Raw genomic sequence first — 208,070 nt, 5'->3', positions numbered from 1 at the left:
CGGTTGCTTCCCCCGCACAACCGGTTCGGCTGTGGTTTCCTCTGCCCTGGAGCAAACCTCCGCGCCCCAGCGGCTTGTGCAATAACGTGCGCGTGAGCGGGCAAGCGGGGCGAGCGTCTCCGCGCCTGCCACTCTCGGTACCCGCCGCGGCAGCGACAACAGCGCAAAGCCCAGCGCGCCGCAGCACCTGGTAACTGAGCCCTCGCTTCTCCCCCCCCTCTCTCTCCCCCCCTCTCTCCCCCCCCTTTCTCTCCCCCCCCTTCTGCAGGCGGCGCGCGCCCATGGAGCGTGCGCCTCGCGCTCCCTTCTGTAGGGGTCGCGGCTCCATGTGAATCTCTCTCTCGTTGGGTTTTTTTTTTTTTGCTTTCTCGCTGCTGCGCCGCTTCGCTTGCCCTTTCGAAGGTGCGCGTGTGATAAACGTAGAGGTGATCTGGGTTACTAGAAAAGGGCCAGAGTCCAGCAGCCCCTTAAAGACTAACAACAATATTTTCTGGCAGGGTAGGAGCTTTCGTGAGCCACAGCGGGCTGTGGCTCACGAAAGCTCCTACTCTGCCAGAAAATATTGTTGTTAGTCTGTAAGGGGCTGCTGGACTCTGGCCCTTTTCTACTACTGCAGACAGACTAACGCGGCGACCCACTGTGAGTTATGTGGGTTGAACGTTCCGGCTCAGAGCGGGTCCTGCCGAAGAGGCCGGGCAAGGAGCCTTGCCGATGCTTTCCCAAGCCGCGGGGATGCCCTGCCGCCCCCTCGCCTCGCCGAGGGGGCGAGGAGGAAAGTTTGCGAGCGCCCCGCGGCCGGCCCCGCTGGAGCAACTTTCCTTCCCGGCGGCCGGCGGCTGCGGGCGCTCAAGGTGCCTTTGATGTTGGTGCGTGCGCGCGGGGAGGAGATTCGCTTCTGGGAAGCGGACTGTTGCTCTCTCCCCCCCCCCCGCTCTTCATCATTTCTCTCCCCCCACCCCACCCCACCCCACCCGCTCGATTCGCTTAAGGACGAAAGAAAAAAAAAAGTGATACAATTAACCAGAAGTGGTAAACGTAAGATCGGTTTCCCCTTTCAACAGAGGCTACAAAGAAGGGGGGGGGGAACGCAAGAGCGAGAACTGCTCGCAGCCAGCCCAGCCCCTGTAGAGCCACAGGAGCTGGCGAGGAGGGGTGGGGAAGTGAGCAGCGCTGCCGCTGCCGGTAGTGGCTTGAGCCAGAGCTGCTTTTTGCAACCGCGAAGAATTGATCTGGGCGCTAGGGGGGTGCCTTGGATGTTCGGCTGGGTGTTCCTGCGGCTCGGAGGCGACACGCAAAGATCTCTTTCCTGATTGCATTTGACTTGCAATGCCGGCTTCTCTTTGGAATGCAAAACCGTGCACAGGATGAAATCAGGTTTGTTATGACATTCTCTTTTCTATGGGCTCGCCCCCCCATCCCCCCCCCCCGATGTCAGAAAGGATCATAGCAACAAGGCTGTGTCAGTCACCTCATTACGGTCTCTCTTGTGCTGTTCATTGGAGGTTTTTTTTTTTTGAAAGGGGAAATGATGGATCTTTTATGCAGCTGGTTTCTTGTATCCGTACACGAGCTTTACAATTTGCACTTGATTGCAGCTAAAATCTCTTCTCCCCCCCCCCCAAGATCCGCTTTCCCTAAACTGATGGAAAATAAACACAGATGGGAGAGTGAGGGGGGGTGCACAAGCTGTAATGAGGCAATGGATGGGTGCTGTTCCTTCCCTCCACCCTTTCAGCATTTTCTCCAAGCAAAAATATATATATAATAACATAAAAATGTGAGCCTTCAATCTGCAGAGCAGTTGGAAGGAGCAGATGACATCCAGCCTAGGTTTGTGTACCTTTGGAAAGTGAAAGGGGGTTCTCTTGGGCAGTTATCTGTTGATTTGCAGATTAGCTTTCTTCAATGAATGATATTGGAGGATGCTTCGCAGCGTTCCTTCCTATCCTATCCTTTTCTTTTTTTTTTTTTTTTTGGCTAAAGAGGAATGTCTTGTTTTTTTCCACACCTTGCAGGTCACTCTTCCAGAATGCCAGAGGAAAGTTCCCCAAGGAAGACTCCCCAGAATGTCCCATATCAGGACCTTCCTCATATGGTGAATGCTGACGGGCAATACCTGTTCTGCAAATACTGGAAGCCTGCAGCCACACCGAGGTGAGCACTGTTGAATGGTGCATTCATTGTGTGTGAATACTTAAAACCCCACTTGTGCAGCTTTGTTGCTTTTTGTGTTACTGTATGTAGAACAGCACACAAAGCAGGTGCTTTGCACAATGGATTCTTGCCCCAAGAAATTTCCCACGCAGAGGCGAGCACCTTGATCTTTCGGGGTTTCCTCTGGAGTTGGTGGTTGAAATATTGCAGTGGTGTGCAACGATCAACCCATTCCAAGAACTTGCATGCTTATACAGTAACTGCTAAAGATTCAGCCTCTTCATTAGAGCAGGCCTTACTTCTTGCAAGGAAAACACAACTCGTGTGTAAAGTTTTGAGGATTTGGACAATTTACCCAGTGAGGGGGGAGGGAACTTGAGAAAAACCTGTGGATCATGTGTTTCAACTCCTCAGTAGACATTTTAATGACCAAACACTGCTGGTTCTAAGAGTGATGGACAGTACTTGGGGTGATGTGGCTGAGTCCTTCCCATTATTTTTAGAACCAGCAAACCAGAATATCAGAGCTCTGTTTAGAAATTGCTATAAATCCCAGTATAATGACCAGGGTTTCATATGCTGTGTATCATTTACCTCTTTCTAGCTGCGCTTAGATGACTGGTTCCTCTTTAGATTGGCTGCGAGTTTTGGATGAGTTGGGACAGAGTTCCAAGGATACACTTAGGTTATGGCCAAATTGCTACATAATCATTTTTTAAAAAACTCCCACCAAATAATGACTCCTTATTTGGCTCTTGTGCTTGCATAATGGCTGTTGTATTCTGGAAGGTCATATCTTTTAGATTCTCTTTCATTACATGTCATTGCTGTCCTTTTGCTGGCCACTGTAGATATACTGGCATGTGGTATATAAAATGCTAGCTCTTTCTAGGAACTGTAGTTACATGTGGAAAAGGGTGAGACGATTGTTCAGTTCTTTATCTTTTCTGCAAGCCAACAGGATAAGCTCTGTTTATTTTTACGTTACCAGAAGAGAAATTAGTTGTGGAAAATGGCTACCCAAGGAACAGTAGGAAATTCAGCTTTCCTGTCTCTGGATTTTATAGCTGTCTAACTTCAGTGCTTCAGAAGCCTTGAATGTTGTGCTAAATGACTGATTTCAGGCTGTTGATAGAAATGTAAAACTTCCCTATGTCAGATCTGTGGTACGTCTGTCTTAGTAACCTGTCTTCAACATTCTGATAACCTGTCTCTCATAGCCTAGAAGCCTACCTTCAACATTATTGCCTACTTCATAGAAAAGAGAAAGAGTAGCTAATACAGCTGTGACCTGGATGGCCCAGGCTAGTTCAATTTTGTCAAATTTTGTAAGCTAAGCAGGGTCAGCCCTGGTTAGTTCCTGGATGGGAGACCGCCAAGGAAGTTCAGGGTTGCTATACAGAGGCAGTCAATGACAAACCCTTTAAAACCCTATGGGGTCACTATAAGTTGGCTGTGACTTGATGGCACTTTCCACTCCCACTTTTGCCCTGACCTGGATGGCCCAGGCTAGCCTGATGTTGTCAAATCTAAGAAGCTGGTTAGTACTTGACCCTGCTTAGTACTTGAATGGGAGGCCACCAGGGAAGCCCAGGGTTGCTGTGCAGAGGCTGATGATAGCAAACCGCCTCTGAACATCTCTTTCCCTGAAAACCCCTTGAAGAGTTGCCATTAGTCGGCTATGACTTGACAGCGCTTTCCCTAACAGCTAGTACAGCACAGTACATGAATCAGTTCATCTTCTTGGTGGTTGTCCTCAATTTTCAGCCTTCCTCTAGGTTATCTGTGTGCTTCTTAATCCATGTTCATTAGCTAATGCATACCTGTGAACTTGGGAGACTGGCTGCTAGGCTTGATGGATTATTGCTGTGTTTCTGGGTGTACTTTTATGGTCCTCCTGATGTCAGCACATGGCATCAGTTTATGAATCATTGGAGTTGCTTGAAGATCCACCAAAGAGGTTCTCTGAAGAAAGCATAATCCTTCCTGATGATAGGCTGCTGTTCTGCTGCTCATTTCCCAAATTTTTCATGAAAGGGATCTGCTGGCATGACTTTTATTTTAGTTCTGGACCTGCCTTCACCTTTGACCTACATACAAAACCTTTAGTCTCCTCAACGCTCTGAAATACGGTTCTGAAGTAAAATTGCTGCATTGTTTCATACAGTAACTGTTGGCTTTAGTGGCTTGCACCGTGTCACATTGTGTGCATTCTAGTAGCTTTATCCTTGTGGAGTCAGGGGACAAACCTGACGAGTGATGGTGTTCTCTTTGAAGCCATTATCTTGGCTTGCCCATGTCCACTTGATCCAGGCAGCAGCTCCAGCAAACCCAAGGGGAAAGTTCCTGGTGCTGCCTGTAGCAGTCCTGGCATGAGTGTAGAGACTGCCTCTCGTGAACAAATCCAGTATCAAAACAAGCTGCTTCTGTGAAACCAGCCTGTCACGTATTATAATGCTAATTAATCATTAACTGCCCACAGTGTTCTTCAGTGAGTTGCAGAACTGCATTCCCCTTTCATGTTTAATTTCTCAGCAAATTAGTGGTGTTCACACGAGTCTTTGATCAAGAAATGAAAGGACGATAACATCGTAAAGTTAGAACTTGGGGTTTTCATTTCCTCCTGGTAACTCGCCTTCTCAGAGCCCTTCGCACCAAGCAGTTGATTGAGAGCAGGATTGCCCTAGTTTTGTGACAACAAAGTAAACAGGAGCAGTGCTGCTCAGTTACAAGTGGCTCTGAAGTATGTGGACCCATTTATTTTTAGTCCCCATTGTATTTTGTGTTGTGTGTAAGAGAGAGAGAGGGAGGGATTGTAGGCTGCTGAATAATTTGTTGACCGCATTTGACTTTCCCGGGATGATTGTGTAATACTCATATCATGGAGAAAACTCATTCCTCACTGTCCTACAAATCACCCTTGATTTTCCCATTTCATGTTTAGAAGCTTCCTGGCTGAGGACTAATTTAAGACAATAAACAACTATTATAGATAGCCTTGAATCAGTTTAGTTAGTTTAATAGGGTTTCAATCCTGGAAGAGGAACAACTGTATTTTTGTTAGGTGTAATAAGTTCACACTTACCATACCTTTTTTTTCTCAGAAGTACAGGATTGGACTGGAATGGCTTTGGTGGTTATGAGAAAAAAAAATAAGGTTGCTAAGTTTCAGGCATTTTCTCAGATGGGAACTTCTGAATTTTTTCATGCTGTTTCATGCAGACACTTCCTCATGTCAAAAATGAAATGAGAAAATAACCACATGAGAGTTTTGCAAACTTGGTGTCACTGTTACCCACCATACCTTTCAGGAACGTTAAATATGAAGATACTCGGGTTTACTCTTCAAATGCATAGCACAGAGAGGCAGTTGAGAAATGGGAAATTCCTGAATCCCGTTTCCTGCTGTAAGAGAACCAAAACAATATATTTTGAAAGCACTCTGCAAAATAATATAATTTTGTTTAATTTGCATAACTTATTCTAGTGGTAGTGTTTCAGAATTTGACCTACATAAGAATGAGGGAGGTCATGCAAGGAAAGCTGGAACACAGGAGAAGGAGCTATAGAGAAGGATTCAGCGCTGAGGATCGCACCCAGCGAGCCTCTGTTATAAGCAGAAACAATAAGCAAATTTTTCTGTACAACCACAAGAACTAGAACCTTTTTTGCTTTGACTCCTCCTGTGAAACCAAACCGAGTGCTCCTTCTAAATAAATATATACACTACATTATTTCCATGTCCTGTTTTCCTTTTGACTCATCAAACAGGGGTGATGTAATAAAAGTTTGGTTTGGTGCATTGGGAAGAGATAGCAGAAGAAATAACCAAATTGTTGTATTGCAAGTCAGAAAGACTGGTGGAGATGGATTGAGTCATTGGGGAAAGATGACTTGGGTTGTGGTGAGGAACTGTTGAAGTAGCATGTTGCTGCTGAGTCAGGGGAAGGAAGAGTGCTGAAGGAGAAGGTATGGGGAAAAGGAGCAATGTGTTAGGTATGAAACAGGCTAAGTGTGGAGGAAAGTAATCCTCTTCATCCAGCTTTTCCACACACCTAGGCTGCTGTTTGCTAGGCGGGGGCGGGGGTGACTTACAGGCACCTGTACAATTTTATGTGTGGAGGAAAAGCAGCTCCAGGAGGCTAACTGAAGTTGAGAAGAGCAGTACTGGGAAAGGCTGCTCCCCCAGCTGTTTATTCTGGACCAGGAATCTTCCAACATCACATCTGGTTTCACCCTGAGACATGCAGTTCTGCTTTGGAGAAGGTGGTTATGAGGCAGTGGCACACAATATAAGAATGACTACTGTGATGCAATTTGTGACTTTTCTGCTTATGATGAAGTTTTCCCTCTGCTGTGTGGCAGAGTTTGTGGGTTTGGCTTATTGTGCAACTCAGACATCTCAGCAGAGAAACACAGATGCATTTATCTGCCCACATAAGCTGTTGGACTTGTTGAACTTGATTTGATGTATAGCTACGTCTTTTGAAATGCAATAAGGTATACTAGTAGGTGTGTAATATGAGTTGGGATAATTTAGGCGCCTTGATTCACTTCTGAACAAGCAGTGTTTTGTCATTTTTTAAGTCGTCGAATTGCTGGTGGTAATTTTATTTCTTTTATGTTATCTATAGTTCACCTTTCTCACTGAGATTCAGTTATGTAGTCTAAATCAACACAATCAGTAGGATGATACATCTGATAAACAATGTGATAGGACTAGGGTTGCAGAAATTTCAAACAAAGCTGTCGCCTGAACAACACATAAGTATTAAACTTGACAAATTCAGCAATGCAGAACATGGTATTATGTAAGTAGCATCACATTGCATTTCCTTGGGACAATCTGTTATGATGGAGCCCAATTTCCTTTATAAAAATTCCTTCCCAAACAGTTCTGTTTTGGTTCTTGTAGGTTATCCGGGCTGTGTAACCGTGGTCTTGGAATTTTCTTTCCTGACGTTTCGCCAGCAACTGTGGCAGGCATCTTCAGAGTAGTAACACTGAAGGACAGTGTCTCTCTCTCTGTCCTTCAGTGTTACTACTCTGAAGATGCCTGCCACAGTTGCTGGCGAAACGTCAGGAAAGAAAATTCCAAGACCACGGTTACACAGCCCGGATAACCTACAAGAACCAATGAACTCTGACCGTGAAAGCCTTCGACAATAGTTCTGTTTTGCATAGTTAGGGAAATGCTGGGAGCATGGGAGCCTTCCTGACATCCTCAGGCTGACTGTTCCACAGAGTAGGGGGCCAGCACAGAGAAGGCATATCTATAGGCAGTTGTTGATCTTGCTTATTTGCAGGATGGCACTTGCAGAATACTGCTCAGATGAGTGAAGTTGTTGTGGAGGGATATAGGTGGAGAGGTAGTCTTGCAGATATGAGGATGCAAAGCCATGAAGGGCTTTCTTTGTGGTAGCCAATACCTTGAGTTGAATTCAGGAGCAGCCAGTGGAGTGACTGTAGAATGGGTATAATATGCATGCTCTACCTAGCTCCCAGTAATAATTGAACTGTGGTATTATGCACCAACTGAAGTCTCTGAGTTGATTTCAAGGGGAGACCAAGAGTGCAGTACAGTAGTCTAGTCTTGATGTTCCCATAGTGTGGATCCAGGTGGCCAGATCGGCCAAGTCCAGTTAAGGAGCCCTCTTCCAGGTTGCCGCTGTGTTAACTTTCTTCTCCAGCAGTAATGCTGGGTCCAGTATAACTCACCTGAGTCAGCAAGGGTCAGCTGAACCCCATCAAAAGTGGAAAGCATGATGTCCTTGAAGACCTCAGGCTTACCTCCGTCTTGTCAGGGCTGAAGACTCTACCACATCACCAGGAGGTTTGGACAGAGAGCTATAAAGTTGGGTGGATATCAAACCAATAATGATTTCTTCCAAGGATTTTACAAAGAGGTTGAATAGCATAATTTCACTCCATGGAACCCCACAGGACAGCTCCCACACTGACGGTAACTAGTCTCCAAAGGCGATCCTCTGAGGAATAATTTTAACTAGTCCAAGGCATATCCCCTGATACCTACTTCTGCCTCCAAATGCTTCTATAGAATGGAATGAGCTACCTGTCAAAAGCTGCCAATATATCCAATAGGAGCAATAAAGAAGCATGGCCTTTGTCTATCTTCAGAGGTCATCAACTTAAGCTATTAGGGCTGCCTCATAGGACAGCCTTAGGGCTGTCCCATAGCCCAGCCTGAAACCAGCCTGAAAAGGGTCCAGAGCAGATGAGTTATCCAAGAAGACTTGGAATTGGTCTGCTACTGCTGTCTTAATATAACTATGGTATAATCACAGCTGTAGCTGCACAGTAAAAGAACACGTTCAGGGCAGTACATCATTGCTTGAAAGATTAGGTAATCATTAGTGCAAGAACATAGCTTAGAGAACTATACCATGCAACTGAGGGATATCATGATAATGGTTGATTAAATATAGGTTCCTTCCCCAGTAAGAACCGTAAGTTACATGTTTGTTGTGTGAACAGAAACATGTCATCAAGCTCAAGTAAAATATCAGGAGCTGAATACACTCTATTCTTGCTTCCACATTTTTCTATTCTCTACGCTTCCAGCATTTGTTTGCCAGAGTGAATCAATTAAGTGTATACTTTCATAAATAGCTGTGCCATTTTGGGGTCTTCTGAAATAAAAATGTGATTATTCTGAAAACGGCTCTGCTGGCTTTGGATGTTCAGTTTCTTAAAACGAAGTATTACAAAGTTGTTTTTTAAAATTCTTTGCAAATGGATGATCTGTGTTTCTGCAGGGAGAGACCCTGCTCTAGGTTCCAAAGGTAGGATAGAATTATGTGTGCTTTAACCTTATTTATCAGATACAGTCCCTGTTTTCTAGTACCTCTAGTACCTCTCCCTGGTTAATCACTGTTCCTGTTTTTTTGCTTTTTGAGTTACTGTAGTGTTCCCATTATTTAGAGTTCAGCTCCTTCAGCAAGATCTGTAGAAGTTAAATCTGAGTGAATGCAGGAGTAGATACTTTGCTTCTTGAGCACCTTTAGGTAAATGCATGCACATGAGCACTCGCAGCCTTCCCTTTCACATCATGAGATTGCTGAGGTATGCTGTGATAACATATTGGGGGTTACCGCACTTGTATTCCCAGCGATGTATGAAGAGTTTGAAAACATAAAAAATACTGTTCGCACTTTGTTTGGCCCCTTTAGCTGTGAAGACGTCTTCTAATCATTTATAAGCCGTGTGTGAGAGATCCCCCTCTCTGAGTTTGCTTCTCCAAATCAGTTGCTCAGACGTTGATACAGAAACAATAGATTTATTGAAGCCTTCAGGAGATGAGACAGGCACAGGTAGAAAGTTGCAAGTGAGGGGCTATACGGGTTTACAGAATATATTGACTCCAGGGCACTGGGGCACTGGGGTTCACACTTATTGTTATGGGAAGTTACAAGCTTGGCATAATACAAAACATCAGACGGATCCCAGGAAGTCTGGTGCGGCTATCACACTTCCAAGGCCGCACCGGCCTGAGGGAGTACTGGCAGGAAGAACAGCGGGGGGGAAGATACATGGGCCATCAGGCCTGGCGCCTGAGACCAGAAGGTGTGAACTGCTTTTACGAGTTCACTGATAACACCGCAGGTGATGGAAAGCAGAGACACAAAGACAGAGACCCTCACATTCTGCCCCCCTTAAGGCCCCCCTCCGAGAGAACGAGGCTTATCGGGATAAGCGAGGTGGAATTCTCGGACCAAGCGAGGAGCTGCCATGTGGGGTGCGGCCACCCATTCGTCATGAGCGGAGCCAAGGTTTTTCCAGCGAACAAAGTAAAACAGTTTCCCTTTCTTCCATTTGGAATCTAAAACCTTGGATATTTCCAAATGGGTATCCCCTCCTACTACGGTAGGAATCTCATGAGCGGGAGGGGGGTGGAACTGGGGAGCTGCTACATAAGGTTTGAGGAGGCTTATATGGAAGACTGGATGAACTCCCTTGAGAGTCTTAGGGAGACTCAGTTCCACGGTAACCTCGTTGATTACTCTGGTAATGGGGAAAGGTCCTACATAACGGTCGCTCAGTTTTTTGCAGGGGCGAAGAGAGCGGAGGTTTTTGGTGGACAGATAGACTTGCTCCCCCACCTTGAGTTCCCATCCCGGAGACCGGTGTTTGTCTGCTTGTTCCTTGTACTTGCTTTTTGCCCTTTCCAGATTTTTGAGCAACCATGGCCAGGTGGATTTAACCACCTGAATCCACTCCTGAAGATCAGGGGTAGACTGGAGCTCTGGCGAGACGGGGGCAGAACCGAAAGGGCCAAAATCCGTCCCGTATATAACTTGGAAGGGACTAAAGCCGGTAGAGGAATGAGGCGCATTGTTGTACGCATATTCGGCAAATGGCAGCAGGTCGACCCAGTCGTCCTGGTGGAAATTTACATAGCAACGCAAATAACATTCTACTACCGCATTTACTCGTTCCGTTTGACCATCCGTTTGGGGGTGATAGGCGGAAGAAAGGCCCTGTTCCTCCACTCCCATTAACTTTAGGAAAGCCCGCCAGAATTTGGCAACAAACTGGACCCCCCGGTCGGAGAGGACCTTCCTCGGGATCGAGTGTAGCCTGAGGACGTGCGTGATGAACAGTTTAGCTAAGCCCTGGGCTGAAGGAAGACCTGCACATGGAACGAAATGAACCTGTTTGGAAAAGAGGTCTGTGATAACCCAGAGAACCGTTTTCCCCCGACTTGGAGGTAGGTCGGTGATAAAATCCATGGCGATGACTTCCCAGGGACGGGAGGGGTTCTCAAGCGGTTTGAGAAGCCCCGGGGGTTTTCCCATCCGTTTCTTGGCTGTGGCGCAGGTGGGGCAGCTGCGCACATACAACTCTACATCAGATCTCATACCGGGCCACCAGAATTGCCTTCGAACCAGGTGAAGCGTTTTTATGAACCCAAAATGACCCGCTAGCCTGGCCCCATGTACAAGTCCCAATACTTCTTTGCGAAGGGAAGATGGGACATATAGTTTCCCCCCTTGCACCCACCAAGTGTTGGTTCGTTCCAAGCCAGTGGGGAGGAGATGGTGCTCCTCCTCCTGTAAGGAGGCGTCCCGGAGTCGCTGTTGGAATGCTTCCGGGATACCTTTGAGCGTAGGGGGGGTCTCCGGTTGGCGGGCTTGGGATCGGGTGGTGACGGCCAAGCCAGGGACTTCCCCTCGCTGTTCGGGAGTGAACAGGGAGTCGACGGGGCGATCGAAATCGTTGCGATACTGGGGAAGTCGTGACAAAGCATCAGCTAGGGCATTTTCTTTGCCAGGGACATGTTTGAGGGTGAACCGGAATTTTGCAAAAAATTGGGCCCACCGAATTTGTTTGGCATTGAGTTTTCTAGCTCCCTTGAGAGCCTCAAGATTCTTGTGATCTGTGCACACTTCGAACGGCAGCTCGGCCCCCTCCAAGAAGTGTCTCCATATGGTAAGGGCATGTTTGACCGCTGCTGCCTCCTTCTCCCAAATGGCCCAGTTGATTTCGGACTGGGAAAACTTCTTGGAGAAGTAGGCGCACGGCCTCAACCGTCCCCCCTCATCCCTCTGCAATAGGGCCCCGCCCATGGCTACATCCGAGGCATCCACCTGCACCACGAAGGGCTTGGTGCAATCCGGGTGAGCCAAAACGGGTTCGGATGAAAAAAGTAGCTTTAAACGTTCAAAAGCTTGCTGGCACTGGGGAGACCATTGCAGACGGGCTGAGGGGAGTGCGGCGCTAGCCCCCCTGTCCTTGGTACGCAACAGGGCAGTGAGGGGAAGCGCAACTTGGGCAAAGTTGGGAATGAAATTCCGGTAAAAGTTGGCAAACCCCAAAAACTGTTGAAGTTGGCGGCGGGTAGTGGGGGTTTCCCAGTCCCGCACCGCCTGGACCTTGGCGGGGTCCATTTCCAACCCTTGGTGGGAAATCACATACCCCAGAAATGTAATAGAAGGTTGGTGGAATTCACACTTGGACACCTTAGCATACAGTTTGTGCTCCCGCAGCCGCTGGAGCACTTCTCGCACTAGGCGCACATGTTCTTCCATGGTCTCAGAGTAAATAAGAATGTCATCGAGAAATACCACCACCCCCCGAAACAGTAAATCATGCAACACTTCATTAATTAATTGCATAAAGACACTCGGAGCCCCCGAAAGTCCGAACGGCATGACCAGGTACTCAAACATTCCAAAACAACTGGAAAAGGCCGTTTTGGGTTCGTCTCCTTCTTTGATGCGAATGCGGTGGTAGGCTTCTACCAAGTCCAGTTTGGTGAAGATTCGGCCCTCCTTTAATTGTGCTAGAAGGTCAGGAATAAGAGGGAGGGGGTAAGCATTAGACTGGGTGACTGCGTTCAGTCTGCGAAAGTCAATACACAGTCTTAAATCTCCCGTCTTTTTCTTTACAAAGAAAGCTGGGGCTGAATAAGGAGCCTTGGAGGGGCGTATGAAACCCCTCGCCAGATTGACATCCAGATAGTCTCGCAATACAGTCTTTTCACTAGGGCTCATGGGGTAAACCTTTCCCTTAGACAGTTTGCCTTCCCCTACAATCTCGATGGCACAGTCCGTTTCTCTATGGGGAGGCAGTTCGTCGCACTCTCTAACATCGAAAACATCAGTAAACTGCGAGTACTCAGAGGGTAATTGAGGAGAGACTGGGGCGGGGGACCCTACCAGTGCGGCGGCTGGAGTTCTGAGTACCCGTTCCTTGTCATGCAACCCACAGGGGTTTTCGGGGAAGGAAAGCACCCGTTTAACCCAATCAATGGAGGGATTGTGTCCCCTTAACCAGTTCATCCCTAACACCACAGGGGTTACAATAGGGGCGATGGTGAAATACAACCGTTCCCAATGTTCCCCCACGGACATAATCACGGCTGCAGTTCTGTGGGTCACAGGGCCCCGTTTAAAGTCACTCCCGTCCATTTGGGAAAAACGGAGGGGTCCCGGAAGTCGCTTGCGCCGGACACCCAACTTCTTGGCAGTTTCCTCATTTATCATGGTGCGGGCACACCCCGAGTCGACCAACGCGGGGACCTCTAACGGGGGACCCCCTTTGGGTAGGGACAGATGAACACGCACAAATACATTGTCCTCTTGGGCGCTTACCATCGGTGGAGCTCCTTGCACAACGATAGGGACGGTCTGCTGCGGAGCCCCCTCTACAGCAGACCGACGGCGTTTTTTGCCGGCTGTTCCCACTCTTCCTCCTCGCTGGAAGAGGGGGACGGGGTGGTGGCTTCCGGGGAGCCGTCCGAATCAAAGACGGTATTTGTAATCCGGGACCCCGATGGGACCGTAGAGTCGGATGCCCCATCCTGGGGGCGCGCGTGGAGAGCGGAGGGTGCGCCGGAGCGCCGGCTCAGTGGTCCACTTCTGCGGCGAGGCTGGCTGTCGGCGGCCGGTTTCGTCGGCTCGGCCTGGGTTTGGCGGGGGGGGGTCGGACGGCCTGAGCGAGAGGGGCATTGCGATGCAAAGTGGCCCTTTCCCCCGCAAATCAGGCAGACGCCGGCCTCGAACCGCTTGCGGCGTTCCGCGGCCGAGAGACCCCCGCCACCCCCTTGCCGGAGTTCCCGGCCACGGTCACTTCGGGGCCTGGGGTCTCGCCCAAGCCGTTGCTTGGACAAGTTCAGGAGTTGTTTGCGATTCTCGATGTCAGCAGCATGGCGAACCCAACCTTCCACATCCGGGGGGTTCCCTTGCATGAAGGCCCAATGTTGGAGGTCTGGGTTGAGACCCTCCCTGAAACATTGTACCAAGGTAGCTTCACTCCAGTCCAGAATTCGGCTAGCCAGTGACTGGAACTCACTTGCATACTGCGCCACCGACTTAGTCCCTTGGCGCAGTTGCATCAGGGAGGCTTTAGCCCGCTCACCCAGAGTCGGGTCCTCAAAACGGTTTCGGAGTGCTACCATGAACTCGTCCAGGGTTCGCAGCACCGGCGAGCGGAGTTCATACTGCAACACCATCCAGGCAGCCGCCTCCCCTTGCAGTAAGGAAGCCACGTACTGCACCCGGGACTCCTCAGAAACGAAGGTTCGGCCTTGTTCCCGCATAAAAATGTCTACTTGGACCATAAAAAAGGTCAACTGGTCTCCCGACCCGTCATACGTGACTTTCAGGTCCCGACGGGCCGGGGGGGCAGGGGTTGCGGGCGGAACTACCGGCGCCCCGTCTGGGGGAGCACCGGCTGGAGGTTGCAACTTCAGCGCATCTAGGGTCGTGGCCATCTCACCCATTACGCGTTGCATGATCTCCATCTGCTCCTGCATAGCCCGGCGGTCTTCCTGCCACTGCTTTCGTTCTTCCTCCATGAGGGCCTCTTTGCGGGCCGGGTCCCCTTCGAGTCCCGTGCTGGGGAAGGCCAACCGGCGATCCTTCGCCGCAGTCCGCGAGAGCGACCAGCCCTTGGGAGAGTCCAGCCAATAAGTAAGCCCCCGGGGACGTCCGTCCCGATCTTGGTCGGGTGCGCGATCCTTCGGTTTCTTTGGCTTGGCTCCCTCCTCCTTCGGGTCCGGCTTCTCCGGCTCGTCCGGTTCCTTGGGGGCATCGGGGTTAGGGGTGGTGTCCTCGTCGGCTGACATTCTGTCCAAAGCGGTACAGCTGCAGTCCGAGAGGCAAGGACTTGCAACTTAATGTGAGAGATCCCCCTCTCTGAGTTTGCTTCTCCAAATCAGTTGCTCAGACGTTGATACAGAAACAATAGATTTATTGAAGCCTTCAGGAGATGAGACAGGCACAGGTAGAAAGTTGCAAGTGAGGGGCTATACGGGTTTACAGAATATATTGACTCCAGGGCACTGGGGCACTGGGGTTCACACTTATTGTTATGGGAAGTTACAAGCTTGGCATAATACAAAACATCAGACGGATCCCAGGAAGTCTGGTGCGGCTATCACACTTCCAAGGCCGCACCGGCCTGAGGGAGTACTGGCAGGAAGAACAGCGGGGGGGAAGATACATGGGCCATCAGGCCTGGCGCCTGAGACCAGAAGGTGTGAACTGCTTTTACGAGTTCACTGATAACACCGCAGGTGATGGAAAGCAGAGACACAAAGACAGAGACCCTCACACCGTGGTATCCAAAAACCCTTTTAAAGCGATGTTTTTTATAACATTTTCAAACTCTTAATACATCGCTGGGAATACCTAGTGCGGTAACCCCCATTGAAGAACAAATTAGGGGTGTTACAAATGTCTTCATTTTCTCCTACGAAATGTTGGAGTGTATGGGATTGTGCCAATAGTTCTCCAAAGGCTGCACTCTCTCCTCTCCACCATTATAGGCATATCTCCTTTGATTTAAGAAAAGTGACAATCAAAACACAAGTAATCCCACTTCAGGAAAGCTAACTACATTGCACCTTTCTTTTGCTTGAAGATGAGATAATGTGATTAGGGTTGGATTGGTTTTCCAGCCATATAACTGAGATGAACTGCTGAGGCGTTGGCAGCACTGATGAGGCTGGCAGTGTGGGAGAAGGCAGTGGGAGTGACTTATTCCAGTTATCTCGGGCTAGCTGGGCCCAAGGTAAGCCCCTGAGATTCTGCCAGCACCTCTGGGATTTGGCTAGTACCTAATGTGTCTGGCCAAGTACAGCCTTTTCCCCTGTTTTGCTACCACATTAATATCTTCACAGGTACACATAGGGGTTTCCCCCCGGCACTTGGGCTGAAAAGGTTGCCTACCTTTGCCCTGCGCATAAAGTTGCTTTACATTGGCTGGAATTATTATTATTATTATTATTATTATTATTAACCATTTCCTCCTAATATGGGCCTTGTAAATTCTTGCTAAGACCCTGCTGAAATGAAATTGGTCTTGGGACAATAATGTATGTTTGATAGGTTGCGCACATTGAGAAATCAACAACCCAGTTCTTATTAACACAAACAGATTGTTTCAGTCTGCTTCCCCCATCCCTCATGCATCATCTATTTATTCATTTCCCCACTGTTAATGCATTTCTTTGCAGCATGGTGTTTGCTTCATTAATTTTCAGTGGGACACTCTTTTATGAATTTTTCCTACCCCAAAGGGGGGAAAACAATCCAGCTTCAAACAAGCAGGTATCTTATATAGATAGGCCTCCTGCTCTTTTAGCAGTGGATGATTGAGACATCCCTCATTAGTCTGATAATCTTTTTTCAGAACGCTCCATAGAAACAAAACTGTCTTTGTTTTGCAGTAGGAAAGCCAGTGAAAGAAGGCAAACAAGATGGTTCATGAATACTTATTATTATGATCAGATTATTACTACACTCTTCAGCCTGCATCTTTTGGATACATGCACCTTTTGGGTCATTCGAGATACTCAGATATTCTCCCCTGTTGAATGCTAAATAAAAATTTAGAAAATTGATCATGACAGTCCAGGATCCAATTAAATTAACTATGCTGAGAGAAATCCACTAAAAGTTTCAGCATTTTGTTTTAAAAGAAAAAGGTGTATTTCTAGTTATCTACATCCTGCTACATTGGCAGGTGTTTGCGATGATGCTCTACATCTGAAATAAGAACGTATAAATGTAGCTCCTGTAAAGAATATGGAGAAATTTATATTCAACAGTATTGAAAAAGCATATTTCTAGTCTACACTAATACAGGAAAAAATGGCAACTTCATTAGCTATTTCTTCCATGGATAAGTATCAGAGAGAATCTGAGTGGAGCTTCCAGTTTTTAGAAATAAGAACGTCACATGATGATGTACATATCCCTGTTCCCTGATACTTACTTTAAAAAAATTCTGTATTTAATTTTGTCTGCAGGTTAAGAGTACAGGGTATAAATGCTAAAAGTTATTGTATGGTTTAAAAGGTTATAAAATAATATGGCATATTAGCCTAATAATTTCCAAATGCTATTTATATATTACAAGCAGGGGACCTGCAAGAAACTTGCAGAGGAGGGGGAATTCTAGTGGTAGTGGTGCCAGCTGCTGCCATGTTCCTCATTCTCTTGGCCCCTCCCCAATGGTCTTCCTAACCCTCCACCGCATTTCCCCGCCTTCCATTCCTCCTGCCCTCTTCCTCTACCCTGCCCACCTGCAGCCTCAGTTCAGGGGGTGGTGGCAGCTTCCAAGGAGAACCCCATCTTTAGACTTCCCTGGCTCAAATGGCAGCAGCAGCTACAGGTCATGCTGTCCCCCAGCAGGGTCCTGCAAGAAACTCATGGGTAGGGGGAATCTTGTTTATTCACCTGTCCCTATTCTGCTCCCCTGCTTGCTTCTCACCCTGCTCTACTCATCCATTCCCCTCTCTTTCCCTCAGTGAGTTACAATGGGCACAGTGGCAACTCTCACTCTTCTCCCACTCCTCCTCTGCCCACCTGTTGCCTATCTGATTCAGATGGTGATGGTTACCTTCCACCTCCCATGTGCACCCATAAGTGCAGACAGCATTCTTCTGTTTTAGACAAGTTAACCCCCTTGCATTGTTACAAAAGTTTGCTGGGGCGGGTGTTGTGGGTTTGTTTGTTTTTTGTTTGTTTTTTGCAAACCTGGTAGGTCCCCCAAGTTTGTAGAAATAATGTTTTTTCTGTGCACGGCCCCATTCTACAGATTTAAGTATCCACAGAGGGAGCCATGTTGAAAATTAGATATATTGATTCCACTTGTGGGTGTTGGGTTTGTTTTGTTTGCAGAACTTGGGATTTTCAGCACAGAATTAAAAAGTTTCTTTGACTATGAAATATACATCCTTATCAGTAGGCCCTCAAAGAATAAATCCTATGAGGAAGGCTTGAACAAAGTCTCTGGCATGAAAGATACGGGAAGAAATTCTTGTGCTCTGTTTCTATCTCATGAATAAATTGCACTTTTCATGGCTTAGTTTCTGTTTTCTGCATACTTGAACTGAACGGCAACTTACACCATTTAAGATCCCCAGGGGTTTTAGATTATACCCTTTAATAATGCCAACTATATTTCAGTGGACCCCAGTTCCTTCCCAATCAGGTGCTGATGACAACAGAAACCGTTTTAATCGCTATTGCCCTTTTCTTCCACAATCTTCTCTTGGCTCTGGGCAAGTCTCCTCAGCCTCCACCTCACCTGCTTTCCTCTGCCACCATCTCCAGTGGGCTCCTGATTCAGACTCTCCAGGTCTTTCGTAAGGGTTTAGTTCCTGCTGTTTTAACCCTCACAGTCTCATGAAACCTTACAGAGACATTTCCTATCTCTAATATACTTCAGAAGTCCTCAGTCATTGGTGGCAGGTTAGAAAGTCTGGGTAAGGGGCCGGGCGTTTCCTTGGCTCCTTTGTTTGGGAACCTTTGCCTTCTGAGTCCTTTCCCAATATGCAGTAAAACTGTGGAGTTACATTGTGTTTGTTTGCTGGAGAATGAAATCCTACAGGTATTAAGGACACACTGTAGGGTTGTGATTACTTGGCCACAAGAAGCAGTCCCAGGAACCTGAATGAAATCTACAAGCCCCACCCATCCTCTGTAGTTTTTTAAAAATAATAGGTGGTCATCACTTCTTGGCCCCACTGTGATTAAGGCATTGCCCCAGTGGTAGTAAAACCACTGTAAAAATGTGCTGAAATTATTATTTCTGATGGCAGAATAATAGGAATATGACTAATTTTCATTGGTTCTTGTAGGTTATCCGGGCTGTGTGACCGTGGTCTTGGTATTTTCTTTCCTGACTTTTCGCCAGCAGCTGTGGCAGGCATCTTCAGAGGAGTAACACTGAAGGACAGTGTCGCTCTGTAGTTATTACGTTTTCTTCACTAATGTCAGTTATTGAGACAGTGTTACTCCTCTGAAGATGCCTGCCACAGCTGCTGGCGAAACGTCAGGAAAGAAAATACCAAGACCACGGTCACACAGCCCGGATAACCTACAAGAACCAATGAACTCTGACTGAGAAAGCCTTCGACAATATGACTAACTTTCCATTCTGGCCAGTTGCGAAAAATGGAACTAACATAGAACAAGCTAGAGTCTAATGAATCAACAGAAAAATGCAGCTGGCAACAGTTTGATCTTGGCTATAGACAAGAGCTTTGCAGTACCATTAATGAGAGTGAAACCTGCGGGCATGTAATTAGATTTCTGTGTAGTTATTACGTTTTCTTCACTAATGTCAGTTATTGAGCAGCATTTTCTGTTGCAAAGACTTTGTCATGGTAGCATCTCCACAAAATTGTTGTACAGTAGCTGCTCTTGCTTCTGTGTTGTTAATGAGGCAGCTTCCCGAGCACACATTCGAACTGCTCATTTGCCTTGGCTTTCATACATGTTGGAGTGGGGTTTGTGGTTCAGTGTAGAGCAGGGGTGTCAAACATAAGGCCCAGGGGCTGGATCTGGCCCCTTGAGAGTACTTATCTGGCCCGCAAGCCAGCTGAGGCAGCCACTGCCCCACACTCGATCTGAGCTGGTGAGGCATGGCACGGCCCAACCAAGTGGCATTTATGTCATATCCGGCCCTTGTAACAATTCATGAAGACAGTTCCAGGTTCAATCCCTGCCATCTCCAGCTAAAAGGCACTGGTGGTCGTAGGTAATGTGGAAGAGTGTCGCCAGACATCAGATTAAACAGTATCAACTTTGATAGACCAATGGCCTGACTCAGTATAAAGTCCATTATAATTTCTTGTGGGAATGAGAAGCAGGAGTTGGGGAATTACAGTTAAGGATTGACCATTGTACAGTTTACATGGACTGGTCAGCAAGGAGAAGGATCTCAAACTAATACTTAGAGGTTCCAGCAGATGTGGAAGCTGCAAAATTGTTGCTCTGACACAGACCTTATGATTTGGGTACTCCTACCTCACATATCAAGACAGTGTGCTATGCACTGTCTCAACGCACACATTTGCCATTTTGTGTGACTGCGGCAAAGTGCATATTGTCCAGGTTCAGTATGCACAAATTTGTATCCTCAGTAAACTGGGATTCCAATCACATATATGAAGCCGGAAAATACAATGGGTAATGCACAGGTTGAGAGGATCGCATGTAGCACATTCTCCTGGTACGCACGGTAGGAGTGCCAAAGACGCAACTGAAAAGCTAGTAGAATGTATGCTGGTAGAATGTACAGTAGCTGCTAGGTCTGCCACTAAAGAGGCCTGGTAAGGGGATGATAAGGTTGGGAGGGAAGGAGCTTGATCGCCCTCTTCCCCTCCTTTCAGCATCACCGAGCCTTCCTTAGTTCTTTCTGGTAGATAACTTACTTGGTCTCTGATGTCTGCCCTTTTCTTAGAGGAGCCAGGCATAAGAAACGTCTGGGCCTAGCTTATCCAGATAACCTCTGTAAATACTTTTATGCTGTTTTTCAGTTTCAACAAAATTCAGCTAAAATGCATATGATGTATGTAATACACTTTGAAAGCTCTAAAGTGCGATACGGGTCCTAGATACGATTTCTTAATATTTTTATTCTGCTCTTCGTCCGAGGAGTGCAGGGATGGCATGTATAACCCTCCTGTTTTATCCCCACATCAGCCCTGTGAGTTAATGCAGGCTTGCGAGGGCCTCGCTACACATTACAAAGTCCTTGTGTTTGTTGGTGGATGACAGGAGGACTTTGTAATGTGTAGCGAGGCCCTCTGAGAAACAATGACTGGCCCAAGGCCATTCAGTGAGGCTCTGTGGCTGAGAGGGGGGTGGTTGTTGTAATCTCCTGGGCTGAACTGGGCAACTGCTTTGCCTCTGTGTCTTCTAAACCACAGAGATGGCTTGCAGAGGGACCCAGTTTGTGTTGCCACTCCTTCCTCTTTAATCTAAGAGTTTGTTTTTAGATTTCTGGTCCTGGCCTCTTGAGCTGGTGATGGCGAGAGCCCGCTGGCAGTTTCCTCAAGTGCAGGGCTTTTTTTGAGGGGAGGTGACAACCCTCAATCCCATCAGCCGCTCCTGCCTGGGAGCCAGAGGAAATATTCCTCCTCCCTTCCTCATTTTCTCTGGGCCTCTTTAAAAGCAGTGTGCTAAGCTACCCACCTCATTTCCCAAACTCTCTCAAGATTCCTTCTCAAAAGAGTTCTTCCACCATTTCTGGTTGTCTGTTGCCCGGTGGCCAAACTCTCCTGAGGGGAAGTAATCTTGCGAGAGTTCAAGAAGCCTTACCCAGCTGCAGTAGTCCTGTACAGCTGGAGCAGCAAAAAGACAAGGTAGGTAAAACTGTGGCTTTGGGGTGGGGGTGGCAGCAGTGGGGGTGAGGCATGTGAGGAGGTGGTGGGTGGCAGCCTCAGGCGGCAAAACTCCTTGAGTTGCCACTGACTGGGTCCCTTTCTAAGTTGCCATGGAAGCAATTAGCGATACCTAGTTTGTGGGGCAGAGCCAAAGGGGTGAGAAAGGGAGCTGCCTCCTTCCATCTGCCTCCCCTCCCCTGTATGTATCGTGAGTATTCATAGTTCTCTTCTTGTCTGCCTACTGAGGAACGTGTTTTTTATATGTCATCACAGTGTTGTTGAGGTTGCGGAAAGAAAGCAAAAGTCTAAGGCCTTTTATGCATGGCTGTTTCCCTCCAATGACTGCGGGTCTTTGTTTTGATGATGCATGCCGTTTCCGACCGTCAGAGGTTGCCTCGCTTTCTCCCTGCATTTTCCCGCGTTTTGCCCGCATTTTCAAATTTGAGATAAAACAGGTCCCTGAAAACACGGGTAAAACGTGGGCGAAACGCAGGGGGAGAGCGAGGCAACCTCTGATGGTCGGAAAGGGCATGCATAATCTAAACAAAGACCCACAGTCATTGGAGGGGTGACCACGAGGGCAACAGCTATGCATAAAAGACCTAAAGCTCATCCAGGAGATTCGCTGGATGGGCCCCCCCAACATAATAATAAAAGGAAAGCACACTGACTAGCGACTCAGACTCTAGCAACAGGGAGCTGAACAGCTCACAAACCCAAAGTGCCTAACATTAGTAAAGTTTCCTCAAGGAAGGCTTATTGCTGAAGTGACTCAAAATGTTATTTCTGCTTTTCATCTGGAAATAAATGTGTGACGATACTGATCAAGGAGTGCAAGAAAATATACAGAAGCTGAAGAACAGACAATTGGCCAAGAACTAGTGCTTGTTTGGGATTTTTCCTAATACCTATAGTAAATCCATCTATAAATTGATTTTGTACTCTGTTAATGTGCAGAGATGGCTGAGGCCAGATAAGAAGGTGCCAGATGAAAACAAATTACATTGTTTAAAGATAAGGAAGATTAGTAACCTCTTTTAAGGAAAGTCCCTGACCTAGCAAAATTAGAGGTGACTGTGTATCTTGCATCTTTCTTCAGGTTTGAGGCTCGAAGGTGTAAAAATGTGGCCCTATCTAAAAATGGAAAGCAGATGTAATTTGCCGGTTTGGCCAGTTTATAGCTTGCAAGGGAAGATTTTAATAAAGTTTTCCTGCTGTTATTAAGCACCACTGCAGCAAGGTTTTAGACTTGTCTGTTGAACGGTATAGACAGATTTGGTATCTTCATTTTGCTAGGCTGAAGGAATGAGGAAGCATAAGTAATTAAACTCTCCTAGAGATAAGCACCTCGTTGACCTAGTGGTGAATTTGGAATAGTCAAATGCAGAATTAAGAACTCCATCTTATACACTTGGTTTGAAAAAAGAATGGATGGCTGTTGACATTACATTTAGCAAGGGCTGCCATAAATTTAAAAATACCATATATTGTAAAACAAGTATGTTTTCCCATTTACTGAGGGTGCCTCAGGGCAGGGGGAACATCATGTTAACTTCTGACAGGTAGGGTGGCATTGCACAAAATTTTAAATTGCACTTTCATAAAATATGGACTAAACTATGGTTGCTAGATTCTTATGGTGCCCCTATGATTCTGTAATGAAAATGTTGCCTTCAAATGCGGAAAAAATATTGAGTCTGACTGTGTACACAGAGAGCACAATTCAAACTAATTTAAGTGTTAAATTGGTTCTTGTAGGTTATCCGGGCTGTGTAACCGTGGTCTTGGAATTTTCTTTCCTGATGTTTCGCCAGCAACTGTGGCAGGCATCTTCAGAGGAGTAACACTGAAGGACAGTGTCTCTCAGTGTCAAGTGTGTAGGAAGAGTAATATATAGTCAGAAACCCCTTTCTGACTATATATTACTCTTCCTACACACTTGACACTGAGAGACACTGTCCTTCAGTGTTACTCCTCTGAAGATGCCTGCCACAGTTGCTGGTGAAACGTCAGGAAAGAAAATTCCAAGACCACGGTTACACAGCCCGGATAACCTACAAGAACCAATGAACTCTGACCGTGAAAGCCTTCGACAATATTTTAAGTGTTAAACTTCCATAGAAATCATGTGATGCGCAGTCTAAGCCTGTCAGCCTACTCAGAAGTAAGTCTTGCTGTGGAATGGAATTTCCTAATAATTGTGCACATGATTGATTACAGCTTGTAGCACTTAGCTATGCGCTTAACGTTCCAGTCCTAAGCACACACTTAATTGGAACTGAGTGCCACTGATGTCACTGCAGTTTTGTACATTGAGGCAGCTCAGGTTTTTCAAGAGTATTTTTCCAATCTTCATAGCTAGAATTTTTAAACTAAAAAAAAAAAAGACTTGGATTTGCAAAATTCAGCAGAGTCCTGCACAACAGGGCCTTGGAGGCTGCATATCACCCTGAGATATTAGGATGATAGATTTAAAGAGTTTTGTTGTTGTTTAATTATGCTGTTTACTGATCTGATACTTTACAGCATACCCTCATTACCACTGAAACTCATCAGAGCAGTTGTCGCTGATCAGCACCTCAAGAAACTTACTGTTTTTCTGATGCTGCTATTCCTGATAGCTTTTATACCTGCAGCAGGGTAATCCTAACATGATAGACAGGAAGGGGGCTAAAGGTTAACTAGGCCAGCTCTCAGTTCAAAGCAGTTCTTTCAGGCGGGTAGCCCCCTCACAGATTAACCTATGCCACAGGTGGAATCAGGAATGTTGAATAAAGATTCTAGCAGAGCATGGTAGCCAAGTCAGCTCGGCAGACGTGTCCCCTCCCAAGCTTCTGGCAGGAAATCTAAACAAGTCCCTTGCTGACCAAGGCCACTGCATCATTCAGCGTCAGCCCCCTTTGTTTACCGCTTTCACCCTTCTCTGACACCATTTTTCCTGTTTAAACAAGATGCTTCCAAGTGTAAGAACCGCCTTGCTGGATCTCATCTAATCCAGCATCCTGTTTCCACCCGTAGCAAGCCAGAAGCCTCCAGGAAGTACAAAAACAGACTTATTTTGAAGTCATATGTTATATTAATTGTAGCCTATGCTCTGTGACATCACTGCGTCCTAAAGCCTTGGTGGAGCTGGCAAAAGTAAGAAACAAAATCGAAAATGTTGGAGGAAAGTTGCTCTTCTTTAGCAGAAGGCTTTATCCGTGCTGTATGCAGCATCATTCTGATGGCTACAGTCTGCATAGAGCTAGTCACATACACAAAAGTCATGAATACGCACATGCGTGCAAAGTTCATCGCTAATAAATTCTTTAAACTTCCAGTGAGCCTGCATATTTCTCATTTAAAATCATTGGGATTTACAAATATATAGCTACAGGAATTATAATTACCGTTTTTATTCTTGTAATTATTATCATCTTCACCATTGCACCGTCAGGGCAAAGAAGTTGTGGGATGCAGCGCAGGAGCAGTTCTGAGGATGTTGAGACTTTTGCACAGTGCCTTTTAAAATATGCTGTAATTTCTCTGTCATTAATGAAAGAGAGCACCAATAAAGCACAGCTTTTGTATAAACGAATAACAGCTTGAAGCTTAGACTAGAATTGTTATTTTGGCATTGCTGTAGGTATGCATGTATGTTTTGGTTCAGCAATTGCCAGCTATGCTACAAATGAGGACTGATTTCCTTTTCTGTTTTCAGTATTGGGTGCAGAAATGTATTCTTATATTCTTTGAGTGTTAATTTTCTGTCCTTGGGTTCTTCTGAGGATATCCTCTTTATTGGTATGTGATTTTAGTTTTTCTAGATTAATTAACAAAAGAGCATGGGCTAGATCTGAGGTCCTCAACATGGCACCCGTAGGCGGCATGTCATCCACTAACATCTTTCATGGCGCCTGCCAACATTTCTAGAAAGTGGGCAAGGCCAAGTAGGGCTTCTGATTGGCCTCTGGAGATCTGATTGGCTGTGAGATTAAAAGCCATCCTGCCTCCTGTGGCATTTTGTCACTGGTTGCACCTCCTGCGGCAGCTGTTTTTGTTGTTGTGCCCAGCACCCTGTGTCAAAACACCAAAAGTGTCAACAGGCTCAAAAAGGCTGGAAATCTCTGGACTAGATGGACCACTGGTCTGATCCAGGAAGGTTCTTCTTATGTTCTTATGACTTTGTTTACCATTAGTGTAGTGACCCATGTAATGCCTTTTATTAGGACCAGCCCAATGACATATAACACTGCGCAAGCTTTTGAGTTCCCCAGACAGAACTCTTCATCAGAGTTTAAAAAGAAAACAGATTCAAATGGTAGTTTAAGATTGCGGCATGGAATATGCAGCCCTGTTTGTTGTTAGGACAAATGCTTTTTCACTGTTGAATATCCTTGAATACCATGAAGTTTCCACCATTGGCACTTAAGGAGAAAAAGACTTCCTCTCTCAGTCTCTCTCTGTGTATATATAGTTCTGTATATATGCTTTTCCAGCTTTTGAATAAGGCTGAGCTTTACTGTATATTGATTGTGATCTAACACAGTATCTAATATAAGCAAAACGAAATGCCAAACAAGTTGTATCCCTGTAAACTAATATGAAATCATGACTCAGCCCTTACAACATATGTTGACTTAGCAGTCAGCAGTGTGTACATTGTACTTGTGTTGTCTTTCAACATTTTGTTACTTCTTGTGTGTGTGTGTGTTTGAAATAATGAGTTACATGAATGGATCATGCTCAGCCCTTAGGCTTATGCTTTCCTTGTGACACTAAAAAAATCACAGGGTATTTCCTTATTTGGTTGCTGCCACTGCCGCTAATGTACCCTTTCACAGATGAGTCACAAAGCATAGTGTGGCAGTGGTAACATACTGGTTCTTGTATTTGTTGTAGGCCAAACTATGTGTGACCCTGATGTTCCATGACTGGAACTCCAGATGTGTAATCTGCTAGACTTGGGAGGAATGTCATCTGATTTGGATATTGGGAAGTGGGGGTAACTCCCCTCTCTCCATTTCACTGATTAAATGGCTTCCCATTTGTTTTCAGCCCTTGTAGGGGACAAAGACAGGTGCAGTATGGATACCATTCTTTGTCCTTATGAGGATTTAGAGCCGTTTCCGCACCAACAACTTACAACATATTATCCTCACAGTTGATCTTATATATTTGGCTGCAAATTCAAAGTTTTTGTCCATTGTATTTCTTCTTCTCAAAAACGTTTCACCCTTTTCTAACCTTAATGTGAACCTCCATGCAGGCAATTCACCCCCAGCACGCACAAAGCAATCAGAGAGCCACCGTCCTCTCTGCTGTGAAATGTGCACTCTTGATGTAAGTTAACTGAGCAAAACCCTTGCTGTGGGAACGTTTGGTGCGAAAACAGCAACAGAGAATCAGGCTGCACCTCCTGTTAGGTTTTCACTGCTAAATGTAAGAAGTTACGCAATGCACTTACAGGAATATAGGAAGGAATGCACCAACAACTCCTTTGGTAAGCAGAGTACATTTAATTAAAAAAATTAAAAGCACAGAAAATGGGGACAGGTGGGGGAGATGGTCAACATGGCAGGTGTGCACAATGGAAGGGCGGAGAAATGAATAGTGTCTCAATTGTGTCCGCACCTCGGGGGAAGTAATCTTGGAAATAGAGAAAGGGAAAACATCGTCCTATAAGTGCTTGCAGATAACATGCCGATTAAATGATTCCAAAATGGTTCCAACCCCAAACAGAGGGAAAACAGTGCAGACATAAATAAATAAAAAAATTCATTAAACATTTCAAACAGTTGGTGCAGAAACGGCCTCTAAGTAGCTGTGCAGTGAGGTGAGTATTTTTGATTGGGGAAATAAGTGGCAGTGGGGAAAATCAACCTCCCCTTCCTGTCACAACAGACCTGTTCAGTTGCAGCTGCTTTTTGAGAGGATTGTTCATATGCATGATCGATGTGCTTAATGTCTGGGCAACTTAAAAATGTTCCACTGCCTTTCTTTTTAGACATATACCAGATCTCAAGCATTGGTTTATGTTGCATAGGGCTTCAAGGTTGTGTTTTTATTCCATGTGGCATTGTGATACAGAGGTGGAGAAAATTGTGTTAGGGACACCATGTGTTTTCTCTCTGGGGTTAATTTTAAAGCATGTCCTCCTTCAGAGTCTCACTTTATCATACCTCTACCCTCTCACACTCACACATTTGTGGATAGACAGTACTTCATTGAACATGGGATGCACTTCAGAGGGAACAGTGTTTAAAACCTATGATATGGCTTTGTGATGCTAGTGCTGTTTGTTGCCTTTTTGCCAAGATTGCTGAATATCCCTGCACTAACCAAAACTCTGCTTCAGATAAATGTTTAAGGGACAAATTACGCATTTTTAATTGCTTGGTCACTATTGACCCACAGCTCCTTCTTGTGTCTCCTGGTTAATTAAAGCAGATCCATTATGTGGTGTTGCAATGGTGGAGTCTGATCTGGAGAACCGGGTTTGATTCCCCACTCCTCCACATGAGCAGTGGGCTCCAATCTGGTGAACTGGGTTGGTTTCCCCACTCCTACACACGAAGCCAGCTGGGTGACCTTGGGCTAGTCACACTCTCTCAGCCCCACCTACCTCACAGGGTGTCTGTTGTGGGGAGGGGAAGGGAAGGTGATTGTAAACCGGTTTGATTCTTCCTTAAGTGGTAAAGAAAGTTGGCATATAAAAACCAACTCTTCTTCTTGTCATGCTCAACATTTTTTCACTCCACTCTAATTCATGAGTTGCTGGTTGTGGGTGTTAGAAAAATACTAACTGCAATAAAACCCCATATATGCACTTGAACTCACCATTATTTGGTGATGTGGGTTGGTGGTGATGATATACATGAAGCTGCCTTATACTGAATCAGACCATCCAGATCAGTACTGTCTGTTGCAGCGGCATTCCAGAGTCTGAGGCCTTTCAGTTCACCTACCTCATGATCCTTATAGCTGGAGATTCCTGGGACGGAACATGGGACCTTTTTCATGCCAAGCAGATGCTCTGCCTCTGAGCCACAGTCCCTGCCCTGTGCTGATTGGCTCAAAGCCCCAAATCAGATGTTGCTGCTCCAATTCTACAAAACTAATAACCTCCTTCAGGTGGATTCTCCCCATGTTAATGTGGCCCCTCCATCCTGGTTGATGGTGTGGGCAGAAACAGCACGAGCATTTCTGCAGTGGCCACAGTGTCATAAAGATAGTGTAAATCACCTAATTGGTCAAGTATTAACATGAGTTCACTTGAAATTAAGCTTTAGGTTTCTGTTAACTAATTTTTTCATGGCATGGGAGGGGTTTAATTTCCAAGTATTCAAACTGCAAATGACAGCAGTGCTATTTTAAAATTGTTCTAGTTACTGCAACAAAACCTTTCATAGACGTATAATAGGAGATCTGGGCGTATTCCTCACACATTCTAGGATGTAGCATATTCATAAGGTTACATAATAAAGGCTCTGACCTAGAAAAATACAAAATAGTGCTCTCTGATCTCTATTCTGGACATTAATTTTTCACAAATACTGTGGGGAAATGCTGGCATAATCAGTTATAAGAAGCCAACTGAGTGTTGAAGGCAATTGTGTGAGTGTAAGGATTTTTTTCAACTTTTATAGAAGGAGAGAGAAGTATTTAAGAAATGTAAATATGTATAACTGAGATGAGACAAGGAAGCACTGGAATGCACGCTGAGGAAGGCACCCTTGGGTGAAAGTTAAGAGCATACAATTAGTTGAGAGAGAATCCCAAATAAATGAAGGACAGAAGTAAATAGCTGTCAGAGTGGTGGGGAGAAGCATTGGGCTCTTCAATAAATTGTATTAGAACTGGTTCTGTTTATTCACAAATGGTCTGGACTGAAGGAACGAGTGCTGAGATAGTTTTGCAGATGTTACAAAATCATCTGGTATGATACTCTGTAAGGAAGGGTCTCTCCAAACTGTGTGAGCATGCCATAAAATGGCAAATAACATTCAAAGTAAGTATAAAGTGATGTGCATTGGATCAAACAGTCCTGAATTTACATATTGGGATATTAACTGATGACATCTGATCATGAAAGAGTGCTTGGGGTCATGATGAACAGTTCAGTGAAAGTCCTCAGCATGGTGAGCAGCAGTGATTGAAAAAAGCAGATCCATGCTGGGACCAATTAGGAAAGGGACTGAGATGGGCAGCCCATTCCTCAAGGGGGTAGATAGGCAGTGGCCGGGAGTAGCGCAACCACGCTGCTTCCACAGAGGTTTCCCGAACAGAAAATAAATGTTTAAAATGCATTTTTAAAAACCCATGAAAGTTACACAGAGTTACGCGGGCCTACGCCAGCTATTTTGCTGGCATAGCAACGCTGTAGCATAGAGGGCATCTGCTTCTGGGTTTTTGCTGCCCATGCAGCAATGCCACTGGCTGAGGCCCACATTGCTGCATTGCTCTGCAGCACCAGCTTAAGTGCTCCCATGTCGGTGTCCGTGCCACTTTATCACAGCTCAAAGTGGCATAGATACCAGCGCGGTGTTACCTCGGCTCCTACGGTGCTGCTGCCCTTCAAGATTGCACGGTTAAACTGCTGGCATTTTCTATAAACCTACATTGTAGCTTCATTTGTAATGTTATGTGATTTTGGTCACCTCATCTCAAAAAGGGATGTTGCTGAGCTGGAAATGTCCGAGGGGTTAGAACTGTTTCTCAGTGTTGGTTTCACTTTTTTAAAAGTGAAAACATGAGACGCACAGTGCACGTTTTATAAAATTATGCATGATATGGAGAAATTGGTTGGAGAAGATTCCCCCCCCCCCGCTCTCTTTCATAACACTGGATTTTGGAGTCCCCCATGACGTTGATTGGTGTTAGATTCAGAATAGGCAAAGGAAGTACTTCTTCAGAATATGTATAATGGTGGAATTCTTGGCCACAAGAAATCGCGATGGCTGCTGGATTAGACAAATTCATGAAGGGTACGTCCATCAATGGCTATTTATTTATTTATTTAGAATATTTCTGTGCCGCCTCTTTAGAGTCCTGCTCGAGGTAGCTTATAGTTAAAAACCACACTACAAAAACCACACTATAAAAACAAGCTGTTACAATATAGTAGCTAACTGGATCCTCCAAAATGAGAGGCAGTATACAACCAACAAAATCTTTCTTGTGGCCTTCCCAGAGGATGGTCACTGTTGAGAATAGGATTATGGATGAGGCAGATCCTTTGTCTGACCCAGCAGGTCTCCTCTTATCTCAGTTAGGTAAGGTAAAGGTCCCCTGTGCAAGCACCGGGTCATTCCTGACCAATGGGGTGACTTCACATCCTGACGTTTCCAAGGCAGACTTTGTTTGCGGGGTGGTTTGCCAGTGCCTTCCCCAATCATCTTCCCTTTACCCCCAGCGAGCTGGGTCCTCATTTTACCGACCTCGGAAGGATGGAAGGCTGAGTCAACCTTGAGCCGGCTACCTGAAACCAACTTCCGTCGGGATCGAACTCAGGTCGTGAGCAGAGCTTTTGACTGCAGTACTGCAGCTTAACACTCTGCGCCACGGGGCTCCTCTTTTACCAATCTGTAAAATGGCAATTATAGTGACATGCCTCACAGTATTTATTTATTTACTTTATTCCCCACCTTTCTACCCAGTGGGGATTCAAAGCAGCTTACATTGTTCTCCTTTCCTCCATTCTATCCTCACAACCACCCTGTGAGGTAGGTTAGGCTGAGTGTGAGACTGCCCCATAGGTCACCCAGCAAACCTCCATGGCGAAGTGGGGATTGGAACCTGGGTTTTCCAGATCCTGGTCCTGTGATTCACTGGATTGATATGAGGGTAATAATAATAAAGGACTGCAGGTACAATTAACAGTAAATAAAATAAAAGCGTTGGCAGGTTGCTCTCTGTTCACCCACACATCTCAGAGTTGCCTTTCAGCTGAGAGTTCATTGAGCTGTTATAGCAGCTATGCAGAGGCTGCTGAAAACTCTTTTACACAGCAGCCGTATGTGGCTGCCCAGGTCCAAGTCAACCTTGTATCATTTTGATCAGCCACCTTGTGTGGGTGTTCTCCATGCCATTCAGTGCCAGGAATGTGCCCACAGGAGTGGTAGTTCTTCATATGAAAGGACTGATAGGTAACCAGATTGCCCACATTTGCAGGGGCAGGGAGGAGCTGCCACCATTTGAATGTGTTTCTACATGATCGCTGAAGCAATGAAATGGCTGTCTTGTCATAAGAGAGCAAAGTTGCAATGCAAGCCTAAGCTGTCTCCACTTGGATGCTGGAACTTTTGAAGCAACCCTGATGATCTGGAAGCCAGACCCAGTTGTTGCAACAGAACCTACTTCTAGTTAATTTGTTGAGGTTCATCACCTGACTAAGGTAGCTGTGTGAATAAATACACAAAATAGCTATCCCTCCTTTGCTCTCTCTCTCTTTCTCTCTCTCTCTTTTTTAACTAGTTCACCTGCTCACACATCTTCCTGTCAGTAATTTGTGGCATACTGACAGCATGATGGAGGGGAACCCCCCTTCCATTGTAAGAACACTGCCTATCTGATTGCCAGGATAAAATACTTACTTTTCGCAGGCAAGTGGCCATTTATAAGTCTAGAATAGAATCACAAGCCCCTGCTCCGTTGCCTGTGAAAACAGCCCTGTCTGCTGCCATTAACAAATGCTTATGCTTATATCTCAGTCTTGTGAAAAGCTTCATGGGCTGGTTTCCGCAGATCAAGCTGCTAGAGAAGAAATAAGAAAAACCAAGCCAGGAATCCCCCCCCCCCCCCATCAGCTGGCAGTCTTGAAATGACACCACGTGGATTACCTTCCTTTGAGTTTTCTTATAGTAAAATGTCAAACCCCGAGGGGAGGGGAATGTGTTACCCTGTGAGGGTCTTTTCACAAGTTATTTGTATTGCTGATTTTAAATTCCTAAAACAGTGATTTTGCTGCTAATACTTCAGTCATGGTATTATGTAGAACACTTGTATAATCTTAGTCTATCCCACCCACCTCCCTTCTCCAAGAAGCTCAGGGTACTTCCTTAAAGTTAGGCATGTTACTGGTGGATCAGTCATAAATCCATTTACTAAATTGATTTCGGCTGAAATTATTTCCAAGTAAGCAGGCTTAAAATTGCTGTCTACAGATTTACTGACCGTGGGCCAATATGGTGTTTTTAATCCTGTCTGCAGCAATGGCAGGTTGTCGTTAATCCAGAGCCAGTCGTTAAGGAGTGTACAGAGCTGCTTTTGTCTTTGCCATAAGAGGTGTTTTGAAATTGGCATAATTCCAGTGTATGCAGGAGTAGCCTTTCACACATTGCCTAAGGCTGGAATCTTCTTGGGACTTGACTTGCCTGTGTTGTCACAACATTTGGACAGCAAAACAGCTGTAAAAGAACCAGCTGTATGCATAGAGCAGTCACCACAGTGTAGTGGTTAAGAGTGGTGGACTCTAATCTGAAGAACTGGGTTTGATTCCCCACTCCTCCACATGAGCAGCAGACTCTAATCTGGTGAACCAGGTTTGTTTCCCCACTGCTCCACACTAAACCTGCTGGGTGACCTTGGGCTAGTCACAGTTCTCTCAGAACTCTCTCGGTCCCATGTTGTATCTGTTGTGGGGAGAGGAAGGGAAGGCAATTGTAAGGTGCTTTGAGACTCCTTAAAGGTAGAGAAAAGTAGGGTATAAAAAACCAACTCTTCTTCTGTAGAGTACCAAAGGATGATATATTTTCATTGACATGATGCTCTGCAAGCCTTTAACAAAGAATTGTAAAACTGCTTCAGATTCTACACATGCCAAGTGTGACCTAACAAGATGAACACACAGCCCACTAGTCATATGTTGTAGTTCTGCCAGATGCTTTACAATCCTGTTGCTTTTGCAGTCCTGGGCATGTGTGGAAACAAGACCACTTGGCCAAGGGCTTCATTCAGCTTGGTCAGTCGCAAACTGTGCAAGCCTGCTACATGATGTTTGTATTTCCACAAGCATTTTGAATTGATGGGAAATTGATGGGTGGTAATTCCTAAACAGGACTAAATGGGGGGGGGGAATAGTAACAGCTTCCTCTTATCGGTGGGTTCCCATGTCTTAGTTAAATGCTCCTAGGACTTTGCGTATTAATTCTTTCACGTCTCAGTAAGGCCAGACAATCTCTTTTTTGTTAACAGGAACTTTTTTACTCTTGTAAATAGCCATATTGATGCTGCTTTTGTATCCACAACTTATTTGTTTGTGTTTTCCCTATCTTCTAACACTACTACTTCTACTTCGATGCTCCTTTATAGGGGCCTGGTGTTTGTGGCTCATGGTGCTGGAGAACACTGCTGTCGCTACGACGACCTTGCCCAGATGTTGACGGGGATCAACCTTTTCGTGTTTGCTCATGACCATGGTGAGTGCCATTAAAAGACTTAGCCACTTTGTCTTGTTTGCCTGTGAAATTAATGGGTAGTGGTGTTGCTTATACCCAAAATGTAGGGATATGTAGATATAATAAGTTTGAATGCTTTTTTTCTCCTGAGTATAACACAGGGCTACGTGTGTTTTTGTTGGAGAGGGAGGCAGAGAAATTGTGCTAGAAAGGAATTTAGATCTGTAAGAACAGGGGTTCTTCAGCTTAGCTATCAAGGTGCCTATTTATTCTTAGTTCATTTTTGTTCTCTGGTTGCTGGTTGGTTGCCACTGGTACATCATCGTTCTAACAGTTAGCTCAAACATGATATTGGAGATCCATGACTGCATCTCCTAATTTTTTAAATAGTTAAAATAGGCACTGGGGGCTCTAAATTTCAGCAGCACCATTTCCCTAATGCTGTTTCCCCGACATAAATTATTCCCCTAGGTTTGTGCTATTGTTTTTTGCCAGTGGAGAGCTAATAGCAGTGTTGAGGGTAGGGAATTTAGATCAGGGTAACAGTCTCTTTCTACATCATACTGCTTCTTATTAGTTTTAAGCAGATTACTAAAATATATAAAATTAGATCACATTTGAATGGCTGTGAATATCAATCACATTTAGCATAAAATTTCGCAGCTGAAAGAGTGATAGGTCTATTAATTTCTGCTAAAAGAGGTAATGTCTCCATATGATCTATATTTTGGAGCAAAGGAATTTTTTTAAAGATTTCTAAACTCAGAAAAATAGTTGCGTTCAAAAGTCACGTGGTCTAGAGTGTCTACACTACCTGCACCTCCGTCGCATACTCTATCAGAGTATGGTATCTTAAGATACCTCCCTTTGCAAAAAGCTAGACAATAAGGCATTTAGGCATGCCACCATAAAGGCACCCCTATACTGAGGAACAGTCAAATATGACCAGTAGTCGGGAAGCTGGCCAGATGGAAGAATACAGACAAATTGAGTAGAACAAAGGTGTCGTGCTCTACAGATGATACTGTTGTAATCATACATAAATCAACATTTCTTAATAGTGCTGTTACTGTCTGGTGGCTGAACGAAGGGAGTCCAAGGAAAGACTGAGGAGCTGAAGTTGTTGCTCTACAAGTTTATCCCAATGGGAAACATAAAAATCCTCTCTAATCAAACTGAGGTAGCCCTCGTGGATGTCAGAGTGTATAATTTTAAGAGAAAAAGCTTTCAACCTAGTCTGAGCTTCAAGAGATGATTTTCCCAATTCAGCTCGGAGGGCTACCCCTGCTACACGACTTAGAATTCCGGAGATGGACCGTAGGAATTTCAGAAGGATTGAATCAAAGGACTCCCCTATTTTGTCGATCCAGATACCAAACCCATATAAACTTTGTGCAGGGAAATACTTGGGGGGAAAGGGATAAATGTTCCCTCCCCTGGTGATTTGATGAGATCTGCAGCCCCTCCCCTTCCATATATGTGTTTTAAAAAATGGTTGTTGTTTTTAAAGTAAAGGTTTATTATTTTTTATAAACCACACAATTCATACACATCACACACTACTTAAACTCCATATGCACAACAAGATCCTCCTCAAATAACAAACAGAGTGGACATGATACATTTTATATCAGTTAGTTCTATTCTTATTAGTCTGGACACACACTGTATTCTTTACTGAAAAAAGAAAGAATTTGTTTTGTTTTTAATTTGGCTCTCCTGCATCATGTGTGATTTTGCCCTTAACTGTTCTGGTAATACTGTCCCATTTTCGGGAGGAAAGGACTGTATCCTCCTCTGAAGGAACACAACATTGTAGGAGTTAGTTGCCTAAAAGCCTTTCTGAGGAATAGCAAAAACTCACTTTGAAGAAACCGGTCATCCTGTCCTACTGGACCATGCTGGGAACGGTCAGAAAGCAAGCACCACCGTTCACTGTTTCCTTTCCTATTTCTTCCATGCTTGTATTTTTTTTACAGGCCCTCTCCCCTCTTTTTCTCCTTGTCCTCCTGATAACCCCAGTATTTACAAGGGCTTTCCCAAAACTCTTTATTGCTTTCATAAGTTTAAAGATGGCATACGTGCATTTCCGTGAGCCCCAGGAAACCCCAATTATTTCATTAGGTTATCTTGTGTGACAGCCACACAGTTTGAGCCATTAAGCTCATAATTCATCTTAATGACCTTCTGGGAGTGTACACTTGGACCGCATCCATGGCCCAGTATCCCCCGCCCATGTTAATAACACTTAATGGTGGCTATTATGCTTTGAATGTTGTATACATTCTGTTTCCTGGGCCATCAGAAGTCTCCAGGCAGAAATGCCTTGTGAAGCCACTGTTTTGTTGCTATCACTCCTTTGTCTCTGATAAAAGTAGGTATTGAAAGCTGCATTGTAGGATTTTTGCCATCCCATGTTGAAAAGTATCTTCTCAACCAATATGGGGTTGAAACATACAGAATTTTTCAAGATTCTAATTTTATATTGAATTGAACATACAAAATCATGTTAGATATCTAAGGCTAAACTTCTTCATAGAGTCCAGGAAAGTGTGTGTGTATGTGTGTTAAGTGCCGTCAAGTCGCTTCCGACTCATTGCGACCATATGAATCAAAGTTCTCCAAAATGTCCTATCTTTGACAGCCTTGCTCAGATAAATTTCTTTGAATATTTTGGAGACTAATATCCAGACAGTGGCTGTATTATATCACTCCCTCCAGTCCTACCCATTCATGGGGAAAACTCCTATGCATATGGGATCGAAATGAAACTGATGCTGAGATATCTGGCCTGATTTGTCAGGAACTTTACATTACCATTTGTCAACTGCTCTGCTTGTTTCAAGGGGCGCCAACTGATTTTAGGCCAGTGATATTATAATTTTCAGAATAGTTAACTGTTTCATGTCTTGCCCAAGTTGTCAAAAGGTGAGGCATGATCATGCAAATGAGATATTCAGAATCTATTCTTAGAACATGTTCTTTCTTTTGTAATCCTTTCTCAAGAGTGTATCAGAGCAGACCCCAGTGTTTTAGCCTCTGCCTTACTGATAATACCCTCTAGTCAGGGACTCAGTTGCCAGATCAAATTTTCATGGTATTCTCCAAGGGCCTTAAGAAGGCTAGGGCAGGAGGGTCTTCTTCACAGAGATCTGAACAGAAAGCAGCAAGCATTCTAGGCTTCAGGGACAGAGAAGAAGACAGGGTAATTTCTGTCCCAAAGGTACGGAGGGGAAAAGGCAGTAAGGCTGCCCATAAATAGCTTTGTCCAGTTCGAAAGCATTCAAGCGTAAAGTTCAGTTGTGTTTCAACACAAGATATACACCAGTTTGTTTCTAAGGCAACATCTTCCCTAATTACAACCATTAAATAATCTGATGGATTTATTCAGGCTACACAAGGATAGCTCATTTTCCTGAAGGAAAAGTTCAGCTTCCAGAGTTTTGGGGAAGTACCAGACCCTTGCCTTCCTATACTGCTTCAGCAGGATATTCATACTATCCCACAGCTGGATAGTAGAAACAAGGAGAATCCACCTGGCTCCCCAGATATCCCTCTGACCTATTATGAGGAAGTCAACAGCAACAGAGGTCATTTATGCATGGGCACTTGGACTCACGTTTGGCCCTGGTCTGACTCAGTTGTTCCTTAGAGCTCTGCACGAGTTCTCCGTCCATTAGAAAAGACTTCACTGCCAGCCCTCACAATGTCTGGGTCTTCCCATTCCTCTGTTAATCCGACTTTTCCCTCTAACCTGAGCTCTGCCTGGCTGAAATCTCCGTGCAGATGGCAAAACCGGGCCACAAAAATATTGGCTTCCCTCTCAGCCAATCACAAAGGAGCGGGTAAAGAGGTGGAGATTCAAATACTTCCTGCTTCCTAGTATGTGGGGTGATCTTGGTATCCAAAAGGCTGACAGCCGCTAGAGATCATGCTGCGTGGTTTATAAGGCTGGCAGAACTGTTACAATACCCAAATGCAGACTTTCAAAAATGCTGCTGAGTTTTCATGGATTATAACACTTGTAGGCCTCCTGCAATGCTGATTGCATGGGTAGTCTTTTGTATCAGCAGTTTCTAGAAATGTGTGTGGATTCTCATTTCATGATTGGCCAGATCCCTCTGAATTAAGAGTTTTTGGTCCTCGTGGACCTGTTTTTGACATTCTCCATGTGGGACTGTAATATTTTTTTAATTGGCTCCAAAGCTGAGGACCTGAAGACTCATTGACGCTTGGCCCATTAGTTTGAATGCAAGTTGTCGAAAGATCTTCATGCTCTGAATATGGTGATGTTACTTTTTGTGAGAGCACCTTACATCCTTTTGGATCTTCATCTTCTTATATTTCAAATGTATGTATCTCCAAGATTTAACCATAAATAGAACAGTGCTTTAGAGGAAATACTGCTGACAGAATGGCACATCTGGAAACTGGGAAGTGAAGAGAATTAAAGCAAAGTTGCTTCTATTGCATTGTGTAAGGAGACGTGTGTTCCCCTCCATGTATCTTGAATTTCTTTTATGCTAGAGAATAATGAATAGTCCCTTACCCAAGGATGATCATTGCGTGCGTGTGTTTTTTCAACTTTCTTTAACAGTTTCCAAAATAGACTGTTAAAACATTTGCACCTGGTAATGCTATTCCATTCAGTAGTTTCAGTGAGTCAGGATGAATTATCAAGGCATGATGTGCTCTTGTGTCATCTTGGGATGTGTCATCCAACCCTTCTGTGTAGTAAAAAGATTTTCCTAAAAGTCACACAGAGGCAAATGGATCGAGGTTTCATTGTGCCTCTATGTGCTGCAGTCTTTAGAATAATAATTAAAAACCCCAATAAGCCTGTTGGGGTGGAGGGGTTCTAGTTGGTTTATCACTGGTTTGCTCACTTATGCAATGAAATTACGTATCATGTATCCGAATAATGTGTTTTCCAAATTTCTAGGTCACATTTCAGTTGGCAAAGTTAACATGACTTTGTTCCACATTTCCATCTGTTCAAATATTTGGGTTTATTTGAAGTTTTGCCTTGTCTGAATTTGCTTGACAGCTGCAACATCTCTGTAGCTATGACATCACTCCTATATTCTCTTTAAAATTCTTCCTCAATTTTAAGTTCCATGTGATGTAATTTCTTCTACAGCCACCCCATGTGAAAATTAGTGCATCAAAATTACAGGTGCCTCCAACCCCTAACGCTAAACATGTCACCCTCCTGAAAAAGTCCAAGGAAGATCTCTTTACTAATTTTTATGTAGGGTGTGGTGCAATCTAGATCCTTCAGGGTAATTGGAGACCTCTGGAATTATCTTACAGGATTCTGTCATCCTGGAGCCTTGAACATGGAGAAGACCAACCCTCTCATTTGATCAGGTGTTCAGATGGAGTATATATAGATCCCTATAGAAAGTGAGTTATGTTAGCGTTGTTACTTCATTCATGGATGGAATCTCAGGGTTTACAGTGAGCCTTTGGTGCCAAAACTAATATTACTTCAAAGGGGAAACTCAATAAATGCACATGTGCCACTCCCCGCTGAAATGAATGACAAAATCCTTACAAGGATATGCTTCTGTACTGGAAAAAGTTCATTGGATTATGGTGAGATGCCTCTGTCACAAGTGTGAAGTCCTTTGTGAATAAATACTTCCCATTCAGTTCGTTGGGAGGAATATTGGTTGGTGTTTTTTAAACACATTTTTATCCTGACCTTTTGTTGTATAGTTAAGGGTGGTGTTCATGAGCCTGGATCGTGTAGTCCTCACAGCAGCTTTGTGTGTTAAGCTACAGGTGAGACCCAAGCTACAAGTTACTCACAAATGTGTATAATTGCGGCATGACATCCTTTTTAAATGGGAAAAAACAGCTTCTTGTGCAGGTGATGGGTAGCATTAAGTCAGCAGAGTGGGCTCCAGACTTATATTGACACTGCCTACGTTCAATTCCTCTGCCCACTCAGGTTTAAATATGGAAAACCACATATTTAAATCCCTGCTGGGGAGGAGGGCATACCTTTTTGATTGGAGAAAAGTTTTTTTTTTAAATTAAATTCACAGCTTCCAGAGACTATTTTGGTTTTAAAAAATGAAAAATTTCAGTGGGAGAATTTATGTGACTATGCATTGCATCTAATTTGGGAATTGCCAATAGGCAATGGTTAGCAGTTTTACCACAGAAAATTATTAGCAGGCACTCCTTGGTGACAGCTACATGGAGCTCCAATCTTGTGAAATGTCCAACATCTATTTGGTTTTCAGCCTGCCATTCCATGGGTAAATTATCAAATATACTATTCTTGAAGTGGCATGAGAACCTGATATTTCTTGGGCTGGATACGTCAGAAAACGGTATCAGTGGGCTGGATCCTAACCCTATCCTACCACTACACTGAGCAAAGTTTGAACCTTCCTCCAATTTAAGTGGCTCTTTTATTAGAGGAAGACTTCTTGGAGTATGGTTGGATTCACTTCACCGTAAGTAAAAGGGCTGGCCTGTGAGAGCAATGAAAGCTGTGTGATGGGTGATTTCCCCCTCCCCCAAGACAAAGTTGGTGTCCCTGAATAGTTGAAGAGGATCCCCCCCCCCAGTTATGCAGAAATAAACTTTGTAAACTATGCAGACTTTTTTTTAAAATAAATTTTATTGGTTTTTTAAAACTATAAATTCTTCATAATTTTAACAACAATGTAAAAATAATATCACAATCACAATTACATTAATTGTTGTCTTGATTACCATTAAACATAAAAAATAAATCGACTTCCCCATCACCTCCATCTACCTCTTAATGAAGTGTTATTATCCTTCGTTAACATATTCTGATCCTAGTATTAATCTCATTCTAAAGTTTCATGTTATATAAAATTTTACATTCTGGATCAGAGTAAAAAGTAACCTTCCATTTTTCCCAGATCTTATACATTATCACAATGATTCCTTCAATTCTCCCCTTTTCCCTAGTTTCTCCAACTCCACCAGTTCTAACATTTAAATGATTTAATCCCTTTATTCTGAAACCTTTGTCCCTTTCCATTTGGCTGCATAAGATTGCAGCCAGTATAACATAAATTTAATCATACTAAACAACATCCTCTCCAATATTTTAGGGATATTTCCTGTTTAATCGATCTTATTTCAGTGTAAATCATATCCCAACCGTATCATAAGTCCACCCCTTATAAAAAAAGGAGAAAAAACCAATATCCTTAGTACATTCCAACATTTTCCTTAAAGTAATAATCACATATTCCAGTATACCTTTATATCAATTGATAGTCTATAAAGCAGGACTTGTTTACATAATCCCAAAATGATGTCTAAATCTTAATTCCACTACATCGTTAATAGCCATGCCACCCATCCACACTGTCAAAGCCTTCCAATCCAGCAATCATATTTAAATCAGTCCTTTAACCATGGTCTAATACTTCCTTCCGCAACTGAAATAAGTCAGTCAGGTATGGGAACAGGATTTCTTTATTCTCTCTCATTTCCTCAGACAGGGTGCGTATCCAAAAATAATTCTTTCTGGGCTTCATTTCCATCATGGCTTCAATCTGTGTTCCTTGACCTGCTCTCTTCTTCCTTATATCCACACGTCCTTCCATGACTTTTTTAGATGAAAAGTCCATTTCTTGTATGTCTGATCTCTTTGTCACCAGCTGGTTACCTTCTTGGACTTCTGTCTTCTTCTTTGTATCCTTGTATTCTTCCATGACTTTTTGGACAGAAGAATCCATTACTTGTATGTCTGTATTTGTGGCCATCATTTGAGTTTTCATGACTTTTATGTCTTCTGTAACCAGATCCAACTTCTGATTACATACCTGTGATGATTGGTCAAGAGTCATCATCATTGAAATCAGTTGAGCCATCTGTGTTGATATCTGTTTTAATTGTTTAATTGTCGCCTCAGAATGTTTAGCAAGCATGTCCTGTACTTTTTTTTCCATGGTTAAATTCTGTAAAGTTTCCTTTAATTTCATAAGGGCAGGGCTATGAATTTAGCCAGGTCAGGGAGAGGTTCCAGACGTTTACATATGTAACTTAGTTAAAAAATTGATGGTCATCTAGCAGGAGTCCATTACATGTAGTTGATAGAGAATATTTCATTGACCAGCTTAATATCTTTTTCGGGTTGAAGAAGTAAGTATTTAAGCTTAAAATAACTTTTTAAAGTTGAAAATACCAACGAGTTTTACCAGACGCTCTAGATCGGCAGAACCAGGAAGTATTCCAGGAGTTGCCTCATCGCGGACCTTCTATCATCTCTTCTCTATGGTTGTTATCTTCAGGAATGGTTTTGGTGTAACACGAGTAAGACGAATTTCCGGTCCTACGACCTTCTTCCTGTTGATTTGCTTGTAGAACAATAGAGAGGGATATTGAATGAAGCACAGAGTCTTCCGGTCAAGAAATCCTCTTGGCAAATCTTACGTCAATCATTCAAGCTCGTTGTTTTAGTTTAAGTTGATCAGTTTGATAAGGCTCCTGCTGGTTTGTCTGATGGATCTCATGCAGCAAAAACATCCAGTTCAATTAAGGGAGGGAAACGGTTACCAGGAATGTTTTCTTCAACCCCCTGTTTTTCGATAACGCCAGTGAAAAGCGAAGGATTCTTATCTACTCACTTGGGCATCTGGAGGTGAGGTTTTAATCTTGATGTAGTCCTTATGATGTTTATAAGGTGCTGGAGGGTAGATTCTAAAGCCGAAGTTGCGCGCTGGCGATTTCAATCCCTTCGTGCCCACGGGATCAAACGTCTGAAACTCCGGGGGACTTAATAAAGCTTCCTCGGAGTATTCAGGAGATCAAACCGCATATATGGCTGCAGGGAATTTCTGCTTCTCAGCCCACTTGCAAGGGCTGGATTGGGGTGCGGTAAAACACCCCAAATTACACGCAAACTTGGATTCTCCCCAGGAGCCCCTAGGAGGACGTGGCAATCAGCCCAGCGTCAGCACCGGAAGTCCGTAAACTATGCAGACTTAATAGGGCTCTAGAAGGGATGGTATGTTCACGGCATCTGAGTGTCAAAGGGGGAAATAGCTTACTGAAGCCCCTGAGAACTTAGAGAATTCGGAAAGGAGAGTCAATGTGGGGTAGGATTTCCAAAATGGCTCTTTCTCTGGCAATTCTCTGGCAATGATGCACCCTTAAATAGGAAACTGGTTGGTTCCTATACGAATGATGAGTTGCAAAACCAGGCCACCCAGAGGCAAGGTAGCAATCTGCCTGCTTGGAAGAATTCCTCATGTGTGGTGAAAAATATTATTTTGTAGATTAATCTAAAGAAAAAAAACACCCTCATAAACATCGTGCTGGGGACTAAATAGGTTCCAAAAGGGACAAAATGTTCAGTAGTTGAACCAGTGAAAAGGACAGAATATGTGGTGGCATTAGAAATCAGCCTGCTCAAGCTCCTCAGTGCTTAGCACAGGAACCCCAATACTTTCTGAGCCTGCAGGCACTTCCGGAATGATGAGAAAGGGTAGTGACTGCCACCACAAATGGCTCCCATGGACGGCATGTCAGTATTTTTGCTTCTCTGGAGAGCATACCATTTAAATATAACTGTGTATTCATTTGGGGGAGTAAATGCTGGATTTTCTCCAGGCCCCTTCTTTATAACTATTTTAAAAATAAAGTTTCAATTAAATAAAGCATTCAGGAGGAAAAATGAAAGATTTTGAAAGGTGCGAAGAAAACGTTCGGGTAATAGTGCAATTGTGCAAGCTTACTAATATTTATCCAGTTGAAATGAATTGCAGTGGGTGTCCTTAGTTACCATCAAAATAAGAGTCCAGTTGCATCTCAAAAATTAACAACATTTATTTCAATATGGACTTCCATGAGTCACAGCTCATTTTCTCAGATGTGGAGGAAAATCACACTGGGAATTTAATTTAATGTTATTGTCTGCAGATCTTTATTGGATTGGGGACACATAGGGAAGTCTAGTTGAAGCCAATGATAAGCAGTCCATAAATCTCTGTATAATGGATTTTATTATGGGTGTGTATGTTCTGGAAGTGCCAGGTGCTAGACAGGATTCCATTTTCCTCCTCCTCTCCTTGTTCATTTCACATCTTCTTGTATTTACACTCACTTCTCATAGTGAGGGTTCCTCTCCATCCCTTTCCAGCTTGTTGATGATAGAGTTGCTTTGGCAAAGTAGTTTTGAGCAATCATGCATTCCTAATGGAGGCAAACCAAGCCAAGTTGCATTTTTAGGCACCCTTTATCTTTAAAAGGCAGCTACCACATTCTCGGCTCAGAGGGACAAAGGGCATCTTCATGATGGGTGTTTCCTTTTCCTCTTAGCTCGGGAGGCAGGATTTAATATTTAAATTTTTCCCCCTGGCTCCTGAGGGTAAACGCCCCCTTAAGGCCAGTTCTATTTCCTGCCTTGATCGGGAGAGCAGCCTTTCGTAGCTCTCAGCTGCATGGATTAGAAAAGCTTTATCTTTAACCTTTATTCTTATCTACTTATCTATCTAATTATCTACTTATTCTCCTAATACTATTCCTTCTAGTTTTTTCTCTGTCCTTTAAGGTAAGAGTAGAGTAGGAATAGTTTTTTAAGTAACAGGGCCCCTTCCTGCCAAAACAAAATGGCCGACCGGCAAGGAGATAACTTTATTGCCTTAGCTGATAGGGACCCTAGCCTACTAACGGCTACACCTCAACCATCCGAGGCCATCCTCCCCTCTACAAGTCAACAGATTGACCTGAGGGCAAAACCAAAAAAGAAAATTGGCACAGGCAGTGGGGGAAAGCGCAAACGGGCCGTCTCGGCCGGCAACAAGCGCGCAAAACGCCTCGTAGAGGCAGCCCGCTCCGCAGCCGCGCCAAACAAAAACGGAAAAAAGCCCGCGGCGGCGGGCGGCGCAAAGAGCACAGCAGCGCCTGCTGCTTCTTCTGCCAAGCGTTTTCGGGCGCATAATCCGGAGACTGGCGGCTCGCCTTTGTCTCAAGATGCCCCGACTGTAGGCGCGGATCACGCTATGGCGCCGGACGCCCAATCGCACCAGCTGCTCGGGGAGCAGACCCAAGAGGCCGGCAGCTCGCACATGCCTCATGTCGTCTCGTCCTTAGGCGGCTCGCCTCTAAATCAAGGACGAGAAACATCAGCGGAGACCTCTTCTACTGGTAGGATCTCCTTTCCCCCATTACAAGACGCAGGCCTAACCTTTCTCAAAACGGAGCTCTCTGCCCTTATTAGGGACGCCTTCACAGAAGGTTTAAGAGCGGCCCAGCCACTCCCTCATTTAACTCATGCCTACCCAATCCAGGGAATGACTAATCAGGGGACTATTAATCATGCCCTTATCAACAGGGGAACTCATTCAAACCAAGCCACTGCAGGGAATGAGGCTGGTCCCTCCTATGAGAAAACCAGTTGGCCCACTAAAGCAGCCCTCAAGGACAGTTCTGTCCAACAAACCTTTCAAGGGGAAGAGGAGAATGACTCAGTATACACTGGGGATGGCAACAGTGAAAGGGAAGATGAACAATTCAGTTCAGATGGTGAAGATATTATTGAACAGCCCAAGCAGTCTAGGATTTTTAACACAGAGGAATTTCCTCTTTTACTATCAAAGACACTGGCTGCTCTTGATCTTTTTGATGACACTGAGTCCAGTGCTCAAAGAAAAAAGGGAACAACAGAGTTTTTCCACATGTATGACACCCCTGATAAAGTAGTGCCTGTACCAGAGTATTTTCTCTCCCTTATAAAATCAGAATGGGAGAAACCTATGGCCTCCAAACAATGGCCTATAACATCAAAGAAGTTTTACAACCTAGATCAAAACACTTCAGATTTACTTAAGGTTCCCCCGGTGGAAACACCGGTTACTACACTACACACTTCAGACCTGGTTACAGAGGAGGACCAGACACTGATTAGGGATCCAACTGACAGAAAGGCAGAACTAGCCTGCAAAAAATCCCACGAGGCTTCAGCCTTAGCAATTAAGTCATCAGTGACTTCAGCACTGGTCTCCAGAGCTGCTATAATATGGGCTAGAAAATTAACACAGCTCATTCCACAGGAGGAAAAACAAGCCTGTGAGGGAGTGTCCAGACTTTTAAGAGCAGTATCTTTCCTTGCTGACTCCACGTTAGACACTATGACTTACGCAGCCAGAGCCATGGCAACCTCAGCAGCCACTAGGAGAGCCCTGTGGTTACGCCCATGGCAAGCGACACATAGGTCAAAATCTGTTTTGATGGGTTTCCCCTATCAAGGGAAAAGACTCTTTGGAGACAAATTAGATCCCAGACATATTCCACCTTATAACACAGAGATTTGGAACACCAATAGTAGACCTATTTGCTTTTTTTTTTTTTTTTTCTCAAGAATTTCTAGCCCTTTATTCCCAAAATAATGTCTTAATCTTAATTCCACTACATCATTAATAGCCATGCCACCCGTCCACACTATCAAAGCCTTTGGATCCAGCAATCTTGTTTAAATCAATCCTTTAACCATGGTCTAATACTTCCTTCTGTAACTGAAATAGGCCAGTCAGGTATGGGAACAGGATTTCTTTGTTCTCTCTCATTTCCTCAGACAGGATACGTATCCAAAAATAACTCTTTCTGGGCTTCATCTCCATCGTGGCTTCAATCTGTATTCCTTGACCTGCTCTCTTCTTCCTTATATCCAGACGTCGTTCCATGACTTTTTTAAATGAAAAGTCTATTTCTTGTATGTCTGATCTCTTTATCGCCGGCTGGTTGCTTTCTTGAACATCTGTCTTCTTCTTTGTATCCTTGTATTCTTCCATGACTTTTTGGGCAGAAGAGTCCATTGCTTGTATGTCTGTATTTGTGGTCATCGTTTGAATTTTCAAGACTTTTATGTCTTCTATAACCAGATCCAACTTCTGATTGCCTACCTGTGATGATTGGTCAAGAGTCGTCATCATTGAAATCAGTTGAGCCATCTGTGTTGAAATCTGTTTTAATTGTTTAATTGTCGCCTCAGAATGTTTAGCAAGCATGTCCTGTATTTTTTTTTCCATGTTTGAATTCTGTAAAATTCCCTTTGATTTCATAGGAGCAGGGCTATGTATTAAGCCAAAAGAAGCTGGTAAAATACATGTGCACAGACAGGGCCTTTAAAGTTCTAATTAAAAGATAATAATTCAAACATCAGCCTTATAATTTTTTCGGGTTGAAAAGAGTCGAAATTGGCTCTAGAATTGCGTTTTAAAGTTTTGAAATACCAGTGAGTTTTTTTCGGTCGCTCTAGGTCGGGCTGATCAGGAAGTATACAGGAAGTTGCTAGTGCCATGGACCTTCTACCGCCTCTTCTCGATGGTTGTTCCTTCAGGAATGATTTCCAAGTAACTCGAGTGCGACGCGTAATCGGTCCTACAACTACTTCCTGTTATTTTAGTTCCGATGATAGATAGGTTGTTATAGAGGGTCTTCCGTTCCAGGCGCTCCCTTACTGCAAACGTGGCAGGATATTCTTCGCCGGAAAATCAGGAAGAAAAATCACCCTCCCCTTCCCTTGGACCCATTGGTGATAGTTCTTGTCAATCAAAAAGTATCCTTCCGACTCTTTATTATGGTTTAGGCTGATCGGATTGATAAGGCTCCTGTCGCTAATCCCGATGGCTAACTCAGATCAAACTTTTTCAGTTCAGATTAAGGAGGAATGGGGGTCCCAGAAATATTCTTATCAGCCCCCCGTCTGTTCAAGTTTCCAGTAAGTAGACGAAGAGTTCTTTTGTACTCACTTGGGTGTCAAGAGGTGAGGTTCTTTTCTTTATGTAGTCCTTATGTTGGTATTAAGGTGGTGGAGGGTGGAGCTTGATGCCTAAGTTGCGTTTTGGCGATGTCCTTCCCTAGTGCCCTCGCAGGACCGGCGTCCAGGACTCCGAGGGGCTTAAAAAGCCCCCTCAGAGTACCTAGGAGGTCAAACCGCGTTTGCGGGCTGCAGGGAATTCCTGCTTTCCAACCCACTTGCAAGGGTCGGATTGGGGTATCTATGTACCCCAGAAATAACGCAAACTTGGATTTCTCCCAGGACAGCCTGGGGAAATGGAGTGCTCTCCCCAGCAGCACCACCGGAAGTGATATATAGTAGACCTATTTGCAAGCAGCTCAAACCACCAGCTTCCTCGTTATTTTTCCAGGTACAAACAACCAGGGGCGGAACAGACGGATGCATTGACAGCACCCTGGCCCAAGGGAATGCTATATGCCTTCCCACCCCTTCCACTCATTCCAAGAGTACTAAGGAGGATTCAAACATTGAAAGCACATGTCTTATTCATAGCACCGTATTGGCCCAGGCGCCCATGGTTCCCCACATTAATACAAATGTCACGCAACAATCTCTGGAGACTTCCAGACACTCCGGACCTACTGATACAGGGACCAGTTCGTCATCCCGAACCAGAATGGTTCAAAATGACCGCTTGGGTATTGAAAGGGGAAGATTGCACAGATTAGGTTACACTGAGGACATAATTAACACCATTCAGGCCGCACGCAGACCCTCAACACAGAGAATTTATAATTCAACCTGGAGGGCATTCACCAGGTGGTGCAGGCGCAAAAATATCAACCCTCTCAAACCTCACACCTTAGGCATTCTCTCCTTTTTACAAGAGGGTCACAGACTCGGCTTAGCTACGTCCACACTGAAAAGACAGCTAGCATCGATAGCTACTATTGTCCCAAGAGTAGCAGGGTATAAGTTGACTAAACATCCTCACATAAAATCATTCATGAGAGGCATGACTGTTATTGCTCCTCCTGTAAGACACAGGTTCCCCACCTGGAGCCTACACACCGTTCTGACTGCGCTCACGAAGCCGCCATTTGAACCCCTTGCAAAGGTCGGATTAAAATGGGTAAGGATGAAAGTACTGTTTCTTACTGCTGTAACTTCGGCACGTAGAGTCTCAGAGATAGGAGCTCTATCGGTTAGACCAGGATTGCTCACATTTCACAAAGACAAGGTAGTTCTTAGGCATGACCACTCATTCGTTCCAAAGTGCAACACTAAGTTCCATAGAGAACAGGACATAGTACTTCCATCATTCTGTCCCAATCCAAAAACACCCATGGAAAAGACATGGCATTTGTTAGATCTCCGAAGAGCATTGCATATATTCATATGTAGAACAGAGCATTTCACAACCGAGAAAGGGTAAACCTATGTCAAAGGCATCTATCAGTCGTACTATTGCCTCATGTATAAAGACCGCATATATGGAAAGTAAATTGCCCGTTCCAGGAGGCATAACTGCCCACTCGGTTCGAAGCGCAGCCACCTCAACGGCCTTCGACAGACAGGCTCCTATTGAGGAAATTTGTAAAGCGGCCACTTGGTCCTCCGTGTCTACCTTCGTAAGACACTATAAATTAAACCTTTACTCGTCTGCAGATGCAGCATTTGGTAGACGAGTACTGCAAAGCGTATTACAGGACGTCTAACCCTCCCAGGGCGGGGACAGCTCTTGTATGTCCCATCATGAAGATGCCCTTTGTCCCTCTGAGCCGAGAAAGAGCCTTGGCTACTTACCGTGAAGGCTTCTTCTGCTCAGAGGGACGACGGGCATCTTGCCCTCCCAGACGTCAGTTACTAGTTAGAGTTATAGCCTTTTTCAATTAGTTGAAGTTCAAGTTTGTTGTGTACGTAACATTACAGTTCATAAAAATACAGGTTACAATTTAATACCTCATGTGTTTTAGCTTTTTTCTACTAACCTCTAAGGCTTGGATAGTTTATAACTGGCCTTAAGGGGGCGTTTACCCTCAGGAGCCAGGGGAAAAAATTTAAATATTAAATCCTGCCTCCCGAGCTAAGAGGAAAAGGAAACACCCATCATGAAGATGCCCTTCGTCCCTCTGAGCAGAAGAAGCCTTCACGGTAAGTAGCCAAGGCTCTTTCCATTGCCTTTAGGCCACCTTGAAGCCATTGGAAGAGAGACAGGGAAGGAAAGAATGTGGAAGGTACAAAGAAAAAAGGGAGTATGAATGGGTGAAGGCAAAAAACAGAAGGGAACTTGAAAAGGGGATCATAAAGGTGTGTGAAAAAGATGAGTAGCGGGGCACTGGGGAAGCAAGCAGGTGCTAGGAATAATCTAGGATGGGTTCAATGGCTTAGAGAATCGTGGACAGAGGAGACTTCAAGTGGGTTCCAAATTTGCAACCTGCAATTCTTCATAGGCCTCTAAGTTTGGTTTGTGCTGAAAGTTACATATGAGGAGGAATCGGAGGAAGTAGTCCGCTTGTCTCAATACCAAGCAGTTTCCTTTAGAAGTCAGTCCTACAACATTTCTGCTTTATGTATTCAGTCTGAGCAAAATCCAGCTTTGTAAAGCCCAGAGGGGGCACCGGCTTCCCAGCATATTCCTTTGCAACACAGTGCTTTCCATTCAACATAAAGTCAGATCAAAGGGAAATGAAAAGTTGCTGTTTTTTCTTTTAAACCCCGTGTTCAGAGACTTAAGATATTTCCAACTAAAGTGCATATTTTTCTCTAGAGAGTTGCCATTCTGGCATTTATGTTCTGCATTCCTCATGAAGGAGCCCATCACTTACAAAGTCTTTTTTCCCCCTGATTTTTTTAAAAGCAGAAACAGTAGGAATTGTACATTTTAAAATATTTGGGATTTTTCAGCAGGACCTTTGTTTTGATCTTGAGACCTTAATAGGGCCATTGTTGCTGAAAGCAGGGAAGCCATTTTATGACGTGTGTATATATATAGCATTTGAAAGAACTGATTTTTCAAAGAGAAGGTTGAAAGGCAAAATTTATTCAAGCAGGGAAAGAAGTGACTAAAGATATATTTTGAAGAGCTCCAGTTCTAATATTGATCAGGTTTGTTTTGTGATTTAAAAAGGAACATTGTTACTCAAAGTGCTCAAGAGCAACATTTTCTAGTCATACAATACAGTCAGTTTCACATTATCATGCACCTCAGGTATCCAAGAAAACATTCCACAGATTATGCTATTTTATTCTGGATTAATTGATTCAAAATAAATATTTTTTGCTGGTTCTGCTTTCCCTGGTACAATAAGCTCTAGTTTCTTCATGTTTTTGAGGATCTTTGAGGAGGCTGAAGTTGGTTCCTTATTCCCAGTTCGTTCCCTATTCCCAGTTCCTTATTCACATTTCCTAGTTCCTGAATGATTTTGCGGACATTACAAAAGCTCTACACCCCAAGATATGGATTGGACCACCACATATGATACACCCCCACATTCAGGGGACCGTGCCCTTCGAGATGGCACATGCTGGGTCCTGGTCCAAAGTTCGGTTCTTGTGCCAGCGGCTCCCAAGTGGGGTGCCCCCAGGACAGATGCCCATACAGGCACTGCACCCCAAAATAATCTTTGGACCACCCCAAATGACACACCCCCACACTCCAGAGACTGTCCCCTCCAAGAAGACATGCAGCGGTGCCCGGTCCAAACACTGGTTCTGGTGCCATTGGCTTGTTTTTGGGTTCCCCCCCCAGAAACCTGTATTGCAAAGAGGTTTTGAATAAGGAACTGGAGCTCTGCACCCCAAAATATGAATTGGACCACCACATATCATACACCCCCACATTCAGGGGACTGTGCCCTTCGAGATGACATATGCTGGGTTCTGGTCCAAAGTCCGGGTCTTGTGCCAGCGGCTCCCAAGTGAGGTGCCCCCAGGGCCAAGGCACATGCAGACCCTGCACCCCAAAATAATCTCTGGACCACCCCAAATGACACATCCCCACACTCCAGAGACTGTCCCCTCCAAGAAGACATACAGCGGTGCCCGGTCCAAACACTGGTTCTGGTGCCATTGGCTTGTTTTTGGGCCCCCCCCCCAGAAACCTGTATTGCAAAGAGGTTTTGAATAAGGAACTGGAGCTCTGCACCCCAAAATATGGATTGGACCACCACATATCATACACCCCCACATTCAGGGGACCGTGCCCTTCGAGATGGCGCATGCTGGGTCCTGGTCCAAAGTTCGGTTCTTGTGCCAGCGGCTCCCAAGTGGGGTGCCCCCAGGACAGATGCCCATACAGGCACTGCACCCCAAAATAATCTTTGGACCACCCCAAATGACACATCCCCACACTCCAGAGACTGTCCCCTCCAAGAAGACATACAGCGGTGCCCGGTCCAAACACTGGTTCTGGTGCCATTGGCTTGTTTTTGGGTCCCCCCCCCAGAAACCTGTATTGCAAAGAGGTTTTGAATAAGGAACTGGAACTCTGCACCCCAAAATATGGATTGGACCACCACATATCATACACCCCCACATTCAGGGGACCGTGCCCTTCGAGATGGCGCATGCTGGGTCCTGGTCCAAAGTTCGGTTCTTGTGCCAGCGGCTCCCAAGTGGGGTGCCCCCAGGACAGATGCCCATACAGGCACTGCACCCCAAAATAATCTTTGGACCACCCCAAATGACACATCCCCACACTCCAGAGACTGTCCCCTCCAAGAAGACATACAGCGGTGCCCGGTCCAAACACTGGTTCTGGTGCCATTGGCTTCTTTTTGGGTCCCCCCCCCCAGAAACCTGTATTGCAAAGAGGTTTTGAATAAGGAACTGGAGCTCTGCACCCCAAAATATGGATTGGACCACCACATATCATACACCCCCACATTCAGGGGACCGTGCCCTTCGAGATGGCGCATGCTGGGTCCTGGTCCAAAGTTCGGTTCTTGTGCCAGCGGCTCCCAAGTGGGGTGCCCCCAGGACAGATGCCCATACAGGCACTGCACCCCAAAATAATCTTTGGACCACCCCAAATGACACATCCCCACACTCCAGAGACTGTCCCCTCCAAGAAGACATGCAGCGGTGCCCGGTCCAAACACTGGTTCTGGTGCCATTGGCTTGTTTTTGGGTTCCCCCCCCAGAAACCTGTATTGCAAAGAGGTTTTGAATAAGGAACTGGAGCTCTGCACCCCAAAATATGAATTGGACCACCACATATCATACACCCCCACATTCAGGGGACTGTGCCCTTCGAGATGACATATGCTGGGTTCTGGTCCAAAGTCCGGGTCTTGTGCCAGCGGCTCCCAAGTGAGGTGCCCCCAGGGCCAAGGCACATGCAGACCCTGCACCCCAAAATAATCTCTGGACCACCCCAAATGACACATCCCCACACTCCAGAGACTGTCCCCTCCAAGAAGACATACAGCGGTGCCCGGTCCAAACACTGGTTCTCGTGCCATTGGCTTGTTTTTGGGCCCCCCCCCCAGAAACCTGTATTGCAAAGAGGTTTTGAATAAGGAACTGGAGCTCTGCACCCCAAAATATGAATTGGACCACCACATATCATACACCCCCACATTCAGGGGACTGTGCCCTTCGAGATGACATATGCTGGGTTCTGGTCCAAAGTCCGGGTCTTGTGCCAGCGGCTCCCAAGTGAGGTGCCCCCAGGGCCAAGGTACATGCAGACCCTGCACCCCAAAATAATCTCTGGACCACCCCAAATGACACATCCCCACACTCCAGAGACTGTCCCCTCCAAGAAGACATACAGCGGTGCCCGGTCCAAACACTGGTTCTGGTGCCATTGGCTTGTTTTTGGCCCCCCCCCAGAAACCTGTATTGCAAAGAGGTTTTGAATAAGGAACTGGAGCTCTGCACCCCAAAATATGGATTGGACCACCACATATCATACACCCCCACATTCAGGGGACCGTGCCCTTCGAGATGGCGCATGCTGGGTCCTGGTCCAAAGTTCGGTTCTTGTGCCAGCGGCTCCCAAGTGGGGTGCCCCCAGGACAGATGCCCATACAGGCACTGCACCCCAAAATAATCTTTGGACCACCCCAAATGACACATCCCCACACTCCAGAGACTGTCCCCTCCAAGAAGACATACAGCGGTGCCCGGTCCAAACACTGGTTCTGGTGCCATTGGCTTGTTTTTGGGTCCCCCCCCCAGAAACCTGTATTGCAAAGAGGTTTTGAATAAGGAACTGGAGCTCTGCACCCCAAAATATGGATTGGACCACCACATATCATACACCCCCACATTCAGGGGACCGTGCCCTTCGAGATGGCGCATGCTGGGTCCTGGTCCAAAGTTCGGTTCTTGTGCCAGCGGCTCCCAAGTGGGGTGCCCCCAGGACAGATGCCCATACAGGCACTGCACCCCAAAATAATCTTTGGACCACCCCAAATGACACATCCCCACACTCCAGAGACTGTCCCCTCCAAGAAGACATGCAGAGGTGCCCGGTCCAAACACTGGTTCTGGTGCCATTGGCTTGTTTTTGGGTCCCCCCCCCCCAGAAACCTGTATTGCAAAGAGGTTTTGAATAAGGAACTGGAGCTCTGCACCCCAAAATATGGATTGGACCACCCCATATCATACACCCCCACATTCAGGGGACTGTGCCCTTCGAGATGGCGCATACTGGGTCCTGGTCCAAAGTTCAGTTCTTGTGCCAGCGGCTCCCAAGTGGGGTGCCCCCAGGACAGATGCCCATACAGGCACTGCACCCCAAAATAATCTTTGGACCACCCCAAATGATACATCACCACACTCCAGAGACTGTCCCCTCCAAGAAGACATACAGCGGTGCCTGGTCCAAACACCGGTTCTGGTGCCATTGGCTTCTTTTTGGGTGCCCCCCCCCCGAATCCTGTGTTGCAAAGAAGTTTTGTACAGGGAACTACTGTCCCCTGCAAAAGGACATACAGTGTTGCTTGGTCCACACACTGGTTCTGGTATCACCTGTTTCTATTTGTGGTGGCCCCTGAAAATCCTGTATTGTGAAGAAATGTTTGTGACATTTGTGAGCCTTCTGCACCCCAAGATTAAGTTTTGAGCACCACATATCATACACCACACATCATACATTCAGGGTACTGTGCTCTTCAAGGGGGTTTGTGCTGGGTCCTGGTTCAAAGGCCATTTGTTCTGCCATCTGCTCCTAAGTGTGGTGGCTCCAGGACAAATGAGTAGTTATCAGCTCCCTTAGCATTTGTGTTAAAGGCCCACTTGCAGGTCACTTTATAACTGACAGCCGTTACCTAAGTAATTAAAATTCTATTCAGGGATCTTGGAATCATTCCTTCTTCCTGGGAAAACTCTCCCCAAAACCATTTCACTCATCTGGAAATGTATAGCGAATACTTAACAGTACTTTTTCCGAATAATCTGGGTATTGTGCCTCTCTATTTCTATCACCTTTCCTTTCTAACTAAATGTTCAAAGGTAATATAAAAGCAATCAGTTCATTGTCCCAAGGTTGTGTTAGAACATTTACAAACAGGTGTATGTATGTGTGTGTGTGTGTGTGTGTGTGTGTGTATATATATTGCTGATTCCCCCAAATTAAGAGGAGACCCATCTAACTGGTGTAACACTGTCATTGTCTGCGGTTTGTTAAAATGCCTTGGAAATCCAGACACAATGATCCTGCCTTTGAGGACAAAATCATAAATGCATTCTTGGAAGAGTATCCTTTGCTACAGAGACAAGGCTATCGAAAGAACACTTCCATCTGGGGAAGGATAGCAAGTAAGTTACATTCAAATACTATACAATTCAGGAAATGGCTGTATAATTTTTGGCATGAAGACAGAAGGGGACTAAGAACTAAAACCATTCTAAAGATTCAAGAGGCGGAAACATCTCGTTTTTTAAAGAAGCCTGAAGTTTCACACTCTTCTGTGCAGTGTGATAAATGCAAAGACTGGTTTCCTACAATTAACAGAAGCCATGAATCTATAGTTAATGTTGCACAGCAAAAACCATGGCTTTGTCCCATCTGTGAGGACACCAAAAACAGTATACTTAGCAATGATAACCTATCTGAAGATAATACTGTTGACCTTCATGATGATCAGCTATCTATTTCTGGAGACAATGAGATGAGTCTCAGCAATGGAGAGGTGGTGGTTAGAAATTCTACCTTGCAGCAGATGCTTTCTACAGAGCTACCTGTTTCCACTTCTGGGGAATTTAGAGCTTCATGCTTACCAACCTTTACAATCACTTTGTGTATAAGTGAATGGAGGAAGATATACTTCAACACATCACAATCTGGATTACAGGCTGGTTGGGCAACTGTGTTGGGGAGGAAAATTCAGGAGTACAATAAATTTTGTGTGTTCACTTTCACATACAACCGCATTAAAAGCAAGAATTCTAGGAAAATAAATGCTCCATTTTGGTATGGCAAAGCAAAATGTAAATTTAACGGGTGCATTATGCTATACATGAGTATTAAGAATAGGCCTCAAAAGGAAGCAAATTCTGTTAGAATCAATATCAATGTGAAAGGAGAAATCTGTCACAAAATTGGCCACGAATACAAAAGACACACACGGCTTCCAGAAAGAATTAAACTAAGAAAAGAACTTAAAGGAGATACTCCAAGTCAGGTGAGGATTAGGCTCATCAATCGTTGTGATCCTAATGCATTAATTGCAGGCAACCACAATGAAACAAGGACTTCTTCAGTACTCCAAAAAATTTCTAGTGAAGGTAATCTTCATGGGCGGACAGACTGCAACATTTTCCAAGACTGCATTAACATACAAGGGAAACAGGATGCTGCTGAACATTTTGTTTATAAAACGGGTCATTCATATGTTCAGTACATTTCTGTATCACCTTTTGCATTACACATGTATATGGAAGTGCAACTTCACCTGCTGTCAGATCTTCAGAGAGTAGGTTTATGTGAGCTATACCTTGATGCCACAGGATCTGTTGTAAAGAGGCAACCTGCAATTAAACACCAAATTTTATACTATGCCTTGTGCACCAGAGTACCCTCAGACTCATCATGTATACTTCCAGTAGCGGAGATGCTTACCTCAGACCAGAGCACTCCTACTATTTCTCACTGGCTGGCATTACTTTCACGTGATGCATTTCGAATCACGGGACGCCATCTGAAGCCTCAGAAAATAGAATGTGACCATAGCTGGGCTTTAATACATGCTGTCACAGAGGTTTTCAATCATGTGACACCACTTCAGTACCTCTTCATGTGTTATGAAGTCTGTGTTAATGATAGAACAATCAATTTCACAGTAGTACATATCTGTGCAGCGCATATGATAAAACTTATAGTTGGACATGTTAGTAAGTTAAAGCTTTCAAGAGATGTGAGGAATGTTTTCCTATACTCATTTGCACTGCTTCAAAATGGAACAACCATACAAGAATGTGGTGAACTTATTAAATGCCTCGCCATTATTTTTGGTACTAAATACATTACAGAGGCTTGTAGGGTGGCAGTCAGCACTGTAAAAGAGGCTTTGAAAAACCAAACAATATCAGTAAGTGATCAAGACTCCCATTTGAAAGATGATATCATGGAGACACCGTTGGACTCTATATATCAGGCATCACCATTTGCCAAATTAATTCCACAAGATAACTTTGAAGATGAGGTGCTGAACAGTGCTTTATAGCCCAACGTCTACTACAATACTGAACTTAAGAAACTGCTCTCTAAATACACTCGGACACTGCCATTATGGAGTGGAATTATGCTGCAGGCTAAGCAGTGCCCCCAAACCAGAGACAGTAATTCTACTGCTGAAAATTGGTTCAGAATTGTTAAGAATCAAGTTCTGAATGCCAAGCTTCATCGAAGACCAGCAGAATTTGTTGAGATCATGAAAGATACTATCCAGGGAAAACTACGTGTGGCTGCAATAGTCATCTTCAAGGAAAGCAATCAAAAGAAGCAATTTAAAAAAGGAAGGCCCTCAAAGAACACAGAAAAAATCAAAGATATTCCACATCCATTGACTCTGGAAGAAACTTGGAGCAAACGCCCACAATCAACAGCCAAGAAAGTTCCAAAATACCACAGAGCTCCACCGGTGTCCCTGCACAAAGAAAAAAATGGAGATTCTGACTGTCCTCCTTGGAATGGAACAGCTCGATTACAGAGGAGAAAGATAGTCCTCACAAACACTTGCACCATTGACAATCTTCTGTACATCATTCATATGAGCATGGAACAATACCCACAACTGAAAAAAGAGATCCAGGCATTGCAGAACACTGTGGAAACAGCCAACATTCTTCTCAGAGTAAATGATGCCTTTCAGGAAAAGAAATGGAGTACAGGGAAAATTGAATGGCTGTTGCAATTCGAGAGGTTCAAGGGAAAGAGTTTATGGGACTGCTATGGAACTGAAGAAGAGATGGTGATCTCACAGCTTTCCTACTTCTTGCTTACCATTCAGTACTCCACCTGTGACAACAAAGATTGCTCAAAAAAGGAACATCATGTTACGTCTGCAGAGATGGTTGTGTGGTGAGTATGCATTGCTCGAACGTCAACCAATCTATGAAGTTATGTATGTGATGTCTTGTATCATCATTATTGGTCAGTAAAGTTCTTTTATTGGTTTTATTATTGTGAACATAGTTTGAATGATGCCAAGGAAGTCCAGGAGGCACTAAATTTATTTGATGAACCATCTTCTTTGCCATGTCCCATGCACTTTGTTGTGAAAAAAATGACCATCAATGAACAGAATGCTTGGCTCACATGTCCCCAAGGTAGCAGGTAAGTGTTATATTGTCTATGATGTATTTGTGATTTGACTAATTCAGTCAGATCTTACAGCACATGTGGAAGTCACACAAATATAGATGACAGCACATTGTTCAATCTTTCATCCCTATGGAGGGCAGGTTTTGCAATTTAAATTGGGTTGCAAACCAAACAGAAAAAATGGATTTTCTAGATGTTGGTATGTAACCAGGCCAATTATTTCATTTGTCTATGTAATGTTTTTTCTTGAGATGGGGGAGGGGGGGCTACGTGACAAGGCCAAGTAATCCCCATTTCCCAAACTTGAAATTAGGGTGTGTGTGTGTGCAGCAGTAGGTCTGATCAAGAGTTAAAATGTAGAAAGTGACTTTAAAAATGAAGGATTTATTTTGTCAACTTTATGTTATGAAACTGTGATAAGGACATCATCTGATGACTGAAATCATTCTGATATACTCAAAGCACCCTTTCAATGTCCATTTCAGAATCACTATAAAAAGCTGCGGAGGCACACGCCAATTGGGCTCTCGTTTATTTGCCAATGGACCACCATGTATGCTGCTTATTACTGTTGCAGTCAAAACTCCATACAGAAATACAGACCAATTTGACCCACGGAACTTCCCAGCTGAGATCTCAGTGCTTAGCATTATGTATGTCGCAAGCTCAATTTTCAACTTTAAACACATTATTATGCTTCATTGTAATTGAATATCTATGAAGTAAAAAACCTGATGTCTTCTTTAAATTGTAAGGTAGTCCCCTGTGCAAGCACCGGGTCATTACTAACCCATGGGGTGATGTCACATCCCAGCATTTACTAGGCAGACTTTGTAAATGGGGTGGTATGCCATAGCCTTCACCAGTCATGTACACTTCACCACCAGCTAACTGGGTACTCATTTTGCCCACCTCAGAAGGTTGTGCTGCTGAGTCAAACTTGGGTCGGCTACCTGGACCCGACTTCTGTCAGGATCAAACTCAGGTAGTGAGCAGAGCTAGGACTGCAGTACTGCAGCTTACCACTCTGCACCACAGGGCTCCTGATGTGCTTTCTACTTGCTCATAAAGTCAACAGGAAAAAAATTAGACTGCATTCCTCCCATCTCCCCACCCCAACAGTGCAACACATTAACAACTGTATATAATAAACAATTATGTTTTCTCTTGTCCAGATACAAAGTTGTTGGCATAACTTATAACACAGGACAACATTTTGTTTGCTTCCATAAATTTGGAATGAAGGGCCACTGGCATCTATATGATGGACTGAAGGAACTACAGAGCTCAGGACATGGCAACATAGAGGCTACAGAAGCTGTCTTCAGCAATTTTCTCAAACGACATCCATTTCCCAACCACATTGTTGCTATACGTCAGTCGTGCACCTAATGTTCCTTGCCTCACCTGGAGAATAGACTCACATTTCCAGGGACAGTCAATAAAAAGCATCTGAAACAAGTATGCAGTTCCATTTTTGTATGATTTATAATTTCATGGTCCATATACACTAGGATCACAGTTAGCTGTATTGTCAACTTCCTTGGCATCAGGGCCATCAGTGGCCAAGGGCATGTAAATATATTTTCTTGTTCCTTAAACATAAGGGTGTAGCCTCCTTGGTGCATTCAAAGTTAGCTCCCAAGAAAAGTCCCTTACAGTTTCTTATTCAGATTTTCCATGGCTTTGGACAAGGACAAAGCATATGCCCTCTCGGATGCCAGAAGCGGTGTTTGGACCGGGCACCACTGCATGTCTTCTTGGAGGGGACAGTCTCTGGAGTGTGGGGATGTGTCATTTGGGGTGGTCCAAAGATTATTTTGGGGTGCAGTGCCTGTATGGGCATCTGTCCTGGGGGCACCCCACTTGGGAGCCGCTGGCACAAGAACCGAACTTTGGACCAGGACCCAGCATGCGCCATCTCGAAGGGCACGGTCCCCTGAATGTGGGGGTGTATGATATGTGGTGGTCCAATCCATATTTTGGGGTGCAGAGCTCCAGTTCCTTATTCAAAACCTCTTTGCAATACAGGTTTCTGGGGGGGGGGCCCCAAAAACAAGCCAATGGCACCAGAACCAGTGTTTGGACCGGGCACCTCTGTATGTCTTCTTGGAGGGGACAGTCTCTGGAGTGTGGGGATGTGTCATTTGGGGTGGTCCAAAGATTATTTTGGGGTGCAGTGCCTGTATGGGCATCTGTCCTGGGGGCACCCCACTTGGGAGCCGCTGGCACAAGAACCGAACTTTGGACCAGGACCCAGCATGCGCCATCTCGAAGGGCACGGTCCCCTGAATGTGGGGGTGTATGATATGTGGTGGTCCAATCCATATTTTGGGGTGCAGAGCTCCAGTTCCTTATTCAAAACCTCTTTGCAATACAGGTTTCTGGGGGGGGGGGACCCAAAAAGAAGCCAATGGCACCAGAACCAGTGTTTGGACCGGGCACCGCTGTATGTCTTCTTGGAGGGGACAGTCTCTGGAGTGTGGGGATGTGTCATTTGGGGTGGTCCAAAGATTATTTTGGGGTGCAGTGCCTGTATGGGCATCTGTCCTGGGGGCACCCCACTTGGGAGCCGCTGGCACAAGAACCGAACTTTGGACCAGGACCCAGCATGCGCCATCTCGAAGGGCACGGTCCCCTGAATGTGGGGGTGTATGATATGTGGTGGTCCAATCCATATTTTGGGGTGCAGAGCTCCAGTTCCTTATTCAAAACCTCTTTGCAATACAGGTTTCTGGGGGGGGGGCCCAAAAACAAGCCAATGGCACCAGAACCAGTGTTTGGACCGGGCACCGCTGTATGTCTTCTTGGAGGGGACAGTCTCTGGAGTGTGGGGATGTGTCATTTGGGGTGGTCCAGAGATTATTTTGGGGTGCAGGGTCTGCATGTGCCTTGGCCCTGGGGGCACCTCACTTGGGAGCCGCTGGCACAAGACCCGGACTTTGGACCAGAACCCAGCATATGTCATCTCGAAGGGCACAGTCCCCTGAATGTGGGGGTGTATGATATGTGGTGGTCCAATTCATATTTTGGGGTGCAGAGCTCCAGTTCCTTATTCAAAACCTCTTTGCAATACAGGTTTCTGGGGGGGGGGGCCCAAAAACAAGCCAATGGCACCAGAACCAGTGTTTGGACCGGGCACCTCTGTATGTCTTCTTGGAGGGGACAGTCTCTGGAGTGTGGGGATGTGTCATTTGGGGTGGTCCAAAGATTATTTTGGGATGCAGTGCCTGTATGGGCATCTGTCCTGGGGGCACCCCACTTGGGAGCCGCTGGCACAAGAACCGAACTTTGGACCAGGACCCAGCATGCGCCATCTCGAAGGGCACGGTCCCCTGAATGTGGGGGTGTATGATATGTGGTGGTCCAATCCATATTTTGGGGTGCAGAGCTCCAGTTCCTTATTCAAAACCTCTTTGCAATACAGGTTTCTGGGGGGGGGGCAAAAAGAAGCCAATGGCACCAGAACCAGTGTTTGGACCGGGCACCGCTGTATGTCTTCTTGGAGGGGACAGTCTCTGGAGTGTGGGGATGTGTCATTTGGGGTGGTCCAGAGATTATTTTGGGGTGCAGGGTCTGCATGTGCCTTGGCCCTGGGGGCACCTCACTTGGGAGCCGCTGGCACAAGACCCGGACTTTGGACCAGAACCCAGCATATGTCATCTCGAAGGGCACAGTCCCCTGAATGTGGGGGTGTATGATATGTGGTGGTCCAATTCATATTTTGGGGTGCAGAGCTCCAGTTCCTTATTCAAAACCTCTTTGCAATACAGGTTTCTGGGGGGGGGGCCAAAAACAAGCCAATGGCACCAGAACCAGTGTTTGGACCGGGCACCTCTGTATGTCTTCTTGGAGGGGACAGTCTCTGGAGTGTGGGGATGTGTCATTTGGGGTGGTCCAAAGATTATTTTGGGGTGCAGTGCCTGTATGGGCATCTGTCCTGGGGGCACCCCACTTGGGAGCCGCTGGCACAAGAACCGAACTTTGGACCAGGACCCAGCATGCGCCATCTCGAAGGGCACGGTCCCCTGAATGTGGGGGTGTATGATATGTGGTGGTCCAATCCATATTTTGGGGTGCAGAGCTCCAGTTCCTTATTCAAAACCTCTTTGCAATACAGGTTTCTGGGGGGGGACCCAAAAACAAGCCAATGGCACCAGAACCAGTGTTTGGACCGGGCACCGCTGTATGTCTTCTTGGAGGGGACAGTCTCTGGAGTGTGGGGATGTGTCATTTGGGGTGGTCCAAAGATTATTTTGGGGTGCAGTGCCTGTATGGGCATCTGTCCTGGGGGCACCCCACTTGGGAGCCGCTGGCACAAGAACCGAACTTTGGACCAGGACCCAGCATGCGCCATCTCGAAGGGCACGGTCCCCTGAATGTGGGGGTGTATGATATGTGGTGGTCCAATCCATATTTTGGGGTGCAGAGCTCCAGTTCCTTATTCAAAACCTCTTTGCAATACAGGTTTCTGGGGGGGGGACCCAAAAACAAGCCAATGGCACCAGAACCAGTGTTTGGACCGGGCACCGCTGTATGTCTTCTTGGAGGGGACAGTCTCTGGAGTGTGGGGATGTGTCATTTGGGGTGGTCCAGAGATTATTTTGGGGTGCAGGGTCTGCATGTGCCTTGGCCCTGGGGGCACCTCACTTGGGAGCCGCTGGCACAAGACCCGGACTTTGGACCAGAACCCAGCATATGTCATCTCGAAGGGCACAGTCCCCTGAATGTGGGGGTGTATGATATGTGGTGGTCCAATTCATATTTTGGGGTGCAGAGCTCCAGTTCCTTATTCAAAACCTCTTTGCAATACAGGTTTCTGGGGGGGGAACCCAAAAACAAGCCAATGGCACCAGAACCAGTGTTTGGACCGGGCACCACTGCATGTCTTCTTGGAGGGGACAGTCTCTGGAGTGTGGGGATGTGTCATTTGGGGTGGTCCAAAGATTATTTTGGGGTGCAGTGCCTGTATGGGCATCTGTCCTGGGGGCACCCCACTTGGGAGCCGCTGGCACAAGAACCGAACTTTGGACCAGGACCCAGCATGCGCCATCTCGAAGGGCACGGTCCCCTGAATGTGGGGGTGTATGATATGTGGTGGTCCAATCCATATTTTGGGGTGCAGAGCTCCAGTTCCTTATTCAAAACCTCTTTGCAATACAGGTTTCTGGGGGGGGGGCAAAAAGAAGCCAATGGCACCAGAACCAGTGTTTGGACCGGGCACCGCTGTATGTCTTCTTGGAGGGGACAGTCTCTGGAGTGTGGGGATGTGTCATTTGGGGTGGTCCAGAGATTATTTTGGGGTGCAGGGTCTGCATGTGCCTTGGCCCTGGGGGCACCTCACTTGGGAGCCGCTGGCACAAGACCCGGACTTTGGACCAGAACCCAGCATATGTCATCTCGAAGGGCACAGTCCCCTGAATGTGGGGGTGTATGATATGTGGTGGTCCAATTCATATTTTGGGGTGCAGAGCTCCAGTTCCTTATTCAAAACCTCTTTGCAATACAGGTTTCTGGGGGGGGGGGGCAAAAACAAGCCAATGGCACCAGAACCAGTGTTTGGACCGGGCACCTCTGTATGTCTTCTTGGAGGGGACAGTCTCTGGAGTGTGGGGATGTGTCATTTGGGGTGGTCCAAAGATTATTTTGGGGTGCAGTGCCTGTATGGGCATCTGTCCTGGGGGCACCCCACTTGGGAGCCGCTGGCACAAGAACCGAACTTTGGACCAGGACCCAGCATGCGCCATCTCGAAGGGCACGGTCCCCTGAATGTGGGGGTGTATGATATGTGGTGGTCCAATCCATATTTTGGGGTGCAGAGCTCCAGTTCCTTATTCAAAACCTCTTTGCAATACAGGTTTCTGGGGGGGACCCAAAAACAAGCCAATGGCACCAGAACCAGTGTTTGGACCGGGCACCGCTGTATGTCTTCTTGGAGGGGACAGTCTCTGGAGTGTGGGGATGTGTCATTTGGGGTGGTCCAAAGATTATTTTGGGGTGCAGTGCCTGTATGGGCATCTGTCCTGGGGGCACCCCACTTGGGAGCCGCTGGCACAAGAACCGAACTTTGGACCAGGACCCAGCATGCGCCATCTCGAAGGGCACGGTCCCCTGAATGTGGGGGTGTATGATATGTGGTGGTCCAATCCATATTTTGGGGTGCAGAGCTCCAGTTCCTTATTCAAAACCTCTTTGCAATACAGGTTTCTGGGGGGGGGACCCAAAAACAAGCCAATGGCACCAGAACCAGTGTTTGGACCGGGCACCGCTGTATGTCTTCTTGGAGGGGACAGTCTCTGGAGTGTGGGGATGTGTCATTTGGGGTGGTCCAGAGATTATTTTGGGGTGCAGGGTCTGCATGTGCCTTGGCCCTGGGGGCACCTCACTTGGGAGCCGCTGGCACAAGACCCGGACTTTGGACCAGAACCCAGCATATGTCATCTCGAAGGGCACAGTCCCCTGAATGTGGGGGTGTATGATATGTGGTGGTCCAATTCATATTTTGGGGTGCAGAGCTCCAGTTCCTTATTCAAAACCTCTTTGCAATACAGGTTTCTGGGGGGGGAACCCAAAAACAAGCCAATGGCACCAGAACCAGTGTTTGGACCGGGCACCACTGCATGTCTTCTTGGAGGGGACAGTCTCTGGAGTGTGGGGATGTGTCATTTGGGGTGGTCCAAAGATTATTTTGGGGTGCAGTGCCTGTATGGGCATCTGTCCTGGGGGCACCCCACTTGGGAGCCGCTGGCACAAGAACCGAACTTTGGACCAGGACCCAGCATGCGCCATCTCGAAGGGCACGGTCCCCTGAATGTGGGGGTGTATGATATGTGGTGGTCCAATCCATATTTTGGGGTGCAGAGCTCCAGTTCCTTATTCAAAACCTCTTTGCAATACAGGTTTCTGGGGGGGGGACCCAAAAACAAGCCAATGGCACCAGAACCAGTGTTTGGACCGGGCACCGCTGTATGTCTTCTTGGAGGGGACAGTCTCTGGAGTGTGGGGATGTGTCATTTGGGGTGGTCCAAAGATTATTTTGGGGTGCAGTGCCTGTATGGGCATCTGTCCTGGGGGCACCCCACTTGGGAGCCGCTGGCACAAGAACCGAACTTTGGACCAGGACCCAGGATGCGCCATCTCGAAGGGCACGGTCCCCTGAATGTGGGGGTGTATGATATGTGGTGGTCCAATCCATATTTTGGGGTGCAGAGCTCCAGTTCCTTATTCAAAACCTCTTTGCAATACAGGTTTCTGGGGTGGGGCCCAAAAACAAGCCAATGGCACCAGAACCAGTGTTTGGACCGGGCACCGCTGTATGTCTTCTTGGAGGGGACAGTCTCTGGAGTGTGGGGATGTGTCATTTGGGGTGGTCCAGAGATTATTTTGGGGTGCAGGGTCTGCATGTGCCTTGGCCCTGGGGGCACCTCACTTGGGAGCCGCTGGCACAAGACCCGGACTTTGGACCAGAACCCAGCATATGTCATCTCGAAGGGCACAGTCCCCTGAATGTGGGGGTGTATGATATGTGGTGGTCCAATTCATATTTTGGGGTGCAGAGCTCCAGTTCCTTATTCAAAACCTCTTTGCAATACAGGTTTCTGGGGGGGGGGAACCCAAAAACAAGCCAATGGCACCAGAACCAGTGTTTGGACCGGGCACCACTGCATGTCTTCTTGGAGGGGACAGTCTCTGGAGTGTGGGGATGTGTCATTTGGGGTGGTCCAAAGATTATTTTGGGGTGCAGTGCCTGTATGGGCATCTGTCCTGGGGGCACCCCACTTGGGAGCCGCTGGCACAAGAACCGAACTTTGGACCAGGACCCAGCATGCGCCATCTCGAAGGGCACGGTCCCCTGAATGTGGGGGTGTATCATATGTGGTGGTCCAATCCATATCTTGGGGTGTAGAGCTTTTGTAATGTCCGCAAAATCATTCAGGAACTAGGAAATGTGAATAAGGAACTGGGAATAGGGAACGAACTGGGAATAAGGAACCAACTTCAGCCTCCTGGATCTTTGCCATTTTACTGATGGAAGGGTAGTAATTACTTGCAGGTTGCTTTGTCCTTTGGAAGAAGGCAGTTTATTGGCCATAATTTTATGCCCCTGAGAATGCTGGTATCCAATTGACTCCTTCAGTATTGAAAGGCAGACCAGTCTGTCTATTTGTCATTGTGACAGGGAGCATAGTGAGTCAGGATTATTTCTATCTTTCTCATTAGGTTGCTGTTTTGGTTCCATAAAATAAATAATATGGAATACATGAAACAATGTATTTTCTTCATTCTGTCAGCCATGGAAAAATCCATGAACTTGCTGGTCTTCTGGATGGCAGCCAACAGCTGTATTCCAGAAAGAAATTGTGGAACTTCCTGCCCCAGGATGTGGTGATGGCTGCCAACTTGGAAGGCTTTAAGAGGGGAATGGACATGTTCATGGAGGAGAGGGGTATTCATGGCTACTAGTTAAAACGGATACTAGCCATGATGCATACCTATTCTCTCCAGGATCAGAGGAGCATGCCAAATATATTAGGTGCTGGAGAACACAGGCAGGATAATGCTACTGCAGTCATCTTGTTTGTGGGCTTCTTAGGGGCACCTGGTTGGCCACTGTGTGAACAGACTGCTGGACTTGATGGGCCTTGGTCTGATCCAGCATGGCCTTTCTTATGTTCTAAAGCCCTACTGCTGCTCAGTCATCATTTTACTGTAGCAAGACTTGTGCAAGAGCCCAGCGTAAACCCTGCGGAAAAAGAATTATTCATTTTAGTAATGCTGAGGACCTCTTATAAAAGGATTAGCCAGTTTGTGGAGGATAAGTCTTTCAGTGGCTGTTAGCCATTATAAAAAGGTAAAGGTAGTCCCCTGTGCAAGCACTGGGTCATTCCTGACCCATGGGGTGATGTCATATCCCGACGTTTACTAGGCAGACTATGTTTATGGCATGGTTTGCCATTGCCTTCCCCAGTCATCTACACTTTATCCCCAGCAAGCTGGGTACTCATTTTACCAACCTCGGAAAGATGGAAGGCTGAGTCAACCTTGAGCCGCCTACCTGAAACCAACTTCCGTCGGGATTGAACTCAGGTTATGAGCAGAACATTTGACTGCAGTACTGCAGCTTACCCCTCTGCACCACGGGGCTCCATTATAGCAAAGTGAAATCTCCATGTTCACAATTAGTCTCTGAACTACCATGTTCATCCCATCAGTTGCCCAGGACAAGGCACATGGTCCCTACCCACTGGGCTCTGCTGGTGAGCTTTCAGAGACATCTGGATGACAGCTGTTAAACAAAATGCTGAGCTCGGTATGCAGTTCTATGTTCTTTAAGAATATAGCTAAACAGAGCTGTATTTGGAGCAAGAGTGGGATGAATGATGTGATCGATCAGTTTTGCGCTCAGATAATCTCTGAATGGACAGAGAAAATATTAGTAGCAGTCAGTAGCGTTCAGATGAACCACGACAAGAACATGAGAACTGGTACTCTGTTCTTTCAAGTACATGGTAGATATCCTTGCCAAAAATGTTAGCCACAATTGTCATAAAGCCTCTTGATGTGATGTCAAAATTATTGCTGAGGAAAATGCCCCCTCCCACCTCTCAACATACTCTGCAGTGGAACCCACATGATTCTTTGCTCTAGTTCATCCTTTTCTGACTTACCTCAGGAGGGACCTGCACTTCTCCAGACTCATAGAACGCGCTCGGTTTACTCTGCACTGATTGCTGCTGCATTTTTATCCCGAACCGATTCAGCTACATTCCACAGAACCCATTACAGAAGCCAAACTTTTGGTGCCATGGAATTAGTTTTGCAAACACAGTCCCCAAAGAGAGAAGAAAACTTTAATTCAAATTAGCCAGGCAGTGGCCTTTCTCTTTTATGATTGTCGGGGGGGGGGGGGCAGGCGAGGTCACTAAGGCATGATCCAGGCCTCATTTTGTCCATGTATCACAGCAGGATGGATTAACGAAGTAATAATGTTATCCTTAGTTCTTGCAGCTATTACAGATTCTGAGCTGGGAGCTTCTAAACCAAGCAGTAGTAATTAGAATATTTTATCAGCAAAGGAAGCGTTTAAATAGGCAATTTACTGATGTGTGTGTGTGTGTGTGTGTGTGTGTGTGTGTGTTTATGGGAGCTTTGGAGCTCTGCTGACCACCTGGGAATTCTCTCCTGTTTCATCTACCTTTGTAAAAAGGAAAAGAAACCATAAACATTTCCTTTCTTTTGAAACAGATGATCAGGCAGAGGGAACTGAACTCAGTTAAACCACCACTCCAGTTATGTCACTGTAGGGACATATGATCCCTGGCTCATCAGTCTTCACCTGTGAAATGAGATAAGGCCACTACCTACTAAGGCAGGGCAATAGTTGTTGTTGTTGTTTAAATACTTTGGTTGGTAGGTGAAAATGCAAAGCATAATATATATGTCTTTATATTATGTTGCACTGTATTGTACAGTTCTTGCCAAGACGAATCAAAGGCAGAGGATCCCTCTGCAATAACCAGGAACGGATTCCATTCAAGGCTACCAGATGACTATACAGATTGTGCATAGCTGGGTTGTCATTTTCCAAATGTTTTCACAAATGCAGGCACTCAAATCATGATCACTCAAGCAAAGCTCTGGTATTCATAAGAGCTTGAATTAAAATGCAGCACCTCCACCCATTATTTCTCCCTGCTGTAGAAAGCATGGATGTTGTACTTACCCTTGTACAAGAGCTGTGTTATTTTTGGATATATATATCAAATATTTCCAAAAGAAGCAACTAGTAATTTGATGCTACAGCCAGAAGATAGGTTTGTTGTAACTCTGAGGTCCATCTGTTTTATTGCTTCTCACTATCATCCTTCTGTCTTTGAATCCTATAAAATTATGAGTAGGGAGCTTGCAGAGATTTGCAGGGGGGGATGTCACTTCATCTCATTCCCTAGCAAGAATATGACACCTAGCAGGTGACAAAGACCTGCAAACCTGGAGCGTTCCCCAAGTTTGCAGAACTATTTTTTTTTTAGTCAGTGTGGGCCTGATCTGAGGATTTAAGTGTCTGCAGATTGGCCCACACTTGACTATTAGAGTATCAGATTTATTATGTGGACACTACCCAGTTATTGAGGAAGAATGGAGGTTGTTCGGGTAGATAAGTAGACTGGACTAGGTCTATAAGCAAGGGATATTTTTACCTACTCTGTATGAGCCACCTGAGCATGTGTTCCATCCATTCTCCACAAAAAGACAAGGTAATTTGAATAATTACAACTCTGCAGTGTTCACAGTTTGGTTGGGTCCCTATGCAGTGTTTCACTTTGGCTCATTGCCAAGTGATGCTTGGGATTCAAATCAGTTTTCCTCCGGATACAAAAAAGGAGATTACATTCATTTTGCCCCAGCCCCTCTAATCACAGTTTACCTCTTAATGGCAGCTACCAAAGAGAAGGAAGACATTTTCCTGAATTAGCTGGAAGCCCAACTACATATTACAGTACATCCTAGGTTGGGTAGACAGGTGTTGTTTGGGAGCGCCATGATCGCAAGCATGCAGGAGCCCAATTGAGATTGGGAACATGGTGCACAATGAGGAGGCTTAAGTGAATCATGTGGTTAGGTCATGAGACACTCTGTTACTGGAACTAGTCATTCTGCAGCACTTTGAAGTGGAATTTTGTTTGCCAGGGCCTCTGGTTAAGGACAGGGGGCACAGGCTTAGTGTTGCTAGCAAACTGAATTTATTTACTTCATTTATAATTCTCCTTTTCCACCTGTGGGAACCTGAAGCAGTGTGCACTGTTCTCCTCTCTTCCATTTTATTCTCACCAGAATCCTGTCAAGTAGGTTAGGCTGAGAGTGTGTGACTCTAGCCCAGGGCCACCCAGCAATCTTCTAAGGCAAATTGTGGATTCAAACCAGCGTTTTCCAGATCCCAGTTCAGCCCTTGACTACTTTGCTACATTGGTTCTTGACAGTCTGTTCTCTTCAGGTGTAGGTAGAATATGTGCTGTTTTTTAAGAAACAATGCCCGTCTCGGGGTACACTTGCACTTTCCTGGAAAGTAGCTAATCTACCATGATCTCGGGGCCAGTTTTTAGTTTACAGATAGCTGAGATTTGAAAAAGCGTGTCAAACGGTATCCCCCCATCACATCCCCCTTTCTCCCATCTAAGTGAATGGGTGTCAGATTGTTACCCCATGTACCTCTTTGCCTGCAGCATAGAACGCATCCCCACACACAGGCACACACACTGTCTCTGCAGGTTCAGGTTCTCATCTACCCAACTTCAAGTGGGCAAAATCAACAACTGCCTGTACATGTCCATTCTCAGTTGTGGCCCCAACCTTGTGGAATAGTCTGCCGGATGAGGTTAGGAAGACTCCCCACTCTCCAGGCTTTCTATGGAAAATGGAATTATCCAGGAGGGCTTTTTTACACAGGTAATAGGGCTGTACTGTAATGAAATGTTTCAAAAAGATGATTTGGTAAAGGGAGGGGCTGTGGCCTGGACTGCTCTGAATAGTACATACCGATTGTTGCTATAAGTATGATCCTACTATGTAATTTCTGCATCAGTGTCAGCCTGGCTTCAGCCATTTTCTAATTTCTGCAATCCAAAACCTATTGCATGGTTTACTGGATGCCCCATTCCAGTTGATTTAATTGTGTCACACTGTGTGATCTGTCTTAAGTCCCACTGAGGAAGACTGTCTGTAAATAACAAAAATAAATAATATAAAGGACAGGAATCAGATGAGAGTTACTGATAATAGAAAAGTAGAACTTTACTATAGCCTAGGCATAGTTCAGTCAGGGCTTTGAATTTAACATCAAAGTGTTAGCTACCACAATAAAGGGGGTCAGCAGCATGTGTGTGTGTGTAAATGCTGTCAAATCACTTCCGACTTATGGTGATCCTATGCATTAATTCACAGTGGGTAGCCGTGTTAGTCTGTCTGCAGTAGTAGAAAAGAGCAAGAGTCCAGTAGCACCTGGACTCTTGCACAGCTTGAGCTGTGGCTCACGAAAGCTCATACCCTGCCAGAAAATATTTTTGTTAGTCTTTAAGGTGCTACTGGACTCTTGCTCTTTTCTACTATGAATTAATGACCTCCAAAACATCCTATTGTTAACAGCCTTGCTCAGGTCTTGCAAACTGAGGGTCATAGCTTCCTAGATTGAGTCAATCCATCTCATGTTGAGTCTTCCTGTTTTCGTGCTGCCTTCAAGTTTTCCTGGCATCATTGTCTTTTCCAGTGACTCTTGTCTTCTCATAATGTGACCAAAGTACGATAACCTCCGTTTAGTCATTTTAGCTTCTAGGGAGAGTTCAGTTTGATTTGATCTAGAACCCACTTATTTGTCTTTTTGGCGGTCTATGTTGTCCGTAAAACTCTCCTCCAATACCACGTTTCAAATGAATCAACTTCCTTCCTGTCAGTGTAGGAGTAATGTAGCTGAATTTGCTGCAGTTTCCATGGGGATGAGGCGGATTAGCCCTAATTCTTAGTGGGAATGACTTCTGAGTAAACATGCATAGGATTGGCCTGCAAATGCAAGTTTGGCGGGAGAGGCCCGTTTTGATCCAGGAGCAAAAATGTGAATGAAGGAAGATTCAGTGGTGGATTGTTAGGAACTCTAGGCTGCTGCTCACCAACCTCAAAAAGAGCCCTTTTGGACCTTTTCTGCAGATAGTGTCAAGCAGATGTCAGAGCCACCCCCATCTTCATAGTCCAGAAGTCCAGCTTTTATCAATCCTGCTTTGGTGCACTCAATCCCATTCTTGGGTATTTTCCTGTTGCCTCTTGTCAAAAGCATTGGGCATTTTTAAAAGACTGTGTTTTGACATGACATCAAAATGATGCTGAAGTCCGTTGTGAAAACAGAAATCGCCTTCCGTTTCCTTCACTTCAGGCACATACAAATGTGCCTTTTTCTCACATGTGATGTTCCCACGAGGCTTGATGGAGCAACATTGTCAAGCCAAGAAGCAGCTGGACCACACCAAGCTAAAAATAAAAAGACAATGGAGCAGCACGTACAGCCTCTGCAGCTGACAGTGGAATGGATTCTCAGAAGACCTTCAGGCTTGGAGTATTGACTTACTCAGCATGTATTAGTTCCCCTCCATTATTTTTGGCAGCAGGCTAGGCATCAGTTCCAAGTTTCCTGCTTCATCTACTCGATCCGGAGAGCCTTTTATCCGCTCACCTAGCCTGGAGAGTGGGTAGATTACAGACATATATTCACACACTCTCCACACCTTCACAGATGAAAATTGGGATATTCCTTTGAGCGCGTATGTAGCAATCCATTGGGATGGTCTGAGCTCTTCTAGCAATATGACTTTGTTCTGGTTGTCTTTCTGCAACTTTTAAAAATATGTTAGTAGCGGGTGCACAATATCCTAGATGCAATGAGGAAGAGGAAACGTGGGCTCATGGAATGCATTTTTTCTTTGTAAAGAAAATGTAATCAAACGAGATGGCATTATTATTACTGTTCAAATCAAACACATTTTAATGTGCAAAAGACCAAATACTTAATAACCGGGCAGTAAAGGAGTAACCATCTCAAGAAAGACAAGAATAGCAAAATGAAAAACAACCTTGTTTTTTAAAAGGAAAACCAATGGAGGTAGCAAACTAAAAAAGTTGCAGTTGCAGGGAGTATCTGTGGTTCACAGGCAGAGCACAGGTTTTTGTAAGCAGAAGGGCCCAGGTTCAGCCATTGGCCTCTCCAGCTAGGAGGAGGGGGCGCTGAGAAACCCCTTTCTCTGCTTGAGACCCTGGAAAGTGCTTCCACTCACGTTAGTACTGAACTAGATGGACCAATACTGTGACTTGCTATAAAGCAGCTTCATGTGTTCAACACTGGGGGGGTCAGTTCATCTGTCTGTTAATGGACTGAATGCCATTTCAAGCTGTTAGAGGAATGCACTATAAAGAAGGTAAACATGTGACTTTCTCACGTGCCTTTTGCTTCTTGTAGTGGCATCCAGACACAAAGTGGGAGCAAGTAAAATTGGTAGAACGCTGGTCTTTCATTTCAGGATTTTTTAATATATACCAAGGTTGACCCTTTATTTTAAAAATTAAAACCCCTTTTTAATTTTGAGCCTTTCTTGCTAACGCAGAGTGGGAACCCAAATTCCTTCTCTTTGCAGAGATATACGCATCCCAAAGGATTCCAGTATCCACACTACAGCCGGTGTGTTGCTAGAAAGGAATTTGGGGGAGGGGGCTTCCAAGCAGTTTCCCTTTACTAATTAATAAAGAGCCCGCCCTTCCTCCAGAGAATTGAAGGTGGTATTCTCCCTTCCTTCTAAATGCATTTTATCCTCTCAATAACCTTGAGAGGCTGACTGATGGCAACTGGGCAGAGGAACCCAATGGACTTCATAGCTGGGCAGGAATTTGAACTAGGGGCTCCCCAATCCCAGCCTGACAGTCTGACCACTACATTGCACTATGCAGAAGAAGTCTCATACATATTACTAGTGGTACCACATGAAGCTGCCGTCTACTGAATCAGACCCTTGGTCCATCAAAGTCAGTATTGTCTACTCAGATCAGCAGCGGCTCTCCAGGGTCTCAGTCTTTCACATCACCGACTTGCCAAGTGCCTTTAACTGAGGATTGAACCTGGGACCTTCTGCATGCCAAGCAGATGCTCCACCACTGAGCCACGGCCCCTCTTGGGATATTGATAAAAAGTGTTGACTATTGTGGGCAAATAGTTACAGACTGATGGTAGGGGACAGATTATACTGGGGTCCAAGACGTAGTTTTCTTGGTGCAATTACTGGATGTGGAGAAGAATTCAGAAAGTTTAAAACCCATGTTACAGGGTTGTTTTTCTGAGCCTGACTCTGGTCAGGGGCTCCCAATTAACTTTACATGCTGAAATGTACATGGTGATATGCCCCTGTCCTCCTCCTGAGAGAAGAAACATTCATTCTTTTGTGAAGGGGGCATGCTGGGTTTGTAACACAGAAACACCTAGCCTTACCTGTCCGGGGCTATTAAGCAGCTTTGCAAACCCGAAGGCTTTCAAAGGAGGTGGTGAGCTCCCCCTCACTGGCAGTCTTTAAGCAGAGGCTGGACAAGCACTTGTCAGGGATGCTCTAGGTTGATCCTGCATTAAGCAGGGGGGTTGGACTAGATGGCCTGTATGGCCCCTTACAATTCTCTGATTCACCATTGTGTTCTCTGTGCTGATGACATTTTTCTCTTGGATCTATATGCTCATCGGCTACTTATCCTGTCACTAAATAGAGCCTCCACAGTACAGAGGGTAAAACGCCTTTGAATGCTGAATTTCGGGGGGGGGGGGAGACACACAACAGAAGGGAGGCTTTGTCTTCTGTGGACCCTCCGGAGCATCTGGTTGTTCACTTAGGGAAAGCTGGATGTTGGACTAGGTGGGCCAGTGGTCTTATCTAGCAGAGCTGTTCTTTATAAGGTTAGCAAACACTCATTTCCAAGCAAACTTTCTATAAAGGGCAGATTGTAAATAAGGGGAAGGAATCATATTTTGGGGTCTTTGCCTTCTCAGTCCCATATCATGCGACCAAGGTGAAGTTCTTGTGTGGTGTTTGGTCTCTGATCCCCACCTGCAAGTCACTACCTGTCTTCTACAAGTGATGAACATGCATCTTACCAGTTCTTACTAGTACAACCTTGATTCAGTAATGTTTGAATTTTGTCATATTTCCACAACTGCACCATTAATAGCTATGCAAGATGTCCCATAAGGTAGTCTTGACTTTGTCTTCAGGGGTGAAGAGATTTCTATAAAAGGAAGCATTGGGATTGCTTAGGTCCCTGCAGAATGCTTTAAGGTACTCAAGAAAAAAAAGCTTTTTTTTAGAAAGGATTGTTGTTTGACACTGTAGTGCTGATTGCCAGCTGGATCGTTGGACTGATCAAGGCATATTCTGGAAGAGAAGTATGGAAGGCTAGTCCCTAGAGGAAGCTTGCCTCACACTTCAAGAGCTGCAACTCTAGAAGGAGCAAATACACACTGGACACAGAGGGGATTTCCCCCCCACACACACACTGTTCCTTTAATTCAGCTTGCCAGTAGCTTCTGTTTCACAGAACAGCCAAGACAAGGTCTGCTGTGAAGCCGGCCTGTTTTAACAACAGCAGTAGGGGGAAAGAAATGACAGATTGTTAGGTCTGGCTGGCCTCCTAGTGTGTTGTATAATTATTCTGCTCTCAAGCATACAGATAGAAGAAAAAGTCACAGGATTGTTCTGCAAGGTAAACGGCCTCATCGCCAGCTGTTCCTTGGACTTGGTCACCCCTTCTGTTGGCTCTTGCATGAGAGTGCCCTGAAGGTAGAGCCCCGGACATGAGTAAAATGGCAAAATGCAATAAAAAGGGGGGAAAGCACAAAGCTTTTCCACCGTGCTGTTCAGTGAGCACAGTATCCTGGCTCCCAGAGCCAAAATCAGAGGGTACACACCCCTTATTAGTGCAGAAGGGTTTTAAAAGGAAGGAAGAGCAAGGAAAAATAAGCCTAAGCCTATTTCCCATGATGTTTCCTCTGGTTTCCAGGAGAAAAAGAGGACACAAATAGGATATGATTTCACAGGTAGTTTAATTGGAAAATAAAGTTGAAAGGTACAGTTCAGACAGTCAGCTCCTGCTCTTCTGTTAGCTTGGCCTAAAGATCTCTGTTTGAAACAGATAAAGATACAGCCAACAGAAAGCTAAATAAAAGGAAAGTATGAAGAATACAGATTTTGGGCTTTTAGTGAATTCCTGGAGTATTAATGTATAGACAGGTTTCCTGGATTAGTATATCTCTTGATCAAGTTGCAGTTAGGGTTGTCATCTTGCAATCTGGACAGATAACACTTTCCACTAGGCTACAATGGGCCTTCGTAGCACCCCTTCAGGGCAGGATTCTAGGGCTAGAATCCCTGTCCTGCATGGACCAGGGATGGGGTGGTGGTGATAAATGAAGAGAATGGGTATGCCCTGAGTGCCAACTCGGGTGTCTCCTGTGGCCAAGGTTTTGGTCTAATCCTGATACCTTGGCCTTATCTCATCTAAAATAATCATGGCCACTTAGCCTCTTTCTCCACTGTTCCGAAGCAAGGCTACATCTTAGGGGGGCCACAACTTAGATCCCACTTTCTGCTTACATTCCTCTTCCATTGTGGAGGTGGTCCACCACCATGGAGCAGGCATTCCTTTGGTGCTCAGCATTCCTGCTCACACAACACCAGTGTCTTCCAAGGAGTCAAAAAGTGCCTAGCATGAGAGCAACATGCTCCTCAATGGAGAGCCGCCTCTGCCACCGACAAAGAGGAGTGTGAGGGAAAACAAGGTATAGGATCCAAACCATTATGTGTATCTTCCAAGGGTTGGGTTTGTGCCCATAACTTGTGTCCAACTGCTTTGTTTCTTCCTCACAAAACTAACAGCTGGGTGATGATGTTGTCTTCTGTGACCTTACAACTCTGGTGTGCTTTCTTTCCTGTTCGAGTGTTGTCTTGCTTAGGTGTGGGCTGTGTGCACGCGATGTCACAGCGCAGATACAATTTTATTTGCCACATGCTCCTCAGGCAGATCATAGTTCTCAGAGGCAGAGAATCTAAGCCAGAAAATGAACAGAAGTGCTTTTCCCCTGCTGTTGATATCTGTAAGTGTGCAATCTGGGCTTCTCAGCTGTTTCGGCCTTGAGTGCCAAGAGAGGGCCTTCCAGAGTACCGCTCACTACGCAGCGAGCGTGACAGCCACAAGTGGGGATTAGCAGGTTAAAGAAAAGAACTGTTGAGAATTGAAAAGCCATGACTTCCTTTTTCCAGCAGAAAATTTAAACAGGCCTTGCTGCAGAGGGTTATAATTAAGCAGCACTCTGCTCGACCACAATAGAGAGCCAGATTTTGCTTTCAGTTACTTGGCTGTAATTACTGAAGTCTTGTGGGTAATAATTCAGGACTGGTAGTCACCTGCTAAGGTTGCCACTGACCAGGAAGAGAATTGCTCTTGGGCCCTTAAGAATATGTTGATCTACAAAAGCCAGCAGTGAAGCTTTTCATGTTATGGATATCAGCATTATCACCTGCTAATATGTGTAGTTCTTTACAGGCATAGGAACAAGAGTCTGCCGAGTGGGCAACCCTATTGCCCGTGTCTCCTTCACTGGCCTCGGCTCTTCCCTCCACTCCCTTCCTGCAGCCACCAGCCTGGCTTAGGTGTTTAAATCAGAGGCTGGTATTCAACGTTTCACAAATACAACAAAGTGTAAACTGTTTTCTACGTGAGCTATTTTCACTGTATGCTCAATTCTTACTTTTATAGACCCAGGAGGGATTTCTTTTAAAAGGCCAACAGGTATTTTTGAAATCATGATGGCTTAATTTGGCCTGGTATGTGTGTGTGTTTTTTCCATTCCTGAGAGATATACATTATTCTCCCCCCCCCCCCACCCGAGGCATAGCAACCATGTTCTCCTTATCGGGTTAATGTTTCTCCCACACTGGAAAACAATGGATGTGGCATTTTGATGAGTGCAAGAAAGTTAGTGTTTGAATGTGCATGACATAGGTTGGTGTACACCACCATGCAGGTAAAGGAAATTAAAACATTTTTGTTCATTAATCTACATTTGTCCTCAGAACACTCCTGCTAACCAGTCTCCAATATGGGTTCTTGTAGGTTATCCGGGCTGTGTAACTGTGGTCTTGGTATTTTCTTTCCTGATGTTTCGCCAGATTTCACACATTAACAGATCACTTCAGGATACAATGGTTCCATATTAACATACCACACGCTCATTAGCACATTATCTTGATACTTACAGGACAATGATTAGCACATTACCTTTGATCCTTTTTGCAGGACAATGATTCAGCTCAAACCCAACCCCTTTCTGACTATATATTACTCTTCCTACACACTTGACACTGAGAGACACTGTCCTTCAGTGTTACTCTGAAGATGCCACAGCTGCTGGCGAAACGTCAGGAAAGAAAATACCAAGACCACGGTTACACAGCCCGGATAACCTACAAGAACCAATGAACTCTGACCGTGAAAGCCTTCGACAATACTCCAGTATGGGGTTTGGATATTTTTATTTTGCTTTCATTTTGGTCAGTTTCACCTTTGCTGGAGCTACTAAATAAAGTTATTAGCCATTAAGGCTGTACTAGCTCTGTGCTTGCTGCATAATAGCCAAACTCTTTTGCATTTTGCAAAACCCTCTTAAAGGAGATCAGCTATATTGCAAATTACTATGCACACAATCCAGCCCAAATTAAACACTTTTACTTCCTATATACTTATAAATTTTGCATGATGTTGAGAAATCAGAGAAAACATTTTATCCATCTCTCAAAATACTAAATTGTGGAGATATCCGATAAAGTTGATAGGCAGTAGACTCACAGAAAAAATGGAAGTACTTCTTCAAGCAATGCAAAAGTGACTTGTGGAACTCACTGACGCATAGGGTTGCCAACCTCCAGGTACTAGCTGGAGATCTCCTGCTATTACAACTGATCTCCAACCGATAGAGATCAGTTCACCTGGAGAAAATGGCCGCTTTGGCCATTAGGCTCTATGGCATTGAAGTCCTTCCCCTCCCCAAACCCGCCCTCCTCAGGCTCCACCCCCCCCAAACCTCCCGCTGGTAGCAAAGAGGGACCTGGCAACCCCACTGACACAAGATGTAGTGATTCTTTCTAATTTAGTTAGCTTTAAAAGGGGATTAGACAGACTCTTACAGCATAGATTCATTTGTGGTTACTCACTATGATGACTAAATGAAATCTCAATTAAGAGGCAGGCTACCTCCGAATATCAGTGGTGGGAGGGGACAGCAAAGGATGGAGGCTTTGGTTTCCATTTCCTCCTTGTAAGCTTTCCAGAACATCTGGTTGGCCACCATGGGACATAGGAAGCCGAACTAGATGGATCTCTGGTCTGATCTGCCACGATGGTTATGTTGACTGTGCTTAATTGAAATCCACAGGGCTTGAAAGTGCTCAGCTGTGGCTGGATTGGGCCCTTTGCAGCTCTTTTGCTTAAATTGTGAGAGATCTGTTTTTGGGCCTTTATATAAAATGCAGAACTTGATCTATTAAAAAACACAAGACTCTTAAAAGGTATAGCAGACATGCAAATAAAATCTTTGTTTACCTTCCCTTTCTTTTCATGCCACAGATAAAAGGGGAAGGCAGCCTTTTGTCATTGCATAATGAGAGAAAGAGACATAAAAGGAACTCCCCCCCCCCCAAAAAAAAAAACACTGCCCGTTGTCCTTGTGGCTACTGATTCTGAGAACAATAATTCTGAAGGACTTGTCTCATCAGAACCGTCTACACGCTTACACACAGAAACTACCTTTCCTGCTTTCATGGCACTGAGAAATGTGACTGGTAAATGAATATCTTTTGTTTACCCGCAGAAGTGGGCCAAGATAAAAGTATCCCCTTACTGTGTATCTCATTCTGTAGTACCTAATTTGCAGTAATTACCTGTATTATTTAGGAGAGGTGCAACCTTCTCAGTTCCTTTTAAACAAAAATATGGTTTAAAAGTTTGCATCTTCCTCTAATAGATGCATGCCCATTGCTTTTGGTACAGTCGGATCCTGAGGTTAAAGAAGGAAACCATCCATTGCATTATTTACTAAAAAGCCTAATTCTTATCCCAGTTGCAGTATTGTAAATCAACAGTTTCTCTAATGAATAAGTGAGAGAGAGAAGCCTAATGTAAAGAATACTAATCCCTATTACAATTGGTCAATTAATCCGGTATCGTGTGTGTGCAAATAGGACGGCATAGCTGCAACAGGAGAGAACTGTAGATGTGTCCTGCCCCTTGTAGCGCCACAAGGGGAGAGAGAACACACAGGGCACAGGAAGAAAAGGAAGAGCCAGAGAGAAGCTCCAAGGCTAGGCATCCTATTCTTTAAGAAAATAACACATGTACACTAGAACAATGTAGTGCTCCTCCAATGTCCATGCATGCTGAGTCGCCTTATTCCAACAGTATCACCTTCTTTTTACTGCACTGTCTTCTACCTTTGTAATTTACGGTACTTACTGAATTATGGTATATGATGCATTATACAGTTTTTTGTCTGCATTGTTTTCCAGTTCCGTAATCCTAATCCTACCACATTGTTTATTGGCGGTCTTTGCTGTCTAATGGAACAATTGTTTTACATTTTTTAATTTGCCATGAGTCTCAGTGAGAAAGGTGGGCTATGCATCAAGTAAATAAAATAAACTCTAGAGCAGCGCCCACAGCAAAAAGAAAAACTTCCATACATTTTGGAGTAACCCAGAACTACTCCAGTGATACGTCTGCAAGCATTATAATTATAATTTTAACCCAGTGTTTTATTTTAACTTGTTGTATTAACCTCCTTTTCTCTCTGAACCCTAAAGTGTACCGAGAAGTGATATGATAACCATCTTCAAGTACTTGAAGGGCTGTCATAAAGAGGATGGTGAATTTCAACGGGTTGAAATTCAATCAAAACAGTTTCCAGCTAAACATTAGGAAGAACTTCCTGACAGAGCAGTTCCTCAGTGGAACAGGCTTCCTCAGGAGGTGGTAGGCTGTCCTTCTTTGAAGGTTTTTAAGCAGAGGCTAGATGGCCATCTGACAGCAATGCCTGTTCCTGTGGACTTAGGCAGATCATGAGAGGGAAGGCAAGAAGGGTTGTGTCAGTGCTTGGCTCTCATGGCCCTTTCTTATATGCCCAGAGAGATGCTAATTGCCACTTAGGGGTCAGGAAGCAATTCTCTTCCAGGCCAAATTGGCCAGGGATCCTGGAGGGGTTTTTTTACCATCTTCTGGGCATGGAGCAGGGATCACTGGTGGTGTGAGGGGGGAGGTAGTTGTGAATTTCCTGCATTGTAAAGGGGTTAGACTAGATGACCCTGGAGGGTCCTTCCAACTCTGTGACTCTATGATTCCTCTGACCATGCAGTACTGTTAATTTTCCATGCCACAGTGTGCTCTCTTGCCCCCCTTGGCACCCTAAGAAGTGTCTGGGCTGTATCACCACTGCAGGTCGTGGATTGCATGATTGAATCCTCCGCCATACAAAAAACAATTCCCTCTACAAAGAAAACTAGCATTTTGGAGGAAAGTCAACTAGCCATTTTTCTCTCTGCATCCCATTTTCTCATCCTGCCTATGCTGTTAATGGGCTTGCGGGTATTCTCACAAAGGGGAACCAGCAATATATTTGATATTCTCTCCTGAGCTACCGAGAGTTAGGGGCCATAATCAACCTTCAGACCTTACGTTGTGAACAGGGAGAAACAGCAAGCAGGTGTGTTTAAGGAAGCCAGGGAAAGCTGGGGATAAAGGAGGGGTGATTTAGCCCTATTATATGTATTATCACTGGATCATTATGAGGATTCTGGGATTATCAGAAATGCTGCAGTTTCTAAGGTGTGAATAGGTGGATCTTCCTAGACTTCAAAGGAATTGCAGTGATGTGCATTAGCTGTAGATGCAGCTATGAGTTTGGAAAGAAATATGATAGTTCACATTAGAGTTTATCCGTGTTTAATAATGTGAGTGTATAAATCCTCCTGCTGTTGGCTTGATTTATTTTTCCTCTGTGGACTATACTTGGTTATATATAATTAAATTTTTTAAACCTTGGTTAGGAAAGAAATGAACTATTTAAAATATTGTGTCCTTATGGCAGGCTACTCCTGTTCAGAAAATCTAATTTGTTATCTTGGTCTATAATTTATTAAAATCATTTGACCAGTATTTTTTCTTCCTTGTTTATGAAAATGGTGTTTCTCCATAGCAACAGCATTTCATCAACATGATTAATGAGCTGGTTTCTCTATTGCTTACTTATCAAGAATGACTGGTTTGAAAGGTTGCGTTTTTGTTTTTTTTACATGGCCATTGTTGGTGACTTCTCATGCATAAATGCATCTGGAGGCATTTGCCCTTTTGCAGGAAGAAATGGTATAGCCTACAATCTTATCCTGTAAGGATCTAAAGTAAATACTGGACTTGTTGAAAACAGGCAATCAAAAGGTACAGTAACTGGGTCTTCTATTAATCAGTAAAGAAGCACAATTATAAAGGCATATATGTCTAACAGTACAATCCTAAACAGAGTTCTACTAAGTACATTAAAGTCATTGGGCATAGAAGAATATAACTCTGCTTAGCATTGCACTTTAAGTAGGCTACAAATCGCCTCTGTACAAACACATGTTGTAATGGTCTGGTTAATAAAGTATTACAGCGAGAACTACGTTATTTATAGAATAATAGAATTATAGAGTTGGAAGGGACCACCAGGGTCATCTAGTCCAACCCCTGCACAATGCAGGAAATTCACAACTACCTCCCCCCCTCACCCCTAGTGACCCCTACTCCGTGCCCAAAAGATGGCCAAGATGCCCTCCCTCTCATTATCTGCTTAAGGTCATAGAATCAGCATTGCTGACAGATGGCCATCTAACCTCTTCTTAAAAACCTCCTGGGAAGGAGCGCTTACCACCTCCTGAGGAAGCCTGTTCCACTGAGGAACTGCTCTAACTGTTAGAAAATTCAACAATTTGTTATCCAGACGACTTGGTTAACAGGCAGCTGTCACAGATGGCAATGCACATCCTTCAGTTAGCCAGACAAATTCCAGTAGCCACCTAGCATCCTTTTCTGGTGCTTGCAATAGTCAGGCTTGTAAACTCACAGCTAGCAATATGTCTCGTGGGGGGCGGGGGTGGCAGGCTCACGCTGTACTTACTAGTCATTGAGGGGAGGAGGGTGGGAGGCTCACTGCTGGTGATCCACTCCCTCACTTCGTGCTGAAGCCTGAGAAGGGCAAGTGATGAGCCAGGGCTTTTGCCAGCACAGCAGGTTTAAGATGCCACAAAGGATGGCGCGATCATCTGGGTGGCAGTTGAGCCATCTCAAGACGAGTCATGCTGGGAAAGAGAGTCCCACCCTCCCCCAGGGTCTTGCAGGGGCTGCTTCCTTTGCATGTAAAGTAAGATAAAGCTAGTCTGCCACAGTATTTTATTTGCTTCCTATCAACAGCACATATAAGCTCTATTAAACAGCACATTTGATTAATGGGCAATCCCATTCTCCATGGATGCTGCACAACAAAGCTTTTACCAAAATGGATCCACTCTGTGGCTTCCAAAACAACCTGTGCCACTCCATAAAACAATTATTTCATGCATAGCCCACTCCAAATATTGGTATTGTTGGGATTTCACTGTGTGTATTGCATTCTGTAACATACAGAAAATGAGCAGGTATTCCTAGACCAGTCAGATCAACGCTGTTAACAGTGAATTAATTTGCAAAAGAGTACTGATCTGATCTAAACAAAATGTTTATGAACACAAACCAATTGACCACCTTATCTTTGCATCCCTTTGTGTTGTCTGAAATCAGCTTTATAGTTTGCCCTATAAAGTTGTTCAAAGTATCTCAAGAATCTTTACAGCAGTTCAGTAAAGATTGTCTCCCCATGAGTTAAGGACACCAGGTTCATGGCTGCTGAATGACAGTGCTGAATGACAGACTGCCTGGCTTACACTTAAGGCCGCTACCCACTCCCAGTTCTGTGAGACTTCTCATTTATCCTTGATTAAAATTATAGGACTGAGTACTGCATCCACATCGTTACTCTTTTCAGGATTTGGTGAACTGACTAACCGAACAGCCACTTCTAATTTAGAGTTGGTGTATTATTTGTTGTTTCTTGTTGAAACCAGTGCGTGCCCCTAGGGCCTTGGGAGAGAAAGGCTCTCAATTTTTAGCCCTTAACAATCATTCTGTGACCTTCAAACGGTACAGACATTGGTTCTTGTAGGTTATCCGGGCTGTGTAACTGTGGTCTTGGTATTTTCTTTCCTGACGTTTCGCCAGCAGCTGTGGCAGGCATCTTCAGAGGAGTAACACTAAAGGACAAAGGAGTAACACTGAGGGGTATTTTTCACGGTGGATTTTGATTCGGTTTCGAATCAGAGCAAACAATAAACCGATTTAAATAGCTTTTTCATGGCAGCGCAGATTCTCCCCCCATCCCGAGGCATTTTCAATTTTTCACGGGAGAAACAGCGCACTTCTCTGCACTGCTTACGTCTGCTGCCGCTCATGAATCCCGCCCACTCTTCCCATGATCCTGTGTGTGTGTGTGTTTGGGGGGGGGCATCCTGAGAGCGGCAAATCCAAGCCAAAACCCCCATCACCCTTCTGAAGAGGGGCAGCCAGTCTGCTCTGGGTCTCCCTCCAGCCGGTGCGATCCTATGTGTGTGTGTGTTGGGGGGGGCATCCTGAGAGCGGCAAATCCAAGCCAAAACCCCCATCACCCTTCTGAAGAGGGGCAACCAGTCTGCTTTGGGTCTCCCTCCTGCCGGTGCGATGCTGTTAGAGTGGCAGCTCCCCCAGCCAATCACCGTTCTTGGGGGAGGAGAAAGGCATCCGAGCAACAGAACGCTCTTCTACTGGAAAGTATGGCTCAGAAGTGGTTTGGATTGCCTCTCCTTTAACCCGGCTTATTTTGCTCAGTGGGGGAAAACACGGATCTGCAGTGAATAACCAAAATTTGCCTCCGATGCAAATCAGCATCGAAACAGCAGCAAATCTCCGTGAAGAATACCCCTGACGGTACCGACATTATAGCATCAACAAGAAGTTACATTTTTGCAATCCCCTTGTCATCTTGTGTGCCAGGATTTTTATACAAAATTAATAGAAGATACAGTAAAACCACATTTAAAAAAAATGGTTAAGAACAGTATCTAAAATGGGGGAAATACACTTGGGAAATATGTGATAGGTAATCTTAAAGCACCTACAAAAGAAAAAAAGCCTTCCAATGCTTTGCGAATGTGAAGAGAGACAACTCGGCAGAGCAAGAATAAAATATAGACTACAGTGAAAAGATTTTAGTTGTTTGTCACTGGCCAAGGTCAGGGGAAATACAGAGCTGAAACAGACCGCAGAGTGAGGGAGAAGTGAACGTTTTAAGTAGCACAGCAAAGATTTTTCTGTAATATATCAGTAAGCTGGAAGAGTTCCTTTAATTACTCTTACAAGTGTTCGCAAAGAGAGAAACCATTACGGTACTTATTTCCAAAAGAATTTGACCTGTGAACACTGGCATATATAACAGTAGCCCAAGCACTCCCTCACCATACTGCTAAAGCTAGGCTCAGCCCATAGTTTCACATTGCAACCTGGGGACCTCAAGCAAAACGATGGTGCTTGAAAATGCTTCTGAGCCAAAACTGATCATGGCCCTTGGTGAAGCCTGTGGCATTCTTGTGATGTTCATGTGTGCGATGCGTTCCCTTGAGGAACCGCACATGCCTCTAGTAGAGGTGAATGCAAAGCATTATGTTCCATTATATGCTTACAGCCTGAATGTTCTTGTACGGATGCAAACTTGGTTACAAAAATGGAGCTCCCCAGTTTGCAAGAGTTTCCCCATTTTCATATCAATAAAAGAGAACATCTGCGTGCACTCTGAGGGCTGTGCACACAAAGCTTTCCCTTCATCACTCTGTCACCATTTATCTACCCTCTTTTACACCTACAGTATCCCTGTTAATGGGTCCATCCCCCATGACATTGTCCATCTTCAGCCTATGGTTGGTAACATACTATTTCTATGGTTGTATTGGGCATAAGGCACACCAGCAGCGCGGGAGTGGATTTGCACTCGGAGTTTCAGACCTGAAACTCAAAAGATAAGTTGAAACACTGGGAAGTCTTAGCAGACGATGAAACAGAATCTGTTGGGAACCGTATCTCTCATATAAAATCTGGCTGCATTTGTTCAACATACTGGCTGCATGGCAGTGTTTTTACTGCTATGAGCCTGCGTTGGGTAGTCGTGACAGAGGGAATGTTTTGAGGAGGATTTGGCACTGTTTGCATAAGAAAGGAATGCAAAACATTGAGGGTGGCACAGGAGTAATCAAAGGCAACCCTTCCCTTTCACGTCTTGGACTGTAGGCAGGCATTTAATTGATATTAAGCCAAGAAGTGGTTAGATGGCCATCTGTCAGCAATGCTGATTCTATGACCTTAGGCAGATCATGAAAGGGAGGGCATCTTGGCCATCTTCTGGGCATGGAATAGGGGTCACTGGGTGTGTGTGGGGGGGATAGTTGTGAATTTCCTGCATTGTGCTGGGGGTTGGACTAGATGACCCTGGTGGTACCTTCCAACTCGATGAGTCTATGAACCTGATTTGTTGCTGGGGTCGTTGCTGGGGTCGTGATGTGCTTCACTCACCATGATTCCCCCTTCTTGTGCATAGTATCCTGGATAGAAATTAGCTCTGTTTACCTGGGATTTATGAATGCACACAGGTGGCTTAATCAAACCTAGTCCCCTCCCCCCCCAACCTGTGATTCTAAGTTTGAATAAAATTCTGATTTAGAATCACAGGTTGTGGGGGGGGGATGGGGCTTATCTCCAATTAATCCATGAACCCACATTTGGAAATTCCAGGTAACCAAAATTTCATTTCTAACCTGGATTCTCCATGTGGAATGAGGCATATGAGCTCAGCAACAAGCCATGTGTGTGCACATTGTGGCTTAATGTTGGTTAAAGCGATGTCCAAACGCAACCTTCAGCATGTCTTCTAAAGTATGGGAAGAAGACAGATGACTGTGTTCTCTCTGGCATAAAACTATTTAAAACATTCTCAGGTCCTGCAGTGTAAGTGGACTGCAACCTTCCCCATCCCCTCAAGACCGAGAGGTCTTAAAATGTCAGCTTATAGTAGTTCCCTTTAAAGGAACTGTCAAATGGGTTGTACAGAACTCTCATTCAGGATGAATGAAAGCTCACAGAAGAACTGGAAATGGATTTGTTGTTGTTGAAAAAAAATAGAAATGTTTTCTAGTTAAGCAAGCTGCTGTTGGGGGCTTAATAGCATGTGTGTGCTGAAAAGCACAGCCACATACCCACAATGCCAGCAGTGTAAGAATGCATGTTGTGGTGATCAGCAGGTACGCGCCATTGGCACAGGATTCTGGCTTGGTGCTTCACTTTAAAAAACAAACAAACGTATTTTGAGTTAATAAAGGTGGAAATTATGTCTGTTCCTCTCGTTTGTTCCCAGTATTTCTAAAGCTAAATTATATCTGCATTACATCGGCATAAGGACTTGGTTGCCATCCTAAGAAGTTCTTGGAGGACATTAGGATTGTGCCTTATGTTTTGTAATTGAACTTCAATGGTGCTACAGATCTACCTAAAGATCAGATTATTTAGAGGAGTATGACACACCCCTCTTTCAACCACTTCAATATCCCACTCTCTCAGCCCGCCTGTATATGGTGAGGGAAAAGCATTGGCCTGAGTATATTTGTGAGGAGATTATTTTCCGTCTCCTCCAGTCCCACACCAGTATTTACCTTAGAGAGAAATATGACACAAGAGGCTTTTTAACTTAAACAGACAAAACAGGGATGTTTATTGAACAGAACTCACAAAGATTGATTTTCAAGGAAAAGGCAGAATTGAAGGGAAAACTCAGAGTCAGATTTATATACGCAGGATTACTTTAGAGCTATAGCTTAGATGTTTTCTTCACTCAAGTTCCTTTCGTTCTTAGTTTCAAACTTAGTTCTGTCCCTCAGTACTGTTACTCAGATTCAGACTCTCGGACTCTGTCCCCAGCCTAGCTTTCTCTGACTACCCCACCTCAGTGGCTGTAATCCTCCACACCTCCCTGCTACCTGAATAGCTCTACCTCAGAGACTAATTCCCCTTTGTGACCTGAGATTGGGCCCTCTCTAACCCAATTCTCACTCCCAAAGTTGTGTGTGTTTCATTAGCTTTGGCTTTAACAGAACCCCTCAGGTTCACAGAGTACAGTCTGGCTTCCGCTCAGTCTCGCTACCAAGCTTCCAATCTATCACAGCCTCCTCTCAGGCTGGGTCCCAAGCTTCGACTACTTTCACAGCCTCTTATCCAGGCTGGGTCCCAAGCTTCGAATGCTTTCTGTCTCTCAGAGCTAAGGGTGTCAGCTCTCTGGCTCCGCTCACTCTTGGTCTGTCAGCTCTTGCTGCAGATTAACCCCTTATCCGTCACAAGGAGCTTTGCAGAGACATGCATAGAGCTTCCTAGTTCCTAAGAAGAAAAGATAGCTTATTAACCTGTCCAGAGATACCTATGTTAGTGATCTGTGAGAAATTGGTGGTGTAAAGAACCATGTTTTCTTTCACCACCACCACCTAGGGTGGTGCCCACCCCTCTCTCATGGTTCACCCAAGGCTGATACCACAAGGGTGTATTACTTTAACATGCCGAGAAGCCAAGGCAGGTAGGTAAGGAATAGTGCAGACTGTAATTAAACAGCTTTATTTCTACAAGGCACAAACTCAGAGTACACAAGGCAGACCTAGGTGCACAAAGTAAAATAAACAAAAGGAAAATTATGAACGAGGTATGTTGCTTGCATGATGCCCCCCAGTCATACCTGCAAATATCTTTAGCATCTCTATCTGAAGAAGAGCACCTTCCCCACTTCCAGTCACAGAGACGCCAGTGTGCTTTTCTATTGTCCACAGGCAAGTCAACTGCAAAGAGACCACCCAGCAACTCCACCAACGTACAAAGGAAGAGCTCCCCTTTCCAGACCCCTCCCCATGTGGACTCCTGGAGCCTTAGCCAATCTGGGTGCCATGTCCTGGGGCTCAAACCTGCCAGAATAAGGACCTTCCAATCAAGAGGTGTTAACACATCAAAGAGCTAGTGTGTTCCCGCTTTGAAGAGGAGGGCATCTTGATCTTTGGGTGTTTCCTACCGGCAGCTAAGGGAGACAGGACTAAAGTTCTGCTTCCTGTTGTGTCAGTTGGAGACGACAATTGTTCAGTTTCCCTCCTGCCTCGATAGGGAGAAGACCTAGCAGAGCTAGCTCTGTGCATTAGTTACTTAGCGAGAACAGATCTAGGAAAGCTTTTCTCTTTTTAAAACCCTATAACCTATTTTTTCCTTACTCTTATCTATAGCTAAATTATTCTTATCTACTTATTCTACCCTTCCCTCTCCTTAGCTTCTGAATAATTTTTTTTCTTCTGACTAAAATATTCCAGATCTCAAGATAGTGTACAGAGATGAAAGGGAAGACTCATAGTTAACTGCTGATGACCATATATCAGGTCTCTTTAAAACAAAAAGCCAACTCAGCAAAGAAACCTCGGGCTTCCGCAAACACGAGGCAGCTGAGGCAACTGGCGGAGGTGAGCTCTCAGCATGAAAGCCTGGCCCCATAGAGCAATTCTGACTCACCACAGGTGACTAGGTGAGCAGCTATTTGCAAACCTAAATTCGAGGGCAATTCTGAAGTGGAAGAGTCCAGTTAAAACCAGGCCTTGAGTTCTAATAGAAAGATTTCAGGTATGACAGAGTTGTGGCATTTGTTTCATGAACTTGGATAAGAGCCTCAGCTATTTTCAGTGAATGTAGGATATATTAAAGTAAGGGACACTAGGTTTAGGGTTATCTGGAGTTCAAACCAGGATCTTCCTGATCTCTGCTGTGGTGCTCCTCGTCGTGAGACTGCAGAAAGGAGGAAGCAAGACAGTACAGTCTTCCTGGTTCCCATCATAGGCTCCATTCCCCAGGCAAACAATGGTTTCTCTTGACTAGAAATGCTTCTGGCCATATATGCTTCAAATCGGGTCTGGTTCTTTGCATGGGCTGCAGCCACATTCTGGTCTTGTTAACTAGGCTGCCAGCTTTCTCATCTGCTGGTTGTGCCTTCCCTGCATCCTTGTTACAACTCCTTCAATCAGACTCTTTCACTTTAATCTTTGTCTGTAATCTGTTTTGGGTTTTGGTTGACCTTCTGTGTTACTGTGATGCAAAGCTACTTCCTGAACATTGCTTAGGTCCTTTGATGCAGTACTTCATTTATGTCCTGGTCTGTGTCCTCCTGCCAGGTTGTGTAGCTTCCATTCTGCACCTACCTCACAGACTCGGAGTATATTATCTTCTGATCTCTGTGCTAACAAGTCATAATTCTTCCTGGGAGGGATTTCCCCCCTTGTCATGTTGCCTATTATTGGTTGAGTTATGGGTAGGTAATGGGGTGGATCCTTCCCTACTACTCCACTGAGCAAAGTTGAAAAATGTCTTGCAACTTAAGGAGTGGAAGATCCAATAAAGTTCAAGAAAGGTTCTTTAAACTGGGATGGGGCTCCTTGGAGGAAGGTTGAACTATCCATGCCAGTTGTTCATTAAGGAAAAAAATATTGAAGGGCTCCATGACTTGTACAAATATTGCTATTGAACATAACGGATGGCCATATACTGAGTCAGATCATTTGGTCCAGTTAGCCCAGTACTGTCTATTCTGACTAGCAGCAGCAGGATCTCAAGTTGAGATCTTTCCTATACTGGCTGCCTGAAGTCCTTTTAACTGGAGACGTTGCAAATTGAACCTGTGGTCTTCTACATGCAAACAAACGTGTACTGCCATTGCGGTATTGATAGTTGATGTCAAAAACATCTAGAATATATTTTTAGCTGGTGAGGTCATCCGTGCAGCATGTTTGAGGAAAGACTTGGGAATTTAGTTTCAGCTCAATAGATCACTTTTGAAATAAGCTTTGTGGATGGCATATTTCAACAAAAAGTTTTCATTCTAAAAGCTGTCCTGTGAATGCAGAAATGTTCCACCAGAACCGTCCATTGAGCACATCAGTTGCTTTTATGCTGTCTTGCGTACTTCCTGACTAGCTCCCCTGATTCTGGTCCCTCAAGAAGTTGGTTTTTCACTTCAATGTCGATGTTGCTGTTTGCAGCTGATCCTTGCCAAAGGACCTATTTATTCCTTGGCCTGTTTGCTTTCAACATTTTTTAGGAACCATTAGTGTATAAAGTGTATAAAGACAATTTAAGAAGATTATGTAGAGTTACGGTTGATTACCCCAAGACTTAATTTGACCCATAGCATTGACACAAGTAAGAATGGACAGGTGTTTTGTTTTTAACTGGAGATGTTCTAATGGATGGGAATTAATGTCCCTTCTGACACTCTGGATCATTCTGTTTATCATAGAGCCCGGGGCGGGGGGCTTGCAATGGATTTACTAGATGAGAGATTTTCTGCTCCACAGCAATGGCAGAAATAATTTTAGCCTAGAAAATTGCCTCTTTCCAATTACTCTTTGTTCCCCCTTACCAAGACAACAAAACAATAATGTAAGTGTTGTGCAGGCACTAGTCTAAAAATATCTTCACTCTCCTAAAATGTATGCTTGGTGGGAGGAGAGCCTTCTCAATGTGTTGTACTGTTTTGTGTGAGGTGGGAGAAGAGAAGTAATCTAGTGAATGCTGAAAAGAAATGGAAGTTGATCATGCAGGAAACAAAAAAGAGCGTTGTCTCTGTCAAAGAGACATCTGTAATATAAAAAGTATCACTGATGGATCCCTTTGAAGAAAATAGAAGAGCTGGATTACATAGTTCTTTATAGGTAACAAGCTGGAGGAGGGGAGAAGCTCAGCCATGGGAAGACCTCGGCCTCTGTGCCCTGTGGTTGGCCATAGTATGGTGGTTACCGTCAATACGCGCATGATACAGTATTGGCGCACTGACCTTAATGGGGGATAGAAAAGGTGTGCTGAAAGCTAAATCTAGATCAGTGGTTCCCAACCTTTTTTTGACCAGGGACCACTAGGACTTTTTTGTTCGGTGCAGGGACCCCAAAGTTCAAAATAAAAATTCAGAGAATTTGAAAATAAACTTTAATCATAACTGTTAGTTAAACATTAAACTTAGAATAATATTTGAATATATATTTTTTATAATAGAGAACTTTTAATTGAAAATATTAATTTATTACGGGTTTATAACTTTGTTATGCGGACCTTAATTTAGTTCTCGCGGACCCTTGGGGGTCCATGGACCCCTGGTTGGGAACCAGTGATCTAGATTGAATGCAGTGCACGTGAGTGGATCCTTATGGCTACTTTGCCGTGGATCGGCACAATTTAAAGTTATCATGGACTGGCTTTGTCCTGTAGCTGCTAACAAGAGGCCCTTCAGTTTGGGTGGGGGTGGTTAGAATGCATTCAGACTATGCCTTCCTGCACTGCTGGTTGATTTTGTAGTGCACAGAGGAAGGAGTGGGAAGAACGCACTTTCTCTTGACCCCTGGGTCATTCCCATGCTCAAAGTTGAAAGCCAGCTATGCATACTGTGCAGCCTACTCTGCTTTTGTGTTTCTTTCAACTAGCCATTTGGACTGTCCTGGGACCGGATTTGGTTAAAATGCTTGTGGCCTTTTATGCATGGGTTGTTTTCATGGCGATCACCCCCCCCCCACCAACTATTTTAGGGCTTCATTTTTATTGTGCACATCTTTTTCGACCTTTAAAAGTCACTCCCTCTCTCCTTGCGTTTCCTCCGTGTTTTCTGGATGCTGTTTCTGGCAGCATCCAGAAAACACGGGAAGAGAGTTAAGTGACTTCTAAAGGTCGGGAAAGACATGCAGAATGAAACTGAAGCCCTGAAGTAGTCGGTGGGAGGGTGATCGCCACAGGAACAACCCGTGCATAAGGGCCTGTGTGAGAATTGCAGTGTAGGATGCACTAACGAATGCATAAACAGCAATACACATGGAGTGTTCCCATACACACAAGAAGCTTCTAACCATCCACCACTGAAACTGCTGCAGACTTAAACCTCAACAGCTAAAGTGGTATGGAACAACAGACCTGGCCTACTGGACTCTGAAATAACGTTAAACCCCTAAATTGTGATAGCTTTCCCCAAACAATTGCATTAAGACGATGAGCCTACTCTGACCTCTCTGAGTATGCAAGGTTGTGAGAGTGCAAAATCACAATGTCTTTTGCTCAGTTGTGGACACAGCTCCCAGGACAGGATCAGAGCTTAGTTCCCAGCATCAGAGCCAGGAATGAACTGCCAAGTGGAAACAACCCTAGAGCAAGCCAAGCTGAGTGGGCCCTGAAACGCTACCAGCCAGCACTGGAAGGATCGTTGAGTTCCGTAGCACCAACCGTGGGCGTTAGCTCCACCCACTGCTTCCTTCCACAAATTGAGAGCCAACGTGGTATAATTTTGAACTAGGATGCGGCAGACCCAGATTTAAATCCTTAGTCTGCCATGGAAGCTTGCTGGGTAACCCTGAGCCCGTCACACACTCTCGGCCTAACCTACCTCACAGGGCTGTTGTAGTGAGGATAAAGTGGAGGAGAGGGAGAACGATGTAAGCTGCTTTGGAGCCCCATTGGAGAGAGAGGCAGGGTATAAATGAAATAAGTAAAAAGAAATAAAAAGAAATTGGTGCATATATGTGAGGAAGCAATTGATAAGGTGAAGCATCGAAAACTGAACCAAGTGGCTGCTGAAGCACTGGTGGGGTTGCTGGGCTTGGCTCTTCTTACATCTGGCATCCAGTGGCCCTCTAGTAGGGTTGCCAGGCCCCTCTTCGCCACCGGTGGGAGGTTTTTGGGGTGGAGCCCGAGGAAGGCGGGATGAGGGGAGGGACTTCAATGCCATAGAGTCCAACTGCCAAAGCAGCCATTTTCTCCAGGTGAATTACCTCTATCGGCTGGAGATCAGTTGTAATAGCAGGAGATCTTCAGCTAGTACCTGGAGGTTGGTGACCCTAACCTCTAGGGCAGAAGCCCACTGGGAAGTTTCTCTGTAGGTTAAATGGCCAGTTTCCCCTTGATCAAGGAGTGAGTGGCTCTGAACCTAGATATTATTTTGATAGGTGAATTTTGTTTTTGTACTTTGTTTGAGTGACTGTTAAAGTGGAAAAGCAGCACAGAAATAATAAAATCTTTGCTGAAAATACAGCACGGAGAACTGAGGGTTGTTGTTGTTTTTTTACTTCTGTTACAACTTTAGCCCACTCTTTCTTCAAGGAAGTCAGGACAAGATGCCTGGTTATTCTTACTTTAATCATTGCAACAACCCTCAGTGGCTGGTCCAAGGTCATCCCATGAGAGTCATCTTTTCTTTCCCGGTCTGACACACTCACCGGGACATTACAACTTTGTCTTGTGTTTGGTATTAAAAGAGAATTCCCAGATTGAAGTAGCTTGTCTTGCAATGTGTTTTCTGTCCTCTTAAGTTAGCGTTCCCTTTGTTACTGATACAGGTTAAGTTAGCTGAATCGTGTGCTTCATGAATGTATTCTGTTAATCAGTTTTTTTATAGGCAAGCTTCACTCAGGTCATAAAAAGTCATTGTGTGTCTGTGTTTTTTTATTCTGTTTTCCAACGTCTTTTCAAATGAGTGTGATTCATCTGAAGCCAGTTGCTAAACTTCCAAGCCCCCTCCCCTTGTGAACTTCAGCTATACCAAGGTTTTCATTAATCCACAGTCATTGTGTATGTCCTCCGTATAGCCCAATGTCAATGTAATCCTGAGGAAATTGCACCCCTGTTTATCCAAACGACTCATTATCCAAATATTTTGCGTGGCTCCCAGGCCATCTGGGAAAGAGAAGTCATATTGTACATCTGCATCTCACTGATTTGTTTAAACTTGAAGTAAACATCTGTACAAACAAAGGAAAAATGGAGAGCAGGAAGGCTGGATGCTGGATATACAGCAGTGGGGGTCCTTTTTCCAGGTCCAGTCTGGTCATTGCATTCACTGAGCCTCTGTTCTCCATATATCTGTGAATTGGCAAATACTTAAAAAAAAAGAAAAGAAAATTGTATAGAGATGCGACAAGTGAAGCACTGTTAGCCACTACTCTTTATTTACTTCATTTGTTTTATTTACTTCATTTATACCCCACCTTTCTCCCAAATGGGGCTTACATCATTCTCCTCTCCTCCATTTTATTCTCATAACAACTCTGTGAGGTAGGTTAGCCTGAGAGTGTGTGACTAGGCCAAGGTCACCCAGCGAGCTTCCTTGGTGGAGTGGGGATTCGAATCTGAGTCTCCCAGATACTAGTCGGATACTCTTAACCACTGTACTACACTGGCTGTCTAATGATGAAATGCACTCTTCGGTGACCTTGAGTTTGGTGTGTTTTTTTAAGTTTCAGCAGGTAATCTACTTCTAGACTTTGTACTGTGGATATTCATCAAACAATACAGGGGAAAAAGAAAGTCCTGCTGGACTGGACCAAATACATTTTTAGTCCCGCATTCTGTTTTCAACATTGGCTAATCAGGTGTTTGTAGGAAGCACACAAGCATAAAGAGAATGGGCTCCCTGTGGCTTTCCCCCAGCACTTGGTATTTTGAGGTACACTGTCTTTGAACCCAGAGGTTCTATTTAGGTATCATGGCTAACAACTGTTGATGGATGTATTTTACAAACCTTGATAGACCTTTCCATCAAAGCTGGAAAAAGTACAGACAAGGGCAACCAAAATGATTAAGAGGTTCTCCAGATTAGAGTCCACCACTCCAAACCACTGCTCTTAACCTCTACACCACGCTGGCTCTCATGGAGATCTGATTGGCTGTGCAGATATTTTAAAAGTTGCTTCAGCATCAGCTGCTATCACAGCACAAGCTCACTGCATTACTGTGTGTGTGCAAGAGAAATTATTAAGCAGTATGTTCATTTAAAAAGTCACCCTGTTAAAAAGAGCTTCTGCCTGAAAGATTAAAAACTTACTATTAGAATGATGCATAACCTCACGCCCTGACATTTTGTGGTTGGCTTCTCCTCCTGTGGCAGCTATTTTATGGTTGGCTCCACCTCCTGTAACAGCCCTATTTTGTGGTGGTGCTCACCACTTATATTTCAGAATCTGCCCACAGGCTCAAAAAGGTTGGGAGATCCCTGTTTTAGATAATGTAAGGTATAAATGGAATTCTGAATTAAATTCACTTTAATTTTTTAGATTTTTCCACCACTTGTATAATCACACTAAGCTTCCTGTGATTATAGGTGAGGTTCCCAAATGTGGGTGACCCCAGTGCAGACGAATCTTCATATGACATATTTAACTTGTGAGATTTGCTGCAACAAGATGTAGTTGCCCCCCCCCCCCCCATCCTGTGACAGAATTCGAAAGGCATCCACCGGCACAAAAAGGTTGAGGGTCCCTGAATTAGATGCAAAAACTAGATGTCTTCCTTCTTCCCAGAAAGTAATCATAAGAGAAGCATAAAAAGGAAAGGTTGCAAGTAAAGGTCCTCAGTTTCACTATTGCCTTTGTTACTATTGAAACATTAAAACAGAGGACCTCTCCTTCCTTATTTACCCAGAGACCAGGCACTTAGATGAGGAAACACAGTCACTACCCATTTTTTAAGTTCATTTGGAAGAAAATTGTTTGTTTGTTTGTTTTTAAAGAATATTCTTCTGCAAAGTTAGCAAAATGAAGGCTAGAAAGGAATGATTAAAAAGTGGAAGGAGGTGAAATCATGTTACTAAAAATACAATCTGTTAACTTTCAGATCTGTCTTTCCTCCTGGAGTTACTGTCACTTGCCTGGTTTTGTAGTTGTTGCTGGATATTACAAGTAGGGTTGCTAAGCTGTAGGTGGCAACCCCCCTGGAAACATTTAGGGGGTGGGGACTGGTGGTGCTGAGGTCACAACTGGTGAAAACTGGCAGTGACATCATGAAACAATCTAGGATTTGCACAACTCTGGTAAAACCATAGATTTATTTGCAAATCTTAGAGCCGTGTCGGCGAACCTATGGCACACGTTCCGCAGCTGGCACACCAAGCCCTCTCTGTGGGCACACGCAGACCCGTCGTGTCTGCCTAGGGCTGTGCCGTGTTGCCATGGTGAGGGCACTAAGGGCGGTGCTCCTTCTCCCCAAGCCCATGTGCGCTCTCTCTCTCTCTCTCTCTCTCTCTCTCTCTCTCTCTCTCTCTCTCAGACAGTCTTACAAAATTCTCTTAACTATGCGTAGGGCTGGAATGAAGGGAGGCAGAGGACAGCCCTCGTGCTTTTTCCATGCACTCCCCTCGGCTCCTCTTGAGAGGAAAATGCCATTTTCAAAGCAGAGGTTTTTTTTTGTTTGCTGTGTAGTCTAAAAGGGGAGGAAGGGAGTTTTTCTGTCCACAGCAGACTGTGCAAAAATCTGCTCAGGACCTTGGCTCTGACTCTCCAAAAGAGTGGGGGAAGAATAGGCTGGCCTCTGCTTACAACCTGCCTGCCTGCCTGCTTTCTTCTATGTCTCTAGAGCTCTGTAAGCTTCTAACATGTTTTGGGTAATCTCCAGCCCTTGGATTCTGGCAACCTAACCACATGCTCTTGAACCCCCCGCAGGCTGGAGGATAAAGTGCATGCTAAAAAAAATACACTGGGAATCACACACACACACACACCCTGCCTGGCAGCAGCTGGAACCACCATCCCCCCGCACACACACGTTGCCCCGCCCCCTCACAGTCACACCAACGCGTGTGCACACACACACACACACACACTCTTGCAAAAAATGACAGGTCCCGCCCCCCTGAGTTGATGATAAGAGCTACCTATTAAAGCTACTGCATCTCTTCCGGGTCCCAGCATTGTGCTGGGTGACACACTCTAACACTTTGGGGGAGAGTGCTAGAGCATCCCCCATCACGATGCCAGAACCTGGAAATGACATCATCGCGCTGGGTGCGCAGATCACTGTCCCCAACCCCGCCCCTTTGGAAGCTCCCACCAGGTGTCAGGAGAGACCTGGCAACCTTCTGTGGAGGTGGAAGAAAAAATTATTGGATTTAATTTCTCAGATGGCTGGTGTTGGGTCTCAGACTGTCTATAAACCATAGCTTCTGTCTGTGAAGACCCTCCCTCTAATCTTTGTGTATGTGTGTAAGTGAGATGGACTGAATGGGGTCACCAAACTGGAGAAAGGCACTCTGCATGCGCTGTGCTTTATTATGACTTCCTGCATTCAGGGGTCAAGCCCAAACATTGAAATCATGTCCCCAAGCTATAAGCTTTCATGATCGTTAATTCAGTTTAAGCCCTGTGTATGGAAAAATGGCTTTCTTGAACCCACATAGCTGCTTTCTGAAGAGGCCTGCTTGGGTTTGCATAAAATTTGGGTAGTGGAGGTAGACTGAAAATGCTTGCTGTCCTGGCAAGAAAGGAGCAGGATTATTATTAACATCATTCTTTCAGACTCCTAGGCTGTGCTGCCCTGAAGAAGTTACAGCCAAGTAGCATTTTCTTGTTACTTTCATCCTCATCACTGTTCTGCAAGTTGGGTCACTGCAACCCCAGCTTTACAGATGGAGAAGGGCTGAGGGGAAAAATGATTTGTTGATTATACTGAATCAGACCCTTGGTCCATCAAAGTCAATATTGTCTACTCAGACCGGCAGCAGCTCTCCAGGGTCTCAGGCAGAGGTCTTTCACATCACCTACTTGCCTGGTCCCTTTAACTGGAGATGCCAGGGGTTGAACCTGGGACCTTCTGCATGCCAAGCAGATGCTCTACCACTGAGCCATGGCCCCTCCCCAACTTTCAGCTTCCATTGGGATCGAACTCAGGTCAAGAGCAGAGCTTTGATTGCAGTACTGCAGCTTACCACTCTGAACCATGGGGCTCTGTTCGGCGCACATAACAAACATTATTTTCCATGACTCTTTGCCCATGGCAGCCATTTCTTCCGACCACTACCACAGCTTTTTAAAAAAATCATCTATTTCATATATTACATCAATATACCATGATAACAATAAGATCAACAGGCTCTGAGAATTCCCTGCTTTCATTTTTTTTTTTTTAAAAGCAGGTCTCTAGCCCTTTCCACAATGTAAGAGGAAAGGCATGTTTCTGCAACAGAAGGGACTACATACTTGCATTTAAAAAAATGAAAACCAGGGATCCACAGAACCTGCTATATTTATCATTATCAAACAGAAAAAGGGTTACACAGCAACAAATGAAAAAAACAAAGTGGCACCAGCCAACTGTTTAATGGGCATGGGGAAAAAACTGCCAAACAAAGGGTGATAAAATATGTTATTGTGTCTTTAACAATGTAAATCCATCAAAGGTACATGCACCAACTCCTCTAGGAGAGTTACATAAATAACAAGTCTCCCACAAATGTGAAACTTACACAAATATACAAATTATATGAATTTGCATATTTGCATTGTACATACAAAATAATGTGTTTGCATGGTCTACACAATTTGTATATTTTTATAAGTTTCACATTTGTGGGAGACGTGTTATTTTTGTAACTCTTCTAGAGGAGTTGGTGCATGTACCTTTGATGGATTTACAACGTTAAAGACACAATAACATATTTTATCATCCTTTGTTTGGCAGTTTATTTTCCTATGCTTATCATTATAACAGTACACATATAACAATATGAAACTGACAATGTTTTTACATTGAAAAAGTCCCTTTGGCCCAGGTGAGGGAGGCTAGCTATTGCTGGGGGACAGAGGGCAGGGAAACTGCAAGGAAAACTGCCACAGGGAAGCCCTGTTGTGCTGTATTGGCAGCTGCACCAGTAATGGGAAAACCACACAAGCCTGTTCCCCTATGGAAACCACCACAGTTAATTCAGTTGTCTGTAGCTTGGATGCGGCCATCCTAGGATATCTGATTCTGTAAGCAGGTCCTTAAGCAGGGTCCTCTTTTTCCCTTTCCTTTTGTTTTTCCCCCCTTTTGGACCCACAAACAAATAAATATGGCCCCGGTCGCTCATTTTTGGGTCTCCCATCTTGGTCCCTTCTGCGATCGACATTGGACAACATTGGGGGCGCCATATTTTTATGGTGAAGAAGGAACAAAATTCCAGAATTTTTAACTGATTTTATATTAACTAAAAGTGATTTTACTATTATTGACTGTATTATGGATTGTAGTATGTTGGAAGCTGCACTGATCCCGGCTCAGCCAGGGGAGGGCGGGGTACAAATTGAATAGAATACAATAAATAAAACACACTAAATGCAAACATACTATTTTAGTCCTTCAGCCATGAAGGGCTTTAAAGGTCATAACCAGCACCTTGCATTAAACTCTGAAATAAACTGGCAGCCATTGTAGGTGTTTCAAGATAGGCAACATATGTTCCCATTGCCTCAGCCCTTACAGTAATTGGGCTGCCACATTCTGGACCAGGGGCAGTTTCTGGGTTGTTTTCAAGGGCAGCCCAACAGAGATGGACGAAGAGGTAGCCTTTTGGTTTCTTGAGAATGGCAACAGTCAGTGCATGCTAGAGACCAAAGAGGAAGAGAAGGATTGAGGGTTGAAATTGAGGCTTCTGTAACTGGGAGGGTGTGGAATAATCTGGCAAGTATAGCAGTAGAAGGATCATCATCTGGTTTATGTAATTAAACTCGGGGAGGAATGGACTCCAGTAATTATTTCTGTCTCTGAGAACAGTCTCAAAGGAACAGAAAAGCAGGGCTGTGGGTCCCTGTAATCCTAGGAAAGTGGATGAAACTCCACAGTCTTTACATTCCCAGATGTTGGAGAGTGTTATTGTAATGGCCCACTTTGAACTTAAAGATACTGAATTTATATTTGAAATTACTACTTACAAAGCAGGCACTCGGAGCCCCTTATTCGGCATAATGCTGTAAGGCCTGTGTCAGAATAAAGAGCTGTTAATTGCAGCTTCCTTTTCCTGGGAGATCATTTCAGGTGCTGAATTTTGCTGTCCTTTGGCTTGTTGAAGTCCAGCCATGCCCCTGTCGCAATCAATTGTACGGTGTTTAATTGAAGATTTGAGAAAACAAGAGTTGCTGCTGGCAAGAACCATAAGCTTCCCACTCACGTTATTCAAAATGGACTTGTGAGGGTGGAGGGCAGGCTACAAAACACTATTGCTGTTGTGGGGGGGGAGGGGGGAGCAACAGGAATTCATGGGGACCTGATGGCAGGGCAGCCTTGTCATATAAAAAACAGTTACAGTGATTGACCAGCCATACCACATCTTGCAGAAGTTACTGGACTCCGAGTTAATTACCCCGTGAAAGTGCCCCTGCTTTACAGTTCAGATGAGGAGGACCAGCCATTAAGGCCACTGGGGAAAGTCCTGGTGGACTGATGGCCTAGGGGTGTCGTCCCCCCCCCCACGGCGGGCCAGCATGAGACCCTCAGGAGCCACCACTGCTGCAAGCTGAGAAATCCTCAGCAAAACCTCAGCCTTGAGTGGGATGATGCAATGAAATGAATGTGGCTCTGCTGTTTTTAAATTTATTAAAAATTGCACTTGGCTTCCCCTCCCCCTCCCCTTTTCCTCTTGCAAATCTGTTGATTGTTAACCCTCTTAATTAGCATGTATTCGTGCTAGCAGACAGAGTTCTGCTGAATCCATCTTGGAATCAGTTTCAGGCGTGAGGTGTCACCAGAGTAAAGGTGTCAGAATTGAGGAGGCACGTACAGGATGCACGAGAAAGATCTGGATAAAAAACCTGTAAAGATGGCATGAAGAATGTTTCACCAAATGTTTCTCAGGCTGATGGTAGAAATCTCTCTGAATCCCACCCGCTCCTCCCAGCTTAAGCTATTCAGCAATTTTCCCTTTGAAAAACGGGAGAGGCAGTGAAGAAGCTGTAATTTTGGCTCAATAAGATGGCACACTGGACCACCTATTCAGATCAGTTTATCATCAGTGCCTATTGCTGTTCTAGCTCTGTTCCTCAAGGGATAATTATGAATTTCAATAGCCCAGTGAAGTAAACAATCCTTATCTGGAAATAGAGAAGGAAGGGGGGGACCTAATAATTATTTTTCTATTTTTAATTGCATTAGGCCCTATTCCTGCAGTCTGCAATCAGTTCTTATTCAGGCATTGCACAGTGTTTGCCAAGGCTGGTTTAGCAGGAGTGGGGTGGGGGGAGGGAGGACTGGCTTTCATCATTTTAGTATTAATAATTTTTAGTGGCCTAATAACCCAAAATAAAAGGAAAGTACCCATCAGCATGACACTCTGTAGTTGATTCTTCCCATAGAAGTGAATGCCTTCCACTAACTTGTATTGGGAAAGATAAAGGAGCATCCCTGCCATGAGGAAAACACCTGCCCTACACTGCAGGCATTCCTGGTAGTGTTTTTCTTTTCTGTTCACGTCTTTGTATCCTCAGGGTTGCATCCACATGTCACAACAAGCTCCAAGCAAGCCAACATTTGTGCATGAACATGGTTTGTTGCCATGCTTGCACATGCACCTTTTTCCTGTTCCCTCCTTTCTCACATAGATCATTTGTATTTTATTTACTTATCTAGACATTTATACACTTTTGTCCCCACTGGGGACTAACAATAGCGCCTCACAACATCATTCTCCCCTCCTATATTTGGTCCTCATAACAACAGCCCTGTGAGATAGCTTAGGCTGAGAGTGAATAACTAGCAAAAGGTCACCCAACAATCTTCCATGGCAGAATGGGGACTCAAACCTGGGGATCTAACTACTCAGTAGGCTGGTTCTCAGGATTTAGGATTACTGTTTTGAATCAAACTCCACTTCCCCTTGACATACAAATGCAGACATAAAGGTTAATTGGAGTTTGTTTACTCCCCACAAACCAGGATTCTGAACTACCAAGTCATATTGGTGCACATTGTTGAGACATCTGGATGTCACCTTCATCTAGTTTTATAAGGCTTTGGGATGAGGCCGAAGAACAACCCAAGCAAATGCATCTTAGATTTTCTTTTAATATGGGTTTCTAAGTGAGGGCTCTTTTTCCCCCATTGATGTTTAATGTGCTGTTTCCTCAGTTGTCAGGAGGTGTTTAACTTTTAATTGATTGTTTAAGTTTTATGGAAGGAGATGGGATAAAGAGATTCCCAGAAGTAACATCCATGCAGTGCTAGTGGCTATAAGCCAAGCTCTGAGGTTCTGGAAATTCAGTTTTATATGAAGTCTTACATCTCATGCAATGATTAATATTCTAACTCTCCCTCTTCCTCATATTAGATTGTAACACTGAAATCTACAGTAAAAGCTGACACACCTTCTTCCCAGCCTTTTCAGCTACCACATTTCCTTTCTGTGTATTGCTGGCACGATTTTCTTTGTCATTTCTTTAACTGTCAGCTATTTCCTCCATTCCTGTATCCAGCTTTGGATCAAAACAGCTGCTGCCTTTGAATCAGAACTGCCTTTTTAACCTTTTGCAGTTGAATCCACACCTCCTTTCAAGCTGGATGTTTTAGATACTGGCAGCAGAGTGTTGAGGGCAATAATTTGCATGTCATTTTTGGAAAATGAAGGAATTTCTTCATTTGTGCATAGATACAGTATTTGTTTAGTAATGATAATTGGCAAAGATTATCTTTCCAGATATCATTTAATGAGTCCCTTACTCTGAAATATGGACACAAAACCCCAGTCCAACAAAAGAGATGCATTTGTGGCAGGCGGCTTCCAGTTGTGGGTCTCCTACTAAGTGGGGCAGGGGGGCTGAAGCAAGGTATACATTATACAACACCTGCTGCCTGTTTGGGCAGAAACGCTCAAGCAGATTTTCACACACAGGAACGATCTTTAAGTCACAGCCAAGGTGGGTCAGTCTTGTGTTTAGATATTTGAAGGGGCTGCTATTAACCAGATAGACATTGTTCCACTGGCCCTGTCCTGTTAATTATGTGACACCAGATTCAAATGTAAGAGCTATATGTACATGAAGTAAAATATGAAAATCTTATCATTTTTATCTATTGCATTTGAGATATACCCCGCCTAGAGCATCTTTACATTTAAGGGTGTTAAATGTCTTTGATGTAGCAGGCTGCTTTTCCTTTCCCCTCCACAGTTGGCCACGGGCAGAGCGAAGGAGACCGTATGGTTGTGTCAGACTTCCATGTGTATGTCAGAGACAGCTTGCAGCACATTGACCTCATGAAGAAGGATCACCCAGGCCTCCCTGTGTTCCTTCTAGGGCATTCCATGGTAAGCACATGGCACCATCCCTACTTGATGGAATCTTGGCCTCCTGTTGGGGCCTTTTCTGTCCTGTCCTCCTCCTCCTCTCTCTCTCTCTTTTTGCAGTTAACAAGGATATTAAAAGCAATTAGAACTTACTGAGGCAAAATACAGAGTGAAATTGGGACATTTAGATGACTGGGGAGGGGAACTCTGGGGCTCTGGATGTCTTCCAAAAACTAATAACTAAGGGCATAATTACACATTACATTTCCCCAGGTCCTCCCCAGGTGCTCCCTGTAGCCTATTGATCAGGCGTGCGCTGCATGTTCTGTGCTTGGAACTCAATTCCCAGGCATGCAAGGGCCCAACTCAGCTCAGTAGCACAGTGTGTGGGGAAAGAGGCTTAAGCCTTCCTTCTGTACCGTTTCCTAGACCTGAAACAGAGCCAGGGAGCCCGTTGGTGAAACGTGCATATACCGTTGGGCTAAACTCACATTTCCCCAGCTGGGCAAATAGCAGCTCTCCAAGGCTGTTGCAAATCAGGAAAATGCCAATATGGAAAATGCTAATGCCCCTTTTCCCCACACTCCCAATCCAAATTGGGCAAAGCACCCCTCCAAATATTCTAGTTCCAAGCCATTTAGGTATTTGCAGGTCGCAACCAATGCACTGAGTTTTGACCAGAAATATATTGGTAGCCAGTGCACACCTTTTGATGTGCTTTTTTTGTTGTATCCTTTTCAATATCCTTGCTGAACACATGAAAGCCTCCTTATACCAAGTCACACAGTTGGCCTGTCAGGGTCAACGTTATCTACTCTGACTGGCACTAGCTGGACAGATCCACTCATATCACAGAATTATGTTTTCCTTGATACAAACTTTGTGCTACTTCAGTGAAGACATATTTTAGTTGGGGGGGGGGTTTATCACAGAGGAAGGACAGCCCTGATTGAGGCTTAATCTGGTTACAAATTCAATTTCAGAAAAGAAGAGATAAGTAGGATTAGTGATGAAAATATTAAGATAGCTGGCATCAGTCAGATACTTCAAAGGCACTGCACACTATACCAAGGCATGAATGCAGCCCCAAAGAACCTGTCAATAGCCATATTCAGTACGGGGAGACCTTGTCCCTGTTGCTCTGCCTTTCCAGTCTTAAGGGTTGACTTTATTTGTCCTCCTTGGGGCCAGTGGCTTGTCAAGCAAGCCCAGAATTCTGATCTATGGCCTGTAAGGCACCCATGGCAGCAAATTTCCCTTCTCTTTCACCTCTTTTTCTCACCTCTCCTTGACCTTCTCTTTCACCTCACAATGTTTTGCATTAGATAATCAGTCGGAGAGCCAGTCGGGTGCTGCAGCATCTGCAGTGAGGCTGGATTAGGGTCTTCCTAGTACATCCTTTCCACAATAGGATAAGGTCATCAGGTTGTATCCATGGAGATTCCATCCACCCAAACTTTGCCTCCATCTTTCCTCTGGCAAACTTCCATGCTATGTGCCATCGCCCTGTCCCATGGCACACTGCGTGAAAGCACATCACTTTTATTTGTCAAATATTCCTAAACTAAAATGGACTCAGGATGTGATGCCCTTTTGATAATTTGGATTCGAAACAGCTGGCGCGCCTTCAGCGCACACTTCAAAGTACTTTCTGTAGCAATGAGCTGAGCTCTGAGTCCTCAGCCAAGTAAAGTCCATTCCTCCTGCTTCTGCTGCCACTACATGTAAACATGATGGTAGCTTTTCAACACTGTGGAAGCTCACCAAGTATTTCCCCTGACAACTAATTGTTCATGATCATTTTTAAGCACTCCTGGTTACTGATGCCTGAGCCTTGCCAGCTCCTAGCTTTAAGCTACACACAAACAGGGAACTATTTAAGTAGCAGTCCAAGTTAAAGTTGGCATCTGCTCAGTCAAAACATCTTAGTTACCTGACTGGATAGATATTGCCAAACAAGTATTTAAAACATTAATTTATTATAACAGGGAGGACTGTACTAATTACAAATACAACTGTCTTCTAGAAGATTCCAGCACCCAGTCCCTCCCAGAATCTTAAAGATCACCATGCCAGATCACATGGAGGCTCTACTCCCCACTACAAATATAACAGGCTCTGTGGTAACCAGGACTTCTGGCATGTGTAACCTTTGCTACTGTGGTGACCAGCTTATATTATTATTGTCAATTATACAGCACAGTCAGCATGCATAGAGCTTTACAGAGTACAAGACAACAGGTCCCTGTCCAGAAGAGTTTACCATCTAAAAATTGACCCAAGGACAATTTCTGTCACACCGCTTGTATGTGTTTGTTTTGTGCTTTCTCCTGAGTCCTTGTTCAAAGGTGCTTGTAGCTACTGCTCATGGCCAGTGGGAAAAGTGAGGCCTCTGTGGTTTAGGCCTAGTTTCACAAGCGATAAATGAAGCCACCTGGTTTCTTGAATACACAATTTCAGGCTGAAGGTAGGGGCTTGTGGGGCTGAAATTCTTTTCCTCGCAAAAATTCTTTGCACATAGAAAACTAGTGTTATCAGGAGAAGGTTTCTAGCCTAGTTTATCTTGAACCTCTGTGTGAATGGCAGTGTTTGTGAATGGAGGAACAGTCAGTCACACGAGCTCCCACCTGCAATGTGAAATGGTAAAACTAAAAAACAGGTTAACCAGCTCATTTGTAGATTGTGTTAATTTTGCATTATTTGGGAAAGGTAATGCAGAGGTTCTCTGGAGAGAGGTACAGGGCAGAGGGTACATGCCCTGATATGAATAGTGTGTGATGTATGCCCTTGATTCCTTCGTGGTATTTATTTATTTATAACTTGTCTGTCTTGATGAGATTAAAGGCAGGGGGAACAAGGGTCTGTGATGACCTCAAGATGCAATAAAAAGCAGGGTGCCATTTGCCCGCAGGCGTTTTTGACTTCTCCGAATATTCTGTCATATTTGGCTGTGTCTGGCCAGCGACCCAGCCCTAGTTCAAGAACAGCACTGTGGCTGTAACAAAGCTACTGTTTGCTTTGGGGTGGGGTGGGGAGATTTGAAAGAATCTGTTTAAATTTGGTCAGATAGCTGACATTTAATGAAGCGTCCAACTAGCTGATACTGTCTTTTTGTTTTTTCTCAGCTGTCATGGTTAACCAATCTTATTTGATATCTCCTCTTTGTAGCTACTTCATTCCTTAATCCATTAGGTATCTTTTGAGGTCCTGTGTATATCTTGTTGCCCTTTAATCATGCTCCTTGTTCTCCCATAGGTTGTGTCTTAAAAGACATGACTGTCATCCTCCCTTTCTGTATAATCACAGTCTTTCCTGTTGGAACTTGTTTCTTTTTTCAGAGAATAAATCATTTACTGGTTGTTGGGGGGGGGGGGCTTGCATTTTTTGTTTTCATCTCTTGCCTTCCAACTTTGTGTAGTCAAGCTGAATTTGATATATAAATGCATTTGCTTCTTGGGCTTGGTGTAATGATCCCATAGTAGCTGTGAGCTGGTTCACATGATGACTTCTTTTGCCTGACTGTGCATCTGCGTATGCTAAGGGGTACACCAGCACTGGGTGTACCTTTTCTAAAGTAGAGTTATAAGCTGCTCTCCTAAAAACAGCCGGTGAATTGCACATTTGATACACGGCTGTGATTTAAGAGCTGAGACCACCAACCTTATAGTGACTGATCTAAAAGCCATTATTGATGGTTGAATTCAAATGTATGTGCAAGAGTAGCCTGACCTAAATTTGACTTTTTTTCTGTGTGCAGAAGGAAATTCAGATTAAACAGCTTTAGCTGAAAGGTAGCTCAGCACCAGAGCAGATTGGCAGAATTCCTGGAACAGACATTGTTACTGTACCAGCCTATAAAAGTACTTAAACTCTTTCTTCAGTACTATACTCCTAGCAGTTTTAAGTGTTATCACTCAAAAAATTGTTTTTGTTTCCATTGCAGGGAGGAGCCATCACTATCCTTACCGTGTGTGAAAGACCAAACGACTTTTCAGGCTTGGTATTAATTTCTCCTTTAGTAGTTGCGAACCCAGAGGTAGCAACTCCGATCAAGGTAAAAATCCAGGCAATAAATGAATGTCAGGCTGTTTAGCTAAATGACAGCTCACCTTTATACAGCCTCTAGGCATAGCTCTTCTTCCACCGGTGCTTTCTAATGTATGTGCATTTGCAGTAAAAATAGGATGGATGCAAGGCCCTTGTTCATTTAAAGTCATATCCAAAGAACTATTGGTAGATGCTGAAGGCTTACATACAGCCCCATGCAATAAAATCCCAGCAGTTGCTTCAGGGAGAAGCTCCTTAAGAGTGTGATTGGGAACAAAGCAGCGAATGATCTAACTCCTTCCCCTGCCATCACTTTCCTTTCTGCAACTCTTCCTCCCAACACATCCAGAGTTCTGGGTATGTTGTTGCATTTACAATGTCACTGTAAATGGGGGGAGACTTAAATTCATCATTCTGTCTGAAGACAAAGTTTCCATCAGCCTGACAGACAAGATTAGTGTTTTAGTACATGCAGGTGTGTGTGAGAGAGAGACAGTGTGGGGAAGGGGTGATTGTTGATGTAAACTAATTTATTTAAAATATTTAGATACTGCCTTACTGCATTCATGCTCTTGGTGGTTCACAACATAGTAAAACAAATCTAATTCCAAAGAACAGTTAAAACACAGGTTGGCCTCTGTATTATTTATTGATTTATTTACGTTAATTACAATCCACTTTTCTCACTGAGACTCAAGGTGGATTACATAACCTAAATCAACACAATCAATGGGACAATGCGTCTAATAAGCAGTGTGATCTAGGATAGCAGAAATTTGAAACAAAGCTGTCGTCTGAACAAAGCAAAAATTTAAACACGACATATTAAACAATGCAGAACATGCTGTTGCATCAGTAGAAACACAGTGCATTTCCGTGGGCCAATCTTTTATGATGTAGCTCTATTTCCTTTATTAAAAAAATGCCCTGCTGAACAATTCTGTTTTGCACAGCTTGCAAAATGCCAGGAGCATGGAAGCCTTCTTAACCTCCTCAGGCAGGCTGTTCCAGAGAATTTGGGCCGCTACAGAGACGGCATGTGTACAGGCAGTTGTTAATCTTGCATGTTCAGGGTGGCTCCTGCAGAAGAATATTAAATTCCCATTTTTAAGTGAGTTTATGCACGCAAATAAGCCAGGTCTCTGGTACTTTATTATGGAAGATCCAATAGCCAGTATTGACTTCTCTTCCTAGTAATGTGGCCGCAGTCATGTGGTTGCTTCTCTGCTTTTAGTCCTGAATGTGTATATATTATATTATACACACACACACACACACACATCCTGTTCTGAGTGTGGGCTCCAAGACATACCATCTACTGAATATGTATTGATAGCTTAGTTTGTACCAAGATAAATTGAGTCTACTCACCACATTTTCTACTCAGCTGGAGCCCCTCAGTTTTCTCCCCAAACGTGTATCAAAGCACATGTTGTAAAAAGTTTTGTAATTAAAAGCATTTGCACACCACTGACTTTCCGTACCATCCCTCAGAAAATCAGCAAGGCTGCATTAAGATCTCATCAAACCAGTGTTAGGATCTGAGCTGAGACAAAGCATAAGTAGTTAGGCATAAACCAAGGACAGAGGAAGCACACAAGATGTTACAGTAAAACCATCAGTTGCACTGAGTGCTTTGAAGTTACAAGACCCCATTTACATTCCTGATGAAGCTTTTATCTCCCACATTTTTCTCTTGACTTCAGCGAAACTGAATGTAGTTCACAAGAGTGTGGTACCAAAAGGAGCACTCCGTAGACAATGAGGATATTACCTGCATATACCTCTGAAATCTGTAGCTGCTTTGATATTTGCTACTTCTGGAGAGCTTTCATTTCATCCCTTTACCATTGCTTTTAATACAATATAGTTTTCCAGTCCATAGCATCTTTGATGCAGGGCAATCAGAGAACATTATGGAAACTGATTACACTTAATGGATTCAAATCCAAGCAAGAGCGCAGAGTCCATTTTACATTTTGCAGGTTGTATCTGTGGCTGCAGTGTGGCAGTCAGATAGAACAGAGGGCAGAGATCCAGCTATTTGTTTTCTTGGCTGTCACCCTTTTCACACGATGACCACTTAATTAGAAGACAGTTTTTAGAAGAGGAGGAGAGGAGAATTTTTAAGTGCCAGGCTCACACGTGGAATGCTGTTAGGGGGAGAAAAAGATATTTGCCTTTCTCCTGCCAACATCTTCACGCTCCGGAGGCTCAGCGCTGCACTCCCAGAGGACAAGGGTGCAATAGATTTCCTTAGTCAAAGCCAGCGCTTTTGCGCTTTGTTTATTTGTAGCCCCCTAGAGAACGCTCATCAGAAAGAGTTGCAGCCTAGGCAACTACAGTAAATCACTCAGACTAGCAGGCTTGGGCTGCTGCAGCCTGAAATAAGAAGTAAACGGCAATGAGTGAGGGCAGCGGCAAACCCAAAGGGGCTGCACAGAGGACTGCGGCGCTGGCTCAGAACCAGCTGCTTCGGCAGGAACGCTCTCCATGGTTAAATGGGTCTTGTGGGAGGGGGGAAATGCGGCGGGCCCGGAGCTGTGAAATCAGGGGCTCTAGGGAACACTGTGTGCTACAGGCTTCCTCTTCTCGATGGGCAAAGGGGTCTTTTCCTGCCAATTCAGTATTTGGGGGGGTTGAGCTGTTTGCTGGCATTTAGGACCAGGTCCTCAGCTGGCATTCACTCAGGGTACGGCCACAAACCTCTAACCATTTCTGTCATCTGCGTCCTGCATTTCTCTCTTTGCTGTCCGAGTTACTAACGTCATTTATCTCCCTCAGGTTTTCGCAGCTAAAGTACTCAACTTACTCATGCCAAATCTGTCCCTGGGAGCTATAGACCCAAATGTGGTTTCCCGGAATAAAAAAGAGGTGAGAATGTGGTTGCTCTTACAAAGCAATGTGGTGTGTTTTACTCCTTTTTCTGAGCTGCCCGTTTCTTTTGCTGTTGCCTTGACAATTTGACTGAAACCTGCTATTGCTAAGTTCTCTCAGTACAAATGGGTGAACTGAAATGGCCACATCGTCACTAATTTTGCATTAGTACTGTGAACCGGAGAAGAGGAATGATAATCAACAGGGCAAAAATAATATCTCTAATTAATCGTCAGAGGAAATGTCTGGGTTTTGGGGGGGACTCTATAGATTGAATCAACATCAGCTCTAAGGCCACTTCTGACCATCGCCATTTTAGCTGTGCCTCACGTTTGACCTGTTTCCAGACACAATCCAGGGAGGGATCACTGTGGAACTGGGGTAGTGAGCCAGACTACATCATAGCAGATACAACGTTCACATGGATTTCTTCCATGCTGCTTTGGAATAAGACATAGTTTGGTAGTAGGACACTTCCTTTACACATATAAGGTCTGAAGCTCCATGCTTGGATCTCCCCGTTGAAGGAATCTCAGGTACGACTTTAATTGGAGCTCCTGAAAAGCTGATAACTAGACAGTACTGGGACAGGTAGAGCAATGGTACTTTCCACCGGTAGTGTATACCCATTGTTGCGAGTCCTATCCTCTGCTGCCGACAGGAACAGCTCCCTGCCCTCCTCTAAGTGACAGCCTTTAAAATACTTAAAGAGAGTGATTATGTCCCCCCTCATCCTCCTGTTCTCCAGACTGAACATTCCCAAGCCCCTCAGCCTTTCCTCGTAGGGCTTGGTCTCCGGGCCCCTGATCATCCTTGTCACTGTTTACAATACATAAATGCTACACATACATGACACATCTGCAATGGCCAGCTATTGACGCGAGTGCCAGCGGATTACGCAGTTGGTCCAGGAAAACACCACTAGAATGCCTGGCTACTAGAAAAGCAGTGATTGATTGATTTACAGTGCACAGATAACACACTCTTTCTCTCCACTATAGCATCCCACACATGGGCTTGATTCCCAAGTGGTTATATACACAAAGCCATCTCAGGCACCAATCACAGTAGTTGCTTAGTCATGCACCTGTTGCTACTGCATTGCATCAGCCTGCTGGCTATAACCAGTTCTGGTCAGCTGCCTCTAGCTCTCCAGGGAGTTTCCAGACCTGTGACATCATTCCAGATCCACTAGTTCTAAATGCAATCTGTCCAACTACTCTGACAGCCTTGCAACTCCAACAGTTATCAGCAGCAATATTATCAGAATAAAATGGGAATCTTAACAATGAGTTTGAGCTTGGCAAGTTTCTCCATTTCTGCTAGAGGGTGTTTTCACAGTGATCACTCTGAAGGAACTCTGAAGGAGAATCTCTATCGTTCCATCAGCCAGCTATAGCAGGGCTCTTTTTTCATTGTACCTCTGTTCTCTCCCTTGCATGCAACTGGAGCCATTTAAGAACCAGAGCTTTTCATCACTGCAAAATCTTGCAACTCAAAACTTCTCCTGTCATCACAGTTCTTCTGAAAAGAGACCTATGTAACGTGTAGATAGTGTGTTGATATACTATAGAGCTAAGGATTTATAGCTATCACTTACATTCAGAACCTGCAGAATATGAGTTCAGACTGTGCTAGGAACAGCCATTATTTACATGTTGAATGTATTCATCTGCCAGACCAATTTCTAGTCTCTATAAATATCGCTGGGCCACCCTCCAAGAATTTCTTGACTTGTTTGTGTTCATAGCAGTTTGGTTTTGCAAGAAAGGACTGAAATGTAAATGGAGAATTTGAGACATTTTGTTTAATTTTTTTGCATGCTTATTAATTTTGATGTGTAACTTCAAAACGTTGCAAGCTTAATTTCAAAGGCCCTCAGCAAAAGCCCTCACAGTCATCTGTTGTGTGGCTGGTAGAGTACTCCTTGCTAGGGATGCATCATGCCATATATGTGCATTCCCTTGGAACCTGCCTGAAAAGGCCCTGTATAGCACCACTAGGGGGTCCCAGGTCGTTCTGTACCCCCATTTGCCTCACGACACACTCGGCTGGCTCAGTAGAACCTAAATATGCATCCAAAGTCAAGCTTTAATGTACACACAGATTTTTCTTGCTGCTGGGTTGGGGTGCATCTGTGAAAAGTATTCAGCACTGAATTTGAAGGTAGGGGAACTAGGCCAATATGCAGTTTCTGCACAGGAGCCTGGGAGGAATTCTCTCAGATCTCGTGCTTACCCTATCAAAGCAACCCATGGCGTTCCAGAGGTGTCACCTGTGTATCAGGTATTAGTTATAATATCTATAGTGTATTCACCATTTAACCACTAAAGGCACTATTCTTTCTTATGTGTGTTAGGTGCTGTCAAGTCATTTATTAACTCATATAGAGGGCTCATGAGGCAGGTGTGGCGCAATAATTAAAAATAGCACTCTCATAATAAAAAATGTAACGCTATAAACCAGTAATCAGCAATTTTTAAAAATCCAGTAGCGCATAATATTTAAAAAGCTTAATTGGGCCCAGAACATTTAATTTTGGGGGTGGGCAGGGGTGTTTAAAAATTAGCCATAGGCCTGGGTGAAATAAATGTTTTCACCAGCCCAGAAGGACCAGGCAAACAGCTGGGGAATGTTATCAAAACCCGCAGCACAACACCAAAGAGTACCACACAGTAGACAGAAACTTAGGATAGGCTTCTGGATTCTACCTGAGCACATGCTGCAAGATAAATACATCCTATAGTCTGTGTAGCATTTGCCAACATTTGAAGGCTCAATGGGCAAGCTAACAGGCCTGTCCAATTCAGGACAGTTCATCCCTTAAGAATCCTGGTCCAGATGTTCTATAATGTTGTCAAAGTACGGTTAAGATAGAAATACACAACAAGCACACAAAAACTGAGAGCCAACAAACAACATCCCTGAGTTGTCACAAGAAGCGCATACGCCCGCACTCTACGCTTTAAGAGGGACAAACTATATAGTTCTTTATGTGTTAGACACCTTAAAGTGAAGATGTATCTGTCAGAGGCTATATTGAGACCTCATGTATAACCACAGCTCAGAAGAACAAATACTGTTTGATGCCAGGCTCACTTGTTTTTCATCACTTCCTTCTCATGCAAAGAACTGTGGTTAAACACTAACTCCAGTCACCCACTGCATGCAACCTAACAACTGAAGTTATTTCCCCCACCCCCAACTAAATGGGTTTCTTAGTCCAGATTCAACCCTAGTTAGTGGGAGTTCAACCACAGGTTACCACAGCCATGTTTAGAATGCAGTGTTTGGTTCTAGCTGTTCTGACTCTTAAAACTGCATAGGTGCTGGGAACTAATATTGGAAGATGGCTTTCATTATCATTCCCCGCTTGTAAGCTTCCCAGGGCCACTCTAGGAGTGAGCCTGCTGGAATAAATTACCTTTGAGATATGCTGATAATTGTGGTAATAGCTTCTCTCAATATTATGTCCTCAAAGGTAATTGAGGATTATGGAAATACAGAAATAGGAGGTAATCTGAGGGGAGTGAACTTCTTAAAGTTTTTTTTAATTATATATGCATGTATGCCTAAGAGAACACTGAGCTATGTTAACACACTGAAAAGATAGCCAAAAAAGAGTAAGACGAGGAAAGTATACATAAATAAGAAAGGTCTTATTCCCCCTCCACCCCTCAATATCTCTCACACAAAAAAACCATCCTGAGCTTCCCTTCAGGCTTTAATGAGCACTACCTCATGGATCATTAAGAAGATTGCCACTTTTATAGTACAGAATTCAGAGATTGAAGACAGAGAGCTTCAATCTCTGCCTCGTCTCTCTTCTTTCCACTGGGATGAGTCCCATTGTGCAGACCTTGCATCCTACAACCCAGCCATTATCTCCCCAGTAATGGGGTTGGCTACGCTTTTTCGGGTTGTAGGTTGTGGGTTTTTTAATCCCTCTTAACATTTCTGAGGAACCTTTTTTTCTCTTCTGATCAAACAGAGTTGGGGAGAAAAAAAGAAAGAAAAAAACCATTAGACCATCTCCTGACGTTTGTGGCTTTGTATGGGGGTGGCAAGGGGGGCACCTCATATGAATTTATCGACATTATTTTGCTCAGCAGGAAGAGAAGTTCTGTCAATCTAGCCACCCACTCCTTTGTGATTTTCCTTCCCCCAAGAGTTCTTCATCTGTTGCCTTCTAGTCGGAGAAGCAGCTCAGAGCTTTGTTGCCATTCCTGAGGTGCGGTGTCACAGCACCACACAAACAACTTGCAGCTTTAGTCTGCAGCCAGTTGCTAAGTAGCCAGGGGGGACCCAGCTTTTTTTGTTTAAATGGGGTGGTGGTGGTCAGATGGGCCTGAGTGAAAATGTCGGGATACACCCAGTTGCTTCAAGAAAGAGTTCACAAAATCCAATGACTTGATTGTTCCGTTACCGAAGTTCTCCCCTCCTCCCTGAGACTGTTCTCAGGAAGTCAGTTCTTTCTAAATCAAGGTTGTCTCTTGGGAGAATAGAGGAGGGTGGGGAAAAAGAGATTCGCTGGTTAAATATATAGCAAGAAAGGCCTTGAAACCTTCCTGAGCACTCTGAAGGTGACTTGCAGTATCTTTCTGTAGACAGCACAGATGCAGCACAGCCTCTCCCTCAGCGACAGTAGCCCTGCGCGCAAACTGAGCTTCCAGCCCTTTCATGACCTCCCTCCCCTTGCATGTGCTTGCTGAGGCCTCTTTCAGAAGCAATACGGCTGCCATCAACTCTGGGAAACTTGTGGGGAGAGTAATCGCGTGGGAGCAACCAAGCTATCCATTAGATAGTCCTGCCTATAAAACCAGTGTCAGAGAATAGGCTCCTCAGGAGCTGGTGTTTACAACATTAGGTGTTGCCTACCGCTTCTTAATGATGCATTACTCCGGCAGGTTGAATCTTACGCCACGGACCCGCTGGTTCATCATGGTGGCATGAAAGTCTCCTTTGTCATCCAGCTGATGAACGCCATTGCCAAAATAGAACGCTCTCTCCCTAAACTGACCCTCCCCATCTTGGTGCTCCATGGCATACCTGACAAACTCTGTGATATCAAAGGTTCCTATTTGCTGATGGATACTTCTTCAAGTCAAGATAAAACACTCAAGGTGATCTTGGGGTTTTTGGTCGGAGGGGGGATGATGATATTTACTTGGTTATGATTTAGTGGGGCTCCTTTCATACCACATTGGGTGCTGCGTAGGAAACGCTCACACAAGCAAGAATTCTGCCTAGACATTCCTAGAGTTTCTCCAGACCCACACAAATTAGCATCTGGGTTGCTGTAGACCCTTCCACCTCGCTTACATATCACACTGCTAAGTCTGTTTCCTTTGACAGAAATTCCATTTATTCCTGTGGAATTTACTCACTTTCTGTGTAAGTTGGCTCAGGTTTACAAGTTAAAACTATAAAGGACATAGCTTGCTTGACTGCCAGCCCATCTTCACTCTCGTGCCTGTGAAAAGGTGGACAAAAGACTTAAGTGAGGACATCTTTCACTGTATCTGCACAGTTCAAGAAAGCATACAGCCCATTAATGGGTGATTGAGTCATGGGGTAGTCTAGCACATGCTAGGATTCAGACAAAAATTTGGAAATAACATCTAGAGACACAAGGCATCAGAGGAGTAGAGTTTCAGAGGGCATAGTGAGGCTATCTTCTCCCAAACACATGGGTAAGGTCTCAGTGGATTTGAAGTTAATCCATTCTGGGCTATTTAACGATTATATTTTTATCTTCATCAAGGAACAGGCATCCCCCTTCCCCTTTTTATCCCTAATGACACCTTGTAAGGTAGGTTAGGCTCAGAGAGAGTGAGCTGGCCCTCAAGGATGAATGGAAATTTGTAGTCTGGTCTGCCCAGAGCAACTGTAGGCACCCAGCCCAAGAGGTCTTGATGGCCCTCAGTCACAGGGTGTGTTACAGGAAAGAGATGGCCGAGCAAGGCCGTGTGCACAGCTTATGGAGGTAGGAACATTTAACCCTGGGGGCAGTCTGACAGGGCATTCCACAGAGGGTAAAGGTCATGGCTGATTCCTAAGGGGGAGGAGGGAAATAGACATAAAACACATGGAGGAGAAGGGGAAACTGAGCAACCACTAGATCAATAAAGGGCAGCTGAAAGAGCAGGGACCTGACCTTAGATCAGTGGGATGACATTCTGTCACAGACTCTAGCCGGGTGCTCCAAGCTGAGGAAAGCACAAACAGGAAAGTAGAAAGGGAGAGTGTTAATACTTGGGGATTTGAAAACAACAATAACCCATTTAAATCACAATTTTATTCATTAAACATTTGAGTGGTGTAAAGGAACACCTGCTTCAGCTGCAGCGCTGCAAATAAAAAATGAGGGTTAGATTGCATTTTTATGACATTTTGCTGAGCATCTAGAAACAGGCGCACATCTGAGGCATTATGGAGTATTTATGAAGCTTTATACAGCCCCTGTGATGGAGTTTGGTACATAAAAGGATAAGATACGCTGAAGAGCTGCACCTGTGTCCCAGCACTTTCAATCAGATCCTGCAAACAGTAGATAAGATTACTTGAACTGTGGAAAGAGAGAGAAATAATTAAGAGTGTTTGTTCTTCAACCTGTACTCTATTTTAAACAGCTGTGTTAGGTGTCAGAGGGGGTAAAGAGAAGTGCTAAGATACATTCAAGTGCTCGTCTGACAGTGCGGGCATGAGTTGGCAAGGTCCAGGAGGGCTGCATCCCACATGACCAGCTGTGATCAGTGTGGTGTGGTTAAGAGCGGTGGACTCTGGAGAACCAGGTTTGATTCCCCGCTCCTCGCAGCGGAGGCTAATCTGGTGAACTGGGTTGGTTTCCCCACTCTGCCACATGAAGCCAGCTGGGGGACCTTGTGCTAGTCACAGCTCTCTCTCAGAATTCTCTCAGCCCCGCCTATCTCATGGGGTGTCTGTTGTGGGGAAGGGAACGTGATTGTAAGCCGGTTTGATTCTCCTTAAAAAGGTAGAGAAAATCGGCATATTAAAACAAACTCTTCATCGTCGTCATCATGATAGTAACTTTTTGAGACGTATTTGCAAAGCAGACTTAATATGCAGCATTGCACAAGATGCTCTGTTTAGAATCTGTTACGTTAACACAGGGTGATTCCTTTCTTCAACCATCCTCATCCCACCATCAGTCAGTGATTTATTATGGTCATGGACCAGCAGAATAAAGCATACATGAACAGAGTGATTATAAGAATGTATATACAATCTTCCGTTAAGTTATATTGCAAAAGCAAATATGTATCAGTGAATCAGCACTGCCTCGGTAGACTCCGGCCATTGCACAGAATCTGGCAATTCTTCCTGAGGTTTAAGATTCAAGGTCTGCACATCCCACCATTAACCTCTAGTGCTACCTGCCCGTAGTTTTCTCTTCATTTACAGCACTAGTGTGCCCCTCATCTTTCAGGTACCCCTCCCCTCCCCCATTTCTAGGCCTTTGCTTCCTTACTTGCACATGTTCTGGTTTTGTGACCTTAACTATCTTCTTCCTGGTTGCAGGTGTATGATGAGGCCTATCACGCCCTCCACAAAGAACTTCCTGAGGTGACCACTTCTGTCCTTAAGGAAATATTAACATGGATTGGTCAGAAAGTCTCAGCTGCTGAAAAAGCCCCTCACTCTTAAAGAAAGCCACCTTAAAACTTTCTGAAATGATTGCTGGTTAATCCTGAGGAGGAAAGATTCTTCTTCGTTTCTTTTTTTTAAAAAAAAAAACTTCTGTCGGGGAAAGAAAGTTTCTCTTAAATGGATTCCTAAAATATTTTATTTTTAAGAAGGTGTTCCTGTGGCATAGGATGAGGGGATACATGTCAGCCTTTTAAAGAGGTTATTCTCCTAGAGGAAGGACAGGGAAAGGAGTTTCCCAGCGGCAAGTGCTGTGTTAAGGGACTGGAGTCCCTTTCAAAATCCACAACACTCTCCACCCGTTCTTCATTTTCTAAGGAGTTCCTGAGGTGCTGAGATAATTTTTTTTAATATTGCAATAATCTTTTGGAATGTTTAAAAGTTTGGCATCTTCCATGTCATTTCGTTTCTGCTCTTGGCAGATTATGACTTCTCCCTTCTGTACTTTCAAGATGGCAAATGAACCACAAAGACGGTCATTGCCATATGGAGCTGGAGTTAGAAAAGAAGCCAGACTGGTGGTGGAGTCTTTCCATGTGAGGTGGCCAAACATGGACAGGCCAGGCCAAAGGGTACCTCCCCCGTGGGCTGGGAACATGCAAGGGCCCCACATATAACAGCGCAACTTTGCACTCTGAAGTGACCATGGTTTAGGGCCACCTCACAATCAGCCCCTGAGTCCATAGAAGAGAGGACTAATTGTAGAATAGGATATTGAAAAAGCCTAAGCACACTAAAGACAATGCTACTTCCAGAAACCAAATCTTTCTTCTGTGCAAGAAACTATTCTGTAAATACTCGTAGGGGCTGCTTTTCTCGTTTACTTGTGTTACTGATAACTTAAGATGTAAAGTCAAAAGTTATATTTAAAGAGAAACTATTACATATAATATATGGTGTTTATATAGGTATCTGGAGGAAGAGGGGTGTGGGGCGTGAAGTGAATGTAGGGGCGGCCATCCCCTGCACATGAGGTCCTTTTAGGGTACTCCCAAGCAGCACAGAAATTAATTCTGCGGCGTCTGAAAGCAGCTGCCACTTGAAAGCGACGCTGCAGCCAAGGGTCACACTCGGTGGAACAAGTGAACGAACACGTGGAAGACGTAACGTCTGGTTTGCCCCCTCATTTCCCAACTTTTCAGTAGGAGGGACAGGGCAGAGGCGGTTAACCTCCTGGCAGCTAACTGTTCCCCACCCCCCACCCCATTCCCCCCACTTCTTGTTGAGAGTGTTTTATCCAATACGGAGAAAAATATAGGGGAGTGAGAGAGAGAGAGAGAGAGAGAGAGAGAGAGAGAGAGAGAGAGAGAGAGAGAGAGAAGCAAAAGTGATAGAAGAGAAGGAGGCAGTCGGTAGCCACAGGAAAGGGTTCGGGGTGGCTGGGGGGAAGGGGGAGAGCAAGTACACTACGGTGGTCGCATGTGGGGCTTTGGAAGTTTCACCCGTACAGTAGGAGGGCATTCAGGCCGGCAGGTTATCGTATATTCCTGAAGAGAAAATGAGCAGTGCTGAAGATTATGGCAAGGAAAGCCAATAGATTCACGCCTGTTAATGTGTACATGTGAGAGATTGGGATCTACATGAGGAATGGGCTTTGGTGTCGCTTGGGGTAGCCTGTTCCGATGAACTAACTGCAAGACTGGTGGGTGAAATCCCTTCATTTTGGCAGATTTGGAGGCATTAGCCTTTGCTGGAAGTACCTGCCTCACCAGCCTCGGTCTGCTACATCAGGCAGGAAAGAGCTGCAGAGGGCTACTTGCTATGCAGCTATCAAATAGGGCTTCCAGGCAGTCAAAACCTGCCGCCTTTGCGAAAGGCCGTCTCTCAGAGGACCTGCCCTCCCCTGCCCCATTCCCCCAAGTGTGCTTCACACCGTGCCTCTCTCGTGGCCCTTAAAAGAAAATTCTACTTAGCATTTCTTCTCCTTGCCCCCAAATCAGTTGCAGAATAACTAAGAAAACAGAGTTAAGGCAAATTACAGTGCGAGTGCACTGGAAGTGTTGGTGCTTTATCCTGGTATTCCAATTGTTGCATCAAAAACCACCTAGCAACCCTGCTGCAAGAGAATCCTGTTTTTTCTGCTGCACTGGGGGCAGAAGACATACCACTGGGACCAAGGGCCGCTTCAAAAATTGCACGTTTGCCACAAGGAAAGCCCTTTCATCTCTTTCGATGGATAACAACAGACATTCCACTATGTGTAACAGGAACGAGATACATGGATGATGACTTGTGCCATTTTTATTCTTTTTCCTATCTGTATAGGCTGCCCTGATCGGGATAGCCCAGGGCAGCCTGATCTCGTCAGATCTCAGAAGCTAAGCAGGGTCGGCCCTGGTTAGTATTTGGATGGGAGACCGCCAACAAAGTCCAGGGTCACAACGCTGAGGCAGACAATGGCAAACCGCCTCTGAATGTCTCTTGCCTTGAAAACCCTGCGGGGTTGTCATAAGTCCCCTGTGACTTAATGGCGCCAAAAAAAATGCTGCCTGTATTGGAAATTTGTAATATTTGAAGTTGCCCAAATTAGCCAAGCAGCAAACAAGTGCCAACTGCAAAGGGAAAACAGGGTCTGAGTGCAGCAGCATCCTTGCAAGATACCACTCGACATACATTTTATGACCCCAGAGGTGCCTGAAGCATCAGCTCCCAGTTTACCAAAACTTCCCTGGCTGATTAACTGGACACCTGTATTGCCCACCTCTGACCACTCGGCAAGAGACTGTTGATAATCCTGGAATACAGAGAGGCCTTGATACTGGACTGCGATGATGGAGCCCATCCAGTTGCTATGTGAAAGCACTTGCAGAAGTTGCTTTGGACTTCAAGACCAAATGCCAGGGCTTTGTAGTTCTTAGATGTACTAGCAAGGCTAGTAAATGTCCTAAAGCCAACGGATCAGAGGGCAACTGCCTGGAACTTGCACAGTTTTTGTTTCCATTTTCTCAAGAATACCAGGGTGTCAACCCTCTCACAGGGCATCATACCAGGACCTCCTCCTGTCCATGGTTCTCCTTCCAGCATTGTATTGGGGAAGAATAATGCACTATTTGTACTGCTGGAATTTTTCAGCTGGGCCAGTGGCCCATGAAGCAAAACCACCCAAATCGCAGCAGTTTCACTTCCCACCAGCAAAATCCAGTTCTTTTGGGAACTGTGAAAGACAACCTTGTGCAATAACAAACAGCCCCCAAATCTAACTTTAATTAGCTCTGATCTGTTCTCTAATAAGGGTGTGAGTGGCAGAAGCTTAACACATCACAAGACCTCCGAAAGAGAAGCTCTGTAGGAGTTACAGTCGCCTGTGTGTATATTGTGTATTTTTTTTAAAGCAGGCTGTGGCGGACTTTGCGGGGGAAAACACACACACTACTTTACAGGATTAGTGACAGCCATTATACAATGCCTAAAGCTCCATTTGACAAGACCCAGTTTAGCTCCTGGTTGCAAGTTTTATAAGTGATTTCACAGTTACAGAGGGAGTCTTTTCAAAGACAAGTTATGCCAGGTGGACCAATGCAGCCAAAGCTGAGATGTGAGGATTATCAAAATGCAGGCTGAGGGGTGGAAAGAGATTGGCATGCTGTTGTGTATGGATGATGAGAGTCATTTCAGCAACCGAAGCCCAAGTGAATTAGATGCAACGTGGCTCCTCTATTGTAATAATAGGCTTCCTTTCCGACTCTTGTTTTCATGAGGTAAGGAGCCAGGCATGTTGCTTTAACCAGAGGAGGATGGCTAGCAAGGGTGAATTCCTTTGCAATGATTCCCAGGCCTTAAAAACCATCAAGTGCACTGTTTGTTTAGCAATAGATGACACTCAGATAAAAACACATTTCAAAAAGCAACCACGGTGGAAGTTATTCCAAAGATGCGTGCATTAGCTTAATTCTTCACCCAGTCAAATGAATTTGTGGATAGACACAGTGAGAAGAAAGCCTAATTCAGGATTGCCTCCTTTGGAAGGGAAAAATGTGAACAAGTGCTGTTTAAAAAAACTTGCCTTTGCACACGTCAGGGCACAGCACTGTGCTGGTCCCTAATATTCATGGCCAGGTGAGGCTCTAAGTCCAGTGCCTTTGAATAAGTTTGTCCACTGTCCCTCCAGAGCTCTGCAGCAGATGAAGAAAGTTTGGAATATATTTATTCAACTCTTGGCAAGGTCACACGGGTTCCATTCATTTTGATAGACGCCTCTTGGAGAAATCTGACAGTCAAGGCAAGTTAGGAAGGTCCTGTTCATCCAAGCACTGTTTTGTGAGTAGAAGCCATCCCCCCTTCCCCTGCATTCATAGACCTTTTTGTGCATCTTTCTGGCCAGGAGACCCTTAAAAGGTGCAGGAGCCAGCCACATAACACTGAGGACCACTTTTAAAGAAGATGACTGTAAATCGTTTTTGTTTACTAATGCTGGAAAATAACAAAGGCTGACATTGGCAGCTAGGATTGATGTTTGTGAAATCGAGTTGGCCTAAAGGTGCGGTTCAAGAAATCCGTGTTTGTCATCTAGCTTCCAAGGTGCTGTAGAGAAGGTCACTGTGCATGACAGTAGTTGTTGGCCCAAAACAGCTTTAGGAGTTGCAAGGCCTATTATGGGAAGGGGAGGGCAACACTGGTGCTTGGCAGGCTGTTTATGGTGGCTCATCAACTCTGCAGTGGAGATGAAAATGGAGGCGGGTGGTGGTATTCACATGGGCCTGGCAAGCTGAGCTTTTGATCCAGGACCCCATTTTGATCATCAACATCAAACCCAACTGAAGGCCTTGAGGCAGCTTCTTGGAAGAGTGCCAGTTGACCTTCCTCAGGCTTGCACACCTTGCGAGTCACAGAGTTGAATGTTCTCCTTCAGCCACATATTGCCAACCTAAAAAACTGCGTGCTACCCAGTTTCTACCATCCCAGGCCGGCAGTAAAATGATGATGCTTAACATACCCATGGTAGAACACCACACATGACTGTTGAGCTGCGTTCAACTTGATGGGTCACAAGTGGTGTAACCCTGCCCCCACCTTCAGGCCCAGCCAGAGGAAGGCCCGATACAAGAAGCCTCCACCCAGCTGTGTTTTCTGATACATGCAGTTTATGGAGAGCCGAGTTCAGACTGTACCTTCAGCTTCCAGACTGCCGTACTCGAACCGACAGACAGTTTCCCTTTGAAAACCGTTCATTTTTTGACAGAGCAATAGTTGTCTGTAACTAATTGTATATATCACCACTGTATGCACCGGCTGTGGCATGACAACCACCCTACTCATAACACATGTGGCACTACGTTTTATAATGAGCCTGCTCTTTTTATATCCATTACCTTACCACTTTAACGGCATAATGTTACCAAAATAACTTATTTTTCCAAGTAATTTCTGAGCCACAGTATCTTGTTCCACTTGTGCTCCAACTCACTTAGAACTTTAGATTGTCACACAAACACTTGTACTTACAGCAAAAAGAATGTGTACAACTTAAGATTCTTTTGGGGGAAAATACAAATGTATGTTGGCACTAATAATAAAGATATGTTTTCTGAGTACAGAGTGATTGCATATTTATCAAGAGATTTGGAAAAACATTTGTAAGCAAGAAATAATGAGTTTGAAGCAGACTAAATTTTACATTAAAAAAAGGGGAGTGGTCATTTCCACCAATTTGACCCTTGTGCTGTTCCTGAGGAAACCCTTCTTCCATGAGCAGCATTTTTGGGGAGATCCGTGGACTGTGGTGGGAGGAGGGAGGCAGCAGTGTTCTGTTCCACTGAGAAAAGTGCCTTGTGTGAGTGGAAAATTTAGTCTGGAGCCAACCAAGTGACCGCACTTCTGTGTTTATTTGCTGCACAGACCATCCTGAGAGAAGGACCATTAACTGGGCACCCTACAAATGAGCATTCAAGCCTTAAACCAAAGCTTCATGTCTCTTGACAACACAAAGAAAAGCTTAGAACACTTCGTACAGGGCATGCTCATTCCCTCTTGTTTGTCTCACTGGATTGTCTCCAGCAAATGGCTTTTTTGTTTCCCTAGCAAAACACCATTTTAAAATGCAGGGTGGAACACTGCGATGAGAAATTCCTTAGAAGATGTTTTCATAGAAAAAAAGGGAGAGGGGACAAAGTAGAAATGTTCTAAAAGGGTATTCTGTTTTTTTCCAATCCATGCTGCCTGTGCCATAACAGAAATGTTATGAAGCATATCTAGCTCCTATATTTACTTCACTTAGTACATGTCCACCATGAATATTGCTTGTCCATTGCTTCTAAACACCTCTCCCCTTAACTGAGCCTGCGAAACTCAGGGATTCACAACTTCCTTTTAGCAAGCCCTGGAGAGTTACCTTGATGCATAACAGGCCTGACTGTTGGTAAACCTATTGCTAATAAGTGCAGGATTGATTCCATTTCCCCTCCTCTGAAGCGATTTCCTTTGAACACAGGTGGCTTGCCTTTGTTACTGAAGACACAAAAAGGCAGTTGAGACATTGAAAAACAAGTATTAAGCAAGATCTCCGCCATCCCCTCATACCATCATTAGCAGAGGCAAACCACCTGTGTTCAAAGAAAGCCTCTTCATCTGCCACATTTCTGCAGCTGCTGCCTCCTGTCTGAAACCCATTCTGATTTTTGCCTGAGTTGTCGAGCTGGGTGGAAGCTCGCCAAGTATCATAGAGAGCTGCAAGCTGCCAAGGCAATGTTCAGTTTTCCTGTTGAAGCAAAGGGGGGAAGGAAAAAATGGAATGCTTAAGCAAATCAGGAGGGCTTTTGACAGTTCCCAGCAGAATACAACGCACAGCTAGAAGATCAAGTCAGCCCAGGTAAGACATGGGAAACTAGTACAAGGCAAACTGAGGGCAAATAGAGCTGGCAGTTTTAACTATTTCTCAGTACACTAATGAAGGGCTGGTTATGTCTTTTTTTTTTTTTTTTTAAAGGTAAAGGTCCCCTGTGCAAGCACCAGGTCATTCCTGATCCATGGGGTGACGTCACATCCCGACGTTTACTAGGCAGACTTTGTTTACGGGGTGGTTTGCCAGTGCCTTCCCCAGTCATCTTCCCTTTACCCCCAGTAAGCTGGGTACTCGTTTTACCAACCTCGGAAGGATGGCAGGCTGAGTCAACCTTGAGCCAGCTACCTGAAACCAACTTCCATTGGGATCGAACTCAGGTTGTGAGCAGAGCTTGGACTGCAGTACTGCATCTTACCATTCTGCGCCACGGGGCTCCTTGGTTATGTCTTTAGGCACTACTATAAACAAGGTATGGTGTGTAAGATGCATCACTATGAATACGGGTAGGAGATGCATCCTCTGTGGGCTGCTCAAGTGTACTAGAAGTACACGACAGGTTTATATCAGTAGCCAGGGTTGGTTCATGCACTGGGATATTTGCTGTGGTCGCTGGTCTTCAAATGGGTACTGAGCAACTAGCTGATGAGAGAAAGGAGGGAAGGTACTATAGTACTATGAGGGAGTGTAGCATAAAGGCGACTCCGTATGCTTGTCTGAATCAGACCACTGTTCCATCAGTATTATCAGCTCTGTCTAGTGACAGTTCTCCAGAAACAAAGTAGACCTCAATTCTTCTGTGAACAACACAACCTCAGGCCTAAACAGGCACCCATTCTGTTGATTGGATAAGCATCAGCGAGATGAAGCCATCTAATATTTCTCTTGGATCAAGCGTGCATTTGGTACGATGCTAGATTACCACTACATCCTGATATGTGTGAGAGAGAGATGAGGGGCTGTGGCTCAGTGGAAGAACCGCTGATTTGCTTGCAGAAGGTTCCAGGCTCAATCCCCAGCAGCTCCATTTAAAAGGACCAGGCGGTAGGTGATGTGAAAGACCTCTGCCTCAGACCCTGAGAGTTGCTGCCAGTCAGAGTAGACAACACTGACCTTGATGGACAGATGGTCTGATTCAGTATTACCACTCCCTTGTAGGGATACATCGAATCACAAACTAGAACTGCGAATTTGTTTGTCTTACCTACTTTGTGCCAGTGCTAGGTCAACATTGGTTTGGTATTTGGCATTACAGAGTCAGTTTGCCAGACAATCTGGACTGTCCTTCTGTTCTCTTTCGCTTTCCTACAGTTGTATTGGACAATCTGCTAAAGCGCAAAAGGGCACAAAGCCAGTTTCAAATTGATTCACTGAAAGGTTTGGGTTGGTTTCTTGCGAAATTGCTCATTTTCCTGTGAAATGTGCCTGTGATAATTGTAAAACTGAAATATATGAACCCAAAAGAGAGAGAGAGAGAGATAGAAATGCATTCTGTATAATTTGATAAACATGGCACTTTGCCATCTAATCAAAAAGCAAAAGGCTCTTCCATGAAGCAGACCAACAAGTTGGGAAGAAGAAAAATTACTCATTATTTGGATGCTTCCCTTTTGGTACATAACAGTTTACTGCTCTGTAGGGGAAAAAACAGGCCACAAATACAATTTGTCGGTAGTAGTTATATCTGATGGTAAGATGCAAAGGCTCTTTTGCAGCATGGCAAGGTAGACAACAGGCATGATTCCACATAGAATTATGTAAGCGCTACTATTTTAATGGAAGTTAAATACTCATCACTGAGCACTGGATCATGACCAATACCTGTTTGTAGAGTGCATGGATAAATACTGAAAGATCTGCTACTGGAAACAACCCCACATGGACCCAAAATCTGGTACCAAACCTCTTAAGTTCTGGCTTTTCTAAAGCACTTCAATTTTAGTCCAGTCTGGAGCCAATTTTGCTGCTTAAAAAAAAAAGAGTAAGATCAGAAGTTGAAAAGCATGGAAGGCAAAATCTGTATCAGTCTCTGGCAGGTGCAAGCTGAAATGGGTAACAAACAGCCACACTCAAAGTTCTGGTTTAGTGCAATGAAACATGCTTTATCATTTGTCACATCAGTTTTGGTATATATGGTGTGCAAAAGAGGATAGTTATGACCCAAGTCTTGACAGGGCACAAAGATTTTCAACTCAGTTTAGGGTCTTCCCATTAGTGCCACGTGTTTGGCCAAGCAAATCCAAGGCCAGCGTCTCCCTCCCATTTGTATCTGCTTAATTTTTGCCTCTGCTATGGTCTCTGTTTAATTCTCCGCTCCAGTTCAGTGACCACAGAAATAATTATTTTTCTTCCCTTGGTAGGAGATGGATTATGGACAAGGCATCATGTGATCCTCTTTGTGGCATCAATGAACCCCATACACATGAAACAGAAGAACACTAAGCTTGGCAGGATAAATATTCCATGTACTGGTATTGGGCGTAGCACTTTTGCATAGGCTCCCTGGCTTTTTATGAACACCAACAACATTATACTTTTGTTCATATGAATAACGTCTGCCTAGCTAAGTCAGGCCAAAGGTCCATGTGGTCCAAAACTCTTCCCCCAACAGTGGCTGGCCAGATGGCCAAGGAAGTTGATGTTTAGGCCATGAAAATAATAGCAGCTACCTCCTGCTGTTTTTTCCTCCAACATCTGGTACTCAGATTGCATTCGAACATAGAAGTTCGATTTTTAGCTGTCATAACTAATAGGCATTGCATGTCCTCCTGTATGAATTTGCCTAATCCTGTGGGTTTTTTTTAAAATCCCTCTAAACTCACAGCCATCATTAGTGTGGAGATTAATTCTGTAGGGCATTTGGGGAGGACAATTGTCACTTTTGTTATGCTGAGCCCACTACTGATCAATTTAATTGGATGGCCAGGTGATATAATATCATGAGGGGCCTTTTATACATGGCTGTTTCACTCACCATCACTCCTTCGACGACTTCAGGTCTTTGTTTTGATTATGCATGCCGCTTCCGACCTTCGGAGGTCGCCTTGCTCTCCCCCTCGTTTCCACGTGTTTTGCCAGTGTTTTCAAGGACCTGTTTAAAAGGAGAGCAAAACACAGGAAAACGCAGGGGGAGAGTGAGGCAACCTCCGATGGTCAGAAACAGCATGCATAATCGAAGACCTGAAGTCAACAGAGGGTTGACTGTGAGGGAAACAGCCATGCATAAAAGGCCAGGGAGAAAGAGAACAATTTCTTTAATTCGTTCTATACTCATCGTTCAGAATCATATAACAATTTTATTAAAATAAAATGTAAAGCCTCAGACTTAAATGCCCCCCCCCCATCTTGAAGCTTTCCTATGGTTTGCTTAGATCCAGTGGAGGGCAACATGCTCACCTCCCTCCTCCTGCTGCAGCCCAAAATACCCCCCACACTGTTCCTGTCTCCCAGAAACAGCATTCCACAAGAACGCTCGGCTGCATCTAAACCAATGGATGTTTCTCCATCCCTCCTGATCATTTTGCTGCCCTTTTTTTTTACACTTTTTCTGCCCTATATTTTCGATGGGTCATAAGAACTGTGCACTATAGATCTAGATGAGCCTCGTGCCACTTCCCATGTCATCTTTTCCAGACCTCAAAAGTACATGGAGTATACAGTTTCGTCCCAGGATACCTCCCTTTTCACTGCCCTTTGAGCAGCATGGATAAGGAAAGTCTCCTTCCCAGAACTTCCTGTTGTTCTGAGCAGTGGACACAAGTTCAAGGAAGAAGGTGGTTGGCGGGGATTATAACACACAGGCAAGAAACCTCAGAGGACAGGTGTTCCATGGTCATGGGCATGGATGAATCAAGCTGGGTGACCACAGCGGGAGCTTGCTAGCAGATTCACCTGCTAAACAGGTATTTTATGCATGGCTGTTTCACTCATTGTCACCTCTCTGACAACTTTGGGTCTTTGTGTTGATTATGCATGCCATTTCTGACCATCAGAGGTCTCCTCGCTCTCCACCTGCGTTTCCCTGCATTTTCCCTTGTTTTCAAATTCAAGATAAAACAGGTCCCTCAAAACGCGGGCAAAACACGGGGAAACACGGGGAGAGCAAGGTGAGCTCTGACAGTCAGGATGAGGCCCTTCCACTTAGGAATATGAAGTGTTTAAGCCAAGCCCTGCCAACTTGGTCTTTGTGTAGCACATCATTTTAGGTAGCACACCGTTGGGTACCCTCACCTTGGGCCTACTGGTTAACGCTAACAAACACAGACTGCCCATTTGTGTATTAACTGGAAAGGAGTCACTGCAAAAATGTTGCAGAAAGTAGCAGCAAGTCTTCAAGTGCCAACACAAGGTGGAATACATTTACAAATTCCTACCTGCTGGCATCTCAGCTGGAGCCATCTAAACAGGCAGGGCACTGGAGACTTTCAGAGTGCTGAACCTCTCTGAACCCACCTACTGTGATTTTGCCTTGTTGCTGTTTTGGCACTGGGTGGACTTGCAGAATTTTTTTTTTTTTTTAAGTTTTCCATAGCAGTTCAGAATTTACAAGAAATAATAACCCCGGCGAAAGAACAGAATACTATTTCTGGCTTGTTTTCCTGCAGGCAGCTAAGGTGCCACCAACCAACACCACCTGGGGGGCTGCAGTCTGTCATAGAATCTCTACAATGCCTCTCTCCCTCTCCAATAAGTTAAAGTAGTCATTCAGCTTTCTTCATGTTAATTCTGGCTTAATTTTCCTTTTCTATTGTCTGCTCCAGAATGCTCGAAGGTTGGGGGAAAGGTATTTAGGTACTTAGGCCGTATTGGGCTAGAGCAACAGTAGCTTTCAGTTATGCTGTCTAGTTCTTCCAGGGGCAGAATAATACGAATAAGCTTATATGATCCTTTGTACACATATTGATCATAAAACACTCTGCATTACAATATCATTAAAGGATGAGGGTGGTAATTTCTTGCATTCAAAAGGAGAGTACAACCTTTGACACTAAAGCTTTTGTGATGGCATTTGAAGTTTAAGACAGGGGTCTCCAACAGGCAGTTTGTGAGCCTCGGGTAGCTCGCCAGGTGCTGCGGAGTAGCTCATGTATCCCTTAGAAGACCCAGGGAAAGATCACAAAAGAGCTGTTCCAGGCTTTAGGAAAAAATATTTAAAAGCTTTGGTTTCTTAGGGGGTTGTTCCCCTCTTTGCTGTTTCACTGATGGCTTCATTTCCAGGGCTCTTTTCAGTCCGTGGTATGCTTCTAGGACAGACCAAAACTTGGTAAGGGGCCAGGGGTTGGGGGAGTAGTTTGGAATATTTTTCATTACTAATTTCTTCATTAAAGAATAGGTAGGCAACCCCAGTTTTAAGGAGTCTGTTTTTTTTAAGCATTCACAACAAAATATCATATGGTACACCCAAATCACATATTTATCCTAAGATTTTTAAAAAGTAACAAACACCAGCTTCTTGCAGCACATCATCTATTCCCCTGCCTCTATTAATCGTCTATTTATAACCGGGGTTATGTAAAACCCCTCAGGAAGAATACATGAATCCAACATTGTAAAAATTCATGAGATGTTCCCCCAAGGTCGAAGAACAGACCCCGGAGACTGGAAGAATCAGGGCATATAAACACTTTGACATAATTGCATTGAAGACTGGAAACTGGAACATTATGTATAAAAAATTAAATTGGTCCACTACAGCTTACCCCTTAGGGTTACAAGAAAACACAAGAAAGATGCAAAGATGCAGTAATGGGGGGGGGGGGGAGAGGATGTAATTTTTTAAAACATACAAAATGGAGAGGGGGAAACTGTACAGCACGCTGAGCTCCTTGAAGGAAAGGAAGAAAAACAGTTGGGTGAGATACCCAAGGATGCACGGTACCAAAGGTTTTGCATGGTGTCCCAGCGCTCCTATATTTACAGCAGCCCTGGAGAGCTCACTGTTTGTGGCGTTAAGTATGCCAGCTCTAACTCCAGGCCCTCTTTCAGCAGAGGTGCTGGAGGATAATTACACGCAGTTTGTGGTAAACCTTTTGGTAACATAGTAGTCGAATTCAATATTTATTTATTTTATGATTTATAGCTCTCCCGCCCGAGCCAAAGCTGGCTCAGGGCGGGTAACATCATACAAAAACAATAATACATCAATAATAAATACTTGATGCAATTCAAAGCATTATGTTTCTGCTGTTCCCAGAGAAAACAAGGCTCAAGGTCACACTTTCACCATCTTTCTGCCCATCCTGGCCATGACATCACTCCCTGCGCCCTTTGTAGGACTTGCAAGAATTACTGGAAGGCTTAAGGCTACACGACCTGAGTTCGATCCCAATAGAATTTGGTTTCAGGTAGCCGGCTCAAGATTGACTCAGTCTTCCATCCTTCTGAGGTCAGTAAAATGAGTATCCAGCTTGCTGAGGGTAAAATGTCAATGACTAGGGAAGGCAATAGCAAACCACACCATAAACATAGTCTGGCTAGTAAACGTCGGGATGTGACATCACCCCATGGGTTAGTAATAACCCGGTGCTTGCACAGAGGACTACCTTTATCTTTTTTTTTTTAAGGGTACAGCACCACATGCAATAACTACCCCAAAGATGTTTCCTTCCCAGCCCCAGGGATATGGCTTGGAAGGGAATCCCAGTAGTTGAAGCAAGATTGTATCCATGTGACTCAAAATGGTGCCAAGACTCCATAGACCAAGGAAAAACTGGCAACATCTGATGCTGGCAACCACTCCCCTAAAAGCAGTGGCCACCTGGCAACACAGTGCCCGCTTTTGTGCAGGCACAAGCCACGTGCCCTTTAGCAGCTGGGTGTCAGGCAGAAACCTCCAGCAGCCATTTCCCCCATGGTACAAAAAAACCCATCCACCATGTTTCTGTCTTTTATCAATTTCTTAAAAGGTACAGAGCCTTTCAGTTAATTGAAAAGATGGCAACCCAGCTGGATAAACACATTTTTCCACCCTCGAGCTGGCACAGGTGGCTTCTTTGTCCATCACTTACCACACATTATAACCCTTCTAAAAGTACAGAGCAAAGGGACATTGTTAATCCGCCTCGGAACGAATGCTAAGCATCCACTCCATCCCACTAACCTGTGCACTTCTTGTAGCTTTCAAGATGAGCTCCCTGAAGTGCCTACGGGTGCAGGTGGTGCGGAACGGAAGGACCATAGAACAACCGAAGCCATCCATTTCCAGTCCTTTATGTTCCAGGCTGCAATGGAGAGCTTTTGTTGTAAAGACTAAGAACAGCCCAAGCGGCTTCATTATTTCCCCATCGGTTTCGGATTCCTTTTAAAATAGCAATCGTGCAATAAGCAATTTTGCAGCTTTCTCCAGGGCCAACGGCTTCCCAAGGTGCCACTTTCCTTTTAATATAATTCAGCATGGGAGCGGGGTGGGGGGGACAACAGATCTTTGGCACCAGAGTCAAGCCTTGCATTGCCAGGTGAGTAAGGCATGTGATGTGAGTCTTCTAGAGCGCAGCCCACAGGAACCCCTGAAGCAGAAAAAAGGCAAGGTATTGGGGGGGGGAAGTCATTGATATGCAGAGCTTTGCCACCCCACTTTCCAGAACCAGGCGTCAATGCAGAGTGCCACAGGAAGGCTGAGAGGGGTAGCTGGCGGGGGAGGGAAGCGAGAGAAAGGTTTGCTTGAGTGGCTTTCCGATTCCACAGTTCTCTTTTCCTTTCTTGTCAAAGAACTACTCAAGAGAGTGGGATGGAGTGTGAAACAGGATTGCTAAAGGTTGCCGAGAGGACATAGAGCCAGATGATGCTTTCCCAGAGTTGTAGCAAAACAGCCTTTCCCCGCCTGGCAGCTGTTTATCATTAGGCTCCTTGGGAGTTTTCTCCAGCAAACAGTCCTGTGGGACATCTGACTGCCTTACAAAAAAGATGCTGTAACAGGTGTCTTTAAAATGGCTGGGGTCACAGGCTGGAAAGAGCATAGTAGCTTCTTTTAACCCCTTCCACACAATACCTCACCACTGGCTTCGGTAGAGCCTCTGCTCTGCATGCAGAAGGTCCGGAGTTCAATCCCCAGCATCTCCAGTTAAAGGGACTAGGCAAGTAGGTGATGTGGAAGACCTCTGCCTGAGACCCTGGCGAGCCACTGCCAGTCTGAGTAGACAATACTGACTTTGATGGACCAAGGCTCTGATTCAGTATAAGGCAGCTTCATGTGTTCATAAGCCAAAACTGTTAAACTCACACGACTGCATTATCAATATATGGTAACATTACACACACCAGAAAGAGATGCCTCTGCCTGAGAGCCTGTCAGTAATTGAACATTTTTTTTAGGATCAACTTAGATGTCCCAAAATAGCAAAGATGGCTTTGAAATTCAATGGGACCTTTCTTCAGGACAGATGTTCAAAAATCAGCTGTTAAGAGAGAGAAATGTTTCATGGCAGGATGGAAGCAATCTACAGTTTGTAATAACAAAGTGGAGGACAGGACTTGAAGTATTCTATAGCCTTCACTGGGTTAGACTGTGCTTGGTGCAAAACAGATTTCAGGTGCACTAAGCACTACTGGAATATAACGAAGCCAGCACCAGTCATTCTCCCCTCGCAAATATAAAAGCCAGAAGCAACAAAAATGAAGATAAGCCAGAAGCACAAAAATAAAGTGGCATAGCAACTAAAAATAAATCAGCATGCAGTAAAAGATAACGGTACAGTGCATTAACTATTTAATCAAATGCCTGAAGAGAATTTTTGGACGTTTCAGCTAGTATCTCTGGAGAAAGAATTCCATAAATATAGGACCACTTAGTCTTACCATTCCCCTGCTGGGGTCATGGGATCTCCTGCCCCCCCCCCCACTCATGTTGCCTGCTGCCATTCAGTTGTGTGGCCAGAGGGGTGTGATGGGAGGGGTGTGATCAGCATCCCCCATATGAAGATGGCACAGCAATTCCAGGTCACGCTGGAGGTAATGGCATGCACCAGGAAAGCCGATTGTGCCCACCTCCCAGCAATCCAGAAGTCTCTGCCCCCATCTCACCCCAGTTGCCAGGCAACCCTAGTGCCACCACAGAAAACAAATCCTAGGCCCAGTAACCAACCTGCCCAGCCTCTGAAAGCAAGGGAACCCAGAGCAGAGCCTCAAGTGACAGTTTCCCTCTTTGAAAAGCCTGTAATGATTGTTCTGGGGTTGCCAACTTTGGCTTGTAGAATTCCTGGAAGATTTGGGGTTGGTGCCCAAGGAGGGCAGAGTTGAGGGTGGAAACTCAGCAAAGACCTAGTGGCATATAACCTGCCCTATGAAGCTCCAGGTACAAGGACCATTTCCTCCAGGTACCAGGTACCAACTCTAGGTAGGGAAATTCCTAGAGATTTGGGGGGGAAGCCTGAGATGCTCTGTGTTTTTAATTGCCATTTACTGAGAACACCTTCCTCCCCACCCACACACACATACCATCAAAAATAGGACAGCAATGTTGGATACAATACCCTCATAACTGATACCCAATAGCCAAACATACTCAACAAACTTTTCATATAGATGGCTTCTATTTCTGGGATGTACAAAGAAGTCAACACTTTTGTTTTACAAATGCCCTTTGAAACATAGTTCCATTCTGGTGTATCAGTTACGAGAGGCTTGGCATTCTTGTCTGTATCACCTTCAGGCTCCAGAATGGAACTATCTGAATAGTTATATCTTATAATATCATGTTCCAATAACAGACACCGACATAAATTTAATGTGGTAAGGTGGCAGTGTTTTTTTTTCTTCCTTATGTTCTCCTTATTTCTCTGTTGAGTGTAATGTAAACATTGAACATGTATCAGGAAAGAGTTTTAAAATTTTGTCGAAGGCTTTCACGGTCAGAGTTCATTGGTTCTCGTAGGTTATCTGGGCTGTGTGACCTTGGTCCCTGTATTTTCTTTCCTGACGTTTCGCCAGCAGCTGTGGCAGGCATCTTCAGAGGAGTAACACTGAAGGACAGTGTCTCTGTTTTAAAATTCTCTCTTCCAACCCAACATTAAACATACTAACTTTCGACACATGAAATTGAAAGAAAAGTGTTTTCCCATGTACTACTGCAAGGGGCATTGAATACCACACCATTACACAGCTGCCTGTCATCATTCAAATGCAAGAAACAAGTTGAGTTTGGCTCTAACCAGCTTTTCTCCTGTGTGAAAAGGAAAGGGTCCCCCCCCCCTTTGACAGCCCAAAAGTGCTGCGCTGGGGGTCATAAGACCTTCACGTAGAAAAGCCAAAGGGGAAGACCTGTAGTAGGGACAGGAATTGGGCATGGCTAAGAGCTGGCTGGATCCAACCTATTTGAACACACATGAAGCTGCCTTATACTGAATCAGACCCTTGGTCCATCAAAGTCAGTATGATCTACTCAGACCGGCAGCAGCTCTCCGGGGTCTCAGGCAGGGGTCTTTCACGTCACCTACTTGCCTAGTCCCTTTAACTGGAGATACTGGGGATCGAACCTGGGACCTTCTACATGCCAAGCAGAGGCTCTACCACTGAGCCATGGCCCCTCCCCAAATTATTTGACTAACCTATGAGCATTTAGCAACAGAGTATTCCAACAAAGTTGAATTTATAAGGTAGATTTGGTTGGCCCTGCCATCATTCAGTGACCGAGCACATACTTCATGTGCAGGAAGTCCCAGATTCAGTCCCAGATACCTTCAGTAGAAGGTACCAAGAAAGATATTTTCTGCCTCAATCAGAAGACCAAATTGGAACAACCAGTGGTTTGACCCAGCCAAAGGCAGCTGCATTTAACTACCCAGTTGAGGCAGCTGCCTTTAAAAAAGAATTAAGCATAGTTTTTCCAAACTCCAGGTAGGGCCTGGAGATATCCCAGAATCACAACAGATCTCCAGACCACAGAGATCAATTCCCCTCAAGAAAATGGCTGCTTTAGATGGTGGATTCTGTGACATTATACCCCACTGAGGACCCCCCCTCCCCAAATCCCACCCTCTCCAGGCTCCATCCTCAAATCTCCAGGAGTTTCCCAACCTGAAGCTGGCAAGCCTAATTGAGCCTTGTTGCCTATTTTATTGCTTCTATGGAGGGAGGGTGCCAGTGCAGATGATACCAGTTGGCTTACCTTCCTCTAGGGTTGCTAGTTTCTAGGTGGGGCCTGGAGATCTCCTGGGATTAGAACTGACCTCCAGACAACAAAGATCAGTTCCCCTGGAGAAAATGACTACTTTGGAGTGTGGACTCTATGGCATTATAATACCCTGCTGAGGTCCCTCCCCAAATCTCAACCCCCAAATATCCAGGAATTTCCCAACCCATAATTGGCAACCCTACCCGCCTCTGATGTCAAATGCTGGGGGTTAGCCCCAACTGCTTTGCTAATCACATATTACATTGCTGGCAGGGCCAATTCAAATCTTTGGGCAGGGGTCATGCAAAGATCCTCAGATGCTATATCACATAATAAAAGAAACTATTGGGGCATATGGTCACCAGGAATATTTAGCTACTCTGACATTCATGTGACATTTTGCAGTACAGTGTTTGGCCGAGGTGCCGATATTTGGCTGGGTGAGTCTACAGAGCCAAAACGGTGCCTTTATGAAATTGTTCATTATAATTAAGTCACTAGATTCATTTCAGGTCCTGGGGAAGCTAAATTGGACAGTGCATCCTCTCAGGCACTTCCGAAAGGTACAAAAAAACAACAACCCTTGAAGCACTAATGCTCAATTTAAATACATTTGGCAATGGGCACTACTTAATTTGAATAAAGTTAAAGCTATTATTCCCTGTTCCTCCGAAGGAATAAGAACAGCATGAGAAAAAATAAAGTGAAAATGAGGAAGGGGAATTGGACAGTTAAATCAAAAAAGGCAAGAATAAGAAGGACAAATGCTCAGAACTATGTTAAATATGACCAGGGCTATTTAATCCAGAAAAAAACCCTCCTTTGCTTCAAAAATGTTACATTCTGGAAACAATCGGGTTACACCATATAAAGACATTGTACTTTATTTCTATATCCATTCCAACTTCATAATTTGGGATCAGGAAAAGGTTGGCAGGATCTGTTTGGATGTGGGAGAGAAAAAGAAACTGGTGGGGGCACTGATGAAGGGGAATTCTTAGGGGAAATGCAAATAATAGATTCACAAACAGTGGCAGGGTCACAGCATGAGTATCCTCAGGAAGACAAAGGGCCTTGATCTTTACTATTGGTCTCCTTTCTGAATTTGAAGCACATGCGGCTTGTACATTGTTCAGTAGGGCTGTCGATTCGGTTCCATCCGAACTGAAAAATAACTGAATTTCCCCAAATTCGGCGGTTTCTACTTCAAATTTAAAAAAAGGCAGGAAAATGACGAGCCGAATTCGGCGAGTTCGGGCAGAAGCAGAATAAGTTCAGCAAATTCGGGGGGCTCCGAATCAGCAGCATAGCCATCAGTTAGTAAGCAACTAGCAGAATTCTCCCGCGGCCAATGGTGGCCAAGCTGGGTCTTCTCCTGGCCAATCAGTCACGGTTGAATGCGTGAGCCCAGCTGCTGCACGGCCTGGGGAGAGAAAGAGTGTGTGTGAGAGAGAGATCCCCGAGGGGGGTTGAGTGTGCACATTCGTGCCTTTCCGCGGCTCCGGGGGGGCATTTTTGGAGGTAGAGGTCCCAAAATTTCAGTGTAGCTTGAGGTGACCCTTCTTGCAAGAACCCCCAAGTTTTGTGAAGATTGGGTCAGGGCCTCCTGAGATATGTGGTCCCCCCCATCCACCCACTGGATTGATTGCGAGCAGGCGCGATCCTGTGCATCGAGCGGCAAATCCAAGGCAAAAACTCCCGTGCATAAATGGAATCATATTGGATTACTCCTAAGAAGACATCCACAGTAAGACCCATTTTGGGGCTTTTCTCTATAATTGTTTTCCTCTGTGTGTGGGGGGGGGGGGAGCAGAGTCTCTGTGTGTGGGAGGGAGCAGTTTCTGTGGGTGGGGGGGGGAGCCAAAGGGGGCTTTCGCCCATTCTGCCAAAGGGGGTGTGCCTAAAGATTTACTTCTCCGTTCTCCTGCTGGAAGACATCCACAGTTTGATTTTGGGTTTTTTTTCTCTATACCTTTCCTCCTGTGTGTGTGTGTGTGGGGGAAAGCAGAGTCTGTGGGGGGGGGCAGTTTCTGTGGGGGGGAAGCCAAAGGGGGCTTTCGCCCGCTCACCTCTGCGGGAGTGTGTGTTCTGTTTTTAAAGTTTTAAAGTGTAAAGTAGAGTCTGTGCGGCAGCTAGTGAGTCTCTCTCCGCTTGGCACCCAGGCCGCGCCTCCTCCTCCTTGGTTTTTTTCCCGTTTGGGGTTCAGCAGCGCCGTACTGGTTTGAGAGGGGGGGTTTCGCCCATTCTGCCTGGGAGTGTGTGTGCCCGCTCGCGTCTCTCTCCCTGGTTTGAGGGTGGGGGCTTCAGTTGTGTGTCCTCAGGTTTTCCCTCATTCATAAGATCAGTTAGGTCTATTTTGATGCTCGCTCAAAATTGGTTTTCAAATTGTGACTTAAACAATGCATTTGCCCGGTCCCGAGACTCCCAACTCCCGAGTCTGATGCAAAAGGGGAAATTCCACCCCCACCTGCTCCTAATACATAGCTAGAGCGCCTCTGTCCCTTTCCATGGCTTGCAAACTCCCAAGGTCGCGTTACGTGTTGCTTTGCATGGTTTTGCAAACTCCGAGTCCAAACGGTCTATTTATTTCTATTCATTCCAACGGGCGGAGGGGGGGACCCCTTCCGGGCCCCATAACTCGGGGGCCCCTGCCCCAGTCGTCACCAAACTTGGGAGTTCTTGCAAGAAGGGTCTCCTCAAGCTACATAAGAACATAAGAAAGGCCCTGCTGTCAGGCTGTTATCTCGGTTTAGATGTTTCCTTTCGTTTCTCTGCTGAACCGTCCAGACTTCAAGGACGGCTACACATACCAAAGCCTGGGAACGCCACTCCCGGGAAATTATGCTCTGTTTATGCTTTGTAATCTCCCGCCGTTTCTCTGCCTTATATTTCCAAATAACGGGCAAGACAAACCATAGCTGTCATCTTGCCTTCAATGCACTGTATTGCCTATTTGACCAGTAAAGCCATCTGCTTGGAATCTGATTGTCTCTGTGGTGATTTCTGGTTCGATGGGTCAAGAGCTCACATTATGACAGCTATCGTCCTATCATCCGCCTCATAAATCCTGTCACAGTGGAACTGTCTCTCCCCAAAACTCTGAGACGTGTACACCCCGTTTTCCATATCAGCCTTCTAAAGCCCCATGTTGCTTCCCCACAATGGCACCCGGAGCCGCCTCCTGAACAGCCCATAATGGTGGGGGGGAGGAACATTTCGAAGTCTCCAAAATCCTCGATTCCCGCATACACCACGGGGCCTTGCAATACCTGACCCGCTGGAAACACTTCCCCCCTGCCTATGACGAATGGGTTCGCGCACGGAATGTCTCCGCCCCCAAACTCATCAACGCTTTTCACAATACCTACCCAGACAGACCAGCCCCCTTGCCGGATGGGAGGGGGCCTTAAGGGGAGCAGGATGTCAGGCTGTTATCTCGGTTTAGATGTTTCCTTTCGTTTCTCTGCTGAACCATCCAGACTTCAAGGACGGCTACACATACCAAAGCCTGGGAACGCCACTCCTGGGAAATAATGCTCTGTTTATGCTTTGTAATCTCCCGCCGTTTCTCTGCCTTATATTTCCAAATAACGGGCAAGACAAACCATAGCTGTCATCTTGCCTTCAATGCACTGTATTGCCTATTTGACCAGTAAAGCCATCTGCTTGGAATCTGATTGTCTCTGTGGTGATTTCTGGTTCGATGGGTCAAGAGCTCACTTGATCAGACGAAGGCCCATCAAGTCCAGCAGTCTGTTCACACAGTGGCCAACCAGGTGCCTTTAGGAAGCCACAAACAAGACGACTGCAGCAGCACCATCCTGCCTGTGTTCCACAGCACCCAAAATAATAGGCATGCTCCTCTGATACTAGAGAGAATAGGTATGCAGCATGACCAGAATCCATTCTAACTAATAGCCATGAATACCCCTCTCCTCCATGAATATGTCCACTCCCCTCTTAAAGCCCTCCAGGCTGGCAGCCATCACCACATCCTGGGGCAGGGAGTTCCACAATTTAACTATGCATTGTGTGAAAAAATACTTCCTTTTATCTGTTTTGAATCTCTCACCCTCCAGCTTTAGCAGATGACCCCGTGGTCTAGTATTATGGGAGAGGGGGGGAAAAACTTCTCCCTGTCCACTCTCTCCAAACCATGCATAATTTTATAGACCTCTATCATGTCTCCCCTTAGCCTCCTTCTTTCCAAGCTAAACAGCCCTAAGCGTCCTAACTGCTCCCCAAAGGACAGTTGCTCTAGTCCCCTAATCATTTTGGTTGCTCTTTTCTGCACCTTCTCAAGCTCTGTAATATCCTTTTTTAGGTGTGGTGACCAGAACTGTACACAGTATTCCAAGTGTGGTCTCACCATAGATTTGTACAAGGGCAGTATGATATCAGCAGTTTTATGTTCTATTCCTCGTCTAATTATGGCCAGCATAGAATTTGCCTTTTTTACAGCAGCCACACACTGGGTTGACATCTTCATTGAGCTATCCACTACCACCCCAAGATCCCTTTCTTGGTCTGTTTCTGCCAGCACAGATCCCATCAGTGTATATGTGAAGTTGGGATTTTTTGCCCCAATATGCATCACTTTACATTTATTCACATTGAATCTCATTTGCCATTTTAATGTCCATTCTTCCAGTATGCAGCTATGCTGCATACGCTGAAGGTTTGGGAGCTCTGCCTCCAAAAATGCCCCCCCCCGGAGCCGCGGAAAGCTGCGAATGTGTTTGTAATAGCGTTATTGCAATGGGCAGATCATGGGGGGACCCCTTCTGGGCCCCATATCTCGGGGGACCCTGACCCAATCGTCACAAAACTTGGGGGTTCTTGCAAGAAGGGCCCCCTGAAGCTACGCTGAATGTTTGGGATTTCTACCTCTGGACATGCCCCCCCCCCGGAGCCACGGAAAGGAGCGAATGTGTTTTTAATGGCTTTATTCGGCTGAATTTTCCTCCAAACTTTGAATCTCATGTCGAATTCCACGAATCCGAATCGGGGGAGTTTGGACTTTCCCAAATTAAAACAGGCCAAATTTTGCCAAATCCTAATTTTACTGAATTGTTTTTTTTTCCAACAGCCAGTGGAAGCTCACAACTCCCAGGAGCTACTAGACAACCAGGCATTATGTAATCATGCAGAGGTAGTGTAGCCCTCTCAAACATTTGCTTCAGCCTTCTGCTTTATACAGAGTCAGAGTATTGGTCCATCTAGCTCAGTACTACCTGTTCCAGCTGATAGTGGCTCTCCAGTATTCCTAGGGTTGCTAACCTCCAGGTGGAGGATGGATATCTCCTGCTATTACAACTGATCTCCAGCCGATAGAGATCAGTTCCCCTGGAGAAAATGGCTGCTTTGGCAATTGGACTCTATGGCAGTGAAGTCCCTCCCCTCCCCAAACCCCGACCTCCTCAGGCTCCGCCCCCAAAACCTCCCGCTGCTGGCAAAGAGGGGCCTGGCAACGCTAAGTATTCCCTCCTTCTGAGGAGTTATTCTAATGCGACATGAAACGTAGCAGTTTCTCTTGTGAAAAAGAAATCAAGTTAGGTAAATAACTCAAGTTTACCAGATGATTCTACCAACCCAAGTTTTGAAAGGAAAAATTAAAACTTAAGCATACTACATGTAAAATGGGTGCTTTATCTTCTGTATCTCAGCTTGAGAACTCTGTTAATATATTGCTCAGGGTCTGGTCAGTTCATACATTACAGAAGCTTTGTGGAGGTTACTCTAAACCGTTATGAGCCATTTAGGTGAAGCAGCTCACAACGAATAGGCAATTTTTCTCCACATCAAAAAATGGAAAACTGTTGGAGAGGAAAAAATCTGATCTAGATGGCAAGCTGCCATCAGTGGCATCCCACGTGGATCTGTTTAGAAGATGATCAAATTTCTAACTGCTGGAGGTTCAGCAGTGAACTAGAAGATGCCACCTATTATTTTCAGGACTGGTCACAGTAGTTATAAGACCCCCTTCTCCAGAGATCTCAGCTGTGAATGCAAGCCATATAATGTAAGGCAACATGTAACATAACAGCTAGTTTTGGACAGGGTTCAGGGACACCCAAGTTCAAATCTACAAACTGCCACGAAGCTAACTGGGTGAACTTGGACCAGTCACACACTCTCAACATGGCATTAGAGGGCTGGTGGTATAAGACATACACAGGATCCCTGTGGGGCTTGCAACCAGTGCTTCGAACAGGGCTTCTAAAGGGCTGCTAATAGGGGAGTTGAGAGCCAGCATGGTGTAGTGGTTAAGATCAGTGGTTTGGAGCTGTGGACTTTAATCTGGAGAACTGGGGTTCATTCCCCACTCCTCCACATGAGTGGCAGATGCTAATCTTGTGAACTAGGTTGGTTTCCCCACTCTTACACATGAAGCCAGCTGGGTGACCTTGGGCTAGTCACAGCTCTTAGAGCTCTCTCAGTCTCACCTACCTCACAGAGTGTCTGTTGTGGGGAAGGGAAGGTGATTGTAAACCGGTTTGATTCTCCCTTAAGTGGTAGAGAAAGTCGGCATATAAAAACCAGCTCTTCTTCTTCTGAGCTTGGGATTGGTGCAAGAGGCAAAGGGGGGTATATGTGTGTGTCTGCTTGTGTGGGGTGGTTTCTGAGCTGTTTGTGCTGTGTTTGTGTGAAAATCTCCTAGCCTTTGGTGAGTGCACTAGAAACATATGGGACAGGCTTCTGCTCGAGTGAGTCAGCTGCCTGTTATCGTCTGACTCCTGGTTTTTAAAAAAGAGGTCCAGAGGGGAATGAAGAAATTACAGGCCAGTTAGCCTAAAATCTGTCAAATTAGTAGAAACTGTAATCAAAGCCAGAATTACTAGGCACACAGAGGAACAAAGGCTGCTGAAGGAAAATCAGCTCGGCTTCTACAAGGGGAAGTCCTGCCTCACCAACCTTTTTGGGGTTCTTCGAGAAAGTGAACAAGTATGTAGATAACGGTGACCAGTTGACATAATATACTTGGACTTCCAAAAGGCTTTTTGACAAAATACCTAACCAAAGACTCCTGAGTAAACCTAACAGTTGTGGGATAAGAAGATGGGTTCATGTATGGATCAAAAGCTGTTTAAAAATTGGCAGGATGCAAAGAGTAGGAATAAGTGGACAGTTCTCACAATGGAGGCAAGTAAGCCGTCGGGTGCCACAAGGATCAGTAGTGGGGCCGGTACTTTTTAATTTGTTCATAAATGATCTAGAACTGGGGTGAGTAGTGTAGTGGCCAAGAATTTTTGTGTAAATATAGCCACCCTCACAGTGGCAACTTTGTAGGTGTTTTCCTGGATCCAAGCATTTGTCCTGTGCTGCTAGTGCGGTCTTTTTCTCTGCTGATCACTCCTTGCTGCAGTTACTGTCCTTGGCACCTCTCTCCAGACCTCTGATGGTAGCTATAACTTCAAATTGCCCTATCCCTACTGGGAATCTCTCTCTCTCTCTGTGTTGGTTTATTGTGCTCTTTCTCTCTCTGTGTGTACTCCCTTTATTCCCCTAAATAAAAACAATCTGCTTTACTGTTTAAATTGCTTTCTACTGGTTTATTCTTCTCGATTTGCTCATCCCTCGTATAGGTTGAAGACCTTGCTTTAAATCAAGCCTCTCGTTAGAGCTCTAAATTGAGTCTCCAATAAGCTAATTTCACCATCTAAATATTGGAGACCCCCCATCATTCCCCATAACACCTGATATAGCTCCACATGAGCGGTGGACTCTAATCTGTTGAACCAGGTTGGTTTCCCCACTCCTACACATGAAACCAGCTGGGTGACCTTGGGCTAGTCACAGCTCTATTAGAGCTCTTTCAGCCCTACCTGTCTCATTGGGTGTCTGTTGTGGGGAGGGGAAGGGAAGGTGATTGTAAGCCGGTTTAATTCTTCCTTAAGTGGTAGAGAAAGTTGGCATATAAACACCAGCGCCTCCTCTCTAGAGAACGAGACATCTCATTTTGCAGAATTGAAACAGAACTGCTTATTGAGAAAGTTTGCACCATGATCAACCTGGAAGAAAAGCTTCTTGGCTCTTCTTGCTTCATTTTTCTAGTAAATACAGTTGTCACTGTGCTGTGAAGTGTGCCCGTTTCTCACCTTTGAGTGGTAAAGTCTGCCTCGGTCTTCTAAAAACTTCCAGCCATACTGCCATATCTACAAAGGAAAACATAGTTAGCTGACTAATGAGGGACCAGAGTTTCTCCCCTCAAACTATTTCATGACCATTTATATCATACAACCCACAACATGAAGATATGGATTTGACTTATAAAAAAACCCAATAATTGCAGCATTGCAAGCAATGTTTGAAGCCTTGTGGCTGCTACTCTTGGAAGGCAGGCGTCTCTGGGCTTATTTAATTATTCATGTTAGTTTAATGCTGTTCCTGTAAAGCCCTCGAGTGAAAGCCATGGAAACAGAAGTTACTTACCAGTCAAGCAGAGCAAAGGCATTGGCGGCAGCGCATTCTTTTACAGTCATGCATTTCCCCCAGCCATTTCACAGCCTTGGCCTGGGGGATGGACTCTTTGCCTGACAGTGGAACTATTTGGGCTTCCTGATTTTTAAGAACAGTTAGGCCAAGAATCAAGGAGAATGAGTCTTTGTTTAAAGGGGCTTTGTGCGCTCAAAATATGGACTAGGGACGTGTACAAGAGATGCCCAAACACACCGTTTCCATTACCTTGGATGGATTTTATAGATTAACCTTGTCTCAGCCAAATCCAAGGCCAGAGTGTTCTAACTGGGCTTAGAGCACATCTTGCAAAATTTCATGTAATAGGGATATGCCATAAGCTTGCCTTATTCAACTTTTACACTTGGGCTGCAACACTGTCTCTTATTTAAATTAATTATATTTTAAATCCTGCTTTTGGGGCAAGTGCTGGCTCCTGAAACAGCCCACAATTATAATTCTATGGAAATATTATACCACTAATGATAAGGAATTAACACCCTAGGTTTTTACCACCTGTGCTGTTGCTTTCCATGAATGCTCACAACCAGTAGTCTGATTATCAGCAATGTAGCACCCATATTAATCTTACTGTTCTGTGGTAGGCAAAGTTCTTATATTGCTTAATTATTATTCTTGAAATCTACATAAGAGCTATTTTTGAACTTGGAGCAAGGAGATCTGGGTTAAAAGCTCCAAATTCAGAGCAATGAAACTCAGTGTACTACTACAGGCAAATCCCTCTCAGCCTGGCCTCCCTCATTGGGCTGTTGTGGAGATAAAGTGAGATAGCCCCATATATGCTGGGCAGATGATGGATAAACAACTGAAAACTGCTGGAAACAGTTATCTCCAGTACTCTTCCCTTACCACCTATACTTGGCCATACCTATTAGGACCATATGCTTTCTCTGACAGGGAGAGGAAAGTGTGATAATGTCCAATAAAACACTTACGCACTCAGTATATTTCCTGGTTGTTACCAAGAAGCAGCAGAAGGGGTATTTGCATTTCATAAGGTAAAAGACCTGTGAAACAATACAAACCCGCTAGGCTTGCAGAAAAATCTGACATCTCCGGAAAATACTTTGCGGGGGTTTAAGTTCCCCCCAAAATAAAGGGGGAGAAAGAGATTGAGGGGAACATTGACAAGAAGGGTGGTAGGTTGACAGATAAGGGGAGGGAGAAAGGGGGTGAGATAGAGAGGGGGTAGGTAGACAGAGAAGGAGTGGGGAGAAAGAGAGGAGGGAAACATTGACAGGAGAGTGGGTGAGAAAGAGGGGGAAGATTGTTAGAGAAAGGGAGAGAGAGAAGGAAGCAAAGGGGAGAAGGGATGCACCCTACCTGCAAGTTGCAGGTCCCCACTTGTTTAATTGACTTTTAAATATCAGAGAACCCATCCTCTTATCTATCCCATAACTGCTTTTTTTACTCTGGATTATTTGGTGAAGCGTCTTGTCAAAAGCCTTTTGAAAGTCCAAGTACATAATGTCTACCAGGTCACTGTTATCTACATGCTTGTTCACGTTCTCAAAAAACCCCAAAAGGTTGGTGAGCCAGGACTTCCCTTTGCAGAAGCCATGCTGATTTTCCCTCAGCAGGCTTTATTCATCTATGTGCCTAATAATAATATATTTGATTATAGTTTCTACTAATTTCCCAGGGACAGATGTTAGGCAAACTGGCCTGTAATTTCCTGGTTCACCTCTGGATATCTTTTAAAAAATCAGTTTAACATTTGCTATTCTCGTATTTTGGTGCACTGGCTGAATTTAGTGATAACATATATGGAATAGATGATCAATAATTTGTGGTCCCTTCTGTTCAGTTCATTGGGGCAGACCTTCCACTTTAAAAGAAGCCTTTTTGCTTTTTATAGATTCCTTGACTTGCGTTAACATACAGGCATTCTTCTGACTTTCCGAATCTGGGGAATGCATTCTATCTGGGCTTCAACGAGTGTGGTTTTAAATGGCTTCCAAGCATCCTCTGGCGACCTGACTCTCTTGTGTTTACCTTTCAGGTTTTTAAAAAACTATTCCCCTCACTTTTGTAAAGTCCCCTCTTTTGAATGTTACAGTTGTGGAGTTTAGGGGTAACTTTCCATCAACAGGAATGCTGAACTTAATAGCATTGTGGTCATTGTTCCCAATTGGTGCAACAACCTCTACATCTGTCACCAGGTCTTGAGCACCCCATAGAACCAAATCCAAGAGCCCCTCTTGTTGGCTCTGTGACCAACTGTTCCAGTGTATAGTCATGATGGCTAGGAATCTTATTTCTACAGCATGACTCGAGCACATGTTTACCCAGTCAATGTGAGAATATTTGAAGTCTCCCAGTATCATATTATCTGCTTTAGTCACCTCCTTTATTTCCTTCTCCATCTGAAGATCAGCCTCAAGGATTTGATCTGGTGGGTGATAGTACATCCCTACTTTTAAATAACCCTTATGGTCCAGTATTTCTACCCATATCGCTTCTGTTGGGGAGTTAAGTTCCCTGATGTTTTCTAACTTATTTGATTCCAAGCCCTCTTTGATGTACATCTCCCCTAACCCATCCCTCCTTGTCCTGCCTATAGAGCTTATACCCATGGATGACTGTATCCTATATTCCACCATGTTTCCCAGATACCTATTATATCTAAATTGTCATTCAGCACCAAGGTCTCCAACCCCCACCCCCCGCCTTGGAGACTGCTAATATTGGTATATAAAGGTAAGCACTGGGTCATTACTGACCCATGGGGTGATGTCACATCACGTTTACTAGGCAGACTATGTTTATGGAGTGGTTTGTCATGGAGTGATTTGTCATTGCCTTCCCCAGCCATCGACACTTTACCCCCAGCAAATTTTATCGACCTCGGAAGGATGGAAGGCTGAGTCAGTCCTGAGACGGCTATCTGAAAATGATTTCTGTCAGGATCGAACTCAGGTCATGAGCAGAGCTTTGACTGCCGTACTGCAGCTTACCACTCTGGCACAGGGCTCATGCAATTATTGCCTGGTGTTATTAACTGGTGTTAAAACTGCCACTGTAAAACACCCAGCTCTTTACCCATTGGAAGTGTCAGAGGGAATAAGTAGAGAAAAAGCATTTGTGCAGCATGTGGCCGTCATCACCCTTCCCTGCAACCACAGATTTTGGCTAGGGGAGGATGAAACACAGGTTGCCTGTAGCTCTCTCAGTGCACTCCCTTTGTGATCACGAACGAACAAACGAGGCCAGGGAATAGCAGATCTAGTGAAATAGATTCTTTATTGCTGTACACATGCTTATATATTAAGCTTTTAAATATATTATATTGCTGTTCTGAAAGGCTTTACATTCTCTTTATTTTTAAACAAAGATCAAAGAGAGGGCTGAGGCGCCATAAACAGTTAAGACAAGTAATTTTCTGTTGCCTTGCAATACAATTCTACTCATAGCCAAGAAGGACATTCAATAAGTATTCAAAAATTCATTAATTTCTTCTCTTTTGTATTTCATTGGTGGTTCTTCACTGCATGTTATGATTTTTTCCCTACTCCAAATTTGCAAAGGGCAAGAAACTAAATACTACCAGAGACAGTCGGAGCAGCAGGACAATTCAGCTGAGCCCAGAGGCAGAGTTACTAAACACATTCACAAAGAACATGTGTTCTGCATCCATCCAACATTATCTGTCTGAGCGGACCTATGCTAATGAGGAAGACACAGAAAGACTGACCAGACATCTCAGAAGCTAGCAACATTCTCAATGGCTCAACAATGTAAAAGAAATAGAAGCAATTTCAAAGGCCGAACTGCCACTGCACCATATGCTTCTTCTCACCAGTTCACTCTACCCACTTCATTTCTTACACTGTTACATGTAGAAAGGGATAACACCTAGGGTGCTTCCTGTCCTGTGCTCAGTTTTCTTTTTGCCCTCATTGTTTAAGTATATGTGTAAACTCTAAAGATGACGTACCCAGTCATTTGCTAGTGGAAATTCACAACGGATGCCACTAAAAGATTCTAATGGATAACACCAAACAAGGCCAGGAGGCAGAACAAATGAGCAGCAGCAGGAGGAAGATATAGGTTCCTTCCAATAAGCCATAAAAATGGAGAAAACCTATGCCTAGCCAATCCAGGTTTCAAGCATTCCAGGACCAAACCCTTCCAATCAGTTTTAAGGTTGCCTTTTACAAAACAAAGGGGGGAAAAACAGCACCTTTACTATGCCCATGGTTTACTGTTTTCTGCATAAATGGTTTTTTCCCCATGTATCTTTAAGATTTAAGATGCAAGAACAAAAACACAAACATTCCAAGTCACTCTTAAGGTAAAGGCTTTACTTGTCAAAGGCTGCTCGGGCCCTTAAGCCCCCTGGCTTTCTGCTCCAAATTAGGTTGTGCTTTCTGAAAACATGAGTTGTACAGATTTATGTGGGCTCAAAGGAAACTTATTTAGAAACCTAAAGTTTACTATGGGACATTCTGTGCTTTCTCAAGCACAGAGTGTTAAGTTACCACAACCCCTTTACAAGATCCTAATTAGAGGAGACATCACATAAATGTGATCAGTATACTAGCCTCCAGACAGAGCCGAGATATGGCCAATACTTCAGTTCTGCTAAAGTACCTCAGTGGTGACATGAGTTGTCACATCAACAAACAGAAGAAAGAATCCAACATAACGTTCTCATTTCATCACAACCTTGACCACAATGGTGAAACAAATTGTTGACCTTACTTATGGCATCAGTGCATGGAAAGCGGAAATAATGAGGGCCTAATAAGCAGTTTGCAAGAGGCACACCTCCACTGCACAATCATCATTCAAGACAATCCTAAGTGGTCCTCCTTATTGTCGAACCTACATTTTTAGAACATAATTTTAGATAGGTAATGAGGTACAAAGCTCATTCATGATCTTGGCCAGAGTTAAAGTTTCCACATTAGGCTTTGTTTTGGATTTTTCATAGTCTTCCCCAACCCCCCTAAAATTCCTACCCTCTCTAGAGAGACAATTGTCAACATTTCGAAGTAGAGCTTACTAAGAAAATTTAGACAGCCATCCTAGAAAAACCGTAACCTTTCTTTGTGATGAGCAGACATTTTCCTGACTTCAACCATGGGAAGGAAAGATAGGACAAATGTTTGGGGTTTGGCTGTAATGGGCACTAGGCAGTCAAGTGGAATTAGCAGTCTAGGTGTCTGCTAACCGTGGCTTTCCTAGATTCTGGGCCCTCAGAGCAGACCCTCCCCTAATATCAGCGTCATGACAAGCCTACTGTATATTAATAACACAGGGGAAATAAGAGGGACTTTGTAACTAATATTAGCTGAGAGTACTTATATCCCTGCCCCGCTTAGCATGCTGATGTTCACTAGTCCCCAGACAGCATTCATTCAGAATGGAAGACTGCACATGTCCAACTTGACCCAAACGCTATTCTTCCCTCTCTGTAATCCTATCAGTCTGACACAATCAGTCCAGAGATTTGTTGTCAATATGCCTATGCAGATCACAGTATCCTGCTTGTCCATAAGATTGTGTCAAATGACCCCATCCCTCTATGGACCTAACATTCACATCATACATTTGCACAGAGGTCCATATATGCAATCCTCAACATGCACAGATCCAAATGTAGGTCCTTATGTAAATGTGCAATTCAATGCATTGACCTTGGGAAAGGCAACAGGGCAGAGCCAGTTGATTTCAATTCCCACTTCACCCCCAGACACACAGAGTATCAGTGTCTATACAATGCTAGTTTCCATTTCCATCGCAAAAGGGGGAGAATGCTGTTTTCATCATGGTATTCTGCAAACACACCACACACAACCAGCCTGTACCACGCCTGGAACACTTTCTAGCACAACCTGAAGGAATTTCTAAAGTCTTCAGTCCAATGAAATCTAAAAAATGCCATTTCTACACTTGCAATGGCAGATACACAACTGAATCTGAAGTTCCTGACAGACCTCCCTATTAGAGTTCCTCCTGCAAAAGCAGCAATAGTAAAGGTGGCCAAGTGTGTCTGGACCCAATAACAAAAGTCAAACCATGCTATTCGGTGGAACACTGTAGAAGAGGCAGAACAGAAAAGGGGAATGAAAACAAGTCTGCCAAAGAATAAGGCAACTGGATTAGAAAGCCAAGGTCCTTACTTGCTCCTATTTTGAAAATCTGGAAGGCAAAGATGCAGGATGGAGAGGGAAACAGCCATTACTGGACGGCAAGGGGCCGCAAGCAAAAAGGCAGCCTCCCCATAGCCCTGTAAAAGGGTCTGTTTCCTTGCTTATCCTGCAAAACAGGGACCATGAAATACGGGCTGATTTGTTCCTTGTATTTCACCTGCTTTAATTTCCTTGCAGGAAGCTATTGTGTCAAAGCTCTGCAGGTGGCACCAGCTCTCAACAGATATTGCTGGGCCTGTAACATTTGGCAGTAGCGACGTTTGCCGTTAAGTCAGGCTTGCTAGTTGTCAATCAGTGCTGACGTGGAAATGCAATGGTATTCTCAAAGCTGTACTGCTCCTTGAGACTTTGGCTATTGGGAGAAGAACGAATGAGCCAGCATGCAATTTTTAGGATACCGATAAATTAGAAATGGAAGCCATGCACAGAAGAGGACTGCGCTACAGATTTGGGACGGGGTGGGTGTGCACGCATGCACACAAGGGGGGGAGATGAGTAAACTTGAGAATGAAACTCCGATCCGCCATGAAGTCACACAAAGAGACGGCCCAGATTAACATTCAAGCCCTATGGTGGCCAGAAGATTATCCAGGGCTTCCAGTTTCTGGTTAGCTTCTTCAATGGCACTGTAGGTTTGCACGTTGCTGGTTATGTGGAAACGGATGTCATCAATAAGGGGGATGGAGTCTGTCTCTTGCCGTTCCTCCACTGCCTCGGCATTCTCCTTCACTGCCACCGCAAACTCCTCAAGCTCCACCAGCTGAGGTAAAAAAGAAACAATGTGTGGTAATGAAACAAGCAGACTGATACCCAGAAGCATCTCTTCCCATCATCCTGTTTCCGTTTGTATTTTAAACTAGTAACAGCAGTAGAGAAAGAATTCTGGTTCACACTGCACAGTTCTGTACCAGATGGGCACAAAATACACACACAAAAAAGTGCACACTAAAAGTATAACATTGCATTTCAGAACAGAGGAAAGAATGATCTGCGAGTACAATATGCTACACAAAAGGGCGCCTCTCTCACAAGAGGCCTAGTTTGGCTCTGCTTCCCAAGGAACAGGCAGGCAACAGGAATTATTATGTCATTGGTATGCTGCCTCTCCAGAAAAACTGCTCGAGGGGGGACTTTGGTCTGGGTTGCAGCTGTGCTGTAAAAAGTGAGGACACATTAGCCATCGAAAGGCCTTCCACTCACGAATTCTGACCCTTTCCCCTCCCCCTTTTAAACTGCACTGAATGAACCCCCCCTCCTTCTTCAAGCTTCCATAATGTGAAGATCCATTTCACATCCACTGCAGACCACAAGCCATTAAGCCACACCCACTTGGTCAGAATATGATTATGGACTGTGGCAAATACCACTTTACTAGCTGCACGCCTTTGTGGTTACTGATGCTATGGCAAGTCTTATGCTTGAGTTGCATCTCTGTGAAGTGGGAATAATGTTTTTAAAACACAAATGTCTGCTGTCAGGAAAAGGATGAGGGCTGAGAGCCCATTATCAAACCTACCAAAGGCCACAACAAACATGCTTTTGTGCAAGTTAAACCCTTGTTTCCAAATTCCACTACACATCCCACCCTCCCCCAACCAGGGCCGAAGACCTCTTGTACTAGCATGACCAGTGAGCAACAGGAGAGCCTCCCAGACTGTAAGAATGGCGAGGTTAATGCAGCAAGCCCTCATTTCTGCATAACAATCAAAGTGACTAAGAAATCAATTGCGAGTCCATGAAAAAAAAATACATTTGGGCTTGTTTTGGGGTGGGGAGTGGAAGGGAGAAGAAATAATGTGGATATAAAAGGGAAACTGTTAAGAAATTATTTTCTTTAGCACGCTTTCACAAGCAGGGAAGAATTTCACACCTTCCTCAAAGCCTGTTAAGCAAAGGAGGCTGCAGCTCATGTGGGAGTTCTAATTAGAGCCATTTATAAAAACCAGTGAATTGACTGGTCTCCAAAAACACTTAGCAGAAGCAAGGGTGTGCCTGCCACAGGGGGTCTGTCTATACTACAGCTGGCTGACTGTGAGGCAGGATGGAAAGGAACAGCTTATTCCTCCAATGGTCTGAGTGTATTTTAATACTGCCCATTCATTTAAAGCATCACAATTTGGGATTAATTTCTGCATCAGTTTAGTTAGGGCAATTTTAAGTACGCCCCCCCACTCCACAAAATCCTTATGCAAAGTGGAAGATGGCATAAAACAGTTCTGGGATTCAGACCATAGAGTATGTGTGCTCTACTGGTGACTTAAGTCTGCATGTAATTCGAACTGGGTTAACAACCCCCTTCCTCCACACTACAAGGTTTTAGGCTAGTTCTTCCAGCCAGGGTTTTTAATCAAGTAGGATACAGCAACGTTCAACCCTTATTGAAAAACTAGACTACAAGGTTTCTTTGAAGAAGCTTACTGTACTGTTATTTACCATATGGCAAAAGTGGATGGCATCTGGTGCTGTGGTATGAAGTTTAGTAGCACATCTGGAGAGTCCTTCTCCAAAAATGCCAAGGGAGCCATCACATTTCAGGATCACACAGGACCCTGAGCATCTACATCCGGCAAGTCAAGTTAACCCAAGTGATTAACTAAGACATGGCCACTTGATTCAGAAGGTCATGGACTTGCCTCTGAGCTAGGGCTGCTCCGCTCTCCCATTTAGAGGGAACATTTTATGCGTTCAGAACAAATGGACTCTTTCAGTACAAAAATGTTAAGGTAAACTGAAAAGTATCCCCACAATGCAAGGTAGGAACAAGGCTGGGAGAACAGTGACTTGCCTAAAGCAACCTATCAAATCTTTGGGCAAGATTAACAACAACAAAAAACCCCAAAACCCTCTTCATCACTAAGCCACACCTGCTCTTCAGGAAACTGGGTGGTCAAGCCCCTCTACTGAACTACAGTAGCCCTAATGGCCCCACAGCTGATTTTTAAACACTGAGAGAGGCAATCATGGGTCTCCTGAACAACATGAAGTTCCACCCTCAGCCTGCAAGCACCCTCTGCTGAACCTCCACATTCAGTCCACTTCAATTGTGATCACCAAAGGGGAGGGGCCATGGCTCAGTGGTAGAGCATCTGCTTGGCATGCAGAAGGTCCCAGGTCCAATCCCCGGCATATCCAGTTAAAGCAGGGATGGGGAACCTCAGGCCCGGGGGCCGTATGCGGCCGAGGACATTTTCTGCGGCCCTCGGGAGCTCTGGGGCCGGGTGTGTGTGTGTGTGTGGGGAAGGCGTGGAGGTTGGGGCCTGGTTGCTTGGGGCCGGCGTGCACAGGTGTGTGTGTGTGGGGGGAAGGCTTTTCTTTCTTTTCTTCTTCGTTTTCTGTCACTCTCCTTTCTCTCCCTCTTTTTCTGTCTCTTTGTCTGCCTCCCTCCATCCTTTTCTTTCTTTCTCCCCTCCCTCCATTTCTTTCTCCCTTTCTCTCTCTTTCCCCCTCCCTCCCTTTTGCTCTTTCTCTGTTTTCATTCCTTCCTCCCTTCCTTCCCTGTGGATCGGCTGCCTCCTGGCGCCTCATTTGCTCAGGCCTACCGCTGGCTGCCCTCCCGCCTGGGAGCGGGGGAGGACGAGGGAGCAGGGGCGCCCTCCAGGCCTTCTCTGTGTGGTCTTCCATGGGGTTGCCAACCTCAAGGTGGTGGCTGGAGACATGGAAATCGTAGTCTCCCCCCCCCCCGGGAGATCTACACCTGGTTATGGCCCCCGAATAATGTTGTAAATGCGCAAATGGCCCTTAGCAGGAAGACACCCCTGAGTTAAAGGGACTAGGCAAGTAGGTAATGTGAAAGACCTCAGCCTGAGACTCTGTAGAGCTGCTGCTGGTCTGAGTAGACAATACTGACTTTGATGGACCAGGGGACTGATTCAGTATAAGGCAGCTTCATGGGTTCATGTGTGATGTTTACTAGGCAGACTATGTATACCATCACAAGTTATTGGAAATATGGCTTCCTTCCCTCTTATCAGATCTAAAAAGGACTTAGAAGAAACAAGCATCTACTTGTTGGCTGTCATTCAACCTACCTCAGGAAACCTTCCCAAATTACCTTTTCAATTATCTTTGCCATGTACTCTGTGCACTGGTCTTCCAGCCGGGTCAGCTGGAACAGCTTTGCAACCTTCCAGATGCTGACGACATTGTCTTCCTCAAGAACCTGGGCCAAAGTCCTCCCACAGAGTCGTTTGAGCCCAGGTAACAGGTACATGTCTGCGACACAAAGCACATCATAGGCATTCTCGGGAGACAGCTGCCAAGGGAAAAGAAAGGAGCTCAGCATCTATCAAAACCAAAGTCCTACCTTGACAACAAGCTACTTCTCATTGTCGCTCATTCATCTTTGGGAATTGATAACTTATAATTCTACATCGAGTTAAAGCATCATGTGTCACCTCGATCACATGTGTCCGTGCATGCACCCCGTTGTAGTTTTAGCTGCCAAAATTCAGGCCGTAGCCACTGTAAAACCATTCTACTATGAGATGTTGAAGTCTGGATGACCTCCGGTTGCAGGTCAGTCACCAAATACAACTGCATATGTTATTTATTCACATTATTTACAATCTGCCTTTCTCATGAAGACTCAAGACCAACTGCCCAATGCAAATCAATGCAATCAATAGAATGATATATCTAATAAGCAATGCAATAGGATTAGGAAATGTATTTTGAAATGAAAGAGTTGCCAGAACAACAGATAAGCACTAAACATGCGTATGTAATGAGCTGACAGGGAACAGTGATGGCCTTAGGGATGACAGTGGGACACAGAGAAGAAGACCTGTTAGATACGAGGGACTCATACTACAGGTCAAGGATTTTGGGAAGAGAGGGGAAAGACTTCAGTTCTACAATCAGCTCTTGATATGTGTGTAAAACGTGAATCTTGAGCTCTGTGGTAGCTTTAAGCTACTCGCCTTATTGTTGATCAATTTTTCTCTAATAAATCAGACAGGAAACTGGAATATTGGGAAGCTTTAAAAAAACACAAAAAACAAAAACGACAAAGCCCCACTGATACAACCAGGGAATTCCAGGTTCTCACAAAGCAGGAATCAGAGAACCTGGCGGTGATCAGATATAGAAGAAAGTCAATTCAGCTGCCAAAAATGCTTTCATCCATCTTCATTTAGCCCAAAGGATGGCTCCTGATCTTGACCGAGCTGCTCTCGCCATATGGATCCATGCCTGAAAGCTAGACTACTGTAATGCCTATGAAGATAACTTGGAAGCTTCAGCTGGTATGCAATGCTGAGGCTTGATTCCACTCAAGAGCTAGGTAGAGTATGCATATTGTCCAGCCTCCCTCACAATCCCAGTTCTGCAAGCCCCGCCTTCAGAGGCGAGGGGTGTAGCAGACGGGGCCTTTTCCAGTAGTGGCACCTCTTATAGAATGCCCATTCCCTTGAGGCTTGTCTGGTGCTTACGCTGCTTTCTTGTAGGTGCCAGACAAAAATATTTCTGCTGACCCAGGCTTTTAATTAAAGGGTTTTGAGTATGCTTTTAGTCTGAAAACTTATTTTAAGCATAATGGTCTATGTTTTTATGCTGTGGCTGAATTTGTAATGCTGGAGTTTAGTTCATAGCTTTTAATGTTTTGTAAGCTGCCTCAGGCAGGTTTTACGTAAAGAAATCACAAAATTGTCTAAATAAACAAATATACCTATACAATTGCTCCATTGATTACCAATCAGTTTCTGGGCTCCTTTTTAGTTGCCGGTTATTTCCCGTAAAGTCCTCCGTAGCCTAGGACCCACATATCTGCCAGACTGCCTCTCCTGATATCCTCTGCTAGGACTGCATTATTCATCTGAGCAAAACCTTCTGAAGGGGCCACCCTGTAGATGGGTAAAACTGCTGCCAGTATGTAAGCATTCTCTGTTGTTGCTCTCACTTGCTGGAATAATCTGCCCCAGTACTTTGAGTGTATGTCAGAAAAGAGGTACACATTCACTTTAAATAAAAGATTTCTTTTACATAGAGCTGCAATAGGCACAAGCAAAACAAATTCTGAATCAAGAACAACTGGGCCACTTTATATCACAAAATAGTAGTATAAGAAGCAGAAGAAGTAGAAAAAGTAGAAGAGTTGTTTTTTATACTCCAATTTTATCTGCCTTTAAGGAGTCTCAAACCAGCTTACAATCATGTTCCCTTCCACTCCCCACAACAGACACCTTGTGAGGTAGGTGGGGGCTAAAAGAAAGAACTGTGACTAGCCCAAGGTCATCCAGCAGGCTTCATGTGGAGGAGTGGGGAAACCAACTCAGTTCTCCAGATTGGAGTCCACTACTCTTAGCCAATACACCGTGCTGGCTCTCCATTTCCACACACAGTTTCTAGGGCCATCTTCTACATTCACATGCCAGCAGACATGTTATGGTTTCGCTCAAAAGAGTGACATCTGAAAATGGTAAGGAAGTAGACTACAAAACCAAAGGGGGGGTAGTGCAAGACATTACGCTAATACAGAACTGAGCATGTGTGGATTTGCAGGGGAAGAATCAGCAAGTGGGGGACATGCTTAGCCCTTCCCCTCTCACCAATTATTCTCTGCGACTGACCCCCCATCATATTTGAAATGACTGTCTAGCATGGGAAAGAAGCTTGCTTTTATTGCTGTTTGTTTCTCTAGACTGAGCCTCAGCACTAAAAACCGCCTCCAGGACTGCGCTCTGGCTTTTGTATAAATAGACACATTCACATTCTTTTGTGACTAAGGAACAATGTTTTCAACAATTCCTGTGAAATCATGAGTGAACATTGTGGGGTGATGGTGTAGTCACACAGCGCTTCTTGAACTATACCCTATGAGCTGGATCCAACATAAATCTAGGAGCCACCCTCAAAGAACCACCTTTGAATAAGCTGTACAGATGGCACACATCATCAAAACCTTTTGAAGCCTGCCCTTACACCAGGATCATTCCAAAAATCATCCCAAAAATTCAAGATCTGTGCTCCTGAACCAGTATTTGTTTAGCTTACTGGTCAAATGTAAATAAATTCATTTGTGCAGATACAGTGGGACTTAGCCCACCTTTCTTCAATAATTCTATCCACCCTTCTCCTCCAGACAACTGACTCAGTCCACAACAGGTAAACCCACCACCCACTTCCAACTACTTCAGCTCCAGGATGCCTGGTTTAAACTTTTGCTGCCGGTTCCTTGCTGAGCTCATTTCTTTCCCCCCCCTCCTTCCTGCTCTCTTTAAGCCACCCATCCATGCAGAAGGAAATTCCAGAATATAACACCAAGACTAATCTGACCTTCTTTTCCTCTTTGCCTTGTCTGTATAAATCCTTGATGTTTAATTGAGACCATGTGTCATTAACCTGAGTCCTCTTGCAAGCAGTTCTGCTGCTGTTCACATGGGAGAGGAAATGAAAACAGCCGCGCTCTTCTGTATTTCCCCACCAAGGTTTTCTAAAATTAGGTTATATATAACTGTAGAAACTAAATGTTTTGCTGTTTTTATTGCTACTTTGGCAACGGTGAAAGTAAACAATACACATTAATTTATTGCTTTTTTAACACAGATTTTGGTTGTGCTCTGCAGCTTTTTAATAGTGTTTCCCCCCCGGTTTAATTGATGTTCTACATTTGCACCCTTTTGGGGGGGGGGGTGAACCACCTTGGGCATTCTCCAGAATGGAATGCTGGGGCATAAGGTGAGAAAATAAAAGAGGATTTCTATTTGCGACCAACAGAGTTTATATTTGAATTGTTTTTAATGAACTGGTGCAAGCTAGAATGGCATAGTACAGTTCTACCAGCCATTTCACTGGAAGACCCGCTAGGTTACACAAAGAGGCTGCAGTTTAAGGATATACTTGTGCTAAATGCAGAGTGGATAAAAATCAATTTAAAAAAATTAAAAAACAGATTTTTAAAATTTAAATCAGATTTTCAAAAATTTTAAACAGTTTTTAAAAAAAATAAAATGCTTTTGGAGAAATCTATTCAAATATCATTTAAGTTGTTTTCTGTTTAAGACACATTGTAGTCCAAAGGTTATTCATTATGAAATAAGGATTCCTTTTTAATTATGTAGCATGGAACTGTATGTTCATGCAATATGTTTTAATTTGTTGGTAAATGAACTCCAGTAACCCATTCGCAATGTCATGTTCTTCTAGAGGTTTCTGGAAGAGTATTTTGGGCAATTTTTTCCATCAAGATGCTTGGTTTTGCAGTACTTAAAACTGTGAATTTGTGTCTGCAGAGATAACATGCCTCTTCTTCACAGTAAAAATGTTATAAAATAAACAGAGTTGAGAAAAAGACCTTAATCCTGCTGCTCCTTTACAAATCTATGTACACAGAATCAACCCTATACCTCTTAAGTGCTAAGTTTCAAGAAGTTCAATGAATAGAAGATTATTTGGAGTGGAATAGATCTGTACAAGGATCTAATTCTGAGAAGGGAGGGGCAAGCAGTAAAATGAAGGTGAAACCTTTTGAGTAGAATACTCCACAAATCTTGGGATCTTTGCGTGTATAGACTAAGGTTTATCATATTATTCTCTCCCCGAAGGAGAAAATATATAATGGCAGCAGGCCATAAAAGACCTCGTTTGACGGGGTTGCTAGGTCCCTTTGCTCCACCGGCGGGAGTTTTGCGGGAGTGTGGCTGAGGGTACGCAACTCACAAGCGACTTGCACACCGCGGCAACGTCACTTCCGGGTTTACCGCATCACTTCTGGGTAAACCTGACAGTAATATCAGCGCATTGCACGCCTCCCCTTCTGCCTGGCCCTCTTTTGCCTGCGATCAGCTGAGGGTCGGTAGGCAGCCTGGTGGATTGGCGGGCAACTGGCACAGGGCAAACCTACAGTTTGGGAATGCTTTAATGAAGTTCCTCTACCTATGGGTAAAGGCAGGCATGTGTGCAAAATGCCAACACTGCATCAAAGAAATGCAAGTGGCCCAAATGAAATAGATAGAAATACAGAGATAGTTCACATCGCAATAATTTCATAATCATCTAATAGTATAACCAAATCAGCAATTTTCGATACAACTGTAAAACTAATCTGAAAAGTTATTATTCTAAAAATGAAACCTTCATCTGGTTGTAAATATTAAGATTATACCAGCAAGAATGAGCTTTATGTAGAAAACTAGTGATTTACATCGTGATTTAAATTGTGATTTAAATCAAACCCACCCTGGCTAAATGTGTACTGATCTTAGTGGTACAGATGTCTGGTTGATGCATATCTGGCCAATATCCTCCAGTGACAATCCATGGAAACTGATGAAGATGCCAAACACTGCACCAGGCCAAAAAATCAAAGATTTACCCACTGCCACCTCTTCAAAACAAAACAAGTCTTTTGAAAAAAACACCTGTAATTCTAATACCGGGTCCATTACTTTATCCACCTCTTTCCACCACCCCCATTCTAGCAATTCAGAGGTTAGCAATTCAGAGGTTTGCAATGTTTGACCCAAAATTAATCTATAGTCATCACCGAGCTGAAAAGTTTAAAATATGAAACAATGAAATTTACTAGGGATTACTTAAATGAAGAAAAAGAGGGAGGACCTAGGAGGATGCCAAATGCTGAAGCCACGGCCAGGCATTCATAAAGATAGTATAGATGTCCACATGCATAAATGCAAAGAGATCCTCCTTCTGGATGGAGCACAGGTGGACAACTAGTAAGCACCGAATCTAATACAGCAAGTACCTCAAGCACAGGAAAGTCCATCATGAGCCCAAATCCAAAGTGTGGTACAACCCCATAAAAGAGGGGCTTCAGCTATGCTACAGGGAAGCCTGGGCTTTTTTCTTTTCTTTTTAAAGGGGAAGGGGGAGGGAGGGAGGAGGGCTGTCTCAAGCTTCCCTAATCTAACTGAAGGAAAACAAGGACAGATGGCTGTTTGGCAGCTTCACTCTTGCCCTGCTGGAAGGCAGACTGATGGGAAAGAGAAGATATCTGGCCTTACAGAGCAAAAGCAGGCTCAGGCCACACCTCATCCCTTACAGGACAGAATCACAAATAATCCCCATTGAGTGGAACCGCTTCCAAAGGCACACAGATTTAAAGTTCGCATGCAGGACCTGCTGCCGTTGGACAAATTATATCTCAGCCTCCTGTCACATCAGAATAAATACTTGTAATCTATTTGATAAAAAGCTGTCGTCATCAAGATGAACCACAAACAAGGAAGGCAGCTCTCCAGAAGAGCCAAACAATGCCTTCTAAAAGTCCTTCTAAATGGAAGAAAGCCTTAGCTCTTTTGCAGCTCTGGAAATGTTTCTGCTTTCCAGCAAATGGTTGTCTGAGTTTAAAGGAGTGCTTGCTCACTGCATGACAGAGATGAGATTTCCTACCTCCCACTCCACCTGTCACTCCTGTGGCTGATGGGAGACTGCAGCCAGAATTCTTAATGGGTAGTGCTTGTCAAACCTCTTGTTAGTATCCTGAGAAGCCATTCTTTTACTGATGACTTCATCTCGAAATCTTTCTCTCCCCTGAAGGGCCTTTGTCGAGGCATTCCTTTCTCTGCAGACTTGTTCATCGTAGCCATTCAAGAACCCGGGTGTACTACAATGAAGTGTTGATGCAGTTGAAGGACATTTTTCCATTTCGCTGTGGAAAAGTTCTGAATCACAGGAGAACGGAGGTGTGTGTGTGTTATATGACGTCAAGCTGCTTCCGACATAATGGCAGCCCTGTGAATTAATGACCTCCAAAGAACCCTATCATTAGCGACCTTGTGACCAATAACCCCTTTCACTGCATAACTGGTTTTGTAACTACTACATGTTTGCAGATTTCTCTTTAAACCAATCTTTATTGTTCACCAAAGCATCCTTGTAGGTAATCATATCCTGAAACAGGTTACAACTACTGCAGGGGTCAGTCCCTATTAGGCCTTGAGAAGGGCTCAGAACGGGATGACAGATCTCCACCTAGTTTGCTAGTGGTGTGTTAGTGCTGCCATCTGCTGGCAGACTGACCATACTTTGCCAATAATCTGGTACAAACGCACACTGACCATGAATTCAGTCATCAGGAGAGGAATGCTAATCTAGAGGAGGCATTTGTGACCTGGAAGGGTCAATGCCCCCAGTGACATTGAGGAATGGTTGCACTGAAGAACTGTAAACAAAGCTTTCTTTCAGCTTCGAGTAAAATGCAAGCAAGAGATGGGTAGATGTGGCTCATTCTGTTAAGCAAGAAGGTATGGAAAAGGCATTTGATGAACAAATGAGGAGCTGATGAGGTGTTTCATTTCAATAACTGATCACACGAGTAATTGTGACAACTGAACAGAAGAAGCAGCATGATTTTTTTAGTTCTCAGTTGGGACATCCACAAGAGTCCACAGGCTGTAGATGACGTGCACATCTGTTGCACTTCATATGGTTTTACCAAGCCAATATAACCCACAAAAAGGCACGGTGCCAGTACTGCAACTTTTTGCTTCTCCTACAATTACAGCAATCTCTACCAAAGTGAACGTTCTGAAAACATCCCAAGGAACACTCAAGAGAAGCAACCGCTTCAACCTCACCTCTGTGTCATCACTGTAGATGTAATAGAGGACCCGGATAAAGATCTCTTCCGAAATGTTATGAAGCGTCACCACGGGGATGCTGGGCTGAGTCTGCAGCTCCTCGCTCTCAGAGAAGTGATCCTCCAGGAGGGCTTTGAAATAGTCACTGCGGCCGCAGAAAAACGCCTACGAAGCAAGGGGGAAACAGGCTTGATGGAACAGAAATAAGTGTGGGATGGGAGATCAATGGGAGTCCTCAGAGCAGTAATGGAAGTATGAATCACGCTATCTGACTGAGAAGGGCTGGCCGGCACAGAAATAGCCAAATCCACGCAACAGAGCCAGTCACGGCCCTCATGTCAGGCTCTGGAAACTCAGAGGAACCAGCAAGTTTGCAAAAAGATATTACTTTTTTTTGGGGGGGGGGGATTGAGGGCATGGTCAGAAACTCACAAGACCTTACCTGCAGCATCTGTGCATGTGCAGAAGACACCAGAGTTTGGATGCCGTTATGGGTTGGCAGCCCAAAATGTTATGTGAAAATTAGCAAGGCGGCATTGGTAAACAGAAAAGGAAGAGGAGACAGTGATTGGGGGAAGACCTGAAACTCAAGCAGGGGGGAGAAAGGGAAGTTGGACCACAAGTGCTGTGGAATTCTTTGTCTCTTGGGAGGGGGCATAGGGAGAGGTATACTGCTCATCTCCCCCCTCCATACCTCAAACAAGACACTATAAACAGGAACATTATTCCAGAAGCACTGAAATTCAGTCTCACAGGGAAGCTACCCTATTGGGTTAGTAGTAGGTGAAGAGAAATCTTCTTTTCTACCCTCCAACTGTTGTCCCATTGGGCAGTTTCCCTAGAGGACTGAATTTCAGTGCTTCTGAGATTAAAGAGCCATGTTGCTGTTTCAGACTGCAGAAATGTGGCCTTTTTACAGCCACAGAAGCTCTGAAATTCAGTTCCAATGTGAAGCTGCTCTATACGACTGAAATGGGGTGGGGGAAAGCAGGTAAGGTATCCCCTTTCTGTCCTTCAACCCAAAGCCCAGACTTATGGGGCTGAATTTCAGCACATCAGAGTTTACAGACAGCTTGCTATTTCTCTATTTTATAAAAAGGAATATAGATCTTTAAAGCCTCCAAATTTATTGTCCTGCAAGTAAGAACCAAGCAAAATATTGTGGATGGTTTCCAACTTGCTCTTCATCTGGTCCATAATACATGCCCCATCCTTCACTGTCAATATTTGAGGAATTAAATACTACTTGAGAAGCAAGCTTGCAATTAGACATTTTAGAAAACATCACTGACTTTGCATCTATTTACATATAACTTTGAATGCCTTCTTCAGTAATAAGCACAGTGCAGGGCCTACAGTATAGTAGATCTGATGAACACTCTATTGAGTCTAGACCCAGGGTTTCACATGGTCAAAACCCCAATACCTGTGAGAGTAATTTTGCAATCTTAGATGTCACTCACTCAGTCTAACCCACCGTGCAGAGTTGCTGAAGATGGCATGCGACAAGGATCAAGTATGCTCAGTTTAGTTGCAAAAATGAAAAAGGTTAGTCCACTACAAATTAACTTTAATTCTACTCTAGTGTCTTGAGTTTACACAAAACATTTGCTACATTTTTTGTTCACATGCTTCAACTAGAGAAATACTGAATACTTTGTAGCAATGATACATTAGACAATGGTTTGGAAATCAAACATTCTCGGTCTAGGCCAGTGGTCCTCAACGTTTTTGACCCTATGGACACCTTTGGGATTCTGACACAGGAGGCAGAGCCAGCCACAAAATGTCAAGGAGAGGCTGTGCATAACTCTGACATTTCAGGCAGAAGCTGTGCTTAACAGGATGGCTTTTTAAACACACACCCCATTAAATAAATAAATATATTCTTGCATACACGCAGCATATCTTCAATCACACAGTGAAGATCTTTGTGCTGTGGTGACAGCTTCTCCCAAAACAACATTAACAAAATTGTACAGCTAATCAGATCTCTAGCCAATAAGAAGCCCCGCAGGGTAAAAGCCCCATCTGACCCTGTCTTCTTCCTAAAAATAATTGGCTGGCACCAGAAAGGCTGCTGGCACCATGGTACCCCTGGGTACCAGATTGGGAACCCCTGGTTTAGGCTATACTTGTCAAGTATACTCAGCCATTTGGTCCACCACTATTCCTTCTCATTATTATAGTATAGTAGTTCACAATTGTTAGCCACCTTTAAATGACAAACTGTACAAACTAACACTGCCCCACAAAAGGCAGCAAACAGAATTTACTCTAATAATACTTAATAGGAAGGGGACAGGGGAAAAAATTACTTTGACCACTGAGTTCTAAATCTGTGTCCTTAAGATATAATTAGGGCATATTGGTTGAGATGTCCAAAGAGTTCTGATTAATTGACAGCAGAGTTACACCCTTCCATGCCCACTGATTTCAATAGCTTTAGAAGGGTGTAACTCTGCTTAGGGCTGTACTGTGAGACACTGGCTATAAGAATCAGAATTTTAGACCACCGCCACCCGTTTCAATTATGAGACTGCTATAAGGTAAGTGGCAGGCTGGCTGCAAAAAATTATATCCTGATGTGAGACACTACTCAGCAATTTTTAGAAGCATGCTCCATTTCTTTAGCTCACATCCAAGCATGATAAAAAGTAACCCCTTTCAAGGTATGGAAACATAATCTGTTATTCTGAAACAGGAAAGAAAGTGAAGACTGATTCTCAGGGCAGACTTTCCCCTTCTGCAACTTACATATGTGCACAATGCTAACCTGCACCAAAGTTCTGAATATCTGTATTAGTCAATACAGTCACCAGTTCAGCAGACCCAGGATGTGCAGATGCACTCAGCAACGCTCCCATCTGTCAGGTGGAAGCTCATGTTATGCAGCTGGTTCTCTATCCCACACCCAATACAGCAGCTGCATACTTGGGAAAAGAGCCATACAAACATTTAACGGCTATCATCCCTCAGCAAAACCTGAAGCCTGTCTAACTCTGCATCCTTGAAAGAACTGACTGTTCGAATAAGTTCTGAAATAAAAGGGATTTGATTTTTTTTAAGGATGCAGCCTTATTCCTTGCAGTTTTGCTACCATGTAGGTTACAGGAGCTCTGCACAGGCTAGTTACAAATTAAGGTTTTGCTGCACCCGATACTGCTTTCTAGGATAAGGAACTTGAAAGGCAAAGCAAGCCAGGATGGGATTGATGGGGAAATTTTTTCTCTCTCCCCGAAACCTGACATGAAGCAGTAATGAAATACCCACTAGTCTCTTTTGGGACTGCATAGGGAATATCACAATAGCCTGCCTAATGATGTCAGGACGGCTGCCGCTCTCCTGGCATTCTACAAACTATAAAAAACTGAATTATTCAGGAGGGCTTTTTTTGCACAGATAATAGGGCTATGCTACAACAAAACCGTTCAAAGAGGTGATTGGTAGAGGGACAGGGGCTGTGGACTATACTACTGGTATAGCATGTACTATTTGTTGTTATGATCCTACTATAGAAGTTCTGCATCTTTTAATGTGTCATGTTAATGCTTATAATTCATTTCATCTCACTTGGTTTCAGATTTCTGCAATCCAAATCCTACTGAACTATTAGATGCCTCATCCTGTTGATTGTACTGAGACTTATACTGTGTCACCTGCCTTGATTCTCAGTGAGAAAGGCAGACTGTAAATAATGGAAATAATTTTTTAAAACACATGAAATATCTCATTGCTTACAAGTAAGAGGGAAGGCCTAGTAGAATAAGTCAACGAAAGCACATACCTTGTGGCACAGGAAATTGTAGCCTGCCACTCGGAAACACATATCAGGACAGCTGCTGAAGTTGTCAGTGTTGTCAAAAGGCAACTCTCCAAAACCCACCTATGTAAAAAGGAAAAAAGGAAGATCTAAAATAGTTCTATGATGTTCTTCTCCAATAAGATCAGGTACCCAAGATCCATTTCAAGTTACCAACCTCTGACAAAGAAACCAACCATATTGCCTTATATCCAAGCAATAAATCCTGAAGTATTCCCCCAACTCCAAGTGTTCTGGTGCTGAAGGCCTGCCAACCTTCCAAAAACCTCAATGACTTGTTTTAGAAAACTTGATTGCATAGAGATACCAGAGGAAGGACCTAATGCTACTTCTATAAGACAGTCTAAGCCAGTGATGGTGAACCTTTTAGAGACCGAGTGCCCAAACTGCAACCCCAATCCCACTTATTTATCGCCGAGTGCCAATGCGGCAATTTAACCTGAATACTGAGGTTTTAGTTTAGAAAAAACAACTCATACGTTAACATCTTTTGTCTTAAAAGAAAAACACAATAACAGAGCTTTCAATGATACAAACAACTTTTTATCGAAAGACATGCTTTTGAACAATTAATGTGATTTTTGCTGTTGTGTGCATGCTGATAATTTGTCTACCCTTGGCTCATACTTTGTAAATTTGAGAGCAACACATGCAGCACTCAGGTCATCTGTTAGTTGTTTCTGGTGTCAGATTTGATATAATTCAAAGCTGAAAACAGCTGCTCACAAGCATAAGATGATCCAAACAAAGTGAGGAAAGCAATCCCAAGTGCTTTCATTGACTTAAAAGTGTGGAGTTTTCTGCCAAATAATTTTAAGGAATTCTGAGTGGCAAATCCAAGGCAAAACCTCCCATTAATAAATGGCCAATAACCCCCCATGCAGAGTTTTGAGAATCTGGATGGGGAAAATGTGCATCTGAGTGGCAAATCCAAGGCAAAATCTCCCATTCACAAATGGCCAATAACCCCCCCCCCCATGCAGAGTTTTGAGAATCTGGATGAGGAAAATGTACATCTGAGTGGCAAATCCAAGGCAAAATCTCCCATTAACAAATGGCCAATAACCCCCCCCCCTGCAGAGTTTTGAGACTCTGGATGGGGAAAATGTGCATCTGAGTGGCAAATCCAAGGCAAAATTTCCCATTCACAAATGGCCAATAACCCCCCCCATGCAGAGTTTTGAGAATCTGGATGGGGAAAATGTGCATCTGAGTGGCAAATCCAAGGCAAAATCTCCCATTCACAAATGGCCAATAACCCGCCCGCCCCCCCATGCAGAGTTTTGAGAATCTGGATGGGGAAAATGTGCATCTGAGTGGCAAATCCAAGGCAAAATCTCCCATTCACAAATGGCCAATAACCCCCCCATGCAGAGTTTTGAGAATCTGGATGGGGGAAACTCCGTTCCTCCGGTCTGGCTCCCTGGCTCCCCTCCGCCGCCTGCAGCAAAATGCAAACCCTGGGTGGGACGAGGAGGTGGAAATCAGCTCCGGAGCTCTGCCGTCGCCCTCCTGCATAAGGTATCCATTGGCCTGGGGGAGAAGCCGGCTGCTGCCGCCGTGGGGGGGGGGGAGAGAAAGCCCTCTTCCCTCAGCCTCCAAGGGGCCAGGGCCACTCACAGCAGGCGGAGGGCGAAGGCGCCGGCCACGCTCTTGTGCACCAGGAAGCTGCCGTCACGGCAGGCCCGGGCCAGCAGCTACCCGGCCAGCCGCACCGCTACGCCTGCCGCCTTGCCTCCGCCCCAGCCCCGTGACAAAGTTGGCTGCGGCGCGGCGGAAACTTGCGTTGAGGCCGCGAGGAGGGGCGGAGGAGGGGGCAGACGCGACGGCTCCGCGTGTGCCCATAGAGAGGGCTCGGCGTGCCGCTTATGGCACGCGTGCCATAGGTTCGCCAACACGGGTCTAAGCACTACCACATGAAACTTAGTGTGACAAGATAAGGATTCATAACCTCAAGTACCACAATAAATCAGCAAGTTATGTTCCTTACACATTGTGCATTAGTCACATTTTATTAATAAAATAATTAAACTACAGAAATTTGTAGTTATTTTGTAACACATGTGCTTTGATCTGGGGCTTTATTACATTAAAGAAGAAAACAAGGGCAGAATGTCAAAGTTGTATACTTCAAGACCGAGTACAGGAGACTCTTTAAAAGGCCAAACATTTTAAAGTTGCCTCCATGTCTGCAACTACTCTCTATCATCTGGAGAACATAAGCTATTTTCTCTGGTGTGTCCCCCCTCCCCAAAAACGCAGGCATGCTCTCAAAACACAGAATTCTGTGCAAAATGGCAACATTAAAAACAAAGGCCACAATCCAAAGGTATGTGTGTCTGTGTGCATACATACCTACATATGAATATCCAGGGTTTGTTTTTTTCAAGAGAAACAATTTTTTCAAAAGTTGTTTTGACGCCAGATGTTTTGAAGATATTTTATTTATTTCAATTTTTACCCCATCTTTCTTTTAAGTGAGAATCTAAAGCAGCTGACATTGTTCTCTCCACCATTTTATTCTCACATCCACCCTTTAAGGGAGGGGCACAGAGGACTACATAGACCAATACTTTGGGGGGCAAGCTGCAAACATCTTCTGTCCTTCATTTAAAAAGCCTTCAATAGACTAACATATCTCAATTGTACGATTTCCTGGCACACTGGCAGGGATGGGTAGGGTAAATTAATGGGAAATGGGAGGCAGCACCCTAGCAAATTAAATTACAATTTAAGTACTGCTAACAATATGAATAGGCCAAGAAAAGAACAGAGGCAACAGCATTGTTTTTTGCCTCTTTACACCAGAATAAAGCCAGGTTCTTTTCCAAATGTCATGTTCCAGGGAGACAAACTGAAGAAGCTACTAGTCTTAATTTGAGAGTTGTATTAATCTACAAGCAAGAGTTACCAAGGTTCTAAGGGCTTCAGTTTTTGAAGAGAGACTTATGTATTAGCCAAGGTTGAAGAGCCAGAACAGTAACAAAAGGGGAGCTAATGTCATCCGTTAAACATGTCACTGAGCATCAGCATAGAAAACTTGGTTAGAAACAAAGTTTATGGCAACATTTATTCAAATGGCAAACAACTTTAAGCTTTGGGATATCAACAGCCCTTAAAATATAGTTATAACTTTAAACACACCTTCTACAGACTGAACTGCTAAGAGGGACCTCTTCAGCCTGTATAGCAGGGGTCCCCAGCTTGGTGCCCATGGGTACTATGCTGCCCACCAACACCTTTTCTGGCACCCACCAAGTGCTTTTAGGAAGTGGGCAGGGCTTTTGCCCAGCCAGGCTTCCAAACGGCTGCGCAGATTTTTTTAAATTAAAAAACTTTAATAACCCAGAAGAGCAACAACAAAAATTTAAAATGTTGCTTTGTCAGTAGCTGCCACCACAGCACAAAGATCTGTACTGTGTTACTGAAATTAAGCTGTGGCAATCATTTTGTGGCTGGCTTCTCATCCTGCGGCAGCCATTTTGTAGCAGCCATTTTGTTGCTACCCCCACCACATAGTGTCATAATTCCAAATGAGACCAGAGGCTCAAAAAGATTGGGGACCCCTGCTGTATAGGGTATCCATAACATGAAGAGGCTGGATGTGGACTTCTAATACACTCCCAGTTGGTACCCAAATTCCAAGAATACTTCACGTTTCTTATCCTTACAGTTGCAGAGGAAAGTCTGAATATGGATAGTAGTTTCTATCAACAGGTCAGAATCTCAAAAGTAATTTGTGTGTATTTTTCACTAGATAGAAATGACACAAAATGCTGCATTTCACACAAACGTTCCTATGGTACTCAGCGTTCTATACAGGAACAGCCTTAGGAGTCACAGGATCTAGAACCGAAGGGACTGACAATACAGCTTCTCCCCTCCCATTTCTCCTTCAGCGGTTCTTTGAGCCCAGGGCTCTTAAGGACCTTTACGAGGCATGGAAAAAAAGCTAGAAATCCAGGAAGGCAGATACTAAGGCTGTGACATAGGTTTACCTACAGATTTTCAGGGCAAATATTGTGCTGTTCAGAGGGCTAAACAGTGCCTGAAAAACCTGCTACCGCCTTTGGACACAGCAGCAGCATTTATCTCCCTATCAATCTTCCTCTTCCTTAAGTAACTCCACTGACTCTTTTTGGCGAGAAAGGCAGCCTAATTATACTATCAATAAATAAAATAAAATTATGATACCCATTTGCTAAGAGTAAGGTTGCCAACCTCCAGGAGGTAGCTGGAGATCTCCTGGGATTACAACTGATCTCCAGGCGATAGAGATCAGTTAACCTGGAGAAAATGGTTGCTTTGGAAGGTGGACTTGATGGCGTTATACCCCACTGAAGTCCCTCCCCTCTCCAAACCCCATCCTCCTCAGACTCCGCTCCTAAAATTTCCAGGCATTTCCCAACCCAGACCTGGCAACCCCGGCTAAGAGGATGGGAAGCTTATGGGGCAACAGATTCTGCTGCACATAGCACTGACTTTTCATATCCGTCAAAAGTGTTTGCAAAAATAACCTCTCACACTACCACCATTTTAACTGAGCACTAGCAGAAGCAGTGGCTCTGAGCCCACCAACCAGAGTTGACTGTCTGGCCAAGCCACCCAAACTACTGTTTGGAGTAGCACGACGAGGAGGATGCTGACATACCACCGGAGCCTGGCACACCCCTGGTCATTGGCAGTGCTTTCTGGACCCTGGCTGTCATCTAGAGCCAAGCTGAGCTAAGCCACAGCCAGGGGCGGCATAGGAGGCCATGGATGTGTACCTTGCTTCGGAAGGCAAAATACCTTGAAATGGCCCTGCCTATATTCCCATCACCCAGGATTACCTTCTAATCCAGGGGTGTCCAATCTTTTGGCTTCCCTGGGCCACATTGGAAGAAGAATTGTCTTGGGCCGCACATATAATACACTAACAATAGCTGATTCATAATGTTTTAAGTATGTTTACGATTTTGTGTTGGGCAGCTTTCATAGCCGTCCTGGGCCACAGTTTGGACAAGCCCGTTCTAATCCATTCACCAAAAGCAATTAATACTGTGAAAAAAGAGGTCATGCCAAATAAATAGCATAGTAAATACATTTATTTACATTTCTGTAATGTTGTAAAGTGGAAAGGGGGAAGGAGAAGGGGAGAAGAACTAGTTTTGTGGATTTTAATGCAGAATTCTGCAGCCTTTTTTTTTTTTTTGTACTGCTGCATTATGAACAACATGAAAGTGTTAAGTGCCCTGTGGGACATTCAGTTGTAGGGGATTACAGTCAGAACCTAAATGTTACACATAGCTGCCATCAATACCCGTATTTTTCGCTCCATAACACACACCTGACCATAACACGCATCTAGTTTTTAGAGGAGGAAAACAAGAAAAAATCTTGTTTTTCTCCTCTAAAAACTTGTCTTATGGAGTGAATGCCCCAGGGAGGCCAGGTCCACCCATTGGTTTGCATGGCAGTAGACCTTGCCTCCTGTCTCAGTCAGGAGGCCAGGTCTACTGCCATGCAAACCAATGGGAGACACCACCCCCTCACGGAGACCAGGTCTACCCACTGGTTTGCATGGCAGTAGACCTGGCCTCCTGTCTCAGTCAGGAGGCCAGGTCTACTGCCATGCAAACCAATGGGCAGCCTGACTGTGCCCGGGAGAGGGGGGGCGGCGGGGAAAGCGAGCCTGGCCCTCTCTGGGGCCAGGATCGCACGGGAGAGGGGGCGGCAGGGAAAGCGAGGGGAGGGGGCTGTGAGCTCAGTGGCAGAGCCTCTGCTGGGCATGCAGGAGGTCCCAGGTTCAGTCCCCGGCGCCTCCGCTCCCACCCGCTCCTGGCCCAGGCGAGCCTGGATCCGGCCCGTGTGCGCCCGGGGAAGGAGAAGGGAAGGCTTCAGCTGGCATGCGGGGCCGGATCCGGCCCGTGTACGCCCGGGGAGGAAGGAGGGAAGGCTGCAGGCTGGCGAACCGGGCTGGATCCGGCCCGTGTGCGCCCAGGGAGGGAGGAGGGAAGGCTGCAGGCTGGTGCCGGCTCTGTGCGCCCTGCCCGCCTCCCAGCTGGAAGGCGGGCGGGGCGCAAGGCCCGCATCGTTCCAGCGCGCCTAGAGCGAATGTGCACAGAGCCGGCTGGGCGCACCATTCCAGCGGGCCCAGCCGGCTCTGTGCACATTCGCTCCATAACACGCACAGACATTTTCCTCCTCAAAAGCGAGGGAAAAAGTGCGTGTTATGGAGCGAAAAATACGGTAATTTACCTTTGTAATTTGTTTTATTTGTTATCCAAGTGTTGGGGGACAAACAGCATCTTATGCACATGTCCATCATTATTTGTCACAGTGCAAAAGAGCATGTTTGTTAATTGCTAGGAAAAATGATAACCCGGACATGTCCCATAACTTCCGGGCGGGGGGGGGGGGGGGAGAATGTGAAGTTCTGAACTGCCAAATGAGCCCACTAACACATCAGCAAAGGTTGAAAAATATAAAATGGTAATGCAAGAATATAAAATGGTAATGCAGGGAAAATATAAAATGTTAATGCAGGGAAAACAACTATAATGTTGTTATGGAGAATATTATACCTAGCCTCGAGAAGAAACAAAAGTTGACTAATGACAGGTCCAAATATATTGCCACAGTTAAGCAACAGAATTTGCTGTGAGACTGCAGGCTCCTGCCCTACTCCAATAATCAAGTGTTAACCATGGCTGACTGTTAAGCTGGGAGTAAAATTAACTACAGTTTGAATTCCCCAGGGTTCCCATTAAAACAAGACTCTGAAACTTGGTTCAAAGAGTGCATAGAAAGGGCATGTCATGCGGTGGCCTACTCCTGACTTGCTTAACCAAGGTCAAACTGTTAGGGCTGGCTGTGTGTGTGCACGCCATCAAGTCACAGCTGAATTATGGCAAACCCGTTGTCAGGCCTGCTCTCTGCTGAGACAGCCACACTGTGTGTGTTTTGGTTCCACCAGGTGCGTCCCAAGGCCAGGCTTGTTAACTGTCAAATTCCTTTCGCTAACTCTGTGGGAACCCTCGTAGGGAGGGTGCTTGCCATGGCTGCCACCACTATCTGATATGACCAATGCTCTTCCATATAGGCCTTAGGCCGTGCCTTTGGTTCCCATTCATGCCAGCTTACCTGTTAGCTCTGTATACCTGTAGGTTTTCTAATAAATCAACTCTCTTTTGGACTACTTGTCTGTGGCTGTTGTTTATGGGATTACCACGGGGACAAGTGCTCACACCCGTAGGGTTTTCTAGGCAAGAGACGAACAGAGGTGGTTTGCCATTGCCTGCCTCTGTGTGGGCTGAGAGAGTTCTGAGAGAACTGCGACTGGCCCAAGGTCACCAAGCAGGCTTCATGTGCAGGAGTGTGGAATCAAACCCAGTTCTCCGGAGTAGAGTCCGCCACTCTTAAACACTACACCATGCTGTCTCTCTACACCTGCATTATTACTGAAACCAAACAGTCCAAGGCTATATGTTAATCAAAACAAGTGAAATGAGAAAGTTTGTGCCACCATATTTATTTCTTACTGAGATTCAAGGCAGATCACATGATATAAACAAACAGCCTAAAAAATTTAATAAACAATGGAATAGGACTAGAATTACAAAAATTAGGCAAACAAGAAAAAAAGAAAAAAACCCAACCCCTTTCTGACTATATATTACTCTTCCTACACACTTGACACTGAGAGACACTGTCCTTCAGTGTTACTCCTCTGAAGATGCCGGCCACAGCTGCTGGCGAAACGTCAGGAAAGAAAATACCAAGACCACGGTTACACAGCCCGGATAACCTACGAGAACCAATGAACTCTGACCGTGAAAGCCTTCGACAATATTTAGAAAAAAATACATTCATGAACATATGCTTATTTCTTGTGAGGAAGATGGAGAAGGAATCCAGAAAATTTACTTTTGTGTTTGGTGTTTAGGTTGAGAGGGGGCATGGAAGAAAACAGTTGAACATACAAGAAAACTGACTTTCTTTTAAAAATCATCTAGGAAAAAAACCTCTCCATACCTGTAAAGGCCAGCACAAAGGCAACCTGACACATGCCAAATAAAAGAAATCTCATACAATAAAGCTATTTCCTTATGGTAAATTTGCTGCAGGGAGATTTTTTTAAGTACAATAAAGCAATACACTTTATTAAACTGCCCAGATCTATAGCCCATAGGAGCGCCTTAAAATGAGAAATGTGTTTTCATTAGTTTATTTTGGCTACAGATCCAGGAAGGGGAGGGGAGATTCAAATTAAAGCAAGGGGGTAAAAGATATTACACTAAATTAAAATAAGACTCTAAACAAGAATCGTGATTGATACCATCCAAATACACCGACAAGATGCATGCATGGGGGGGGGGGGGAGAAAGACCCTTGCAGTATTAAAAAGTTGTCATATTATAGAAGGTATCAAGAGACTTAACCTGTACCTCAGCACCAAGGTAGACCAAGTATCCCAAACCACAAATCATATCCCTAACTCCAGGGCAAACTGGATCAATATACCTAAATGCACATAACACACAACACAATCTTACTGTTTTTCCAGTTTTGTCTTCCTATCATTTAGAGGCCAGAAACCGTGTTTTCCTTTGAAACCAAAGGTAAGTTTTATTGTAAAAGGCCCCAGTTTTATCTGCACCACTACACGTAGCCCTTAGGATTCCCATGCTGAATTACGGGGAGCCAAGAAGGAAAACCTGACTACTGTTTTAGACTAGGCACACCTTTCAGAGCATGTGCTCTTGGAAAACCACACGACATGAGTGTTAGTTTGAGACAGAAAGGAAGGACAGCATCAAAATTCAGAAGGAAGAAGAGAGATGACCAAAACAGCATCAATAAATGGAAGAAATGCTTCCACAGAAAGGAACTTAAATACTTCCCTGGAGTGAAAAATTAGATACAGCTATTGCTCCTGAAGATTACCCTTGAAATGTGCTTGACTACAGGACTGATTTTCATATTATCTGCAATACAACTGGTTCTTTGGCACCATGTTTCAGGTTCACCTCTTTCTGCTACTGCTCGCTAAAGCATCACACAGCAAACAACAAGGAAACGGGCTACATATTTATAAGCTGGGCCTCTGACAGAAAAAAGGCAGTCGCTTCCCTCAGTACGCAGTCACCTCTTTTTGGGAGGGAACCCCTCTTCCACATTTCCAATTGTGCACCTAACGTTTAGAACCACAGGGCAAGCAGCACGGGTACAGGTATGCCCTTCAAAGAATCATTTCCCGCAGCAGAATGCATAAATGACTTTTTTAAAAATAGGAGAGCTGTAAGGGGATAGGGAGCAGAGGCAAGCAGATGGCTGTTCATGCTTCCAAACAGGACCGGTGAGCTGATGCTGTGGAAAAAGGAACTGCTTGAGCTCAACTGTAAGCATATCGCACCTACTACACATGGGTAGTCAGGATACTATGGTGAAATATCCAAACAAGGTGGCCCAAGATCTCCCTTTTTTCAAGAAGTTACAATACAGCCAAACACTTACTTCCTCGTTCCTGCCTCAGCTGGGGGAAGGCAAATGTTTGTCACTCTTAGAAAGAGACATCCACGAATATATTAATCTGTGCATAAGGAAATATCTGGAAAGTGAGGCTGCTCTCTTGCCTATTAGAGTACACTACTATCCAACACAGTTTGCTGAGCAAGCTCTTTGATCAGCATGAGCTATTAATACAAAGAAACAAGCAAGTACAAGGCCCAAAGATAGGGCAAAGAAGCAAACTCTGGAATCACAGATCTCCTGGAGGCTCAAATACGATGGCCCAGGTGGCAGAGGAGAAACACAAAAATTAAATATTTCCTACCCTGAGTTCAGCTGGCAGTGCGCAGTCTGCTAGTAAAGCCAGGTCTTCCTGCAGCCGTGAGTTACCTGGGGGCTCAATCGTCAGCACCTTCACACAGGTCCCTGGCTTGGAAGAAACTGGAAAAGGCAAAACAAAAATCCAAAAAAAGTATAGAATCCTGAACACACTATGGGCATGATTGTGAAAAGGAAAAAAAAATCTGGCCATATTTTAAATTTTGTCTTCACACAATATAAAGAATGAACTAAATCCTCTCTTGTATACACAACTCTTAGGAGAATGGGTATCATATTTCTTTAACTGAGGTTGTGGCAGATAGCTTAGCACACTACAGCCTTCCTCCTTAAACCCACTTTTTTGAAAAGGTCCTGTTGTGGAAACAGCATTTAGTAGCGTTTCCATTCAAAGTTCACCCTTGGGCCCACTTCCAAGACTGCTTTTCATTCATGCATCTTTAGCCCACTATTTGCAGGTGTGTGCCCCTGTCATTTAATGGGGAGATGCAGGACTACATTGTCAGGGGAAGGGTGGGAGAGAAGCTGGGAAAAACAACAACTCTTGCAAGCTCTTGAGCTGAATGTACAACTTGATAGGCAAGGAATGTGCATCTACTGCAGTTGATCTTCTGGTTTTCACTGGACTGATGTACATGCTTAACTGAACCAATACATTTTGTGTCAGAAGCTAGCATACTATCAATAAAGGTAAAGGTCCCCTGTGCAAACACCAAGTCATTCCTGACCCATAGGGTGACGTCCCATCCCAAAGTTTACTAGGCAGACTTTGTTTACGGGGTGGTTTGCCAGTGCCTTCCCCAGTCATCTTCCCTTTACCCCCAGCAAACTGGGTGCTCATTTTACCAACCTTGGAAGGAAGGCTGAGTCAACCTTGAGTGGGCTACCTGAAACCGACTTCCGTCAGGATCGAACTCAGGTCATGAGCAGAGCTTGGACTGCAGTACTGCAGCTTACCACTCTGCGCCACGGGGCTCAATCAATATCTACCAAACCATATTATTGTGTTTTTGGTTGCTTTCAGTGGAAATCAACAGCATGCACGGAGAGAATTGAGCATGCACATCAATGTGTGACAAAAGCCACTGAAGTCACTCACATGCTTATAAAAGAGTAAACCAGCAGATTAAAAGTAGCAACTGTAAGTAAGAGTCTCCGACAGATAGCTATTCTTAAGTAGCATTTGCAGCAATCTTAAGGAACAGATCTTAAGAGGTACATTTAGACACTGGGAACACACTTCATTCACCACCAGGTTTAGCTCTTAAGGCAGCTATGGCACACTATTATTGAAATACAAAAAGATACAGAATTGCTGCCAGAGTGATCTCTATTGAGCTGATCTGGATCACATCTTTGACACATGAAAATTATTTCAAGGAAGAAAAAATGAGCAGGTAAGCATTAATTTTGCAATGTACCTTACTTAATAAAGAAACAATCTGGACCCGTTTTATCATTTCTAACCAGAGAAGCTCCTATACCTTGAAAGTGAGCTATAGTGGATTCTGGATGGGAGAAGCAGAAATGGTCAATTTTTAATCTAAACTGTGACACTGATCTTCAGGTGAAACATTCTTCTCTTATGCCCTGTCATCTACTGCAACAGTCTAGAAATTCTAAAAGCAAGTCACAATAGCTAAATGCATGCACCAAGAAGCTCCCAGAGCACAGTTTACCTCAGCCATGATCACACTAGATAGCCTTGAACAAGCCAGTTGCATCCCTCGCCCCTACTTGCAATCTGGGAGCAATACTACTGACCCGCCTCCTATTACTACTGCAAGAGTTCCACAGAAGTGCTCCAGACATGCAAAAAGTAGTTTGATGAGAGTCAGTAGATAGCAGTTGTAGGACTGGCACCCAGGAGACCCAAGTGCAAATCCTTACTCAACCATGAAGCTCACTGGGTAATGCTGGGCCGGCCACTTTGCTTAAGCTATCTCACACAGTTGTTTTGAGGGGGAATGGAAGAGGGGAATGTGTTACCCTCAATTCCTTTCAGGGAGGGTAGAAGAAGAAAATGCTATAGATGATGATGATTAAGAGCTGGTTTTTATATGCTGACTTTCTCTACCACTTAAGGGAGAATCAAACCGGCTTACAATTACCTTCCCCTCCTCAAAACAGACACCCTGTGAGGTAGGTGGGGCTGAGAGAGTTCTTCGAGCCCCAAGGTCACCCAGCTGGCTTCACGTGAAGGAGTGGGGAAACCAACCCAGTTCACCAGATTAGAGTCCACTGCTCATGTGGAGGAGTGGGGAATCAAAGCCGGTTCTCCAGATAAGAGTCCACTGCTCCTAACTACCACACCATGCTGGCTCTCAAAGATAGAGAAATTACTATTGTAAGCCTCTCTAAAAAAATGTTGGAGCCCCTCCAACTCTAGAGACCACGGACAAAACAAGCCATCTCAACTGCTGCCACTCAATCCCAACCTCTGAAGAACTGATCAAAGCAAAGTAGACAGGTCACAGCCGGATCAGTCTATGTTCCAGAAGAGAACAAAATGTTATGCCACAAAAACAATCAATGGTAAAGAAAGGACTGGTATGCTGAGTGACCAACAAGCCCTACTGCACTGACCTGAAGCAAACAAGCTGGCACACCAGAGGAGACACAGGGAGGGGGTTTGCACCGGTCCTAACTACTGTTTGAATTATCTAAAGACAACCTTCTGCAAAATTCAATACCAAAAAAGGCTTCTCTTGCTTTCTCTCATAGGATTCACGATGAATTAAATGCATGATAAAGCCCTCTGAGGTAGTAGAGATTATTTAGCATGTGTTTAGGCACTAACCAACCAAGCTGACCTGACTTGGCAGGTGCCGCTACGTATGACTGCTACATAGATGTACAATGTTCTAACATAGCAGCCGAAACTACAATTTCTTTTTGTATATGAGTCCTCGTGCCATGAAGGACATACAAGCTATAATACCATCTTGTAAACAATGCCGTTTGTTGCAGACATGACATGTATATTTTCAAGTCATCCCCACAACTATAAGGTCTCACAAAACAATAATTAAAAGCTGGGATTCTACAACGGATACATAACTGGCAATTCAATTCAATGTGAGAAAGGACAAGCATGTAGAACAGAAGAACTACAGCAGAAATGCTGAAATATTATAGACTGCCTTTGAACAGAAGTGCTTGCTGCAAAAATAAGGGGCACAGTGAATAATAACAAGAGTTGGTTTTTACATGCCGACTTTCTCTCCCACTTAAGAATCAAACCGGGTTACAATCACCTTCCCTTCCCCACAACAAACACCCTGTGAGGTAGGTGAGGCTGAGAGAGCTCTAAGAGAGCAGTGACTAGCCCAAGGTCATCCGGCTGGCTTCACGTGGAAGAGTGGGGAATCAAACCCGGTTCTCCAAATGAGAGTTCACCGCTCCAAAACAGCAGAATACAGCAAGTTGTGATCAATACCAAGCAGTTTGCCTTTATGATGAAATATTGATCTTAGATTGTAATTATTATATTGACTTATTCATGGGGCTGTGTCCTTGTTTGCTGTGGTGGTATATTTCAAGGAGCAATCTTTCTGGTTAATGCAAATGTAACGGGGGGGAGGATAAAACAGCTATCTGCACCCCTCAGAAACGAAGTGACTTCTTGTGAAGTGATCTTTGTAATCAGCAGCTGAAAGCTCCGACTTCAACACACTAGTTAGCACTATGACAATCTAGAGAGATTGCTAGTTTGCATTTAAGACAACAAGAAAGAAAGGTTTCTTCGGCGCTGGTTGATAAGTTAGTGCTGTAGCAGAAACAGAGGTAGTTTGACGAATGTGACTTAGCTGACTTAGAATATCTCTCTCCCCACCCATCCCCAATGCTCGGGTGACTCACACAACCAGGAAACATCACCGTTCTTGACATTTTGCAGATTACTACTTTGGGCTGTGTCATTTTACTGGATGTATCTCAGTTTTACTGGATTGAGAGTACCGCATGAGATTAAACCAGCACAGTAAAACCCCTTCTCCAGAAAGGGATGCAGCCATCAGGTGTCTCACCAATGGAAGCTGATCTACTGCAGAATCACCTACCACAAGTAATACTGGGCATAGGAAGTTAGATCTACCTCAGTATTGTTTCAGCTATCAACTGACAAAAACCCTCCCCCCACCTCACTGCTGTTCTACCATTTCCTAATAGAAAACAGGTTACAACCAATGCAACTACAAAAGATACACCATTACTATCAGCACATACTTATTTATATATATTTCACCACTTAAAAATTTGCTCCAACACATACAAGGGGAGGAGAAAATGTTTTGTTTGAACTCCTCCTTTCTCTTCCAGGAGGACACTAACTTGTCCATATGATTTCCACAAAGGGGGAAAATGATCATGCCAAGGTTAAAAGAGCACAGCTGGTACTCAAACAGGAGGAAAACAGACTCGCTTTTAAGGCACAGTGGCATTCTTGCCAGACTGAATTAAACATTAGATTATGCACATGCAACTATGTCTTTCCATTCAGATTTTACAAGAAGCCTTCTTCTGCCAACAACCATATTTCAGTAGTTACTAAGGTTTTTTAAAAAATAGAATACAGCCAGCCTACTGTTTTGGAAAAGTGTGAAGCGCACACATTAATGGATTCTCCTAGGAATGAAGCTAGGATCTATACCATCAAAACCTAGTTTAATTTGTAGAATTAATTTTCATGGTTTTGATAAAGAACTGGCTTCATGGTATGGTGTGGGTTGGTGAAAGGTCTAGTGAGCTGCTGAAAAACGTTGGAATGCCCTCCCTCCCCCTTGAGGCTCACCTAGTGGCTATCCAAATGTCATTACGGCACTAAGTCCAAACATTTTTCACTTTTAATTGACATTTCATCCCACTCCTTTTTTCAGTTGTTTGTTCATGGTATGCATCCCATAGCTATTCTACTGTTATTTTATCACTGCTGTTTAGGGTTGCCAATTCCAGGTTATGGAAATACCTGGAGATTTTGAGGTGGAGCCTGAGGAGGGTGGGGTTTGAGGTGGAGCCTGAGTCCACCTTCCAAAGTGGCTATTTTCTCCAGGTGAACTGATCTCTTTTGTCTAGAGATCAGGAGATATCCAGCCACCACCTGGAGGCTGGCAACCCTATTTTATCACCATAATTATGGTTTGTTGCAACTTTATGCTATTTATGAGGTTTTTATGCTTCTTCATGATGGTTTTATCAATAATTTATTGCTGTTTTTATGAGTGGCTTTTATTATTTTATTCGTAACTTCAAGCAGGCCTCTGGAGAGAATTTTCTTAAAATATTTTCGAATTTCTAAAACATATTTATACAAGCAACACATTTAATGAGGCTGATAACACTACAAGACACACACACACAAAGTGATGCAGTACCCTACCCCAGGATACTGTTGAATAGGGACATCATGTCCCAATCTTAGCTAAGCGAAGAGAAATTCATGTCGGAGGTTCTTGAGGAACACATTTAACTATGATCTGATCATTTGCTTGTACTCAAAGTGCTTGTTGTTCCTTTCTTACCACTATGCTTTGCTAATATTTAGATCTGAAGATTAGGGTGAAGTCACTGACCAGGATCCCTGAGGGCCAAAAGGCAGGTTGAGGTATCCTGCTCACCAAGGAGAGTCAGCATTCCTCCTCCTTTGTGTCTTGCAATAGAGAGAAGCTCAATGGGAACTGGGTAAGGTTCTATCCTATATCGGTCAAAAACCTTAGAGAAACTTTTGGGGGAAACAAACCCCTCTGCAACCTCATTTCACCAGCATACGCAAACCACCACCACCACCATCCAAATGATCTCCGAGCAGTTTGGTTACTGGCATTTAGTCTGCACGTTCACAGTACTTTTCAAAGTGCTTTGACAAACAAACCCAAAAGGAAACCAAGAGCCCAATGCCAGTGTATTTAAAGCCGCAGGCCACATTCATGTGTTCTAAAGGAACATCCACCTAGCCTGTCTGTTCTACCCAGGAGACACTTACAGCAGCAAGAGACTTTAAAAGAGAAAAGAACATTACCAATGTGTTGTACGCAGAGACATTTTTTGCCTGAATTTTCCAACTCATTTAGATGGAAGCATTCTTCCTGGAGAGCCTAGATAGCAGAGATGTGCAAGCTGAAAGATGTGAATTTCAGTGTTGGGACCTGGTGATCTCCTCTTGCCCTTCCCTCAACAGGTGTGCAATATTGACATGTGGCTAGCTTAAGGTGCAAACTAGACATGATGCTGGGGAGATACATGAATATATTTTCTCAGCATTTTCTAGAAAGAGAAAACTTACTGGTTTTCTGATTACAGCAGAGGTAAATAGGGCCTTAATCCCCCCCCCCACACACACACACACACAGCGCTCTCTTCTGGTAAGTTGAAAACCACCATTGGTTTTGTAAGGCAGTGCCAGAGAGAATGTGCTGGCTCGCTCCAGGCCGTGCCCTTCCACAAAGGGATAGCTTGGCTCCATCCTGCCCTTGCATCTCAAAGCTATCTATACTCCTCCGGATTAAGGATGAGAGGCAAATGCGAATGTCAGTGGATCCAAGTGTCCTAAATGTGAGAGCAGATTGAACTGCCCTACTCCCACCTTATTTCTAAACAGGTACTCTTGGCACATGCATGCAACAGGTTCCACTGAAACATGCCAAACCTTTTATCTAGCCATTATTGCAATGTTTTAGATCCAACTATGTGCTACTTAGCTCATACTAAAAAGGTAAAGGTCCCCTGTGCAAGCACTGGGTCATTCCTGACCCATGGGGTGATGTCACATCCCGACATTTATTAGGCAGACTTTGTTTACAGGGTGGTTTGCCATTGCCTTCCCCAGTAGTCTACACTTTACCCCCAGCAAGCTGGGTACTTATTTTACCGACCTCGGAAGGATGGAAGGATGAGTCAACCTTGAGCCGGCTGTCTGAAACCGACTTCCATCGGGATTGAACTCAGGTCGTGAGCAGAGCTTGGACTGCAGTACTGCAGCTTACCACTCTGCGCCACGGGGCTCCTTTAGCTCATACGACGGTCTCATAATTATGAATTCCCTGGCTGAAACGTTAAAAAAAAATCCCACAACTTGAAGGTCACACCTTTTATGGAACAAATGCAGAAAGATGCTTTGGCAAAGGGATGGGACTGTGACCTATACTGCTATGTACTGCCTGTTGCTGCAATGTACTCTTGCTATGTAATTTCTGCATCCTTTAATATATCAAGTTTAAATGCTTACTCTGGGGCAGGGAGTTCCACAATTTAACTATGCGTTGTGTGAAGAAATAATTCTTTTTATCTGTTTTGAATCTCTCATCCTTCAGCTTGGGAGCTCTATGCACAGAACTCCCAACACTGCATCTGTTCTGACGCTCAGTATTAAGCACCATGGATGCACCTAAAACCCATTTGAGGTATTTCAGCATTACTGAAAACACAAGAGACACAGGGGCCACAGCTCAATGATCAAGCACAGGCCTTCCATGGAAAAGGTCCCAGGCTCAATCCCTAGCCTCTCGAGTGAAAAGAATTTCTGACAACAGGGCTATGAAAGACCATGCCAGTTAGCATATACTTAAACTGTTACATGAAACAAGTGGGGAACCTGGAAGCACTTACACTGTTTAGGTTACAGGCTTCTTTGTACCTCGGATCTCTTTCCCCACCCTATTTCTTCTTTCCCTCTTCCAGTGTGGTGTAGTAGTTAAGAGCGGTGGTTTGGAGTGGTGGACTCTGATCCGGAGAACCAGATTTGATTCCTCACTCCTCCACATGAGTGGTGGACGCTAATCTGGAGAACCGGGTTGGTTTCTCCACTCCTACACATAAAGCCAGCTGAGTGATCTTGAGTTAGTCACACTCTCTCAACCCCACCTACCTCACAGGGTGTCTGTTGTGGGGAGGGGAAGGGAAGGTGATTGTAATCCACTTTGATTCTTCCTTAAGTGGGAGAGAAAGTTGGCGTATAAAAACCAACTCTTCTTCTTCTTCCTGGCAATCCTTATATCCTCTTCCCTTTACCTGCTTCCTTCTCTCTCTACCCCTCCCACCCTTTATCTTCTCCCTCATCTTCAGCTTGACAATAGAGATCCAAAGCAGCTTACATCCTCCTCCTCTCCTCATTTTATCCTCACAACAGCCTTGTGAGGTTATGCCAAGCATGTGTGACTGGCCCAAGGATACCCAGTGAGCTTCCACGGCAGAGTGGGGATTCCAACCAGGGTCTCCCAGTCCTAATCTGAAACTCTAACCACTACACCATACTGGTTTTCATTTGGTGGATGTTGTTGAACAGTAGCAAGCAGCTGGGCCTGGGTAAGTCATGCAAGTTGGGTGGTAACAAGTCACCTGGTGGTTGCAGGCAGGCCTGGCCCCAGTGAGTCCTCGCTCAAAGGCCAGAACAACCCTGGAAAGGGCCTGCCCCTCCCCCGCCTTTTACTGACAGAAACGGACAGAAACCAAGTCTGGAAGGCTGGCAACTCTATTGTGCTTGCCTAGCAACAGCCACAGAAGGCATCTGTCCCTGTTTCTATCATGGGGGGGTGAGGGGTTAACTCCCAATTTTTTTCTTTTACTAGATTTCAGATTTTTCTGAAAACTTGGGGCATTTCTCAGGTTTGTAAAAAAGATCTGCCTTGTTTGTCCATGGCCCTGATCCGTGGTTTTAAGTAACCATAGATGGGGCCATGCTGAGTATTAGATATATTGATATTGCGAATTTAGTTTAAGATAACACTTCACAGCTATGTGCCTGAGGTGATGTTTGCAAATGTTTCTGATATGAATGGTCTTAGAACCAATGGAACCAATTAAAGCTTCCCCAACTTATTTGCTTAAATTTTTCATTTCAGGACCCAATTTAGTGCCATTTTGGTGGAAGGTAAAACAATATCCCATGATTTGTTGCAAACTGCCTAAGTAACTCCTGGTGATTATATTCAAACAAAGTGTAGAGAAAGCAGAACCTGGAATAGTTGCCTTAAAACGATTCTCATGTTTAACATTAGCACTATGAAAACATGCTACCTCCCCTGTTATTGTATTCTTCTATTATTTTGGCACGGCAAATTCAGCAAATGTAAGCAAAGTAACTTTTAAGCTTAGCTTGCTGTTGGACAATTTCATCACTATCTGTTTCTGGGAATAAAAAGCCACAGACACCAAATCAGCTGAAGGGGGAAAAATCCCTATGATTGCACATGTTGTAATATAATCAACTACTACACACATCTTCCTGAATTAGTAACTCATTATCCTTTTAAAGGTGACAGCAGTGCAATTCTGTGCACTGCACAGGGTGCAAAAAAAAAATTAAGTTCAAAAGTTCTCAACACCTCCCTTGCAAAACAACCCCCCCTGCAGTGTTTTTCTGCAAAATATCTTCAAATACCTGAATCCTGAGCGCATCAACATAATGCATACAACAGAGCTGTACATCTAACTTTACAATAAAACCTTGATACGCAAAGTCTGATAGTGATCTCGGACTATCAAAACCAACTCCTACACAGTGGCAAGATTCATTGGATCTGACATGGGTGGCAAGAATGACACAAAGCTGGCTCCTGCTGCCAATTATCACCCAGTGTGATAATGGCCCATGGCCCCACTAAAAGCTCAAAGTGACATTTTGGTCACAGGATTGGTGCTTATGCACATTGTTCAAATGGCAGATTCCAGGAGCAAAGCGCTGTACGACTAATGATATGCCTATGTCTGTGCTGGATGATAACAGCGCATTGTCTTCAGCTGAAAACAAAGTCATAGTAGTGAAGGAAAGTGCCATCAAGTCACAGTCGCCTGCCTCTGCATAACGACCTTGGACTTCCTTGGTGGTCTCCCATCCAAATACTAACCAGGACTGACCCTGCTTAGCTTCTGAGATCAGATGAGAGGGTACTACATATACTAGCATGAACATGGCATATCAGATTCACATTACATAATGGAAACAGAATTTGCTCGTAAATCAAGTGCAGTTTGGATCCTGCTGCAGGCCTTCACCCCAGCCAGGGGACTTTCACCTTGGAAAAACTTGAAGATGTTACTAAATTATGTGCTTGATCTACTCCTCAAAGCAACTGATTTTTTCGACCAACCAACTTTCTCCTTTCATAGAAACAAAGATACGGAATAGGGAGGCTTACCAAATTCATACACTTTTTTACACTTGGTTTCCAAATCTTCAATGAGATCTTGCAGACGACATTGCTTAGCCAGTCTTTTGCAGTCACTCACATATTCTACATCAATATCTAGACGGCCTGGCAAAGAGGGGGGGGGAAACAATAACCCTTTCAGTCAGCTCCTCACTGAAGTGTAAAATTTATCCCCGCAAGTCAAACATATTAAATTCAATCTCCAGCACCACCCTGTGAATTAAGACAATATACATCTACATCTTAGAGATCAATATACAACTAGCAGAATTATCGGTGATGATCCACCTTCCATGCTACTTTGCAATGATACGGCCTGGAGGAATTCTGCTCTTTTATTCTTTTTGCCTATGTATCTCTTTTTTTGTTTGTTTTTTAAATTATTTTAAGCTGTAGGCCATCCTGAGTTCACTGGCAGAATGATAATTTATAAATTACTTGTCCACATATTAAAATGCCTCCAAAACAAACACAATAAGTATTATGTGGATCGATTTGTATTGAGACCAAACTGTGCCATCCAGCCTCCTTTCCCAAAGATAAGCACAACTGAACTCTGTCCAAAACAAGTGCATGAATGACACCTACCATGCTACATCTTCAAATATTAGGACAACTGTCAGTGGGGTCCACATGCCAGCCTGCCTCAGCAAAACCAGAGTTTTGTGGCACCTCGAAGACCAACATATTTATTGTAGCAAAAGCGCCTGTGGGCTCAAGGTCACCGATGAAGGAAGCTCAAGGCCACAAAAGCTTAAGACACGGTTCACAAATTTGTGTTAAAAACAAAACTGGGGTTTGCGGCACCTTGAAGACCAACACGTCTTTTATAGAAGTAAAAGGCAGGCCGTGGCTCTAGAAGCCAGGCTCATATATATTCTGTACACACCAGAAACCCAGAAAGATCCAGCCAGCGCCTAATCAAGGTTAAGAACATCTCCCAGATAATTAAAAAGGCATTGAGGAGTTCTTTTTTAGCTGTTATTCACTTAGATCCAATAAATTACTAGTAAGGTTTACTCCCACCTCCTAAGTGTTAATGAATTTGGGAAGAATGGGCTTCTTGTGAACCTGAGTAGAAATAGAAATGTTTAAATATAAAAATACTACTGCAGGGGTCTAGCCATGTCACTTGTGCAGCTTTCTTGCCTCCCTTTTCAAAAACAGGGTGGGTGAATGCTCCAGCACTGGTTCTGCCTAATGAGGGAGCACACAGTAGCAAAGAAGCCTGTTTATATGAGAGAGACACAGAGAGAGAGAGAGAGAATGAGCACCCTGGTAGCACACTAGGTGAAACTGCCCAATATCTAGTGATATCTTTCCCAACACAACTACAATACTTGCAAAAGGAAGAGACCTTCAAAGAAGTGCAGGTAATCATATTTTCTGGCAATACATTCTTGTTTTTTTGGGTGCTTGACAACAAATGCTCTGCACTGAGGAAATGCTCTGAATTGAGGACCCTGTACAGTGAATGGGCAACTGCTATGCATGTATTTTATTAGAAGAGAAGTTTGTTGCTTAAGACTCCTGAGGCAGAGCAAGGCGACTGGTTCCAACCAGTAATTAGTGGTCAGAGCTTCACTGCCCCGTGCAACACTCTGCCCCACGCCCCGGGCTATTATACCATATTTTTGATCCACTGCCAAGACTTTATACCTTCCAAGTCTTCAGTCCTTGCCAAAATAAAGAAGAAATGCAAAGTCTCACAATATATCGCTAAAAAACTCAGATTTATACAAAACAGTTGTAATAGTTATGCAGAACAAATGAGAAGCTGCATTTGGATTGTATCACAAACTCGGTGATCATAGCACATGGCCAAATTTACCTGTATAGAGGTACTGCAGAAGGGCGCCAAAGGCAGCTGGGTTAATCTGTGTAAGGAATATAAAGGACATTTATAAAAATGCACAAAATCATTTGAAACAAATACTGATATAATTGATACCTAAAACAAAAGGTAAAGAGAGGGCCTATGAGATTCCACAGTAGGACTGGCCATGGAAGAATACAACATTTTGAACTGTTTCACATATTGCCAGGTCTGCTACCTACGCAGCAGAATGAAGTTGTAGAATGGATCGTACCCTTTCAGGCCAGACTACAGGTGTGGGAAATCATATTCTGAGTGGTCCCCATATCAACAATTCTAAGTAGGAAGTTAGCTGACCTAGAACCTCTCTAGACCCTTGCCAAGATAGATTTTAATGGAAGGGAGCATTTAAAATGGCATCCCTCACTCACAGTCTGATTGCTACAGTCCACTCTACCACCTGAGAATTCTGCTATATCTTTCCATCCATAACCTTATTTATTGGCATGATAGCAAAAACATCGAATACAAAATAGCTAAATGTAACCACCAAGCACAAACTCGGAAGTGTACCTCTGTCCCCATGAACTGTGCTCCTGTGATGGACAGGAGGCTGTCCTGCCCCTGAAGGGAAAATCAGCCACTCAGATGAGCCCATAGGAATGCTGCTCCAGCACCCAATCACCTTCAGGAAGGGGGATGAGATGTTGGAGGGATCACAAGAGGAGGAGAATGGAGATCTGCCTCAGGGAGAGAGCAGGGACCGCTCAGGCCTGGCTCAGGGAAAAGAGCAAACAGAGTGAAGGGCAGCTCTGCCTGGTAGTGTGGCAGAGCGGTTGAGCTTTATCTCTGGGAGAAAAGAGTGTTCGATTGTTAGGCCTGTCTCTGGGGATGAGCAGACTGTGTCCCATTTAGTCTGACTCTGGGGAAAGGGCAGGCTGGCGGGGGTGGAATCCTGTGGGTAAGAGAGGATCCAACCTAGTGGCTAGTCTATAAAAGTCTGCTTGTGCTTGAAAGCATTGTAGTCTGACTACTCTCTGAAGTCATAGCTACTTTAATTTTCTGTGTCTCGGCTAGGTTTCTCCTCTGTCTACCTGGACACCTGTGTTGCTGGTTTGTTCCTTTAAAACCAACCTGTAAATAAATAAATCTTCTTAGTTGTTTATATATTAATCCAACCTCAGTGATCTCAACAATTTCCTTGTGCACCACAAAGCATACCTCACAGCAGCAAAACCAAAGCCACTTGCTACCTTTAGAATACCTGGTATCTGAGGGGGTTTCCAGTTTAAAATAAAACCAGATCCCAAAAATCATAGGAGGCTGTGTGTGTCCTCTCAGTTGGTAAAAAAATGTTTTCTTGTTATTCATTATGTTGTGTTGCCTCAAAGATATTTATATGGGAGGATGGAATATAAATAAAATAATAAATGGGCTCTCAGTCATAGTAGGTAGATGTAACCACCAAGCACAAACTAGGTATACCTCTGTCCCCATGAATTGTGTTCCAAACAACACAGGATGGCTATCACACGTTCTCTGAACTGCTGGGGCATCTGGCTGGAATAGATGAACCCTCTTATGTTTTACACAGAGGAAAAAACCTGCGTAGATTTTTAAACATCAGCTATTGCCATAAATGAGGTTTTACTATTATGCAAGCTGTTTACCTCTCCTACAGGTAACAAATGTGCTCATTCCTAACAGCTTTGCACCGTTCTTTAGCTATAACAATTCACATCTGGTGTCTTTTTTTAACCACTTCGTATTTCTAGGTCTGAGTGTGGCCTTCTCAAGAAAAAGACATGGAAAGTTATTTGGGAGAAAGAAACTCACTAGTTGTTTTAATTCTGCTTCTATTCACACATTAAGCAGAGGCAGGAGAAACCAATTGTGGGCTGGAACAAACCAGCTTTTCTGTGGGTAAAAAAGGGAGCGGGTTCCCTTTGAAGACCCCCCCAAAACTATGCTGGGGATCAAGGGACCTGCATAGGCAAAATGAGGGCTGTAGTAAGGAGGGGAACTGAGAATGAGTGAAAAAGCTGGCTGGGTCCAATCGTATGAATTGAGGTATGTGGTCCACTTAAATATATACTGTTCCCTCTCTTTGCCCGTTCATGAGTTTAAATGTGCAGCTGTACATGTGCTGAGTGCAGGAGCAAGGTACTTACTTGAGAATAGTGTGTGTGCACTCCTGAAGTAGGGCAGATATATTTAATGCCTGTGTAAAAGGAAGTTTGGGCAGCATCCTTCAAAACACATACAAGTAAAATGTTGTTGCACACATACAGTTTTGACAAATGCTGGAGAAAGAGAGATATAACAGTACTGATAAAACTTTCTAATGACCTCTTGTATTCTTTGGTAGAAAATACAAGGGACCATCAACGATGAGGGGTTAAAAACCTAATTCACAAAGCTCATTTTGTAACTCAGCACAGTATGCCTGTTCTATTCCACTTATTTGTAGTTTCAAATTAACTGGATTTATACTCCCGCAGAGAATTTGCTCTACTAATTTCCATCTGACTTTCTTTTCTGGTTAAGAATCTTAATAAACAGAAACTAAGGATATGTCTGCAAGGGCTGCTTTCACGTTTAGCTTCGCACCAGGCATCCACCAATGCTGAACAGACCTGCACTCTCTACACTGTTCCTTGGTCACCTCACGACGACCCTGTCTGAACCTGAATCGCAGGCAGAAGCGAGGGGCAAATGCGGGCCAGGTGCAGCAGGGACAACTTGCACACAGAAGTGACTTCAGTATTATATTGTTCCTTGTCTTCATAGGAAAACTTCTTACTTGTCTGATCCTGGCAAAATAGAAGCTACAAAAGCACCAAATACAACTGCAGACACACTTCATGGAAAACAAAGAGTGGGAATTCTTACCAGAGGGTGCTTTAGTGCTATGACATTCTTTCCCTTCCATTTGGTCTCAAACATTTCTGCAAAGTATGCACTCCGGGCACCAAGTATGCAGCGATGGGCGCAGAAAGACTTTCCATGGACAATAAAGACAATGTCACTCTGGTAACCCTGCTCCAGAAGTCTGTAAGGCAAATTGGGCGGGGGAGGGGGTTCTGGCTTTATGACCACTCATAACAGGATTGCAATGATTTATTTACAGTTATTTTTTATACTATTTTAAACTGCAAAAGCTTTCAAAGCAATTCTTGCCAACAGACCAAAAATGACAACAATACAGGAACAAAGAAATACCCACACCCAGGTCATGGCTAGAGGTTCCATGATACAACAACCTTGCTGAAGCTAAGCAGGTTTAGGTCTGGTTAGTCAAAGGGTTTTGGTGCACTGCTTTGTGTTCCATGATGGAAGAAAAGTGAGATAATACATGTAACAAAACATACACATGGATCAAATGGCAGAGGGGAAATTTCCAGGTCTTAAATAGTCTACTTTCCCCAAATCCCAAGGGAAAAAAACAGCCTTCCCCAGCTCTGAAATGAGGGCAGTGAGAACACATGCAAACCCCTCAGGGTAGTCAAGGCAAATGTGCTGGGGCAATCACTGAAAAGGCCCTGGTGGATGCCAGTCCTGTATTCACTTGAGATGGTATTTAATTAGTTAATTTATTTTCTATTTCTATCCCGCCCCCACTACAGCAGGGCTTGGGGCGGATAACAACGAATCAAATACATTTAAAAAGGGCAACAATTAAAATAGATTAAAATCCATAAAATACTAATAAGATGGCGCCCTAAGTTCCAAACTCCAGAGAATAATAAACCCCAAAGTAAGTGAGGAGGCGGACTGAAGGGAGCATATAGAGGAGAGGGGGCTCTACCCCTGGACCAGTAGATGTAACAGAGCAGCCAAAAGTCCTCAACCTTGTGCCTGGCAGAACACCTCCATCTTGCAGGCCCTGCGGAACTGCTCCAGATCCCACAGGGCCCTGGTCTCCTTAGACAGAGAGTTCCACCAGGCAGGGGCCAGAGCCAAAAAGGCCCTGGCCGGGGACAATCGGACTGCTCTTAGGCCAGGGACTTCCGGTAGATTTTGGGAACTAGAGTGAAACATCCTTGGGAGGACATAGCGGGAGAGGCAGTCCTGCAAGTATGATACTGCAGGCCTTGAACCTGATCCGGAAGCATATCGGCAACCAGTGTAGCTGGCGGACAATAGGTTGAACAGCAACTCTCCAAGAGGTCCTTGTTAGGACCCACACAGCCGCATTCTGTACCAATTGGAGCTTCTGGAGTAATCTCAGGGGCAGCCCTATGTAGAGCGAGTTACAGTAATCCAGCCTGGAGGTGACTGTTGCAGTCACAGTAATTACACTGCCTCATCTCCACACAACCCCAAATGTTCTCGAAGCTCCACCGGTCTCTGAAGACCTGCCAGCAAACACACCGAGATTTCCACACAGCAGGCACACCCATCAATAAAAGGCAAGCTTACATTGCTTACTTGCTTGCTGAATGCTCTAAAATTCATGTCTCCAAAAAGTTATAACTTCCAAAGCAGGGTTAAAAATACCAGTGTTTGTAAAGTCAAGCAGCATTGTAAATACTAGGATGATATGAAGTTCAGATGCCATAAATTTTCACTCTTCTCCAGCTGTTGGCAATAGATCACTAAAACATTCCTGCTGCTAATAGATAATATTATGCAGCTGCAACTGAGAAACTACAGATAACAGAGCTATCACATAAGCTGCTGCTGCCTCAGCGCCATCTTGCCACTTCCTGCCCCACATGCTCTTAGCAACCGGGGACTCTTCATGAGTAGGGCCTAGATGGCAGATCTCACGGAGCAGGAGCGTTTATATAGGAGTAGAATTTCCCCAATGTGGACTTGACAATTCCACACAAGGAGATAACATAACACCTCTTTTTAAGCAGGGATCTAAAGAAATATGACTAAAATTGCATAAATAATAGAAAAGTCAAATCACAGATTTTCACCAAAAGGGGCTTTGCAAACTTCTCACGGCAACCTTATCCAGGCCAAAATCTTCATAAACCTTCTGAGCCTCCCCAGATAAAATTAATCCAAGAGGTCAACTCATCCCTGATACAGGGATGATAAGAACACTGAAATGAGGAGGAAGAATACCAGTGCTTAAAAGGCTATAAGGGAAAAAGCCTCTTTTCCTGAAATATGAATGCATTTCCTTACCGTTGAAGGAAGGCATCATAGTAATCTCTCTTCATGCTCTTGGCTGTGATTTGCTTGTACTCCTTCAACACCCGCCGGATAGTGTCACTCAAGGCCCCATATAAACAGCGCTCACCATCAAAGGTGTTTACTTCACATTTTGCACCTGTAAATCAAGACCATTTTGTACTTAGGTATAAAATCTGAAGTTAAAAGCATCATAGGCGCATTCTACACAACTGACAATACAATCCCAATCAGGTCCACTCTTCTGAAGGCCACTGACTTAAATGAATTTAGAACAGCAACTCTGCTTATGACTGTGACTTGCTAAAAGGGACCCTTGTAAAAATATGTTACATTTCTGTTGAAATATGGGCTCGAAAAAAGCTTATAAGAGTTCCCAATAAAAGAAAGCTAGTATCTGAAACACAGTGGAAGGCAAAGGTTATGTCTCATGGATCTTCAGAAATACTACCTGAAGCTGACCCACTTTCTTGGGACATCACCTTATATAAAAAAAATACTCCAAAGGATATCGAGAAGATGGACTAGAACAACAAAGTGAAATGCTGGAAATGTAAAGAAGTGGACGGCACTTTTTAACATATGTGGTGGATGTGTAGAAAGAAATACTGGAAAGAAATTCATGGTGAAATCCGGAACAATTTAAAAATTAAATTTCCTATGGAAGCTAAGAGTATGTTATTGGGTATTTTACCAAAAATATTCCTAAAATTTTGGATGAACTGTTCATATATATGTTTATGGCAGCCAGAGGGACATGTGCAGCAAAACAGAAAGCAGAAGAGTGCCTATGCAGAGAACACTAGGAAAGCAAAACTAGCAGAATATGCAGTAATGACAAAATTATGTGAATTAAAGACCGTCAAGACAAATGGAATACTATTTTATATTATCCCTAAAAAAGGGGGGAACAGAAAAAGAAATTGTTGAAATGATATCTAGGAATTATGAAAAATATTCCTGATATATTATATTGAATGACTGCTAAAAATGGAAGGGACTTGATTTTTAATGTTTGGGAAGTATTATTAGAAATATAAAACAATAATTAACACTGTATGTATTTTTGATTTATCTTATGTTATTTTATAATTCATTTTACAACATTGTTTAATATTAATATAGTGTTTACCAAGAGCCAAACAAAGTATTTTATGATTTATGCTAAAATTATTAAGATAATTATTGCTTAATGGTCATTACTACTTTATAATATATTGCTCATAATTGCTTTTGCCTTTTATTACATATTGTTCATTATATCGCTGTTGGTATATTCGTTACTTTTCTTTTTCGTTTGGTGTAACTGATGAAAGTGTAACTGTGTTCATGATATGGCTTGTAATTTCTTCTTTTATATTCTTTCTTGTTCTGTTTTTTTATACAAATAAAAATCTTTTAAAAATATAAAAATACTGAGGGCTTAGAACAAGTTTTATAATCATACAATTGACTGTACTGTCATGAAGAGTTATGACTATACTATATTAAGTTGTTCAAGTTCAACATAATCTCTGTTAAATCTGTGCCTATACTGGACAGAATATCTTCATCGCTAAAGGGGCTAGCATATATGTTTGCTAACTTTCCCAGAATAGGAAAATACTCTTTCAAGACTCTGACATGTATCCAACCATCCACAGGCTTTGTAGTATGGAATTTTGCTACTTTACCCTCCTGCTGCAACCCACTGAGGCCCCCCCCCATTTATCTTTCTTGGAGATCAGCAGACCATCAGCAACAGGATGGAGTGAAAGTGGAGGTCTGCACTGGCAGAAGGTAATTCAGCAGAAATAGCTGCCCCCTCTTCCACAGGCATATTTTCCCCTCAGAGGACACATGTCAATGTCAAGCCACACTGGTTACACATATAACCCTGCTAGGATAACCAGAAACACCCTTATGTTCTATGTAAGTAATCCCTCTCAGTCACCTAGGTTTATTTTCATACTACTCTGGATCATTTTGCACTTCTGGATTAATTTTCTAGGTAAGTTTTCCTATAAAATACAGGCACCGTTTTTTAAGAAAGATCGGACGAAAGCTTCACTCACCAAACTCCATCCCACACCTCTGTGCTAAGGAAACAGAGGGATTTGGGTTTCTAATCCCATGAATGACTGTTTACTGCTATCCACCTAATGTAACCAAACAAGCTAAGACCTACCTGCACTGATTATGTCACCTACAGCAAGTATCACTAGAAGCAACAATTTGCTTTGGGTTTCTCAATACAATGTTACCAGCTAAGGGCCAACAAAGAATCACAGAAGAGGGGAACATGAAAATCCTACTACATTTCTCAAAACCTTCCTTCCCAGCCTGGATTTTCTAAGCTTTCAGGGGCTGAATCCCTCCCACCCCCAGCCCTTTACCCCTTTAATTAACCCTCAACTGTTGCTAATTTCACTACCTCTGGAGCATTGTGTTCTCACCAGGACCATTTTTACGGGTTTCTTTTAATGTACAAAGTCATATTTCTGCAGACTCAGGAAATTCACTGAGTAGACAGACATCACTATGTTATCCATGGGTGGCCCAGTTGTGTGGCTTTCATTATCCACACAGGGATAGCAAGTTTACTATCAGATATTTGTTTATGCTAAATAATAAGCCTAATGTCTTGCCTAAAAAAATCAGTGTGTTCTAAACTGGGAAGATTCAACTCATATTACCTCACATTAATGCCTCTGTCCTTTCAACTATGCTACTGAGGGCCAAACTGATGTGACAGTATCCTCATGGCCACCATGAGAAAAAATACACTATAACAGCAAATGGTTAGAGATTGGAGGCCAGCAGAATTGTAACTTGATAACCTAGCTGGATCTTCTAACTGAAGCAGCCACTTCTGAAAGTAAGAATTTCTCTTGTGACCTCAATAGAAGACAGAAGCTATCAATTTTTCATGTGTCTTAGGGTGGATTTAGTTCTGGGGTAAAGCTGGGGACTAGTCTAATGACCACTGGGATAAGATGAGGGGTAAAAAGTCTAGCAGGCTTCATGAACATAATGTATATCTCTAAGGAACCCTGAATAAAAATTACCTTTTAAAAAAATACAAAAAATAATTGACTTTTACTTTAGGTCTACTGTATCATACACAAGCAGATTGGCTGCAAATCATGCAGCTTGAATATTGTTCTAGGTCTAGTGCCATAACATTCCAAAAATCTAGTCTTGCTGTATGGAAGAAAGTCTTCCTTGCAAAAAATGTCAAGCCGTTTGTCCTGCAAAGCAAGCAGATTCAAAGCAATTGTATGGTTTCCAATCACAGTATTATAAACTGGTTGTAAATGATGTGGTTTCACAGCAAAACATCTAAAAACTCAAAGAACCAAAAGCTACCCACATATATTGCACAGCTTCCAGGAATAGAAATACATCAAACTCTCTCTTACCACTGGCTAGAAGGTACCGAACAAGCTCCTCATGTCCACAGAGACAAGCATAATACCTGTTAAGAAGAGCAAGCAGGTCAGCAATACACCCTCAGACATGAAAACATCATTGGTATATTCAGCCATGAGCCCAATGCTCCACATATTGTAATATGTAATGAAAACCCTAGAATCACCAAGGTGTTACCAGGGCTACAAAGGAGGACCACCAGGCTGGTAGGGCTCTATCAGTTCTCAATGGCTCCCACCGAGTGCAATGGGATAATATATTGTATTTTAAGGGCCCTTCTATACAGAGGCATGAAACAGCACACCCACTGTGGAATCAGCAGTGAGTGGGATGGAGGTGGGTAGGGATAGCCTCGACACAGCCCCGGCCCCATGCCACTCGGTGCTGTCCCCTCCCCTCCACCTCCCAATTTGTCATGTTGGCTCAGAAGTGCCAAAGCCCCCACCCAAGCAAATCAACACCCATACAGAGTATGGAGGTTCCCTTTACTCACCATGGCAAGTAGCCACTGATCCTCTATGCATCTGTCTAACCTCCTTTTAAAGCATTCTATACTTGTGGCCATCACTATGCTCAGTGGCAGATAATTCCATATTTTAATTACTTGTTTCCCCTTTAAATTGGTGCAAAGGAGGTTTTCCCTTTGCTTTGACTTAAAAGGGGAAAGCCCCAGGAGTTCCACACATCATGGCTGAAATGAGCACAACAACTTGAGGAGGTTCCCCAAAAATTGAGAGCAACCCTCTGGTCAACAAAGCAAAAGCCCTGTTTGGAATGCACCTAAGACACAGCTGGGTGGGAGCGGACAAAACCTGTCCATCATCCTGGTCAGTGCCTGGGAGCCTCCCCACCATCAGGAGAGACCATGGGGTGGCGATTTATACAAGGTATCCGTGCAGTGCACACAGAATACTCCCAGAGGCACTATCCTACTTGTCAAAATGCCTGCCATTATGACAGTAAATAGTGTATCTCAGAACAACACACACGGGAGACAGACAACGGAGGGGGTGGGGAGATTGCCTTCATGCCCTAATTGTAAGCTCCTAGAAGCCTCTGACTGTCAACTGCTGGAAATGGAATCCTGGACTAGGTTGACCTTTGGGTTAACCTCAATGGCTCTTCTCAAGTTCATATTATGCTATTAAAACAGCTGCTACACACCATCCTAAAAGTGGCGACAGGGACTACCATCACCCAAGAGATTCTTACAAGTAAGGAAAATAAATTTCCATTAGTAGAAGGTCTAATCAACGAGCAGGAAAAAAGGCAGAAAATGCTACCAAATTTGAAGGATGGTAATATGTTTAAAAACCCAGCAGAAATACCAAACAACATATGTTTCAAGAACAGAATGCTTACAGAGGGGTACTGTCCCATTTATCCCGGACATTGATTTCAACATCTCTCTGTTCAAGAAGGTACCTAAAAGACAGAAAAGAAACACTTAGCTCTTTAGAGTTTATCCAGCCCACTTATTTAATCATAGCTTCCCCAATTCTGAAAACTGTGCCTAGGGTTTTGTGTAATACAAATACAATGCAAAAACATTACTTTAAACAATAGAACCATAAAAGAGCAACAATTTAGTTTAAACACCAAATGCCTACTGCTGGATGACAAGTTCTCTACTTTTGATCGTTTAACTATACTTCCATTTAAAACTAAATGATGTTACTATCCATACTACACTATTGAAGGCTAAGAGTGCCCATGAAACCTTAAGAAAACCAACTAAAACTACAACACCACACCAGCAACATTATTTTTTTTACTATGCCATAACCCTTACCAGTAAATAAATCTATTTCTTGTGGTGTATAAGGCTACATGTTAACCTGCTAAATTATTGCAGCAAACATCTCATGATTTTTTAAAGGTAGTAACTATCATAATTCCTTCACGATTAGTCATTTCTCCCTATGTCAAGGTTACCCCCATCAATTACACAGGGTTAGGATGTTCTACTTGTAGGCTACCATGAGCATAATACTAAAGGAAAAATACAGTTTGTGTATTTGGAATTGTGAAAGGCCCTAAAGAATGTGTGAGCAAAGCCAACTACAGTTAAAAGAATCTCAGGGGAATAATTTCATTTTAAAGGAAAGATGCATTCATCTTAGTCGGGGAAAAATATATGCTTGTAAATTCTTAAAAGGTAATTTACACTTTTATGTTTGTCTGTTTCTTGCTCTGGCGTCTGGGCATATCAGGCATCCTCAGCTGTTCTGGACAGAGGCTAGGATGTTAATCAGAAAGAGGCCACCAAAGTTTGTTTGTTTTTTAAAGTAAAAACTGTGAACTTTGACTGTAGACATGAGGCAATTTAGTAAAAGTAATAGTACCTGGAGATTGAGGCAGATGTGAACAAACATAGACAATTAAAAAAGTAACTAAAACAAGATTATTAAAATAAGCAATCAAGAGAAAACAATTTGCAAGAAGCTGTGGCAGGCATCTTCAGAGGAGCAACACTGAAGGACAGTGTCTCTCAGTATCAAGTTTGATACTTTTTGCAGGACAATGATTCAGCTCAAACCCAACCCCTTTCTGACTATATATTACTCTTCCTACACACTTGACACTGAGAGACACTGTCCTTCAGTGTTACTCTTCTGAAGATGCCTGCCACAGATGATGGCGAAACGTCAGGAAAGAAAATACCAAGACCAAGGTCACACAGCCCGGATAACCCACAAGAACCAATGAACTCTGACTGTGAAAGCCTTCGACAATACCTTCGACAATAATTTGCAAGACGTTTAAATTCCTCAGACTTTCATTTTTAACAGGAGGCATTTCTTTATTTTAGCCAGCAGGGATAGCTGAAATAGTAAAAATGCTGGGAATGGCATAAACACAGGACAGACAGTCCCCCACTCCTCCTTCCCATGAAACTACTTTGGGAATGTCGAATTTGAATTTTGCGCATGGAACAACTCTGAGAAGCTACCCCTTCCACACATATGCACTTTTTTAGGCTGCTTCCACACGGCAATGATTCTCCACGTAGCTCACTGCTCCAGTTCAAAAGTATTTACATGACTACAATGTCTGCATGCCTGTTTCTCCTACACTTTTTTAGTTTCAGATACCCCCATGACCACCCCCACCTCACTGGAGGCCTTTTTTGAGTGTTTTAATTTGGGGAATTGCTAGATTGCTACAGCATTAGAACGATCTTGTCACGATGTACGAGTTTCCCTGAATTCTCAACTTTTATTTAAATGAAAAGTCTCTAGCTCTTTTCCTTACAATCAAAAGCAGCTTTTTTTTAAAAAAAAGAAAACCAATTGTTATAATATTATAACACTTTAACAATCAGCAAAGGAAAATGGTACCGATGTGAGACTCTGGATAACGTGCACATCCTAGGGTTGCCAGGTCCCTCTTCGCCACTGGCAGGAGGTTTTTTGGGCAAAGCCTGAGGAGGGTGAGGTTTGGGGAGGGACTTCAGTGCCATAGAGTCCAATTGCCAAAGTGGCCATTGTCTCCAGGTGAACTGATCTCTATGGGCTGAAGATCAGTTGTAATAGCAGGAGCTCTCCAGCTACCACCTGGCGGTTGGCAACCTTGGCACATCCTCTTACACACCACCTGACAGCAGACTTGGGACTACGCTCTTTCCAAATAGGTCAGATAAAAGCAGATTTGCGAAAAAGCATTCCGAGGATTTGGTGGCCAAAGCAGAAATAAACCTTTTCCGTCTTATCAGTGCTTTTCTGTTCTTCCAGCACCGAAGCCCAGTTCCGAGGGTAAAAATCGAGAGTCCCTGAACTAATGTTAACCTTCAGAAGTTGGGCGAACACACACACATATATTGTCGAAGGCTTTCACGGTCAGAGTTCATCGGTTCTTGTAGGTTATCCGGGCTGTGTGACCGTGGTCTTGGTTAAGGCCACGGTTACACAGCCCGGATAACCTACAAGAACCAAAAGGGCCGGAGTCCAGTAGCCCCTTAAAGACTAACAAAAATATTTTCTGGTAGGGTATGAGCTTTCGTGAGCCACAGCTCACTTCTTCAGATATCTGAAGAAGTGAGCTGTGGCTCACGAAAGCTCATACCCTGCCAGAAAATATTTTTGTTAGTCTTTAAGGGGCTACTGGACTCTGGCCCTTTTCTACTACTGCAGACAGACTAACATGGCTACCCACTGTGAATTATCTTCATGGAAGGCACCACATTTAGCCGTACAGAATGGAAATCCATCAACCTTGTGAAGAAACTTGCACAGGTACCGGCAGACCATAATTTTTCTAATCCCATCACGCCTGCTATTCACATTTACATACTAATGCTTGTCTGAATTCACTCTCCTCTACTTAAAGATAGATGGATTCACATTCTAGCTGTATCTGAAGAAGTGAGCTGTGGCTCACGAAAGCTCCTACCCTGCCAGAAAATATTCTTGTTAGTCTTTAAGGGGCTGCTGGACTCTGGCCCTTTTCTACTACTGCAGACAGACTAACACAGGGCTACCCACTGTGAGTTATCTACAAGAACCAACACACACATACATACACACAAAGCCTGCGTGTCCATGCACCGTTTGCAGGGTACCCGGAGGGAAAGCCGAGGGGACGCGCGCCGCGCTGCCAGGGCAGCCCCCCCCCACCACCACCCCCAAGCCCGAAGGTAGGCCTCGGTCTGCCCAGAGCCCGCCCCACCCACCCACCCCCCTTTATAACCAGCAGCCGGCGGGGCTCCCCTCGCGGCCTGGCCTCACCGCACGCGGAAGACGTCGCCCTTCTTGCAGCTGGTGAAGAGGTCGCTGGTGTCCATGGCCCGGCCGGCGGGAGGCGCCGCATTGACCCTGCCTGGCGGGTGGGGGGAAGCCTCGAAGGAGCGGGCCGAGGCCGGGACGGCTGCAGCGCCAGAGAGCGGCGACGGAGGATGTCAACACGGCCTTGGAGGCGAGGCCGAGCAGCGCGGGCCCGCCCCCCGACCTTCCCAGCGAGCCAATGGCGCGCAGACGGGCCCGCCCCCCTCGCCTGCTCTAGGCGGCCTTGGAGGAAGGGGAGCGTCGCGAGACACCCCCCCCCCCAGGAGCGCTCCCAGGGCCGCCTCTTTCCCTAGGCGAGCCCCCCCCCGCTCCGCCCCTCCTCCCTCCGTCACATGACCGTTGGGCGGGAAGCCGGCTCGCTCTCGGCCTGGGACGCAGGGGAGGGGGAGCGCCCCGGGCGTTCTGAAGCTCCTAAAAGCTTCCTTGTCAGTTCTCCGCGGCTGGCCTGCGCAAGCGCAGTCCCCACGCGGGGCTGCACGGAAGCCGCGAAGAGGAACGGCGCGCTGCTGAAAGCGCAACAGCCACCGGAACCTCGACTGCGCGCGCTCCGTCCGTCGGCGCGGATTGGCCGGGGGGAGGGAGGCGGGAGCTCTGAAATGACCTATGCGGGAACCCCGCTGGAAGTCCTTTCCCACTGACCCGGAAGACTCTTTCGTACAGGTGGGGGATTTCCCCGGAGGCTTTTCGCGCCTTGCCTCTCCCCACCCCGGCGGGAAGGGTGAAAAGTAGGGTTGCCAACTGCCGGGTAGTATAAGGAAGACAAAAACAGCACAAATTTCCAATGCAGTTAAATATATTAAGTGCAAAAAGGTGTACAGTGAAAACTCATACAACAAACAACATCCTTACATTGATTCATCATTAAGCCTGTGGGCAGTTGGAATTGCACCTGTTATGGTCATATATTTATATAGAATTCTCATTGAGAAATTGATCAGCTGATGAAGCCTTGGCGAAACGTGAATAATGATCTAGACAACACGTCCATCTTCATCTTTTCCAGTTCTAGTTTTCATACGTCCTCAAAACGTTTGGACAATTGCACTTACCTGATAGTTAGAACTCTGTAAAAGAAATTGTCAAGTTATTGATAAGCAACAACATTTAGTACTTACCTTATCTTTTTGATCCTTTGTATTTTGTGTATTGTTTGTGTATTGTTTGTTGTATGTGTTTTCACTGTATACCTTTTTGCACTTAATATATTTAATTGGATTGGAAATTTGTGCTGTTTTTGTCTTCCTTATACTACACAGCACAGAGCCTTTTTTTCTGGAACTGCCGGGTAGTAGCAGGAGATCTCCTGCTAATTCAACTCATCTCCAGCTGATAGAGATCAGGTCACCTGGAGAAAAATGAGCGCAGGGAGGGAGTGCCACATAGCGTTGCCAAGCTCCAGGTTGTTAGTAAACAGAGAGCAGCAGCATAAAATGCAGAAACAGTATGATTTGTAACAGTAGTGGTATTGAAGCATATCCATTCAAAGTTACATAAATACAAAAGATACTTTCAAAGTAGTATATACATTGATATACATGGACACTGATTATTCAGTGTCTTGTGGTTCTTCCATTCAAGAGGTGTAGTTCTTTACAAAAGTCCAGGTTATCTCTCTGTTTCTCTGTTTCCTTCCTCAGGGACCACTAAATACATAATTCTACCATATAATAACAATAGAACAAAGCATCAGGGCATAAAACAGGTATGTTTTTGAGTGGATATGCTTCAATAATACCACTGTGTGTGTGTGTGTGTGTGTGTGTGTTAAGTGCCGTCAAGTCACTTCCGACTCATGGCGAACTTATGAATAAAAGTCCTCCAAAATGTCCTATCTTTGACAGCCTTGCTCAGATCTTGCAAATTGAAGGCTGTGGCTTCCTTTATTGAGTCAATCCATCTCTTGTTGGGTCTTCCGCTTTTCCTGCTGCCCTCAACTTTTCCTATCATGACGGTCTTTTCCAGTGACTCTTGTCGTCTCATGATGTGACCAAAATACGACAGCCTCAGTTTAGTCATTTTAGCTTCTAGGGTCAGTTCAGGCTTGATTTGATCTATAACCCACTGATTTGTTTTTTTGGCAGTCCACGGAATCCGTAACACTCTCCTCCAACACCACATTTCAAAGGAATCTATTTTCTTCCTATCAGCTTTTTGAGTGGATATGCTTCAATAATACCACTACTGTTACAAATCATAGTGTTTCTGCATTTTATGCTGCTGTCTCTGTTTACTAACTAACTTACAGCAGGGTAACTCTTGTTTGCTAACCTCCAGGTTGTGGCTGGAGATCTGCTTTTACAACTGATCTCCAGTCGATAGAGATCAGTTCACCTGGAGAAAAATGGCCGCTTTGGCAATTGGACTCTAGGGCATTGAAGTCCCTCCCCTCCTCAAACCCCGCCCTCTTCAGGCTCCGCCCCAAAAATCTCCCGCCGGTGGCGAAGAGGGACCTGGCAACCCTAGTAAAAAGAGATCGTTGTTCGTAAGCAATGGAGAAATTCGTGAATTAGCAGGTGCCTGCCTCCCCACCACTTGCCTCTTCTGGGATAGAAGTGTACAGAAGTTCACAGCCTTTCGAATTCAGGCTTATAATGTGGGGAAAGCAAGAATGGATCATATCGAAGGTTTTGCCTTGGATTTGCCGCTTTCTAAATGCCCATTTTCCCCAGCCAAATTCTCAAAACTGAACAATAAGCCCCCATGCAGAGTTTTGAGAATTTAGATGGGGGAAATGTGCATCTAGAGAGCGGCAAATCCAAGGCTAAACCTCCCATGCGTTTTCGCCCACACGTGTGGGTGCTTTCATACATAATGAATAATGCACTTTCAATGCACTTCAACAGTAGTTTGCAAGTGGATTTTGCCGTTTCGCGTGGTAAAATCCAGCTGCAAAGTGCACTGAGAGTGGATTGAAAGTGCATTATTTGGCATGTGAGAAAGAGCCCTGTAATTAAAAACAAAACGGTGCGCCTAGTGCAAATATAGCCAGTAGTTTTTTTATCACCATGTGACAGAATCAAAGGGTGAGTGGCTCTCAGCAAACTTGTAAGGATAGTTGCAAACCCTACCATAAAACCACAGCTGTATCATTTCATGGGTGAAGTGTTACAGCGCATATGAAAACTGCTCTGTCAGGCTTGCCACCAATAAATGACTTGTTTTATTCCAGACTGTGCATCATTATTGGCTTCTGCCACCAGTCTCTTTTTCTGTGAGTCACTGAGCTTCAGTCCCGCCAGCAGGTATCATTTCCAGTCCATGAAGGTGAAGTAGTAGCACACCAGCCCAAATTCGTTTAACACATTTTCTTGTTCCTTGTCCCCGCTGTCTTGGTTTAACACACTCATTAAAAAAAATTAATTCTGCATCCACAGATGGACAACTGGTTATCCCTGTGACGAATAACACTTTTTAAAATTTAATGGTTGTTTTTATTATTGAGTTTAATTAAGCAATATTCCAGAAAATATAATTTGCTGTTTCAGGAAATCCTGTCCCCACAACAAACTAAAGTGTGAAACAGCAAGATAATTGTTTCAGCTCAACTCTCTGTCTTATATATAGCTTGCATTGCTTTATGCTGAGGTTGTTATTTGATTTGTTTATTTAAAAATACTTTCATACCACTTGTCTTTGCCCAAGGCAAAACTCAAAACACATAAATAATTATGTAATTAAATGGTAAAACCAAAGTCATAATACCGTCCAAATATATTCCAGCCATTGAAAACAGCGAGGCTGCGCCGGCTCAAAAGCAGGCGCAGCACCGCTGTTGCCGGCGTATCCGGCGAACCGGGATAGGAAGCTGCCTAGCCGGCGGCTTCTCCCCCCACCCCGCCCCCAGAACGCCCCCCTGCGCCGGTGTGGCCTATCTACACTGGCTGGCGCCACGGAGAGGCCGTGCCGCGCAGGGGGTTGGCACGGTCCCACGGTGCTCTGCTGGCGGCGAGGTCACACCACCTCCTATGGACTTTCAGCCCATTTTTCAGGAATGGGCTGTCGGTGGCCTTGAAAGGTTGCTTTGTCTTAACTAAGCCTGCAGTTCTAAAATGTAATTCTGTTTTCCTTGGAGGAAGGGCAGTGGTTATTTCCAGTCAGTGCCAAGTTTACCCTACCTGGCTCTAACAACAAAGCTCAGTAATAGCTATTAACAAGTTGTGCATCATACATAACATATTGCATCCATAGAACATACTGACCCATTTGTTCAAAGAGAGCTTCAGTGAAGAATGTACGCCCCACAAAAAAAATGCAGACAGGAAAATTCTGTTTTGACCAGAAACTTTATTTCAAAAAGTGCCACTTGTACTAGGAAACATATGCTTGCAAATGAAATGACAGGTGATAAAACCATTACATTTTTGCAGTGAGTAAGCTATTCACCGAGAAAACAATCCTCCCTTCATGTGTATCAAAGGAGCTCTCCAAAAGGAAGGCCAACACTGTCAGTCTGCTTAGAAAAATAACGGGATGAGGAAAGAATCATGCAGCGTTTCCCAATTTTTTTTAGCAACGTCTTTACATGGGACTGTCCTTGCTGCTTCTTAGCTGCATATATTCTTTAACAGATTGGTCTCTGCAGGCAATCTAAAGAAAACCCTTCCCTGAAACCTACTCACATACTACTGATGTATCACAAACCCCCACGTGGGAATCACTGTAGTCGTTTGAAGGAGATCTCCTCCACCCCACCCTCCAAAGTTGCAATGCACAAATTCAAGAACTGGGAGTGAGACTAAGAATACACGAGAGTCTTCATCAGCATACAACAAAAGACTAGAATAATACTTCACATCAGCAATTAGGGAACCTGGGCATGGTTTTTCAGAAATAAAACAATAGGGGTGTGTTTTGGTAGGCAGGAATGCCTCCGAGATCCATGGGGAGACAATGCCCAGGCAGACTGTCTTTTGAGAGGCATCTGAATGGGAATCTGTCCCTCTGGCTGCTTGGATGATCCGCAGAGAGGCTTCTGCACCAGAAGTGTTCTAAGCCAATGGTTTTCAAAATCTGAGATGGCCCCAATACAGCAGTTTCTTCCTTAGTGCACCTTGATAGGACCAGGATGTCACAGCCACTACCCAGATAAAGGCACCAACCCACAAAGCTAAATGTTATCTGCTTCTGCAAGCATTTTGCCTCTCATTTCAAGACATAAAGTATACAGGCCTGGACCCTGAGCCTTGTTTATGCTTGTGCAGCATCCTTTTCCATTGTAGAGGCAGTCCTCTGATGCAGGGCAGGTTCCTCTAGTGCGAGGCTCTTCTGCACATGTAAGACTAAAGTCTTTCAACGAGCTGGAAAGTGCCACGTATCAGAGGAAGGTGCTCCAAGCAGAGGGTGGCCTTCATAATGGATGAAAAGGGGCATAAGCAGAAACAAGGCTTAGGATTTGAGCCATATTATGCCCACGTAGATTCCTCCTGTTCTTTTCTGAAAATAAGCTGTTTATTCCTAAACTGAGAATTGGCTGATACACTATTTCCCTTTTTGAGTAACACTTTAAGAACACTTCATGTGATGTCCCTAGGATGTCAGAAAAAAAAATATCTATACCTGGACACTTATCATGTATTTTAAAAAGATGTCTATTTCACATATGCATGCAGCATTGTATGAAGCTATACTTAGCCATGGCTTTCTAACGTGCACACAGGGCAAAATTAGTGATGTTCCCATATGGCAGGGTAAGAACATTGTGCATCATTTGTTCTACATTTAAAAAACCCTATACGAATAATGCTTTTTGAAAGCAATTCGATGCAAAATGTAAAAGCTGTCACATGTGATTATCTAACATGCAAACCTAATTCTTACAAGCATGTGTGTGTGGACTTGAGGCTGCAGATGGAGGCTCGCCTGGCAAACAAGCAAACACAAAAACACCAGCACATGGAAAATTAAACAGTGAGAGAAGAACTCTAGCATAGGCTGATCCCTGACACACTAGTTTTCTGTGTGTGGAAAAGTCTGTGATAGAGACAACCTGCATTCTGAGGTGATATAGTCTAGGTACAGACTTACCACTTCAGCTGCTATCTATAAAAACTAGTCCTCTCTTAATTGGAAGTTCCTACAGAAAACTGTAGGAAATTTCTTATGCTGAATCTTCATGGGCAGTGGTTCTTAGTAGAAGCCTAACCAAGTTTAAATTGTCAGAAGATCACTATGAGAGTTACATCATTTCCCACCCCCAAGTCCTCATTACTTTTACCTTAGTTGTTACTTGCTCAGATTATTCAAGCACCTCACAATATACATTTACCTTACAAAAATGGTCACACTAAAGGAAAGAAGAGAGGAGACAGTTACAGTTTATATCAGCATCTAGCAATCAACTTGGGCTTCTGTAAAGGAGAAGTTCATTGCTCAATATGGAAATTACAACTCAAATAAAAGAATTTTCAGGGCCACATAAATGGCTTGTTGCAATGAACTTCAATGTGTGAGGAACAAGT

At 44.4% G+C, this 208,070-nt stretch overlaps 2 protein-coding genes across 2 annotated transcripts; one reads left to right on the top strand and one right to left on the bottom strand.

Annotated features, from left to right (window-relative positions):
- Nucleotides 1-1,250: 1,250 nt before the first annotated feature.
- Nucleotides 1,251-118,816, top strand: MGLL (monoglyceride lipase). Its single transcript, XM_056859347.1, has 8 exons — nucleotides 1,251-1,374; nucleotides 2,016-2,154; nucleotides 33,590-33,696; nucleotides 103,895-104,031; nucleotides 107,954-108,064; nucleotides 110,842-110,931; nucleotides 115,842-116,057; nucleotides 118,477-118,816. The coding sequence occupies exons 1-8, from the start codon at nucleotides 1,365-1,367 to the stop codon at nucleotides 118,600-118,602; spliced, it is 936 nt and encodes a 311-aa protein (XP_056715325.1). The 5' UTR covers nucleotides 1,251-1,364; the 3' UTR covers nucleotides 118,603-118,816.
- Nucleotides 118,817-151,643: 32,827 nt separating this feature from the next.
- ABTB1 (ankyrin repeat and BTB domain containing 1) lies at nucleotides 151,644-201,643 on the bottom strand. Its single transcript, XM_056857415.1, has 12 exons — nucleotides 201,556-201,643; nucleotides 198,191-198,253; nucleotides 196,819-196,874; nucleotides 193,412-193,556; nucleotides 191,162-191,321; nucleotides 188,285-188,330; nucleotides 186,442-186,558; nucleotides 176,298-176,413; nucleotides 166,445-166,543; nucleotides 162,655-162,822; nucleotides 155,172-155,372; nucleotides 151,644-151,880 (listed from the first exon to the last, which is right to left on the bottom strand). Exons 1-12 carry the CDS (start codon nucleotides 201,609-201,611, stop codon nucleotides 151,674-151,676), a joined length of 1,434 nt encoding a protein of 477 aa, XP_056713393.1. The 5' UTR covers nucleotides 201,612-201,643; the 3' UTR covers nucleotides 151,644-151,673.
- Nucleotides 201,644-208,070: the final 6,427 nt, after the last annotated feature.

Source organism: Euleptes europaea, chromosome 1, assembly GCF_029931775.1.
Source record: "Euleptes europaea isolate rEulEur1 chromosome 1, rEulEur1.hap1, whole genome shotgun sequence".
Classification (NCBI taxonomy): Eukaryota; Metazoa; Chordata; class Lepidosauria; order Squamata; family Sphaerodactylidae; genus Euleptes; species Euleptes europaea.
The sequence above is the reverse complement of the archived record's forward strand: the minus strand, read 5'-3'. Positions and strand labels throughout refer to the sequence as shown.

Excerpts from the sequence above, each read along its gene's own strand:
- MGLL (XM_056859347.1), top strand. Across the intron at positions 104,032-107,953 it reads TCCTTCTAGGGCATTCCATG|GGAGGAGCCATCACTATCCT; the intron begins GTAAGCACATGG and ends TTTCCATTGCAG. Across the intron at positions 108,065-110,841 it reads AGGTAGCAACTCCGATCAAG|GTTTTCGCAGCTAAAGTACT; the intron begins GTAAAAATCCAG and ends TATCTCCCTCAG.
- ABTB1 (XM_056857415.1), bottom strand. The coding sequence starts at position 201,611 with ATGGACACCAGCGACCTCTTCACCAGCTGCAAGAAGGGCGACGTCTTC. Across the intron at positions 162,823-166,444 it reads ACAATTTCCTGTGCCACAAG|GCGTTTTTCTGCGGCCGCAG; the intron begins GTATGTGCTTTC and ends CTTGCTTCGTAG. Across the intron at positions 155,373-162,654 it reads TCTACAGTGATGACACAGAG|CTGTCTCCCGAGAATGCCTA; the intron begins GTGAGGTTGAAG and ends TTCCCTTGGCAG.